Here is a 288358-nt window from a genome sequence, read left to right on the forward strand (position 1 = left end):
CACCTTTTGATATCATATTTTCTATTCCGCTATTCAATCTACACCTTTGGAGTAAAAACAATTAAATTGCGGGATAGTCTGTATCGGTACATGTGAGATACACCTTTCCAATTTTTGGGGCGCATCTCATACCGCCGAGGATTGCAGGGTGCTTCAGTCTGCCTCCTGCCTGTTCCGAACTCCTCCTACTCCTCATCCTGCCTTTGGGGGTACAAAAAATATTAATTTGGGCCAAGTCTGGGTCTGTACGTGTGAGATACATACACCTTTTGATATCATATTTTCTATTCCGCTATTCAATCTACACCTTTGGGGTAAAAACAAATAAATTGCGGGATAGTCTGTATCGGTACGTGTGAGATACACCTTTCCAATTTTTGGGGCACATCTCATACCGCCGAGGATTGCAGGATGCTTCAGTCTGCCTCCTGCCTGTTCCGAACTCCTCCTAGTCCTCATCCTGCCTTTGGGGGTACAAAAAATATTAATTTGGGCCTCTTCTGGGTCTGAACGTGTGAGATACATACACCTTTTGATATCATATTTTCTATTGCGCTATTCAATCTACACCTTTGGGGTAAAAACAATTAAATTGCGGGATAGTCTGTATCGGTACGTGTGAGATACACCTTTCCAAGTTTTGGGGCGCATGTCATACCGCCGAGGATTGCAGGGTGCTGCAGTGTGCCTCGTGCCTGTTCCGAACTCCTCCTACTCCTCATCCTGCCTTTGGGGGTACAAAAAATATTAATTTGGGCCAAGTCTGGGTCTGTACGTGTGAGATACATACACCTTTTGATATCATATTTTCTATTCCGCTATTCAATCTACACCTTTGGAGTAAAAACAATTAAATTGCGGGATAGTCTGTATCGGTACGTGTGAAATACACCTTTCCAATTTTTGGGGCGCATCTCATACCGCCGAGGATTGCAGGGTGCTTCAGTCTGCCTCCTGCCTGTTCCGAACTCCTCCTACTCCTCATCCTGCCTTTGGGGGTACAAAAAATAGTAATTTGGGCCTAGTCTGGGTCTGTACGCGTGAGATACATACACCTCTTTATATCATATTTTCTATTCCGCTATTCAATCTAAACCTTTGGGGTAAAAACAAATAAATTGCGGGATAGTCTGTATCGGTACGTGTGAGATACACCTTTCCAATTTTTGGGGCACATCTCATACCGCCGAGGATTGCAGGGTGCTTCAGTCTGCCTCCTGCCTGTTCCGAACTCCTCCTAGTCCTCATCCTGCCTTTGGGGGTACAAAAAATATTAATTTGGGCCTAGTCTGGGTCTGAACGTGTGAGATACATACACCTTTTGATATCATATTTTCTATTGCGCTATTCAATCTACACCTTTGGGGTAAAAACAATTAAATTGTGGGATAGTCTGTATCGGTACGTGTGAGATACACCTTTCCAAGTTTTGGGGCGCATGTCATACCGCCGAGGATTGCAGGGTGCTGCAGTGTGCCTCGTGCCTGTTCCGAACTCCTCCTACTCCTCATCCTGCCTTTGGGGGTACAAAAAATATTAATTTGGGCCTAGTCTGGGTCTGTACGTGTGAGATACATACACCTTTTGATATCATATTTTCTATTCCGCTATTCAATCTACACCTTTGGAGTAAAAACAATTAAATTGCGGGATAGTCTGTATCGGGACGTGTGAAATACACCTTTCCAATTTTTGGGGAGCATCTCATACCGCTGAGGATTGCAGGGTGCTTCAGTCTGCCTCCTGCCTGTTCCGAACTCCTCCTACTCCTCATCCTGCCTTTGGGGGTACAAAAAATAGTAATTTGGGCCTAGTCTGGGTCTGTACGCGTGAGATACATACACCTTTTTATATCATATTTTCTATTCCGCTATTCAATCTACACCTTTGGGGTAAAAACAATTAAATTGCGGGATAGTCTGTATCGGTACGTGTGAGATACACCTTTCCAATTTTTGGGGCGCATCTCATACCGCCGAAGATTGCGGGGTGCTGCAATGTGCCTCCTGCCTGTTCCGAACTCCTCCTACTCCTCATCCTGCCTTTGGGGGTACAAAAAATAGTAATTTGGGCCTAGTCTGGGTCTGTACGCGTGAGATACATACACCTTTTTATATCATATTTTCTATTCCGCTATTCAATCTACACCTTTGGGGTAAAAACAATTAAATTGCAGGATAGTCTGTATCGGTACGTGTGAGATACACCTTTCCAAGTTTTGGGGCGCATGTCATACCGCCAAGGATTGCAGGGTGCTGCAGTGTGCCTCCTGCCTGTTCCAAACTCCTCCTACTCCTCATCCTGCCTTTGGGGGTACAAAAAATATTAATTTGGGCCTAGTCTGGGTCTGTATGTGTGAGATACATACACCTTTTGATATCATATTTTCTATTCCGCTATTCAATCTACACCTTTGGGGTAAAAACAATTAAATTGCGGGATTGTCTGTATCGGTGCGTGTAAGATACACCTTTCAAATTTTTGGGGTGCATCTCATGCCGCCGAGGATTGCAGGGTGCTGCAGTGTGCCTCCTGCCTGTTCCGAACTCCTCCTACTCCTCATCCTGCCTTTGGGGGTACAAAAAATATTAATTTGGGCCAAGTCTGGGTCTGTACGTGTGAGATACATACACCTTTTGATATCATATTTTCTATTCCGCTATTCAATCTACACCTTTGGGGTAAAAACAAATAAATTGCGGGATAGTCTGTATCGGTACGTGTGAGATACACCTTTCCAATTTTTGGGGCGCATCTCATACCGCCGAGGATTGCAAGGTGCTGCAGTGGGCCTCCTGCCTGTTCCGAACTCCTCCTACTCCTCATCCTGCCTTTGGGGGTACAAAAAATATTAATTTGGGCCTAGTCTGGGTCTGCACGTGTGAGATACATACAACTTTTGATATCATATTTTCTATTGCGCTATTCAATCTACACCTTTGGGGTAAAAACAATTAAATTGCGGGATAGTCTTTATCGGTACGTGTGAGATACACCTTTCCAAGTTTTGGGGCGCATGTCATACCGCCGAGGATTGCAGGGTGCTGCAGTGTGCCTCCTGCCTGTTCCGAACTCCTCCTACTCCTCATCCTGCCTTTGGGAGTACAAAAAATATTAATTTGGGCCTAGTCTAGGTCTGTACGTGTGAGATACATACACCTTTTGATATCATATTTTCTATTCCGCTATTCAATCTACACCTTTGGAGTAAAAACAATTAAATTGCGGGATAGTCTGTATCGGTACATGTGAGATACACCTTTCCAATTTTTGGGGCGCATCTCATACCGCCGAGGATTGCAGGGTGCTTCAGTCTGCCTCCTGCCTGTTCCGAACTCCTCCTACTCCTCATCCTGCCTTTGGGGGTACAAAAAATATTAATTTGGGCCAAGTCTGGGTCTGTACGTGTGAGATACATACACCTTTTGATATCATATTTTCTATTCCGCTATTCAATCTACACCTTTGGGGTAAAAACAAATAAATTGCGGGATAGTCTGTATCGGTACGTGTGAGATACACCTTTCCAATTTTTGGGGCACATCTCATACCGCCGAGGATTGCAGGATGCTTCAGTCTGCCTCCTGCCTGTTCCGAACTCCTCCTAGTCCTCATCCTGCCTTTGGGGGTACAAAAAATATTAATTTGGGCCTCTTCTGGGTCTGAACGTGTGAGATACATACACCTTTTGATATCATATTTTCTATTGCGCTATTCAATCTACACCTTTGGGGTAAAAACAATTAAATTGCGGGATAGTCTGTATCGGTACGTGTGAGATACACCTTTCCAAGTTTTGGGGCGCATGTCATACCGCCGAGGATTGCAGGGTGCTGCAGTGTGCCTCGTGCCTGTTCCGAACTCCTCCTACTCCTCATCCTGCCTTTGGGGGTACAAAAAATATTAATTTGGGCCTAGTCTGGTTCTGTACGTGTGAGATACATACACCTTTTGATATCATATTTTCTATTCCGCTATTCAATCTACACCTTTGGAGTAAAAACAATTAAATTGCGGGATAGTCTGTATCGGTACGTGTGAAATACACCTTTCCAATTTTTGGGGCGCATCTCATACCGCCGAGGATTGCAGGGTGCTTCAGTCTGCCTCCTGCCTGTTCCGAACTCCTCCTACTCCTCATCCTGCCTTTGGGGGTACAAAAAATAGTAATTTGGGCCTAGTCTGGGTCTGTACGCGTGAGATACATACACCTCTTTATATCATATTTTCTATTCCGCTATTCAATCTAAACCTTTGGGGTAAAAACAATTAAATTGTGGGATAGTCTGTATCGGTACGTGTGAGGTACACCTTTCCAATTTTTGGGGCGCATCTCATACCGCCGAGGATTGCAGGGTGCTGCAGAGTGCCTCCTGCCTGTTCCAAACTCCTCCTACTCCTCATCCTGCCTTTGGGGGTACAAAAAATATTAATTTGGGCCTAGTCTGGGGCTGTACGTGTGAGATACATACACCTTTTGATATCATATTTTCTATTCCGCTATTCAATCTACACCTTTGGGGTAAAAACAAATAAATTGCGGGATAGTCTGTATCGGTACGTGTGAGATACACCTTTCCAATTTTTGGGGCGCATCTCATATCGCCGAGGATTGCAGGGTGCTTCAGTCTGCCTCCTGCCTGTTCAGAACTCCTCCTACTCCTCATCCTGCCTTTGGGGGTACAAAAAATAGTCATTTGGGCCTAGTCTGGGTCTGTACGTGCGAGATACATACACCTTTTGATATCATATTTTCAATTCCGCTATTCAATCTACACCTTTGGGTTAAAAACAATTAAATTGCGGGATAGTCTGTATCGGGAAGGGTGAGATACACCTTTCCAATTTTTGGGGCGCATCTCATACCGCCGAGGATTGCAGGGTGCTTCAGTCTGCCTCCTGCCTGTTCCGAACTCCTCCTACTCCTCATCCTGCCTTTGGGGGTACAAAAAATATTAATTTGGGCCTAGTCTGGGTCTGTACGTGTGAGATACATACACCTTTTGATATCATATTTTCTATTCCGCTATTCAATCTACACCTTTGGGGTAAAAACAATTAAATTGCGGGATAGTCTGTATCGGTACGTGTGAGATACACCTTTCCAAGTTTTGGGGCGCATGTCATACCGCCGAGGATTGCAGGGTGCTGCAGTGTGCCTCCTGCCTGTTCCGAACTCCTCCTACTCCTCATCCTGCCTTTGGGGGTACAAAAAATATTAATTTGGGCCTAGTCTGGGTCTGTACGTGTGAGATACATACACCTTTTGATATCATATTTTCTATTCCGCTATTCAATCTACACCTTTGGGGTAAAAACAATTAAATTGCGGGATAGTCTGTATCGGTACGTGTGAGATACACCATTCCAATTTTTGGGGCGCATCTCATTTTGCCGAGGATTGCAGGGTTCTGCAGTGTGCCTCCTGCCTGTTCCGAACTCCTCCTACTCCTCATCCTGCCTTTGGGGGTACAAAAAATATTAATTTGGGCCTAGTCTGGGTCTGTACATGTGAGATACATACACCTTTTGATATCATATTTTCTATTCCGCTATTCAATCTACACCTTTGGGGTAATAACAATTAAATTGCGGGATAGTCTGTATCGGTGCGTGTGAGATTCACCTTTCCAATTTTTGGGGCGCATCTCATACCGCCGAGGATTGCAGGGTGCTGCAGTGTGCCTCCTGCCTGTTCCGAACTCCTCCTACTCCTCATCCTAGCTTTGGGGGTACAAAAAATATTAATTTGGGCCAAGTCTGGGTCTGTACATGTGAGATACATACACCTTTTGATATCATATTTTCTATTCCGCTATTCAATCTACACCTTTGGGGTAAAAACAAATAAATTGCGGGATAGTCTGTATCGGTACATGTGAGATACACCTTTCCAATTTTTGGGGCGCATCTCATACCGCCGAGGATTGCAGGGTGCTTCAGTCTGCCTCCTGCCTATTCCGAACTCCTCCTACTCCTCATCCTGCCTTTGGGGGTACAAAAAATAGAAAATTGGGCCTAGTCTGGGTCTGTACGTGTGAGATACATACACCTTTTGATATCATATTTTCTATTCCGCTATTCAATCTACACCTTTGGGGTAAAAACAATTAAATTGTGGGATAGTCTGTATCGGTACGTGTGAGGTACACCTTTCCAATTTTTGGGGCGCATCTCATACCGCCGAGGATTGCAGGGTGCTGCAGAGTGCCTCCTGCCTGTTCCAAACTCCTCCTACTCCTCATCCTGCCTTTGGGGGTACAAAAAATATTAATTTGGGCCTAGTCTGGGGCTGTACGTGTGAGATACATACACCTTTTGATATCATATTTTCTATTCCGCTATTCAATCTACACCTTTGGGGTAAAAACAAATAAATTGCGGGATAGTCTGTATCGGTACGTGTGAGATACACCTTTCCAATTTTTGGGGCGCATCTCATACCGCCGAGGATTGCAGGGTGCTTCAGTCTGCCTCCTGCCTGTTCAGAACTCCTCCTACTCCTCATCCTGCCTTTGGGGGTACAAAAAATAGTAATTTGGGCCTAGTCTAGGTCTGTACGTGCGAGATACATACACCTTTTGATATCATATTTTCAATTCCGCTATTCAATCTACACCTTTGGGTTAAAAACAATTAAATTGCGGGATAGTCTGTATCGGTACGTGTGAGATACACCTTTCCAATTTTTGGGGCGCATCTCATACCGCCGAGGATTGCAGGGTGCTTCTGTCTGCCTCCTGCCTGTTCCGAACTCCTCCTACTCCTCATCCTGCCTTTGGGGGTACAAAAAATATTAATTTGGGCCTAGTCTGGGTCTGTACGTGTGAGATACATACACCTTTTGATATCATATTTTCTATTCCGCTATTCAATCTACACCTTTGGGGTAAAAACAATTAAATTGCGGGATAGTCTGTATCGGTACGTGTGAGATACACCTTTCCAAGATTTGGGGCGCATGTCATACCGCCGAGGATTGCAGGGTGCTGCAGTGTGCCTCCTGCCTGTTCCGAACTCCTCCTACTCCTCATCCTGCCTTTGGGGGTACAAAAAATATTAATTTGGGCCTAGTCTGGGTCTGTACGTGTGAGATACATACACCTTTTGATATCATATTTTCTATTCCGCTATTCAATCTACACCTTTGGGGTAAAAACAATTAAATTGCGGGATAGTCTGTATCGGTACGTGTGAGATACACCATTCCAATTTTTGGGGCGCATCTCATACTGCCGAGGATTGCAGGGTTCTGCAGTGTGCCTCCTGCCTGTTCCGAACTCCTCCTACTCCTCATCCTGCCTTTGGGGGTACAAAAAATATTAATTTGGGCCTAGTCTGGGTCTGTACATGTGAGATACATACACCTTTTGATATCATATTTTCTATTCCGCTATTCAATCTACACCTTTGGGGTAAAAACAATTAAATTGCGGGATAGTCTGTATCGGTGCGTGTGAGATTCACCTTTCCAATTTTTGGGGCGCATCTCATACCGCCGAGGATTGCAGGGTGCTGCAGTGTGCCTCCTGCCTGTTCCGAACTCCTCCTACTCCTCATCCTGCCTTTGGGGGTACAAAAAATATTAATTTGGGCCAAGTCTGGGTCTGTACGTGTGATATACATACACCTTTTGATATCATATTTTCTATTCCGCTATTCAATCTACACCTTTGGGGTAAAAACAAATAAATTGCGGGATAGTCTGTATCGGTACGTGTGAGATACACCTTTCCAATTTTTGGGGCGCATCTCATACCGCCGAGGATTGCAGGGTGCTTCAGTCTGCCTCCTGCCTATTCCGAACTCCTCCTACTCCTCATCCTGCCTTTGGGGGTACAAAAAATAGAAAATTGGGCCTAGTCTGGGTCTGTACGTGTGAGATACATACACCTTTTGATATCATATTTTCTATTCCGCTATTCAATCTACACCTTTGGGGTAAAAACAATTAAATTGTGGGATAGTCTGTATCGGTACGTGTGAGGTACACCTTTCCAATTTTTGGGGCGCATCTCATACCGCCGAGGATTGCAGGGTGCTGCAGAGTGCCTCCTGCCTGTTCCAAACTCCTCCTACTCCTCATCCTGCCTTTGGGGGTACAAAAAATATTAATTTGGGCCTAGTCTGGGGCTGTACGTGTGAGATACATACAACTTTTGATATCATATTTTCTATTCCGCTATTCAATCTACACCTTTGGGGTAAAAACAAATAAATTGCGGGATAGTCTGTATCGGTACGTGTGAGATACACCTTTCCATTTTTTGGGGCGCATGTCATACCGCCGAGGATTGCAGGGTGCTTCAGTCTGCCTCCTGCCTGTTCCGAACTCCTCCTACTCCTCATCCTGCCTTTGGGGGTACAAAAAATATTAATTTGGGCCTAGTCTGGGTCTGTACGTGTGAGATACATACACCTTTTGATATCATATTTTCTATTCCGCTATTCAATCTACACCTTTGGGGTAAAAACAATTAAATTGCGGGATAGTCTGTATCGGTACGTGTGAGATACACCTTTCCAAGTTTTGGGGCGCATGTCATACCGCCGAGGATTGCAGGGTGCTGCAGTGTGCCTCCTGCCTGTTCCGAACTCCTCCTACTCCTCATCCTGCCTTTGGGGGTACAAAAAATATTAATTTGGGCCTAGTCTGGGTCTGTACGTGTGAGATACATACACCTTTTGATATCATATTTTCTATTCCGCTATTCAATCTACACCTTTGGGGTAAAAACAATTAAATTGCGGGATAGTCTGTATCGGTACGTGTGAGATACACCATTCCAATTTTTGGGGCGCATCTCATACTGCCGAGGATTGCAGGGTTCTGCAGTGTGCCTCCTGCCTGTTCCGAACTCCTCCTACTCCTCATCCTGCCTTTGGGGGTACAAAAAATATTAATTTGGGCCTAGTCTGGGTCTGTACATGTGAGATACATACACCTTTTGATATCATATTTTCTATTCCGCTATTCAATCTACACCTTTGGGGTAAAAACAATTAAATTGCGGGATAGTCTGTATCGGTACGTGTGAGATACACCTTTCCAATTTTTGGGGCGCATCTCATACCGCCGAGGATTGCAGGGTGCTTCAGTCTGCCTCCTGCCTATTCCGAACTCCTCCTACTCCTCATCCTGCCTTTGGGGGTACAAAAAATAGAAATTTGGGCCTAGTCTGGGTCTGTACGTGTGAGATACATACACCTTTTGATATCATATTTTCTATTCCGCTATTCAATCTACACCTTTGGGGTAAAAACAATTAAATTGCGGGATAGTCTGTATCAGTACATGTGAGATACACCTTTCCAAGTTTTGGGGCGCATCTCATACCGCCGAGGATTGCAGGGTGCTGCAGTGTGCATCCTGCCTGTTCCAAACTCCTCCTACTCCTCATCCTGCCTTTGGGGGTACAAAAAATATTAATTTGGGCCTAGTCTGGGTCTGTACGTGTGAGATACATACACCTTTTGATATCATATTTTCTATTCCGCTATTCAATCTACACCTTTGGAGTAAAAACAATTAAATTGCGGGATAGTCTGTATCGGTACGTGTGAGATACACCTATCCAATTTTTGGGGCGCATCTCATACCGCCGAGGATTGCAAGGTGCTTCAGTCTGCCTCCTGCCTGTTCCGAACTCCTCCTACTCCTCATCCTGCCTTTGGGGGTACAAAAAATAGTAATTTGGGCCTAGTCTGGGTCTGTACGTGTGAGATACATACACCTTTTGATATCATATTTTCTATTCCGCTATTCAATCTACACCTTTGGGGTAAAAACAATTAAATTGCGGGATAGTCTGTATCGGTACGTGTGAGATACAGCTTTCCAATTTTTGGGGCGCATCTCATACCGCCGAGGATTGCAGGGTGCTTCAGTCTGCCTCCTGCCTGTTCCGAACTCCTCCTACTCCTCATCCTGCCTTTGGGGGTACAAAAAATATTAATTTGGGCCTAGTCTGGGGCTGTACGTGTGAGATACATACACCTTTTGATATCATATTATCTATTCCGCTATTCAATCTACACCTTTGGGGTAAAAACAATTAAATTGCAGGATAGTCTGTATCGGTGTGTGTGAGATACACCTTTCCAAGTTTTGGGGCGCATGTCATACCGCCGAGGATTGCAGGGTGCTGCAGTGTTCCTCCTGCCTGTTCCAAACTCCTCCTACTCCTCATCCTGCCTTTGGGGGTACAAAAAATATTAATTTGGGCCTAGTCTGGGTCTGTATGTGTGAGATACATACACCTTTTGATATCATATTTTCTATTCCGCTATTCAATCTACACCTTTGGGGTAAAAACAATTAAATTGCGGGATAGTCTGTATCGGTACGTGTGAGATACACCTTTCCAATTTTTGGGGCGCATCTCATACCGCCGAGGATTGCAGGGTGCTGCAGTGTGCCTCCTGCCTGTTCTGAACTCCTCCTACTCCTCATCCTGCCTTTGGGGGTACAAAAAATATTAATTTGGGCCTAGTCTGGGGCTGTACGTGTGAGATACATACACCTTTTGATATCATATTATCTATTCCGCTATTCAATCTACACCTTTGGGGTAAAAACAATTAAATTGCGGGATAGTCTGTATCGGTACGTGTGAGATACACCTTTCCAATTTTTGGGGCGCATGTCATACCGCCGAGGATTGCAGGGTGCTGCAGTGTGCCTCCTGCCTGTTCCAAACTCCTCCTACTCCTCATCCTGCCTTTGGGGGTACAAAAAATAGTAATTTGGGCCAAGTCTGGGTCTGCATGTGTGAGATACATACAACTTTTGATATCATATTTTCTATTGCGCTATTCAATCTACACCTTTGGGGTAAAAACAATTAAATTGCGGGATAGTCTGTATCGGTACGTGTGAGATACACCTTTCCAAGTTTTGGGGCGCATGTCATACCGCCGAGGATTGCAGGGTGCTGCAGTGTGCCTCCTGCCTGTTCCGAACTCCTTCTACTCCTCATCCTGCCTTTGGGGGTACAAAAAATATTAATTTGGGCCTAGTCTGGGTCTGTACGTGTGAGATACATACACCTTTTGATATCATATTTTCTATTCCGCTATTCAATCTACACCTTTGGAGTAAAAACAATTAAATTGCGGGATAGTCTGTATCGGTACAAGTGAGATACACCTTTCCAATTTTTGGGGCGTATCTCATACTGCCGAGGATTGCAGGATGCTTCAGTCTGCCTCCTGCCTGTTCCGAACTCCTCCTACTCCTCATCCTGCCTTTGGGGGTACAAAAAATAGTAATTTGGGCCTAGTCTGGGTCTGTACGCGTGAGACACATACACCTTTTTATATCATATTTTCTATTGCGCTATTCAATCTACACCTTTGGGGTAAAAACAATTAAATTGCGGGATAGTCTGTATCGGTACGTGTGAGATACACCTTTCCAAGTTTTGGGGCGCATGTCATACTGCCGAGGATTGCAGGGTGCTGCAGTGTGCCTCCTGCCTGTTCCGAACTCCTCCTACTCCTCATCCTGCCTTTGGGGGTACAAAAAATATTAATTTGGGCCTAGTCTGGGTCTGTACGTGTGAGATACATACACCTTTTGATATCATATTTTCTATTCCGCTATTCAATCTACACCTTTGGAGTAAAAACAATTAAATTGCGGGATAGTCTGTATCGGTACGTGTGAGATACACCTTTCCAATTTTTGGGGCGCATCTCTTACCGCCGAGGATTGCAGGGTGCTTCAGTCTGCCTCCTGCCTGTTCCGAACTCCTCCTACTCCTCATCCTGCCTTTGGGGGTACAAAAAATATTAATTTGGGCCTAGTCTGGGTCTGTACGCCTGAGATACATACACCTTTTTATATCATATTTTCTATTCCCGCTATTCAATCTACACCTTTGGGGTAAAAACAATTAAATTGCGGGATAGTCTGTATTGGTACGTGTGAGATACTCCTTTCCAATTTTTGGGGCGCATCTCATACCGCCGAGGATTGCAGGGTGCTGCAGTGTGCCTCCTGCCTGTTCCGAACTCCTCCTACTCCTCATCCTGCCTTTGGGGGTACAAAAAATAGTAATTTGGGCCTAGTCTGGGTCTGTACGCGTGAGATACATACACCTTTTTATATCATATTTTCTATTCCGCTATTCAATCTACACCTTTGGGGTAAAAAAAATTAAATTGCGGGATAGTCTGTATCGGTACGTGTGAGATACACCTTTCCAAGTTTTGGGGCGCATGTCATACCGCCGAGGATTGCAGGGTGCTGCAGTGTGCCTCCTGCCTGTTCCGAACTCCTCCTACTCCTCATCCTGCCTTTGGGGGTACAAAAAATATTAATTTGGGCCTAGTCTGAGTCTGTACGTGTGAGATACATACACCTTTTGATATCATATTTTCTATTCCGCTATTCAATCTACACCTTTGGGGTAAAAACAATTAAATTGCGGGATAGTCTGTATCGGTACGTGTGAGATACACCTTTCCAATTTTTGGGGCGCATCTCATACCACCGAGGATTGCAGGGTGCTTCAGTCTGCCTCCTGCCTGTTCCGAACTCCTCCTACTCCTCATCCTGCCTTTGGGGGTACAAAAAATAGTAATTTGGGCCTAGTCTGGGTCTGTACGTGTGAGATACATACACCTTTTGATATCATATTTTCTATTCCGCTATTCAATCTACACCTTTGGGGTAAAAACAATTAAATTGCGGGATATTCTGTATCGGTACGTGTGAGATACACCTTTCCAATTTTTCGGGCGCATCTCATACCGCCGAGGATTGCAAGGTGCTTCAGTCTGCCTCCTGCCTGTTCCGAACTCCTCCTACTCCTCATCCTGCCTTTGGGGGTACAAAAAATATTAATTTGGGCCTAGTCTGGGTCTGCACGTGTGAGATACATACAACTTTTGATACCATATTTTCTATTGCGCTATTCAATCTACACCTTTGGGGTAAAAACAATTAAATTGCGGGATAGTCTGTATCGGTACGTGTGAGATACACCTTTCCAAGTTTTGGGGCACATGTCATACCGCCGAGGATTGCAGGGTGCTGCAGTGTGCCTCCTGCCTGTTCCGAACTCCTCCTACTCCTCATCCTGCCTTTGGGGGTACCAAAAATATTAATTTTAGCCTAGTCTGGGTCTGTACGTGTGAGATACATACACCTTTTGATATCATATTTTCTATTCCGCTATTCAATCTACACCTTTGGAGTAAAAACAATTAAATTGCGGGATAGTCTGTATCGGTACATGTGAGATACACCTTTCCAATTTTTGGGGCGCGTCTCATACCGCCGAGGATTGCAGGGTGCTTCAGTCTGCCTCCTGCCTGTTCCGAACTTCTCCTACTCCTCATCCTGCCTTTGGGGGTACAAAAAATAGTGATTTGGGCCTAGTCTGGGTCTGTACGCGTGAGATACATACACCTTTTTATATCATATTTTCTATTCCGCTATTCAATCTACACCTTTGGGGTAAAAACAATTAAATTGCGGGATAGTCTGTATCGGTACGTGTGAGATACACCTATCCAATTTTTGGGGCGCATCTCATACCGCCGAGGATTGCAGGGTGCTGCAGTGTGCCTCCTGCCTGTTCCGAACTCCTCCTACTCCTCATCCTGCCTTTGGGGGTACAAAAAATATTAATTTGGGCCAAGTCTGGGTCTGTACGTGTGAGATACATACACCTTTTGATATCATATTTTCTATTCCGCTATTCAATCTACACCTTTGGGGTAAAAACAAATAAATTGCGGGATAGTCTGTATCGGTTCCTGTGAGATACACCTTTCCAATTTTTGGGGCGCATCTCATACCGCCGAGGATTTCAGGGTGCTTCAGTCTGCCTCCTGCCTGTTCTGAACTCCTCCTACTCCTCATCCTGCCTTTGGGGGTACAAAAAATAGTAATTTGGGCCTAGTCTGGGTCTGTACGTGTGAGATACATACACCTTTTGATATCATATTTTCTATTCCGCTATTCAATCTACACCTTTGGGGTAAAAACAATTAAATTGCGGGATAGTCTGTATTGGTACGTGTGAGATACACCTTTCCAATTTTTGGGGCGCATCTCATACCGCCGAGGATTGCAGGGTGCTTCAGTCTGCCTCCTGCCTGTTCCGAACTCCTCCTACTCCTCATCCTGCCTTTGGGGGTACAAAAAATATTAATTTGGGCCTAGTCTGGGTCTGAACGTGTGAGATACATATACCTTTTGATATCATATTTTCTATCGCTCTATTCAATCTACACCTTTGGGGTAAAAACAATTAAATTGCGGGATAGTCTGTATCGGTACGTGTGAGATACACCTATCCAATTTTTGGGGCGCATCTCATACCGCTGAGGTTTGCAGGGTGCTGCAGTGTGCCTCCTGCCTGTTCCGAACTCCTCCTACTCCTCATCCTGCCTTTGGGGGTACAAAAATATTAATTTGGGCCAAGTCTGGGTCTGTACGTGTGAGATACATACACCTTTTGATATCATATTTTCTATTCCGCTATTCAATCTACACCTTTGGGGTAAAAACAATTAAATTGCGGGATAGTCTGTATCGGTACGTGTGAGATACACCTTTCCAATTTTTGGGGCGCATCTCATACTGCCGAGGATTGCAGGGTGCTTCAGTCTGCCTCCTGCCTGTTCCGAACTCCTCCTACTCCTCATTCTGCCTTTGGGGGTACAAAAAATAGTAATTTGGGCCTAGTCTGGGTCTGTACGTGTGAGATACATACACCTTTTGATATCATATTTTCTATTCCGCTATTCAATCTACACCTTTGGGGTAAAAACAATTAAATTGCGGGATAGTCTGTATCGGTACGTGTGAGATACACCTTTCCAATTTTTCGGGCGCATCTCATACCGCCGAGGATTGCAAGGTGCTTCAGTCTGCCTCCTGCCTGTTCCGAACTCCTCCTACTCCTCATCCTGTCTTTGGGGGTACAAAAAATATTAATTTGGGCCTAGTCTGGGTCTGCACGTGTGAGATACATACAACTTTTGATATCATATTTTCTATTGCGCTATTCAATCTACACCTTTGGGGTAAAAACAATTAAATTGCGGGATAGTCTGTATCGGTACGTGTGAGATACACCTTTCCAAGTTTTGGGGCGCATGTCATACCGCCGAGGATTGCAGGGTGCTGCAGTCTGCCTCCTGCCCGTTCCGAACTCCTCCTACTCCTCATCCTGCCTTTGGGGGTACAAAAAATATTAATTTGGGCCTAGTCTGGGTCTGTACGTGTGAGATACATACACCATTTGATATCATATTTTCTATTCCGCTATTCAATCTACACCTTTGGAGTAGAAACAATTAAATTGCGGGATAGTCTGTATCGGTACATGTGAGATACACCTTTCCAATTTTTGGGGCGCATCTCATACCGCCGAGGATTGCAGGGTGCTTCAGTCTGCCTCCTGCCTGTTCCAAACTCCTCCTACTCCTCATCCTGCCTTTGGGGGTACAAAAAATAGTGATTTGGGCCTAGTCTGGGTCTGTACGCGTGAGATACATACACCTTTTTATATCATATTTTCTATTCCGCTATTCAATCTACACCTTTGGGGTAAAAACAATTAAATTGCGGGATAGTCTGTATCGGTACGTGTGAGATACACCTATCCAATTTTTGGGCCGCATCTCATACCGCCGAGGATTGCAGGGTGCTGCAGTGTGCCTCCTGCCTGTTCCGAACTCCTCCTACTCCTCATCCTGCCTTTGGGGGTAAAAAAATATTAATTTGGGCCTAGTCTGGGGCTGTACGTGTGAGATACATACACCTTTTGATATCATATTTTCTATTCCGCTATTCAATCTACACCTTTGGGGTAAAAACAAATACATTGCGGGATAGTCTGTATCGGTACGTGTGAGATACACCTTTCCAAGTTTTGGGGCGCATGTCATACCGCCGAGGATTGTAGGGTGCTGCAGTGTGCCTCCTGCCTGTTCCGAACTCCTCCTACTCCTCATCCTGCCTTTGGGGGTGCAAAAAATATTAATTTGGGCCTAGTCTGGGTCTGTACGTGTGAGATACATACACCTTTTGATATCATATTTTCTATTCCGCTATTCAATCTACACCTTTGGAGTAAAAACAATTAAATTGCGGGATAGTCTGTATCGGTACGTGTGAGATACACCTTTCCAATTTTTGGGGCGCATCTCATACCGCCGAGGATTGCAGGGTGCTTCAGTCTGCCTCCTGCCTGTTCCGAACTCCTCCTACTCCTCATCCTGCCTTTGGGGGTACAAAAAATAGTAATTTGGTCCTACTCTGGGTCTGTACACGTGAGATACATACACCTTTTTATATCATATTTTCTATTCCGCTATTCAATCTACACCTTTGGGGTAAAAACAATTAAATTGCGGGATAGTCTGTATCGGTACGTGTGAGATACACCTATCCAATTTTTGGGGCGCATCTCATACCGCCGAGGATTGCAGGGTGCTGCAGTGTGCCTCCTGCCTGTTCTGAACTCCTCCTACTCCTCATCCTGCCTTTGGGGGTAAAAAAAATATTAATTTGGGCCTAGTCTGGGGCTGTACGTGTGAGATACATACACCTTTTGATATCATATTTTCTATTCCGCTATTCAATCTACACCTTTGGGGTAAAAACAATTAAATTGCGGGATAGTCTGTATCGGTACGTGTGAGATACACCTTTCCAATTTTTGGGGCGCATCTCATACCGCCGAGGATTGCAGGGTGCTGCAGTGTGCCTCCTGCCTGTTCCAAACTCCTCCTACTCCTCATCCTGCCTTTGGGGGTACAAAAAATATTAATTTGGGCCAAGTCTGGGTCTGTACGTGTGAGATACATACACCTTTTGATATCATATTTTCTATTCCGCTATTCAATCTACACCTTTGGGGTAAAAACAAATACATTGCGGGATAGTCTGTATCGGTACGTGTGAGATACACCTTTCCAATTTTTGGGGCGCATCTCATACCGCCGAGGATTGCAGGGTGCTTCAGTCTGCCTCCTGCCTGTTCCGAACTCCTCCTACTCCTCATCCTGCCTTTGGGGGTACAAAAAATAGTAATTTGGGCCTAGTCTGGGTCTGTACGTGTGAGATACATACACCTTTTGATATCATATTTTCTATTTCGCTATTCAATCTACACCTTTGGGGTAAAAACAATTAAATTGCGGGATAGTCTGTATCGGTACGTGTGAGATACACCTTTCCAATTTTTGGGGCGCATCTCATACCGCCGAGGATTGCAGGGTGCTTCAGTCTGCCTCCTGCCTGTTCCGAACTCCTCCTACTCCTCATCCTGCCTTTGGGGGTACAAAAAATAGTAATTTGGGCCTAGTCTGGGTCTGAACGTGTGAGATACATACACCTTTTGATATCATATTTTCTTTTCCGCTATTCAATCTACACCTTTGGGGTAAAAACAATTAAATTGCGGGATAGTCTGTATCGGTACGTGTGAGATACACCTTTCCAATTTTTGGGGCGCATCTCATACCGCCGAGGATTGCAGGGTGCTTCAGTCTGCCTCCTGCCTGTTCCGAACTCCTCCTACTCCTCATCCTGCCTTTGGGGGTACAAAAAATAGTAATTTGGGCCTAGTCTGGGTCTGTACGTGTGAGATACATACACCTTTTGATATCATATTTTCTATTCCGCTATTCAATCTACACCTTTGGGTTAAAAACAATTAAATTGCGGGATAGTCTGTATCGATACGTGTGAGATACACCTTTCCAATTTTTGGGGCACATCTCATACCGCCGAGGATTGCAGGGTGCTTCAGTCTGCCTCCTGCCTGTTCCGAACTCCTCCTACTCCTCATCCTGCCTTTGGGGGTACAAAAAATATTAATTTGGGCCTAGTCTGGGTCTGCACGTGTGAGATACATACACCTTTTAAAATCATATTTTCTATTGCGCTATTCAATCTACACCTTTGGGGTAAAAACAATGAAATTGCTGGATAGTCTGTATCGGTACGTGTGAGATACACTTTTCCAAGTTTTGGGGCGCATGTCATACCGCCGAGGATTGCAGGGTGCTGCAGTGTGCCTCCTGCCTGTTCCGAAATCCTCCTACTCCTCATCCTGCCTTTGGGGGTACAAAAAATATTAATTTGGGCCTAGTCTGGGTCTGTACGTGTGAGATACATACACCTTTTGATATCATATTTTCTATTCCGCTATTCAATCTACACCTTTGGGGTAAAAACAATTAAATTGCGGGATAGTCTGTATCGGTGCGTGTGAGATACACCTTTCCAATTTTTGGGGCGCATCTCATAAAGCCGAGGATTGCAGGGTGCTGCAGTGTGCCTCCTGCCTGTTCCGAACTCCTCCTACTCCTCATCCTGCCTTTGGGGGTACAAAATTTTTTAATTTGGGCCTAGTCTGAGTCTGTACGTGTGAGATACATACACCTTTTGATATCATATTTTCTATTCCGCTATTCAATCTACACCTTTGGGGTAAAAACAATTAAATTGCGGGATAGTCTGTATCGGTACGTGTGAGATACACCTTTCCAATTTTTGGGGCACATCTCATACCGCCGAGGATTGCAGGGTGCTGCAGTGTGCCTCCTGCCTGTTCTGAACTCCTCCTACTCCTCATCCTGCCTTTGGGGGTACAAAAAATATTAATTTGGGCCTAGTCTGGGTCTGTACGTGTGAGATACATACACCTTTTGATATCATATTTCTATTCCGCTATTCAATCTACACCTTTGGGTTAAAAACAATTAAATTGCGGGATAGTCTGTATCGATACGTGTGAGATACACCTTTCCAATTTTTGGGGCACATCTCATACCGCCGAGGATTGCAGGGTGCTTCAGTCTGCCTCCTGCCTGTTCCGAACTCCTCCTACTCCTCATCCTGCCTTTGGGGGTACAAAAAATATTAATTTGGGCCTAGTCTGGGTCTGCACGTGTGAGATACATACACCTTTTAAAATCATATTTTCTATTGCGCTATTCAATCTACACCTTTGGGGTAAAAACAATGAAATTGCTGGATAGTCTGTATCGGTACGTGTGAGATACACTTTTCCAAGTTTTGGGGCGCATATCATACCGCCGAGGAATTGCAGGGTGCTGCAGTGTGCCTCCTGCCTGTTCCGAAATCCTCCTACTCCTCATCCTGCCTTTGGGGGTACAAAAAATATTAATTTGGGCCTAGTCTGGGTCTGTACGTGTGAGATACATACACCTTTTGATATCATATTTTCTATTCCGCTATTCAATCTACACCTTTGGGGTAAAAACAATTAAATTGCGGGATAGTCTGTATCGGTGCGTGTGAGATACACCTTTCCAATTTTTGGGGCGCATCTCATACCGCCGAGGATTGCAGGGTGCTGCAGTGTGCCTCCTGCCTGTTCCGAACTCCTCCTACTCCTCATCCTGCCTTTGGGGGTACAAAATTTTTTAATTTGGGCCTAGTCTGAGTCTGTACGTGTGAGATACATACACCTTTTGATATCATATTTTCTATTCCGCTATTCAATCTACACCTTTGGGGTAAAAACAATTAAATTGCGGGATAGTCTGTATCGGTACGTGTGAGATACACCTTTCCAATTTTTGGGGCGCATCTCATACCGCCGAGGATTGCAGGGTGCTGCAGTGTGCCTCCTGCCTGTTCTGAACTCCTCCTACTCCTCATCCTGCCTTTGGGGGTACAAAAAATATTAATTTGGGCCTAGTCTGGGTCTGTACGTGTGAGATACATACACCTTTTGATATCATATTTTCTATTCCGCTATTCAATCTACACCTTTGGGGTAAAAACAATTAAATTGCGGGATAGTCTGTATCGGTGCGTGTGAGATACACCTTTCCAATTTTTGGGGCGCATCTCATACCGCCGAGGATTGCAGGGTGCTGCAGTGTGCCTCCTGCCTGTTCCGAACTCCTCCTACTCCTCATCCTGCCTTTGGGGGTACAAAATTTTTTAATTTGGGCCTAGTCTGAGTCTGTACGTGTGAGATACATACACCTTTTGATATCATATTTTCTATTCCGCTATTCAATCTACACCTTTGGGGTAAAAACAATTAAATTGCGGGATAGTCTGTATCGGTACATGTGAGATACACCTTTCCAATTTTTGGGGCGCATCTCATACCACCGAGGATTGCAGGGTGCTGCAGTGTGCATCCTACCTGTTCCAAACTCCTCCTACTCCTCATCCTGCCTTTGGGGGTACAAAAAATATTAATTTGGGCCAAGTCTGGGTCTGTACGTGTGAGATACATACACCTTTTGATATCATATTTTCTATTCCGCTATTCAATCTACACCTTTGGGGTAAAAACAAATACATTGCGGGATAGTCTGTATCGGTACGTGTGAGATACACCTTTCTAATTTTTCGGGCGCATCTCATACCGCCGAGGATTGCAGGGTGCTGCAGTGTGCCTCCTGCCTGTTCCAAACTCCTCCTACTCCTCATCCTGCCTTTGGAGGTACAAAAAATATTAATTTGGGCCTAGTCTGGGGCTGTACGTGTGAGATACATACACCTTTTGATATCATATTTTCTATTCCGCTATTCAATCTACACCTTTGGGGTAAAAACAATTAAATTGCGGGATAGTCTGTATCGGTACGTGTGAGATACACCTTTCCAATTTTTGGGGCGCATGTCATACCGCCGAGGATTGCAGGGTGCTGCAGTGTGCCTCCTGCCTGTTCCAAACTCCTCCTACTCCTCATCCTGCCTTTGGGGGTACAAAAAATAGTAATTTGGGCCAAGTCTGGGTCTGCACGTGTGAGATACATACAACTTTTGATATCATATTTTCTATTGCGCTATTCAATCTACACCTTTGGGGTAAAAACAATTAAATTGCGGGATAGTCTGTATCGGTACGTGTGAGATACACCTTTCCAAGTTTTGGGGCGCATGTCATACCGCCGAGGATTGCAGGGTGCTGCAGTGTGCCTCCTGCCTGTTCCGAACTCCTTCTACTCCTCATCCTGCCTTTGGGGGTACAAAAAATATTAATTTGGGCCTAGTCTGGGTCTGTACGTGTGAGATACATACACCTTTTGATATCATATTTTCTATTCCGCTATTCAATCTACACCTTTGGAGTAAAAACAATTAAATTGCGGGATAGTCTGTATCGGTACAAGTGAGATACACCTTTCCAATTTTTGGGGCGTATCTCATACTGCCGAGGATTGCAGGATGCTTCAGTCTGCCTCCTGCCTGTTCCGAACTCCTCCTACTCCTCATCCTGCCTTTGGGGGTACAAAAAATAGTAATTTGGGCCTAGTCTGGGTCTGTACGCGTGAGATACATACACCTTTTTATATCATATTTTCTATTGCGCTATTCAATCTACACCTTTGGGGTAAAAACAATTAAATTGCGGGATAGTCTGTATCGGTACGTGTGAGATACACCTTTCCAAGTTTTGGGGCGCATGTCATACTGCCGAGGATTGCAGGGTGCTGCAGTGTGCCTCCTGCCTGTTCCGAACTCCTCCTACTCCTCATCCTGCCTTTGGGGGTACAAAAAATATTAATTTGGGCCTAGTCTGGGTCTGTACGTGTGAGATACATACACCTTTTGATATCATATTTTCTATTCCGCTATTCAATCTACACCTTTGGAGTAAAAACAATTAAATTGCGGGATAGTCTGTATCGGTACGTGTGAGATACACCTTTCCAATTTTTGGGGCGCATCTCTTACCGCCGAGGATTGCAGGGTGCTTCAGTCTGCCTCCTGCCTGTTCCGAACTCCTCCTACTCCTCATCCTGCCTTTGGGGGTACAAAAAATAGTAATTTGGGCCTAGTCTGGGTCTGTACGTGTGAGATACATACACCTTTTGATATCATATTTTCTATTTCGCTATTCAATCTACACCTTTGGGGTAAAAACAATTAAATTGCGGGATAGTCTGTATCGGTACGTGTGAGATACACCTTTCCAATTTTTGGGGCGCATCTCATACCGCCGAGGATTGCAGGGTGCTTCAGTCTGCCTCCTGCCTGTTCCGAACTCCTCCTACTCCTCATCCTGCCTTTGGGGGTACAAAAAATAGTAATTTGGGCCTAGTCTGGGTCTGTACGTGTGAGATACATACACCTTTTGATATCATATTTTCTTTTCCGCTATTCAATCTACACCTTTGGGGTAAAAACAATTAAATTGCGGGATAGTCTGTATCGGTACGTGTGAGATACACCTTTCCAATTTTTGGGGCGCATCTCATACCGCCGAGGATTGCAGGGTGCTTCAGTCTGCCTCCTGCCTGTTCCGAACTCCTCCTACTCCTCATCCTGCCTTTGGGGGTACAAAAAATAGTAATTTGGGCCTAGTCTGGGTCTGTACGTGTGAGATACATACACCTTTTGATATCATATTTTCTATTCCGCTATTCAATCTACACCTTTGGGTTAAAAACAATTAAATTGCGGGATAGTCTGTATCGATACGTGTGAGATACACCTTTCCAATTTTTGGGGCACATCTCATACCGCCGAGGATTGCAGGGTGCTTCAGTCTGCCTCCTGCCTGTTCCGAACTCCTCCTACTCCTCATCCTGCCTTTGGGGGTACAAAAAATATTAATTTGGGCCTAGTCTGGGTCTGCACGTGTGAGATACATACACCTTTTAAAATCATATTTTCTATTGCGCTATTCAATCTACACCTTTGGGGTAAAAACAATTAAATTGCTGGATAGTCTGTATCGGTACGTGTGAGATACACTTTTCCAAGTTTTGGGGCGCATGTCATACCGCCGAGGATTGCAGGGTGCTGCAGTGTGCCTCCTGCCTGTTCCGAAATCCTCCTACTCCTCATCCTGCCTTTGGGGGTACAAAAAATATTAATTTGGGCCTAGTCTGGGTCTGTACGTGTGAGATACATACACCTTTTGATATCATATTTTCTATTCCGCTATTCAATCTACACCTTTGGGGTAAAAACAATTAAATTGCGGGATAGTCTGTATCGGTGCGTGTGAGATACACCTTTCCAATTTTTGGGGCGCATCTCATACCGCCGAGGATTGCAGGGTGCTGCAGTGTGCCTCCTGCCTGTTCCGAACTCCTCCTACTCCTCATCCTGCCTTTGGGGGTACAAAATTTTTTAATTTGGGCCTAGTCTGAGTCTGTACGTGTGAGATACATACACCTTTTGATATCATATTTTCTATTCCGCTATTCAATCTACACCTTTGGGGTAAAAACAATTAAATTGCGGGATAGTCTGTATCGGTACGTGTGAGATACACCTTTCCAATTTTTGGGGCGCATCTCATACCGCCGAGGATTGCAGGGTGCTGCAGTGTGCCTCCTGCCTGTTCTGAACTCCTCCTACTCCTCATCCTGCCTTTGGGGGTACAAAAAATATTAATTTGGGCCTAGTCTGGGGCTGTACGTGTGAGATACATACACCTTTTGATATCATATTTTCTATTCCGCTATTCAATCTACACCTTTGGGTTAAAAACAATTAAATTGCGGGATAGTCTGTATCGATACGTGTGAGATACACCTTTCCAATTTTTGGGGCACATCTCATACCGCCGAGGATTGCAGGGTGCTTCAGTCTGCCTCCTGCCTGTTCCGAACTCCTCCTACTCCTCATCCTGCCTTTGGGGGTACAAAAAATATTAATTTGGGCCTAGTCTGGGTCTGCACGTGTGAGATACATACACCTTTTAAAATCATATTTTCTATTGCGCTATTCAATCTACACCTTTGGGGTAAAAACAATGAAATTGCTGGATAGTCTGTATCGGTACGTGTGAGATACACTTTTCCAAGTTTTGGGGCGCATGTCATACCGCCGAGGATTGCAGGGTGCTGCAGTGTGCCTCCTGCCTGTTCCGAAATCCTCCTACTCCTCATCCTGCCTTTGGGGGTACAAAAAATATTAATTTGGGCCTAGTCTGGGTCTGTACGTGTGAGATACATACACCTTTTGATATCATATTTTCTATTCCGCTATTCAATCTACACCTTTGGGGTAAAAACAATTAAATTGCGGGATAGTCTGTATCGGTGCGTGTGAGATACACCTTTCCAATTTTTGGGGCGCATCTCATACCGCCGAGGATTGCAGGGTGCTGCAGTGTGCCTCCTGCCTGTTCCGAACTCCTCCTACTCCTCATCCTGCCTTTGGGGGTACAAAATTTTTTAATTTGGGCCTAGTCTGAGTCTGTACGTGTGAGATACATACACCTTTTGATATCATATTTTCTATTCCGCTATTCAATCTACACCTTTGGGGTAAAAACAATTAAATTGCGGGATAGTCTGTATCGGTACGTGTGAGATACACCTTTCCAATTTTTGGGGCGCATCTCATACCGCTGAGGATTGCAGGGTGCTGCAGTGTGCCTCCTGCCTGTTCTGAACTCCTCCTACTCCTCATCCTGCCTTTGGGGGTACAAAAAATATTAATTTGGGCCTAGTCTGGGTCTGTACGTGTGAGATACATACACCTTTTGATATCATATTTTCTATTCCGCTATTCAATCTACACCTTTGGGGTAAAAACAATTAAATTGCGGGATAGTCTGTATCGGTGCGTGTGAGATACACCTTTCCAATTTTTGGGGCGCATCTCATACCGCCGAGGATTGCAGGGTGCTGCAGTGTGCCTCCTGCCTGTTCCGAACTCCTCCTACTCCTCATCCTGCCTTTGGGGGTACAAAATTTTTTAATTTGGGCCTAGTCTGAGTCTGTACGTGTGAGATACATACACCTTTTGATATCATATTTTCTATTCCGCTATTCAATCTACACCTTTGGGGTAAAAACAATTAAATTGCGGGATAGTCTGTATCGGTACGTGTGAGATACACCTTTCCAATTTTTGGGGCGCATCTCATACCGCCGAGGATTGCAGGGTGCTGCAGTGTGCCTCCTGCCTGTTCTGAACTCCTCCTACTCCTCATCCTGCCTTTGGGGGTACAAAAAATATTAATTTGGGCCTAGTCTGGGGCTGTACGTGTGAGATACATACACCTTTTGATATCATATTTTCTATTCCGCTATTCAATCTACACCTTTGGGGTAAAAACAATTAAATTGCGGGATAGTCTGTATCGGTACATGTGAGATACACCTTTCCAATTTTTGGGGCGCATCTCATACCACCGAGGATTGCAGGGTGCTGCAGTGTGCATCCTACCTGTTCCAAACTCCTCCTACTCCTCATCCTGCCTTTGGGGGTACAAAAAATATTAATTTGGGCCAAGTCTGGGTCTGTACGTGTGAGATACATACACCTTTTGATATCATATTTTCTATTCCGCTATTCAATCTACACCTTTGGGGTAAAAACAAATACATTGCGGGATAGTCTGTATCGGTACGTGTGAGATACACCTTTCCAATTTTTCGGGCGCATCTCATACCGCCGAGGATTGCAGGGTGCTGCAGTGTGCCTCCTGCCTGTTCCAAACTCCTCCTACTCCTCATCCTGCCTTTGGAGGTACAAAAAATATTAATTTGGGCCTAGTCTGGGGCTGTACGTGTGAGATACATACACCTTTTGATATCATATTTTCTATTCCGCTATTCAATCTACACCTTTGGGGTAAAAACAATTAAATTGCGGGATAGTCTGTATCGGTACGTGTGAGATACACCTTTCCAATTTTTGGGGCGCATGTCATACCGCCGAGGATTGCAGGGTGCTGCAGTGTGCCTCCTGCCTGTTCCAAACTCCTCCTACTCCTCATCCTGCCTTTGGGGGTACAAAAAATAGTAATTTGGGCCAAGTCTGGGTCTGCACGTGTGAGATACATACAACTTTTGATATCATATTTTCTATTGCGCTATTCAATCTACACCTTTGGGGTAAAAACAATTAAATTGCGGGATAGTCTGTATCGGTACGTGTGAGATACACCTTTCCAAGTTTTGGGGCGCATGTCATACCGCCGAGGATTGCAGGGTGCTGCAGTGTGCCTCCTGCCTGTTCCGAACTCCTTCTACTCCTCATCCTGCCTTTGGGGGTACAAAAAATATTAATTTGGGCCTAGTCTGGGTCTGTACGTGTGAGATACATACACCTTTTGATATCATATTTTCTATTCCGCTATTCAATCTACACCTTTGGAGTAAAAACAATTAAATTGCGGGATAGTCTGTATCGGTACAAGTGAGATACACCTTTCCAATTTTTGGGGCGTATCTCATACTGCCGAGGATTGCAGGATGCTTCAGTCTGCCTCCTGCCTGTTCCGAACTCCTCCTACTCCTCATCCTGCCTTTGGGGGTACAAAAAATAGTAATTTGGGCCTAGTCTGGGTCTGTACGCGTGAGATACATACACCTTTTTATATCATATTTTCTATTGCGCTATTCAATCTACACCTTTGGGGTAAAAACAAATAAATTGCGGGATAGTCTGTATCGGTACGTGTGAGATACACCTTTCCAAGTTTTGGGGCGCATGTCATACTGCCGAGGATTGCAGGGTGCTGCAGTGTGCCTCCTGCCTGTTCCGAACTCCTCCTACTCCTCATCCTGCCTTTGGGGGTACAAAAAATATTAATTTGGGCCTAGTCTGGGTCTGTACGTGTGAGATACATACACCTTTTGATATCATATTTTCTATTCCGCTATTCAATCTACACCTTTGGAGTAAAAACAATTAAATTGCGGGATAGTCTGTATCGGTACGTGTGAGATACACCTTTCCAATTTTTGGGGCGCATCTCTTACCGCCGAGGATTGCAGGGTGCTTCAGTCTGCCTCCTGCCTGTTCCGAACTCCTCCTACTCCTCATCCTGCCTTTGGGGGTACAAAAAATAGTAATTTGGGCCTAGTCTGGGTCTGTACGCCTGAGATACATACACCTTTTTATATCATATTTTCTATTCCCGCTATTCAATCTACACCTTTGGGGTAAAAACAATTAAATTGCGGGATAGTCTGTATTGGTACGTGTGAGATACTCCTTTCCAATTTTTGGGGCGCATCTCATACCGCCGAGGATTGCAGGGTGCTGCAGTGTGCCTCCTGCCTGTTCCGAACTCCTCCTACTCCTCATCCTGCCTTTGGGGGTACAAAAAATAGTAATTTGGGCCTAGTCTGGGTCTGTACGCGTGAGATACATACACCTTTTTATATCATATTTTCTATTCCGCTATTCAATCTACACCTTTGGGGTAAAAAAAATTAAATTGCGGGATAGTCTGTATCGGTACGTGTGAGATACACCTTTCCAAGTTTTGGGGCGCATGTCATACCGCCGAGGATTGCAGGGTGCTGCAGTGTGCCTCCTGCCTGTTCCGAACTCCTCCTACTCCTCATCCTGCCTTTGGGGGTACAAAAAATATTAATTTGGGCCTAGTCTGAGTCTGTACGTGTGAGATACATACACCTTTTGATATCATATTTTCTATTCCGCTATTCAATCTACACCTTTGGGGTAAAAACAATTAAATTGCGGGATAGTCTGTATCGGTACGTGTGAGATACACCTTTCCAATTTTTGGGGCGCATCTCATACCGCCGAGGATTGCAGGGTGCTTCAGTCTGCCTCCTGCCTGTTCCGAACTCCTCCTACTCCTCATCCTGCCTTTGGGGGTACAAAAAATAGTAATTTGGGCCTAGTCTGGGTCTGTACGTGTGAGATACATACAACTTTTGATACCATATTTTCTATTGCGCTATTCAATCTACACCTTTGGGGTAAAAACAATTAAATTGCGGGATAGTCTGTATCGGTACGTGTGAGATACACCTTTCCAAGTTTTGGGGCACATGTCATACCGCCGAGGATTGCAGGGTGCTGCAGTGTGCCTCCTGCCTGTTCCGAACTCCTCCTACTCCTCATCCTGCCTTTGGGGGTACCAAAAATATTAATTTTAGCCTAGTCTGGGTCTGTACGTGTGAGATACATACACCTTTTGATATCATATTTTCTATTCCGCTATTCAATCTACACCTTTGGAGTAAAAACAATTAAATTGCGGGATAGTCTGTATCGGTACATGTGAGATACACCTTTCCAATTTTTGGGGCGCGTCTCATACCGCCGAGGATTGCAGGGTGCTTCAGTCTGCCTCCTGCCTGTTCCGAACTCCTCCTACTCCTCATCCTGCCTTTGGGGGTACAAAAAATAGTGATTTGGGCCTAGTCTGGGTCTGTACGCGTGAGATACATACACCTTTTTATATCATATTTTCTATTCCGCTATTCAATCTACACCTTTGGGGTAAAAACAATTAAATTGCGGGATAGTCTGTATCGGTACGTGTGAGATACACCTATCCAATTTTTGGGGCGCATCTCATACCGCCGAGGATTGCAGGGTGCTGCAGTGTGCCTCCTGCCTGTTCCGAACTCCTCCTACTCCTCATCCTGCCTTTGGGGGTACAAAAAATATTAATTTGGGCCAAGTCTGGGTCTGTACGTGTGAGATACATACACCTTTTGATATCATATTTTCTATTCCGCTATTCAATCTACACCTTTGGGGTAAAAACAAATAAATTGCGGGATAGTCTGTATCGGTTCCTGTGAGATACACCTTTCCAATTTTTGGGGTGCATCTCATACCGCCGAGGATTTCAGGGTGCTTCAGTCTGCCTCCTGCCTGTTCTGAACTCCTCCTACTCCTCATCCTGCCTTTGGGGGTACAAAAAATAGTAATTTGGGCCTAGTCTGGGTCTGTACGTGTGAGATACATACACCTTTTGATATCATATTTTCTATTCCGCTATTCAATCTACACCTTTGGGGTAAAAACAATTAAATTGCGGGATAGTCTGTATTGGTACGTGTGAGATACACCTTTCCAATTTTTGGGGCGCATCTCATACCGCCGAGGATTGCAGGGTGCTTCAGTCTGCCTCCTGCCTGTTCCGAACTCCTCCTACTCCTCATCCTGCCTTTGGGGGTACAAAAAATATTAATTTGGGCCTAGTCTGGGTCTGAACGTGTGAGATACATATACCTTTTGATATCATATTTTCTATCGCTCTATTCAATCTACACCTTTGGGGTAAAAACAATTAAATTGCGGGATAGTCTGTATCGGTACGTGTGAGATACACCTATCCAATTTTTGGGGCGCATCTCATACCGCTGAGGTTTGCAGGGTGCTGCAGTGTGCCTCCTGCCTGTTCCGAACTCCTCCTACTCCTCATCCTGCCTTTGGGGGTACAAAAATATTAATTTGGGCCAAGTCTGGGTCTGTACGTGTGAGATACATACACCTTTTGATATCATATTTTCTATTCCGCTATTCAATCTACACCTTTGGGGTAAAAACAATTAAATTGCGGGATAGTCTGTATCGGTACGTGTGAGATACACCTTTCCAATTTTTGGGGCGCATCTCATACTGCCGAGGATTGCAGGGTGCTTCAGTCTGCCTCCTGCCTGTTCCGAACTCCTCCTACTCCTCATCCTGCCTTTGGGGGTACAAAAAATAGTAATTTGGGCCTAGTCTGGGTCTGTACGTGTGAGATACATACACCTTTTGATATCATATTTTCTATTCCGCTATTCAATCTACACCTTTGGGGTAAAAACAATTAAATTGCGGGATAGTCTGTATCGGTACGTGTGAGATACACCTTTCCAATTTTTCGGGCGCATCTCATACCGCCGAGGATTGCAAGGTGCTTCAGTCTGCCTCCTGCCTGTTCCGAACTCCTCCTACTCCTCATCCTGTCTTTGGGGGTACAAAAAATATTAATTTGGGCCTAGTCTGGGTCTGCACGTGTGAGATACATACAACTTTTGATATCATATTTTCTATTGCGCTATTCAATCTACACCTTTGGGGTAAAAACAATTAAATTGCGGGATAGTCTGTATCGGTACGTGTGAGATACACCTTTCCAATTTTTGGGGCGCATCTCATACCGCCGAGGATTGCAGGGTGCTTCAGTCTGCCTCCTGCCTGTTCCGAACTCCTCCTACTCCTCATCCTGCCTTTGGGGGTACAAAAAATAGTAATTTGGGCCTAGTCTGGGTCTGTACGTGTGAGATACATACAACTTTTGATACCATATTTTCTATTGCGCTATTCAATCTACACCTTTGGGGTAAAAACAATTAAATTGCGGGATAGTCTGTATCGGTACGTGTGAGATACACCTTTCCAAGTTTTGGGGCACATGTCATACCGCCGAGGATTGCAGGGTGCTGCAGTGTGCCTCCTGCCTGTTCCGAACTCCTCCTACTCCTCATCCTGCCTTTGGGGGTACCAAAAATATTAATTTTAGCCTAGTCTGGGTCTGTACGTGTGAGATACATACACCTTTTGATATCATATTTTCTATTCCGCTATTCAATCTACACCTTTGGAGTAAAAACAATTAAATTGCGGGATAGTCTGTATCGGTACATGTGAGATACACCTTTCCAATTTTTGGGGCGCGTCTCATACCGCCGAGGATTGCAGGGTGCTTCAGTCTGCCTCCTGCCTGTTCCGAACTCCTCCTACTCCTCATCCTGCCTTTGGGGGTACAAAAAATAGTGATTTGGGCCTAGTCTGGGTCTGTACGCGTGAGATACATACACCTTTTTATATCATATTTTCTATTCCGCTATTCAATCTACACCTTTGGGGTAAAAACAATTAAATTGCGGGATAGTCTGTATCGGTACGTGTGAGATACACCTATCCAATTTTTGGGGCGCATCTCATACCGCCGAGGATTGCAGGGTGCTGCAGTGTGCCTCCTGCCTGTTCCGAACTCCTCCTACTCCTCATCCTGCCTTTGGGGGTACAAAAAATATTAATTTGGGCCAAGTCTGGGTCTGTACGTGTGAGATACATACACCTTTTGATATCATATTTTCTATTCCGCTATTCAATCTACACCTTTGGGGTAAAAACAAATAAATTGCGGGATAGTCTGTATCGGTTCCTGTGAGATACACCTTTCCAATTTTTGGGGTGCATCTCATACCGCCGAGGATTTCAGGGTGCTTCAGTCTGCCTCCTGCCTGTTCTGAACTCCTCCTACTCCTCATCCTGCCTTTGGGGGTACAAAAAATAGTAATTTGGGCCTAGTCTGGGTCTGTACGTGTGAGATACATACACCTTTTGATATCATATTTTCTATTCCGCTATTCAATCTACACCTTTGGGGTAAAAACAATTAAATTGCGGGATAGTCTGTATTGGTACGTGTGAGATACACCTTTCCAATTTTTGGGGCGCATCTCATACCGCCGAGGATTGCAGGGTGCTTCAGTCTGCCTCCTGCCTGTTCCGAACTCCTCCTACTCCTCATCCTGCCTTTGGGGGTACAAAAAATATTAATTTGGGCCTAGTCTGGGTCTGAACGTGTGAGATACATATACCTTTTGATATCATATTTTCTATCGCTCTATTCAATCTACACCTTTGGGGTAAAAACAATTAAATTGCGGGATAGTCTGTATCGGTACGTGTGAGATACACCTATCCAATTTTTGGGGCGCATCTCATACCGCTGAGGTTTGCAGGGTGCTGCAGTGTGCCTCCTGCCTGTTCCGAACTCCTCCTACTCCTCATCCTGCCTTTGGGGGTACAAAAATATTAATTTGGGCCAAGTCTGGGTCTGTACGTGTGAGATACATACACCTTTTGATATCATATTTTCTATTCCGCTATTCAATCTACACCTTTGGGGTAAAAACAATTAAATTGCGGGATAGTCTGTATCGGTACGTGTGAGATACACCTTTCCAATTTTTGGGGCGCATCTCATACTGCCGAGGATTGCAGGGTGCTTCAGTCTGCCTCCTGCCTGTTCCGAACTCCTCCTACTCCTCATCCTGCCTTTGGGGGTACAAAAAATAGTAATTTGGGCCTAGTCTGGGTCTGTACGTGTGAGATACATACACCTTTTGATATCATATTTTCTATTCCGCTATTCAATCTACACCTTTGGGGTAAAAACAATTAAATTGCGGGATAGTCTGTATCGGTACGTGTGAGATACACCTTTCCAATTTTTCGGGCGCATCTCATACCGCCGAGGATTGCAAGGTGCTTCAGTCTGCCTCCTGCCTGTTCCGAACTCCTCCTACTCCTCATCCTGTCTTTGGGGGTACAAAAAATATTAATTTGGGCCTAGTCTGGGTCTGCACGTGTGAGATACATACAACTTTTGATATCATATTTTCTATTGCGCTATTCAATCTACACCTTTGGGGTAAAAACAATTAAATTGCGGGATAGTCTGTATCGGTACGTGTGAGATACACCTTTCCAAGTTTTGGGGCGCATGTCATACCGCCGAGGATTGCAGGGTGCTGCAGTCTGCCTCCTGCCCGTTCCGAACTCCTCCTACTCCTCATCCTGCCTTTGGGGGTACAAAAAATATTAATTTGGGCCTAGTCTGGGTCTGTACGCGTGAGATACATACACCTTTTGATATCATATTTTCTATTCCGCTATTCAATCTACACCTTTGGAGTAGAAACAATTAAATTGCGGGATAGTCTGTATCGGTACATGTGAGATACACCTTTCCAATTTTTGGGGCGCATCTCATACCGCCGAGGATATCAGGGTGCTTCAGTCTGCCTCCTGCCTGTTCCAAACTCCTCCTACTCCTCATCCTGCCTTTGGGGGTACAAAAAATAGTGATTTGGGCCTAGTCTGGGTCTGTACGCGTGAGATACATACACCTTTTTATATCATATTTTCTATTCCGCTATTCAATCTACACCTTTGGGGTAAAAACAATTAAATTGCGGGATAGTCTGTATCGGTACGTGTGAGATACACCTATCCAATTTTTGGGGCGCATCTCATACCGCCGAGGATTGCAGGGTGCTGCAGTGTGCCTCCTGCCTGTTCCGAACTCCTCCTACTCCTCATCCTGCCTTTGGGGGTACAAAAAATATTAATTTGGGCCAAGTCTGGGTCTGTACGTGTGAGATACATACACCTTTTGATATCATATTTTCTATTCCGCTATTCAATCTACACCTTTGGGGTAAAAACAAATAAATTGCGGGATAGTCTGTATCGGTTCCTGTGAGATACACCTTTCCAATTTTTGGGGTGCATCTCATACCGCCGAGGATTGCAGGGTGCTTCAGTCTGCCTCCTGCCTGTTCTGAACTCCTCCTACTCCTCATCCTGCCTTTGGGGGTACAAAAAATAGTAATTTGGGCCTAGTCTGGGTCTGTACGTGTGAGATACATACACCTTTTGATATCATATTTTCTATTCCGCTATTCAATCTACACCTTTGGGGTAAAAACAATTAAATTGCGGGATAGTCTGTATCGGTACGTGTGAGATACACCTTTCCAATTTTTGGGGCGCATCTCATACCGCCGAGGATTGCAGGGTGCTTCAGTCTGCCTCCTGCCTGTTCCGAACTCCTCCTACTCCTCATCCTGCCTTTGGGGGTACAAAAAATATTAATTTGGGCCTAGTCTGGGTCTGAACGTGTGAGATACATATACCTTTTGATATCATATTTTCTATTGCGCTATTCAATCTACACCTTTGGGGTAAAAACAATTAAATTGCGGGATAGTCTGTATCGGTACGTGTGAGATACACCTATCCAATTTTTGGGGCGCATCTCATACCGCCGAGGATTGCAGGGTGCTGCAGTGTGCCTCCTGCCTGTTCCGAACTCCTCCTACTCCTCATCCTGCCTTTGGGGGTACAAAAAATATTAATTTGGGCCAAGTCTGGGTCTGTACGTGTGAGATACATACACCTTTTGATATCATATTTTCTATTCCGCTATTCAATCTACACCTTTGGGGTAAAAACAATTAAATTGCGGGATAGTCTGTATCGGTACGTGTGAGATACACCTTTCCAATTTTTGGGGCGCATCTCATACTGCCGAGGATTGCAGGGTGCTTCAGTCTGCCTCCTGCCTGTTCCGAACTCCTCCTACTCCTCATCCTGCCTTTGGGGGTACAAAAAATATTAATTTGGGCCTAGTCTGAGTCTGTACGTGTGATATACATACACCTTTTGATATCATATTTTCTATTCTGCTATTCTATCTACACCTTTGGGGTAAAAACAATTAAATTGCGGGATAGTCTGTATCGGTACGTGTGAGATACACCTTTCCAATTTTTGGGGCGCATCTCATACCGCCGAGGATTGCAGGGTGCTGCAGTGTGCCTCCTGCCTGTTCTGAACTCCTCCTACTCCTCATCCTGCCTTTGGGGGTAAAAAAATATTAATTTGGGCCTAGTCTGGGGCTGTACGTGTGAGATACATACACCTTTTGATATCATATTTTCTATTCCGCTATTCAATCTACACCTTTGGGGTAAAAACAAATACCTTGCGGGATAGTCTGTATCGGTACGTGTGAGATACACCTTTCCAAGTTTTGGGGCGCATGTCATACCGCCGAGGATTGCAGGGTGCTGCAGTGTGCCTCCTGCCTGTTCCGAACTCCTCCTACTCCTCATCCTGCCTTTGGGGGTACAAAAAATAGTAATTTGGTCCTACTCTAGGTCTGTACACGTGAGATACATACACCTTTTTATATCATATTTTCTATTCCGCTATTCAATCTACACCTTTGGGGTAAAAACAATTAAATTGCGGGATAGTCTGTATCGGTATGTGTGAGATACACCTTTCCAATTTTTGGGGCGCATCTCATACCCCTGAGGATTGCAGGGTGCTGCAGTGTGCCTCCTGCCTGTTCTGAACTCCTCCTACTCCTCATCCTGCCTTTGGGGGTAAAAAAATATTAATTTGGGCCTAGTCTGGGGCTGTACGTGTGAGATACATACACCTTTTGATATCATATTTTCTATTCCGCTATTCAATCTACACCTTTGGAGTAAAAACAATTAAATTGCGGGATAGTCTGTATCGGTACGTGTGAGATACACCTTTCCAATTTTTGGGGCGCATCTCATACCGCCGAGGATTGCAGGGTGCTTCAGTCTGCCTCCTGCCTGTTCCGAACTCCTCCTACTCCTCATCCTGCCTTTGGGGGTACAAAAAATAGTAATTTGGTCCTACTCTTGGTCTGTACACGTGAGATACATACACCTTTTTATATCATATTTTCTATTCCGCTATTCAATCTACACCTTTGGGGTAAAAACAATTAAATTGCGGGATAGTCTGTATCGGTACGTGTGAGATACACCTATCCAATTTTTGGGGCGCATCTCATACCGCCGAGGATTGCAGGGTGCTGCAGTGTGCCTCCTGCCTGTTCTGAACTCCTCCTACTCCTCATCCTGCCTTTGGGGGTAAAAAAAATATTAATTTGGGCCTAGTCTGGGGCTGTACGTGTGAGATACATACACCTTTTGATATCATATTTTCTATTCCGCTATTCAATCTACACCTTTGGGGTAAAAACAATTAAATTGCGGGATAGTCTGTATCGGTACGTGTGAGATACACCTTTCCAATTTTTGGGGCGCATCTCATACCGCCGAGGATTGCAGGGTGCTGCAGTGTGCCTCCTGCCTGTTCCAAACTCCTCCTACTCCTCATCCTGCCTTTGGGGGTACAAAAAATATTAATTTGGGCCAAGTCTGGGTCTGTACGTGTGAGATACATACACCTTTTGATATCATATTTTCTATTCCGCTATTCAATCTACACCTTTGGGGTAAAAACAAATACATTGCGGGATAGTCTGTATCGGTACGTGTGAGATACACCTTTCCAATTTTTGGGGCGCATCTCATACCGCCGAGGATTGCAGGGTGCTTCAGTCTGCCTCCTGCCTGTTCCGAACTCCTCCTACTCCTCATCCTGCCTTTGGGGGTACAAAAAATAGTAATTTGGGCCTAGTCTGGGTCTGTACGTGTGAGATACATACACCTTTTGATATCATATTTTCTATTTCGCTATTCAATCTACACCTTTGGGGTAAAAACAATTAAATTGCGGGATAGTCTGTATCGGTACGTGTGAGATACACCTTTCCAATTTTTGGGGCGCATCTCATACCGCCGAGGATTGCAGGGTGCTTCAGTCTGCCTCCTGCCTGTTCCGAACTCCTCCTACTCCTCATCCTGCCTTTGGGGGTACAAAAAATAGTAATTTGGGCCTAGTCTGGGTCTGTACGTGTGAGATACATACACCTTTTGATATCATATTTTCTTTTCCGCTATTCAATCTACACCTTTGGGGTAAAAACAATTAAATTGCGGGATAGTCTGTATCGGTACGTGTGAGATACACCTTTCCAATTTTTGGGGCGCATCTCATACCGCCGAGGATTGCAGGGTGCTTCAGTCTGCCTCCTGCCTGTTCCGAACTCCTCCTACTCCTCATCCTGCCTTTGGGGGTACAAAAAATAGTAATTTGGGCCTAGTCTGGGTCTGTACGTGTGAGATACATACACCTTTTGATATCATATTTTCTATTCCGCTATTCAATCTACACCTTTGGGTTAAAAACAATTAAATTGCGGGATAGTCTGTATCGATACGTGTGAGATACACCTTTCCAATTTTTGGGGCACATCTCATACCGCCGAGGATTGCAGGGTGCTTCAGTCTGCCTCCTGCCTGTTCCGAACTCCTCCTACTCCTCATCCTGCCTTTGGGGGTACAAAAAATATTAATTTGGGCCTAGTCTGGGTCTGCACGTGTGAGATACATACACCTTTTAAAATCATATTTTCTATTGCGCTATTCAATCTACACCTTTGGGGTAAAAACAATGAAATTGCTGGATAGTCTGTATCGGTACGTGTGAGATACACCTTTCCAAGTTTTGGGGCACATGTCATACCGCCGAGGATTGCAGGGTGCTGCAGTGTGCCTCCTGCCTGTTCCGAAATCCTCCTACTCCTCATCCTGCCTTTGGGGGTACAAAAAATATTAATTTGGGCCTAGTCTGGGTCTGTACGTGTGAGATACATACACCTTTTGATATCATATTTTCTATTCCGCTATTCAATCTACACCTTTGGGGTAAAAACAATTAAATTGCGGGATAGTCTGTATCGGTGCGTGTGAGATACACCTTTCCAATTTTTGGGGCGCATCTCATACCGCCGAGGATTGCAGGGTGCTGCAGTGTGCCTCCTGCCTGTTCCGAACTCCTCCTACTCCTCATCCTGCCTTTGGGGGTACAAAAAATTTTAATTTGGGCCTAGTCTGAGTCTGTACGTGTGAGATACATACACCTTTTGATATCATATTTTCTATTCCGCTATTCAATCTACACCTTTGGGGTAAAAACAATTAAATTGCGGGATAGTCTGTATCGGTACGTGTGAGATACACCTTTCCAATTTTTGGGGCGCATCTCATACCGCCGAGGATTGCAGGGTGCTGCAGTGTGCCTCCTGCCTGTTCTGAACTCCTCCTACTCCTCATCCTGCCTTTGGGGGTACAAAAAATATTAATTTGGGCCTAGTCTGGGTCTGTACGTGTGAGATACATACACCTTTTGATATCATATTTTCTATTCCGCTATTCAATCTACACCTTTGGGGTAAAAACAATTAAATTGCGGGATAGTCTGTATCGGTACATGTGAGATACACCTTTCCAATTTTTGGGGCGCATCTCATACCACCGAGGATTGCAGGGTGCTGCAGTGTGCATCCTACCTGTTCCAAACTCCTCCTACTCCTCATCCTGCCTTTGGGGGTACAAAAAATATTAATTTGGGCCAAGTCTGGGTCTGTACGTGTGAGATACATACACCTTTTGATATCATATTTTCTATTCCGCTATTCAATCTACACCTTTGGGGTAAAAACAAATACATTGCGGGATAGTCTGTATCGGTACGTGTGAGATACACCTTTCCAATTTTTCGGGCGCATCTCATACCGCCGAGGATTGCAGGGTGCTTCAGTCTGCCTCCTGCCTGTTCCGAACTCCTCCTACTCCTCATCCTGCCTTTGGGGGTACAAAAAATAGTAATTTGGGCCTAGTCTGGGTCTGTACGTGTGAGATACATACACCTTTTGATATCATATTTTCTATTCCGCTATTCAATCTACACCTTTGGGGTAAAAGCAATAAAATTGCGGGATAGTCTGTATCGGTACGTGTGAGATACAGCTTTCCAATTTTTGGGGCGCATCTCATACCGCCGAGGATTGCAGGGTGCTTCAGTCTGCCTCCTGCCTGTTCCGAACTCCTCCTACTCCTCATCCTGCCTTTGGGGGTACAAAAAATAGTAATTTGGGCCTAGTCTGGGTCTGTACGTGTGAGATACATACACCTTTTGATATCATATTTTCGATTCCGCTATTCAATCTACACCTTTGGGGTAAAAACAATTAAATTGCGGGATAGTCTGTATCGGTACGTGTGAGATACACCTTTCCAAGTTTTGGGGCGCATGTCATACCGCCGAGGATTGCAGGGTGCTGCAGTGTGCCTCGTGCCTGTTCCGAACTCCTCCTACTCCTCATCCTGCCTTTGGGGGTACAAAAAATATTAATTTGGGCCTAGTCTGGGTCTGTATGTGTGAGATACATACACCTTTTGATATCATATTTTCTATTCCGCTATTCAATCTACACCTTTGGGGTAAAAACAATTAAATTGCGGGATAGTCTGTATCGGTGCGTGTGAGATACACCTTTCCAATTTTTGGGGCGCATCTCATACCGCCGAGGATTGCAGGGTGCTGCAGTGTGCCTCCTGCCTGTTCCGAACTCCTCCTATTCCTCGTCCTGCCTTTGGGGGTACAAAAAATATTAATTTGGGCCAAGTCTGGGTCTGTACGTGTGAGATACATACACCTTTTGATATCATATTTTCTATTCCGCTATTCAATCTACACCTTTGGGGTAAAAACAAATAAATTGCGGGATAGTCTGTATCGGTACGTGTGAGATACACCTTTCCAATTTTTGGGGCGCATCTCATACCGCCGAGGATTGCAGGGTGCTTCAGTCTGCCTCCTGCCTGTTCCAAACTCCTCCTACTCCTCATCCTGCCTTTGGGGGTACAAAAAATAGTAATTTGGGCCTAGTCTGGGTCTGTATGTGTGAGATACATACACCTTTTGATATCATATTTTCTATTCCGCTATTCAATCTACACCTTTGGGGTAAAAACAATTAAATTGCGGGATAGTCTGTATCGGTACGTGTGAGATACACCTTTCCAATTTTTGGGGCGCATCTCATACCGCCGAGGATTGCAAGGTGCTTCAGTCTGCCTCCTGCCTGTTCCGAACTCCTCCTACTCCTCATCCTGCCTTTGGGGGTACAAAAAATATTAATTTGGGCCTAGTCTGGGTCTGCACGTGTGAGATACATACAACTTTTGATATCATATTTTCTATTGCGCTATTCAATCTACACCTTTGGGGTAAAAACAATTAAATTGCGGGATAGTCTGTATCGGTACGTGTGAGATACACCTTTCCAAGTTTTGGGGCGCATGTCATACCGCCGAGGATTGCAGGGTGCTGCAGTGTGCCTCCTGCCTGTTCCGAACTCCTCCTACTCCTCATCCTGCCTTTGGGGGTACAAAAAATATTAATTTGGGCCTAGTCTGGGTCTGTACGTGTGAGATACATACACCTTTTGATATCATATTTTCTATTCCGCTATTCAATCTACACCTTTGGAGTAAAAACAATTAAATTGCGGGATAGTCTGTATCGGTACGTGTGAGATACACCTTTCCAATTTTTGGGGCGCATCTCTTACCGCCGAGGATTGCAGGGTGCTTCAGTCTGCCTCCTGCCTGTTCCGAACTCCTCCTACTCCTCATCCTGCCTTTGGGGGTACAAACAATAGTAATTTGGGCCTAGTCTGGGTCTGTACGCGTGAGATACATACACCTTTTTATATCATATTTTCTATTCCGCTATTCAATCTACACCTTTGGGGTAAAAACAATTAAATTGCGGGATAGTCTGTATCGGTACGTGTGAGATACACCTTTCCAATTTTTGGGGCGCATCTCATACCGCCGAGGATTGCAGGGTGCTGCAGTGTGCCTCCTGCCTGTTCCGAACTCCTCCTACTCCTCATCCTGCCTTTGGGGGTACAAAAAATAGTAATTTGGGCCTAGTCTGGGTCTGTACGCGTGAGATACATACACCTTTTTATATCATATTTTCTATTCCGCTATTCAATCTACACCTTTGGGGTAAAAACAATTAAATTGCGGGATAGTCTGTATCGGTACGTGTGAGATACACCTTTCCAAGTTTTGGGGCGCATGTCATACCGCCGAGGATTGCAGGGTGCTGCAGTGTGCCTCCTGCCTGTTCCAAACTCCTCCTACTCCTCATCCTGCCTTTGGGGGTACAAAAAATATTAATTTGGGCCTAGTCTGGGTCTGTACGTGTGAGATACATACACCTTTTGATATCATATTTTCTATTCCGCTATTCAATCTACACCTTTGGGGTAAAAACAATTAAATTGCGGGATAGTCTTTATCGGTGCGTGTGAGATACACCTTTCCAATTTTTGGGGTGCATCTCATACCGCCGAGGATTGCAGGGTGCTGCAGTGTGCCTCCTGCCTGTTCCGAACTCCTCCTACTCCTCATCCTGCCTTTGGGGGTACAAAAAATATTAATTTGGGCCAAGTCTCTGTCTGTACGTGTGAGATACATACACCTTTTGATATCATATTTTCTATTCCGCTATTCAATCTACACCTTTGGGGTAAAAACAAATAAATTGCAGGATAGTCTGTATCGGTACGTGTGAGATACACCTTTCCAATTTTTGGGGCGCATCTCATACCGCCGAGGATTAAAGGGTGCTTCAGTCTGCCTCCTGCCTGTTCCGAACTCCTCCTACTCCTCATCCTGCCTTTGGGGGTACAAAAATAGTAATTTGGGCCTAGTCTGCGTCTGTACGTGTGAGATACATACACCTTTTGATATCATATTTTCTATTCCGCTATTCAATCTACACCTTTGGGGAAAAAACAATTAAATTGCGGGATAGTCTGTATCGGTACGTGTGAGATACACCTTTCCAATTTTTGGGGCGCATCTCATACCGCCGAGGATTGCAAGGTGCTTCAGTCTGCCTCCTGCCTGTTCCGAACTCCTCCTACTCCTCATCCTGCCTTTGGGGGTACAAAAAATATTAATTTGGGCCTAGTCTGGGTCTGCACGTGTGAGATACATACAACTTTTGATATCATATTTTCTATTGCGCTATTCAATCTACACCTTTGGGGTAAAAACAATTAAATTGCGGGATAGTCTTTATCGGTACGTGTGAGATACACCTTTCCAAGTTTTGGGGCGCATGTCTTACCGCCGAGGATTGCAGGGTGCTGCAGTGTGCCTCCTGCCTGTTCCGAACTCCTCCTACTCCTCATCCTGCCTTTGGGGGTACAAAAAATATTAATTTGGGCCTAGTCTGGGTCTGTACGTGTGAGATACATACACCTTTTGATATCATATTTTCTATTCCGCTATTCAATCTACACCTTTGGAGTAAAAACAATTAAATTGCGGGATAGTCTGTATCGGTACATGTGAGATACACCTTTCCAATTTTTGGGGCGCATCTCATACCGCCGAGGATTGCAGGGTGCGTCAGTCTGCCTCCTGCCTGTTCCGAACTCCTCCTACTCCTCATCCTGCCTTTGGGGGTACAAAAAATAGTAATTTGGGCCTAGTCTGGGTCTGTACGCGTGAGATACATACACCTTTTTATATCATATTTTCTATTCCGCTATTCAATCTACACCTTTGGGGTAAAAACAATTAAATTGCGGGATAGTCTGTATCGGTACGTGTGAGATACACCTATCCAATTTTTGGGGCGCATCTCATACCGCCGAGGATTGCAGGGTGCTGCAGTGTGCCTCCTGCCTGTTCCGAACTCCTCCTACTCCTCATCCTGCCTTTGGGGGTACAAAAAATATTAAATTGGGCCAAGTCTGGGTCTGTACGTGTGAGATACATACACCTTTTGATATCATATTTTCTATTCCGCTATTCAATCTACACCTTTGGGGTAAAAACAAATAAATTGCGGGATAGTCTGTATCGGTACGTGTGAGATACACCTTTCCAATTTTTGGGGCACATCTCATACCGCCGAGGATTGCAGGGTGCTTCAGTCTGCCTCCTGCCTGTTCCGAACTCCTCCTACTCCTCATCCTGCCTTTGGGGGTACAAAAAATATTAATTTGGGCCTAGTCTGGGTCTGAACGTGTGAGATACATACACCTTTTGATATCATATTTTCTATTGCGCTATTCAATCTACACCTTTGGGGTAAAAACAATTAAATTGCGGGATAGTCTGTATCGGTACGTGTGAGATACACCTTTCCAAGTTTTGGGGCGCATGTCATACCGCCGAGGATTGCAGGGTGCTGCAGTGTGCCTCGTGCCTGTTCCGAACTCCTCCTACTCCTCATCCTGCCTTTGGGGGTACAAAAAATATTAATTTGGGCCTAGTCTGGGTCTGTACGTGTGAGATACATACACCTTTTGATATCATATTTTCTATTCCGCTATTCAATCTACACCTTTGGAGTAAAAACAATTAAATTGCGGGATAGTCTGCATCGGTACGTGTGAGATACACCTTTCCAATTTTTGGGGCGCATCTCTTACCGCCGAGGATTGCAGGGTGCTTCAGTCTGCCTCCTGCCTGTTCCGAACTCCTCCTACTCCTCATCCTGCCTTTAAGGGTACAAAAAATAGTAATTTGGGCCTAGTCTGGGTCTGTACGCGTGAGATACATACACCTTTTTATATCATATTTTCTATTCCGCTATTCAATCTACACCTTTGGGGTAAAAACAATTAAATTGCGGGATAGTCTGTATCGGTACGTGTGAGATACACCTTTCCAATTTTTGGGGCGCATCTCATACCGCCGAGGATTGCAGGGTGCTGCAGTGTGCCTCGTGCCTGTTCCGAACTCCTCCTACTCCTCATCCTGCCTTATGGGGTACAAAAAATAGTAATTTGGGCCTAGTCTGGGTCTGTACGCGTGAGATACATACACCTTTTTATATCATATTTTCTATTCCGCTATTCAATCTACACCTTTGGGGTAAAAACAATTAAATTGCGGGATAGTCTGTATCGGTACGTGTGAGATACACCTTTCCAAGTTTTGGGGCGCATGTCATACCGCCGAGGATTGCAGGGTGCTGCAGTGTGCCTCCTGCCTGTTCCAAACTCCTCCTACTCCTCATCCTGCCTTTGGGGGTACAAAAAATATTAATTTGGGCCTAGTCTGGGTCTGTATGTGTGAGATACATACACCTTTTGATATCATATTTTCTATTCCGCTATTCAATCTACACCTTTGGGGTAAAAACAATTAAATTGCGGGATAGTCTTTATCGGTGCGTGTGAGATACACCTTTCCAATTTTTGGGGTGCATCTCATACCGCCGAGGATTGCAGGGTGCTGCAGTTAGCCTCCTGCCTGTTCCGAACTCCTCCTACTCCTCATCCTGCCTTTGGGGGTACAAAAAATATTAATTTGGGCCAAGTCTGGGTCTGTACGTGTGAGATACATACACCTTTTGATATCATATTTTCTATTCCGCTATTCAATCTACACCTTTGGGGTAAAAACAAATAAATTGCGCGATAGTCTGTATCGGTACGTGTGAGATACACCTTTCCAATTTTTGGGGCGCATCTCATACCGCCGAGGATTAAAGGGTGCTTCAGTCTGCCTCCTGCCTGTTCCGAACTCCTCCTACTCCTCATCCTGCCTTTGGAGGTACAAAAAATAGTAATTTGGGCCTAGTCTGGGTCTGTACGTGTGAGATACATACACCTTTTGATATCATATTTTCTATTCCACTATTCAATCTACACCTTTGGGGTAAAAACAAATAAATTGTGGGATAGTCTGTATCGGTACGTGTGAGATACACCTTTCCAATTTTTGGGGCGCATCTCATACCGCCGAGGATTGCAAGGTGCTGCAGTGTGCCTCCTGCCTGTTCCGAACTCCTCCTACTCCTCATCCTGCCTTTGTGGGTACAAAAAATATTAATTTGGGCCTAGTCTGGGTCTGCACGTGTGAGATACATACAACTTTTGATATCATATTTTCTATTGCGCTATTCAATCTACACCTTTGGGGTAAAAACAATTAAATTGCGGGAGATTCTTTATCGGTACGTGTGAGATACACCTTTCCAAGTTTTGGGGCGCATGTCATACCGCCGAGGATTGCAGGGTGCTGCAGTGTGCCTCCTGCCTGTTCCGAACTCCTCCTACTCCTCATCCTGCCTTTGGGAGTACAAAAAATATTAATTTGGGCCTAGTCTGGGTCTGTACGTGTGAGATACATACACCTTTTGATATCATATTTTCTATTCCGCTATTCAATCTACACCTTTGGAGTAAAAACAATTAAATTGCGGGATAGTCTGTATCGGTACATGTGAGATACACCTTTCCAATTTTTGAGGCGCATCTCATACCGCCGAGGATTGCAGGGTGCTTCAGTCTGCCTCCTGCCTGTTCCGAACTCCTCCTACTCCTCATCCTGCCTTTGGGGGTACAAAAAATAGTAATTTGGGCCTAGTCTGGGTCTGTACGCGTGAGATACATACACCTTTTTATATCATATTTTCTATTCCGCTATTCAATCTACACCTTTGGGGTAAAAACAATTAAATTGCGGGATAGTCTGTATCGGTACGTTTGAGATACACCTATCCAATTTTTGGGGCGCATCTCATACCGCCGAGGATTGCAGGGTGCTGCAGTGTGCCTCCTGCCTGTTCCGAACTCCTCCTACTCCTCATCCTGCCTTTGGGGGTACAAAAAATATTAATTTGGGCCAAGTCTGGGTCTGTACGTGTGAGATACATACACCTTTTGATATCATATTTTCTATTCCGCTACTCAATCTACACCTTTGGGGTAAAAACAAATAAATTGCGGGATAGTCTGTATCGGTACGTGTGAGATACACCTTTCCAATTTTTGGGGCACATCTCATACCGCCGAGGATTGCAGGGTGCTTCAGTCTGCCTCCTGCCTGTTCCGAACTCCTCCTAGTCCTCATCCTGCCTTTGGGGGTACAAAAAATATTAATTTGGGCCTAGTCTGGGTCTGAACGTGTGAGATACATACACCTTTTGATATCATATTTTCTATTGCGCTATTCAATCTACACCTTTGGGGTAAAAACAATTAAATTGTGGGATAGTCTGTATCGGTACGTGTGAGATACACCTTTCCAAGTTTTGGGGCGCATGTCATACCGCCGAGGATTGCAGGGTGCTGCAGTGTGCCTCGTGCCTGTTCCGAACTCCTCCTACTCCTCATCCTGCCTTTGGGGGTACAAAAAATATTAATTTGGGCCTAGTCTGGGTCTGTACGTGTGAGATACATACACCTTTTGATATCATATTTTCTATTCCGCTATTCAATCTACACCTTTGGAGTAAAAACAATTAAATTGCGGGATAGTCTGTATCGGTACATGTGAGATACACCTTTCCAATTTTTGAGGCGCATCTCATACCGCCAAGGATTGCAGGGTGCTTCAGTCTGCCTCCTGCCTGTTCCGAACTCCTCCTACTCCTCATCCTGCCTTTGGGGGTACAAAAAATAGTAATTTGGGCCTAGTCTGGGTCTGTACGCGTGAGATACATACACCTTTTTATATCATATTTTCTATTCCGCTATTCAATCTACACCTTTGGGGTAAAAACAATTAAATTGCGGGATAGTCTGTATCGGTACGTTTGAGATACACCTATCCAATTTTTGGGGCGCATCTCATACCGCCGAGGATTGCAGGGTGCTGCAGTGTGCCTCCTGCCTGTTCCGAACTCCTCCTACTCCTCATCCTGCCTTTGGGGGTACAAAAAATATTAATTTGGGCCAAGTCTGGGTCTGTACGTGTGAGATACATACACCTTTTGATATCATATTTTCTATTCCGCTACTCAATCTACACCTTTGGGGTAAAAACAAATAAATTGCGGGATAGTCTGTATCGGTACATGTGAGATACACCTTTCCAATTTTTGGGGCACATCTCATACCGCCGAGGATTGCAGGGTGCTTCAGTCTGCCTCCTGCCTGTTCCGAACTCCTCCTAGTCCTCATCCTGCCTTTGGGGGTACAAAAAATATTAATTTGGGCCTAGTCTGGGTCTGAACGTGTGAGATACATACACCTTTTGATATCATATTTTCTATTGCGCTATTCAATCTACACCTTTGGGGTAAAAACAATTAAATTGTGGGATAGTCTGTATCGGTACGTGTGAGATACACCTTTCCAAGTTTTGGGGCGCATGTCATACCGCCGAGGATTGCAGGGTGCTGCAGTGTGCCTCGTGCCTGTTCCGAACTCCTCCTACTCCTCATCCTGCCTTTGGGGGTACAAAAAATATTAATTTGGGCCTAGTCTGGGTCTGTACGTGTGAGATACATACACCTTTTGATATCATATTTTCTATTCCGCTATTCAATCTACACCTTTGGAGTAAAAACAATTAAATTGCGGGATAGTCTGTATCGGGACGTGTGAAATACACCTTTCCAATTTTTGGGGCGCATCTCATACCGCTGAGGATTGCAGGGTGCTTCAGTCTGCCTCCTGCCTGTTCCGAACTCCTCCTACTCCTCATCCTGCCTTTGGGGGTACAAAAAATAGTAATTTGGGCCTAGTCTGGGTCTGTACGCGTGAGATACATACACCTTTTTATATCATATTTTCTATTCCGCTATTCAATCTACACCTTTGGGGTAAAAACAATTAAATTGCGGGATAGTCTGTATCGGTACGTGTGAGATACACCTTTCCAATTTTTGGGGCGCATCTCATACCGCCGAGGATTGCAGGGTGCTGCAGTGTGCCTCCTGCCTGTTCCGAACTCCTCCTACTCCTCATCCTGCCTTTGGGGGTACAAAAAATAGTAATTTGGGCCTAGTCTGGGTCTGTACGCGTGAGATACATACACCTTTTTATATCATATTTTCTATTCCGCTATTCAATCTACACCTTTGGGGTAAAAACAATTAAATTGCAGGATAGTCTGTATCGGTACGTGTGAGATACAACTTTCCAAGTTTTGGGGCGCATGTCATACCGCCGAGGATTGCAGGGTGCTGCAGTGTGCCTCCTGCCTGTTCCAAACTCCTCCTACTCCTCATCCTGCCTTTGGGGGTACAAAAAATATTAATTTGGGCCTAGTCTGGGTCTGTATGTGTGAGATACATACACCTTTTGATATCATATTTTCTATTCCGCTATTCAATCTACACCTTTGGGGTAAAAACAATTAAATTGCGGGATAGTCTGTATCGGTGCATGTAAGATACACCTTTCCAATTTTTGGGGTGCATCTCATGCCGCCGAGGATTGCAGGGTGCTGCAGTGTGCCTCCTGCCTGTTCCGAACTCCTCCTACTCCTCATCCTGCCTTTGGGGGTACAAAAAATATTAATTTGGGCCAAGTCTGGGTCTGTACGTGTGAGATACATACACCTTTTGATATCATATTTTCTATTCCGCTATTCAATCTACACCTTTGGGGTAAAAACAAATAAATTGCGGGATAGTCTGTATCGGTACGTGTGAGATACACCTTTCCAATTTTTGGGGCGCATCTCATACCGCAGAGGATTGCAAGGTGCTGCAGTGTGCCTCCTGCCTGTTCCGAACTCCTCCTACTCCTCATCCTGCCTTTGGGGGTACAAAAAATATTAATTTGGGCCTAGTCTGGGTCTGTACGTGTGAGATACATACACCTTTTGATATCATATTTTCTATTCCGCTATTCAATCTACACCTTTGGGGTAAAAACAAATAAATTGCGGGATAGTCTGTATCGGTACGTGTGAGATACACCTTTCCAATTTTTGGGGCACATCTCATACCGCCGAGGATTGCAGGATGCTTCAGTCTGCCTCCTGCCTGTTCCGAACTCCTCCTAGTCCTCATCCTGCCTTTGGGGGTACAAAAAATATAAATTTGGGCCTCGTCTGGGTCTGAACGTGTGAGATACATACACCTTTTGATATCATATTTTCTATTGCGCTATTCAATCTACACCTTTGGGGTAAAAACAATTAAATTGCGGGATAGTCTGTATCGGTACGTGTGAGATACACCTTTCCAAGTTTTGGGGCGCATGTCATACCGCCGAGGATTGCAGGGTGCTGCAGTGTGCCTCGTGCCTGTTCCGAACTCCTCCTACTCCTCATCCTGCCTTTGGGGGTACAAAAAATATTAATTTGGGCCAAGTCTGGGTCTGTACGTGTGAGATACATACACCTTTTGATATCATATTTTCTATTCCGCTATTCAATCTACACCTTTGGAGTAAAAACAATTAAATTGCGGGATAGTCTGTATCGGTACGTGTGAAATACACCTTTCCAATTTTTGGGGCGCATCTCATACCGCCGAGGATTGCAGGGTGCTTCAGTCTGCCTCCTGCCTGTTCCGAACTCCTCCTACTCCTCATCCTGCCTTTGGGGGTACAAAAAATAGTAATTTGGGCCTAGTCTGGGTCTGTACGCGTGAGATACATACACCTCTTTATATCATATTTTCTATTCCGCTATTCAATCTAAACCTTTGGGGTAAAAACAAATAAATTGCAGGATAGTCTGTATCGGTACGTGTGAGATACACCTTTCCAATTTTTGGGGCGCATCTCATACCGCCGAGGATATCAGGTTGCTGCAGTGTGCCTCCTGCCTGTTCCGAACTCCTCCTACTCCTCATCCTGCCTTTGGGGGTACAAAAAATATTAATTTGGGCCTAGTCTGAGTCTGTACGTGTGAGATACATACACCTTTTGATATCATATTTTCTATTCCGCTATTCAATCTACACCTTTGGGGGTAAAAACAATTAAATTGCGGGATAGTCTGTATCGGTACGTGTGAGATACACCTTTCCAATTTTTGGGGCGCATCTCATACCGCCGAGGATTGCAGGGTGCTGCAGTGTGCCTCCTGCCTGTTCTGAACTCCTCCTACTCCTCATCCTGCCTTTGGGGGTACAAAAAATGTTAATTTGGGCCTAGTCTGGGGCTGTACGTGTGAGATACATACACCTTTTGATATCATATTTTCTATTCCGCTATTCAATCTACACCTTTGGGGTAAAAACAATTAAATTGTGGGATAGTCTGTATCGGTACGTGTGAGGTACACCTTTCCAATTTTTGGGGCGCATCTCATACCGCCGAGGATTGCAGGGTGCTGCAGAGTGCCTCCTGCCTGTTCCAAACTCCTCCTACTCCTCATCCTGCCTTTGGGGGTACAAAAAATATTAATTTGGGCCTAGTCTGGGGCTGTACGTGTGAGATACATACACCTTTTGATATCATATTTTCTATTCCGCTATTCAATCTACACCTTTGGGGTAAAAACAAATAAATTGCGGGATAGTCTGTATCGGTACGTGTGAGATACACCTTTCCAATTTTTGGGGCGCATCTCATACCGCCGAGGATTGCAGGGTGCTTCAGTCTGCCTCCTGCCTGTTCAGAACTCCTCCTACTCCTCATCCTGCCTTTGGGGGTACAAAAAATAGTAATTTGGGCCTAGTCTGGGTCTGTACGTGCGAGATACATACACCTTTTGATATCATATTTTCAATTCCGCTATTCAATCTACACCTTTGGGTTAAAAACAATTAAATTGCGGGATAGTCTGTATCGGTACGTGTGAGATACACCTTTCCAATTTTTGGGGCGCATCTCATACCGCCGAGGATTGCAGGGTGCTTCAGTCTGCCTCCTGCCTGTTCCGAACTCCTCCTACTCCTCATCCTGCCTTTGGGGGTACAAAAAATATTAATTTGGGCCTAGTCTGGGTCTGTACGTGTGAGATACATACACCTTTTGATATCATATTTTCTATTCCGCTATTCAATCTACACCTTTGGGGTAAAAACAATTAAATTGCGGGATAGTCTGTATCGGTACGTGTGAGATACACCTTTCCAAGTTTTGGGGCGCATGTCATACCGCCGAGGATTGCAGGGTGCTGCAGTGTGCCTCCTGCCTGTTCCGAACTCCTCCTACTCCTCATCCTGCCTTTGGGGGTACAAAAAATATTAATTTGGGCCTATTCTGGGTCTGTACGTGTGAGATACATACACCTTTTGATATCATATTTTCTATTCCGCTATTCAATCTACACCTTTGGGGTAAAAACAATTAAATTGCGGGATAGTCTGTATCGGTACATGTGAGATACACCATTCCAATTTTTGGGGCGCATCTCATACTGCCGAGGATTGCAGGGTTCTGCAGTGTGCCTCCTGCCTGTTCCGAACTCCTCCTACTCCTCATCCTGCCTTTGGGGGTACAAAAAATATTAATTTGGGCCTAGTCTGGGTCTGTACATGTGAGATACATACACCTTTTGATATCATATTTTCTATTCCGCTATTCAATCTACACCTTTGGGGTAAAAACAATTAAATTGCGGGATAGTCTGTATCGGTGCGTGTGAGATTCACCTTTCCAATTTTTGGGGCGCATCTCATACCGCCGAGGATTGCAGGGTGCTGCAGTGTGCCTCCTGCCTGTTCCGAACTCCTCCTACTCCTCATCCTGCCTTTGGGGGTACAAAAAATATTAATTTGGGCCAAGTCTGGGTCTGTACGTGTGAGATACATACACCTTTTGATATCATATTTTCTATTCCGCTATTCAATCTACACCTTTGGGGTAAAAACAAATAAATTGCGGGATAGTCTGTATCGGTACGTGTGAGATACACCTTTCCAATTTTTGGGGCGCATCTCATACCGCCGAGGATTGCAGGGTGCTTCAGTCTGCCTCCTGCCTATTCCGAACTCCTCCTACTCCTCATCCTGCCTTTGGGGGTACAAAAAATAGAAAATTGGGCCTAGTCTGGGTCTGTACGTGTGAGATACATACACCTTTTGATATCATATTTTCTATTCCGCTATTCAATCTACACCTTTGGGGTAAAAACAATTAAATTGCGGGATAGTCTGTATCGGTAGGTGTGAGATACACCTTTCCAATTTTTGGGGCGCATCTCATACCGCCGAGGATTGCAAGGTGCTTCAGTCTGCCTCCTGCCTGTTCCGAACTCCTCCTACTCCTCATCCTGCCTTTGGGGGTACAAAAAATATTAATTTGGGCCTAGTCTGGGTCTGCACGTGTGAGATACATACAACTTTTGATATCATATTTTCTATTGCGCTATTCAATCTACACCTTTGGGGTAAAAACAATTAAATTGCGGGATAGTCTGTATCGGTACGTGTGAGATACACCTTTCCAAGTTTTGGGGCGCATGTCATACCGCCGAGGATTGCAGGGTGCTGCAGTGTGCCTCCTGCCTGTTCCGAACTCCTCCTACTCCTCATCCTGCCTTTGGGGGTACCAAAAATATTAATTTGGGCCTAGTCTGGGTCTGTACGTGTGAGATACATACACCTTTTGATATCATATTTTCTATTCCGCTATTCAATCTACACCTTTGGAGTAAAAATAATTAAATTGCGGGATAGTCTGTATCGGTACATGTGAGATACACCTTTCCAATTTTTGGGGCGCATCTCATACTGCCGAGGATTGCAGGATGCTTCAGTCTGCCTCCTGCCTGTTCCGAACTCCTCCTACTCCTCATCCTGCCTTTGGGGGTACAAAAAATAGTAATTTGGGCCTAGTCTGGGTCTGTACGCGTGAGATACATACACCTTTTTATATCATATTTTCTATTCCGCTATTCAATCTACACCTTTGGGGTAAAAACAATTAAATTGCGGGATAGTCTGTATCGGTACGTGTGAGATACACCTTTCCAATTTTTGGGGCGCATCTCATACCGCCGAGGATTGCAAGGTGCTTCAGTCTGCCTCCTGCCTGTTCTGAACTCCTCCTACTCCTCATCCTGCCTTTGGGGGTACAAAAAATATTAATTAGGGCCTAGTCTGGGTCTGCACGTGTGAGATACATACAACTTTTGATATCATATTTTCTATTGCGCTATTCAATCTACACCTTTGGGGTAAAAACAATTAAATTGTGGGATAGTCTGTATCGGTACGTGTGAGATACACCTTTCCAAGTTTTGGGGCGCATGTCATACCGCCGAGGATTGCAGGGTGCTGCAGTGTGCCTCCTGCCTTTTCCGAACTCCTCCTACTCCTCATCCTGCCTTTGGGGGTACAAAAAATATTAATTTGGGCCTAGTCTGGGTCTGTACGTGTGAGATACATACACCTTTTGATATCATATTTTCTATTCCGCTATTCAATCTACACCTTTGGAGTAAAAACAATTAAATTGCGGGATAGTCTGTATCGGTACATGTGAGATACACCTTTCCAATTTTTGGGGCGCATCTCATACTGCCGAGGATTGCAGGATGCTTCAGTCTGCCTCCTGCCTGTTCCGAACTCCTCCTACTCCTCATCCTGCCTTTGGGGGTACAAAAAATAGTAATTTGGGCCTAGTCTGGGTCTGTACGCGTGAGATACATACACCTTTTTATATCATATTTTCTATTCCGCTATTCAATCTACACCTTTGGGGTAAAAACAATTAAATTGCAGGATAGTCTGTATCGGTACGTGTGAGATACACCTATCCAATTTTTGGGGCGCATCTCATACCGCCGAGGATTGCAGGGTGCTGCAGTGTGCCTCCTGCCTGTTCCGAACTCCTCCTACTCCTCATCCTGCCTTTGGGGGTACAAAAAATATTAATTTGGGCCAAGTCTGGGTCTGTACGTGTGAGATACATACACCTTTTGATATCATATTTTCTATTCCGCTATTCAATCTACACCTTTGGGGTAAAAACAAATAAATTGCGGGATAGTCTGTATCGGTACGTGTGAGATACACCTTTCCAATTTTTGGGGCACATCTCATACCGCCGATGTTACCAAAAATCTATGAGAGTTAATTTATCTCAGACAATATTTGGGTTAATAATGAGAGTTCTATGACTGTGTGAAAACTTTAACACAACAAATATTTATTCGTATAAGGTTTGCACACAGTCATAGAACTCTCATTATTAACCCAAATATTGTCTGAGATAAATTAACTCTCATAGATTTTTGGTAACATAATTGGCAACCATGAAGCATTGATCAGTCTGAAAATATTTGATACAGCAAATACTAAGATTTGTGTAAGGTTATAGAGCTGGGTTTAAACTGAGGCAGTTTCCCGGTAGTCCAAGATTTGTGTAAGGTTATAGAGCTGGGTTTAAACTGAGGCAGTTTTCCAGTAGTCTGAAGGCCACAGCAATTAATCTAGGAAAAACAATGAAAAATTGTTTTAGTGGGTATTAGGAAAGATACACCACAGAGTTTTTTTAAGAAAAAAATTTCCCATAATTATGGTTAAATATGTCAGATTAACTTTTACATACCGGTCAATGTAATTGGGAGGATATATCTTTAACGGGAAAATTTTGTTTTTATTGTTTGTTTTGTTCCGTGTAAGCTTACCAAGCATCATTTCTTGCGGTGGCTACATGAATTAATTTGTTATTTGAAAACCACCGAAAGGGTGTTGTTTTTATTGTTGAGTTTTGAAAAATCTCACAATTTCTAGTTTTTGTTTTTAAAGACACAAAGGTAGCTTGTTGCAGGCTTCCTCTGGTGTTCTTTGTTGGAAAAAGGTTCAACAAATCGGTTGTGTTTAAAAGTTTTTTCTGCAATTTTTAATATTTTGGTTTTTGTTTTTAAAGACACAAAGGTAGCTTGTTGCAGGCTTCCTCTGGTGTGCTTTTGTTGAGGAAAAAGTTCAACAAATTGGTGTTCTTGGTTTTAATAGTTTTTTCTTCAATTTTGAATATTTTAGTTTTTCTTGAAGACACAAAGGACTAGCTTGATCCAGGCGTTCTCTTGTGTTCTTTGTTGACAAGTTTCAACAAGTCTTAGTCGGTTATAATTTTTTTATTATTTTATTTTTGTTTTTAATCTTTGTATCATTTTTTTTATTGTTTGTGTTTTTAATAACAAACAAACTTGATAAGCTGGTCTTTTCTTGTGTTTGGGTAAGTTGATGAAAAAGTTCAACAAGTTTTGGTAGGCTTTGTTCATCACTGTGGTCTGTTTACACTTCTATTGTCCACCTAGAGGCTTTTATCTGGGGAACTCCCTAGTGTGTAGCGGACCTATTGTGTTCCGGGTGGAGACCAAAACAAGGAAGGTGATAGATTATTGTGATAAGTATCTGTATGTCTCCAAGAATATAGAGTCACATTTTAAGTTTTCAAACTTGTTTCGTTTCTTTGTTTGGGGTTTCTATCTATTTATTGGTATTTTTCTCTTTTCTTTCTAATATTTTTTATTTTTTTTCCCTCCTTCTCTCTTTCTTTTCTTCTTTTTTCTCCTACTTGCCTTTACTCTAAGTGACTGTATAGTACAAGGGAAAGGTGACTTTATTTTTAGCATACCAATTGTGCATACTTTCTGGGGGTGATGGCCATGCCCAGTTTAGAAAGTTTTGTAGCAACTTATACTCTTAAACATAAGAGTAATGATTTTGTCGGTGATGCTAAAATTAAAGAATCTCCTTGGGCCTATGTCCAGGAGTTATTTGAAGAACAAGTAAACACCACCAAAAAATAAAAAATAAAAAGCCCAAAAGTCTAGCCATAGCAGGCATGTATGCTGCTTGCATGGCTATGAATGCTAAAATATCTTAATCATTAGACAGAAACTTGTGCTATTTTGAGCAACTCAGGGGTGTATAGAGATGTGTATATATATATATATACCTAAAAACATACACACCTAACAAAGGTAATGGATCCTAGGCTAGGTACTAGGAGTTCATGGTATTATTCTTTTTTATGTTTCTCTTTATTTCAAAAAGGTTAAAAATTTGACAAAACAGACTTGCTGTGTCTGTTTTCGTTTAGGCTATAGTTAAATTACATGTAAGTTTTTTTTCCATGTCTTATTTCCGAATGTATGGTTCTTTTCTCTACTCCCTATCCATAACGTATTGCATTCAATCTCAATGAATGGGTGTGTCTGTGTGATGTAATGGATATGTATGAACTGTCTATGAGTAAACCAACATTTTTTTTCCAGGGGTCTGAACAGACCATGGGTCAATGACCATCAATAAGAATTGTGATCACAATAACGCGCATGCTTTCGTTTTTCATTTCTTTTGTAATGAGCTCAGTACTGGTACCAAAGAGTTTCTAAAATTTTCAAAAAAAAAACTGTGCACAGATAGGCGATCTCAATCATTAGAACATGCAGAAACTGTAGGAATTTTTTTGTTGTTGTCTCTCTTTTGTCGTTTCCGGGGGATTGGAGTGAAGGGTCATTCACTCTGATACTCAGAAACTACATAACACATTATTTTGTACCTTATGGCATCTTATATTTTGTGTTTTGTAGAGTATATGTGGGGGTGTCTATACCTGTTTTTTTTTTTTTTTTTTTTTGGTGTACCGTTATTAAGAACCTCTCATAGAGGTTGAGTAAGGTGTTATTAATCATCTCTTAGTCTTGTATTTTAGGAACAATACACAAACCAACATCGGTGGACAAGGCAGACATGTCCCAGACATGACAATATTGTTTAGTAATAAAAATAACACAGAGGACCGTATAGCATGTTTTTTTTATGCGTGCTTTAAGGAGAAGCCTCTGAATTGGAGTAATTACATTCGAAAATATATATATATATTTTTTTTTTTTTTGGAGTCTATTTCATAAACCAGAGTTTCTCTCTGTACGTTTTTTTTTGTTTCTCAAAGCCTGAATTACACAGGGGTTGTTTTGTTTTTTCAAAGTCTGACTTACATAGTCATGTTAAAAGAATGCCAATTGATATGGTAATTCCCTACAATACAGGGAGTGTCTTTTTCAATAACTGCAAAGGGTACAAGCATTTGGTTTTTTTTTTGAACAAACATACCACTTAATTTCTCTGTTAAAAGAGAACGGTGTAAGGCAATGTTAATGTTGAGCCAGCACCAAATCTGTACGTTTTTAATTTTTTTTTATCTTTATTTTTTTTTTAATATTTTTTTTTATTTTTATCTTTAATTTTTATATATTTGTTTATTATTGATTTTATTTTTAATTTTTTTTATTCTATTTTTTTTTGGTAACTATTTCTCTTTCTTTCCTTTATCACCTTAATTTGTAGGGTGATTCCATATTTTTGGTTTTTGCTAAAAAAAAAAAAAAAAGAGGGGAGTATGGGGAACATTATAGTGACAACATTGAAATATTGGTATAGCATATTAAAGCTTCCATAGAGCATTGTGTTTATGGGCCAGTTCACAACAGTTTTGTATCCCTTCCACCATGGAATAATTGTGTTGTATACATTTATTGAAGCTCCCTCTTGTCATTTAGCTATTACCAACTATGGCAATAGGAACGATAACACCAGGTTTTGGGCAACAGTCACTCAACAATTGTTTATTTGTACATGGTACACAAAGTCCGCTCTACAGCTCAAATATGTGGCAGTCATCACATGTAGTCAGTTTTTTTTCGTTCTCTCCAAATTAAAATCATTTGTCAATTTTTTTTGGGTGCCATGATGAAGTTCAAAGAGCATCGCTTGCATATCATATAGATATACTGGGACTTATGAGACTCATAGTGATTGGCAAATAGCTGACCCGGTATAGTACAATTGTACTTAAAAGTAATGTAATTTAGTTTAGTGATTCCCGAAGCCACGAGTAACTGGTGACATCACACTTATCTGCATTTTGACATTACGTCATTTTGTCTGCTTGGTTGACACTGCCTACTCTGTTCGGAGCCTGCTAAAGGAATGACCTCTGTCTCACAGCCTGCCAAAAGGCATGACTCCTACTGTAGCTACATACGCTAGCAAAGGACAAAACTACGGCCACAATTGGGTGGCACCAGCGAAGAGCCCATCGGGGGTTGGATAACTGAACACAGTTTCAGTAAACAGAGTCAGTGGTGAGTTGCCGGTAGCAACAGAACCCCCCTGGAGACTTGAAGGGTCACACACCACACAGTGGTAACCAGCAGAAGGCAGGGCAGAGTTATCTGCAGGCATATGACAATGGATGAATAAAGGGGGTGATGAAAATCTAGAAGCACCTGGCTGAAGGGGGTAACCATTCAAATTGATAAAAAAACATTTCAATGAAAAAGGGTCTCACTATTAGGTCACAGTAAATCTATAGCAAGGCTAAACAAAGGTCCTTACTACTCATAATTACCAGATAAGCAGTCAGTTGAATGCATATGTCTGAAAAGTACACGTGTTTCTCTCCCTACCTGTGTCCACAATAATAAAGTATAATCACAGAAAGCCAGGAAAGATGGTCCATAGCCTTATACGGAATATGCTTTCTCCATTTGGAATCTCCATGGAAGGCCGTCCCAGAAGCAAGAGCAACAGGACCAGATTTGCATTATGGACTTTCATACTATTATTATTGGACTATTGAGAACTCTTATCCTCATTTTGTTTTTTTGTGTGGTTTGGACTCAGTATTTTTTTTTTATTTTTTTTTTTTTCCTTCCATCATTATGGAGGTATTACATCCAGAACAAGTAATGAACTGATGACACTGAGATCCAGGAATGGGGGTCTGTAGAGACGGAGAGTTTATAGTTTTTTTTTCCAACTAGTTTTATTTCAGATAGAGTGACAAATGCTCAAAAGGAGATTACACCTAAACCATTATGTTATGTGGGGCCTTTGCTTTCTGCAGACCCCAAGCGGGCATCTGTTGCCATATGGGGTTTAGGCGTAATCTCTTACCGTGTTGTGAGGATGAGGGGTTTATGTATAAAACTCCATCAGTAATTGTAAATATATATATATTAATGAAAGTAGTAAAGGTACCCATTTTTGATTGCAAACTCATACTTGGGAATTTTAGTGTAGATAGATGTGCGTGAGCCAGACGGACTGGTTTTAGGAATCCAGGGTAACACATTCCTTTGAAAGGCCAGCTGGCTATTGACGTGTAAACACATAAAGTGAATACCTTGTTTTCTAGTCTGTGTGAATTGGATTTTTCGTATAGCCGGGAGGGAGCCAGTGAATGAACCTTATGGTGGCACCCTGCAATCTCATCTCTGGGTGTTAGACATCCTGATGCCAATAGACGAGGATGAATAGACTGACATCCCCTCCCTGAGTGGTATCCCTCCATATCAAAAGACTCTCATTAAGATATGCAATGAGGATAAGCCATCTGGGGAGGGGTAGACCACATGTCTCTAGAATAAAGATTGCATATCTTAAGTAGCAATTTCAGAGCCACTCCGCAGTTATGAATAATGGCCCCCACCAACATAGAGGGGTGGTTAGAAAGAGGCGTAACTATGGGAGGGGGAAATGGTCCAATCTGGGAAGAGATAGGCCCACAGGAAGTGACAAGCAAGATAGCTGAACCAATGAGAATGGCCCTATACAAGGCTATGGGATATGGGTCTATATTAGGTTCGGTGAGACAGGGTGACTTCCTGTTTGGCATGGGAGAGCTAGAGCCATCACTAGAGGTAATTATGGATTAAGGAGTAAGTTTACATTGTATATTTTATTTGTGTGTCGGTCATAGTGTGTGTATATGAGTATATACTCTATGCATTGTATTTGTTTAGTTAAACTAGGAAAAAGTTAAATTTTGTAGTATGTACAATAGTTATTAATGTTGTAAATTACGTAGGCTGTGCAAACCTTATACGAATAAATATTTGTTGTGTTAAAGTTTTCACACAGTCATAGAACTCTCATTATTAACCCAAATATTGTCTGAGATAAATTAACTCTCATAGATTTTTGGTAACAGCCGAGGATTGCAGGGTGCTTCAGTCTGCCTCCTGCCTGTTACGAACTCCTCCTACTCCTTATCCTGCCTTTGGGGGTACAAAAAATATTAATTTGGGCCTAGTCTGGGTCTGAACATGTGAGATAGATACACCTTTTGATATCATATTTTCTATTGCGCTATTCAATCTACACCTTTGGGGTAAAAACAATTAAATTGGGGGATAGTCTGTATCGGTACGTGTGAGATACACCTTTCCAAGTTTTGGGGCGCATGTCATACCGCCGAGGATTGCAGGGTGCTGCAGTGTGCCTCCTGCCTGTTCCGAACTCCTCCTACTCCTCATCCTGCCTTTAGGGGTACAAAAAATAGTAATTTGGGCCTAGTCTGGGTCTGTACGTGTGAGATACATACACCTTTTGATATCATATTTTCTATTCCGCTATTCAATCTACACCTTTGGGGTAAAAACAATTAAATTGCGGGATAGTCTGTATCGGTACGTGTGAGATACACCTTTCCAATTTTTGGGGCGCATCTCATACCGCCGAGGATTGCAAGGTGCTTCAGTCTGCCTCCTGCCTGTTCCGAACTCCTCCTACTCCTCATCCTGCCTTTGGGGGTACAAAAAATATTAATTTGGGCCTAGTCTGGGTCTGCACGTGTGAGATACATACACCTTTTGATATCATATTTTCTATTCCGCTATTCAATCTACACCTTTGGAGTAAAAACAATTAAATTGCGGGATAGTCTGTATCGGTACACGTGAGATACACCTTTCCAATTTTTGGGGCGCATCTCATACCGCCGAGGATTGCAGGGTGCTTCAGTCTGCCTCCTGCCTGTTCCGAACTCCTCCTACTCCTCATCCTGCCTTTGGGGGTACAAAAAATAGTAATTTAGGCCTAGTCTGGGTCTGCACGTGTGAGATACATACACCTTTTTATATCATATTTTCTATTCCGCTATTCAATCTACACCTTTGGGGTAAAAACAATTAAATTGCGGGATAGTCTGTATCGGTACGTGTGAGATACACCTATCCAATTTTTGGGGCGCATCTCATACCGCCGAGGATTGCAGGGTGCTGCAGTGTGCCTCCTGCCTGTTCCGAACTCCTCCTACTCCTCATCCTGCCTTTGGGGGTACAAAAAATAGTAATTTGGGCCTAGTCTGGGTCTGTACGTGTGAGATACATACACCTTTTGATATCATATTTTCTATTCCGCTATTCAATCTACACCTTTGGGGTAAAAACAATTAAATTGTGGGATAGTCTGTATCGGTACGTGTGAGATACACCTTTCCAATTTTTGGGGCGCATCTTATACCGCCGAGGATTGCAGGGTGCTTCAGTCTGCCTCCTGCCTGTTCCGAACTCCTCCTACTCCTCATCCTGCCTTTGGGGGTACAAAAAATATTAATTTGGGCCTAGTCTGGGTCTGCACGTGTGAGGTACATACACCTTTTAAAATCATATTTTCTATTGCGCTATTCAATCTACACCTTTGGGGTAAAAACAATTAAATTGCGGGATAGTCTGTATCGGTAGGTGTGAGATACACCTTTCCAAGTTTTGGGGCGCATGTCATACCGTCGAGGATTGCAGGGTGCTGCAGTGTGCCTCCTGCCTGTTCCGAACTCCTCCTACTCCTCATCCTGCCTTTGGGGGTACAAAAAATATTAATTTGGGCCTAGTCTGGGTCTGTACGTGTGAGATACATACACCTTTTGATATCATATTTTCTATTCCGCTATTCAATCTACACCTTTGGGGTAAAAACAATTAAATTGCGGGATAGTCTGTATCGGTACGTGTGAGATACACCATTCCAATTTTTGGGGCGCATCTCATAACGCCGAGGATTGCAGGGTTCTGCAGTGTGCCTCCTGCCTGTTCCGAACTCCTCCTACTCCTCGTCCTGCCTTTGGGGGTACAAAAAATAGTAATTTGGGCCTAGTCTGGGTCTGTACATGTGAGATACATACACCTTTTGATATCATATTTTCTATTCCGCTATTCAATCTACACCTTTGGGGAAAAACAATTAAATTGCGGGATAGTCTGTATCGGTACGTGTGAGATACACCTTTCCAATTTTTGGGGCGCATCTCATACCACCGAGGATTGCAGGGTGCTGCAGTGTGCCTCCTGCCTGTTCCGAACTCCTCCTACTCCTCATCCTGCCTTTGGGGGTACAAAAAATATTAATTTGGGCCTAGTCTGGGTCTGTACGTGTGAGATACATACACCTTTTGATATCATATTTTCTATTCCGCTATTCAATCTACACCTTTGGGTTAAAACAATTTAATTGCGGGATAGTCTGTATCGGCACGTGTGAGATACACCTTTCCAATTTTTGGGGCGCATCTCATACCGCCGAGGATTGCAGGGTGCTGCAGTGTGCCTCCTGCCTGTTCCGAACTCCTCCTACTCCTCATCCTGCCTTTGGGGGTACAAAAAATATTAATTTGGGCCTAGTCTGGGTCTGTACGTGTGAGATACATACACCTTTTCATATCATATTTTCTATTCCGCTATTCAATCTACACCTTTGGGGTAAAAATAATTAAATTGCGGGATAGTCTGTATCGGTACGTGTGAGATACACCTTTCCAATTTTTGGGGCGCATCTCATACCGCCGAGGATTGCAGGGTGCTTCAGTCTGCCTCCTGCCTGTTCTGAACTCCTCCTACTCCTCATCCTGCCTTTGGGGGTACAAAAAATAGTAATTTGGGCCTAGTCTGGGTCTGTACGTGTAAGATACATACACCTTTTGATATCATATTTTCTATTCCGCTATTCAATCTACACCTTTGGGTTAAAAACAATTAAATTGCGGGATAGTCTGTATCGGTACGTGTGAGATACACCTTTCCAAGTTTTGGGGCGCATGTCATACCGCCGAGGATTGCAGGGTGCTGCAGTGTGCCTCCTGCCTGTTTCGAACTCCTCCTACTCCTCATCCTGCCTTTGGGGGTACAAAAAATATTAATTTGGGCCTAGTCTGGGTCTGTACGTGTGAGATACATACACCTTTTGATATCATATTTTCTATTCCGCTATTCAATCTACACCTTTGGGGTAAAAACAATTAAATTGCGGGATAGTCTGTATCGGTACGTGTGAGATACACCATTCCAATTTTTGGGGCGCATCTCATACCGCCGAGGATTGCAGGGTTCTGCAGTGTGCCTCCTGCCTGTTCTGAACTCCTCCTACTCCTCATCCTGCCTTTGGGGGTACAAAAAATAGTAATTTGGGCCTATTCTGGGTCTGTACATGTGAGATACATACACCTTTTGATATCATATTTTCTATTCCGCTATTCAATCTACACCTTTGGGGTAAAACAATTAAATTGTGGGATAGTCTGTATCGGTACGTGTGAGATACACCTTTCCAATTTTTGGGGCGCATCTCATACCACTGAGGATTGCAGGGTGCTGCAGTGTGCCTCCTGCCTGTTCCGAACTCCTCCTACTCCTCATCCTGCCTTTGGGGGTACAAAAAATATTAATTTGGGCCTAGTCTGGCTCTGTACGTGTGAGATACATACACCTTTTGATATCATATTTTCTATTCCGCTATTCAATCTACACCTTTGGGTTAAAACAATTAAATTGCGGGATAGTCTGTATCGGCACGTGTGAGATACACCTTTCCAATTTTTGGGGCGCATCTCATACCGCCGAGGATTGCAGGGTGCTTCAGTCTGCCTCCTGCCTGTTCTGAACTCCTCCTACTCCTCATTCTGCCTTTAGGGGTACAAAAAATAGTAATTTGGGCCTAGTCTGGGTCTGTACGTGTGAGATACATACACCTTTTGATATCATATTTTCTATTCCGCTATTCAATCTACACCTTTGGGGTAAAAACAATTAAATTGCGGGATAGTCTGTATCGGTACGTGTGAGATACACCTTTCCAATTTTTGGGGCGCATCTCATACCGCCGAGGATTGCAGGGTGCTTTAGTCTGCCTCCTGCCTGTTCTGAACTCCTCCTACTCCTCATCCTGCCTTTGTGGGTACAAAAAATAGTAATTTGGGCCTAGTCTGGGTCTGTACGTGTGAGATACATACACCTTTTGATATCATATTTTCTATTCCGCTATTCAATCTACACCTTTGGGGTAAAAACAATTAAATTGCGGGATAGTCTGTATCGGCTATTACTATTGTTTGTACCCCTTAAGGCAGGATGAGGAGTAGGAGGATTTTGGAACAGGCAGCACCCTCAAATCTTCAGAAGTATGAGATGAACCCCAAAAACTTGGAAAGGTGGATCTCACACGTACCAACACAGACTATCCCGCAATTTAATTGATACCCAAAGGTTTTTATTGAATAGCGGAATAGAAAATATGATCAAAAAAAGTGTATGTATCTCACACGTACAGAACCACACTAGGCCCCAATTACTATTGTTTGTACCCCTAAAGGCAGGATAAGGAGTAGGAGGAGTTTGGAACAGGCAGCACCCTCAAATCTTCAGAAGTATGAGATGAACCCCAAAAACTTGGAAAGGTGTATCGCACACATACCAACACAGACTATCTCGCAATTTAATTGATACCCAAAGGTTTTTATTGAATAGCGGAATAGAAATAATGATCAAAAAAAGTGTATGTATCTCACACGTACAGAACCACACTAGGCCCCAATTACTATTGTTTGTACCCCTAAAGGCAGGATGAGGAGTAGGAGGAGTTTGGAACAGGCAGCACCCTCAAATCTTCAGAAGTATGAGATGAACCCCAAAAACTTGGAAAGGTGGATCTCACACCTACCAACACAGACTATCCCGCAATTTAATGGATTCCCAAAGGTTTTTATTGAATAGCGGAATTGAAAATATGATCAAAAAAAGTGTATGTATCTCACACGTACAAAACCACACTAGGCCCCAATTACTATTGTTTGTACCCCTAAAAGGCTGGATGAGTAGTAGGAGGAGTTTGGAACAGGCAGCACCCTCAAATCTTCAGAAGTATGAGATGAACCCCAAAAACTTGGAAAGGTGGATCTCACACCTACCAACACAGACTATCCCGCAATTTATCTGTTCCCCAAAGGTTTTTATTGAATAGCGGAATAGAAAATATGATCAAAAAAAGTGTATGTATCTCACACGTACAAAACCACACTAGGCCCCAATTACTATTGTTTGTACCCCTAAAAGGCTGGATGTGGAGTAGGAGGAGTTTGGAACAGGCAGCACCCTCAAATCTTCAGAAGTATGAGATGAACCCCAAAAACTTGGAAAGGTGGATCTCACACCTACCAACACAGACTATCCCGCAATTTAATTGATACCCAAAGGTTTTTATTGAATAGCGGAATAGAAAATATGATCAAAAAAAGTGTATGTATCTCACACGTACAGAACCACACTAGGCCCCAATTACTATTGTTTGTACCCCTAAAGGCAGGATGAGAAGTAGGAGGAGTTTGGAACAGGCAGCACCCTCAAATCTTCAGAAGTATGAGATGAACCCCAAAAACTTGGAAAGGTGTATCGCACACGTACCAACACAGACTATCCCGCAATTTAATGGATACCCAAAGGTTTTTATTGAATAGCGGAATAGAAAATATGATCAAAAAAAGTGTATGTATCTCACACGTACAGAACCACACTAGGCCCCAATTACTATTGTTTGTACCCCTAAAAGGCTGGATGAGGAGTAGGAGGAGTTTGGAACTTGCAGCACCCTCAAATCTTCAGAAGTATGAGATGAACCCCAAAAACTTGGAAAGGTGGATCTCACACGTACCAACACAGACTATCCCGCAAATTCATTGATACCCAAAGGTTTTTATTGAATAGCGGAATAGAAAATATGATCAAAAAAAGTGTATGTATCTCACACGTACAGAACCACACTAGGCCTAATTTATTGTTAGGTGCCGACCCTAAATGCCAGTAAGCCAAGAAAGGTCCTGCCACATCCCTAAGAACATATGAGAAAAAAGTGTATCAAGTGGTATTGGTGTTCCAATACACCAGACCCTAAATGAGCCCCAGAGGGAACTGTGTATTCTAAGGAAACACCCAACCTGGGACTTTGTAGGCAGGAGTTACTTGGCATGAATAGATAAATAGAAGACCAATTTAAAATATAATGATTTTATTAATACATGTGTACAAAATTGTTAAAAAAGACACAGATGCAAAGGCATCAAAAGACAGTCAATATAGAAAATATGTGATACATAAAATTATGAAGCATATCCTAGAGTAGTGGGGTCACCCAGGTCCAACATGTTTCGCCGACTCTGCAGAGTCGCAGACCCGCAGACTAAAAATAGCTTCTTAGACACTTGGAGACCAAAATAGAGTCATTTTGACCGAAAACATTTTTTTCAGGCCATTGGAGCCCAAATGGCCGATTTGAGACAAATCTTGTCTAAAACCGTCTTTTTAAGGCTCTAAAAGACAAAAATACAGTCATTTTGACTAATATTTTTTATCAGACCTTTGGTGACCAAATTCAGTTATTGTGACTAAAAAAGGCTTTTTAGACACTTGGAGACCAAAATAGAGTCATATTGACCAAAAATATTTTTTCAGGTCATTGGAGCCCAAAAGTTTTGGGGCCTATACAGGCTGACACTTACTTCTGTATCCTGTGAAAGCCTAATGTATCTCCAATCTCTTATGGGCCATGTGCCTTCAGACAGCAGCTATCTGGGCCATTAAATATGTACTTAGGATGTGCCCCTATCCTTAAAAATTCATTACATGGAAGGATTGGGAAGCAAGGATTTCGGGCACGAGAATTTATATAAAATTACTTTTATTGAAAAAACATTTAAAATCATAAGAACATACAAGCAAAAAGTTATGTATTGATTACCAAACAGACCAGTAAATGGTCCGTATTGTAATGTTTCCTAATACATAAAGTATATAACAATGATTTGCATACAGTTCAAGGTACAAGACAGTTGGTAAACAAATATATCTCAGAGCTATATATTTAATCTCAGAAAAAACCTGCCAGCGGACACCCGAACACTATGGTGCTGGTCGACAGGGTCAACTGAGAGCATAAATTAGCTTTCACCATAAAGTATTCGACCTTTGCTCAACATGTTTCGCTTTCTTATGAGAAAAGCTTCGTCTGGAGCATATCATTTGGCTTGTCTGCATAAAAGATATAACAGTATTTAGACATATGCATATACATTACACTGTTTATAATACAATTATACATCAATTTTTCATTTTATACAGATATAGAACATATATAAATAGGTCCATATATTTCTCTGTATCAGCACAATATATGTCATTGAGCCTTATATTGCATCTGGAGTCCGAGGGTTTTTTTTTGTTGGATGGAACCAAGAGCTGCCCATAGTGAGCATATGTGGGGACCCACACCGTATCTCTATTTATGGCACTATATCAGATTTTATAAACAAAAAAGAAGATGTACATACCTGTACACTATGTAGTAGGACAGATATCTCAATTCATAGAGAATTTTTTAACGAAAAGGACTGGTATGCATTTTAGAGAGCTTGTGTGTTGGCACCTGAGGGGTTACATAGGAGTGAGGGTAGTCACTCTATGTTTAATATCTGAATAAATAGGAGAAAAAAGCGAAAGGGCATCTTGCAGACTACTTTATATATAGGTTTTGAAGTAGGACTTATAGATGTGTTGACCCCACATGCCAAACCGTGCCAATATGACACCTGTGCTGCATGCATATAAAGTGAGTTAGCTTAAAAAGCACCCAGGAAACCAATAGTGTGCTTAGGTTAAATAGAGGTTCTTCATACACCCAAAGGGTCACTAACAGTATACCGTGCATGCTAGTTTTTGTTTGAGACCATCAGATAAACACACTAGTACCCCAAATTATAAATGCATGCCTCCGGAAAAGTGGCCCGAGGTGTGTATGAACAGCATGAGTACCTCATGTAACTCGACATAAATGCACATGCCAATAAGTCATGAAGAAGGAAAAGAAAAATAGAGTACCCCACAGAGTAGTAATATAGTCCACCTAAGGTAGAAAAACGGAGATAGATAGTCCAAATGGCTCACCAAGCACTGTATAGGAGGGAGCCTATTATACAGAGCGTATCTCCAATGGTCATGTAAAAACTGTGGAGTGAGGGAGAGTTAGTATCTATGAGTCCTGAATGATGTGATGGATAGTGCCAAATACTCCTAAACTTACCCCGTGCCACGCTTCTCTGCTCTCGCATATAGTCCTCTCCGGATGGGGAACCGCCGCCATACAAGGGCGCATACTCGGCGCCCTTAAATGGCGTGGATCCCGGGCGGTTCGTCAGGTGACGTCGCCGCCCCGGCCACTCCCCCGTATATGGCAGTCAGGTCAGTATGGGGACACCACGCCGGAGCTTACCGCTAAGTCGCGGGGGTGATTGGACTACAGACAGGCAGGAACTGCCTTCGTAGTCCGCTCAGGTGCCACAGGAAGTTCCGCCCTGGTGGGCGGAGCCGCACTGCGGCCTATCTGGCCGCACATATCCCACTAGTGTAGGTCGCTCCTGCTTGCCGTCCAACAGTGCCCCCTCAGGCTCGATCAATAATTACATGGGAATCTTATGCCTGTAATGAGAAAACAAATACAATACAGAAAATTACAATACACGTTTTTAAAAAAAAAACAACACGTTTTTTATTCCAATTATACATCTTGTCCTGGAAATCCAGGAGATATGCATCAGTAACAAGTTTATCCTATCAAAAATAAAACATTCTTATTTTGCTTTTATATTATACATAGATTAATAGGGGTCTACCACTTATTATAGTAGCGATTGCCCTAATGGAAAGATAGGGGCTATAGCGCCCACTTATGGAAACATTCCTCAACCTTCAATCCCGAATGTAGGGCAACGCAGGACACACATCCTGCTTTTGCCTCTATGAAAAATCAATTTAATAGAACCATTTCGTTTCCAAGGACACATATAATTTTGAATATTGGGAAGGAGGAAGACCACGTCAACCGATCAGGCACCCAGACCAATGTACCATATACACAGATCAATCCGATATCCAAAGCCAAAGGTTTTGGATCCATAGGTTCGATTCCAAAAAGCACGTAAGTGTCAGATGTTACCAATTTTATAAAAAAGGTTTATATGACTGGGTTTCATTCAAACCCGGTTTCCATGTGGCATTGAGACGTTCTCCCTTTGGAGAATTTTTTTGTCCCAATTGCCTCCTCGGGGATCTTGGGGAATAACCTCAAGTACATAAAATCTCGCCTTTCTGGGATTGAATCTATGGTACAGGTCTAGGTGCATGCTCACGGGCTTGATCATCCTCCCCCCCGCTGAAACGTATATGTGATCATTCATCCTCTGGCGTAGTTCCCTTATAGTTTTACCTATATAGAACATACCGCAGGTGCAATGCATGATGTATACTACTCCACGAGTACTACAGTCTGCCCGGAATTTAGGACAGAATGTTTCACCGTTCGGTAGAACATATTGGGTTTTCTCCTCTATCCAGGGGCAAAGAGGGCACTCCCTACATTTATATGTGCCCCTACGAGTTGTTGTATTATTCCTAGGGGGTTGATAGTGGCTTGCTGTTAGTTGATCCCTCAAGGACCTTGTTCTCCTGAATACGATTTGGGGATGTTCACCTACGTATTTACTTATAACCGGATCATCCCGTAGAAGATATAAATATATAAACCTTTTTTATAAAATTGGTAACATCTGACACTTACGTGCTTTTTGGAATCGAACCTATGGATCCAAAACCTTTGGCTTTGGATATCGGATTGATCTGTGTATATGGTACATTGGTCTGGGTGCCTGATCGGTTGACGTGGTCTTCCTCCTTCCCAATATTCAAAATTATATGTGTCCTTGGAAACGAAATGGTTCTATTAAATTGATTTTTCATAGAGGCAAAAGCAGGATGTGTGTCCTGCGTTGCCCTACATTCGGGATTGAAGGTTGAGGAATGTTTCCATAAGTGGGCGCTATAGCCCCTATCTTTCCATTAGGGCAATCGCTACTATAATAAGTGGTAGACCCCTATTAATCTATGTATAATATAAAAGCAAAATAAGAATGTTTTATTTTTGATAAGATAAACTTGTTACTGATGCATATCTCCTGGATTTCCAGGATAAGATGTATAATTGGAATAAAAAACGTGTTGTTTTTTTTTAAAACGTGTATTGTAATTTTCTGTATTGTATTTGTTTTCTCATTACAGGCATAAGATTCCCATGTAATTATTGATCGAGCCTGAGGGGGCACTGTTGGACGGCAAGCAGGAGCGACCTACACTAGTGGGATATGTGCGGCCAGATAGGCCGCAGTGCGGCTCCGCCCACCAGGGCGGAACTTCCTGTGGCACCTGAGCGGACTACGAAGGCAGTTCCTGCCTGTCTGTAGTCCAATCACCCCCGCGACTTAGCGGTAAGCTCCGGCGTGGTGTCCCCATACTGACCTGACTGCCATATCCGGGGGAGTGGCCGGGGCGGCGACGTCACCTGATGAACCGCCCGGGATCCACGCCATTTAAGGGCGCCGAGTATGCGCCCTTGTATGGCGGCGGTTCCCCATCCGGAGAGGACTATATGGGAGCAGAGAAGCGTGGCACGGGGTAAGTTTAGGAGTATTTGGAACTATCCATCACATCATTCAGGACTCATAGATACTAACTCTCCCTCACTCCACAGTTTTTACATGACCATTGGAGATACGCTCTGTATAATAGGCTCCCTCCTATACAGTGCTTGGTGAGCCATTTGGACTATCTCCGTTTTTCTACCTTAGGTGGACTATATTACTACTCTGTGGGGTACTCTATTTTTCTTTTCCTTCTTCATGACTTATTGGCATGTGCATTTATGTCGAGTTACATGAGGTACTCATGCTGTTCATACACACCTCGGGCCACTTTTCCGGAGGCATGCATTTATAATTTGGGGTATTAGTGTGTTTATCTGATGGTCTCAAACAAAAACTAGCATGCACGGTATACTGTTAGTGACCCTTTGGGTGTATGAAGAACCTCTATTTAACCTAAGCACACTATTGGTTTCCTGGGTGCTTTTTAAGCTAACTCACTTTATATGCATGCAGCACAGGTGTCATATTGGCACGGTTTGGCATGTGGGGTCAACACATCTATAAGTCCTACTTCAAAACCTATATATAAAGTAGTCTGAAAGATGCCCTTTCGCTTTTTTCTCCTATTTATTCAGATATTAAACATAGAGTGACTACCCTCACTCCTATGTAATCCCTCAGGTGCCAACACACAAGCTCTCTAAAATGCATACCAGTCCTTTTCGTTAAAAAATTCTCTACGAATTGAAATATCTGTCCTACTACATAGTGTACAGGTATATACATCTTCTTTTTTGTTTATAAAATCTGATATAGTGCCATAAATAGAGATACGGTGTGGGTCCCCACATATGCTCACTATGGGCAGCTCTTGGTTCCATCCAACAAAAAAACCCCCTCGGACTCCAGATGCAATATAAGGCTCAATGACATATATTGTGCTGATACAGAGAAATATATGGACCTATTTATATATGTTCTATATCTGTATAAAATGAAAAATTGATGTATAATTGTATTATAAACAGTGTAATGTATATGCATATGTCTAAATACTGTTATATCTTTTATGCAGACAAGCCAAATGATATGCTCCAGACGAAGCTTTTCTCATAAGAAAGCGAAACATGTTGAGCAAAGGTCGAATACTTTATGGTGAAAGCTAATTTATGCTCTCAGTTGACCCTGTCGACCGGCACCATAGTGTTCGGGTGTCCGCTGGCAGGTTTTTTCTGAGATTAAATATATAGCTCTGAGATATATTTGTTTACCAACTGTCTTGTACCTTGAACTGTATGCAAATCATTGTTATATACTATTAGGAAACATTACAATACGGACCATTTACTGGTCTGTTTGGTCCTCAATACATAACTTTTTGCTTGTATGTTCTTATGATTTTAAATGTTTTTTCAATAAAAGTAATTTTATATAAATTCTCGTGCCCAAAATCCTTGCTTCCCAATCCTTCCTTCTAATGTATCTCCAGCCATCAAATACTACGTTCTGTGCTGTCAGTTAAACCCATGTGAGCTAATGTTTGGGGCCTATACAGGCCGACACTTACTTCTGTCTACTGTGAATGCCTAATGTACCTCCAGCCATCAAATACACTACGTTCTTTGCTGTCAGTTAAACCCATGTGAGCTAATTTCTGGGGAAAGCCAACAAATAAAGGAAACGCCAAAAGCCTACAGCACCTGGTATTCCCAGGCGGTCTCTCATTCAGGTACTAACAAGCCCTGACCCTGCTTAGATTCCAAGATCAGACAAGAACATGTGCGTTCAGGGTGATGTGGCCGTAGATGATCACCACTTCCACCCTCGAACCCCTTTGAACTTGGCCTTGGCAAGATGGTTCCTCAGGAGAAACAAAAAGAAAGCCAACGAATAAAGGAAAAGCCAAAAAGCCTTTAGCACCTGATATTCCCAGGCGGTCTCCCATCCAGGTACTAACCAGGCCCAACCCTGCTTAGCGTCCGAGATCAGACGAGGTTAGGCATGTTCAGGGTGATGTGGCTGTAGGCGATCACCACTGCCACCCTCGACCCATTTGAACTTGGCCATGGCAAGATGGCACCTCAGGAGAAACAAAAAGAAAGCCAACGAATAAAGGAAAAGCCAAAAGCCTGCAGCACCTGATAACCAGGCCTGACCCTGCTTAGCTTCTGATATGAGACAAGATCAGGCGTGTTCAGGGTGATGTAGCCGTAGGTTATCACCACTGCCACCCTTGACCCCTTTGAACTTGGCCATGGCAAGATGGCACCTCAGATTGGGTGCGTTCAGGGCTATGTGGCTTTAGGTAATCACCAATGCCACCCTCGACCCCTTTGAACTTGGCCATGGCAAGATGGCACCTCAGGAGAAACAAAAAGAAAGCCAACAAATAAAGGAAAAGCCAAAAGCCTACAGCACCTGGTATTCCCAGGCAGTCTCCCATCCAGCTACTATCCTGGCCTGACCCTGCTTAGCTTCCGAAATCAGACAAGATCGGGCACGATCAGGGTGATTTGGCCAAAGGCGATCACCCTTGCCACCCTCGACCCCTTTGAACTTGGCCATGGCAAGATGGCACCTCAGGAGAAACAAAAAGAAAGCCAACGAATAAAGGAAAAGTCAAAAGCCTACAGCACCTGGTATTCCCAGGCAGTCTTCCATCCAGGTACTAACCAGGCCCGACCCTGTTTAGCTTCTGAGATCAGACGTGTTCAGGGTGATGTGGCCATAGGCAACCAACTCTGGCACACTCGACCCCTTTGAACTTGGCCATGGCAAGATGGCACCTCAGGAGAAACAAAAAGAAAGCCAACGAATAAAGGAAAAGCCAAAAGCCTACAGCACCTGGTATTCCCAGGTGGTCTCCCATCCAGGTACTAACCAGGCCCGACCCTGCTTAGCTACTGAGATCTGACAAGATTGTGCGCGTTCAGGGTGATGTGGCCATAGGCCACAATGCCACCCTCGACCCCTTTGAACTTGGCCATGGCAAGATGGCACCCCAAGAGAAACAAAAAGAAAGCCAATGAATAAAAGAAAAGCCAAAAGCCTACAGCACCCGGTATTCACAGGCGGTCTCCCATCCAAGTACTAACCAGGCCCGACCCTGCTTGGCTTCTGAGTTCATATGAGTTCGGGCGTGTTCAGGGTGATGTGGCCGTAGAGGATCACCACTGCCAGCCTCGACCCCTTTGAACTTGGCCATGGCAAGATGGCACCTCAGGAGAAACAAAAAGAAAGCCAACGAATAAAGGAAAAGCCTACAGCACCTGGTATTCCCAAGCGGTCTCCCATCCAGTAACTATGAATTGTTAACTGGTCAAAAATGACTCTATTTTGGTCTCCAAGTGTCTACAAAGCCTTTTTTAGTCAAAATAACTGCAGTTTTTTCACCAAAGGTCTGAAATTTATTTTAGTCAAAATGACTGTATTTTCGTCTTTTAGAGTCTGAAAAACGTCGGTTTTAGACAAGATAACTGCATTTGGTAAACCAATGGCCTGAAAAAAGTTTTTTGTTCAAAATGACTCTATGTTGGTCTCCAAGTGTCTAAAAAGACTTTTTTTAGTCAAGACAACTGCATTTGGTCACCAAAGGTCTGAAAACCGGCTTTTTAAGACTGTAAAAGACGAAAATACAGTTATATATACGTCACTAGCCTGTGAGGCTCTGGGGAGCGAGCGCATGCCGCCGGCTGCGCGCTCCCGCGCGGTCACGGACCCCCCCCCGCGCGTGTGACCGGCGGTCACTCGGCGATTATCGGGGGAGAGGGAGAAAGGCAGGCGGCTAGTGTAAACAAGCCGCCTGTCATTCTCCCCTGTGTAGGAACAATGATCATACGGTTCTACTATGTAGGACCGTTGATCATTGTTCCTACAGCTCTAGCCACAGCCAATCACAGTTAGAATCAGCCCCCTAGGGACACACACAGCCCCACCCTCTCAAATAAAGTTAACCCCTTCACTGCCAGTGTAATTTTACAGTAACAGTGCATATGTATAGCACTGATTACTGTAGAAATGTCACTGGTAACCCCAAAAGTGTCAAAAATTTCAGTCCAGGGTCCGATCTGTCCGCCGCAATGTTGTAGTACCGCAAAAAAAATCGCAGATCAACGCCATTATGCATTAAAAAAAAAAACAAAAATGACAAAAATCTTTCCCTTTGTTAGTAAACGCGATAACTTTTGCGCAAACCAATCAAAATACACTTTTTGCGATTTTTTTACCAAATATATGTAGCATAAAACAAATTGGCCAAAAATGTAAAAAAAATTTGATTTTTACATTTGTTTGGGGGGAATTTCATATAAAAAAATGTGAAAAATATTGTTATTTTTGCAAAATTGCCGCTCTTTTTTTGTTTATAGCGCATGATCAAAAAATCGCACAGTTGATCAAATACCACCAAAAGAAAGCTCTGTTTGTGGGAAATAAAGGACGTCAAATTCGTTTAGGTACAGTGTCGCACGACTGTGCAATTGACGTTAAGCGGAACAGTTAAATTGTGAGATAGTCTGTGTTGGTAGGTGTGAGATCCACCTTTCCAAGTTTTTGGGGTTCATCTCATACTTCTGAAGATTTGAGGGTGCTGCCTGTTCCAAACTCCTCCTACTCCTCATCCAGCCTTTTAGGGGTACAAACAATAGTAATTGGGGCCTAGTGTGGTTTTGTACGTGTGAGATACCTACACTTTTTTTGATCATATTTTCTATTCCGCTATTCAATAAAAACCTTTGGGGAACAGTTAAATTGCGGGATAGTCTGTGTTGGTAGGTGTGAGATCCACCTTTCCAAGTTTTTGGGGTTCATCTCACACTTCTGAAGATTTGAGGGTGCTGCCTGTTCCAAACTCCTCCTACTCCTCATCCTGCCTTTAGGGGTACAAACAATAGTAATTGGGGCCTAGTGTGGTTTTGTACGTGTGAGATACCTACACTTTTTTTGATCATATTTTCTATTCCGCTATTCAATAAAAACCTTTGGGGAACAGTTAAATTGCGGGATAGTCTGTGTTGGTAGGTGTGAGATCCACCTTTCCAAGTTTTTGGGGTTCATCTCACACTTCTGAAGATTTGAGGGTGCTGCCTGTTCCAAACTCCTCCTACTCCTCATCCAGCTGTTTAGGGGTACAAACAATAGTAATTGGGGCCTAGTGTGGTTTTGTACGTGTGAGATACATACACTTTTTAGATCATATTTTCTATTCCGCTATTCAATAAAAACCTTTGGGGAACAGTTAAATTGCGGGATAGTCTGTGTTGGTAGGTGTGAGATCCACCTTTCCAAGTTTTTGGGGTTCATCTCATACTTCTGAAGATTTGAGGGTGCTGCCTGTTCCAAACTCCTCCTACTCCTCATCCTGCCTTTAGGGGTACAAACAATAGTAATTGGGGCCTAGTGTGGTTCTGTACGTGTGAGATACATACACATTTTTGATCATATTTTCTATTCCGCTATTCAATAAAAACCTTTGGGTATCAATTAAATTGCGGGATAGTCTGTGTTGGTATGTGTGAGATCCACCTTTCCAAGTTTTTGGGGTTCATCTCATACTTCTGAAGATTTGAGGGTGCTGCCTGTTCCAAACTCCTCCTACTCCACATCCTGCCTTTAGGGGTACAAACAATAGTAATTGGGGCCTAGTGTGGTTCTGTACGTGTGAGATACATACACTTTTTTTGATCATATTTTCTATTCCGCTATTCAATAAAAACCTTTGGGTATCAATTAAATTGCGGGATAGTCTGTGTTGGTACGTGTGAGATCCACCTTTCGAAGTTTTTGGGGTTCATCTCAAACTTCTGAAGATTTGAGGGTGCTGCCTGTTCCAAACTCCTCCTACTCCTCATCCAGCCTTTTAGGGGTACAAACAATAGTAATTGGGGCCTAGTGTGGTTTTGTACGTGTGAGATACATACACTTTTTTTGATCATATTTTCTATTCCGCTATTCAATAAAAACCTTTGGGGAACAGTTAAATTGCGGGATAGTCTGTGTTGATAGGTGTGAGATCCACCTTTCCAAGTTTTTGGGGTTCATCTCATACTTCTGAAGATTTTGAGGGTGCTGCCTGTTCCAAACTCCTCCTACTCCTCATCCTGCCTTTAGGGGTACAAACAATAGTAATTGGGACCTAGTGTGGTTCTGTACGTGTGAGATACATACACTTTGTTTGATCATATTTTCTATTCCGCTATTCAATAAAAACCTTTGGGTATCAATTAAATTGCGGGATAGTCTGTGTTGGTACGTGTGAGATCCACCTTTCCAAGTTTTTGGGGTTCATCTCATACTTCTGAAGATTTGAGGGTGCTGCCTGTTCCAAACTCCTCCTACTCCACATCCTGCCTTTAGGGGTACAAACAATAGTAATTGGGGCCTAGTGTGGTTCTGTACGTGTGAGATACATACACTTTTTTTGATCATATTTTCTATTCCGCTATTCAATAAAAACTTTTGGATATCCATTAAATTGCGGGATAGTCTGTGTTGGTACGTGTGCGATACACCTTTCCAAGTTTTTGGGGTTCATCTCATACTTCTGAAGATTTGAGGGTGCTGCCTGTTCCAAACTCCTCCTACTCCTCATCCTGCCTTTAGGGGTACAAACAATAGTAATTGGGGCCTAGTGTGGTTCTGTACGTGTGAGATACATACACTTTTTTTGATCATATTTTCTATTCCGCTATTCAATAAAAACCTTTGGGTATCAATTAAATTGCGGGATAGTCTGTGTTGGTACGTGTGCGATACACCTTTCCAAGTTTTTGGGGTTCATCTCATACTTCTGAAGATTTGAGGGTGCTGCCTGCTCCAAACTCCTCCTACTCCTCATCCTGCCTTTAGGGGTACAAACAATAGTAATTTGGGCCTAGTATGGTTCTGTACGTGTGAGATACATACACTTTTTTTGATCATATTTTCTATTCCGCTATTCAATAAAAACCTTTGCGGAACAGTTAAATTGTGGGATAGTCTGTGTTGGTAGGTGTGAGATCCACCTTTCCAAGTTTTTGGGGTTCATCTCATACTTCTGAAGATTTGAGGGTGCTGCCTTTTCCAAACTCCTCCTACTCCTCATCGTGCCTTTAGGGGTACAAACAATAGTAATTGGGGCCTAGTGTGGTTCTGTACGTGTGAGATACATACACTTTTTTTGATCATATTTTCTATTCCGCTATTCAATAAAAACCTTTGGGGAACAGTTAAATTGCGGGATAGTCTGTGTTGGTAGGTGTGAGATCCACCTTTCCAAGTTTTTGGGGTTCATCTCATACTTCTGAAGATTTGAGGGTGCTGCCTGTTCCAAACTCCTCCTACTCCTCATCCAGCCTTTTAGGGGTACAAACAATAGTTATTGGGGCCTAGTGTGGTTTTGTACGTGTGAGATACATACACTTTTTAGATCATATTTTCTATTACGCTATTCAATAAAAACCTTTGGGGAACAGTTAAATTGCGGGATAGTCTGTGTTGGTAGGTGTGAGATCCACCTTTCCAAGTTTTTGGGGTTCATCTCATACTTCTGAAGATTTGAGGGTGCTGCCTGTTCCAAACTCCTCCTACTCCTCATCCAGCCTTTTAGGGGTACAAACAATAGTAATTGGGGCCTAGTGTGGTTCTGTACGTGTGAGATACATACACATTTTTGATCATATTTTCTATTCCGCTATTCAATAAAAACCTTTGGGTATCAATTAAATTGCGGGATAGTCTGTGTTGGTACGTGTGAGATCCACCTTTCCAAGTTTTTGGGGTTCATCTCATACTTTTGAAGATTTGAGGGTGCTGCCTGTTCCAAACTCCTCCTACTCCTCATCCAGCCTTTTAGGGGTACAAACAATAGTAATTGGGGCCTAGTGTGGTTTTGTACGTGTGAGATACATACACTTTTTTTGATCATATTTTCTATTCCGCTATTCAATAAAATCCTTTGGGTATCAATTAAACTGCGGGATAGTCTGTGTTGGTACGTGTAAATGTTCTTTGCAATAGTCAGAGGTAAGTTTTAAAGAACGTGTCTCCCAGTTGATGGAAGGATTATGGATAGAGAACCAAGGAATTCCCAGGATGATAGGGAATTTAGGCGATGTGATCAGCTGAAAGCTGATAGTCTCCCGATGGTCAGTCTCGATTAAGAGTTCAAGTGGGTCTCGTGGGTAACAGGTCCTGAAGACAAAGGTGAGCCATCCACAGTTTCCAAATCAATTGGGGCAAATTTATTTCTTCCTTGTATGTTATTATTTTGGGCAAATTCAATGTCCATGAAGTTCCCCCCGACCCCTGAGTCCAGCATAGCGGAGCAAGGTATTTCACTGCTTTCAGTGATAAGCTTTACAGGGATGACAAAATGGGAAGATAACAAATTAACTTTATGAGCTTATTGAATCAAAGGAGAGACAGACTGAGAAATTGAGTTTATTTGTTCAGATACCATAAGATCTGTTGCCGCAATTGTTCTTTTAAATTTATTGGGACAATTGATTGCGTAATGCCCAGATTCTCCACAATAAAGACATACGTTTTCTGAACGTCGTCTTTCTTTCTCCTGAGTTGTAATAGATCTTTTAATACCATCCACCTGCATAGGTTCAGGAGTGTCAGAACCTGGAAGAACTCTTGGACCCTTAGGAGTATACTGAGTAGTAGAAAAACGCATGCCACCATTACTGCCTAGAATTCCCTGCCTCTCTTTTCTCCTTTCAGTAAGTCTTTGATCAATTCAAATACATAATTTAATAAAGGCCTCAAGGTCATCAGGGCTTTCTACTCGGGCAAGCTCATCTTTTACTTGTTCAGAGAGTCCGTGACGAAACTGACTCTTTTGCGCTGCTGGATTCCAATTGGTATCTGAAATCCAACGTCTGAATTCAGTTGTGTACTCTGCAACAGAGCGCCTCCCCTGCCGTAAATTGTGTAATTTTGCTTCAGCAGTAGCGCAGCGGTTAGGATCATCAAAAATTTGATTCATGACAGCCACAAAATTATTGAAATTATCCAGGATGACATCATCTTTCTCCACATAAGGGGAGGCCCAGGCTAAGGCTTCCTCAGTCAGGAGGTTGATGATAAACAGCACCTTTTTCCTGTCAGAAGTAAATGCAGCAGGTTGCACCTCAATGTATATACGACATTGATTAAGGAAACCTCTGTAATTGTGATGGTCACCATTAAACTTGAGTAGGAGGGGCATTCGTGTGCTAGTATCAACTGCAACAGCATCTCGAGAACGCATATCCCGCAACTGTCTGTGCAGATCAAGGATGTCCTCTTGTAGCCCTTTCACTTCAGTTTGTAACTCAGCAAACTTTTCCTGGTAGGTAGTACCAAACGCCTGCAACTCAGAGATTTGTACCCTGAAAGGAGCCACAGCAGCTGCTACAACGGCCTCCATGTTTGGGGCCAGAATATTCTGTCACGATCTGGAGTCAGGCTCGAAGACCAATAGCTATAGCAGCTTACACAGGAACCAGCTGGATAGGAACACAGGCAGGTCACACTGGCAGATGACGCAGGCTCACCCGAGGTGCGGAATCTAAGTACTAACCGGTGTTCACCAGCGCTCCTGATGGTGGAGATGGATTTTGCTGCATGTTAGTACCAGGTCGCGGTCCTCAGGATCGCCCCACAAGGAGGTGAGCAAGCCAGGGTCAAGTAGCAGATATAGCAGGTCAGGATCAAGCAGAAGCGTAGTCTAGGGATAGCCAAAGGTAGGTAAAAAGTAGTTGCAGGTCGGGATTAGGCAAAAGCGTAGTCGAGGAAAAAGCCAAGTGTCGATAACGGATGATAGCAAAGATACGGACAGCAGCAGGAGAGACAAGCGAGATATTGGCTGTTGAAGGCACAATATTTTGGCAACCAGGAAGTGCAAAGACATGGCTTATAACAGGAAGTTCATGGGAGGAGCAAAGGGTTCAAGGTAATAAAGATTTACAGCAGAATCATTCAAGGATTTGTCCAAGGAGCTGTCCAGCATTCCAGGTGGCTCAGCAAGTAGAGTCATTGGCAGTAACACTGGAGGTCCCAGGTTCAAGTTCGGGTCCTGACATTTTGGCGTCATTGCCACTGGCCATGTTGGTGGAGTACTCAAAACAGCGTAACAAGGCACACAGGTCTCGCATGGAGGCCCAGTTATTGGTGGTGAAGTGGTGCTGTTCCGCAGAGCGACTCACGCGTGCATGCTGCAGCTGAAACTCCACTATGGCCTTCTGCTGCTCGCACAGTCTTTGCAGCATGTGCAAGGTGGAGTTCCACCTTGTGGGCACGTCACATATGAGGCGGTGAGCGGGAAGGCCGAAGTTACGCTGCAGCGCTGCCAGGCGAGCAGCAGCAGGGTGAGAACGCCGAAAGTGCGCACAGACGGCCCGCACTTTCTGCAGCAGCTCTGACATATCGGGGTAGTTTTTAAGGAACCTCTGCACCACCAAATTCAGCACATGCGCCAGGCAAGGGATGTGCGTCAAACCGGCTAGGCCCAGAGCTGCTATGAGATTTCGCCCATTATCGCACACCACCAGGCCGGGCTTGAAGCTCGCTGGCAGCAACCACTCATTTGTCTGCTGTTCCATGCTCCTCCACAACTCCTGCGCGGTGTGTGGTTTGTCCCCCAAACAGGCAAGTTGTAAAACTGCCTGCTGTCGTTTAGCCCTGGCCGTGCTGAAGTTGGTGGTGAAGGTATTACGCTGTCCGGATGAGGAGGCGGTAGAGGATGAGGTAGCGGAGTAGGATGAGTTAGGAACAGGAGGCAAACTGAAGCGCCTTGCAATCCTCGGTGGTGGAAGGACATGCGCCAAATTGCTATCCGCCTCAGGCCCATCCGCCACTGCATTTACCCAGTGTGCCGTTAGGGAGATATAACGCCCCTGACCGTGCTTACTGGTCCACGTATCGGTAGTTAGGTGGACCTTGGCACAGATGGCGTTGCGCAGTGCACACCTGATTTTTTCCCCCACTTGGTTGTGCAGGGAAGGGATGGCTTGCCTGGAAAAGTAGTGGCGGCTGGGCATGACGTACTGTGGGACAGCCACCGACATAAGCTTTTTAAAACTGGGCGTCTCCACCAGACGGAATGACAGCATTTCAAAGGCCAATAATTGTGAAATGCTGGCATTCAGGGCCAGGGATTGCGGGTGGGTAGGGGGGTACTTCCTCTTCCTCTCAAGTGTTTGGGAGATGGAAAGCTGAACACTTCCACGGGACATTGTGGAGATGGTTGTTGGTGACCCAGGTGGTGGTGTTGCTCACAGATCGTCTGTTTGCGGTGTGGCAGGTGCCGGTATCACTACAGAGGTGGATGAAGAGGCCAAGACTGCAGCAGAAGAGGAAGCAGGAGGAGCCAGAGACCTTTCTTGGTTTGGAAGGTGTCTACTCCACTGCAGCTCGTGCTTTGCACTTAGATGCCTGATCATCTAAGGTTGAGGTTGTGCTCAGGTTGAGAAGGTTTATGCCTCGCTTTTCAGGCTCTGATTGCACAGGGTGCAAACCACTCGTGTCCTGTCATCAGCACATTGTCTGAAGAACTTCCACGCTAGAGAACTCCTTTGAGCTGACTTTGGACTTTGCTGCATTGGGCAGTAGCAGGCGTAGTGTTTTGACTAAAAAAAATTTTCAGACCTTTGGTGACCAAATGCAGTTATCATGACTAAAAAAGGCTTTTTAGACACTTGGAGAGCAATATCGAGTCATTTTGACCAAAAAATGTTTTTCAGGCAATTGGTTACGAAATGCAATTATCTTGTCTAAAACCGGCTTTTTAAGACACTAAAAGACAAAATACAGTCATTTTGACTATAAAAACCTTTCAGACCTCTGGTGACCAAATTCAGTTATCTTGTCTAAAACCGGCTTTTTAAGATATTAAAAGAGAATATACAGTAATTTTGACTAAAAAATGTTTCTGGAATTTGATGACCAAATGCAGTTATCATGACTAAAAAAGGCTTTTTAGACACTTGGAGAGCAATATAGAGTCCTTTTTACCCAAAAAAGTTATCAGGCCATTGGTTACGAAATGTTGTCTAAAACCGACTTTTTAAGACACTAAAAGACGAAAATACAGTTATTTTGACTAAAAAAAACTTTCAGACCTTTGGTGACCAAATACCAGTTATCTTGACTATAAAAGGCTTTTCGGACACTTGGAGACTAGCATAGAGTCATTTTGAATAAAAAAACTTTTTTTCAGGCCATTGATTATAAATGCAATTACCTTGTCTAAAACCGGCTTTTTAAGACTCTAACATACGAAAATACAGTCATTTTGACTAAATAAAACTTTCAGACCTTTGGTGACCAAATACTTTTATCTTAACTAAAAAAGGCTTTTTAGACACTTGGAGACCAAAATAGAGTCATTTTGACCAAAAAATGTTTTTCAGGCCATTGGTTACGAAATGCATTTATCTTGTCTAAAACCGGCTTTTTAAGACTCTTAAAGTTGAAAATACAGTCATTTTGTCTAAAACCGACTTTTTAAGACACTAAAAGACAATATACAGTTATTTTGACTAAAAAACAATTTTCTAACCTTTGATGACCAAATGCAGTTATCATGACTAAAAAAGGCTTTTTAGACACTTGGAGAGCAATATCGAGTCATTTTGACCAAAAAATGTTTTTCAGGCCATTGGTTACGAAATGCAATTATCTTGTCTAAAACCGGCTTTTAAGACTCTAAAAGACGAAAATACAGTCATTTTGACTAAAATAAACTTTCAGACCTTTGGTGATTAAATACAGTTATCTTGACTAAAATGGATTTTTAGACCTAAAATTTGACCAAAAAAATGTTTTTCAGGCAATTGGTTACGAAATATATTTATTTTGTCTAAAACCGGCTTTTTAAGACTCTAAAAGTTGAAAATACAGTCATTTTGTCTAAAACCGACTTTTTAAGACACTAAAAGACAATATACAGTCATTTTGACCAAAAACAAATTTTCAGACCTTTTGTGACCAAATGCAGTTATTTTGACTAAATAAAGGCTTTTTAGACACTTGGAGTCCAAAATGGTCATTTTGAACAAAGACAATTTTTCACGCCATTGGTTACGAAATGCAATTATCTTGTCTAAAACCGGCTTTTTAAGACTCTAAAAGACGAAAATACAGTCATTTTGACTAAAAAAAATTCTGACCTTTGATGAACAAATTAGTTTATCATGACTAAAAAAAAGCTTTTTTGACACTTGGAGAGCTGCATAGAGTCATTTTGACCAAAAAATATTTTTCACGCCATTGGTTACGAAATGCAATTATCTTGTCTAAAACCGGCTTTTTAAGACTCTAAAAGACGAAAATACAGTCATTTTGACTAAAAAAAATGTTCTGACCTTTGATGACCAAATGCAGTTATCATGACTACAAAAGGCTTTTTAGACACTTGGAGACCAAAATAGAGTCATTTTGACCAAAAAATGTTTTTCAGGCCATTGGTTACGAAATGCATTTATCTTGTCTAAAACCGGCTTTTTAAGACTCTAAAAGTTGAAAATTTGGTCATTTTGACTAAAAAAAACTTTCAGACCTCTGGTCACCAAATTCAGTTAACTTGTCTAAAACCGGCTTTTTAAGTCATTAAAAGACAATATACAGTCATTTTGACTAAAAAATTTTTCGGACCTTTGATGACCAAATGCAGTTATCATGACTAGAAAAAGACTTTTTATACACTTGGAGACCAAAATAGAGTCATTTTGACCAAAAAATGTTTTTTAGGCCATTGGTTACGAAATGCAATTATCTATCTAGTTATTTTGACTTAAAAAAGGCTTTTTAGACACTTGGAGAGCAATATAGAGTAATTTTGAACAAAAAAAACTTTTTTTCAGGCCATTGGTTATAAATGCAATTACCTTGTCTAAAACCGACTTTTTAAGACACTAAAAGACAAAATACAATCATTTTGACTAAAGAACATTTTCAGACCGTTGGTGACTAAATGCAGTTATCATGACTAAAAAAACACTTGTCATTTTGACCAAAACATTTTTTCAGGCCATTGGTGACCAAATGCAGTTATCTTGTCTAAAACCGGCTTTTTAAGACTCTAAAAGACGGAAATACAATCATTTAGACTAAAAAAACCTTTCAGACCGCTGGTGACCAAATGCAGTTAATCTTGACTAAAATCGGCTTTTTAAGACACTAAAAGACAAAATACAGTCATTTTGACTAAAGAAAATTTCAGACCTTTGGTGACCAAATGCAGTTATCATGACTAAAAAAAAGACTTTTTAGACACTTGGAGAGCAATATAGAGTAATTTTGAACAAAAAAACTTTTTTTCAGGCCATTGGTTATAAATGCAATTACCTTTTCTGAAACCGACGTTTTAAGACACTAAAAGACGAAAATACAGTCATTTTGACTAAAGAAAATTTTCAGACCTTGGGTGACCAAATACAGTTATGACTTGACTTGACTAAAAAAGGCTTTTTAGACACTTGGAGACCAAAATAGAGTCATTTTGACAAAAAAAAAATTCAGGCCATTGGTTACGAAATGCAATTATCTTGTCTAAAAACCGGCTTTTTAAGACTCTAAAAGACGAAAATACAGTCATTTTGACTAAAAAAAATTCTGACCTTTGATGAACAAATGCAGTTATCATGACTAAAAAAAAGCTTTTTTGACACTTGGAGAGCAGCATAGAGTCATTTTGACCAAAAAATATTTTTCACGCCATTGGTTACGAAATGCAATTATCTTGTCTAAAACCGGCTTTTGAAGACTCTAAAAGACGAAAATACAGTCATTTTGACTAAAAAAAAATGTTCTGACCTTTGATGACCAAATGCAGTTATCATGACTACAAAAGGCTTTTTAGACACTTGGAGACCAAAATAGAGTCATTTTGACCAAAAAATGTTTTTCAGGCCATTGGTTACGAAATGCATTTATCTTGTCTAAAACCGGCTTTTTAAGACTCTAAAAGTTGAAAATTTGGTCATTTTGACTAAAAAAAACTTTCAGACCTCTGGTCACCAAATTCAGTTAACTTGTCTAAAACCGGCTTTTTAAGACATTAAAAGACAATATACAGTCATTTTGACTAAAATTTTTTTCTGACCTTTGATGACCAAATGCAGTTATCATGACTAGAAAAAGACTTTTTAGACACTTTGAGACCAAAATAGAGTCATTTTGACCAAAAAATGTTTTTTAGGCCATTGGTTACGAAATGCAATTATCTATCTAGTTATTTTGACTAAAAAAAGGCTTTTTAGACACTTGGAGAGCAATATAGAGTAATTTTGAACAAAAAAAACTTTTTTTCAGGCCATTGGTTATAAATGCAATTACCTTGTCTAAAACCGACTTTTTAAGACACTAAAAGACAAAATACAGTAATTTTGACTAAAGAACATTTTCAGACCGTTGGTGACTAAATGCAGTTATCATGACTAAAAAAACACTTGTCATTTTGACCAAAACATTTTTTCAGGCCATTGGTGACCAAATGCAGTTATCTTGTCTAAAACCGGCTTTTTAAGACTCTAAAAGACGGAAATACAATCATTTAGACTAAAAAAACCTTTCAGACCTCTGGTGACCAAATGCAGTTAATCTTGTCTAAAATCGGCTTTTTAAGACACTAAAAGACAAAATACAATCATTTTGACTAAAAGAATTTTCAGACCTTTGGAGACCAAATGCAGTTATCATGACTAAAAAAGGCTTTTTAGACACTTGGAGACCAACATAGAGTCATTTTAAACAAAAATAACTTTTTTTCAGGCCGTTGTTTACTAAATGCAATTACCTTGTCTAAAACCGGCTTTTTAAGACTCTTAAAGACAAAATACAGTCATTTTGACTAAAGAAAATTTACAGACCTTTTGTGACCAAATGCAGTTATCATGACTAAAAAAAGGCTTTTTAGACACTTGGAGACCAATATAGAGTCATTTTAAACAAAAATAACTTTTTTTCAGGCCGTTGATTACTAAATGCAATTACCTTGTCTAAAACCGGCCTTTTAAAACTCTAAAAGTTGAAAATACAGTAAGTTTGACTAAAAAAAAAAATTTCAGACCTTTGGTGACCAAATACAATTATCTTGCCTAAAAATTCATTTATAGACACTTGGAGACCAAAACAGAGTCATTTTGACCAAAAAATGTTTTTTAGGCCATTGGTTACGAAATGCAATTACCTTGTCTAAAACCGGCTTTTTATGACTCTAAAGGACGAAAATACAGTCATTTTGACTAAAAAGAACTTTCAGACCTTTGGTGACCAAATACAGCTATCTTGACTAAGAAAGGCTTTTTAGACACTTGGAGACCAAAATAGAGTCATTTTGACCAGAAAATGTTTTTCAGGCCATTGGTTACGAATCTTGTCTAAAATCGGCTTTTTAAAGACTCTAAAAGACGAAAATACAGTCATTTTGACTAAAACAATTTTTCAGACCTTTTGTGACCAAATGCAGTTATTTTGACAAAAAAAAGGCTTTTTTAGACACTTGGAGAACAAAGTAGAGTCATTTTGACCAAAAACAATTTTTCAGACCTTTTGTGACCAAATGCAGTTATTTTGACTAAAAAAAGGCTTTTTAGACACTTGGAGTCCAAAAAAGTCATTTTGACCAAAGACAATTTTTCAGGCCATTGGTTACGAAATGCAATTATCTTGTCAAAAACCGGCTTTTTATGACTCAAAAAGACGAAAATACAGTCATTTTGACTAAAAAGAATTTTCAGACCTTTGGTGACCAAATACAGCTATCTTGACTAAAAAAGGCTTTTTAGACACTTGGAGACCTAAATAGAGTCATTTTTTACCCAAAACACTTTTTCAGGCCATTGGTTACTAAAAGCAATTATTTGTCTAAAACCGGCTTTTTATGAATCTAAAAGACGAAAATAGTCATTTTGACTTAAAAAATAATTCAGACCTTTGGTGACCAAATGCAGTTATCATGACTAAAAAAAAGGCTTCTTAGACACTTGGAGAGCAATATCGAGTCATTTTGACCAAAAAATGTTTTTCAGGCCATTGGTTACGAAATGCAATTCTCTTGTCTAAAACCGGCTTTTTAAGACTCTAAAAGTTGAAAATACAGTCATTTTGACTAAAAAAAATTTCAGACCTTTGGTGACCAAATGCAGTTATCATGACTAAAAAAAGGCTTTTTAGACACTTGGAGAGCAATATAGAGTAATTTTGAACAAAAAAACTTTTTTTCAGGCCATAAATGCAATTACCTTGTCTGAAACCGACGTTTTAAGACACTAAAAGACGAAAATACAGTCATTTTGACTAAAGAAAATTTTCAGACCTTGGGTGACCAAATACAGTTATGACTTGACTAAAAAAGGCTTTTTAGACACTTGGAGACCAAAATAGAGTCATTTTGACAAAAAAAAATTTCAGGCCATTGGTTACGAAATGCAATTATCTTGTCTAAAAACCGGCTTTTTAAGACTCTAAAAGACGAAAAAACAGTCATTTTGACTAAAACACATTTTTAGACCTTTTGTGACTAAATGCAGTTATTTTGACAAGAAATAAGGCTTTTTTAGACACTTGGAGAACAAAGTAGAGTCATTTTGACCAAAAACAATTTTCAGACCTTTTGTGACCAAATGCAGTTATTTTGACTAAAAAAAGTCTTTTTAGACACTTGGAGTCCAAAATAGTCATTTTGACCAAAGACAATTTTTCAGACCATTGGTTACTAAATGCAATTATCTTGTTTAAAACCGGCTTTTTAAGACTCTAAAAGACGAAAATACAGTCGTTTTGACTAAAACAAATTTTTAGACATTTTGTGACCAAATGCAGTTATTTTGACTAACAAAAAGGCTCTTTAGACACTTGGAGTCCAAAATAGTCATTTTGACAAAAGACAATATTTCAGGCCATTGGTTACGAAATGCAATTATCGTGTCTAAAACCTGCTTTTTAAGACTCTAAAAGACGAAAATACAGTCATTTTGACTAAAAAAAACTTTCAGACCTTTGGTGACCACATGCAATTACCTTGTCTAAAACCGACTTTTTAAGACACTAATAGACAAAATACTGTCATTTTTAAGACTCTAAAAGTTGAAAATTTGGTCATTTTGACTAAAAAAAACTTTCAGACCTCTGGTCACCAAATTCAGTTAACTTGTCTAAAACCGGCTTTTTAAGACATTAAAAGACAATATACAGTCATTTTGACTAAAAAAATTTTCTGACCTTTGATGACCAAATGCAGTTATCATGACTAGAAAAAGACTTTTTAGACACTTTGAGACCAAAATAGAGTCATTTTGACCAAAAAATGTTTTTTAGGCCATTGGTTACGAAATGCAATTATCTATCTAGTTATTTTGACTAAAAAAAGGCTTTTTAGACACTTGGAGAGCAATATAGAGTAATTTTGAACAAAAAAAACTTTTTTTCAGGCCATTGGTTATAAATGCAATTACCTTGTCTAAAACCGACTTTTTAAGACACTAAAAGACAAAATACAGTCATTTTGACTAAAGAACATTTTCAGACCGTTGGTGACTAAATGCAGTTATCATGACTAAAAAAACACTTGTCATTTTGACCAAAACATTTTTTCAGGCCATTGGTGACCAAATGCAGTTATCTTGTCTAAAACCGGCTTTTTAAGACTCTAAAAGACGGAAATACAATCATTTAGACTAAAAAAACCTTTCAGACCTCTGGTGACCAAATGCAGTTAATCTTGTCTAAAATCGGCTTTTTAAGACACTAAAAGACAAAATACAATCATTTTGACTAAAAGAATTTTCAGACCTTTGGAGACCAAATGCAGTTATCATGACTAAAAAAGGCTTTTTAGACACTTGGAGACCAACATAGAGTCATTTTAAACAAAAATAACTTTTTTTCAGGCCGTTGTTTACTAAATGCAATTACCTTGTCTAAAACCGGCTTTTTAAGACTCTTAAAGACAAAATACAGTCATTTTGACTAAAGAAAATTTACAGACCTTTTGTGACCAAATGCAGTTATCATGACTAAAAAAAGGCTTTTTAGACACTTGGAGACCAATATAGAGTCATTTTAAACAAAAATAACTTTTTTTCAGGCCGTTGATTACTAAATGCAATTACCTTGTCTAAAACCGGCCTTTTAAAACTCTAAAAGTTGAAAATACAGTAAGTTTGACTAAAAAAAAAATTTCAGACCTTTGGTGACCAAATACAATTATCTTGCCTAAAAATTCATTTATAGACACTTGGAGACCAAAACAGAGTCATTTTGACCAAAAAATGTTTTTTAGGCCATTGGTTACGAAATGCAATTACCTTGTCTAAAACCGGCTTTTTATGACTCTAAAGGACGAAAATACAGTCATTTTGACTAAAAAGAACTTTCAGACCTTTGGTGACCAAATACAGCTATCTTGACTAAGAAAGGCTTTTTAGACACTTGGAGACCAAAATAGAGTCATTTTGACCAGAAAATGTTTTTCAGGCCATTGGTTACGAATCTTGTCTAAAATCGGCTTTTTAAAGACTCTAAAAGACGAAAATACAGTCATTTTGACTAAAACAATTTTTCAGACCTTTTGTGACCAAATGCAGTTATTTTGACAAAAAAAAGGCTTTTTTAGACACTTGGAGAACAAAGTAGAGTCATTTTGACCAAAAACAATTTTTCAGACCTTTTGTGACCAAATGCAGTTATTTTGACTAAAAAAAGGCTTTTTAGACACTTGGAGTCCAAAAAAGTCATTTTGACCAAAGACAATTTTTCAGGCCATTGGTTACGAAATGCAATTATCTTGTCAAAAACCGGCTTTTTATGACTCAAAAAGACGAAAATACAGTCATTTTGACTAAAAAGAATTTTCAGACCTTTGGTGACCAAATACAGCTATCTTGACTAAAAAAGGCTTTTTAGACACTTGGAGACCTAAATAGAGTCATTTTTTACCCAAAACACTTTTTCAGGCCATTGGTTACTAAAAGCAATTATTTGTCTAAAACCGGCTTTTTATGAATCTAAAAGACGAAAATAGTCATTTTGACTTAAAAAATAATTCAGACCTTTGGTGACCAAATGCAGTTATCATGACTAAAAAAAAGGCTTCTTAGACACTTGGAGAGCAATATCGAGTCATTTTGACCAAAAAATGTTTTTCAGGCCATTGGTTACGAAATGCAATTCTCTTGTCTAAAACCGGCTTTTTAAGACTCTAAAAGTTGAAAATACAGTCATTTTGACTAAAAAAAATTTCAGACCTTTGGTGACCAAATGCAGTTATCATGACTAAAAAAAGGCTTTTTAGACACTTGGACACTAATATAGAGTCATTTTGACCCAAAAAAACAACGAATTACGATTACGAAACGCAATTATCTTGTCTAAAACCGGCTTTTTAAGACTAAAGGACGAAAATACAGTGATTTTTTCATTTTGACTAAAAAAAACTTTCAGACCTCTGGTGACCAAATGCAGTTAAATCTTGTCTAAAACCGGCTTTTTAAGACACTAAAAGACAAAATACATTCATTTTGACTAAAAAACAACTTTCAGACCTTTGGTGACCAAATACAGTAATCTTGTCTAAAAAAGGATTTTTAGACACTTGGAGACCAAAATAGAGTCATTTTGACCAAAAAATGTTTTTTAGGCCATTGGTTACGAAATGCAATTACCTTGTCTAAAACCGACTTTTTAAGACACTAAAAGACAAAATGCAATCATTTTGACTAAAGAACATTTTCAGACCGTTGGTGACTAAATGCAGTTATCATGACTAAAAAAACACTTGTCATTTTGACCAAAACATTTTTTCAGGCCATTGGTGACCAAATGCAGTTATCTTGTCTAAAACCGGCTTTTTAAGACTCTAAAAGACGGAAATACAATCATTTAGACTAAAAAAACCTTTCAGACCGCTGGTGACCAAATGCAGTTAATCTTGACTAAAATCGGCTTTTTAAGACACTAAAAGACAAAATACAGTCATTTTGACTAAAGAAAATTTCAGACCTTTGGTGACCAAATGCAGTTATCATGACTAAAAAAAAGACTTTTTAGACACTTGGAGAGCAATATAGAGTAATTTTGAACAAAAAAACTTTTTTTCAGGCCATTGGTTATAAATGCAATTACCTTGTCTGAAACCGACGTTTTAAGACAATAAAGACGAAAATACAGTCATTTTGACTAAAGAAAATTTTCAGACCTTGGGTGACCAAATACAGTTATGACTTGACTTGACTAAAAAAGGCTTTTTAGACACTTGGAGACCAAAATAGAGTCATTTTGAAAAAAAAAAAATTCAGGCCATTGGTTACGAAATGCAATTATCTTGTCTAAAAACCGGCTTTTTAAGACTCTAAAAGACGAAAATACAGTCATTTTGACTAAAAAAAATTCTGACCTTTGATGACCAAATGCAGTTATCATGACTACAAAAAGCTTTTTAGACACTTGGAGACCAAAATAGAGTCATTTTGACCAAAAAATATTTTTCACGCCATTGGTTACGAAATGCAATTATCTTGTCTAAAACCGGCTTTTTAAGACTCTAAAAGTTGAAAATTTGGTCATTTTGACTAAAAAAAACTTTCAGACCTCTGGTCACCAAATTCAGTTAACTTGTCTAAAACCGGCTTTTTAAGACATTAAAAGACAATATACAGTCATTTTGACTAAAAAAATTTTCTGACCTTTGATGACCAAATGCAGTTATCATGACTAGAAAAAGACTTTTTAGACACTTTGAGACCAAAATAGAGTCATTTTGACCAAAAAATGTTTTTTAGGCCATTGGTTACGAAATGCAATTTTTTAAGACTCTAAAAGACGAAAAAACAGTCATTTTGACTAAAACACATTTTTAGACCTTTTGTGACTAAATGCAGTTATTTTGACAAGAAATAAGGCTTTTTTAGACACTTGGAGAACAAAGTAGAGTCATTTTGACCAAAAACAATTTTCAGACCTTTTGTGACCAAATGCAGTTATTTTGACTAAAAAAAGTCTTTTTAGACACTTGGAGTCCAAAATAGTCATTTTGACCAAAGACAATTTTTCAGACCATTGGTTACTAAATGCAATTATCTTGTTTAAAACCGGCTTTTTAAGACTCTAAAAGACGAAAATACAGTCGTTTTGACTAAAACAAATTTTTAGACATTTTGTGACCAAATGCAGTTATTTTGACTAACAAAAAGGCTCTTTAGACACTTGGAGTCCAAAATAGTCATTTTGACAAAAGACAATATTTCAGGCCATTGGTTACGAAATGCAATTATCGTGTCTAAAACCTGCTTTTTAAGACTCTAAAAGACGAAAATACAGTCATTTTGACTAAAAAAAACTTTCAGACCTTTGGTGACCACATGCAATTACCTTGTCTAAAACCGACTTTTTAAGACACTAATAGACAAAATACTGTCATTTTTAAGACTCTAAAAGTTGAAAATTTGGTCATTTTGACTAAAAAAAACTTTCAGACCTCTGGTCACCAAATTCAGTTAACTTGTCTAAAACCGGCTTTTTAAGACATTAAAAGACAATATACAGTCATTTTGACTAAAAAAATTTTCTGACCTTTGATGACCAAATGCAGTTATCATGACTAGAAAAAGACTTTTTAGACACTTTGAGACCAAAATAGAGTCATTTTGACCAAAAAATGTTTTTTAGGCCATTGGTTACGAAATGCAATTATCTATCTAGTTATTTTGACTAAAAAAAGGCTTTTTAGACACTTGGAGAGCAATATAGAGTAATTTTGAACAAAAAAAACTTTTTTTCAGGCCATTGGTTATAAATGCAATTACCTTGTCTAAAACCGACTTTTTAAGACACTAAAAGACAAAATACAGTCATTTTGACTAAAGAACATTTTCAGACCGTTGGTGACTAAATGCAGTTATCATGACTAAAAAAACACTTGTCATTTTGACCAAAACATTTTTTCAGGCCATTGGTGACCAAATGCAGTTATCTTGTCTAAAACCGGCTTTTTAAGACTCTAAAAGACGGAAATACAATCATTTAGACTAAAAAAACCTTTCAGACCTCTGGTGACCAAATGCAGTTAATCTTGTCTAAAATCGGCTTTTTAAGACACTAAAAGACAAAATACAATCATTTTGACTAAAAGAATTTTCAGACCTTTGGAGACCAAATGCAGTTATCATGACTAAAAAAGGCTTTTTAGACACTTGGAGACCAACATAGAGTCATTTTAAACAAAAATAACTTTTTTTCAGGCCGTTGTTTACTAAATGCAATTACCTTGTCTAAAACCGGCTTTTTAAGACTCTTAAAGACAAAATACAGTCATTTTGACTAAAGAAAATTTACAGACCTTTTGTGACCAAATGCAGTTATCATGACTAAAAAAAGGCTTTTTAGACACTTGGAGACCAATATAGAGTCATTTTAAACAAAAATAACTTTTTTTCAGGCCGTTGATTACTAAATGCAATTACCTTGTCTAAAACCGGCCTTTTAAAACTCTAAAAGTTGAAAATACAGTAAGTTTGACTAAAAAAAAAAATTTCAGACCTTTGGTGACCAAATACAATTATCTTGCCTAAAAATTCATTTATAGACACTTGGAGACCAAAACAGAGTCATTTTGACCAAAAAATGTTTTTTAGGCCATTGGTTACGAAATGCAATTACCTTGTCTAAAACCGGCTTTTTATGACTCTAAAGGACGAAAATACAGTCATTTTGACTAAAAAGAACTTTCAGACCTTTGGTGACCAAATACAGCTATCTTGACTAAGAAAGGCTTTTTAGACACTTGGAGACCAAAATAGAGTCATTTTGACCAGAAAATGTTTTTCAGGCCATTGGTTACGAATCTTGTCTAAAATCGGCTTTTTAAAGACTCTAAAAGACGAAAATACAGTCATTTTGACTAAAACAATTTTTCAGACCTTTTGTGACCAAATGCAGTTATTTTGACAAAAAAAAGGCTTTTTTAGACACTTGGAGAACAAAGTAGAGTCATTTTGACCAAAAACAATTTTTCAGACCTTTTGTGACCAAATGCAGTTATTTTGACTAAAAAAAGGCTTTTTAGACACTTGGAGTCCAAAAAAGTCATTTTGACCAAAGACAATTTTTCAGGCCATTGGTTACGAAATGCAATTATCTTGTCAAAAACCGGCTTTTTATGACTCAAAAAGACGAAAATACAGTCATTTTGACTAAAAAGAATTTTCAGACCTTTGGTGACCAAATACAGCTATCTTGACTAAAAAAGGCTTTTTAGACACTTGGAGACCTAAATAGAGTCATTTTTTTACCCAAAACACTTTTTCAGGCCATTGGTTACTAAAAGCAATTATTTGTCTAAAACCGGCTTTTTATGAATCTAAAAGACGAAAATAGTCATTTTGACTTAAAAAATAATTCAGACCTTTGGTGACCAAATGCAGTTATCATGACTAAAAAAAAGGCTTCTTAGACACTTGGAGAGCAATATCGAGTCATTTTGACCAAAAAATGTTTTTCAGGCCATTGGTTACGAAATGCAATTCGCTTGTCTAAAACCGGCTTTTTAAGACTCTAAAAGTTGAAAATACAGTCATTTTGACTAAAAAAAATTTCAGACCTTTGGTGACCAAATGCAGTTATCATGACTAAAAAAAGGCTTTTTAGACACTTGGACACTAATATAGAGTCATTTTGACCCAAAAAAACAACGAATTACGATTACGAAACGCAATTATCTTGTCTAAAACCGGCTTTTTAAGACTAAAGGACGAAAATACAGTGATTTTTTCATTTTGACTAAAAAAAACTTTCAGACCTCTGGTGACCAAATGCAGTTAAATCTTGTCTAAAACCGGCTTTTTAAGACACTAAAAGACAAAATACATTCATTTTGACTAAAAAACAACTTTCAGACCTTTGGTGACCAAATACAGTAATCTTGTCTAAAAAAGGATTTTTAGACACTTGGAGACCAAAATAGAGTCATTTTGACCAAAAAATGTTTTTTAGGCCATTGGTTACGAAATGCAATTACCTTGTCTAAAACCGACTTTTTAAGACACTAAAAGACAAAATGCAATCATTTTGACTTAAGAACATTTTCAGACCGTTGGTGACTAAATGCAGTTATCATGACTAAAAAAACACTTGTCATTTTGACCAAAACATTTTTTCAGGCCATTGGTGACCAAATGCAGTTATCTTGTCTAAAACCGGCTTTTTAAGACTCTAAAAGACGGAAATACAATCATTTAGACTAAAAAAACCTTTCAGACCGCTGGTGACCAAATGCAGTTAATCTTGACTAAAATCGGCTTTTTAAGACACTAAAAGACAAAATACAGTCATTTTGACTAAAGAAAATTTCAGACCTTTGGTGACCAAATGCAGTTATCATGACTAAAAAAAAGACTTTTTAGACACTTGGAGAGCAATATAGAGTAATTTTGAACAAAAAAACTTTTTTTCAGGCCATTGGTTATAAATGCAATTACCTTGTCTGAAACCGACGTTTTAAGACACTAAAAGACGAAAATACAGTCATTTTGACTAAAGAAAATTTTCAGACCTTGGGTGACCAAATACAGTTATGACTTGACTTGACTAAAAAAGGCTTTTTAGACACTTGGAGACCAAAATAGAGTCATTTTGACAAAAAAAAAATTCAGGCCATTGGTTACGAAATGCAATTATCTTGTCTAAAAACCGGCTTTTTAAGACTCTAAAAGACGAAAATACAGTCATTTTGACTAAAAAAAATTCTGACCTTTGATGACCAAATGCAGTTATCATGACTACAAAAAGCTTTTTAGACACTTGGAGACCAAAATAGAGTCATTTTGACCAAAAAATATTTTTCACGCCATTGGTTACGAAATGCAATTATCTTGTCTAAAACCGGCTTTTTAAGACTCTAAAAGTTGAAAATTTGGTCATTTTGACTAAAAAAAACTTTCAGACCTCTGGTCACCAAATTCAGTTAACTTGTCTAAAACCGGCTTTTTAAGACATTAAAAGACAATATACAGTCATTTTGACTAAAAAATTTTTCTGACCTTTGATGACCAAATGCAGTTATCATGACTAGAAAAAGACTTTTTAGACACTTTCAGACCAAAATAGAGTCATTTTGACCAAAAAATGTTTTTTAGGCCATTGGTTACGAAATGCAATTATCTATCTACTTATTTTGCCTAAAAAAAGGCTTTTTAGACACTTGGAGAGCAATATAGAGTAATTTTGAACAAAAAAAACTTTTTTTCAGGCCATTGGTTATAAATGCAATTACCTTGTCTAAAACCGACTTTTTAAGACACTAAAAGACAAAATACAGTCATTTTGACTAAAGAACATTTTCAGACCGTTGGTGACTAAATGCAGTTATCATGACTAAAAAAACACTTGTCATTTTGACCAAAACATTTTTTCAGGCCATTGGTGACCAAATGCAGTTATCTTGTCTAAAACCGTCTTTTGAAGACTCTAAAAGACGGAAATACAATCATTTAGACTAAAAAAACCTTTCAGACCTCTGGTGACCAAATGCAGTTAATCTTGTCTAAAATCGGCTTTTTAAGACACTAAAAGACAAAATACAGTCATTTTGACTAAAGAAAATTTCAGACCTTTGGTGACCAAATGCAGTTATCATGACTAAAAAAGACTTTTTAGACACTTGGAGAGCAATATAGAGTAATTTTGAACAAAAAAACTTTTTTTCAGGCCATAAATGCAATTACCTTGTCTGAAACCGACGTTTTAAGACACTAAAAGACGAAAATACAGTCATTTTGACTAAAGAAAATTTTCAGACCTTGGGTGACCAAATACAGTTATGACTTGACTAAAAAAGGCTTTTTAGACACTTGGAGACCAAAATAGAGTCATTTTGACAAAAAAAAAATTTCAGGCCATTGGTTACGAAATGCAATTATCTTGTCTAAAAACCGGCTTTTTAAGACTCTAAAAGACGAAAAAACAGTCATTTTGACTAAAACACATTTTTAGACCTTTTGTGACTAAATGCAGTTATTTTGACAAGAAATAAGGCTTTTTTAGACACTTGGAGAACAAAGTAGAGTCATTTTGACCAAAAACAATTTTCAGACCTTTTGTGACCAAATGCAGTTATTTTGACTAAAAAAAGTCTTTTTAGACACTTGGAGTCCAAAATAGTCATTTTGACCAAAGACAATTTTTCAGACCATTGGTTACTAAATGCAATTATCTTGTTTAAAACCGGCTTTTTAAGACTCTAAAAGACGAAAATACAGTCGTTTTGACTAAAACAAATTTTTAGACATTTTGTGACCAAATGCAGTTATTTTGACTAACAAAAAGGCTCTTTAGACACTTGGAGTCCAAAATAGTCATTTTGACAAAAGACAATATTTCAGGCCATTGGTTACGAAATGCAATTATCGTGTCTAAAACCTGCTTTTTAAGACTCTAAAAGACGAAAATACAGTCATTTTGACTAAAAAAAACTTTCAGACCTTTGGTGACCACATGCAATTACCTTGTCTAAAACCGACTTTTTAAGACACTAATAGACAAAATACTGTCATTTTTAAGACTCTAAAAGTTGAAAATTTGGTCATTTTGACTAAAAAAAACTTTCAGACCTCTGGTCACCAAATTCAGTTAACTTGTCTAAAACCGGCTTTTTAAGACATTAAAAGACAATATACAGTCATTTTGACTAAAAAAATTTTCTGACCTTTGATGACCAAATGCAGTTATCATGACTAGAAAAAGACTTTTTAGACACTTTGAGACCAAAATAGAGTCATTTTGACCAAAAAATGTTTTTTAGGCCATTGGTTACGAAATGCAATTATCTATCTAGTTATTTTGACTAAAAAAAGGCTTTTTAGACACTTGGAGAGCAATATAGAGTAATTTTGAACAAAAAAAACTTTTTTTCAGGCCATTGGTTATAAATGCAATTACCTTGTCTAAAACCGACTTTTTAAGACACTAAAAGACAAAATACAGTCATTTTGACTAAAGAACATTTTCAGACCGTTGGTGACTAAATGCAGTTATCATGACTAAAAAAACACTTGTCATTTTGACCAAAACATTTTTTCAGGCCATTGGTGACCAAATGCAGTTATCTTGTCTAAAACCGGATTTTTAAGACACTAAAAGACAAAATACAGTCATTTTGACTAAAGAAAATTTCAGACCTTTGGTGACCAAATGCAGTTATCATGACTAAAAAAAGACTTTTTAGACACTTGGAGAGCAATATAGAGTAATTTTGAACAAAAAAACTTTTTTTCAGGCCATAAATGCAATTACCTTGTCTGAGACCGACGTTTTAAGACACTAAAAGACGAAAATACAGTCATTTTGACTAAAGAAAATTTTCAGACCTTGGGTGACCAAATACAGTTATGACTTGACTTGACTAAAAAAGGCTTTTTAGACACTTGGAGACCAAAATAGAGTCATTTTGACAAAAAAAAATTTCAGGCCATTGGTTACGAAATGCAATTATCTTGTCTAAAAACCGGCTTTATAAGACTCTAAAAGACGAAAAAACAGTCTTTTTGACTAAAACACATTTTTAGACCTTTTGTGACCAAATGCAGTTATTTTGACAAAAAATAAGGCTTTTTTAGACACTTGGAGAACAAAGTAGAGTCATTTTGACCAAAAACAATTTTCAGACCTTTTGTGACCAAATGCAGTTATTTTGACTAAAAAAAGTCTTTTTAGACACTTGGAGTCCAAAATAGTCATTTTGACCAAAGACAATTTTTCAGACCATTGGTTACTAAATGCAATTATCTTGTTTAAAACCGGCTTTTTAAGACTCTAAAAGACGAAAATACAGTCGTTTTGACTAAAACAAATTTTTAGACATTTTGTGACCAAATGCAGTTATTTTGACTAACAAAAAGGCTCTTTAGACACTTGGAGTCCAAAATAGTCATTTTGACCAAAGACAATATTTCAGGCCATTGGTTACGAAATGCAATTATCGTGTCTAAAACCTGCTTTTTAAGACTCTAAAAGGCGAAAATACAGTCATTTTGACTAAAAAAAACTTTCAGACCTTTGGTGACCACATGCAATTACCTTGTCTAAAACCGACTTTTTAAGACACTAATAGACAAAATACTGTCATTTTGACTAAAGAAAATTTTCAGACCTTGGGTGACCAAATACAGTTATCTTGACTAAGAAAGGCTTTTTAGACACTTGGAGACCAAAATAGAGTCACTTTGACCAGAAAATGTTTTTCAGGCCATTAAGAAAATTTTCAGACCTTGGGTGACCAAATACAGTTATGACTTGACTAAAAAAAAGGCTTTTTAGACACTTGGAGTCCAAAATAGTAATTTTGACCAAAGACAATTTTTCAGGCCATTGGTTACGAAATGCAATTATCTTGTCTAAAACTGGCTTTTTAAAGACTCTAAAAGACGAAAATACAGTCATTTTGACTTAAACTAATTTTTAGACCTTTTGTGACCAAATGCAGTTATTTTGACAAAAAAAAGGCTTTTTAGACACTTGGAGAGCAATATCGAGTCATTTTGACCAAAAAATGTTTTTCAGGCCATTGGTTACTAAATGCAATTATCTTGTCTAAAACCGGCTTTTTAAGACTCTAAAAGAAAAAATACAGTAATTTTGACAAAAGAAAAATTTCAGACCTTTGGTGACCAAATGCAGTTATCATGACTAAAAAAAGACTTTTTAGACACTTGGAGACCAACATAGAGTCATTTTGAACGAAAAAACTTTTTTGCAGGCCATTGGTTATAAATGCAATTATCTTGTCAAAAACCGGCTTTTTAAGATACTAAAAGAAAAAATACAGTAATTTTGACAAAAGAAAAATTTCAGACCTTTTGTGACCAAATGCAGTTATCATGACTAAAAAAAGACTTTTTAGACACTTGGAGACCAACATAGAGTCATTTTAAACAAAAATAACTTTTTTTCAGGCCGTAGATTACTTTTAGTTATTTGTCTAAAACCGGCTTTTTAAGACTCTAAAAGTTGAAAATACAGTCATTTTAACTAAAAAAAATGTCAGACCTTTGGTGATCAAATGCAGTTATCATGACTTAAAAAAGGCTTTTTAGACACTTGGAGACCAAAATAGAGTCATTTTGAACGAAAAAACTTTTTTGCAGGCCATTGGTTATAAATGCAATTATCTTGTCAAAAACCGGCTTTTTAAGATACTTAAAGAAAAAATACAGTAATTTTGACAAAAAAAAAATTTCAGACCTTTTGTGACCAAATGCAGTTATCATGACTAAAAAAAGACTTTTTAGACACTTGGAGACCAACATAGAGTCATTTTAAACAAAAATAACTTTTTTTCAGGCCGTAGATTACTTTTAGTTATTTGTCTAAAACCGGCTTTTAAAGACACTAAAAGACAAAAGACAATCATTTTGACTAAAAAAATATTTTCAAACCTTTGGTGACCAGATGCAGTTATCATGACTAAAAAAAAAGGCTTCTTAGACACTTGAAGACCAATATAGAGTCATTTTGACCCAAAAATTTTTTTCAGGCCATTGGTTACGAAATGCAATTATCTTGTCTAAAACCGACTTTTTAAGACTCTAAAAGTTGAAAATACAGTCATTTTGACAAAAAAAATTTCAGACCTTTGGTGACCAAATACAATTATCTTGACTAAAAATTGATTTTTAGACACTTGAAAACCAAAACAGAGTCATTTTGACCAAAAAATGTTTTTTAGGCCATTGGTTACGAAATGCAATTACCTTGTCTAAAACCGGCTTTTTGAGCTTCTAAAAGACGAAAATACAGTCATTTTTACTAAAAAAAAATCTTTAAGAGCCTTTGGTTACGAAACGCAATTATCTTGTCTAAAACCGGCTTTTTAAGACTAAAGGACGAAAATGCAGTCATTTTGTCATTTTGACTAAGAAAAACTTTCAGACCTTTGGTGACCAAATACAGTAATCTTGACTAAAAAAGGATTTTTAGACACTTGGAGACCAAAAAAGAGTCATTTTGACCAAAAAATGTTTTTCAGGCCATTGGTTACAAAATGCAATTATCTTGTCTTAAACCGGCTTTTTAAGACACTAAAAGACAAAATACAATCATTTTGACTAAAAGAATTTTCAGACCTTTGGTGACCAAATGCAGTTATCATGACTAAAAAAGGCTTTTTAGACACTTGGAGACCAACATAGAGACATTTTAAACAAAAATAACTTTTTTTCAGGCCGTTGATTACTAAATGCAATAACCTTGTCTAAAACCGGCTTTTTAAGACTCTAAAAGTTGAAAATACAGTCATTTTGACTAAAAAAAAAAATTTCAGACCTTTGGTGACCAAATACAATTATCTTGACTAAAAATTCATTTATAGACACTTGGAGACCAAAACAGAGTCATTTTGACCAAAAAATGTTTTTAAGGCCATTGGTTACGAAATGCAATTACCTTGTCTAAAACCGGCTTTTTATGACTTTAAAAGACGAAAATACAGTCATTTTGACTAAAAAGAACTTTCAGACCTTTGGTGACCAAATACAGCTATCTTGAATAAGAATGGCTTTTTAGACACTTGGAGACCAAAATAGAGTCATTTTGATCAGAAAATATTTTTCAGGCCATTGGTTACGAATCTTGTCTAAAATCGGCTTTTTAAGACTCTAAAAGACGAAAATACAGTCATTTTGACTAAAACAATTTTTCAGACCTTTTGTGACCAAATGCAGTTATTTTGACTACATAAAGGCTTTTTAGACACTTGGAGTCCAAAATAGTCATTTTGACCAAAGACAATTTTTCAGGCCATTGGTTACGAAATGCATTTATCTTGTCTAAAACTGGCTTTTTAAAGACTCTAAAAGACGAAAATACAGTCATTTTGACTTAAACAAATTTTTAGACCTATTGTAACCAAATGCAGTTATTTTGACAAAAAAAGGCTTTTTAGACACTTGGAGAGCAATATCGAGTCATTTTGACCAAAAAATGTTTTTCAGGCAATTGGTTACGAAATGCAATTATCTTGTCTAAAACCGGCTTTTTAAGACTCTAAAAGTTGAAAATACAGTCATTTTGACAAAAAAAAAAATTCAGACCTTTGGTGACCAAATGCAGTTATCATGACTAAAAAAGGCTTTTTAGACACTTGGAGACCAACATAGAGTCATTTTGAACAGAAAAACATTTTTGCAGGCCATTGGTTATAAATGCAATTATCTTGTCAAAAACCGGCTTTTTAAGATACTAAAAGACAAAATACAGTTATCTTGACTAAAAAAGGTTTTTAGACACTTGGAGACCAAGGGCCTTTGGTTACAAAAAGCAATTATCTTGTCTAAAACTGTCTTTTTAAGACTAAATGACGAAAATGCAGTCATTTTGTCATTTTGACTAAGAAAAACTTTCAGACCTCTGGGTGACCAAATGCAGTTAAATCTTGTCTAAATCCGGCTTTTTAAGACACTAAAAGACAAAATACATTCATTTTGACTAAAAAAAACTTTCAGACCTTTGGTGACCAAATACAGTAATCTTGACTAAAAAGGATTTTTAGACACTTGGAGACCAAAATAGAGTCATTTTGACCAAAAAATTTTTTTCAGGCCATTGGTTACGAAATGCAATTATCTTGTCTAAAACCGGCTTTTTAAGACTCTAAGAGACGAAAATAGACAAAGACAATTTTTCAGGCCATTGGTTACGAAATGCAATTATCTTGTCTAAAACCGGCTTTTTAAGACTCTTAAAGACAAAATACAGTCATTTTGACTAAAGAAAAATTTCAGACCTTTTGTGACCAAATGCAGTTATCATGACTTAAAAAAAGGCTTTTTAGACACTTGGAGACCAATATAGAGTCATTTTGACCCAAACAAATTTTTCAGGCCATTGTTTTACGAAATGCAATTATCTTGTCTAAAACCGGCTTTTTAAGACTCTAAGAGACGAAAATAGACAAAGACAATTTTTCAGGCCATTGGTTACGAAATGCAATTATCTTGTCTAAAACCGGCTTTTTAAGACTCTTAAAGACAAAATACAGTCATTTTGACTAAAGAAAATTTTCAGACCTTTTGTGACCAAATGCAGTTATCATGACTAAAAAAGAGGCTTTTTAGACACTTGGAGACCAACATAGAGTCATTTTAAAAAAAAATAACTTTTTTTCAGGCCGTTGATTACTAAATGCAATTACCTTGTCTAAAACAGGCTTTTAAAGACACTAAAAGACAAAATACAGTCATTTTGAATAAAAAAAACTTTCAGACCTTTCGTGACCAAATACAGTAATCTTGACTAAAAAGGATTTTTAGACACTTGGAGACCAAAATAGAGTCATTTAAAACAAAAATAACTTTTTTTTCAGGCCGTTGATTACTAAATGCAATTACCTTGTCTAAAACCGGCTTTTTAAGACTCTTAAAAACAAAATACAGTCATTTTGAATAAAGAAAAATTTCAGACCTTTTGTGACCAAATGCAGTTATCATGACTAAAAAAAAGGCTTTTTAGACACTTGGAGACCAACATAGAGTCATTTTAAACAAAAATAACTTTTTTTCAGGCCGTTGATTACTAAATGCAATTAATTACCTTGTCTAAAACCGGCTTTTAAAGACACTAAAAGACAAAATACAGTCATTTTGACTAAAATGAACTTTCAGACCTTTGGTGACCAATTACAGCTATCTTGACTAAAAAACCCTTTTTAGACATTTGGGAGACCTAAATAGAGTCATTTTGACCAAAAACACTTTTAGACCTTTGGTGACCAAATACAGTTATCTTGACTAAAAAAGGTTTTAAGACACTTGGAGACCAAAATAGAGTCATTTTGACCATAAAAATTTTTTTCAGGCCATTGGTTACGAAATGCAATTATCTTGTCTAAAACCGGGTTTTTAAGACTCTAAAAGACGAAAATACAGTCATTTTGACTAAAAAAACAACTTTAAGGGCCTTTGGTTACGAAACGCAATTATCTTGTCTAAAACCGGCTTTTTAAGACTAAAGGACGAAAATGCAGTCATTTTGTCATATTGACTAAGAAAAACTTTCAGACCTCTGGGTGACCAAATTCAGTTAAATCTTGTCTAAAACCGGCTTTTTAAGACACTAAAAGACAAAATACAATCATTTTGACTAAAAGAATTTTCAGACCTTTGGAGACCAAATGTAGTTATCATGACTAAAAAAGGCTTTTTGGACACTTGGAGACCAACATAGAGTCATTTTAAACAAAAATAACTTTTTTTCAGGCCGTTGTTTACTAAATGCAATTACCTTGTCTAAAACCGGCTTTTTAATACTCTTAAAGACAAAATACAGTCATTTTGACTAAAGAAAATTTACAGACCTTTTGTGACCAAATGCAGTTATCATGACTAAAAAAAGGCTTTTTAGACACTTGGAGACCAATATAGAGTCATTTTAAACAAAAATAACTTTTTTTCAGGCCGTTGATTACTAAATGCAATTACCTTGTCTAAAACCGGCTTTTTAAGACTCTAAAAGTTGAAAATACAGTAAGTTTGACTAAAAAAAAAAATTTCAGACCTTTGGTGACCAAATACAATTATCTTGACTAAAAATTGATTTATAGACACTTGGAGACCAAAACAGAGTCATTTTGACCAAAAAATGTTTTTTACGCCATTGGTTACGAAATGCAATTACCTTGTCTAAAACCGGCTTTTTATGACTCTAAAAGACGAAAATACAGTCATTTTGACTAAAAAGAACTTTCAGACCTTTGGTGACCAAATACATCTATCTTGACTAAGAAAGGCTTTTTAGACACTTGGAGACCAAAATAGAGTCATTTTGACCAGAAAATGTTTTTCAGGCCATTGGTTACGAATCTTGTCTAAAATCGGCTTTTTAAAGACTCTTAAAGACGAAAATACAGTCATTTTGACTAAAACAATTTTTCAGACCTTTTTTGACCAAATGCAGTTATTTTGACAAAAAAAAAAGGCTTTTTAGACACTTGGAGTCCAAAATAGTCATTTTGACCAAAGACAATTTTTCAGACCATTGGTTACGAAATGCAATTATCTCGTCTAAAACTGGCTTTTTAAAGACTCTAAAAGACGAAAATACAGTCATTTTGACTAAAACAAATTTTTAGACCTTTTGTAACCAAATGCAGTTATTTTGACAAAAAAAGGCTTTTTAGACACTTGGAGAGCAATATCGAGTCATTTTGACCAAAAAATGTTTTTCAGGCAATTGGTTACGAAATGCAATTATCTTGTCTAAAACCGGCTTTTTAAGACTCTAAAAGTTGAAAATACAGTCATTTTGACAAAAAAAATTCAGACCTTTGGTGACCAAATGCAGTTATCATGACTAAAAAAGGCTTTTTAGACACTTGGAGACCAACATAGAGTCATTTTGAGCAGAAAAACATTTTTGCAGGCCATTGGTTATAAATGCAATTATCTTGTCAAAAACCGGCTTTTTAAGATACTAAAAGACAAAATACAGTTATCTTGACTAAAAAAGGTTTTTAGACACTTGGAGACCAAAATAGAGTCATTTTGAAAAAAAAATTTTTCAGGCCATTGGTTACGAAATGCAATTATCTTGTATAAAACCGGCTGTTTAAGATTCTAAAAGACGAAAATACAGTCATTTTGACTAAAAAAAAACTTTAAGGGCCTTTGGTTACGAAAAGCAATTATCTTGTCTAAAACTGGCTTTTTAAGACTAAAGGACGAAAATGCAGTCATTTTGTCATTTTGACTAAGAAAAACTTTCAGACCTCTGGGTGACCAAATGCAGTTAAATCTTGTCTAAAACCGGCTTTTTATGACTCTAAAAGACGAAAATACAGTCATTTTGACTAAAAAGAACTTTCAGACCTTTGGTGACCAAATACAGCTATCTTGACTAAGAAAGGCTTTTTAGACACTTGGAGACCAAAATAGAGTCATTTTGACCAGAAAATGTTTTTCAGGCCATTGGTTACGAATCTTGTCTAAAATCGGCTTTTTAAAGACTCTAAAAGACGAAAATACAGTCATTTTGACTAAAACAATTTTTCAGACCTTTTGTGACCAAATGCAGTTATTTTGACAAAAAAAAGGCTTTTTTAGACACTTGGAGAACAAAGTAGAGTCATTTTGACCAAAAACAATTTTTCAGACCTTTTGTGACCACATGCAGTTATTTTGACTAAAAAAAGGCTTTTTAGATACTTGGAGTCCAAAAAAGTCATTTTGACCAAAGACAATTTTTCAGGCCATTGGTTACGAAATGCAATTATCTTGTCAAAAACCGGCTTTTTATGACTCAAAAAGACGAAAATACAGTCATTTTGACTAAAAAGAATTTTCAGACCTTTGGTGACCAAATACAGCTATCTTGACTAAAAAAGGCTTTTTAGACACTTGGAGACCTAAATAGAGTCATTTTTTACCCAAAACACTTTTTCAGGCCATTGGTTACTAAAAGCAATTATTTGTCTAAAACCGGCTTTTTATGAATCTAAAAGACGAAAATAGTCATTTTGACTTAAAAAATAATTCAGACCTTTGGTGACCAAATGCAGTTATCATGACTAAAAAAAAGGCTTCTTAGACACTTGGAGAGCAATATCGAGTCATTTTGACCAAAAAATGTTTTTCAGGCCATTGGTTACGAAATACAATTATCTTGTCTAAAACCGGCTTTTTAAGACTCTAAAAGTTGAAAATACAGTCATTTTGACTAAAAAAAATTTCAGACCTTTGGTGACGAAATGCAGTTATCATGACTAAAAAAAGGCTTTTTAGACACTTGGACACTAATATAGAGTCATTTTGACCCAAAAAAACAACGAATTACGATTACGAAACGCAATTATCTTGTCTAAAACCGGCTTTTTAAGACTAAAGGACGAAAATACAGTGATTTTTTCATTTTGACTAAAAAAAACTTTCAGACCTCTGGTGACCAAATGCAGTTAAATCTTGTCTAAAACCGGCTTTTTAAGACACTAAAAGACAAAATACATTAATTTTGACTAAAAAACAACTTTCAGACCTTTGGTGACCAAATACAGTAATCTTGTCTAAAAAAGGATTTTTAGACACTTGGAGACCAAAATAGAGTCATTTTGACCAAAAAATGTTTTTAAGGCCATTGGTTACGAAATGCAATGACCTTGTCTAAAACCGGCTTTTTTGACTCTAAAAGACGAAAATAAAGTCATTTTGACTAAAAAGAACTTTCAGACTTTTGGTGACCAAATACAGCTATCTTGACTAAAAAAGGCATTTTAGACACCTAAAATGCCTAGACCTAAATAGAGTCATTTTGACCAAAAACACTTTTTCAGGCCTTTGGTTACTAAATGCAATTATTTGTCTAAAACCGGCTTTTTAAGAATCTAAAAGACGAAAATAGTCATTTTGCCTAAAAAAACTTTCAGACCTTTGGTGACCAAATACAGTAATCTTGAGTAAAAAAGGCTTCTAGATACTTGGAGACCAAAATAGAGTCATTTTGACCAAAAACAATTTTTCAGACCTTTTGTGACCAAATGCAGTTATTTTGACTAACAAAAAGGCTTTTTAGACACTTAGAGTCCAAAATAGTCATTTTGACCAAAGACAATATTTCAGGCCATTGGTTACGAAATGCAATTATCGTGTCTAAAACCTGCTTTTTTAGACACTAAAAGACAAAATACAGTCATTTTGAATAAAAAAAACTTTCAGACCTTTGGTGACCAAATACAGTTATCTTGACTAAAAATTGATTTTTAGACACTTGGAGACCAACATAGAGTCATTTTAAACAAAAATAACTTTTTTTCAGGCCGTTGATTACTAAATGCAATTATCTTGTCTAATAAAACTGGCTTTTTAAAGACTCTTAAAGACGAAAATACAGTCATTTTGACTAAAACAAATTTTTAGACATTTTGTGACCAAATGCAGTTATTTTGACAAAAAAAGGTTTTTAGACACTTGGAGAGCAATATCGAGTCATTTTGACCAAAAAATGTTTTTCAGGCAATTGGTTACGAAATGCAATTATCTTGTCTAAAACCGGCTTTTTAAGACTCTAAAAGTTGAAAATACAGTCATTTTGACAAAAAAAAAATTCAGATCTTTGGTGACCAAATGCAGTTATCATGACTAAAAAAGGCTTTTTAGACACTTGGAGACCAACATAGAGTCATTTTGAACAGAAAAACATTTTTGCAGGCCATTGGTTATAAATGCAATTATCTTGTCAAAAACCGGCTTTTTAAGATACTAAAAGACAAAATACAGTTATCTTGACTAAAAATGTTTTTAGACACTTGGAGACCAAAATAGAGTCATTTTGAAAAAAAATTTTTCAGGCCATTGGTTACGAAATGCAATTATCTTGTCTAAAACCGGCTGTTTAAGATTCTAAAAGACGAAAATACAGTCATTTTGACTAAAAAAAATTTTTAGACCTTTTGTAACCAAATGCAGTTATTTTGACAAAAAAAGGCTTTTTAGACACTTGGAGAGCAATATCGAGTCATTTTGACCAAAAAATGTTTTTCAGGCAATTGGTTACGAAATGCAATTATCTTGTCTAAAACCGGCTTTTTAAGACTCTAAAAGTTGAAAATAAAGTCATTTTGACAAAAAAAACTTTCAGACCTTTGGTGACCAAATACAGTTATCTTGACTAAAAATTGATTTTTAGACACTTGGAGACCAACATAGAGTCATTTTAAACAAAAATAACTTTTTTTCAGGCCGTTGATTACTAAATGCAATGACCTTGTCTAAAACTTGCTTTTTAAGATACATTAAAGACAAAATACAGTAATTTTGACTAAAGAAAAATTTCAGACCTTTTGTGACCAAATACAATTATCTTGACTAAAAATTGATTTTAAGACACTTGGAGAGCAAAACAGAGTCATTTTGACCAAAAAATGTTTTTTAGGCCAATGGTTACGAAATGCAATTTACCTTGTCTAAAAACGGCTTTTTATGACTCTAAAAGACGAAAATACAGTCATTTTGACTAAAAAGAACTTTCAGACCTTTGGTGACCAAATACAGGTATCTTGACTAAGAAAGGCTTTTTAGACACTTGGAGACCAAAATAGAGTCATTTTGACCAGAAAATGTTTTTCAGGCCATTGGTTACGAATCTTGTCTAAAATCGGCTTTTTAAGACTCTAAAAGACGAAAATACAGTCATTTTGACTAAAACAATTTTTCAGATTTTTTGTGACCAAATGCAGTTATTTTGAAAAAAAAAAATGGCTTTTTTAGACACTTGGAAAACAAAGTAGAGTCATTTTGACCAAAAACAATTTTTCAGACCTTTTGTGACCAAATGCAGTTATTTTGACTAAAAAAAAGGCTTTTTAGACACTTGGAGTCCAAAAAAGTCATTTTGACCAAAGACAATTTTTCAGGCCATTGGTTACGAAATGCAATTATCTTGTCTAATAAAACTGGCTTTTTAAAGACTCTTAAAGACGAAAATACAGTCATTTTGACTAAAACAAATTTTTAGACATTTTGTGACCAAATGCAGTTATTTTGACAAAAAAAGGTTTTTAGACACTTGGAGAGCAATATCGAGTCATTTTGACCAAAAAATGTTTTACAGGCAATTGGTTACGAAATGCAATTATCTTGTCTAAAACCGGCTTTTTAAGACTCTAAAAGTTGAAAATACAGTCATTTTGACAAAAAAAAAATTCAGATCTTTGGTGACCAAATGCAGTTATCATGACTAAAAAAGGCTTTTTAGACACTTGGAGACCAACATAGAGTCATTTTGAACAGAAAAACATTTTTGCAGGCCATTGGTTATAAATGCAATTATCTTGTCAAAAACCGGCTTTTTAAGATACTAAAAGACAAAATACAGTTATCTTGACTAAAAATGTTTTTAGACACTTGGAGACCAAAATAGAGTCATTTTGAAAAAAATTTTTTCAGGCCATTGGTTACGAAATGCAATTATCTTGTCTAAAACCGGCTGTTTAAGATTCTAAAAGACGAAAATACAGTCATTTTGACTAAAAAAAATTTTTAGACCTTTTGTAACCAAATGCAGTTATTTTGACAAAAAAAGGCTTTCTAGACACTTGGAGAGCAATATCGAGTCATTTTGACCAAAAAATGTTTTTCAGGCAATTGGTTACGAAATGCAATTATCTTGTCTAAAACCGGCTTTTTAAGACTCTAAAAGTTGAAAATACAGTCATTTTGACAAAAAAAACTTTCAGACCTTTGGTGACCAAATACAGTTATCTTGACTAAAAATTGATTTTTAGACACTTGGAGACCAACATAGAGTCATTTTAAACAAAAATAACTTTTTTTCAGGCCGTTGATTACTAAATGCAATGACCTTGTCTAAAACTTGCTTTTTAAGATACATTAAAGACAAAATACAGTAATTTTGACTAAAGAAAAATTTCAGACCTTTTGTGACCCAATACAATTATCTTGACTAAAAATTGATTTTAAGACACTTGGAGAGCAAAACAGAGTCATTTTGACCAAAAAATGTTTTTTAGGCCATTGGTTACGAAATGCAATTTACCTTGTCTAAAAACGGCTTTTTATGACTCTAAAAGACGAAAATACAGTCATTTTGACTAAAAAGAACTTTCAGACCTTTGGTGACCAAATACAGGTATCTTGACTAAGAAAGGCTTTTTAGACACTTGGAGACCAAAATAGAGTCATTTTGACCAGAAAATGTTTTTCAGGCCATTGGTTACGAATCTTGTCTAAAATCGGCTTTTTAAGACTCTAAAAGACGAAAATACAGTCATTTTGACTAAAACAATTTTTCAGATTTTTTGTGACCAAATGCAGTTATTTTGACAAAAAAAAATGGCTTTTTTAGACACTTGGAAAACAAAGTAGAGTCATTTTGACCAAAAACAATTTTTCAGACCTTTTGTGACCAAATGCAGTTATTTTGACTAAAAAAAAGGCTTTTTAGACACTTGGAGTCCAAAAAAGTCATTTTGACCAAAGACAATTTTTCAGGCCATTGGTTACGAAATGCAATTATCTTGTCTAATAAAACTGGCTTTTTAAAGACTCTTAAAGACGAAAATACAGTCATTTTGACTAAAACAAATTTTTAGACATTTTGTGACCAAATGCAGTTATTTTGACAAAAAAAGGTTTTTAGACACTTGGAGAGCAATATCGAGTCATTTTGACCAAAAAATGTTTTTCAGGCAATTGGTTACGAAATGCAATTATCTTGTCTAAAACCGGCTTTTTAAGACTCTAAAAGTTGAAAATACAGTCATTTTGACAAAAAAAAATTCAGATCTTTGGTGACCAAATGCAGTTATCATGACTAAAAAAGGCTTTTTAGACACTTGGAGACCAACATAGAGTCATTTTGAACAGAAAAACATTTTTGCAGGCCATTGGTTATAAATGCAATTATCTTGTCAAAAACCGGCTTTTTAAGATACTAAAAGACAAAATACAGTTATCTTGACTAAAAATGTTTTTAGACACTTGGAGACCAAAATAGAGTCATTTTGAAAAAAATTTTTTCAGGCCATTGGTTACGAAATGCAATTATCTTGTCTAAAACCGGCTTGTTTAAGATTCTAAAAGACGAAAATACAGTCATTTTGACTAAAAAAAATTTTTAGACCTTTTGTAACCAAATGCAGTTATTTTGACAAAAAAAGGCTTTTTAGACACTTGGAGAGCAATATCGAGTCATTTTGACCAAAAAATGTTTTTCAGGCAATTGGTTACGAAATGCAATTATCTTGTCTAAAACCGGCTTTTTAAGACTCTAAAAGTTGAAAATACAGTCATTTTGACAAAAAAAATTCAGACCTTTGGTGACCAAATGCAGTTATCATGACTAAAAAAGGCTTTTTAGACACTTGGAGACCAACATTTGACTAAGAAAAACTTTCAGACCTCTGGGTGACCAAATGCAGTTAAATCTTGTCTAAAACCGGCTTTTTAAGACACTAAAAGACAAAATACATTCATTTTGACTAAAAAAAACTTTCAGACCTTTGGTGACCAAATAAAGTAATCTTGACTAAAAACGATTTTTAGACACTTGGAGACCAAAATAGAGTCATTTTGACCAAAAATTTTTTTTCAGGCCATTGGTTACGATATGCAATTATCTTGTCTAAAACCGGCTTTTAAGGACACTAAAAGACAAAATACAGTCATTTTGACTAAAGAAAAATTTCAGACCTTTTGTGACCAAATGCAGTTATCATGACTTAAAAAAAGGCTTTTTAGACACTTGGAGACCAATGTAGAGTCATTTTGACCCAAACAAATTTTTCAGGCCATTGTTTTACGAAATGCTATTATCTTGTCTAAAACCGGCTTTTTAAGACTCTAAGAGACGAAAATAGACAAAGACAATTTTTCAGGCCATTGGTTACGAAATGCAATTATCTTGTCTAAAACCGGCTTTTTAAGACTCTTAAAGACAAAATACAGTCATTTTGACTAAAGAAAATTTTCACACCTTTTGTGACCAAATGCAGTTATCATGACTAAAAAAAAGGCTTTGTAGACACTTGGAGACCAACATAGAGTCATTTTAAACGAAAATAACTTTTTTTCAGGCCGTTGATTACTAAATGCAATTACCTTGTCTAAAACCGGCTTTTAAAGACACTAAAAGACAAAATACAGTCATTTTGACTAAAATGAACTTTCAGACCTTTAGTGAACAATTACAGCTATCTTGACTAAAAAACCCTTTTTAGACACTTAAGAGACCAAAATAGAGTCATTTTGACCATAAAATTTTTTTTCAGGCCATTGGTTACGAAATGCAATTATCTTGTCTAAAACCGGGTTTTTAAGACTCTAAAAGACGAAAATACAGTCATTTTGACTAAAAAAAAAAACTTTAAGGGCCTTTGGTTACGAAACGCAATTATCTTGTCTAAAACCGGCTTTTTAGGACTAAAGGACGAAAATGCAGTCATTTTGTCATATTGACTAAGAAAAACTTTCAGACCTCTGGGTGACCAAATTCAGTTAAATCTTGTCTAAAACCGGCTTTTTAAGACACTAAAAGACAAAATACAATCATTTTGACTAAAAGAATTTTCAGACCTTTGGAGACCAAATGCAGTTATCATGACTAAAAAAGGCGTTTTAGACACTTGGAGACCAACATAGAGTCATTTTAAACAAAAATAACTTTTTTTCAGGCCGTTGTTTACTAAATGCAATTACCTTGTCTAAAACCGGCTTTTTAAGACTCTTAAAGACAAAATACAGTCATTTTGACTAAAGAAAATTTACAGACCTTTTGTGACCAAATGCAGTTATCATGACTAAAAAAAGGCTTTTTAGACACTTGTAGACCAATATAGAGTCATTTTAAACAAAAAAATACCTTGTCTAAAACCGGCTTTTTAAGACTCTAAAAGTTGAAAATACAGTAAGTTTGACTAAAAAAAAAATTTCAGACCTTTGGTGACCAAATACAATTATCTTGACTAAAAATTGATTTATAGACACTTGGAGACCAAAACAGAGTCATTTTGACCAAAAAATATTTTTTAGGCCATTGGTTACGAAATGCAATTACATTGTCTAAAACCGGCTTTTTATGACTCTAAAAGACGAAAATACAGTCATTTTGACTAAAAAGAACTTTCAGACCTTTGGTGACTTTGGTGACAGCTATCTTGACTAAGAAAGGCATTTTAGACACTTGGAGACCAAAATAGAGTCATTTTGACCAGAAAATGTTTTTCAGGCCATTGGTTACGAATCTTGTCAAAAATCGGCTTTTTAAAGACTCTAAAAGACGAAAATACAGTCATTTTGACTAAAACAATTTTTCAGACCTTTTGTGACCAAATGCAGTTATTTTGACAAAAAAAGGCTTTTTTAGACACTTGGAGAACAAAGTAGAGTCATTTTGACCAAAAACAATTTTTCAGACCTTTTGTGACCAAATTCAGTTATTTTGACTAAAAAAAGGCTTTTTAGACACTTGGAGTCCAAAAAAGTCATTTTGACCAGAGACAATTTTTCAGGCCATTGGTTACGAAATGCAATTATCTTGTCAAAAACCGGCTTTTTATGACTCAAAAAGACGAAAATACAGTCATTTTGACTAAAAAGAATTTTCAGACCTTTGGTGACCAAATACAGCTATCTTGACTAAAAAAGGCTTTTTAGACACTTGGAGACCTAAATAGAGTCATTTTTTACCCAAAACACTTTTTCAGGCCATTGGTTACTAAAAGCAATTATTTGTCTAAAACCGGCTTTTTAAGAATCTAAAAGACGAAAATAGTCATTTTGACTTAAAAAATAATTCAGACCTTTGGTGACCAAATGCAGTTATCATGACTAAAAAAAAGGCTTCTTAGACACTTGGAGAGCAATATCGAGTCATTGTGACCAAAAAATGTTTTTCAGGCCATTGGTTACGAAATGCAATTATCTTGTCTAAAACCGGCTTTTTAAGACTCTAAAAGTTGAAAATACAGTCATTTTGACTAAAAAAAATTTTCAGACCTCTGGTGACCAAATGCAGTTAAATCTTGTCTAAAACCGGCTTTTTAAGACACTAAAAGACAAAATACATTCATTTTGACTACAAAACAACTTTCAGACCTTTGGTGACCAAATACAGTAATCTTGTCTAAAAAAGGATTTTTAGACACTTGGAGACCAAAATAGAGTCATTTTGACCAAAAAATGTTGTTTAGGCCATTTGTTACGAAATGCAATTACCTTGTCTAAAACCGGCTTTTTTGACTCTAAAAGACGAAAATACAGTCATTTTGACTAAAAAGAACTTTCAGACCTTTGGTGACCAAATACAGCTATCTTGACTAAAAAAGGCATTTTAGACACTTGGAGACCTAAATAGAGTCATTTTGACCAAAAACACTTTTTCAGGCCTTTGGTTACTAAATGCAATTATTTGTCTAAAACCGGCTTTTTAAGAATCTAAAAGACGAAAATAGTCATTTTGCCTAAAAAAAACTTTCAGACCTTTGGTGACCAAATACAGTAATCTTGAGTAAAAAAGGCTTCTAGATACTTGGAGACCAAAATAGAGTCATTTTGACCAAAAACAATTTTTCAGACCTTTTGTGACCAAATACAGTTATTTTGACTAACAAAAAGGCTTTTTAGACACTTAGAGTCCAAAATAGTCATTTTGACCAAAGACAATATTTCAGGCCATTGGTTACGAAATGCAATTATCGTGTCTAAAACCTGCTTTTTTAGACACTAAAAGACAAAATACAGTCATTTTGAATAAAAAAAACTTTCAGACCTTTGGTGACCAAATACAGTTATCTTGACTAAAAATTGATTTTTAGACACTTGGAGACCAACATAGAGTCATTTTAAACAAAAATAACTTTTTTTCAGGCCGTTGTTTACTAAATGCAATTACCTTGTCTAAAACCGGCTTTTTAAGACTCTTAAAGACAAAATACAGTCATTTTGACTAAAGAAAATTTACAGACCTTTTGTGACCAAATGCAGTTATCATGACTAAAAAAAGGCTTTTTAGACACTTGTAGACCAATATAGAGTCATTTTAAACAAAAAATACCTTGTCTAAAACCGGCTTTTTAAGACTCTAAAAGTTGAAAATACAGTAAGTTTGACTAAAAAAAAAATTTCAGACCTTTGGTGACCAAATACAATTATCTTGACTAAAAATTGATTTATAGACACTTGGAGACCAAAACAGAGTCATTTTGACCAAAAAATGTTTTTTAGGCCATTGGTTACGAAATGCAATAACATTGTCTAAAACCGGCTTTTTATGACTCTAAAAGACGAAAATACAGTCATTTTGACTAAAAAGAACTTTCAGACCTTTGGTGACTTTGGTGACAGCTATCTTGACTAAGAAAGGCTTTTTAGACACTTGGAGACCAAAATAGAGTCATTTTGACAAGAAAATGTTTTTCAGGCCATTGGTTACGAATCTTGTCAAAAATCGGCTTTTTAAAGACTCTAAAAGACGAAAATACAGTCATTTTGACTAAAACAATTTTTCAGACCTTTTGTGACCAAATGCAGTTATTTTGACTAAAAAAAGGCTTTTTAGACACTTGGAGTCCAAAAAAGTCATTTTGACCAAAGACAATTTTTCAGGCCATTGGTTACGAAATGCAATTATCTTGTCTAATAAAACTGGCTTTTTAAAGACTCTTAAAGACGAAAATACAGTCATTTTGACTAAAAAAAAAATTCAGATCTTTGGTGACCAAATGCAGTTATCATGACTAAAAAAGGCTTTTTAAACACTTGGAGACCAACATAGAGTCATTTTGAACAGAAAAACATTTTTGCAGGCCATTGGTTATAAATGCAATTATCTTGTCAAAAACCGGCTTTTTAAGATACTAAAAGACAAAATACAGTTATCTTGACTAAAAAAGGTTTTTAGACACTTGGAGACCAAAATAGAGTCATTTTGAAAAAAAAAATTTCAGGCCATTGGTTACGAAATGCAATTATCTTGTATAAAACCGGCTGTTTAAGATTCTAAAAGACGAAAATACAGTCATTTTGACTAAAAAAAAACTTTAAGGGCCTTTGGTTACGAAAAGCAATTATCTTGTCTAAAACTGGCTTTTTAAGACTAAAGGACGAAAATGCAGTCATTTTGTCATTTTGACTAAGAAAAACTTTCAGACCTCTGGGTGACCAAATGCAGTTAAATCTTGTCTAAAACCGGCTTTTTAAGACACTAAAAGACAAAATACATTCATTTTGACTAAAAAAAACTTTCAGACCTTTGGTGACCAAATACAGTAATCTTGAAAATAGAGTCATTTTGACCAAAAAATTTTTTTCAGGCCATTGGTTACGAAATGCAATTATCTTGTCTAAAACCGGCTTTTAAGGACACTAAAAGACAAAATACAGTCATTTTGACTAAAGAAAAATTTCAGACCTTTTGTGACCAAATGCAGTTATCATGACTTAAAAAAAGGCTTTTTAGACACTTGGAGACCAATATAGAGTCATTTTGACCCAAACAAATTTTTCAGGCCATTGTTTTACGAAATGCAATTATGTTGTCTAAAACCGGCTTTTTAAGACTCTAAGAGACGAAAATAGACAAAGACAATTTTTCAGGCCATTGGTTACGAAATGCAATTATCTTGTCTAAAACCGGCTTTTTAAGACTCTTAAAGACAAAATACAGTCATTTTGACTAAAGAAAAATTTCAGACCTTTTGTGACCAAATGCAGTTATCATGACTAAAAAAGAGGCTTTTTAGACACTTGGAGACCAACATAGAGTCATTTTAAAAAAAAATAACTTTTTTTTCAGGCCGTTGATTACTAAATGCAATTACCTTGTCTAAAACCGGCTTTTAAAGACACTAAAAGACAAAATACAGTCATTTTGACTAAAATGAACTTTCAGACCTTTGGTGACCAATTACAGCTATCTTGACTTAAAAACCCTTTGTAGACACTTGGGAGACCTAAATAGAGTCATTTTGACCAAAAACACTTTTAGACCTTTGGTGACCAAATACAGTTATCTTGACTAAAAAAGGTTTTTAGACACTTGGAGACCAAAATATAGTCATTTTGACCATAAAATTTTTTTTCAGGCCATTGGTTACGAAATGCAATTATCTTGTCTAAAACCGGGTTTTTAAGACTCTAAAAGACGAAAATACAGTCATTTTGACAAAAAAAAAAAAACTTTAAGGGCCTTTGGTTACGAAACGCAATTATCTTGTCTAAAACCGGCTTTTTAAGACTAAAGGACGAAAATGCAGTCATTTTGTCATATTGACTAAGAAAAACTTTCAGACCTCTGGGTGACCAAATTCAGTTAAATCTTGTCTAAAACCGGCTTTTTAAGACACTAAAAGACAAAATACAATCATTTTGACTAAAATAATTTTCAGACCTTTGGAGACCAAATGCAGTTATCATGACTAAAAAAGGCTTTTTAGACACTTGGAGACCAACATAGAGTCATTTTAAACAAAAATAACTTTTTTTCAGGCCGTTGTTTACTAAATGCAATTACCTTGTCTAAAACCGGCTTTTTAAGACTCTTAAAGACAAAATACAGTCATTTTGACTAAAGAAAATTTACAGACCTTTTGTGACCAAATGCAGTTATCATGACTAAAAAAAGGCTTTTTAGACACTTGGAGACCAATATAGAGTCATTTTAAACAAAAATAACTTTTTTTCAGGCCGTTGATTACTAAATGCAATTACCTTGTCTAAAACCGGCCTTTTAAGACTCTAAAAGTTGAAAATACAGTAAGTTTGACTAAAAAAAAAATTTCAGACCTTTGGTGACCAAATACAATTATCTTGCCTAAAAATTGATTTATAGACACTTGGAGACCAAAACAGAGTCATTTTGACCAAAAAATGTTTTTTAGGCCATTGGTTACGAAATGCAATTACCTTGTCTAAAACCGGCTTTTTATGACTCTAAAAGACGAAAATACAGTCATTTTGACTAAAAAGAACTTTCAGACTTTTGGTGACCAAATACAGCTATCTTGACTAAGAAAGGCGTTTTAGACACTTGGAGACCAAAATAGAGTCATTTTGACCAGAAAATGTTTTTCAGGCCATTGGTTACGAATCTTGTCTAAAATCGGCTTTTTAAAGACTCTAAAAGACAAAATACAGTCATTTTGACTAAAGAAAAATTTCAGACCTTTTGTGACCAAATGCAGTTATCATGACTTAAAAAAAGGCTTTTTAGACACTTGGAGACCAATATAGAGTCATTTTGACCCAAACAAATTTTTCAGGCCATTGTTTTACGAAATGCAATTATGTTGTCTAAAACCGGCTTTTTAAGACTCTAAGAGACGAAAATAGACAAAGACAATTTTTCAGGCCATTGGTTACGAAATGCAATTATCTTGTCTAAAACCGGCTTTTTAAGACTCTTAAAGACAAAATACAGTCATTTTGACTAAAGAAAAATTTCAGACCTTTTGTGACCAAATGCAGTTATCATGACTAAAAAAGAGGCTTTTTAGACACTTGGAGACCAACATAGAGTCATTTTAAAAAAAAATAACTTTTTTTTCAGGCCGTTGATTACTAAATGCAATTACCTTGTCTAAAACCGGCTTTTAAAGACACTAAAAGACAAAATACAGTCATTTTGACTAAAATGAACTTTCAGACCTTTGGTGACCAATTACAGCTATCTTGACTAAAAAACCCTTTTTAGACACTTGGGAGACCTAAATAGAGTCATTTTGACCAAAAACACTTTTAGACCTTTGGTGACCAAATACAGTTATCTTGACTAAAAAAGGTTTTTAGACACTTGGAGACCAAAATATAGTCATTTTGACCATAAAATTTTTTTTCAGGCCATTGGTTACGAAATGCAATTATCTTGTCTAAAACCGGGTTTTTAAGACTCTAAAAGACGAAAATACAGTCATTTTGACAAAAAAAAAAACTTTAAGGGCCTTTGGTTACGAAACGCAATTATCTTGTCTAAAACCGGCTTTTTAAGACTAAAGGACGAAAATGCAGTCATTTTGTCATATTGACTAAGAAAAACTTTCAGACCTCTGGGTGACCAAATTCAGTTAAATCTTGTCTAAAACCGGCTTTTTAAGACACTAAAAGACAAAATACAATCATTTTGACTAAAAGAATTTTCAGAGCTTTGGAGACCAAATGCAGTTATCATGACTAAAAAAGGCTTTTTAGACACTTGGAGACCAACATAGAGTCATTTTAAACAAAAATAACTTTTTTTCAGGCCGTTGTTTACTAAATGCAATTACCTTGTCTAAAACCGGCTTTTTAAGACTCTTAAAGACAAAATACAGTCATTTTGACTAAAGAAAATTTACAGACCTTTTGTGACCAAATGCAGTTATCATGACTAAAAAAAGGCTTTTTAGACACTTGGAGACCAATATAGAGTCATTTTAAACAAAAATAACTTTTTTTTCAGGCCGTTGATTACTAAATGCAATTACCTTGTCTAAAACCGGCCTTTTAAGACTCTAAAAGTTGAAAATACAGTAAGTTTGACTAAAAAAAAAAATTTCAGACCTTTGGTGACCAAATACAATTATCTTGCCTAAAAATTGATTTATAGACACTTGGAGACCAAAACAGAGTCATTTTGACCAAAAATGTTTTTTAGGCCATTGGTTACGAAATGCAATTACCTTGTCTAAAACCGGCTTTTTATGACTCTAAAAGACGAAAATACAGTCATTTTGACTAAAAAGAACTTTCAGACCTTTGGTGACCAAATACAGCTATCTTGACTAAGAAAGGCGTTTTAGACACTTGGAGACCAAAATAGAGTCATTTTGACCAGAAAATGTTTTTCAGGCCATTGGTTACGAATCTTGTCTAAAATCGGCTTTTTAAAGACTCTAAAAGACGAAAATACAGTCATTTTGACTAAAACAATTTTTCAGACCTTTTGTGACCAAATGCAGTTATTTTGACAAAAAAAAAGGCTTTTTTAGACACTTGGAGAACAAAGTAGAGTCATTTTGACCAAAAACAATTTTTCAGACCTTTTGTGACCAAATGCAGTTATTTTGACTAAAAAAAGGATTTTTAGACACTTGGAGTCCAAAAAAGTCATTTTGACCAAAGACAATTTTTCAGGCCATTGGTTACGAAATGCAATTATCTTGTCAAAAACCGGCTTTTTATGACTCAAAAAGACGAAAATACAGTCATTTTGACTAAAAAGAATTTTCAGACCTTTGGTGACCAAATACAGCTATCTTGACTAAAAAAGGCTTTTTAGACAATAGAGTCATTTTTTACCCAAAACACTTTTTCAGGCCATTGGTTACTAAAAGCAATTATTTGTCTAAAACCGGCTTTTTATGAATCTAAAAGACGAAAATAGTCATTTTGACTTAAAAAATAATTCAGACCTTTGGTGACCAAATGCAGTTATCATGACTAAAAAAAAGGCTTCTTAGACTTTTGGAGAGCAATATCGAGTCATTTTGACCAAAAAATGTTTTTCAGGCCATTGGTTACGAAATGCAATTATCTTGTCTAAAACCGGCTTTTTAAGACTCTAAAAGTTTAAAATACAGTCATTTTGACTAAAAAAAATTTCAGACCTTTGGTGACCAAATGCAGTTATCATGACTAAAAAAAGGCTTTTTAGACACTTGGACACTAATATAGAGTCATTTTGACCCAAGAAAACAACGAATTACGATTACGAAACGCAATTATCTTGTCTAAAACCGGCTTTTTAAGACTAAAGGACGAAAATACAGTGATTTTTTCATTTTGACTAAAAAAAACTTTCAGACCTCTGGTGACCAAATGCAGTTAAATCTTGTCTAAAACCGGCTTTTTAAGACACTAAAAGACAAAATACATTCATTTTGACTAAAAAACAACTTTCAGACCTTTGGTGACCAAATACAGTAATCTTGTCTAAAAAAGGATTTTTAGACACTTGGAGACCAAAATAGAGTCATTTTGACCAAAAAATGTTTTTTAGGCCATTGGTTACGAAATGCAATTACCTTGTCTAAAACCGGCTTTTTTGACTCTAAAAGACGAAAATACAGTCATTTTGACTAAAAAGAACTTTCAGACCTTTGGTGACCAAATACAGCTATCTTGACTAAAAAAGGCATTTTAGACACTTGGAGACCTAAATAGAGTCATTTTGACCAAAAACACTTTTTCAGGCCTTTGGTTACTAAATGCAATTATTTGTCTAAAACCGGCTTTTTAAGAATCTAAAAGACGAAAATAGTCATTTTGCCTAAAAAAACTTTCAGACTTTTGGTGACCAAATACAGTAATCTTGAGTAAAAAAGACTTCTAGATACTTGGAGACCAAAATAGAGTCATTTTGACCAAAAACAATTTTTCAGACCTTTTGTGACCAAATGCAGTTATTTTGACTAACAAAAAGGCTTTTTAGACACTTAGAGTCCAAAATAGTCATTTTGACCAAAGACAATATTTCAGGCCATTGGTTACGAAATGCAATTATCGTGTCTAAAACCTGCTTTTTTAGACACTAAAAGACAAAATACAGTCATTTTGAATAAAAAAAACTTTCAGACCTTTGGTGACCAAATACAGTTATCTTGACTAAAAATTGATTTTTAGACACTTGGAGACCAAAATAGAGTCATTTTGAAAAAAATTTTTTCAGGCCATTGGTTACGAAATGCAATTATCTTGTCTAAAACCGGCTGTTTAAGATTCTAAAAGACGAAAATACAGTCATTTTGACTAAAAAAAATTTTTAGACCTTTTGTAACCAAATGCAGTTATTTTGACAAAAAAAGGCTTTTTAGACACTTGGAGAGCAATATCGAGTCATTTTGACCAAAAAATGTTTTTCAGGCAATTGGTTACGAAATGCAATTATCTTGTCTAAAACCGGCTTTTTAAGACTCTAAAAGTTGAAAATACAGTCATTTTGACAAAAAAAACTTTCAGACCTTTGGTGACCAAATACAGTTATCTTGACTAAAAATTGATTTTTAGACACTTGGAGACCAACATAGAGTCATTTTAAACAAAAATAACTTTTTTTCAGGCCGTTGATTACTAAATGCAATGACCTTGTCTAAAACTTGCTTTTTAAGATACATTAAAGACAAAATACAGTAATTTTGACTAAAGAAAAATTTCAGACCTTTTGTGACCAAATACAATTATCTTGACTAAAAATTGATTTTTAGACACTTGGAGAGCAAAACAGAGTCATTTTGACCAAAAAATGTTTTTTAGGCCATTGGTTACGAAATGCAATTTACCTTGTCTAAAAACGGCTTTTTATGACTCTAAAAGACGAAAATACAGTCATTTTGACTAAAAAGAACTTTCAGACCTTTGGTGACCAAATACAGGTATCTTGACTAAGAAAGGCTTTTTAGACACTTGGAGACCAAAATAGAGTCATTTTGACCAGAAAATGTTTTTCAGGCCATTGGTTACGAATCTTGTCTAAAATCGGCTTTTTAAGACTCTAAAAGACGAAAATACAGTCATTTTGACTAAAACAATTTTTCAGATTTTTTGTGACCAAATGCAGTTATTTTGACAAAAAAAAATGGCTTTTTTAGACACTTGGAAAACAAAGTAGAGTCATTTTGACCAAAAACAATTTTTCAGACCTTTTGTGACCAAATGCAGTTATTTTGACTAAAAAAAGGCTTTTTAGACACTTGGAGTCCAAAAAAGTCATTTTGACCAAAGACAATTTTTCAGGCCATTGGTTACGAAATGCAATTATCTTGTCAAAAACCGGCTTTTTATGACTCAAAAAGACGAAAATACAGTCATTTTGACTAAAAAGAATTTTCAGACCTTTGGTGACCAAATACAGCTATCTTGACTAAAAAAGGCTTTTTAGACAATAGAGTCATTTTTTACCCAAAACACTTTTTCAGGCCATTGGTTACTAAAAGCAATTATTTGTCTAAAACCGGCTTTTTATGAATCTAAAAGACGAAAATAGTCATTTGACTTAAAAAATAATTCAGACCTTTGGTGACCAAATGCAGTTATCATGACTAAAAAAAAGGCTTCTTAGACACTTGGAGAGCAATATCGAGTCATTTTGACCAAAAAATGTTTTTCAGGCCATTGGTTACGAAATGCAATTATCTTGTCTAAAACCGGCTTTTTAAGACTCTAAAAGTTTAAAATACAGTCATTTTGACTAAAAAAAATTTCAGACCTTTGGTGACCAAATGCAGTTATCATGACTAAAAAAAGGCTTTTTAGACACTTGGACACTAATATAGAGTCATTTTGACCCAAGAAAACAACGAATTACGATTACGAAACGCAATTATCTTGTCTAAAACCGGCTTTTTAAGACTAAAGGACGAAAATACAGTGATTTTTTCATTTTGACTAAAAAAAACTTTCAGACCTCTGGTGACCAAATGCAGTTAAATCTTGTCTAAAACCGGCTTTTTAAGACACTAAAAGACAAAATACATTCATTTTGACTAAAAAACAACTTTCAGACCTTTGGTGACCAAATACAGTAATCTTGTCTAAAAAAGGATTTTTAGACACTTGGAGACCAAAATAGAGTCATTTTGACCAAAAAATGTTTTTTAGGCCATTGGTTACGAAATGCAATTACCTTGTCTAAAACCGGCTTTTTTGACTCTAAAAGACGAAAATACAGTCATTTTGACTAAAAAGAACTTTCAGACCTTTGGTGACCAAATACAGCTATCTTGACTAAAAAAGGCATTTTAGACACTTGGAGACCTAAATAGAGTCATTTTGACCAAAAACACTTTTTCAGGCCTTTGGTTACTAAATGCAATTATTTGTCTAAAACCGGCTTTTTAAGAATCTAAAAGACGAAAATAGTCATTTTGCCTAAAAAAACTTTCAGACTTTTGGTGACCAAATACAGTAATCTTGAGTAAAAAAGACTTCTAGATACTTGGAGACCAAAATAGAGTCATTTTGACCAAAAACAATTTTTCAGACCTTTTGTGACCAAATGCAGTTATTTTGACTAACAAAAAGGCTTTTTAGACACTTAGAGTCCAAAATAGTCATTTTGACCAAAGACAATATTTCAGGCCATTGGTTACGAAATGCAATTATCGTGTCTAAAACCTGCTTTTTTAGACACTAAAAGACAAAATACAGTCATTTTGAATAAAAAAAACTTTCAGACCTTTGGTGACCAAATACAGTTATCTTGACTAAAAATTGATTTTTAGACACTTGGAGACCAAAATAGAGTCATTTTGAAAAAAATTTTTTCAGGCCATTGGTTACGAAATGCAATTATCTTGTCTAAAACCGGCTGTTTAAGATTCTAAAAGACGAAAATACAGTCATTTTGACTAAAAAAAATTTTTAGACCTTTTGTAACCAAATGCAGTTATTTTGACAAAAAAAGGCTTTTTAGACACTTGGAGAGCAATATCGAGTCATTTTGACCAAAAAATGTTTTTCAGGCAATTGGTTACGAAATGCAATTATCTTGTCTAAAACCGGCTTTTTAAGACTCTAAAAGTTGAAAATACAGTCATTTTGACAAAAAAAACTTTCAGACCTTTGGTGACCAAATACAGTTATCTTGACTAAAAATTGATTTTTAGACACTTGGAGACCAACATAGAGTCATTTTAAACAAAAATAACTTTTTTTCAGGCCGTTGATTACTAAATGCAATGACCTTGTCTAAAACTTGCTTTTTAAGATACATTAAAGACAAAATACAGTAATTTTGACTAAAGAAAAATTTCAGACCTTTTGTGACCAAATACAATTATCTTGACTAAAAATTGATTTTTAGACACTTGGAGAGCAAAACAGAGTCATTTTGACCAAAAAATGTTTTTTAGGCCATTGGTTACGAAATGCAATTTACCTTGTCTAAAAACGGCTTTTTATGACTCTAAAAGACGAAAATACAGTCATTTTGACTAAAAAGAACTTTCAGACCTTTGGTGACCAAATACAGCTATCTTGACTAAGAAAGGCGTTTTAGACACTTGGAGACCAAAATAGAGTCATTTTGACCAGAAAATGTTTTTCAGGCCATTGGTTACGAATCTTGTCTAAAATCGGCTTTTTAAAGACTCTAAAAGACGAAAATACAGTCATTTTGACTAAAACAATTTTTCAGACCTTTTGTGACCAAATGCAGTTATTTTGACAAAAAAAAGGCTTTTTTAGACACTTGGAGAACAAAGTAGAGTCATTTTGACCAAAAACAATTTTTCAGACCTTTTGTGACCAAATGCAGTTATTTTGACTAAAAAAAGGATTTTTAGACACTTGGAGTCCAAAAAAGTCATTTTGACCAAAGACAATTTTTCAGGCCATTGGTTACGAAATGCAATTATCTTGTCAAAAACCGGCTTTTTATGACTCAAAAAGACGAAAATACAGTCATTTTGACTAAAAAGAATTTTCAGACCTTTGGTGACCAAATACAGCTATCTTGACTAAAAAAGGCTTTTTAGACAATAGAGTCATTTTTTACCCAAAACACTTTTTCAGGCCATTGGTTACTAAAAGCAATTATTTGTCTAAAACCGGCTTTTTATGAATCTAAAAGACGAAAATAGTCATTTTGACTTAAAAAATAATTCAGACCTTTGGTGACCAAATGCAGTTATCATGACTAAAAAAAAGGCTTCTTAGACACTTGGAGAGCAATATCGAGTCATTTTGACCAAAAAATGTTTTTCAGGCCATTGGTTACGAAATGCAATTATCTTGTCTAAAACCGGCTTTTTAAGACTCTAAAAGTTTAAAATACAGTCATTTTGACTAAAAAAAATTTCAGACCTTTGGTGACCAAATGCAGTTATCATGACTAAAAAAAGGCTTTTTAGACACTTGGACACTAATATAGAGTCATTTTGACCCAAGAAAACAACGAATTACGATTACGAAACGCAATTATCTTGTCTAAAACCGGCTTTTTAAGACTAAAGGACGAAAATACAGTGATTTTTTCATTTTGACTAAAAAAAACTTTCAGACCTCTGGTGACCAAATGCAGTTAAATCTTGTCTAAAACCGGCTTTTTAAGACACTAAAAGACAAAATACATTCATTTTGACTAAAAAACAACTTTCAGACCTTTGGTGACCAAATACAGTAATCTTGTCTAAAAAAGGATTTTTAGACACTTGGAGACCAAAATAGAGTCATTTTGACCAAAAAATGTTTTTTAGGCCATTGGTTACGAAATGCAATTACCTTGTCTAAAACCGGCTTTTTTGACTCTAAAAGACGAAAATACAGTCATTTTGACTAAAAAGAACTTTCAGACCTTTGGTGACCAAATACAGCTATCTTGACTAAAAAAGGCATTTTAGACACTTGGAGACCTAAATAGAGTCATTTTGACCAAAAACACTTTTTCAGGCCTTTGGTTACTAAATGCAATTATTTGTCTAAAACCGGCTTTTTAAGAATCTAAAAGACGAAAATAGTCATTTTGCCTAAAAAAACTTTCAGACTTTTGGTGACCAAATACAGTAATCTTGAGTAAAAAAGACTTCTAGATACTTGGAGACCAAAATAGAGTCATTTTGACCAAAAACAATTTTTCAGACCTTTTGTGACCAAATGCAGTTATTTTGACTAACAAAAAGGCTTTTTAGACACTTAGAGTCCAAAATAGTCATTTTGACCAAAGACAATATTTCAGGCCATTGGTTACGAAATGCAATTATCGTGTCTAAAACCTGCTTTTTTAGACACTAAAAGACAAAATACAGTCATTTTGAATAAAAAAAACTTTCAGACCTTTGGTGACCAAATACAGTTATCTTGACTAAAAATTGATTTTTAGACACTTGGAGACCAAAATAGAGTCATTTTGAAAAAAATTTTTTCAGGCCATTGGTTACGAAATGCAATTATCTTGTCTAAAACCGGCTGTTTAAGATTCTAAAAGACGAAAATACAGTCATTTTGACTAAAAAAAATTTTTAGACCTTTTGTAACCAAATGCAGTTATTTTGACAAAAAAAGGCTTTTTAGACACTTGGAGAGCAATATCGAGTCATTTTGACCAAAAAATGTTTTTCAGGCAATTGGTTACGAAATGCAATTATCTTGTCTAAAACCGGCTTTTTAAGACTCTAAAAGTTGAAAATACAGTCATTTTGACAAAAAAAACTTTCAGACCTTTGGTGACCAAATACAGTTATCTTGACTAAAAATTGATTTTTAGACACTTGGAGACCAACATAGAGTCATTTTAAACAAAAATAACTTTTTTTCAGGCCGTTGATTACTAAATGCAATGACCTTGTCTAAAACTTGCTTTTTAAGATACATTAAAGACAAAATACAGTAATTTTGACTAAAGAAAAATTTCAGACCTTTTGTGACCAAATACAATTATCTTGACTAAAAATTGATTTTTAGACACTTGGAGAGCAAAACAGAGTCATTTTGACCAAAAAATGTTTTTTAGGCCATTGGTTACGAAATGCAATTTACCTTGTCTAAAAACGGCTTTTTATGACTCTAAAAGACGAAAATACAGTCATTTTGACTAAAAAGAACTTTCAGACCTTTGGTGACCAAATACAGGTATCTTGACTAAGAAAGGCTTTTTAGACACTTGGAGACCAAAATAGAGTCATTTTGACCAGAAAATGTTTTTCAGGCCATTGGTTACGAATCTTGTCTAAAATCGGCTTTTTAAGACTCTAAAAGACGAAAATACAGTCATTTTGACTAAAACAATTTTTCAGATTTTTTGTGACCAAATGCAGTTATTTTGACAAAAAAAAATGGCTTTTTTAGACACTTGGAAAACAAAGTAGAGTCATTTTGACCAAAAACAATTTTTCAGACCTTTTGTGACCAAATGCAGTTATTTTGACTAAAAAAAGGCTTTTTAGACACTTGGAGTCCAAAAAAGTCATTTTGACCAAAGACAATTTTTCAGGCCATTGGTTACGAAATGCAATTATCTTGTCAAAAACCGGCTTTTTATGACTCAAAAAGACGAAAATACAGTCATTTTGACTAAAAAGAATTTTCAGACCTTTGGTGACCAAATACAGCTATCTTGACTAAAAAAGGCTTTTTAGACAATAGAGTCATTTTTTACCCAAAACACTTTTTCAGGCCATTGGTTACTAAAAGCAATTATTTGTCTAAAACCGGCTTTTTATGAATCTAAAAGACGAAAATAGTCATTTTGACTTAAAAAATAATTCAGACCTTTGGTGACCAAATGCAGTTATCATGACTAAAAAAAAGGCTTCTTAGACACTTGGAGAGCAATATCGAGTCATTTTGACCAAAAAATGTTTTTCAGGCCATTGGTTACGAAATGCAATTATCTTGTCTAAAACCGGCTTTTTAAGACTCTAAAAGTTTAAAATACAGTCATTTTGACTAAAAAAAATTTCAGACCTTTGGTGACCAAATGCAGTTATCATGACTAAAAAAAGGCTTTTTAGACACTTGGACACTAATATAGAGTCATTTTGACCCAAGAAAACAACGAATTACGATTACGAAACGCAATTATCTTGTCTAAAACCGGCTTTTTAAGACTAAAGGACGAAAATACAGTGATTTTTTCATTTTGACTAAAAAAAACTTTCAGACCTCTGGTGACCAAATGCAGTTAAATCTTGTCTAAAACCGGCTTTTTAAGACACTAAAAGACAAAATACATTCATTTTGACTAAAAAACAACTTTCAGACCTTTGGTGACCAAATACAGTAATCTTGTCTAAAAAAGGATTTTTAGACACTTGGAGACCAAAATAGAGTCATTTTGACCAAAAAATGTTTTTTAGGCCATTGGTTACGAAATGCAATTACCTTGTCTAAAACCGGCTTTTTTGACTCTAAAAGACGAAAATACAGTCATTTTGACTAAAAAGAACTTTCAGACCTTTGGTGACCAAATACAGCTATCTTGACTAAAAAAGGCATTTTAGACACTTGGAGACCTAAATAGAGTCATTTTGACCAAAAACACTTTTTCAGGCCTTTGGTTACTAAATGCAATTATTTGTCTAAAACCGGCTTTTTAAGAATCTAAAAGACGAAAATAGTCATTTTGCCTAAAAAAACTTTCAGACTTTTGGTGACCAAATACAGTAATCTTGAGTAAAAAAGACTTCTAGATACTTGGAGACCAAAATAGAGTCATTTTGACCAAAAACAATTTTTCAGACCTTTTGTGACCAAATGCAGTTATTTTGACTAACAAAAAGGCTTTTTAGACACTTAGAGTCCAAAATAGTCATTTTGACCAAAGACAATATTTCAGGCCATTGGTTACGAAATGCAATTATCGTGTCTAAAACCTGCTTTTTTAGACACTAAAAGACAAAATACAGTCATTTTGAATAAAAAAAACTTTCAGACCTTTGGTGACCAAATACAGTTATCTTGACTAAAAATTGATTTTTAGACACTTGGAGACCAAAATAGAGTCATTTTGAAAAAAATTTTTTCAGGCCATTGGTTACGAAATGCAATTATCTTGTCTAAAACCGGCTGTTTAAGATTCTAAAAGACGAAAATACAGTCATTTTGACTAAAAAAAATTTTTAGACCTTTTGTAACCAAATGCAGTTATTTTGACAAAAAAAGGCTTTTTAGACACTTGGAGAGCAATATCGAGTCATTTTGACCAAAAAATGTTTTTCAGGCAATTGGTTACGAAATGCAATTATCTTGTCTAAAACCGGCTTTTTAAGACTCTAAAAGTTGAAAATACAGTCATTTTGACAAAAAAAACTTTCAGACCTTTGGTGACCAAATACAGTTATCTTGACTAAAAATTGATTTTTAGACACTTGGAGACCAACATAGAGTCATTTTAAACAAAAATAACTTTTTTTCAGGCCGTTGATTACTAAATGCAATGACCTTGTCTAAAACTTGCTTTTTAAGATACATTAAAGACAAAATACAGTAATTTTGACTAAAGAAAAATTTCAGACCTTTTGTGACCAAATACAATTATCTTGACTAAAAATTGATTTTTAGACACTTGGAGAGCAAAACAGAGTCATTTTGACCAAAAAATGTTTTTTAGGCCATTGGTTACGAAATGCAATTTACCTTGTCTAAAAACGGCTTTTTATGACTCTAAAAGACGAAAATACAGTCATTTTGACTAAAAAGAACTTTCAGACCTTTGGTGACCAAATACAGGTATCTTGACTAAGAAAGGCTTTTTAGACACTTGGAGACCAAAATAGAGTCATTTTGACCAGAAAATGTTTTTCAGGCCATTGGTTACGAATCTTGTCTAAAATCGGCTTTTTAAGACTCTAAAAGACGAAAATACAGTCATTTTGACTAAAACAATTTTTCAGATTTTTTGTGACCAAATGCAGTTATTTTGACAAAAAAAAATGGCTTTTTTAGACACTTGGAAAACAAAGTAGAGTCATTTTGACCAAAAACAATTTTTCAGACCTTTTGTGACCAAATGCAGTTATTTTGACTAAAAAAAGGCTTTTTAGACACTTGGAGTCCAAAAAAGTCATTTTGACCAAAGACAATTTTTCAGGCCATTGGTTACGAAATGCAATTATCTTGTCTAATAAAACTGGCTTTTTAAAGACTCTTAAAGACGAAAATACAGTCATTTTAACTAAAACAAATTTTTAGACATTTTGTGACCAAATGCAGTTATTTTGACAAAAAAAGGTTTTTAGACACTTGGAGAGCAATATCGAGTCATTTTGACCAAAAAATGTTTTTCAGGCAATTGGTTACGAAATGCAATTATCTTGTCTAAAACCGGCTTTTTAAGACTCTAAAAGTTGAAAATACAGTCATTTTGACAAAAAAAAATTCAGATCTTTGGTGACCAAATGCAGTTATCATGACTAAAAAAGGCTTTTTAGACACTTGGAGACCAACATAGAGTCATTTTGAACAGAAAAACATTTTTGCAGGCCATTGGTTATAAATGCAATTATCTTGTCAAAAACCGGCTTTTTAAGATACTAAAAGACAAAATACAGTTATCTTGACTAAAAATGTTTTTAGACACTTGGAGACCAAAATAGAGTCATTTTGAAAAAAAATTTTTCAGGCCATTGGTTACGAAATGCAATTATCTTGTCTAAAACCGGCTGTTTAAGATTCTAAAAGACGAAAATACAGTCATTTTGACTAAAAAAATTTTTTAGACCTTTTGTAACCAAATGCAGTTATTTTGACAAAAAAAGGCTTTTTAGACACTTGGAGAGCAATATCGAGTCATTTTGACCAAAAAATGTTTTTCAGGCAATTGGTTACGAAATGCAATTATCTTGTCTAAAACCGGCTTTTTAAGACTCTAAAAGTTGAAAATACAGTCATTTTGACAAAAAAAACTTTCAGACCTTTGGTGACCAAATACAGTTATCTTGACTAAAAATTGATTTTTAGACACTTGGAGACCAACATAGAGTCATTTTAAACAAAAATAACTTTTTTTCAGGCCGTTGATTACTAAATGCAATGACCTTGTCTAAAACTTGCTTTTTAAGATACATTAAAGACAAAATACAGTAATTTTGACTAAAGAAAAATTTCAGACCTTTTGTGACCAAATACAATTATCTTGACTAAAAATTGATTTTTAGACACTTGGAGAGCAAAACAGAGTCATTTTGACCAAAAAATGTTTTTTAGGCCATTGGTTACGAAATGCAATTTACCTTGTCTAAAAACGGCTTTTTATGACTCTAAAAGACGAAAATACAGTCATTTTGACTAAAAAGAACTTTCAGACCTTTGGTGACCAAATACAGGTATCTTGACTAAGAAAGGCTTTTTAGACACTTGGAGACAAAAATAGAGTCATTTTGACCAGAAAATGTTTTTCAGGCCATTGGTTACGAATCTTGTCTAAAATCGGCTTTTTAAGACTCTAAAAGACGAAAATACAGTCATTTTGACTAAAACAATTTTTCAGATTTTTTGTGACCAAATGCAGTTATTTTGACAAAAAAAAATGGCTTTTTTAGACACTTGGAAAACAAAGTAGAGTCATTTTGACCAAAAACAATTTTTCAGACCTTTTGTGACCAAATGCAGTTATTTTGACTAAAAAAAGGCTTTTTAGACACTTGGAGTCCAAAAAAGTCATTTTGACCAAAGACAATTTTTCAGGCCATTGGTTACGAAATGCAATTATCTTGTCTAATAAAACTGGCTTTTTAAAGACTCTTAAAGACGAAAATACAGTCATTTTGACTAAAACAAATTTTTAGACATTTTGTGACCAAATGCAGTTATTTTGACAAAAAAAGGTTTTTAGACACTTGGAGAGCAATATCGAGTCATTTTGACCAAAAAATGTTTTTCAGGCAATTGGTTACGAAATGCAATTATCTTGTCTAAAACCGGCTTTTTAAGACTCTAAAAGTTGAAAATACAGTCATTTTGACAAAAAAAAAATTCAGATCTTTGGTGACCAAATGCAGTTATCATGACTAAAAAAGGCTTTTTAGACACTTGGAGACCAACATAGAGTCATTTTGAACAGAAAAACATTTTTGCAGGCCATTGGTTATAAATGCAATTATCTTGTCAAAAACCGGCTTTTTAAGATACTAAAAGACAAAATACAGTTATCTTGACTAAAAATGTTTTTAGACACTTGGAGACCAAAATAGAGTCATTTTGAAAAAAAATTTTTCAGGCCATTGGTTACGAAATGCAATTATCTTGTCTAAAACCGGCTGTTTAAGATTCTAAAAGACGAAAATACAGTAATTTTGACTAAAAAAAATTTTTAGACCTTTTGTAACCAAATGCAGTTATTTTGACAAAAAAAGGCTTTTTAGACACTTGGAGAGCAATATCGAGTCATTTTGACCAAAAAATGTTTTTCAGGCAATTGGTTACGAAATGCAATTATCTTGTCTAAAACCGGCTTTTTAAGACTCTAAAAGTTGAAAATACAGTCATTTTGACAAAAAAAATTCAGACCTTTGGTGACCAAATGCAGTTATCATGACTAAAAAAGGCTTTTTAGACACTTGGACACCAACATTTGACTAAGAAAAACTTTCAGACCTCTGGGTGACCAAATGCAGTTAAATCTTGTCTAAAACCGGCTTTTTAAGACACTAAAAGACAAAATACATTCATTTTGACTAAAAAAAACTTTCAGACCTTTGGTGACCAAATAAAGTAATCTTGACTAAAAACGATTTTTAGACACTTGGAGACCAAAATAGAGTCATTTTGACCAAAAAATTTTTTTCAGGCCATTGGTTACGAAATGCAATTATCTTGTCTAAAACCGGCTTTTAAGGACACTAAAAGACAAAATACAGTCATTTTGACTAAAGAAAAATTTCAGACCTTTTGTGACCAAATGCAGTTATCATGACTTAAAAAAAGGCTTTTTAGACATTTGGAGACCAATGTAGAGTCATTTTGACCCAAACAAATTTTTCAGGCCATTGTTTTACGAAATGCTATTATCTTGTCTAAAACCGGCTTTTTAAGACTCTAAGAGACGAAAATAGACAAAGACAATTTTTCAGGCCATTGGTTACGAAATGCAATTATCTTGTCTAAAACCGGCTTTTTAAGACTCTTAAAGACAAAATACAGTCATTTTGACTAAAGAAAATTTTCACACCTTTTGTGACCAAATGCAGTTATCATGACTAAAAAAAAGGCTTTGTAGACACTTGGAGACCAACATAGAGTCATTTTAAACAAAAATAACTTTTTTTCAGGCCGTTGATTACTAAATGCAATTACCTTGTCTAAAACCGGCTTTTAAAGACACTAAAAGACAAAATACAGTCATTTTGACTAAAATGAACTTTCAGACCTTTGGTGAACAATTACAGCTATCTTGACTAAAAAACCCTTTTTAGACACTTAAGAGACCAAAATAGAGTCATTTTGACCATAAAATTTTTTTTCAGGCCATTGGTTACGAAATGCAATTATCTTGTCTAAAACCGGGTTTTTAAGACTCTAAAAGACGAAAATACAGTCATTTTGACTAAAAAAAAAACTTTAAGGGCCTTTGGTTACGAAACGCAATTATCTTGTCTAAAACCGGCTTTTTAGGACTAAAGGACGAAAATGCAGTCATTTTGTCATATTGACTAAGAAAAACTTTCAGACCTCTGGGTGACCAAATTCAGTTAAATCTTGTCTAAAACCGGCTTTTTAAGACACTAAAAGACAAAATACAATCATTTTGACTAAAAGAATTTTCAGACCTTTGGAGACCAAATGCAGTTATCATGACTAAAAAAGGCGTTTTAGACACTTGGAGACCAACATAGAGTCATTTTAAACAAAAATAACTTTTTTTCAGGCCGTTGTTTACTAAATGCAATTACCTTGTCTAAAACCGGCTTTTTAAGACTCTTAAACACAAAATACAGTCATTTTGACTAAAGAAAATTTACAGACCTTTTGTGACCAAATGCAGTTATCATGACTAAAAAAAGGCTTTTTAGACACTTGTAGACCAATATAGAGTCATTTTAAACAAAAAAATACCTTGTCTAAAACCGGCTTTTTAAGACTCTAAAAGTTGAAAATACAGTAAGTTTGACTAAAAAAAAAATTTCAGACCTTTGGTGACCAAATACAATTATCTTGACTAAAAATTGATTTATAGACACTTGGAGACCAAAACAGAGTCATTTTGACCAAAAAATATTTTTTAGGCCATTGGTTACGAAATGCAATTACATTGTCTAAAACCGGCTTTTTATGACTCTAAAAGACGAAAATACAGTCATTTTGACTAAAAAGAACTTTCAGACCTTTGGTGACTTTGGTGACAGCTATCTTGACTAAGAAAGGCTTTTTAGACACTTGGAGACCAAAATAGAGTCATTTTGACCAGAAAATGTTTTTCAGGCCATTGGTTACGAATCTTGTCAAAAATCGGCTTTTTAAAGACTCTAAAAGACGAAAATACAGTCATTTTGACTAAAACAATTTTTCAGACCTTTTGTGACCAAATGCAGTTATTTTGACAAAAAAAGGCTTTTTTAGACACTTGGAGAACAAAGTAGAGTCATTTTGACCAAAAACAATTTTTCAGACCTTTTGTGACCAAATTCAGTTATTTTGACTAAAAAAAGGCTTTTTAGACACTTGGAGTCCAAAAAAGTCATTTTGACCAAAGACAATTTTTCAGGCCATTGGTTACGAAATGCAATTATCTTGTCAAAAACCGGCTTTTTATGACTCAAAAAGACGAAAATACAGTCATTTTGACTAAAAAAAATTTTCAGACCTTTGGTGACCAAATACAGCTATCTTGACTAAAAAAGGCTTTTTAGACACTTGGAGACCTAAATAGAGTCATTTTTTACCCAAAACACTTTTTCAGGCCATTGGTTACTTAAAGCAATTATTTGTCTAAAACCGGCTTTTTAAGAATCTAAAAGACGAAAATAGTCATTTTGACTTAAAAAATAATTCAGACCTTTGGTGACCAAATGCAGTTATCATGACTAAAAAAAAGGCTTCTTAGACACTTGGAGAGCAATATCGAGTCATTGTGACCAAAAAATGTTTTTCAGGCCATTGGTTACGAAATGCAATTATCTTGTCTAAAACCGGCTTTTTAAGACTCTAAAAGTTGAAAATACAGTCATTTTGACTAAAAAAAACTTTCAGACCTCTGGTGACCAAATGCAGTTAAATCTTGTCTAAAACCGGCTTTTTAAGACACTAAAAGACAAAATACATTCATTTTGACTAAAAAACAACTTTCAGACCTTTGGTGACCAAATACAGTAATCTTGTCTAAAAAAGGATTTTTAGACACTTGGAGACCAAAATAGAGTCATTTTGACCAAAAAATGTTTTTTAGGCCATTTGTTACGAAATGCAATTACCTTGTCTAAAACCGGCTTTTTTGACTCTAAAAGACGAAAATACAGTCATTTTGACTAAAAAGAACTTTCAGACCTTTGGTGACCAAATACAGCTATCTTGACTAAAAAAGGCATTTTAGACACTTGGAGACCTAAATAGAGTCATTTTGACCAAAAACACTTTTTCAGGCCTTTGGTTACTAAATGCAATTATTTGTCTAAAACCGGCTTTTTAAGAATCTAAAAGACGAAAATAGTCATTTTGCCTAAAAAAAACTTTCAGACCTTTGGTGACCAAATACAGTATTCTTGAGTAAAAAAGGCTTCTAGATACTTGGAGACCAAAATAGAGTCATTTTGACCAAAAACAATTTTTCAGACCTTTTGTGACCAAATACAGTTATTTTGACTAACAAAAAGGCTTTTTAGACACTTAGAGTCCAAAATAGTCATTTTGACCAAAGACAATATTTCAGGCCATTGGTTACGAAATGCAATTATCGTGTCTAAAACCTGCTTTTTTAGACACTAAAAGACAAAATACAGTCATTTTGAATAAAAAAAACTTTCAGACCTTTGGTGACCAAATACAGTTATCTTGACTAAAAATTGATTTTTAGACACTTGGAGACCAACATAGAGTCATTTTAAACAAAAATAACTTTTTTTCAGGCCGTTGTTTACTAAATGCAATTACCTTGTCTAAAACCGGCTTTTTAAGACTCTTAAAGACAAAATACAGTCATTTTGACTAAAGAAAATTTACAGACCTTTTGTGACCAAATGCAGTTATCATGACTAAAAAAAGGCTTTTTAGACACTTGTAGACCAAGATAGAGTCATTTTAAACAAAAAAATACCTTGTCTAAAACCGGCTTTTTAAGACTCTAAAAGTTGAAAATACAGTAAGTTTGACTAAAAAAAAAATTTCAGACCTTTGGTGACCAAATACAATTATCTTGACTAAAAATTGATTTATAGACACTTGGAGACCAAAACAGAGTCATTTTGACCAAAAAATGTTTTTTAGGCCATTGGTTACGAAATGCAATTACATTGTCTAAAACCGGCTTTTTATGACTCTAAAAGACGAAAATACAGTCATTTTGACTAAAAAGAACTTTCAGACCTTTGGTGACTTTTGGTGACAGCTATCTTGACTAAGAAAGGCTTTTTAGACACTTGGAGACCAAAATAGAGTCATTTTGACCAGAAAATGTTTTTCAGGCCATTGGTTACGAATCTTGTCAAAAATCGGCTTTTTAAAGACTCTAAAAGACGAAAAATTGTTTTGACTAAAACAATTTTTCAGACCTTTTGTGACCAAATGCAGTTATTTTGACAAAAAAAGGCTTTTTTAGACACTTGGAGAACAAAGTAGAGTCATTTTGACCAAAAACAATTTTTCAGACCTTTTGTGACCAAATTCAGTTATTTTGACTAAAAAAAGGCTTTTTAGACACTTGGAGTCCAAAAAAGTCATTTTGACCAAAGACAATTTTTCAGGCCATTGGTTACGAAATGCAATTATCTTGTCAAAAACCGGCTTTTTATGACTCAAAAAGACGAAAATACAGTCATTTTGACTAAAAAGAATTTTCAGACCTTTGGTGACCAAATACAGCTATCTTGACTAAAAAAGGCTTTTTAGACACTTGGAGACCTAAATAGAGTCATTTTTTACCCAAAACACTTTTTCAGGCCATTGGTTACTAAAAGCGATTATTTGTCTAAAACCGGCTTTTTAAGAATCTAAAAGACGAAAATAGTCATTTTGACTTAAAAAATAATTCAGACCTTTGGTGACCAAATGCAGTTATCATGACTAAAAAAAAGGCTTCTTAGACACTTGGAGAGCAAAATCGAGTCATTGTGACCAAAAAATGTTTTTCAGGCCATTGGTTACGAAATGCAATTATCTTGTCTAAAACCGGCTTTTTAAGACTCTAAAAGTTGAAAATACAGTCATTTTGACAAAAAAAAATTCAGATCTTTGGTGACCAAATGCAGTTATCATGACTAAAAAAGGCTTTTTAGACACTTGGAGACCAACATAGAGTCATTTTGAACAGAAAAACATTTTTGCAGGCCATTGGTTATAAATGCAATTATCTTGTCAAAAACCGGCTTTTTAAGATACTAAAAGACAAAATATAGTTATCTTGACTAAAAAAGGTTTTTAGACACTTAGAGACCAAAATAGAGTCATTTTGAAAAAATATTTTTCAGGCCATTGGTTACGAAATGCAATTATCTTGTCTAAAACCGGCTGTTTAAGATTCTAAAAGACGAAAATACAGTCATTTTGACTAAAACAAATTTTTAGACCTTTTGTAACCAAATGCAGTTATTTTGACAAAAAAAGGCTTTTTAGACACTTGGAGAGCAATATCGAGTCATTTTGACCAAAAAATGTTTTTCAGGCAATTGGTTACGAAATGCAATTATCTTGTCTAAAACCGGCTTTTTAAGACTCTAAAAGTTGAAAATACAGTCATTTTGACAAAAAAAAATTCAGACCTTTGGTGACCCAATGCAGTTATCATGACTAAAAAAGGCTTTTTAGACACTTGGAGACCAACATAGAGTCATTTTGAACAGAAAAACATTTTTGCAGGCCATTGGTTATAAATGCAATTATCTTGTCAAAAACCGGCTTTTTAAGATACTAAAAGACAAAATACAGTTATCTTGACTAAAAAAGGTTTTTAGACACTTGGAGACCAAAATAGAGTCATTTTGAAAAAAAAAATTTTCAGGCCATTGGTTACGAAATGCAATTATCTTGTCTAAAACCGGCTGTTTAAGATTCTAAAAGACGAAAATACAGTCATTTTGACTAAAAAAAAAACTTTAAGGGCCTTTGGTTACGAAAAGCAATTATCTTGTCTAAAACTGGCTTTTTAAGACTAAAGGACGAAAATGCAGTCATTTTGTCATTTTGACTAAGAAAAACTTTCAGACCTCTGGGTGACCAAATGCAGTTAAATCTTGTCTAAAACCGGCTTTTTAAGACACTAAAAGACAAAATACATTCATTTTGACTAAAAAAAACTTTCAGACCTTTGGTGACCAAATACAGTAATCTTGACTAAAAAGGATTTTTAGACACTTGGAGACCAAAATAGAGTCATTTTGACCAAAAAATTTTTTTCAGGCCATTGGTTACGAAATGCAATTATCTTGTCTAAAACCGGCTTTTAAGGACACTAAAAGACAAAATACAGTCATTTTGACTAAAGAAAAATTTCAGACCTTTTGTGACCAAATGCAGTTATCATGACTTAAAAATAGGCTTTTTAGACACTTGGAGACCAATATAGAGTCATTTTGACCCAAACAAATTTTTCAGGCCATTGTTTTACGAAATGCAATTATCTTGTCTAAAACCGGCTTTTTTAAGACTCTTAAAGACAAAATACAGTCATTTTGACTAAAGAAAATTTTCAGACCTTTTGTGACCAAATGCAGTTATCATGACTAAAAAAAAGGCTTTGTAGACACTTGGAGACCAACATAGAGTAATTTTAAACAAAAATAACTTTTTTTCAGGCCGTTGATTACTAAATGCAATTACCTTGTCTAAAACCGGCTTTTAAAGACACTAAAAGACAAAATACAGTCATTTTGACTAAAATGAACTTTCAGACCTTTGGTGACCAATTACAGCTATCTTGACTAAAAAACCCTTTTTAGACACTTAAGAGACCAAAATAGAGTCATTTTGACCATAAAATTTTTTTTCAGGCCATTGGTTACGAAATGCAATTATCTTGTCAAAAAACGGGTTTTTAAGACTCTAAAAGACGAAAATACAGTCACTAAAAAAAAAACTTTAAGGGCCTTTGGTTACGAAACGCAATTATCTTGTCTAAAACCGGCTTTTTAAGACTAAAGGACGAAAATGCAGTCATTTTGTCATATTGACTAAGAAAAACTTTCAGACCTCTGGGTGACCAAATTCAGTTAAATCTTGTCTAAAACCGGCTTTTTTAAGACTCTTAAAGACAAAATACAGTCATTTTGACTAAAGAAAATTTTCAGACCTTTTGTGACCAAATGCAGTTATCATGACTAAAAAAAAGGCTTTGTAGACACTTGGAGACCAACATAGAGTCATTTTAAACAAAAATAACTTTTTTTCAGGCCGTTGATTACTAAATGCAATTATCTTGTCAAAAACCGGCTTTTTAAGATACTAAAAGACAAAATACAGTTATCTTGACTAAAAAAGGTTTTTAGACACTTGGAGACCAAAATAGAGTCATTTTAAAAAAAAAATTTTCAGGCCATTGGTTACGAAATGCAATTATCTTGTCTAAAACCGGCTGTTTAAGATTCTAAAAGACGAAAATACAGTCATTTTGACTAAAACAAATTTTTAGACCTTTTGTAACCAAATGCAGTTATTTTGACAAAAAAAGGCTTTTTAGACACTTGGAGAGCAATATCGAGTCATTTTGACCAAAAAATGTTTTTCAGGCCGTTGTTTACTAAATGCAATTACCTTGTCTAAAACCGGCTTTTTAAGACTCTTAAAGACAAAAATACAGTCATTTTGACTAAAGAAAATTTACAGACCTTTTGTGACCAAATGCAGTTATCATGACTAAAAAAAGGCTTTTTAGACACTTGTAGACCAATATAGAGTCATTTTAAACAAAAAAATACCTTGTCTAAAACCGGCTTTTTAAGACTCTAAAAGTTGAAAATACAGTAAGTTTGACTAAAAAAAAAATTTCAGACCTTTGGTGACCAAATACAATTATCTTGACTAAAAATTGATTTATAGACACTTGGAGACCAAAACAGAGTCATTTTGACCAAAAAATGTTTTTTAGGCCATTGGTTACGAAATGCAATTACATTGTCTAAAACCGGCTTTTTATGACTCTAAAAGACGAAAATACAGTCATTTTGACTAAAAAGAACTTTCAGACCTTTGGTGACTTTGGTGACAGCTATCTTGACTAAGAAAGGCTTTTTAGACACTTGGAGACCAAAATAGAGTCATTTTGACCAGAAAATGTTTTTCAGGCCATTGGTTACGAATCTTGTCAAAAATCGGCTTTTTAACCACTTACCTACAGTGCACTTTCACCCCCTTCCTGCCCAGACCGATTTTCAGCTTTCAGCGCTCTCACACTTTGACTGAGAATTACTCAGTCATGCAACACTGTACCCATTCAAAAATTGTGTCCTTTTTTTCACACAAATAGAGCTTTCTTTTGATGGTATTTAATCACTACTGGGTTTTTTATTTTTTGTGCTATAAATAAAAAAAGACTGAAAATATTGTGAAAAAACGCATTTTTCTTTGTTTCTGTCATAAAATTTTGCAAATTAGTAATTTTTCTTCACAAATTTTGGCCAAAATTTATACTGCTACTTATCTTTGGTAAAAATAACCCAAGTAAGTGTATATTATTTGGTCTTTGTGAAAGTTATAGAGTCCACAAGCTATGGTGTGAATCATTGAAAATTGATCAGACTTGATCACACCTGATGTACTGAAGGCCTATCTCATTTCTTGAGACACTAAAAAGTCAGGAAAGTACAAATACCCCCCAAATGACCCCTTTTTAGAAAGTAGACATTCCAAGGTATTTAATAAGGGGCATGGTGAGTTTTTTGAAGTTGTAATTTTTTCCCACAATGCTTTGCAAAATGAAGATTTTTTTTTTATTTTAATTTTTTTTTACAAATTGCCGTATTAACAGGTTATTTCTCTCACACAGCACATGTATACTTGCAACTACACCCCAAAACACATTCTACTACTCCTTCTGAGTATGGCGATACCACATGTGTGAGACTTTTTCACAGCCTGGCCACATACAGAGGCCTAACATCCAACCAGCACCGTCCGGCATTCTAGGAGCACAAATTTCACATATAATTTCCTGACAACCTATCGTACTTTTGAAGGCCCTGGAGCACCAGGACAATGGAAACCCCTATAAAATGACCCCATTTTGGAAAGCAAACACCCCAACGTATAATTTTTGAGGCATAATGAGTCTTTTGAATATGTCATTTTTTTCCACAAGTTTTTGGAAAATGTGGAAAGAAAATGAAAACACATTTTTTTTTACACAAAGCTGTCCATTTATGCAATATTTCTAACACATAGCATGTACATAGCAAAAATTGCACCCCAAAATACATTCTGCTATTCCTCCTGAGTATGGCGATACCACATGTGTAACACTTTTTCACAGCCTGGCCACATACATAGGCTTAACATCCAAGTAGCGCTTTACACAAAGTTGTCCATTTATCCACTTTAAGACTGGGCCTATTTTTGACACTTGGTGTTTACAAGCTAAAATCATTTTTTTGCTAGAAAACTACTTGGAACCCCCAAACATTATATATTTTTTTTTAGCAGAGACCCTAGAGAATAAAATGGAGATCGTTGCAATATTTTTTATCACACCATATTTGCGCAGCAGTCTTCCAAATGCGATTTTTTTGAAAAAAAATCACTTTTTTGATCTAAAAAATAAGAAAACAGTAAATTTAGCAAATTTTTTTTCCATAATGTGAACGATAATGTTACGCCGAGTAATTAGATACCCAACATGTCATGCTTCAAAATTGCGCATGCTCACAGAATGGCGCCAAACATTGGTACTTAAAAATCCCCATAGGCAACATTTTAAAAATTTCTGCAGGTTACTAGCTTAGAGTTACAGAAGAGGTCTAGGGCTTAAATTATTGCTCTCGCTCTAACGATCGCGGCGATACCTCACATGTATGGTTTGAACACCGTTTACATATGTGGGCGGGACTTGCGTATGCGTTTGCTTCTGCGCGCGAGCTAACGGGGACAGGGCGCTTTAATTTTTTTTTTTTTTTTTTTCCTATTTATTTTATTTATTATTTTTTTATTTTTACACAGTTTAAAAAAAAAAATGTTTTGATAATTTTTATTCCTATTACAAGGAATGTAAACATCCCTTGTAATAGAAATAGGCATGACAGGTCCTCTTTATTGTGAGATCTGGGGTCAAAAAGACCTCACACCTCACAACTACACTAAAAAAGAAAAAAAAAAAAAATTGTTGAAAGAGGAAAAAAAAAAAAGCAAAAAAAAAAGCGGCCCTTTAAACCGGTTGCTAGGCAACATCTTTTGACGTAGCTCCGGTCCTCCAAGACCATAGAGTTGAGTGAGGGCCATCTTGCCCTCACTCGACTTCCTGTCTCTGAGGATCCGGGACCGGATAGTTTTCCCCGCTGCCGGCGGGTCCGGTAAGCTGGGAAAACGTCTGGGACGCGGCAGGAGGGGGGGGGGGCACCTCTTCCCCTGCACCGTAAGGGTAATTCCGCGGCGAATCCGCCACTGGGACCACCCTTATCTGAAAGCCGACCGCCCGCCGTTTCAAAAAATACCGGGGTTATGGGGGCTATCTTCTGCCATAACCCCAGTATTTAGCTTTTAATGGCCGACGCATATAGTCGTTAGGCGGTCAGTAAGTGATTGCATGTATATGGCAAACAGGTGACGATGACTGATGGGGTGACAGGTGACGATGACTGATGGGGTGACAGGTGACGATGACGGATGGGGTGACAGGTGATGATGACTGATGGGGTGACAGGTGATGATGATTGATGAGGTGACAGATGACAATCACTGACCGGGTGACATGTGACGATGATTGATGGGGTGACAAGTGACGATCACTGATGGGGTGTCAAGTGACGATGATTGATAGGGTGACAGATGACGGTGACTGATGGGGTGACAGGTGACGATGACTGATGGGGTGACAGGTGACGGTGACTGATGGGGTGACAGGTTACGATGACTGATGGGGTGACAGATGACGATGACTGATGGGGTGACAGGTGACGGTGATTGATGGGGTGACAGGTGACGGGGCGATGGTCACTGATGGGTGACAGGTGACGGGCGATGGTGCACGGCGGTACTGATGGCAGTCTCTGGTGACCGGTGAACTTTAGGCTACATTCACATGTGAGCGTAGCGATCACGGGCAGAATCACTGCGATTCTGCCCGCGATCCAGAAATCATTGCAAATGGCAGGACGCCTGTGCGTTGCCCGCTGTGCGATGTTGCTGCGATTTCCGCCTGCCGAATCGCGGTAACATCACGCAAACAACGCATGACGCCCCAAAGAAACTCTTGTACTTTTTTGGGCGTCATGCGATGTTTGCGCGATGTTACTGCGATTTGGCAGGCGGAAATGGCGGCAACATCGCACAGCGTTTGGGGTGCTATTGCAAATCACGGGCAACGCACAGGCGTCCCGCAATTTGCAATGATTTCCGGATCGCGGGCAGAATCGCGGTGATTTTGCCCGCGATCGCTGCGCTCACATGTGAACGTTATGGGTGTCAATTTCTGGGCACTGATGAGGTGACTGTTGGGTGACAGGTGACATTGGGGGGGGGCTGGGGACTGTGTGGGGACCTTTATTACTGTGATTTTAGTGTGATTTTACTTTTTACATGTGTACAGAGCAGTAACTCACTATTTCTAGCTCTGCTCCCCTCATACTGGAAACTGTGTGAGGAGAGAAGAGCTAGTAACAGTCAGTTACTGCTCTGTGTTTACATTTTGTGATCGGCTGTGAATGGATTCACAGCCGATCACTTAGTAAACAGTCACTGTCAGTGACTGTTTACTACCGCCGGTGACAGCTGTGTTCCTACGGAACACAGTGCCACCGACATGACCGCGCTGCGCGCTCCCGATCGCGCATGCGCGGTCATCTCCCGGCCGCCTCCATTGTGATCGGCTGTGTCATTGGAACACAGCCGATCACGTGGGAAACAGCCATGCCTATTGGCTGTTTCCCCCCTGCCGGTGACCGGCTGTGTCCCGGGGACACGCCGACACCGGCAGTGCACGGCGGCGCGCCCGCGATCGCGCGCCTGCCGTGCATTTACTGGGTCACGTCATATGACGTCCGCCCAGGATAATAGCCGCACCGTACCGCCGTCATATGAGTGGTTAAAGACTCTAAAAGACGAAAATACAGTCATTTTGACTAAAACAATTTTTCAGACCTTTTGTGACCAAATGCAGTTATTTTGACAAAAAAAAGGCTTTTTTAGACACTTGGAGAACAAAGTAGAGTCATTTTGACCAAAAACAATTTTTCAGACCTTTTGTGACCAAATTCAGTTATTTTGACTAAAAAAAGGCTTTTTAGACACTTGGAGTCCAAAAAAGTCATTTTGACCAAAGACAATTTTTCAGGCCATTGGTTACGAAATGCAATTATCTTGTCAAAAACCGGCTTTTTATGACTCAAAAAGACGAAAATACAGTCATTTTGACTAAAAAGAATTTTCAGACCTTTGGTGACCAAATACAGCTATCTTGACTAAAAAAGGCTTTTTAGACACTTGGAGACCTAAATAGAGTCATTTTTTACCCAAAACACTTTTTCAGGCCATTGGTTACTAAAAGCAATTATTTTTCTAAAACCGGCTTTTTAAGAATCTAAAAGACGAAAATAGTCATTTTGACTTAAAAAATAATTCAGACCTTTGGTGACCAAATGCAGTTATCATGACTAAAAAAAAGGCTTCTTAGACACTTGGAGAGCAATATCGAGTCATTGTGACCAAAAAATGTTTTTCAGGCCATTGGTTACGAAATGCAATTATCTTGTCTAAAACCGGCTTTTTAAGACTACATTAAAGACAAAATACAGTAATTTTGACTAAAGAAAAATTTCAGACCTTTTGTGACCAAATACAATTATCTTGACTAAAAATTGATTTTTAGACACTTGGAGAGCAAAACAGAGTCATTTTGACCAAAAAATGTTTTTTAGGCCATTGGTTACGAAATGCAATTTACCTTGTCTAAAACCGGCTTTTTATGACTCTAAAAGACGAAAATACAGTCATTTTGACTAAAAAGAACTTTCAGACCTTTGGTGACCAAATACAGCTATCTTGACTAAGAAAGGCTTTTTTAGACACTTGGAGAACAAAGTAGAGTCATTTTGACCAAAAACAATTTTTCAGACCTTTTGTGACCAAATGCAGTTATTTTGACTAAAAAAAGGCTTTTTAGACACTTGGCGTCCAAAAAAGTCATTTTGACAAAAGACAATTTTTCAGGCCATTGGTTACGAACCGGCATTTTAAGATACTAAAAGACAAAATACAGTTATCTTGACTAAAAAAGGTTTTTAGACACTTGGAGACCAAAATAGAGTCATTTTGAAAAAAAATTTTTCAGGCCATTGGTTACGAAATGCAATTATCTTGTCTAAAACCGGCTGTTTAAGATTCTAAAAGACGAAAATACAGTCATTTTGACTAAAAAAAAACTTTAAGGGCCTTTGGTTACGAAAAGCAATTATCTTGTCTAAAACTGGCTTTTTAAGACTAAAGGACGAAAATGCAGTCATTTTGTCATTTTGACTAAGAAAAACTTTCAGACCTCTGGGTGACCAAATGCAGTTAAATCTTGTCTAAAACCGGCTTTTTAAGACACTAAAAGACAAAATACATTCATTTTGACTACAAAACAACTTTCAGACCTTTGGTGACCAAATACAGTAATCTTGAAAATAGAGTCATTTTGACCAGAAAATGTTTTTCAGGCCATTGGTTACGAATCTTGTCTAAAATCGGCTTTTTAAGACTCTAAAAGACGAAAATACAGTCATTTTGACTAAAACAATTTTTCAGATTTTTTGTGACCAAATGCAGTTATTTTGACAAAAAAAAATGGCTTTTTTAGACACCTGGAGAACAAAGTAGAGTCATTTTGACCAAAAACAATTTTTCAGACCTTTTGTGACCAAATGCAGTTATTTTGACTAAAAAAAGGCTTTTTAGACACTTGGAGTCCAAAAAAGTCATTTTGACAAAAGACAATTTTTCAGGCCATTGGTTACGAACCGGCATTTTAAGATACTAAAAGACAAAATACAGTTATCTTGACTAAAAAAGGTTTTTAGACACTTGGAGACCAAAATAGAGTCATTTTGAAAAAAATTTTTTCAGGCCATTGGTTACGAAATGCAATTATCTTGTCTAAAACCGGCTGTTTAAGATTCTAAAAGACGAAAATACAGTCATTTTGACTAAAACAAATTTTTAGACCTTTTGTAACCAAATGCAGTTATTTTGACAAAAAAAGGCTTTTTAGACACTTGGAGAGCAATATCGAGTCATTTTGACCAAAAAATGTTTTTCAGGCAATTGGTTACGAAATGCAATTATCTTGTCTAAAACCGGCTTTTTAAGACTCTAAAAGTTGAAAATACAGTCTTTTTGACAAAAAAAAAATTCAGACCTTTGGTGACCAAATGCAGTTATCATGACTAAAAAAGGCTTTTTAGACACTTGGAGACCAACATAGAGTCATTTTGAACAGAAAAACATTTTTGCAGGCCATTGGTTATAAATGCAATTATCTTGTCAAAAACCGGCTTTTTAAGATACTAAAAGACAAAATACAGTTATCTTGACTAAAAAAGGTTTTTAGACACTTGGAGACCAAAATAGAGTCATTTTGAAAAAAAAATTTTTCAGGCCATTGGTTACGAAATGCAATTATCTTGTCTAAAACCGGCTGTTTAAGATTCTAAAAGACGAAAATACAGTCATTTTGACTAAAAAAAAAACTTTAAGGGCCTTTGGTTACGAAAAGCAATTATCTTGTCTAAAACTGGCTTTTTAAGACTAAAGGACGAAAATGCAGTCATTTTGTCATTTTGACTAAGAAAAACTTTCAGACCTCTGGGTGACCAAATACAGTAATCTTGACTAAAAAGGATTTTTAGACACTTGGAGACCAAAATAGAGTCATTTTGACCAAAAATTTTTTTTCAGGCCATTGGTTACGAAATGCAATTATCTTGTCTAAAACCGGCTTTTAAGGACACTAAAAGACAAAATACAGTCATTTTGACTAAAGAAAATTTTCAGACCTTTGGTGACCAATTACAGCTATCTTGACTAAAAAACCCTTTTTAGACACTTAAGAGACCAAAATAGAGTCATTTTGACCATAAAAAATTTTTTCAGGCCATTGGTTACGAAATGCAATTATCTTGTCAAAAAACGGGTTTTTAAGACTCTAAAAGACGAAAATACAGTCATTTTGACTAAAAAAAAAAACTTTAAGGGCCTTTGGTTACGAAACGCAATTATCTTGTCTAAAACCGGCTTTTTAAGACTAAAGGACGAAAATGCAGTCATTTTGTCATATTGACTAAGAAAAACTTTCAGACCTCTGGGTGACCAAATTCAGTTAAATCTTGTCTAAAACCGGCTTTTTAAGACACTAAAAGACAAAATACAATCATTTTGACTAAAAGAATTTTCAGACCTTTGGAGACCAAATGCAGTTATCATGACTAAAAAAGGCGTTTTAGACACTTGGAGACCAACATAGAGTCATTTTAAACAAAAATAACTTTTTTTCAGGCCGTTGTTTACTAAATGCAATTACCTTGTCTAAAACCGGCTTTTTAAGACTCTTAAAGACAAAATACAGTCATTTTGACTAAAGAAAATTTACAGACCTTTTGTGACCAAATGCAGTTATCATGACTAAAAAAAGGCTTTTTAGACACTTGTAGACCAATATAGAGTCATTTTAAACAAAAAAATACCTTGTCTAAAACCGGCTTTTTAAGACTCTAAAAGTTGAAAATACAGTAAGTTTGACTAAAAAAAAAATTTCAGACCTTTGGTGACCAAATACAATTATCTTGACTAAAAATTGATTTATAGACACTTGGAGACCAAAACAGAGTCATTTTGACCAAAAAATGTTTTTTAGGCCATTGGTTACGAAATGCAATTACATTGTCTAAAACCGGCTTTTTATGACTCTAAAAGACGAAAATACAGTCATTTTGACTAAAAAGAACTTTCAGACCTTTGGTGACCAAATACAGCTATCTTGACTAAGAAAGGCTTTTTAGACACTTGGAGACCAAAATAGAGTCATTTTGACCAGAAAATGTTTTTCAGGCCATTGGTTACGAATCTTGTCTAAAATCGGCTTTTTAAAGACTCTAAAAGACGAAAATACAGTCATTTTGACTAAAACAATTTTTCAGACCTTTTGTGACCAAATGCAGTTATTTTGAAAAAAAAAAGGCTTTTTTAGACACTTGGAGAACAAAGTAGAGTCATTTTGACCAAAAACAATTTTTCAGACCTTTTGTGACCAAATGCAGTTATTTTGACTAAAAAAAGGCTTTTTAGACACTTGGAGTCCAAAAAAGTAATTTTGACCAAAGACAATTTTTCAGGCCATTGGTTACGAAATGCAATTATCTTGTCAAAAACCGGCTTTTTATGACTCAAAAAGACGAAAATACAGTCATTTTGACTAAAAAGAATTTTCAGACCTTTGGTGACCAAATACAGCTATCTTGACTAAAAAAGGCTTTTTAGACACTTGGAGACCTAAATAGAGTCATTTTTTACCCAAAACAGTTTTTCAGTCCATTGGTTACTAAAAGCAATTATTTGTCTAAAACCGGCTTTTTAAGAATCTAAGGGACGAAAATAGTCATTTTGACTTAAAAAATAATTCAGACCTTTGGTGACCAAATGCAGTTATCATGACTAAAAAAAAGGCTTCTTAGACACTTGGAGAGCAATATCGAGTTATTTTGACCAAAAAATGTTTTTCAGGCCATTGGTTACGAAATGCAATTATCTTGTCTAAAACCGGCTTTTTAAGACTCTAAAAGTTGAAAATACAGTCATTTTGACTAAAAGAAATTTCAGACCTTTGGTGACCAAATGCAGTTATCATGACTAAAAAAAGGCTTTTTAGACACTTGGAGACCAATATAGAGTCATTTTGACCCAAAAAAACAACGAATTACGATTACGAAACGCAATTATCTTGTCTTAAACCGGCTTTTTAAGACTAAAGGACGAAAATACAGTGATTTTTTCATTTTGACTAAAAAAAACTTTCAGACCTCTGGTGACCAAATGCAGTTAAATCTTGCTAAAACCGGCTTTTTAAGACACTAAAAGACAAAATACATTCATTTTGACTAAAAAACAACTTTCAGACCTTTGGTGACCAAATACAGTAATCTTGTCTAAAAAAGGATTTTTAGACACTTGGAGACCAAAATAGAGTCATTTTGACCAAAAAATGTTTTTTAGGCCATTGGTTACGAAATGCAATTACCTTGTCTAAAACCGGCTTTTTTGACTCTAAAAGACGAAAATACAGTCATTTTGACTAAAAAGAACTTTCAGACCTTTGGTGACCAAATACAGCTATCTTGACTAAAAAAGGCATTTTAGACACTTGGAGACCTAAATAGAGTCATTTTGACCAAAAACACTTTTTCAGGCCTTTGGTTACTAAATGCAATTATTTGTCTAAAACCGGCATTTTAAGAATCTAAAAGACGAAAATAGTCATTTTGCCTAAAAAAACTTTCAGACCTTTGGTGACCAAATACAGTAATCTTGAGTAAAAAAGGCTTCTAGATACTTGGAGACCAAAATAGAGTCATTTTGACCAAAAACAATTTTTCAGACCTTTTGTGACCAAATGCAGTTATTTTGACTAACAAAGAGGCTTTTTAGACACTTAGAGTCCAAAATAGTCATTTTGACCAAAGACAATATTTCAGGCCATTGGTTACGAAATGCAATTATCGTGTCTAAAACCTGCTTTTTTAGACACTAAAAGACAAAATACAGTCATTTTGAATAAAAAAAACTTTCAGACCTTTGGTGACCAAATACAGTTATCTTGACTAAAAATTGATTTTTAGACACTTGGAGACCAACATAGAGTCATTTTAAACAAAAATAACTTTTTTTCAGGCCGTTGATTACTAAATGCAATGACCTTGTCTAAAACTTGCTTTTTAAGATACATTAAAGACAAAATACAGTAATTTTGACTAAAGAAAAATTTCAGACCTTTTGTGACCAAATATCTTGACTAAAAATTGATTTTTAGACACTTGGAGAGCAAAACAGAGTCATTTTGACCAAAAAATGTTTTTTAGGCCATTGGTTACGAAATGCAATTTACCTTGTCTAAAACCGGCTTTTTATGACTCTAAAAGACGAAAATACAGTCATTTTGACTAAAAAGAACTTTCAGACCTTTGGTGACCAAATACAGCTATCTTGACTAAGAAAGGCTTTTTAGACACTTGGAGACCAAAATAGAGTCATTTTGACCAGAAAATGTTTTTCAGGCCATTGGTTACGAATCTTGTCTAAAATCGGCTTTTTAAGACTCTAAAAGACGAAAATAAAGTCATTTTGACTTAAACAATTTTTCAGATTTTTTGTGACCAAATGCAGTTATTTTGACAAAAAAAAATATGGCTTTTTTAGACACTTGGAGAACAAAGTAGAGTCATTTTGACCAAAAACAATTTTTCAGACCTTTTGTGACCAAATGCAGTTATTTTGAATAAAAAAAGTCTTTTTAGACACTTGGAGTCCAAAAAAGTCATTTTGACCAAAGACAATTTTTAAGGCCATTGGTTACGAAATGCAATTATCTTGTCTAATAAAACTGGCTTTTTAAAGACTCTTAAAGACGAAAATACAGTCATTTTGACTAAAACAAATTTTTAGACATTTTGTGACCAAATGCAGTTATTTTGACAAAAAAAGGCTTTTTAGACACTTGGAGAGCAATATCGAGTCATTTTGACCAAAAAATGTTTTTCAGGCAATTGGTTACGAAATGCAATTATCTTGTCTAAAACCGGATTTTTAAGATACTAAAAGACAAAATACAGTAATTTTGACTAGATAAAAATTTCAGACCTTTTGTGACCAAATGAAGTTATCATGAGTTAAAAAAAGGCTTTTTAGACACTTGGAGACCAATATAGAGTCATTTTGACCCAAAAAATTTTTTCAGGCCATTATTTACGAAATGCAATTATGTTTTCTAAAACCGGCTTTTTAAGACTAAAGGATGAAAATACAGTCATTTTGTTTTTTTGACTAAAAAAACCTTTCAGACCTCTGGTGACCAAATGCAGTTAAATCTTGTCTAAAACCGGCTTTTTAAGACACCAAAAGACAAAATACATTCATTTTGACTAAAAAAAACTTTCAGACCTTTGGTTACCAAATACAGTAATCTTGACTAAAAAGGATTTTTAGACACTTGGAGACCAAAATAGAGTCATTTTGACCAAAAATAACTTTTTTTCAGGCCGTTGATTACTAAATGCAATTACTTTGTCTAAAACCGGCTTTTTAAGACTCTTAAAGACAAAATACAGCCATTTTGACTAAAGTAAATTTTCAGACCTTTTGTGACCAAATGCAGTTATCGTGACTAAAAAGAGGCTTTTTAGACACTTGGAGACCAAAACAGAGTCATTTTGACCAAAAAATGTTTTTTAGGCCATTGGTTACGAAATGCAATTACCTTGTCTAAAACCTGCTTTTTTTACTCTAAAAGACGAAAATACAGTCATTTTGACTAAAAAGAACTTTCAGACCTTTGGTGACCAAATGCAGTTATCATGACTAAAAAAAGGCTTTTTAGACACTTGGAGACCAAAATAGAGTCATTTTGACCAAAAAATTTTTTTCAGGCCATTGGTTACGAAATGCAATTATCTTGTCTAAAACCGGCTTTTAAGGACACTAAAAGACGAAAATACAGTCATTTTGACTAAAAAGAACTTTCAGACCTTTGGTGACCAAATACAGCTATCTTGACTAAGAAAGGCTTTTTAGACACTTGGAGACCGAAATAGAGTCATTTTGACCAGAAAATGTTTTTCAGGCCATTGGTTACGAATCTTGTCTAAAATCGGCTTTTTAAGACTCTAAAAGACGAAAATACAGTCATTTTGACTAAAACAATTTTTCAGACCTTTTGTGACCAAATGCAGTTATTTTGACTTAAAAAAGGCTTTTTAGACACTTGGAGTCCAAAATAGTCATTTTGACCAAAAAATTTTTTTCAGGCCATTGGTTACGAAATGCAATTATCTTGTCTAAAACTGGCTTTTTAAAGACTCTAAAAGACGAAAATACAGTCATTTTGACTAAAACAAATTTTTAGACCTTTTGTAACCAAATGCAGTTATTTTGACAAAAAAAGGTTTTTTAGACACTTGGAGAGCAATATCGAGTCATTTTGACCAAAAAATGTTTTTCAGGCAATTGGTTACGAAATGCAATTATCTTGTCTAAAACCGGCTTTTTAAGACTCTAAAAGTTGAAAATACAGTCATTTTGACAAAAAAAAAATTCAGACCTTTGGTGACCAAATGCAGTTATCATGACTAAAAAAGGCTTTTTAGACACTTGGAGACCAACATAGAGTCATTTTGAACAGAAAAACATTTTTGCAGGCCATTGGTAATAAATGCAATTATCTTGTCAAAAACCGGCTTTTTAAGATACTAAAAGACAAAATACAGTTATCTTGACTAAAAAAGGTTTTTAGACACTTGGAGACCAAAATAGAGTCATTTTGAAAAAAATTTTTTCAGGCCATTGGTTACGAAATGCAATTATCTTGTCTAAAACCGGCTGTTTAAGATTCTAAAAGACGAAAATACAGTCATTTTGACTAAAACAAATTTTTAGACCTTTTGTAACCAAATGCAGTTATTTTGACTAAAAAAAGGCTTTTTAGACACTTGGAGAGCAATATCGAGTCATTTTGACCAAAAAATTTTTTCAGGCAATTGGTTACGAAATGCAATTATCTTGTCTAAAGCCGGCTTTTTAAGACTCTAAAAGTTGAAAATACAGTCATTTTGACAAAAAAAAAATTCAGACCTTTGGTGACCAAATGCAGTTATCATGACTAAAAAAGGCTTTTTAGACACTTGGAGACCAACATAGAGTCATTTTGAACAGAAAAACATTTTTGCAGGCCATTGGTTATAAATGCAATTATCTTGTCAAAAACCGTCTTTTTAAGATACTAAAAGACAAAATACAGTTATCTTGACTAAAAAAGGTTTTTAGACACTTGGAGACCAAAATAGAGTAATTTTGAAAAAAAAATTTTCAGGCCATTGGTTACGAAATGCAATTATCTTGTCTAAAACCGGCTGTTTAAGATTCTAAAAGACGAAAATACAGTCATTTTGACTAAAACAAATTTTTAGACCTTTTGTAACCAAATGCAGTTATTTTGACTAAAAAAAGGCTTTTTAGACACTTGGAGAGCAATATCGAGTCATTTTGACCAAAAAATGTTTTTCAGGCAATTGGTTACGAAATGCAATTATCTTGTCTAAAACCGGCTTTTTAAGACTCTAAAAGTTGAAAATACAGTCATTTTGACAAAAAAAAATTCAGACCTTTGGTGACCAAATGCAGTTATCATGACTAAAAAAGGCTTTTTAGACACTTGGAGACCAACATAGAGTCATTTTGAACAGAAAAACATTTTTGCAGGCCATTGGTTATAAATGCAATTATCTTGTCAAAAACCGGCTTTTTAAGATACTAAAAGACAAAATACAGTTATCTTGACTAAAAAAGGTTTTTAGACACTTGGAGACCAAAATAGAGTCATTTTGAAAAAAAAAATTTCAGGCCATTGCTTACGAAATGCAATTATCTTGTCAAAAACCGGCTTTTTATGACTCAAAAAGACGAAAATACAGTCATTTTGACTAAAAAGAATTTTCAGACCTTTGGTGACCAAATACAGCTATCTTGACTAAAAAAGTTGCATTTCGTAACCAATGGCCTGAAAAATTGTCTTTGGTCAAAATGACTTTTTTGGACTCCAAGTGTCTAAAAAGCCTTTTTTTAGTCAAAATAACTGCATTTGGTCACAAAAGGTCTGAAAAATTGTTTTTGGTCAAAATGACTCTACTTTGTTCTCCAAGTGTCTAAAAAAGCCATTTTTTTTTTTGTCAAAATAACTGCATTTGGTCACAAAAAATCTGAAAAATTGTTTTAGTCAAAATGACTGTATTTTCGTCTTTTAGAGTCTTAAAAAGCCGATTTTAGACAAGATTCGTAACCAATGGCCTGAAAAACATTTTCTGGTCAAAATGACTCTATTTTGGTCTCCAAGTGTCTAAAAAGCCTTTCTTAGTCAAGATAGCTGTATTTGGTACCAAAGGTCTGAAAGTTCTTTTTAGTCAAAATGACTGTATTTTCGTCTTTTAGAGTCATAAAAAGCCGGTTTTAGACAAGGTAAATTGCATTTCGTAACCAATGGCCTAAAAAACATTTTTTGGTAAAAATGACTCTGTTTTGCTCTCCAAGTGTCTAAAAATCAATTTTTAGTCAAGATAATTGTATTTGGTCACAAAAGGTCTGAAATTTTTCTTTAGTCAAAATTACTGTATTTTGTCTTTAATGTATCTTAAAAAGCAAGTTTTAGACAAGGTCATTGCATTTAGTAATCAACGGCCTGAAAAAAAGTTATTTTTGTTTAAAATGACTCTATGTTGGTCTCCAAGTGTCTAAAAATCAATTTTTAGTCAAGATAACTGTATTTGGTCACCAAAGGTCTGAAAGTTTTTTTTATTCAAAATGACTGTATTTTGTCTTTTAGTGTCTAAAAAAGCAGGTTTTAGACACGATAATTGCATTTCGTAACCAATGGCCTGAAATATTGTCTTTGGTCAAAATGACTATTTTGGACTCTAAGTGTCTAAAAAGCCTTTTTGTTAGTCAAAATAACTGCATTTGGTCACAAAAGGTCTGAAAAATTGTTTTTGGTCAAAATGACTCTATTTTGGTCTCCAAGTATCTAGAAGCCTTTTTTACTCAAGATTACTGTATTTGGTCACCAAAGGTCTGAAAGTTTTTTTTAGGCAAAATGACTATTTTCGTCTTTTAGATTCTTAAAAAGCCGGTTTTAGACAAATAATTGCATTTAGTAACCAAAGGCCTGAAAAAGTGTTTTTGGTCAAAATGACTCTATTTAGGTCTCCAAGTGTCTAAAATGCCTTTTTTAGTCAAGATAGCTGTATTTGGTCACCAAAGGTCTGAAAGTTCTTTTTAGTCAAAATGACTGTATTTTCGTCTTTTAGAGTCAAAAAAGCCGGTTTTAGACAAGGTAATTGCATTTCGTAACCAATGGCCTAAAAAACATTTTTTGGTCAAATTGACTCTATTTTGCTCTACAAGTGTCTAAAAATCCTTTTTTAGACAAGATTACTGTATTTGGTCACCAAAGGTCTGAAAGTTGTTTTTTAGTCAAAATGAATGTATTTTGTCTTTTAGTGTCTTAAAAAGCCGGTTTTAGACAAGATTTAACTGCATTTGGTCACCAGATGTCTGAAAGTTTTTTTTAGTCAAAATGAAAAAATCACTGTATTTTCGTCCTTTAGTCTTAAAAAGCCGGTTTTAGACAAGATAATTGCGTTTCGTAATCGTAATTCGTTGTTTTTTTGGGTCAAAATGACTCTATATTGGTCTCCAAGTGTCTAAAAAGCCTTTTTTTAGTCATGATAACTGCATTTGGTCACCAAAGGTCTGAAATTTTTTTTAGTCAAAATGACTGTATTTTCAACTTTTAGAGTCTTAAAAAGCCGGTTTTAGACAAGATAATTGCGTTTCGTAATCGTAATTCGTTGTTTTTTTGGGTCAAAATGACTCTATATTGGTCTCCAAGTGTCTAAAAAGCCTTTTTTTAGTCATGATAACTGCATTTGGTCACCAAAGGTCTGAAATTTTTTTTAGTCAAAATGACTGTATTTTCAACTTTTAGAGTCTTAAAAAGCCGGTTTTAGACAAGATAATTGCATTTCGTAACCAATGGCCTGAAAAACATTTTTTGGTCACAATGACTCGATATTGCTCTCCAAGTGTCTAAGAAGCCTTTTTTTTAGTCATGATAACAGCATTTGGTCACCAAAGGTCTGAATTATTTTTTAAGTCAAAATGACTATTTTCGTCTTTTAGATTCTTAAAAAGCCGGTTTTAGACAAATAATTGCTTTTAGTAACCAATGGCCTGAAAAAGTGTTTTGGGTATAACCGCATTTCGTAACCAATGGCCTGAAAAAATTTTTTTTGGTCAGAATGACTCTATATTAGTCTCCAAGTGTCTATAAAAAGGCTTTTTTTTTAGTCATGATAACTGCATTTGGTCATCAAAGGTCTGAAAATTTTCTTTAGTCAAAATTACTGTTTTTTCGTCTTTTAGTGTCTAAAAAGCCTTTTTTAGTCATGATAACTGCATTTGGTCACCAAAGGTCTGAAAATATTTTTTTAGTCAAAATGATTGTATTTTGTCTTTTAGTGTCTTTAAAAGCCGGTTTTAGACAAGATAATTGCATTTCGTAACCAATGGCCTCAAAAATTTTTTTGTCAAAATGACTATATATTGGTCTCCAAGTGTCTAAAAAGCCTTTTTTTAGTCATGATAACTGCATTTGGTCACCAAAGGTTTGAAAATTTTCTTTAGTCAAAATTACTGTTTTTTCGTCTTTTAGTGTCTAAAAAGCCTTTTTTAGTCATGATAACTGCATTTGGTCACCAAAGGTCTGAAAATATTTTTTTCGTCAAAATGATTGTATTTTGTCTTTTAGTGTCTTTAAAAGCCGGTTTAAAAGCCGGTTTTAGACAAGGTAATTGCATTTAGTAATCAACGGCCTGAAAAAAAGTTATTTTTGTTTAAAATGACTCTATGTTGGTCTCCAAGCCGGTTTTAGACAAGATAACCGCATTTCGTAACCAAAGGCCCTTAAAGTTTTTTTAGTCAAAAAGCCTTTTTTTAACTCACGATAACTTCATTTGGTCACAAAAGGTCTGAAATTTTTATTTAGTCAAAATTACTGTATTTTGTCTTTTAGTATCAAAATGACTGTATTTTCGTCTTTTAGAGTCTTAAAAAGCCGGTTTTAGACAAGATAGTTGCATTTCGTAACCAATGGCCTCAAAAAATTTTTTGGTCAAAATGACTCTATATTGGTCTCCAAGTGTCTAAAAAGCCTTTTTTTAGTCATGATAACTGCATTTGGTCACCAAAGGTCTGAAAGTTTTTTTTAAGTCAAAATGACTATTTTCGTCTTTTAGATTCTTAAAAAGCCGGTTTTAGACAAATGATTGCATTTAGTAACCAATGGCCTGAAAAATTGTGTTTGGTTAAAATGACTCTATTTAGGTCTACAAGTGTCTAAAAATCCATTTTTAGTCAAGATAATTGTATTTGGTCACCAAAGGTCTGAAAGTTTTTTTTAGTCCAAATGACTGTATTTTCGTCTTTTAGAGTCTTAAAAAAACGGTTTCAGACAAGATGACATTTCGTAACCAATGGCCTGAAAAAAAATTTTTGGTCAAAATGACTCTATATTGGTCTCCAAGTGTCGAAAAAGCCTTTTTTTAGTCAAGATAACTGCATTTGGTCACCAAAGGTCTGAAAGTTTTTTTTTAGTCAAAATGACTGTATTATCGTCTTTTAGAGTCTTAAAAAGCCGGTTTTAGACAAGATAATTACATTTCGTAACCAATGGCCTGAAAAACATTTTTTGGTCACAATGACTCGATATTGCTCTCCAAGTGTCTAAGAAGCCTTTTTTTTAGTCATGATAACTGCATTTGGTCACCAAAGGTCTGAATTATTTTTTAAGTCAAAATGACTATTTTCGTCTTTTAGATTCTTAAAAAGCCGGTTTTAGACAAATAATTGCTTTTAGTAACCAATGGCCTGAAAAAGTGTTTTGGGTATAACCGCATTTCGTAACCAATGGCCTGAAAAAAAATTTTTTGGTCAGAATGACTCTATATTAGTCTCCAAGTGTCTATAAAAAGGCTTTTTTTTTAGTCATGATAACTGCATTTGGTCATCAAAGGTCTGAAAATTTTCTTTAGTCAAAATTACTGTTTTTTCGTCTTTTAGTGTCTAAAAAGCCTTTTTTAGTCATGATAACTGCATTTGGTCACCAAAGGTCTGAAAATATTTTTTTAGTCAAAATGATTGTATTTTGTCTTTTAGTGTCTTTAAAAGCCGGTTTTAGACAAGATAATTGCATTTCGTAACCAATGGCCTCAAAAATTTTTTTGTCAAAATGACTATATATTGGTCTCCAAGTGTCTAAAAAGCCTTTTTTTAGTCATGATAACTGCATTTGGTCACCAAAGGTTTGAAAATTTTCTTTAGTCAAAATTACTGTTTTTTCGTCTTTTAGTGTCTAAAAAGCCTTTTTTAGTCATGATAACTGCATTTGGTCACCAAAGGTCTGAAAATATTTTTTTCGTCAAAATGATTGTATTTTGTCTTTTAGTGTCTTTAAAAGCCGGTTTAAAAGCCGGTTTTAGACAAGGTAATTGCATTTAGTAACCAATGGCCTGAAAAACATTTTTTGGTCAAAATGACTCTATTTTGGTCTCCAAGTGTCTAAAAAGCCTTTTTTAGTCAAGATAACTGTACTTGGTCACCGAATGTCTGAAAAATTTGACCAAAAAATGTTTTTCAGGCAATTGGTTACGAAATGCAATTATCTTGTCTAAAACCGGCTTTTTAAGACTCTAAAAGTTGAAAATACAGTCATTTTGACAAAAAAAAATTCAGACCTTTGGTGACCAAATGCAGTTATCATGACTAAAAAAGGCTTTTTAGACACTTGGAGACCAACATAGAGTCATTTTGAACAGAAAAACATTTTTGCAGGCCATTGGTTATAAATGCAATTATCTTGTCAAAAACCGTCTTTTTAAGATACTAAAAGACAAAATACAGTTATCTTGACTAAAAAAGGTTTTTAGACACTTGGAGACCAAAATAGAGTAATTTTGAAAAAAAATTTTTCAGGCCATTGGTTACGAAATGCAATTATCTTGTCTAAAACCGGCTGTTTAAGATTCTAAAAGACGAAAACACAGTCATTTTGACTAAAACAAATTTTTAGACCTTTTGTAACCAAATGCAGTTATTTTGACTAAAAAAAGGCTTTTTAGACACTTGGAGAGCAATATCGAGTCATTTTGACCAAAAAATGTTTGTCTAAAACCGGCTTTTTAAGACTCTAAAAGTTGAAAATACAGTCATTTTGACAAAAAAAAAAATTCAGACCTTTGGTGACCAAATGCAGTTATCATGACTAAAAAAGGCTTTTTAGACACTTGGAGACCAACATAGAGTCATTTTGAACAGAAAAACATTTTTGCAGGCCATTGGTTATAAATGCAATTATCTTGTCAAAAACCGGCTTTTTAAGATACTAAAAGACAAAATACAGTTATCTTGACTAAAAAAGGTTTTTAGACACTTGGAGACCAAAATAGAGTCATTTTGAAAAAAAATTTTTCAGGCCATTGGTTACGAAATGCAATTATCTTGTCAAAAACCGGCTTTTTATGACTCAAAAAGACGAAAATACAGTCATTTTGACTAAAAAGAATTTTCAGACCTTTGGTGACCAAATACAGCTATCTTGACTAAAAAAGTTGCATTTCGTAACCAATGGCCTGAAAAATTGTCTTTGGTCAAAATGACTTTTTTGGACTCCAAGTGTCTAAAAAGCCTTTTTTTAGTCAAAATAACTGCATTTGGTCACAAAAGGTCTGAAAAATTGTTTTTGGTCAAAATGACTCTACTTTGTTCTCCAAGTGTCTAAAAAAGCCATTTTTTTTTGTCAAAATAACTGCATTTGGTCACAAAAAATCTGAAAAATTGTTTTAGTCAAAATGACTGTATTTTCGTCTTTTAGAGTCTTAAAAAGCCGATTTTAGACAAGATTCGTAACCAATGGCCTGAAAAACATTTTCTGGTCAAAATTACTCTATTTTGGTCTCCAAGTGTCTAAAAAGCCTTTCTTAGTCAAGATAGCTGTATTTGGTACCAAAGGTCTGAAAGTTCTTTTTAGTCAAAATGACTGTATTTTCGTCTTTTAGAGTCATAAAAAGCCGGTTTTAGACAAGGTAAATTGCATTTCGTAACCAATGGCCTAAAAAACCTTTTTTGGTAAAAATGACTCTGTTTTGCTCTCCAAGTGTCTAAAAATCAATTTTTAGTCAAGATAATTGTATTTGGTCACCAAAGGTCTGAAAGTTGTTTTTTAGTCAAAATGAATGTATTTTGTCTTTTAGTGTCTTAAAAAGCCGGTTTTAGACAAGATTTAACTGCATTTGGTCACCAGATGTCTGAAAGTTTTTTTTAGTCAAAATGAAAAAATCACTGTATTTTCGTCCTTTAGTCTTAAAAAGCCGGTTTTAGACAAGATAATTGCGTTTCGTAATCGTAATTCGTTGTTTTTTTGGGTCAAAATGACTCTATATTGGTCTCCAAGTGTCTAAAAAGCCTTTTTTTAGTCATGATAACTGCATTTGGTCACCAAAGGTCTGAAATTTTTTTTAGTCAAAATGACTGTATTTTCAACTTTTAGAGTCTTAAAAAGCCGGTTTTAGACAAGATAATTGCGTTTCGTAATCGTAATTCGTTGTTTTTTTGGGTCAAAATGACTCTATATTGGTCTCCAAGTGTCTAAAAAGCCTTTTTTTAGTCATGATAACTGCATTTGGTCACCAAAGGTCTGAAATTTTTTTTAGTCAAAATGACTGTATTTTCAACTTTTAGAGTCTTAAAAAGCCGGTTTTAGACAAGATAATTGCGTTTCGTAATCGTAATTCGTTGTTTTTTTGGGTCAAAATGACTCTATATTGGTCTCCAAGTGTCTAAAAAGCCTTTTTTTAGTCATGATAACTGCATTTGGTCACCAAAGGTCTGAAATTTTTTTTAGTCAAAATGACTGTATTTTCAACTTTTAGAGTCTTAAAAAGCCGGTTTTAGACAAGATAATTGCATTTCGTAACCAATGGCCTGAAAAACATTTTTTGGTCACAATGACTCGATATTGCTCTCCAAGTGTCTAAGAAGCCTTTTTTTTAGTCATGATAACTGCATTTGGTCACCAAAGGTCTGAATTATTTTTTAAGTCAAAATGACTATTTTCGTCTTTTAGATTCTTAAAAAGCCGGTTTTAGACAAATAATTGCTTTTAGTAACCAATGGCCTGAAAAAGTGTTTTGGGTATAACCGCATTTCGTAACCAATGGCCTGAAAAAATTTTTTTTGGTCAGAATGACTCTATATTAGTCTCCAAGTGTCTATAAAAAGGCTTTTTTTTTAGTCATGATAACTGCATTTGGTCATCAAAGGTCTGAAAATTTTCTTTAGTCAAAATTACTGTTTTTTCGTCTTTTAGTGTCTAAAAAGCCTTTTTTAGTCATGATAACTGCAATTGGTCACCAAAGGTCTGAAAATATTTTTTTAGTCAAAATGATTGTATTTTGTCTTTTAGTGTCTTTAAAAGCCGGTTTTAGACAAGATAATTGCATTTCGTAACCAATGGCCTCAAAAAAATTTTTGTCAAAATGACTATATATTGGTCTCCAAGTGTCTAAAAAGCCTTTTTTTAGTCATGATAACTGCATTTGGTCACCAAAGGTTTGAAAATTTTCTTTAGTCAAAATTACTGTTTTTTCGTCTTTTAGTGTCTAAAAAGCCTTTTTTAGTCATGATAACTGCATTTGGTCACCAAAGGTCTGAAAATATTTTTTTCGTCAAAATGATTGTATTTTGTCTTTTAGTGTCTTTAAAAGCCGGTTTAAAAGCCGGTTTTAGACAAGGTAATTGCATTTAGTAATCAACGGCCTGAAAAAAAGTTATTTTTGTTTAAAATGACTCTATGTTGGTCTCCAAGCCGGTTTTAGACAAGATAACCGCATTTCGTAACCAAAGGCCCTTAAAGTTTTTTTAGTCAAAAAGCCTTTTTTTAACTCACGATAACTTCATTTGGTCACAAAAGGTCTGAAATTTTTATTTAGTCAAAATTACTGTATTTTGTCTTTTAGTATCAAAATGACTGTATTTTCGTCTTTTAGAGTCTTAAAAAGCCGGTTTTAGACAAGATAGTTGCATTTCGTAACCAATGGCCTCAAAAAATTTTTTGGTCAAAATGACTCTATATTGGTCTCCAAGTGTCTAAAAAGCCTTTTTTTAGTCATGATAACTGCATTTGGTCACCAAAGGTCTGAAAGTTTTTTTAAGTCAAAATGACTATTTTCGTCTTTTAGATTCTTAAAAAGCCGGTTTTAGACAAATAATTGCATTTAGTAACCAATGGCCTGAAAAATTGTGTTTGGTCAAAATGACTCTATTTAGGTCTCCAAGTGTCTAAAAATCCATTTTTAGTCAAGATAATTGTATTTGGTCACCAAAGGTCTGAAAGTTTTTTTTAGTCCAAATGACTGTATTTTCGTCTTTTAGAGTCTTAAAAAAACGGTTTCAGACAAGATGACATTTCGTAACCAATGGCCAGAAAAAAATTTTTTGGCCAAAATGACTCTATATTGGTCTCCAAGTGTCGAAAAAGCCTTTTTTTAGTCAAGATAACTGCATTTGGTCACCAAAGGTCTGAAAGTTTTTTTTTAGTCAAAATGACTGTATTGTCGTCTTTTAGAGTCTTAAAAAGCCGGTTTTAGACAAGATAATTACATTTCGTAACCAATGGCCTGAAAAACATTTTTTGGTCAAAATGACTCTATTTTGGTCTCCAAGTGTCTAAAAAGCCTTTTTTAGTCAAGATAACTGTATTTGGTCACCCAATGTCTGAAAAATTTATTTAGTTATAATGACTGTATTTTCGTCTTTTAGAGTCTTAAAAAGCCGGTTTTAGACAAGATAACCACATTTCGTAACCAATGGCCTGAAAGTTTTTTTTAGTCAAAATGACTGTATTTTCGTCTTTTAGAGTCTTAAAAAGCCAGTTTTAGACAATATAATTGCATTTCGTAACCAATGACCTAAAAAATTGTCTTTGGTCAAAATTACTATTTTGGACTCCAAGTGTTTAAAAGGTCTTTTTTTTAGTCAAAATAACTGCATTTGGTCACAAAAGGTCTGAAAAATTGTTTTTGGTCAAAATGACTCTATTTTGGTCTCCAAGTGTCTAGAAGCCTTTTTTACTCAAGATAACTGTATTTGGTCACCAAAGGTCTGAAACTTTTTTTAGTCAAAATGACTGTATTTTCGTCTTTTAGAGTCTTAAAAAGCCGGTTTTAAAAAAGATAATTGCATTTCGTAACCAATGGCCTGAAAAACATTTTTTGGTCAAAATGACTCTATTTTGGTCTCCAAGTGTCTAAAAAGCCTTTTTTAGTCAAGATAACTGTATTTGGTCACCAAAGGTCTCAAAGTTTTTTTAGTCAAAATGAATGTATTTTGTCTTTTAGTGTCTTAAAAAGCCGGTTTTAGACAAGATTTAACTGCATTTGGTCACCCAGAGGTCTGAAAGTTTTTTTTAGTCAAAATGACAAAATGACTGCATTTTCGTCCTTTAGTCTTAAAAAGCCGGTTTTTGACAAGATAATTGCGTTTCGTAACCAATGGCCTGAAAAATTGTCAAAATGACTCTACTTTGTTCTCCAAGTGTCTAAAAAGCCTTTTTTTGTCAAAATAACTGCATTTGGTCACAAAAGGTCTAAAAATTTGTTTTAGTCAAAATGACTGTATTTTCGTCTTTTAGAGTCTTTAAAAAAACGGTTTTAGACAAGATAATTGCATTTCGTAACCAATGGCCTGAAAAATTGTCTTTGGTCAAAATGACTATTTTTGACTCCAAGTGTCTAAAAAGCCTTTTTTTAAGTCAAAATCACTGTTGGTCACAAAAGGTCTGAAAATTTGTTTTTGGTCAAAATGACTCTACTTTGTTCTCCAGGTGTCTAAAAAGCCCTTTTTTTTGTCAAAATAACTGCATTTGGTCACAAAAGGACTAAAAATTTTGTTTTAGTCAAAATGACTGTATTTTCGTCTTTTAGAGTCTTTAAAAAGCCGGTTTTAGACAAGATAATTGCGTTTCGTAACCAATGGCCTGAAAAATTGTCTTTGGTCAAAAATGCCTATTTTGGACTCCAAGTGTCTAAAAAGCCTTTTTTTGTCAAAATAACAGCATTTGGTCACAAAAGGTCTGAAAAATTGTTTTAGTCAAAATGACTGTATTTTCGTCTTATAGAGTCTTAAAAAGCCGATTTTAGACAAGATTCGTAACCAATGGCCTATATTTTGGTCTCCAAGTGTCTAAAAAGCCTTTCTTAGTCAAGATAACTGTATTTGGTCATGACAGTATTTTGTCTATTAGTGTCTTAAAAAGTCGGTTTTAGACAAGGTAATTGCATTTGGTCACCAACGGTCTGAAAGTTTTTTTTAGTCAAAATGACTCTATTTAGGTCTCCAAGTGTCTAAAAATCCATTTTTAGTCAAGATAATTGTAAATTGTCACCAAAGGTCTGAAAGTATTTTTTAGTCAAAATGACTGTATTTTCAACTTTTAGAGTATTAAAATGCCGGTTTTAGAAAAGATTATTGCATTTCGTAACCAATGGCCTGAAAAAAATTTTTTTGGTCAGAATGACTCTATATTAGTCTCCAAGTGTCTATAAAAAGGCTTTTTTTTAGTCATGATAACTGCATTTGGTCACCAAAGGTCTGAAAATTTTCTTTAGTCAAAATTACTGTTTTTTCGTCTTTTAGTGTCTAAAAAGCCTTTTTTAGTCATGATAACTGCATTTGGTCACCAAAGGTCTGAAAATATTTTTTTAGTCAAAATGATTGTATTTTGTCTTTTAGTGTCTTTAAAAGCCGGTTTTAGACAAGATAATTGCATTTCGTAACCAATGGCCTCAAAAATATTTTTGTCAAAATGACTCTATATTGGTCTCCAAGTGTTTAAAAAGCCTTTTTTAGTCATGATAACTGCATTTGGTCACCAAAGGTCTGAAAATTTTCTTTAGTCAAAATTACTGTTTTTTCGTCTTTTAGTGTCTAAAAAGCCTTTTTTAGTCATGATAACTGCATTTGGTCACCAAAGGTCTGAAAATATTTTTTTCGTCAAAATGATTGTATTTTGTCTTTTAGTGTCTTTAAAAGCCGGTTTAAAAGCCGGTTTTAGACAAGGTAATTGCATTTAGTAATCAACGGCCTGAAAAACAGTTATTTTTGTTTAAAATGACTCTATGTTGGTCTCCAAGCCGGTTTTAGACAAGATAACCGCATTTCGTAACCAAAGGCCCTTAAAGTTTTTTTTTAGTCAAAATGACTGTATTTTCGTCTTTTAGAGTCTTAAAAAGCCGGTTTTAGACAAGATAGTTGCATTTCGTAACCAATGGCCTCAAAAAAATTTTTGGTCAAAATGACTCTATATTGGTCTCCAAGTGTCTAAAAAGCCTTTTTTTAGTCATGATAACTGCATTTGGTCACCAAAGGTCTGAAAATTTTCTTCAGTCAAAATTACTGTTTTTTCGTCTTTTAGTGTCTAAAAAGCCTTTTTTAGTAATGATAACTGCATTTGGTCACCAAAGGTCTGAAAATATTTTTTAGTCAAAATGACTGTATTTTGTCTTTTAGAGTCTTAAAAGTCGGCTTTAGACAAGATAACCGCATTTCGTAACCAAAGGCCCTTAAAGTTTTTTTTTTCGTCAAAATGACTGTATTTTCGTCTTTTAGAGTCTTAAAAAGCCGGTTTTAGACAAGACAATTGCATTTCGTAACCAATGGCCTAAAAAACATTTTTTGGTCAAAATGACTCTATTTTGGTCTCCAAGTGTCTAAAAAGCCTTTTTTAGTCAAGATAACTGTATTTGGTAACCAAAGGTCTGAAAGTTTTTTTAAGTCAAAATTACAATTTTCGTCTTTTAGATTCTTAAAAAGCCGGTTTTAGACAAATAATTGCATTTAGTAACCAATGGCCTGAAAAATTGTTTTTGGTCAAAATGGCTATATTTAGGTTTCCAAGTGTCTAAAAATCAATTTTTAGTCAAGATTATTGTATTTGGTCACCAAAGGTCTGAAAGTTTTTTTAGTCCAAATGACTGTATTTTCGTCTTTTAGAGTCTTAAAAAGCCGGTTTTAGACAAAATAGTTGCATTTCGTAACCAATGGCCTCAAAAAAATTTTTTGGTCAGAATGACTCTATATTAGTCTCCAAGTGTCTATAAAAAGGCTTTTTTTTAGTCATGATAACTGCATTTGGTCACCAAAGGTCTGAAAATTTTCTTTAGTCAAAATTACTGTTTTTTTCGTCTTTTAGTGTCTAAAAAGCCTTTTTTAGTCATGATAACTGCATTTGGTCACCAAAGGTCTGAAAATATTTTTTTAGTCAAAATGATTGTATTTTGTCTTTTAGTGTCTTAAAAAGCCGGTTTTAGACAAGATAATTGCATTTCGTAACCAATGGCCTCAAAAATATTTTTGTCAAAATGACTCTATATTGGTCTCCAAGTGTTTAAAAAGCCTTTTTTTAGTCATGATAACTGCATTTGGTCACCAAAGGTCTGAAAATTTTCTTCAGTCAAAATTACTGTTTTTTCGTCTTTTAGTGTCTAAAAAGCCTTTTTTAGTAATGATAACTGCATTTGGTCACCAAAGGTCTGAAAATATTTTTTAGTCAAAATGACTGTATTTTGTCTTTTAGAGTCTTAAAAGTCGGCTTTAGACAAGATAACCGCATTTCGTAACCAAAGGCCCTTAAAGTTTTTTTTCGTCAAAATGACTGTATTTTCGTCTTTTAGAGTCTTAAAAAGCCGGTTTTAGACAAGATAATTGCATTTCGTAACCAATGGCCTAAAAAACATTTTTTGGTCAAAATGACTCTATTTTGGTCTCCAAGTGTCTAAAAAGCCTTTTTTAGTCAAGATAACTGTATTTGGTAACCAAAGGTCTGAAAGTTTTTTTAAGTCAAAATTACAATTTTCGTCTTTTAGATTCTTAAAAAGCCGGTTTTAGACAAATAATTGCATTTAGTAACCAATGGCCTGAAAAATTGTTTTTGGTCAAAATGGCTCTATTTAGGTTTCCAAGTGTCTAAAAATCAATTTTTAATCAAGATTATTGTATTTGGTCACCAAAGGTCTGAAAGTTTTTTTAGTCCAAATGACTGTATTTTCGTCTTTTAGAGTCTTAAAAAACCGGTTTCAAACAAGATGACATTTCGTAACCAATGGCCTGAAAAATTTTTTTTGGTCAAAATGACTATATTGGTCTCCAAGTGTCTAAAAAGCCTTTTTTTAGTCAAGATAACTGCATTTGGTCACCAAAGGTCTGAAAGTTTTTTTTCGTCAAAATGACTGTATTGTGTCTTTTAGAGTCTTAAAAAGCCGGTTTTAGACAAGATAATTGCATTTCGTACCCAATGGCCTGAAAAACATTTTTTGTTCAAAATTACTCTATTTTGGTCTCCAAGTGTCTAAAAAGCCTTTTTTAGTCAAGATAACTGTATTTGGTCACCCAAGGTCTGAAAAATTTCTTTAGTCATAATGACTGTATTTTTGTCTTTTAGAGTCTTAAAAAGCCGGTTTTAGACAAGATAACCACATTTCGTAACCAATGGCCTGAAAGTTTTTTTAGTCAAAATGACTGTATTTTCGTCTTTTAGAGTCTTAAAAGCCGGTTTTAGACAAGATAATTGCATTTCGTAACCAATGGCCTGAAAAACTTTTTTGTACAAAATGACTCTATTTTGGTCTCCAAGTTAAGATAACTGTATTTGGTCACCAAAGGTCTGAAAGTTTTTTTTAGTCAAAATGACTGTATTTTCGTCTTTTTTTAAAAAGCCGGTTTTAGACAAGATAATTGCATTTAGTAACCAATGGCCTGAAAAATAGTTTTTGGTCAAACTGACTCTGTTTTGGTCTCCAAGTGTCTAAAAAGCCTTTTTTAGTCAAGATAGCTGTATTTGGTCACCAAAGGTCTGAAAGTTCATTTTAGTCAAAATGACTGTATTTTCGTCTTTTAGAGTCTTAATAAGCCAGTGTCAGACAAGGTAATTGCATTTTGTAACCAATGGCCTAAAAAACATTTTTTGGTCAAAATGACTGTATTTTGTCTTTTAGAGTCTTAAAAAGACGGTTTTAGACAAGATAACCGCATTTCGTAACCAATGGCCTGAAAAAAAGTTTTTGGTCAAAATGACTCTATTTAGGTCTCCAAGTTTCTAAAAATCCATTTTTAGTCAAGATAATTGTAAATTGTCACCAAAGGTCTGAAAGTATTTTTTAGGCAAAATGACTGTATTTTCAACTTTTAGAGTCTTAAAAAGCCGGTTTTAGACAAGATTATTGCATTTCGTAACCAATGGCCTGAAAATTTTTTTTTGGTCAGAATGACTCTATATTAGTCTCCAAGTGTCTATAAAAAGGCTTTTTTTAGTCATGATAACTGCATTTGGTCACCAAAGGTCTGAGAATTTTCTTTAGTCAAAATTACTGTTTTTTCGTCTTTTAGTGTCTAAAAAGCATTTTTTAGTCATGATAACTGCATTTGGTCACCAAAGGTCTGAAAATATTTTTTTAAGTCAAAATGATTGTATTTTGTCTTTTAGTGTCTATAAAAGCCGGTTTTAGACAAGATAATTGCATTTCGTAACCAATGGCCTCAAACATTTTTTTGTCAAAATGACTCTATATTGGTCTCCAAGTGTCTAAAAAGCCTTTTTTTAGTCATGATAACTGCATTTGGTCACCAAAGGTTTGAAAATTTTCTTTAGTCAAAATTACTCTTTTTTCGTCTTTTAGTGTCTAAAAAGCCTTTTTTAGTCATGATAACTGCATTTGGTCACCAAAGGTCTGAAAATATTTTTTTCGTCAAAATGATTGTATTTTGTCTATTAGTGTCTTAAAAAGTCGGTTTTAGACAAGGTAATTGCATTTGGTCACTAACAGTCTGAAAGTTTTTTTTAGTCAAAATGACTGTATTTTCGTCTTTTAGAGTCTTAAAAAGCAGGTTTTAGCCAAGATAATTGCATTTAGTAACCAATGGCCTGAAATATTGTCTTTTGTCAAAATGACTATTTTGGACTCCAAGTGTCTAAAAAGACTTTTTTTAGTCAAAATAACTGCATTTGGTCACAAAAGGTCTGAAAATTGTTTTTGGTCAAAATGACTCTACTTTGTTCTCCAAGTGTCTAAAAAAGCCTTATTTTTTGTCAAAATAACTGCATTTGGTCACAAAAGGTCTAAAAATTTGTTTTAGTCAAAATGACTGTTTTTTCGTCTTTTAGTGTCTTAAAAAGTCGGTTTTAGACAAGGTAATTGCATTTATAACCAATACCCTGAAAAAAAGTTTTTTTGTTCAAAATTACTCTATATTGCTCTCCAAGTGTCTAAAAAGTCTTTTTTTAGTCATGATAACTGCATTTGGTCACCAAAGGTCTGAAAAATTTCTTTAGTCAAAATGACTGTATTTTGTCTTTTAGTATCTTAAAAAGCCGGTTTTAGACAAGATAACTGCATTTGGTCACCAGAGGTCTGAAAGTTTTTTTAGTCAAAATGACTGTATTTTCGTCTTTTAGAGTCTTAAAAAGCCGGTTTTAGACAAGATAAATGCGTTTCGTAACCAATGGCCTGAAAAATTGTCTTTGGTCAAAATGACTATTTTGGACTCCAAGTGTCTAAAAAGCCTTTTCTTTGTCAAAATGACTGCATTTGGTCCCAAAAGGCCTGAACATTTGTTTTAGTCAAAATGACTGTATTTGGTCCCAAAAGGCCTGGATATTTGTTTTAGTCAAAATGACTGTATTTTTGTCTTTTAGAGTCTTAAAAAGCCGGTTTTAGACAAGATAATTGCGTTTCGTAACCAATGGCCTGAAAAATTGTCTTAGGTCAAAATGACTATGTTGGTCTCCAAGTGTCTAAAAAGCCTTTTTTAGTCAAAATAACTGCATTTGGTCACCAAGATCTGAAAAAAAATTTAGTCAAATTGACTGTATTTTTGTCTTTTAGAGCCTTAAAAGCCAGTTTCAGACAAGATTTTAGACATTTGGGCTCCAATGCCCTGAAAAATCTTTTTGGTCAAAATTACTCTATTTTGGTCTGCAATTGTCTAAAAAGCCTTTTTTAGTATAAATAACTGCATTTGGTCTTAAAAGGTTTTAAAAAAATAAATTAGTCAAAATGAAGGTATTTTTGTCTTTTATAGTCATAAAAAGCGGGTTTTAGACAAGATAACTGCACTTGGTCTCCACTGGTCTGAATTTTTTTTGTAAAAATGTATGTATTTAGTATTCTGTGGCAGAAGGTTCATTAGTAGAGTTGAGCGGACACCTGGATGTCCGTGTTCGGCGGGTTCGGCCGAACTTTAAAAAAAAGTCCGGGTCCGTGTCCCGGACTTTTGCCGAACTTTTCCCGGACACCGAACCCCATTGAAGTCAATGGGGACCCGAACTTTCAGGAACTAAAATGGCGGAAAAACACCAAAGGAAAGTGCTAGAGTGCTGCAAATGGCAGCAAAACGTATTTAAGAGCATGTCAAGTGCTCTGCAAACAAATGTGGATAGGGAAATAACTTAAAACAACAAAAAAAAACAGAAAAATAAAACAATGTTCTTCATCTCTGAAGGACGAGGCCCATATGGAGTAGGAGGGAGGTTGAGGTGGTGGTGGATGTGGCGGTCTCATAGGCATGCACACAGGGTGTGCCGGATGTGCCTGGGCACACCCTAATCACCTAGGGCACATAGCATTATCGCTCTGTTTGCCAGTGAGGAGATGGGAAAGATCTCCCTCGGACCTGCTCTGCTCTATTTCACTTTGCCAGCAGGGAGAGTAATGTATCGGGGCCATGTACATGTAGGCAAACACATGCATGTGTATTTAAACTTTGGGGTGCACACCCTTATGCAATAGGCTGCGCACACCTATGGGCGGTGTAGGTGGAAGCGGCGGTGGAGGAGGACCAGGGCCGGATTAAGAGCATCAGGATTTTGAAGGGCCTTAAGGGAGGAGGAAGGGTGCAGCCAAGGCTGAAGCCCATAAACACATCCATGCATCGGCAACTGTCCCTCCTTGTCCGTCCTTCGTGCTGTGTGGGGAGGTTCTGAGGGAGCTGCCTGGGGAAGCGAGCATAGAAGCCAGACTTCTGTGTTTACAAGTGACAGAAGAGCGGTAACAGTGAATATGGCCAACCCGGGGCCTATATAAAAGGTAGGGGCCTGGAGCTGCAGCTCCAATAGCCCCTACATTAATCTGGCCCTGAGGAGAAGGACGAGGTAGCCAACACTGCTTCTTTTTACAAATTTTAAATGAGGGTAGACCCCAAAAGAGTGAGAAAGAGCAAAAATGGAACAATGGGTGGGTAAGGTCGGTATCCATCGCTATTCTGCACAAGGTACGGAAAAGTCCCGTGGGATCCATGCCTGGTTCATTTTAATGCACGTGAGCTTGTCCACATTGTCTCTGGACAGGCGGCTGCGCTTGTCTGTTATAATGCCCCCAGCCGTGCTAAATACCCGTTCAGATAATACACTGGCTGCAGGGCACTCCAGCACCTCCAAGGCGTAAAGGGCAAGCTCAGGCCATGTGCCCAATTTGGAGACCCAGAAGTTGAAGGGGGCAGACCCCTCATTCACTACATGTAGGCATGTGCACACATACTGCTCCACCATGTTGGTAAAATGCTGCCTCCTGCTAAGACGTTCCATCTGAGCTGCTGGTGCTGCTGTTTGTTGTGGCTTGCTGACAAAGCTTTTCCACATTTCGGCCATGCTAACTCTGCCTTCTGAGGTGCTGGCGGTGCCCTGGTTGCATTGGCGACCTCTTCCTCCTCCTCCTCCTCCTCTGCCTTGTGCTTCCACTGTGGCCCCGCTGTCAGGTGGGAATGCCAGCAGCATCGCGTCTACCAGCGTGCGCTTGTACTCGCGCATCTTGCGATCGCGCTCCAGTGAGTGAATTAAGGACGGTACGTTGTCCTTGTAACGGGGATCCAGCAGCGTGGCCACCCAGTAATCAGCACAAGTTAGAATGTGGGCAACTCGGCGGTCGTTGTGGAGACACTGCAGCATGTAATCGCTCATGTGTGCCAGGCTGCCCAGAGGCAACGAAAGGCTGTCCTCTGTGGAAGGTGTATGGTCCGTGTCCTCTGTATCCCCCCAGCCACGCACCAGTGATGGCCATGAGCTGGCCTGGGTGCCACCCTGCTGTGAACATGGTTCCATCTCCTCCTCCAGCTCCTCCTCCTCATCCTCCTCATCCTCCAGAATTGTGCCCCTGCTGGACAATTGTGTCCCTGGCGTTTGTGTGTGCAGGAACCCACCCTCGGAGCCCCTTGTGAATGACTGCCCTGAAAGCCTTGGAAATGTTACCTCTTCATCCTCCTCCTCCTCCTCCTCCTCATCCTGTGCCACATCCTCTTCCATCATCGCCCGAATTGTTTTTTCAAGGAGGCATAGAAGTGGGATAGTTAAGCTGAGAACGGCGTCATCGCCACTGGCCATGTTGGTGGAGTACTCAAAACAGCGCAACAAGGAACACAGGTCTCGCATGGAGGCCCAGTTATTGGTGGTGAAGTGGTGCTGTTCCGCAGAGCGACTCACGCGTGCGTGCTGCAGCTGAAACTACACTATGGCCATCTGCTGCTCGCACAGTCTTTGCAGCACGTGCAAGGTGGAGTTCCACCTTGTGGGCACGTCACATATGAGGCGGTAAGCGGGAAGGCTGAAGTTACGCTGCAGCGCTGACAGGCGAGCAGCAGCAGGGTGAGAACGCCGAAAGTGCACACAGACGGCCCGCACTTTCTGCAGCAGCTCTGACATATCGGGGTAGTTTTTAAGGAACCTCTGCACCACCAAATTCAGCACATGCGCCAGGCAAGGGATGTGCGTCAAACCGGCTAGGCCCAGAGCTGCTATGAGATTTCGCCCATTATCGCACACCACCAGGCCGGGCTTGAGGCTCGCTGGCAGCAACCACTCATTTGTCTGCTGTTCCATGCTCCTCCACAACTCCTGCGCGTTGTAAAACTGCCTGCTGTCATTTACCCCTGGCCGTGCTGAAGTTACGCTGTCCGGATGAGGAGGCGGTAGAGGATGAGGAAGCGGAGTAGGAGGAGTTAGGAACAGGAGGCAAACTGAAGCGCCCTGCAATCCTCGGTGGTGGAAGGACATGAGCCAAATTGCTATCCGCCTCAGTCCCATCCGCCACTGCATTTACCCAGTGTGCCGTTAGGGAGATATAACGCCCCTGACCATGTTTACTGGTCCACGTATCGGTAGTTAGGTGGACCTTGGCACAGATGGCGTTGCGCAGTGCACACCTGATTTTTTCCCCCACTTGGTTGTGCAGGGAAGGGATGGCTTGCCTGGAAAAGTAGTGGCGGCTGGGCATGACGTACTGTGGGACAGCCACCGACATAAGGTTTTTAAAACTGTGCGTCTCCACCAGTCGGAATGACAGCATTTCAAAGGCCAAGAATTTTGAAATGCTGGCATTCAGGGCCAGGGATCGCGGGTGGGTAGGGGGGTATTTCCTCTTCCTCTCAAGTGTTTGGGAGATGGAAAGCTGAACGCTTCCACGGGACATTGTGGAGATGGTTGGTGACCCAGGTGGTGGTGTTGCTGACAGATCCTCTGTTTGCGGGGTGGCAGGTGCCGGTATCACTACAGAGGTGGCTGGAGCGGCCAAGACTGCAGCAGAAGAGGAAGCAGGATTAGCCAGAGACGTTTCTTGGTTTTGAAGGTGTCTACTCCACTGAAGCTTGTGCTTTGCACTTAGATGCCTGATCATGCAGGTTGTGCTCAGGTTGAGAAGGTTTATGCCTCGCTTCAGGCTCTGATTGCACAGGGTGCAAACCACTCGTGTCCTGTCATGAGCACATTTTCTAAAGAACTTCCACGCTAGAGAACTCTTTTGAGCTGACTTTGGTGCGCTCGTTCCCTTGCTGCGTTGGGCAGTAGCAGGCGTAGTGTCTAGGGCACGGGCGCTCCACTTCTGCACCCTGCTCCCTCTTCTGCTGTGCTGGTGGCTCTGTGCGACCACCGCCTCTTCCTCCAAACCACTCAGGTCACCTGCATGACGTTCATTCCATGTGGGGTTCGAGGACCTCATCGTCCTCCACATCATCTTCCACCCAGTCTTCACCCCTGCCCTCCTTGTCGGTCTCCACAATGCTGAACGCCGCAGCAGTTGGCACCTGCGTTTCGTCATCATCGGAGACGTGCTGCGATGGTCCTTGCATGTACTCATCTTGAGAAATGAGTGGTTGGGCATCACTGCACTCAATCTCTTCCACTTCTAGGGCAGGGCTAGGTGGATGGCCCTGGGAAACCCTGCTGACAGAGTCCTCAAAAAGAATAAGAGACTGCTGTATGGCTTGGGGCTCAGACTGCTTGCCTGATTTGCAAGGGGGTGAGGTGAAAGACGGTTGGACATCGGCTGCAGGTGCCAACTCTGACCTTTCTGCAGTAGACTGGGTGGGAGACAATGTGAAGGAACTGGAGGCACTGTCAGCAGCAAACCAATCTACTATCGCCTCTACGTGTTCTGGCCTCATCACTTCTAGAGGCGTATGATGCCCTACCAAATACTGATGCAGGTTCTGTCGCCTACTCACACTTGAGGAAGGTGTTTCACTTGTGCGTGTAGCTGGCACAGATCGACCACGTCCTCTCCTTGCAACAGGAGCTCTACCAGCAGCACCACGACCCAGGCCACGGCCCCTATTTGACGGTCTCCTCATATTTCTGTAATTTAAGATCTTGCCCTAGAAAGGTGTTTATTGAATAGCGGAACAAAACAACAACAGTATCGCACGGGTGTATCTCACAGTCAAATATGCAAACTATGCCGCAATTTAATGTTTTTTACCCCAAAATGGTGTATATTGAATAGCGGAATAGGATAAAAAACGGTGTATCTCACACGTACAAACACAGACTAGGCCTGATTAAATTTTTTTGTACCCTAAAGGGAGGATGAGGAAGAGGAGTAGGAGGAGTTGGGAACAGGAGGCAAACTGAAGCGCCCTGCAATCCTTGGCGGGGGAAGGAGATGCGCCAAACAAATTTAAAAGGTGTATCTCACACGTACCGATACAGACTATTCCGTAATTTAATTTTTTACACTCCAAAAGGGTGTATATTGAATAGCGGAATAGGAAAAATGTTATAATACGGTGTATCTCACACGTACAAACACAGACTAGGCCCCGATTACAATTTTTTGTACCCTAAAGGCAGGATGAGGAAGAGGAGTAGGAGGAGTTGGGAACAGGAGGCAAACTGAAGCGCCCTGCAATCCTTGGCGGGGGAAGGAGATGCGCCAAACAAATTTAAAAGGTGTATCTCACACGTACCGCTACAGACTATGCCGTAATTTAATTTTTTACACTCCAAAAGGGTGTATTTTGAATAGCAGAATATGAAAAATTTTATAATACGGTGTATCTCACACGTACAAACACAGACTAGGCCCCGATTACAATTTTTTGTACCCTAAAGGCAGGATGAGGAAGAGGAGTAGGAGGAGTTGGGAACAGGAGGCAAACTGAAGCGCCCTGCAATCCTCGGCGGTAGAAGAAGATGCGCCAAACAAATTTAAAAAGGTGTATCTCACATGTACCGATACAGACTATCCCGCAATTTAATTTTTTACACTCACAGAGGGTGTATATTGAATAGCGGAATAGGACAAATTTTACAAAACGGTGTATCTCACACGTACAAACACAAACTAGGCCCCAATTACAATTTTTTGTACCCTAAAGGCAGGATGAGGAAGAGGAGTAGGAGGAGCAGGTAGGAGGCAGACTGAAGCACCCTCAAATCCTCGGCAGTATGAGATGTGCCCCAAAAATTGGAAAGGTGTATCTCCCACGTACCGACACAGACTATCACGCAATTTAATTGTTTATACCCAAAGGTTTTGATTAAATAGCGGAATAGAAAATATGATAAAAAAAAAGTGTATGTATATCACATGTACACAACCACACTAGGCCCCAATTACTATTGTTTGTACCCCTAAAGGCAGGATGAGGAGTAGGGGGAGTATGGAACAGGCAGCACCCTCAAATCTTCAGAAGTATGAGATGAACCCCAAAAACTTGGAAAGGTGGATCTCACACGTACCAACACAGACTATCCCCCAATTTAATTGATCCCCAAAGGTTTTTATTGAATAGCGGAATAGGAAATATGATCAAAAAAAGTGTATGTATCTCACACGTAAAGAAGCACACTAGGCCCCAATTACTATTGTTTGTACCCCTAAAAGGATGGATGAGGAGTAGGATGAGTATGGAACAGGCAGCACCCTCAAATCTTCAGAAGTATGAGATGAACCCCAAAAACTTGGAAAGGTGGATCTCACACGTACCAACACAGACTATCCCCCAATTTAACTGATCCCCAAAGGTTTTTGATTAAATAGCGGAATAGAAAATATGATCAAAAAGAGTGTATGTATCTCACACGTACACAACCACACTAGGCCCCAATTACTATTGTTTGTACCCCTAAAAGGATGGATGAGGAGTAGGAGGAGTATGGAACAGGCAGCACCCTCAAATCTTCAGAAGTATGAGATGAACCCCAAAAACTTGGAAAGGTGGATCGCACACGTACCAACACAGACTATCCCCCAATTTAACTGATCCCCAAAGGTTTTTGATTAAATAGCGGAATAGAAAATATGATCAAAAAGAGTGTATGTATCTCATACGTACACAACCACACTAGGCCCCAATTACTATTGTTTGTACCCCTAAAAGGATGGATGAGGAGTAGGAGGAGTATGGAACAGGCAGCACCCTCAAATCTTCAGAAGTATGAGATGAACCCCAGAAACTTGGAAAGGTGGATCTCACACGTACCAACACAGACTATTTAATTGATCCCCAAAGGTTTTTATTGAATAGCGGAATAGGAAATATGATCAAAAAAAGTGTATGTATATCACACGTACACAACCACACTAGGCCCCAATTACTATTGTTTGTACCAATAAAAGGATGGATGAGGAGTAGGAAGAGTATGGAACAGGCAGCACCCTCAAATGTTCAGAAGTATGAGATGAACCCCAAAAACTTGGAAAGGTGGATCTCACACGTACCAACACAGACTATCCCCCAATTTAACTGATCCCCAAGGGTTTTTGATTAAATAGCGGAACAGAAAATATGATCAAAAAGAGTGTATGTATCCCACACGTACACAACCACACTAGGCCCCAATTACTATTGTTTGTACCCCTAAAAGGATGGATGAGGAGTAGGAGGAGTATGGAACAGGCAGCACCCTCAAATCTTCAGAAGTATGAGATGAACCCCAAAAACTTGGAAAGGTGGATCTCACACGTACCAACACAGACTATCCCCCAATTTAACTGATCCCCAAAGGTTTTTGATTAAATAGCGGAATAGAAAATATGATCAAAAAGAGTGTATGTATCTCACACGTACACAACCACACTAGGCCCCAATTACTATTGTTTGTACCCCTAAAAGGATGGATGTGGAGTAGGAGGAGTATGGAACAGGCAGCACCCTCAAATCTTCAGAAGTATGAGATGAACCCCAGAAACTTGGAAAGGTGGATCTCACACGTACCAACACAGACTATCCCGCAATTGAATTGATCCCCAAAGGTTTGTATTGAATAGCGGAATAGGAAATATGATCAAAAAAAGTGTATGTATCTCACACGTACAGAAGCACACTAGGCCCCAATTACTATTGTTTGTACCCCTAAAAGGATGGATGAGGAGTAGGAGGAGTATGGAACAGGCAGCACCCTCAAATGTTCAGAAGTATGAGATGAACCCCAAAAACTTGGAAAGGTGGATCTCACACGTACCAACACAGACTATCCCCCAATTTAACTGATCCCCAAAGGTTTTTGATTAAATAGCGGAGTAGAAAATATGATCCAAAAAAGTGTATGTATATCACATGTACACAACCACACTAGGCCCCAATTACTATTGTTTGTACCCCTAAAGGCAGGATGAGGAGTAGGGGGAGTATGGAACAGGCAGCACCCTCAAATCTTCAGAAGTATGAGATGAACCCCAAAAACTTGGAAAGGTGGATCTCACACGTACCAACACAGACTATCCCCCAATTTAATTGATCCCCAAAGGTTTTTATTGAATAGCGGAATAGGAAATATGATCAAAAAAAGTGTATGTATCTCACACGTAAAGAAGCACACTAGGCCCCAATTACTATTGTTTGTACCCCTAAAAGGATGGATGAGGAGTAGGATGAGTATGGAACAGGCAGCACCCTCAAATCTTCAGAAGTATGAGATGAACCCCAAAAACTTGGAAAGGTGGATCTCACACGTACCAACACAGACTATCCCCCAATTTAACTGATCCCCAAAGGTTTTTGATTAAATAGCGGAATAGAAAATATGATCAAAAAGAGTGTATGTATCTCACACGTACACAACCACACTAGGCCCCAATTACTATTGTTTGTACCCCTAAAAGGATGGATGAGGAGTAGGAGGAGTATGGAACAGGCAGCACCCTCAAATGTTCAGAAGTATGAGATGAACCCCAAAAACTTGGAAAGGTGGATCGCACACGTACCAACACAGACTATCCCCCAATTTAACTGATCCCCAAAGGTTTTTGATTAAATAGCGGAATAGAAAATATGATCAAAAAGAGTGTATGTATCTCATACGTACACAACCACACTAGGCCCCAATTACTATTGTTTGTACCCCTAAAAGGATGGATGAGGAGTAGGAGGAGTATGGAACAGGCAGCACCCTCAAATCTTCAGAAGTATGAGATGAACCCCAGAAACTTGGAAAGGTGGATCTCACACGTACCAACACAGACTATTTAATTGATCCCCAAAGGTTTTTATTGAATAGCGGAATAGGAAATATGATCAAAAAAAGTGTATGTATATCACACGTACACAACCACACTAGGCCCCAATTACTATTGTTTGTACCAATAAAAGGATGGATGAGGAGTAGGAAGAGTATGGAACAGGCAGCACCCTCAAATGTTCAGAAGTATGAGATGAACCCCAAAAACTTGGAAAGGTGGATTTTACACGTACCAACACAGACTATCCCCCAATTTAACTGATCCCCAAGGGTTTTTGATTAAATAGCGGAACAGAAAATATGATCAAAAAGAGTGTATGTATCCCACACGTACACAACCACACTAGGCCCCAATTACTATTGTTTGTACCCCTAAAAGGATGGATGAGGAGTAGGAGGAGTATGGAACAGGCAGCACCCTCAAATCTTCAGAAGTATGAGATGAACCCCAAAAACTTGGAAAGGTGGATCTCACACGTACCAACACAGACTATCCCCCAATTTAACTGATCCCCAAAGGTTTTTGATTAAATAGCGGAATAGAAAATATGATCAAAAAGAGTGTATGTATCTCACACGTACACAACCACACTAGGCCCCAATTACTATTGTTTGTACCCCTAAAAGGATGGATGTGGAGTAGGAGGAGTATGGAACAGGCAGCACCCTCAAATCTTCAGAAGTATGAGATGAACCCCAGAAACTTGGAAAGGTGGATCTCACACGTACCAACACAGACTATCCCGCAATTGAATTGATCCCCAAAGGTTTGTATTGAATAGCGGAATAGGAAATATGATCAAAAAAAGTGTATGTATCTCACACGTACAGAAGCACACTAGGCCCCAATTACTATTGTTTGTACCCCTAAAAGGATGGATGAGGAGTAGGAGGAGTATGGAACAGGCAGCACCCTCAAATGTTCAGAAGTATGAGATGAACCCCAAAAACTTGGAAAGGTGGATCTCACACGTACCAACACAGACTGTCCCCCAATTTAACTGATCCCCAAAGGTTTTTGATTAAATAGCGGAGTAGAAAATATGATCCAAAAAAGTGTATGTATATCACACGTACACAACCACACTAGGCCCCAATTACTATTGTTTGTACCCCTAAAAGGCTGGATGAGGAGTAGGGTGAGTATGGAACAGGCAGCACACTCAAATCTTCAGAAGTATGAGATGAACCCCAAAAACTTGGAAAGGTGGATCTCACACGTACCAACACAGACTATCCCCCAATTTAACTGATCCCCAAAGGTTTTTGAATAAATAGCGGAATAGAAAATATGATCAAAAAAAGTGTATGTATATCACACGTACACAACCACACTAGGCCCCAATTACTATTGTTTGTACCCCTAAAAGGATGGATGAGGAGTAGGAGGAGTATGGAACAGGCAGCACCCTCAAATCTTCAGAAGTATGAGATGAACCCCAAAAACTTGGAAAGGTGGATCTCACGAGTACCAACACAGACTATCCCGCAATTTAATTGATCCCCAAAGGTTTTTATTGAATAGCGGAATAGGAAATATGATCAAAAAAAGTGTATGTATCTCACACGTACAGAAGCACACTAGGCCCCAATTACTATTGTTTGTACCCCTAAAAGGATGGATGAGGAGTAGGAGGAGTATGGAACAGGCAACTCCCTCAAATGTTCAGAAGTATGAGATGAACCCCAAAAACTTGGAAAGGTGGATCTCACACGTACCAACACAGACTATCCCCCAATTTAACTGATCCCCAAAGGTTTTTGATTAAATAGCAGAATAGAAAATATGATCCAAAAAAGTGTATGTATATCACACGTACACAACCACACTAGGCCCCAATTACTATTGTTTGTACCCCTAAAAGGCTGGATGAGGAGTAGGGGGAGTATGGAACAGGCAGCACCCTCAAATCTTCAGAAGTATGAGATGAACCCCAAAAACTTGGAAAGGTGGATCTCACACGTACCAACACAGACTATCCCCCAATTTAACTGATCCCCAAAGGTTTTTGATTAAATAGCGGAATAGAAAATATGATCAAAAAAAGTGTATGTATCTCACACATACACAACCACACTAGGCCCCAATTACTATTGTTTGTACCCCTTAAAGGATGGATGAGGAGTAGGAGAAGTATGGAACAGGCAGCACCCTCAAATGTTCAGAAGTATGAGATGAACCCCAAAAACTTGGAAAGGTGGATCTCACACGTACCAACACAGACTATCCCCCAATTTAACTGATCCCCAAAGGTTTTTGATTAAATAGCGGAATAGAAAATATGATCCAAAAAAGTGTATGTATATCACACGTACACAACCACACTAGGCCCCAATTACTATTGTTTGTACCCCTAAAAGGCTGGATGAGGAGTAGGGGGAGTATGGAACAGGCAGCACCCTCAAATCTTTAGAAGTATGAGATGAACCCCAAAAACCCCAAATATCATTCAGCTCTGCTGCAGGCCACAACTTAATTTTTTTTAACCCAAGGCTGTATATTCAATAGTGGAATAGAAAAAAAGTGTATGATTTTTGAAACCACTCAATATTAGCACATGTGAACTGAACACAGCAGTGTATGATCAGTCACTCAGCACAGCACAGCTGAAGGAAAAAGGCTGCACACAGTGCCTGATAGAAAAATACTTTTCTCCCTCCTCCTCAGTGGGCAAAAAAGATTGTGTGCACTGTACCCCAAAAAGATTGTGTTCACTGTACCCCAAAAGTATTGTGTTCACTGCACCCCAAAAAGATTGTGTTCACTGTACCCCAAAAAGATTGCGTTCACTGCACCCCAAAAAGATTGTGTTCACTGCAGCCCACACACAGCAAAATGGATGTGGATCACTGACACCTGCCTATCTCCTATCCCACACCAGACAGCAATATCGATTGTAGTTTGTAGAACACACTTTCCCTAAAAATCAGCAGACTCTATCCCTAACAGGATTGATAAGATCGTAGATCGGGACTGCAAAACCCACCCCACACAGCAATATCGATTGTAGTTTGTAGAACACACTTTCCCTAAAAATCAGCAGACTCTATCCCTAACAGGATTGATAAGATCGTAGATCGGGACTGCAAACCCCACCCCACACAGCAATATCGGTTGTAGTTTGTAGAACACACTTTCCCTAAAAATCAGCAGACTCTGTCCCTAACAGTATTGATAAGATCGTAGATCAGGTGACTGCAAACCCCACCCCACACAGCAATGTCGATTGTAGTTTGTAGAACGCACTGTCCCTAAAATCAGCAGACTCTCTCCCTAAAATGCCTACAACTCACCCTGCCTAACACACTCCGACCTGTCCCTCAATTCTATCCAGACACAAATGTTTTTTTTTCCTGTCTGTCCCTAATCAGCAGCCAGCACGTTGATGTGTGCTCTCTCCCTGATCTAAACAGCAGAATGACGCCGCAGCGGCGCTGCCTCGAACTTATAAAGACTTGGTCACATGCTTCAGACGGCCAATCACAGCTACTGATACATTTGCAGGCATGGCTGGGATGGCTTAGGCACACCAGTTAAACGCTTGTTGATTGGCTGTTGAAAGCCCGCCATGAAAAGCGCGCCAAAGCATGCAAAACCCGGAAATAAAATGACCGAACACGGATATTTACCCGAATGTACAGTAAAGTGTTCTTGTCCGTGTTCGGGTAACAAAAATCCAATTATTCGGTACGAACACGAATAATACAGTCCGTGTTCGCTCAACCCTATTCATTAGGCATTCACAGGATACATAAGTAAGTGTCGGCCATAAAAGTCCCCAAAAATTAGCCTGACAGCTAAGAACGTAGTATTTGGTGGCTGAAGGTACATTAGGCATTCACAGGGTACAGAAGTAAGTGTCGGCCTGTATAGGCCCCAAAAATTAGCCCATATGGGTTTAACTGACAGCTAAGAACGTTGTATTCTGTGGGTGAAGGTAAGTGTCAGGTAAACCCATGTGGGCTAATTTCTGGGGCCTTTTATGGCCGACACTTACTTCTGTATCCTGTGAATGCCTAATTTACCTTTAGCCACAGAATACTACGTTCATTGCTCAGTTAAACTCATGTGAGCTAATTTTTGGGGCCTATACAGGCCGACAATTGCTTCTGTATACTGTGTGAATGCCTAATGTACCTTCAGCCACAGAATACTACATTCTTAGCTGTCAGTAAAACCCATGTGGGCTAATTTTTGGGGACTATACAGGCCGAAACTTACTTCTGTATCCTGTGAATGCCTAATGTAACTTCAGCCACCAAATACTACATTCTTAACTGTCAGGTAAACCCATGTGAGCTAATTTTTGGGGCCTATACATGCCGACACTTACTTCTGTATACAGTGTGAATGCCTAATGTACCTCTAGCCATCAAATACCTTGTCTTTGCTGTCAGTTAAACCCATGTGAGCTATTTTTTGGGCCCTATACAGGCCGACACTTACTTCTGTATACTGTGTGAATGCCTAATGTACCTCCAGCCATTAAATACACCATGTTCTTCCCTGAACGCGCCCGATCTCATCTGATCTCGGAAGCTAATCAGGGTCAGGCCTGGTTAGTACCTGGATGGGAGACCGCCTGGGAATACCAGGTGCTGTAGGCTTTTGGCTTTTAGCTTTTCCTTTATTCGTTGGCTTTCTTTTTGTTTCTCCTGAGGAGCCATCTTGCCATGGACAAGTTCAAAGGGGTCGAGGGTGGCAGGGGTGATCTCCTAAGGCCACATCACCCTGAACGCGCCCAATCTCGTCTTATCCCGGAAGCTAAGCAGGGTCGGGCCTTGTTAGTATCTGGATGGGAGACCGCCTGGGAATACCAGGTGCTGTAGGCTTTTGGCTTTTCCTTTATTCGTTGGCTTTCTTTTTGTTTCTCCTGAGGTGCCATCTTGCCATGGCCAAGTTCAAAGGGGTCGAGGGTGGCAGTGTTGATCACCTAAGGCCACATAATCCTGAACGCGCACAATCTCGTCAGATCTTGGATGCTAAACAGGGTTGGGCCTGCTTAGTACCTGGATGGGAGACCGCCTGGGAGTACCAGGTTCTGTAGGCTTTTGCCTTTTCCTTTATTCGCTGGCTTTCTTTTTTTTTCTCTTGAGGTGCCATCTTTCCATGGCCAAGTTCAAAGGGGTCGAAGGTGGCAGTGGTGATTGCCTAAGGCCACATCATCCTGAACACGCCTGATCTCATCTGATCTCGGAAGCTAAGCAGGGTCTGCCTGGTTAGTACCTGGATGGGAGACTGCCTGGAAATATCAGGTGCTGTAGGCTTTTGGCTTTTCCTATATTCGCTGGCGTATGTAGCATAAAACAAATTGGCCGAAAATGTTAAAAATTTTTGATTTTTACATTTTTTGGGGAGGAATTTCATATAAAAAAATTTGAAAAATATTGTTATTTTTGCAAAATTGACGCTCTTTTTTTGTTTATAGCGCATGATCAAAAAATCGCACAGGTGATCAAATACCACCAAAAGTAACTTCCTGACCGGGGTTTTTTTTGGGATTCTTTACTGCATGATTTAACGGACAATTGCGCGGTCGTGCGATGCTGTACCTAAACAAATTTGACGTCCTTTTTTCCCCACAAACAGAGCTTACTTTTGGTGGTATTTGACCACCTGTGCGATTTTTTGATCATGCGCTATAAACAAAAAAAGAGTGTCAATTTTGCAAAAATAACAAATATTTTTTTAAAATTACACTGGCAGTGAAGGGGTTAACTTTATTTGAGAGGGAGGGGCTGTGTGTGTCCCTAGGGGGGTGATTCTAACTGTGATTGGCTGTGGCTAGAGCTGTGGGAACAATGATCAACGGTCCTACATAGTAGAACCGTATGATCATTGTTTCTACACAGGGGAGAATGACAGGCGGCTTGTTTACACTAGCCGCCTGCCTTTCTCCCTCTCCCCCGATGATTGCCGAGTGACCACCGGTCACATGCTCGGGGGGGACCGTGACCGCGTGGGAGCGCGCAGCCAGCGGCGCGCGCTCGCTCCCCAGAGCCTCACAGGCTAGTGACGTATAGATGACTGTATTTTCGTCTTTTACAGTCTTAAAAAGCCTTGACTCTTGACTAAAAAAAGGCTTTTTAGACACTTGGAGACCAACATAGAGTCATTTTGAACAAAAAACTTTTTTCAGGCCATTGGTTTACCAAATGCAGTTATCTTGTCGAAAACCGACGTTTTAAAACTCTAAAAGACGAAAATGCAGTTATTTTGACTAAAAAAGGCTTTTTAGACACTTGGACACGAAAATAGAGTCATTTTGACCAAAAATTTTTTTCAGGCCATTTGTTACAAAATGCAATTATCTTGTCTAAAACCGGCTTTTTAAGACTCTAAAAGACGAAAATACAGTCATTTTGACTAAAAAAATGTCAGACTTTTGGTGACCAAATGCAGTTATTTTGACTGAAAAATGCATATTGAGACCAAATGGAGACAAAAACAGTTTTTTAGGCCATTGGTTACGAAATGCAATTATCTTGTCTAAAACCGGCTTTTAAAGACTCTTAAAGACGAAAATACAGTGATTTTGACTAAAAATAATGTAAGACATTTGCTGACCAAATGCAGTTATCTTGACTAAAAAAAGTCTTTTTAGACACTTGGAAACCAATAGAGTCATTTTGAACAAAAAAACTTTTTTCAGGGCATTTGTTTACCAAATGCAGTTATCTTGTCTAAAACCGGCGTTTTAAGACTCTAAAAGACGAAAATACAGTCATTTTGACTAGACCTTTTGTGACCAAATGCAGTTATTTTGACTAAAAAATTCTTTTTAGACAATTGGAGACCAAAATCGAGTCATTCTGACCCAAAAAATGTTTTAGACTATTGGTTACCAAATGCAGTTATCTTGTCTAACCTGCCTTTAGGGTACAAAAAATTGTAATCGGGGCCTAGTCTGTGTTTGTACGTGTGAGATACACCGTTCTTGTCTAAAACCGGCTTTTTAAGACTATAAAAGTCAAAAATACAGTCATTTTGACTAAAAATCTTTTTTAGACCTTTGGTGACCAAACACAGTTATTTTGACTTAAGCACTTAAACCCCGGAAGATTTTACCCCCTTCCTGACCAGGGGGTTTTTGTGATTCTTTACTGCATGATTTAACGGACAATTGCGCGGTCGTGCGACGATGTACCTAAAAAAATTTGACGTCCTATTTTCCCCACAAACAGAGCTTACTTTTGGTGGTATTTGATCACCTGTGCGATTTTTTGATCATGCGCTATAAACAAAAAAAGAGCGTCAATTTTGCAAAAATAACAATATTTTTCAAATTTTTTTATATGAAATTCCCCCCCCAAAAAATGTAAAAATCAAAATTTTTTAACATTTTCGGCCAATTTGTTTTATGCTACATACGTTTGGTAAAAAAATCACAAAAAGCGTATTTTGATTGGTTGGCGCAAAAGTTATCGCGTTTACTAACAAAGGGAAATATTTTTGTCATTTTTGTTTTTTTTAAAACGCGTAATGGCGACGATCTGCGATTTTTTTTGCGGTACTGCGACATTGCGGCGGACAGATCGGACCCTGGACTGACATTTTTGACACTTTTGGGGTTACCAGTGACATTTCTACAGTAATCAGAGCTATACATATGCACTGTTACTGTAAAATTACACTGGCAGTGAAGGGGTTAACTTTATTTGAGAGGGAGGGGCTGTGTGTGTCCCTAGGGGGGTGATTCTAACTGTGATTGGCTGTGGCTAGAGCTGTGGGAACAATGATCAACGGTCCTACATAGTAGAACCGTATGATCATTGTTTCTACACAGGGGAGAATGACAGGCGGCTTGTTTACACTAGCCGCCTGCCTTTCTCCCCCGACGATCGCCGAGTGACCACCGGTCACACGCTCGGGGGGGACCGTGACCGCGTGGGAGCGCACAGCCAGCGGCGCGCGATCGCTCCCCAGAGCATAACAAGCTAGTGACGTATAGATGACTGTATTTTTGTCTTTTACAGTCTTAAAAAGCCTTGACTCTTGACTAAAAAAAAGGCTTTTTAGACACTTGGAGACCAACATAGAGTCATTTTGAACAAAAACTTTTTTCAGGCCATTGGTTTACCAAATGCAGTTATCTTGTCGAAAACCGACGTTTTAAAACTCTAAAAGACGAAAATGCAGTTATTTTGACTAAAAAGGCTTTTTAGACACTTGGAGACCAAAATAGAGTCATTTTGACCAAAAAAAATTTTTCAGGCCATTGGTTACCAAATGCAATTATCTTGTCTAAAACCGGCTTTTTAAGACTCTAAAAGATGAAAATACAGTCATTTTGACTAAAAAAATTTTTCAGACCTTTGGTGACCAAATGCAGTTATTTTGACTGAAAAAGGCATATTGAGACCAAATGGAGACCAAACCAATTTTTTAGGCCATTGGTTACGAAATGCAATTATCTTGTCTAAAACCGGCTTTTAAAGACTCTAAAAGACGAAAAATACAGTCATTTTGACTAAAAAAAATGTAAGACCTTTGCTGACCAAATGCAGTTATTTTGACTAAAAAAAGTATTTTTAGACACTTGGAAACCAATATAGAGTCATTTTGAACAAAAAAACTTTTTTCAGGCCATTTGTTTACCAAATGCAGTTATCTTGTCTAAAAACCGGCGTTTTAAGACTCTAAAAGACGAAAATACAGTCATTTTGACTAGACCTTTTGTGACCAAATGCAGTTATTTTGACTAAAAAATTCTTTTTAGACACTTGGAGACCATAATCGAGTCATTTTGACCCAAAAAATATTTTAGACCATTGGTTACCAAATGCAATTATCTTGTCCAAAAGCGTCTTTGCAAGACTCTAAAAGACGAAAATACAGTCATTTTTGACTAAAAAAATATTTTCAGACCTTTGGTGACCAAATACAGCTATCTTGACTAAAAAAGGCTTTTTAGACACTTGGAGACTAACATAGAGTCATTTTGAACAAAAAACGTTTTTTCAGGCCATTGGTTTACCAAGTGCAGTTATATTGTCTAAAACCGGCTTTTTAAAAAACTAAAAGACGAAAAACAGTCATTTTGACTAAAACAAATTTTCAGACCGTTGGTGACCAAATGCACTTATCTTGACTAACAAAGGCTTTTTAGACACTTGGAGACCAATATAGAGTCATTTTGAACAAAAAAACTTTTTTCAGACCATTGGTTACCAAATGCAATTATCTTGTCCAAAAGCGTCTTTGCAAGACTCTAAAAGACGAAAATACAGTCATTTTTGACTAAAAAAATATTTTCAGACCTTTGGTGACCAAATACAGCTATCTTGACTAAAAAAGGCTTTTTAGACACTTGGAGACTAACATAGAGTCATTTTGAACAAAAAACGTTTTTTCAGGCCATTGGTTTACCAAGTGCAGTTATATTGTCTAAAACCGGCTTTTTAAAAAACTAAAAGACGAAAAACAGTCATTTTGACTAAAACAAATTTTCAGACCGTTGGTGACCAAATGCACTTATCTTGACTAACAAAGGCTTTTTAGACACTTGGAGACCAATATAGAGTCATTTTGAACAAAAAAACTTTTTTCAGGCCATTTGTTTACCAAATGCAGTTATCTTGTCTAAAAACCGGCGTTTTAAGACTCTAAAAGACAAAAATACAGTCATTTTGACTAGACCTTTTGTAAACAAATGCAGTTATTTTGACTAAAAAAGGCTTTTTAGACACTTGGAGACCAAAATCGAGTCATTCTGACCCAAAAAATGTTTTAGACCATTGGTTACCAAATGCAATTATCTTGTGCAAAAGCGTCTTTTTAAGACTCTAAAAGACGAAAATACAGTCATGTTGACTGAAAAAAACTTTCAGACCTTTGGTAACCAAATACAGTTATCTTGACTAAAAAAGGCTTTTTAGACACTTGGAGACTAACATAGAGTCATTTTGAACAAAAAACGTTTTTTCAGGCCATTGGTTTACCAGGTGCAGTTATATTGTCTAAAACCGGCTTTTTAAAAAACTAAAAGTCGAAAAACAGTCATTTTGACTAAAACAAATTTTCAGACTGTTGGTGACCAAATGCAGTTATATTGACTAAAAAAGGCTTTTTAGACACTTGGAGACCAAAATAGAGTCATTTTGACCAAAAAAAACTTTTCAGGCCGCTGGACACCAAATGCAGTTATCTTGTCTAAAACCGGCTTTTTAAGACTCTAAAAGTCAAAAATACAGTCATTTTGACTAAAAATATTTTTCAGACCTTTGATGACCAAATGCAGTTATTTTGACTAAAAAAGGCTTTTTAGACACTTGAAAACCAAAATAGAGTCATTTTGACCAAAAAAACTTTTCAGGCCGTTGGAGACCAAATGCAGTTATCTTGTCTAAAACCGGCTTTTTAAGACTATAAAAGTCAAAAATACAGTCATTTTGACTAAAAGTCTTTTTTAGACCTTTGGTGACCAAACACAGTTATTTTGACTTAAGCACTTAAACCCCGGAAGATTTTACCCCCTTCCTGACCAGGGGGTTTTTGTGATTCTTTACTGCATGATTTAACGGACAATTGCGCGGTCGTGCGACGCTGTACCTAAACAAATTTGACGTCCTATTTTCCCCACAAACAGAGCTTACTTTTGGTGGTATTTGATCACCTGTGCGATTTTTTGATCATGCGCTATAAACAAAAAAAAGAGCGTCAATTTTGCCAAAATAACAATATTTTTCAAATTTTTTTATATGAAATTCCCCCCCAAAAAATGTAAAAATCAAAATTTTTTAACATTTTCGGCCAATTTGTTTTATGCTACATACGTTTGGTAAAAAAATCACAAAAAGCGTATTTTGATTGGTTGGCACAAAAGTTATCGCGTTTACTAACAAAGGGAAATATTTTTGTCATTTTTGTTTTTTTAAAACGCGTAATGGCGATGATCTGCGATTTTTTTGCGGTACTGCGACATTGCGGCGGACAGATCGGACCCTGGACTGACATTTTTGACACTTTTGGGGTTACCAGTGACATTTCTACAGTAATCAGTGCTATACATATGCACTGTTACTGTAAAATTACACTGGCAGTGAAGGGGTTAACTTTATTTGAGAGGGAGGGGCTGTGTGTGTCCCTAGGGGGGTGATTCTAACTGTGATTGGCTGTGGCTAGAGCTGTGGGAACAATGATCAATGGTCCTACATAGTAGAACCGTATGATCATTGTTTCTACACAGGGGAGAATGACAGGCGGCTTGTTTACACTAGCCGCCTGCCTTTCTCCCCCGATGATCGCCGAGTGACCACCGGTCACACGCTCGGGGGGGACCGTGACCGCGTGGGAGCGCGCAGCCAGCGGCGCGCGATCGCTCCCCAGAGCCTCACAAGCTAGTGACGTATAGATGACTGTATTTTCGTCTTTTACAGTCTTAAAAAGCCTTGACTCTTGACTAAAAAAAGGCTTTTTAGACACTTGGAGACCAACATAGAGTCATTTTGAACAAAAACTTTTTTCAGGCCATTGGTTTACCAAATGCAGTTATCTTGTCGAAAACCGACGTTTTAAAACTCTAAAAGACGAAAATGCAGTTATTTTGACTAAAAAAAGGCTTTTTAGACACTTGGAGACCAAAATAGAGTCATTTTGACCAAAAAAATTTTTTCAGGCCATTGGTTACCAAATGCAATTATCTTGTCTAAAACCGGCTTTTTAAGACTCTAAAAGACGAAAATACAGTCATTTTGACTAAAAAAAATTTTCAGACCTTTGGTGACCAAATGCAGTTATTTTGACTGAAAAAGGCATATTGAGACCAAATGGAGACCAAACCAATTTTTAGGCCATTGGTTACGAAATGCAATTATCTTGTCTAAAACTGGCTTTTAAAGACTCTAAAAGACGAAAAATACAGTCATTTTGACTAAAAAAAATGTAAGACCTTTGCTGACCAAATGCAGTTATCTTGACTAAAAAAAGTATTTTTAGACACTTGGAAACCAATATAGAGTCATTTTGAACAAAAAACTTTTTTCAGGCCATTTGTTTACCAAATGCAGTTATCTTGTCTAAAAACCGGCGTTTTAAGACTCTAAAAGACAAAAATACAGTCATTTTGACTAGACCTTTTGTAAACAAATGCAGTTATTTTGACTAAAAAAGGCTTTTTAGACACTTGGAGACCAAAATCGAGTCATTCTGACCCAAAAAATGTTTTAGACCATTGGTTACCAAATGCAATTATCTTGTGCAAAAGCGTCTTTTTAAGACTCTAAAAGACGAAAATACAGTCATGTTGACTGAAAAAAACTTTCAGACCTTTGGTGACCAAATACAGTTATCTTGACTAAAAAAGGCTTTTTAGACACTTGGAGACTAACATAGAGTCATTTTGAACAAATAACGTTTTTTCAGGCCATTGGTTTACCAGGTGCAGTTATATTGTCTAAAACCGGCTTTTTAAAAAAACTAAAAGACGAAAAACAGTAATTTTGACTAAAGCAAATTTTCAGACTGTTGGTGACCAAATGCAGTTATCTTGACTAAAAAAGGCTTTTTAGACACTTGGAGACCAAAATAGAGTCATTTTGACAAAAAAAACTTTTCAGGCCGCTGGACACCAAATGCAGTTATCTTGTCTAAAACCGGCTTTTTAAGACTCTAAAAGTCAAAAATACAGTCATTTTGACTAAAAATCTTTTTCAGACCTTTGATGACCAAATGCAGTTATTTTGACTAAAAAAGGCTTTTTAGACACTTGGAGACAAAAATAGAGTCATTTTGACCAAAAAAACTTTTCAGGCCGTTGGAGACCAAATGCAGTTATCTTGTCTAAAACCGGCTTTTTAAGACTATAAAAGTCAAAAATACAGTCATTTTGACTAAAAATCTTTTTCAGACCTTTGATGACCAAATGCAGTTATTTTGACTAAAAAAGGCTTTTTAGACACTTGGAGACCAAAATAGAGTCATTTTGACCAAAAAAACTTTTCAGGCCGTTGGAGACCAAATGCAGTTATCTTGTCTAAAACCGGCTTTTTAAGACTATAAAAGTCAAAAATACAGTCATTTTGACTAAAAATCTTTTTTAGACCTTTGGTGACCAAACACAGTTATTTTGACTTAAGCACTTAAACCCCGGAAGATTTTACCCCCTTCCTGACCAGGGGGTTTTTGTGATTCTTTACTGCATGATTTAACGGACAATTGCGCGGTCGTGCGACGATGTACCTAAAAAAATTTGACGTCCTATTTTCCCCACAAACAGAGCTTACTTTTGGTGGTATTTGATCACCTGTGCGATTTTTTGATCATGCGCTATAAACAAAAAAAGAGCGTCAATTTTGCAAAAATAACAATATTTTTCAAATTTTTTTATATGAAATTCCCCCCCCAAAAAATGTAAAAATCAAAATTTTTTAACATTTTCGGCCAATTTGTTTTATGCTACATACGTTTGGTAAAAAAATCACAAAAAGCGTATTTTGATTGGTTGGCGCAAAAGTTATCGCGTTTACTAACAAAGGGAAATATTTTTGTCATTTTTGTTTTTTTTAAAACGCGTAATGGCGACGATCTGCGATTTTTTTTGCGGTACTGCGACATTGCGGCGGACAGATCGGACCCTGGACTGACATTTTTGACACTTTTGGGGTTACCAGTGACATTTCTACAGTAATCAGAGCTATACATATGCACTGTTACTGTAAAATTACACTGGCAGTGAAGGGGTTAACTTTATTTGAGAGGGAGGGGCTGTGTGTGTCCCTAGGGGGGTGATTCTAACTGTGATTGGCTGTGGCTAGAGCTGTGGGAACAATGATCAACGGTCCTACATAGTAGAATCGTATGATCATTGTTTCTACACAGGGGAGAATGACAGGCGGCTTGTTTACACTAGCCGCCTGCCTTTCTCCCCCGACGATCGCCGAGTGACCACCGGTCACACGCTCGGGGGGGACCGTGACCGCGTGGGAGCGCACAGCCAGCGGCGCGCGATCGCTCCCCAGAGCATAACAAGCTAGTGACGTATAGATGACTGTATTTTTGTCTTTTACAGTCTTAAAAAGCCTTGACTCTTGACTAAAAAAAAGGCTTTTTAGACACTTGGAGACCAACATAGAGTCATTTTGAACAAAAACTTTTTTCAGGCCATTGGTTTACCAAATGCAGTTATCTTGTCGAAAACCGACGTTTTAAAACTCTAAAAGACGAAAATGCAGTTATTTTGACTAAAAAGGCTTTTTAGACACTTGGAGACCAAAATAGAGTCATTTTGACCAAAAAAAATTTTTCAGGCCATTGGTTACCAAATGCAATTATCTTGTCTAAAACCGGCTTTTTAAGACTCTAAAAGACGAAAATACAGTCATTTTGACTAAAAAAAATTTTCAGACCTTTGGTGACCAAATGCAGTTATTTTGACTGAAAAAGGCATATTGAGACCAAATGGAGACCAAACCAATTTTTTAGGCCATTGGTTACGAAATGCAATTATCTTGTCTAAAACCGGCTTTTAAAGACTCTAAAAGACGAAAAATACAGTCATTTTGACTAAAAAAAATGTAAGACCTTTGCTGACCAAATGCAGTTATTTTGACTAAAAAAAGTATTTTTAGACACTTGGAAACCAATATAGAGTCATTTTGAACAAAAAAACTTTTTTCAGGCCATTTGTTTACCAAATGCAGTTATCTTGTCTAAAAACCGGCGTTTTAAGACTCTAAAAGACGAAAATACAGTCATTTTGACTAGACCTTTTGTGACCAAATGCAGTTATTTTGACTAAAAAATTCTTTTTAGACACTTGGAGACCATAATCGAGTCATTTTGACCCAAAAAATATTTTAGACCATTGGTTACCAAATGCAATTATCTTGTCCAAAAGCGTCTTTGCAAGACTCTAAAAGACGAAAATACAGTCATTTTTGACTAAAAAAATATTTTCAGACCTTTGGTGACCAAATACAGCTATCTTGACTAAAAAAGGCTTTTTAGACACTTGGAGACTAACATAGAGTCATTTTGAACAAAAAACGTTTTTTCAGGCCATTGGTTTACCAAGTGCAGTTATATTGTCTAAAACCGGCTTTTTAAAAAACTAAAAGACGAAAAACAGTCATTTTGACTAAAACAAATTTTCAGACCGTTGGTGACCAAATGCACTTATCTTGACTAACAAAGGCTTTTTAGACACTTGGAGACCAATATAGAGTCATTTTGAACAAAAAAACTTTTTTCAGGCCATTTGTTTACCAAATGCAGTTATCTTGTCTAAAAACCGGCGTTTTAAGACTCTAAAAGACAAAAATACAGTCATTTTGACTAGACCTTTTGTAAACAAATGCAGTTATTTTGACTAAAAAAGGCTTTTTAGACACTTGGAGACCAAAATCGAGTCATTCTGACCCAAAAAATGTTTTAGACCATTGGTTACCAAATGCAATTATCTTGTGCAAAAGCGTCTTTTTAAGACTCTAAAAGACGAAAATACAGTCATGTTGACTGAAAAAAACTTTCAGACCTTTGGTAACCAAATACAGTTATCTTGACTAAAAAAGGCTTTTTAGACACTTGGAGACTAACATAGAGTCATTTTGAACAAAAAACGTTTTTTCAGGCCATTGGTTTACCAGGTGCAGTTATATTGTCTAAAACCGGCTTTTTAAAAAACTAAAAGTCGAAAAACAGTCATTTTGACTAAAACAAATTTTCAGACTGTTGGTGACCAAATGCAGTTATATTGACTAAAAAAGGCTTTTTAGACACTTGGAGACCAAAATAGAGTCATTTTGACCAAAAAAAACTTTTCAGGCCGCTGGACACCAAATGCAGTTATCTTGTCTAAAACCGGCTTTTTAAGACTCTAAAAGTCAAAAATACAGTCATTTTGACTAAAAATATTTTTCAGACCTTTGATGACCAAATGCAGTTATTTTGACTAAAAAAGGCTTTTTAGACACTTGAAAACCAAAATAGAGTCATTTTGACCAAAAAAAACTTTTCAGGCCGTTGGAGACCAAATGCAGTTATCTTGTCTAAAACCGGCTTTTTAAGACTATAAAAGTCAAAAATACAGTCATTTTGACTAAAAGTCTTTTTTAGACCTTTGGTGACCAAACACAGTTATTTTGACTTAAGCACTTAAACCCCGGAAGATTTTACCCCCTTCCTGACCAGGGGGTTTTTGTGATTCTTTACTGCATGATTTAACGGACAATTGCGCGGTCGTGCGACGCTGTACCTAAACAAATTTGACGTCCTATTTTCCCCACAAACAGAGCTTACTTTTGGTGGTATTTGATCACCTGTGCGATTTTTTGATCATGCGCTATAAACAAAAAAAAGAGCGTCAATTTTGCCAAAATAACAATATTTTTCAAATTTTTTTATATGAAATTCCCCCCCAAAAAATGTAAAAATCAAAATTTTTTAACATTTTCGGCCAATTTGTTTTATGCTACATACGTTTGGTAAAAAAATCACAAAAAGCGTATTTTGATTGGTTGGCACAAAAGTTATCGCGTTTACTAACAAAGGGAAATATTTTTGTCATTTTTGTTTTTTTAAAACGCGTAATGGCGATGATCTGCGATTTTTTTTGCGGTACTGCGACATTGCGGCGGACAGATCGGACCCTGGACTGACATTTTTGACACTTTTGGGGTTACCAGTGACATTTCTACAGTAATCAGTGCTATACATATGCACTGTTACTGTAAAATTACACTGGCAGTGAAGGGGTTAACTTTATTTGAGAGGGAGGGGCTGTGTGTGTCCCTAGGGGGGTGATTCTAACTGTGATTGGCTGTGGCTAGAGCTGTGGGAACAATGATCAATGGTCCTACATAGTAGAACCGTATGATCATTGTTTCTACACAGGGGAGAATGACAGGCGGCTTGTTTACACTAGCCGCCTGCCTTTCTCCCCCGACGATCGCCGAGTGACCACCGGTCACACGCTCGGGGGGGGACCGTGACCGCGTGGGAGCGCGCAGCCAGCGGCGCGCGATCGCTCCCCAGAGCCTCACAAGCTAGTGACATATAGATGACTGTATTTTCGTCTTTTACAGTCTTAAAAAGCCTTGACTCTAGACTAAAAAAAGGCTTTTTAGACACTTGGAGACCAACATAGAGTCATTTTGAACAAAAACTTTTTTCAGGCCATTGGTTTACCAAATGCAGTTATCTTGTCGAAAACCGACTTTTTTAAACTCTAAAAGACGAAAATGCAGTTATTTTGACTAAAAAAGGCTTTTTAGACAGTTGGAGACCAAAATAGAGTCATTTTGACCAAAAAAATTTTTTCAGGCCATTGGTTACCAAATGCAATTATCTTGTCTAAAACCGGCTTTTAAGACTCTAAAAGACAAAAATACAGTCATTTTGACTAAAAAAAATTTTCAGACCTTTGGTGACCAAATGCAGTTTTTTTGACTGAAAAAGGCATATTGAGACCAAATGGAGACCAAACCAATTTTTTAGGCCATTGGTTACGAAATGCAATTATCTTGTCTAAAACCGGCTTTTAAAGACTCTAAAAGACGAAAAATACAGTCATTTTGACTAAAAAAAATGTAAGACCTTTGCTGACCAAATGCAGTTATCTTGACTAAAAAAAGTATTTTTAGACACTTGGAAACCAATATAGAGTCATTTTGAACAAAAAACTTTTTTCAGGCCATTTGTTTACCAAATGCAGTTATCTTGTCTAAAAACCGGCGTTTTAAGACTCTAAAAGACAAAAATACAGTCATTTTGACTAGACCTTTTGTAAACAAATGCAGTTATTTTGACTAAAAAAGGCTTTTTAGACACTTGGAGACCAAAATCGAGTCATTCTGACCCAAAAAATGTTTTAGACCATTGGTTACCAAATGCAATTATCTTGTGCAAAAGCGTCTTTTTAAGACTCTAAAAGACGAAAATACAGTCATGTTGACTGAAAAAAACTTTCAGACCTTTGGTAACCAAATACAGTTATCTTGACTAAAAAAGGCTTTTTAGACACTTGGAGACTAACATAGAGTCATTTTGAACAAAAAACGTTTTTTCAGGCCATTGGTTTACCAGGTGCAGTTATATTGTCTAAAACCGGCTTTTTAAAAAACTAAAAGTCGAAAAACAGTCATTTTGACTAAAACAAATTTTCAGACTGTTGGTGACCAAATGCAGTTATATTGACTAAAAAAGGCTTTTTAGACACTTGGAGACCAAAATAGAGTCATTTTGACCAAAAAAAACTTTTCAGGCCGCTGGACACCAAATGCAGTTATCTTGTCTAAAACCGGCTTTTTAAGACTCTAAAAGTCAAAAATACAGTCATTTTGACTAAAAATATTTTTCAGACCTTTGATGACCAAATGCAGTTATTTTGACTAAAAAAGGCTTTTTAGACACTTGAAAACCAAAATAGAGTCATTTTGACCAAAAAAACTTTTCAGGCCGTTGGAGACCAAATGCAGTTATCTTGTCTAAAACCGGCTTTTTAAGACTATAAAAGTCAAAAATACAGTCATTTTGACTAAAAGTCTTTTTTAGACCTTTGGTGACCAAACACAGTTATTTTGACTTAAGCACTTAAACCCCGGAAGATTTTACCCCCTTCCTGACCAGGGGGTTTTTGTGATTCTTTACTGCATGATTTAACGGACAATTGCGCGGTCGTGCGACGCTGTACCTAAACAAATTTGACGTCCTATTTTCCCCACAAACAGAGCTTACTTTTGGTGGTATTTGATCACCTGTGCGATTTTTTGATCATGCGCTATAAACAAAAAAAGAGCGTCAATTTTGCAAAAATAACAATATTTTTCAGATTTTGTTATATGAAATTCCCCCCCAAAAAATGTAAAAATCAAAATTTTTTAACATTTTCGGCCAATTTGTTTTATGCTACATACGTTTGGTAAAAAAATCACAAAAAGCGTATTTTGATTGGTTGGCGCAAAAGTTATCGCGTTTACTAACAAAGGGAAATATTTTTGTCATTTTTGTTTTTTTTAAAACGCGTAATGGCGACGATCTGCGATTTTTTTTGCGGTACTGCGACATTGCGGCGGACAGATCGGACCCTGGACTGACATTTTTGACACTTTTGGGGTTACCAGTGACATTTCTACAGTAATCAGTGCTATACATATGCACTGTTACTGTAAAATTACACTGGCAGTGAAGGGGTTAACTTTATTTGAGAGGGAGGGGCTGTGTGTATCCCTAGGGGGTGATTCTAACTGTGATTGGCTGTGGCTAGAGCTGTGGGAACAATGATCAACGGTCCTACATAGTAGAACCGTATGATCATTGTTTCTACACAGGGGAGAATGACAGGCGGCTTGTTTACACTAGCCGCCTGCCTTTCTCCCCCGATGATCGCCGAGTGACCACCGGTCACACGCTCGGGGGGGACCGTGACCGCGTGGGAGCGCGCAGCCAGCGGCGCGCGATCGCTCCCCAGAGCCTCACAAGCTAGTGACGTATAGATGACTGTATTTTCGTCTTTTACAGTCTTAAAAAGCCTTGACTCTTGACTAAAAAAAGGCTTTTTAGACACTTGGAGACCAACATAGAGTCATTTTGAACAAAAACTTTTTTCAGGCCATTGGTTTACCAAATGCAGTTATCTTGTCGAAAACCGACGTTTTAAAACTCTAAAAGACGAAAATGCAGTTATTTTGACTAAAAAAAGGCTTTTTAGACACTTGGAGACCAAAATAGAGTCATTTTGACCAAAAAAAATTTTTCAGGCCATTGGTTACCAAATGCAATTATCTTGTCTAAAACCGGCTTTTTAAGACTCTAAAAGACGAAAATACAGTCATTTTGACTAAAAAAAATTTTCAGACCTTTGGTGACCAAATGCAGTTATTTTGACTGAAAAAGGCATATTGAGACCAAATGGAGACCAAACCAATTTTTAGGCCATTGGTTACGAAATGCAATTATCTTGTCTAAAACTGGCTTTTAAAGACTCTAAAAGACGAAAAATACAGTCATTTTGACTAAAAAAAATGTAAGACCTTTGCTGACCAAATGCAGTTATCTTGACTAAAAAAAGTATTTTTAGACACTTGGAAACCAATATAGAGTCATTTTGAACAAAAAACTTTTTTCAGGCCATTTGTTTACCAAATGCAGTTATCTTGTCTAAAAACCGGCGTTTTAAGACTCTAAAAGACAAAAATACAGTCATTTTGACTAGACCTTTTGTAAACAAATGCAGTTATTTTGACTAAAAAAGGCTTTTTAGACACTTGGAGACCAAAATCGAGTCATTCTGACCCAAAAAATGTTTTAGACCATTGGTTACCAAATGCAATTATCTTGTGCAAAAGCGTCTTTTTAAGACTCTAAAAGACGAAAATACAGTCATGTTGACTGAAAAAAACTTTCAGACCTTTGGTGACCAAATACAGTTATCTTGACTAAAAAAGGCTTTTTAGACACTTGGAGACTAACATAGAGTCATTTTGAACAAATAACGTTTTTTCAGGCCATTGGTTTACCAGGTGCAGTTATATTGTCTAAAACCGGCTTTTTAAAAAAACTAAAAGACGAAAAACAGTAATTTTGACTAAAACAAATTTTCAGACTGTTGGTGACCAAATGCAGTTATCTTGACTAAAAAAGGCTTTTTAGACACTTGGAGACCAAAATAGAGTCATTTTGACAAAAAAAACTTTTCAGGCCGCTGGACACCAAATGCAGTTATCTTGTCTAAAACCGGCTTTTTAAGACTCTAAAAGTCAAAAATACAGTCATTTTGACTAAAAATCTTTTTCAGACCTTTGATGACCAAATGCAGTTATTTTGACTAAAAAAGGCTTTTTAGACACTTGGAGACAAAAATAGAGTCATTTTGACCAAAAAAACTTTTCAGCCCGTTGGAGACCAAATGCAGTTATCTTGTCTAAAACCGGCTTTTTAAGACTATAAAAGTCAAAAATACAGTCATTTTGACTAAAAATCTTTTTTAGACCTTTGGTGACCAAACACAGTTATTTTGACTTAAGCACTTAAACCCCGGAAGATTTTACCCCCTTCCTGACCAGGGGGTTTTTGTGATTCTTTACTGCATGATTTAACGGACAATTGCGCGGTCGTGCGACGCTGTACCTAAACAAATTTGACGTCCTATTTTCCCCACAAACAGAGCTTACTTTTGGTGGTATTTGATCACCTGTGCGATTTTTTGATCATGCGCTATAAACAAAAAAAGAGCGTCAATTTTGCAAAAATAACAATATTTTTCAAATTTTTTTATATGAAATTCCCCCCCAAAAAATGTAAAAATCAAAATTTTTTAACATTTTCGGCCAATTTGTTTTATGCTACATACGTTTGGTAAAAAAATCACAAAAAGCGTATTTTGATTGGTTGGCGCAAAAGTTATCGCGTTTACTAACAAAGGGAAATATTTTTGTCATTTTTGTTTTTTTTAAAACGCGTAATGGCGACGATCTGCGATTTTTTTTGCGGTACTGCGACATTGCGGCGGACAGATCGGACCCTGGACTGACATTTTTGACACTTTTGGGGTTACCAGTGACATTTCTACAGTAATCAGTGCTATACATATGCACTGTTACTGTAAAATTACACTGGCAGTGAAGGGGTTAACTTTATTTGAGAGGGAGGGGCTGTGTGTGTCCCTAGGGGGGTGATTCTAACTGTGATTGGCTGTGGCTAGAGCTGTGGGAACAATGATCAATGGTCCTACATAGTAGAACCGTATGATCATTGTTTCTACACAGGGGAGAATGACAGGCGGCTTGTTTACACTAGCCGCCTGCCTTTCTCCCCCGACGATCGCCGAGTGACCACCGGTCACACGCTCGGGGGGGGACCGTGACCGCGTGGGAGCGCGCAGCCAGCGGCGCGCGATCGCTCCCCAGAGCCTCACAAGCTAGTGACATATAGATGACTGTATTTTCGTCTTTTACAGTCTTAAAAAGCCTTGACTCTAGACTAAAAAAAGGCTTTTTAGACACTTGGAGACCAACATAGAGTCATTTTGAACAAAAACTTTTTTCAGGCCATTGGTTTACCAAATGCAGTTATCTTGTCGAAAACCGACTTTTTTAAACTCTAAAAGACGAAAATGCAGTTATTTTGACTAAAAAAGGCTTTTTAGACAGTTGGAGACCAAAATAGAGTCATTTTGACCAAAAAATTTTTTTCAGGCCATTGGTTACCAAATGCAATTATCTTGTCTAAAACCGGCTTTTAAGACTCTAAAAGACAAAAATACAGTCATTTTGACTAAAAAAAATTTTCAGACCTTTGGTGACCAAATGCAGTTATTTTGACTGAAAAAGGCATATTGAGACCAAATGGAGACCAAACCAATTTTTAGGCCATTGGTTACGAAATGCAATTATCTTGTCTAAAACCGGCTTTTAAAGACTCTAAAAGACGAAAAATACAGTCATTTTGACTAAAAAAAATGTAAGACCTTTGCTGACCAAATGCAGTTATTTTGACTAAAAAAAGTATTTTTAGACACTTGGAAACCAATATAGAGTCATTTTGAACAAAAAAACTTTTTTCAGGCCATTTGTTTACCAAATGCAGTTATCTTGTCTAAAAACCGGCGTTTTAAGACTCTAAAAGACGAAAATACAGTCATTTTGACTAGACCTTTTGTGACCAAATGCAGTTATTTTGACTAAAAAATTCTTTTTAGACACTTGGAGACCATAATCGAGTCATTTTGACCCAAAAAATGTTTTAGACCATTGGTTACCAAATGCAATTATCTTGTCCAAAAGCGTCTTTTTAAGACTCTAAAAGACGAAAATACTGTCATTTTTGACTAAAAAAATATTTTCAGACCTTTGGTGACCAAATACAGCTATCTTGACTAAAAAAGGCTTTTTAGACACTTGGAGACTAACATAGAGTCATTTTGAACAAAAAACGTTTTTTCAGGCCATTGGTTTACCAAGTGCAGTTATATTGTCTAAAACCGGCTTTTTAAAAAACTAAAAGACGAAAAACAGTCATTTTGACTAAAACAAATTTTCAGACCGTTGGTGACCAAATGCACTTATCTTGACTAACAAAGGCTTTTTAGACACTTGGAGACCAATATAGAGTCATTTTGAACAAAAAAACTTTTTTCAGGCCATTTGTTTACCAAATGCAGTTATCTTGTCTAAAAACCGGCGTTTTAAGACTCTAAAAGACAAAAATACAGTCATTTTGACTAGACCTTTTGTAAACAAATGCAGTTATTTTGACTAAAAAAGGCTTTTTAGACACTTGGAGACCAAAATCGAGTCATTCTGACCCAAAAAATGTTTTAGACCATTGGTTACCAAATGCAATTATCTTGTGCAAAAGCGTCTTTTTAAGACTCTAAAAGACGAAAATACAGTCATGTTGACTGAAAAAAACTTTCAGACCTTTGGTGACCAAATACAGTTATCTTGACTAAAAACGGCTTTTTAGACACTTGGAGACTAACATAGAGTCATTTTGAACAAAAAAACGTTTTTTCAGGCCATTGGTTTACCAGGTGCAGTTATATTGTCTAAAACCGGCTTTTTAAAAAACTAAAAGACGAAAAACAGTCATTTTGACTAAAACAAATTTTCAGACTGTTGGTGACCAAATGCAGTTATTTTGACTAAAAAAGGCTTTTTAGACACTTGGAGACAAAAATAGTCATTTTGACCAAAAAAACTTTTCAGGCCGTTGGAGACCAAATGCAGTTATCTTGTCTAAAACCGGCTTTTTAAGACTATAAAAGTCAAAAATACAGTCATTTTGACTAAAAATCTTTTTTAGACCTTTGGTGACCAAACACAGTTATTTTGACTTAAGCACTTAAACCCCGGAAGATTTTACCCCCTTCCTGACCAGGGGGTTTTTGTGATTCTTTACTGCATGATTTAACGGACAATTGCGCGGTCGTGCGACGATGTACCTAAAAAAATTTGACGTCCTATTTTCCCCACAAACAGAGCTTACTTTTGGTGGTATTTGATCACCTGTGCGATTTTTTGATCATGCGCTATAAACAAAAAAAGAGCGTCAATTTTGCAAAAATAACAATATTTTTCAAATTTTATTATATGAAATTCCCCCCCCAAAAAATGTAAAAATCAAAATTTTTTAACATTTTCGGCCAACTTGTTTTATGCTACATACGTTTGGTAAAAAAATCACAAAAAGCGTATTTTGATTGGTTGGCGCAAAAGTTATCGCGTTTACTAACAAAGGGAAATATTTTTGTCATTTTTGTTTTTTTTAAAACGCGTAATGGCGACGATCTGCGATTTTTTTTGCGGTACTGCGACATTGCGGCGGACAGATCGGACCCTGGACTGACATTTTTGACACTTTTGGGGTTACCAGTGACATTTCTACAGTAATCAGTGCTATACATATGCACTGTTACTGTAAAATTACACTGGCAGTGAAGGGGTTAACTTTATTTGAGAGGGAGGGGCTGTGTGTGTCCCTAGGGGGGTGATTCTAACTGTGATTGGCTGTGGCTAGAGCTGTGGGAACAATGATCAACGGTCCTACATAGTAGAACCGTATGATCATTGTTTCTACACAGGGGAGAATGACAGGCGGCTTGTTTACACTAGCCGCCTGCCTTTCTCCCCCGACGATCGCCGAGTGACCACCGGTCACACGCTCGGGGGGGACCGTGACCGCGTGGGAGCGCGCAGCCAGCGGCGCGCGATCGCTCCCCAGAGCATAACAAGCTAGTGACGTATAGATGACTGTATTTTTGTCTTTTACAGTCTTAAAAAGCCTTGACTCTTGACTAAAAAAAAGGCTTTTTAGACACTTGGAGACCAACATAGAGTCATTTTGAACAAAAACTTTTTTCAGGCCATTGGTTTACCAAATGCAGTTATCTTGTCGAAAACCGACGTTTTAAAACTCTAAAAGACGAAAATGCAGTTATTTTGACTAAAAAGGCTTTTTAGACACTTGGAGACCAAAATAGAGTCATTTTGACCAAAAAAAATTTTTCAGGCCATTGGTTACCAAATGCAATTATCTTGTCTAAAACCGGCTTTTTAAGACTCTAAAAGACGAAAATACAGTCATTTTGACTAAAAAAAATTTTCAGACCTTTGGTGACCAAATGCAGTTATTTTGACTGAAAAAGGTATATTGAGACCAAATGGAGACCAAACCAATTTTTTAGGCCATTGGTTACGAAATGCAATTATCTTGTCTAAAACCGGCTTTTAAAGACTCTAAAAGACGAAAAATACAGTCATTTTGACTAAAAAAAATGTAAGACCTTTGCTGACCAAATGCAGTTATTTTGACTAAAAAAAGTATTTTTAGACACTTGGAAACAAATATAGAGTCATTTTGAACAAAAAACTTTTTTCAGGCCATTTGTTTACCAAATGCAGTTATCTTGTCTAAAAACCGGCGTTTTAAGACTCTAAAAGTCGAAAATACAGTCATTTTGACTAGACCTTTTGTGACCAAATGCAGTTATTTTGACTAAAAACTTCTTTTTAGACACTTGGAGACCATAATCGAGTCATTTTGACCCAAAAAATGTTTTAGACCATTGGTTAACAAATGCAATTATCTTGTCCAAAAGCGTCTTTGCAAGACTCTAAAAGACGAAAATACAGTCATTTTTGACTAAAAAAATATTTTCAGACCTTTGGTGACCAAATACAGCTATCTTGACTAAAAAAGGCTTTTTAGACACTTGGAGACTAACATAGAGTCATTTTGAACAAAAAACGTTTTTTCAGGCCATTGGTTTACCAAGTGCAGTTATATTGTCTAAGACCGGCTTTTTAAAAAACTAAAAGACGAAAAACAGTCATTTTGACTAAAACAAATTTTCAGACCGTTGGTGACCAAATGCACTTATCTTGACTAACAAAGGCTTTTTAGACACTTGGAGACCAATATAGAGTCATTTTGAACAAAAAAACTTTTTTCAGGCCATTTGTTTACCAAATGCAGTTATCTTGTCTAAAAACCGGCGTTTTAAGACTCTAAAAGACAAAAATACAGTCATTTTGACTAGACCTTTTGTAAACAAATGCAGTTATTTTGACTAAAAAAGGCTTTTTAGACACTTGGAGACCAAAATCGAGTCATTCTGACCCAAAAAATGTTTTAGACCATTGGTTACCAAATGCAATTATCTTGTGCAAAAGCGTCTTTTTAAGACTCTAAAAGACGAAAATACAGTCATGTTGACTGAAAAAAACTTTCAGACCTTTGGTAACCAAATACAGTTATCTTGACTATAAAAGGCTTTTTAGACACTTGGAGACTAACATAGAGTCATTTTGAACAAAAAACGTTTTTTCAGGCCATTGGTTTACCAGGTGCAGTTATATTGTCTAAAACCGGCTTTTTAAAAAACTAAAAGTCGAAAAACAGTCATTTTGACTAAAACAAATTTTCAGACTGTTGGTGACCAAATGCAGTTATATTGACTAAAAAAGGCTTTTTAGACACTTGGAGACCAAAATAGAGTCATTTTGACCAAAAAAAACTTTTCAGGCCGCTGGACACCAAATGCAGTTATCTTGTCTAAAACCGGCTTTTTAAGACTCTAAAAGTCAAAAATACAGTCATTTTGACTAAAAATCTTTTTCAGACCTTTGATGACCAAATGCAGTTATTTTGACTAAAAAAGGCTTTTTAGACACTTGAAAACCAAAATAGAGTCATTTTGACCAAAAAAACTTTTCAGGCCGTTGTAGACCAAATGCAGTTATCTTGTCTAAAACCGGCTTTTTAAGACTATAAAAGTCAAAAATACAGTCATTTTGACTAAAAATCTTTTTTAGACCTTTGGTGACCAAACACAGTTATTTTGACTTAAGCACTTAAACCCCGGAAGATTTTACCCCCTTCCTGACCAGGGGGTTTTTGTGATTCTTTACTGCATGATTTAACAGACAATTGCGCGGTCGTGCGATGCTGTACCTAAACAAATTTGACGTCCTATTTTTCCCACAAACAGAGCTTACTTTTGGTGGTATTTGATCACCTGTGCGATTTTTTGATCATGCGCTATAAACAAAAAAAGAGCGTCAATTTTGCAAAAATAACAATATTTTTCAAATTTTTTTATATGAAATTCCCCCCCAAAAAATGTAAAAATCAAAATTTTTTAACATTTTCGGCCAATTTGTTTTATGCTACATACGTTTGGTAAAAAAATCACAAAAAGCGTATTTTGATTGGTTGGCACAAAAGTTATCGCGTTTACTAACAAAGGGAAATATTTTTGTCATTTTTGTTTTTTTAAAACGCGTAATGGCGATGATCTGCGATTTTTTTTGCGGTACTGCGACATTGCGGCGGACAGATCGGACCCTGGACTGACATTTTTGACACTTTTGGGGTTACCAGTGACATTTCTACAGTAATTAGTGCTATACATATGCACTGTTACTGTAAAATTACACTGGCAGTGAAGGGGTTAACTTTATTTGAGAGGGAGGGGCTGTGTGTGTCCCTAGGGGGGTGATTCTAACTGTGATTGGCTGTGGCTAGAGCTGTGGGAACAATGATCAACGGTCCTACATAGTAGAACCGTATGATCATTGTTTCTACACAGGGGAGAATGACAGGCGGCTTGTTTACACTGAGAAAAATATATATCACAGCGCAAACAATAATAAAGTGGTTACGTTCTACTTAAAAAACTCATAAAGTGCACCGTGCAATTGTGTGCAAAAATTGGGGTGTAGAAACCATATAGACATATACTATATAAATATAATTAAAATGTATAAATATAAAGTGCCAGTCCAGATGTAATAGTTGTTTAAGATCTCAGTAGATGATAAGATGTACACAGTCCCAAAAGATGTCTCACAAAGGTGCTGGAGTGCCAGGAAGAAAGTGCACAAAACATGCAATCTTTTGTGGTGCAGTGAGCCAGTGCCGGACCTCCCCCTTTGGGTGTTCACTTACCGGACAATGGTGACCCCTATGCTGTATAGCAATAGAGATCGACAAGGCTTATGTCCTAGTAAGGAACCGGCTATTAACTCCTCCAAGGCGAAAGTATCTCCACAGATGTAAATACCCCGATACATGTATTGGAGAAAAGGATGCTCATATAGTGTAAATCCGATAAAAGGTTGTTTATTGTGCAAAATAATGAAAATACACTCACATTTCGTTGCTTAGAAAAAGGCATATAGGTTAAAAATCTCGTCCTTCCTGGTAGCAGGTGCCGCTAGAACGCCCCGTGGTTTCGGCGTGCGTTCCACCGCACCGGAAGTGACGTATCGCTAGGACGTAGACCGGAAGTGCGTCGACGCGTTTCGCCCTCCTCTTCCGGGCGTTTTCACAGACGCAAATACGATCTCTTTTGCTATACAGCATAGGGGTCACCATTGTCCGGTAAGTGAACACCCAAAGGGGGAGGTCCGGCACTGGCTCACTGCACCACAAAAGATTGCATGTTTTGTGCACTTTCTTCCTGGCACTCCAGCACCTTTGTGAGACATCTTTTGGGACTGTGTACATCTTATCATCTACTGAGATCTTAAACAACTATTACATCTGGACTGGCACTTTATATTTATACATTTTAATTATATTTATATAGTATATGTCTATATGGTTTCTACACCCCACTTTTTGCACACAATTGCACGGTGCACTTTATGAGTTTTTTAAGTAGAACGTAACCACTTTATTATTGTTTGCGCTGTGATATATATTTTTCTCATATTTATGAATTTTGGATACCACTATTTATGAACAGCTGCATTCTAGATAATTTAAAATATTGTTATTAGTTATTTCACTTATCTTTGCGCTGTATTTGCACTGCACTTTAACAGATTTGGTCACTACCATTTTGAACAGCAGCATTTAAGTTCACCACTAATTTAGTTAACAAATATTTAAATATTTTTTCCTGAGCGCGGTACACACCTACCCACACGGCTTGTTTACACTAGCCGCCTGCCTTTCTCCCCCGACGATCGCCGAGTGACCACCGGTCACACGCTCGGGGGGGACCGTGACCGCGTGGGAGCGTGCAGCCAGCGGCGCGCGATCGCTCCCCAGAGCCTCACAAGCTAGTGACATATAGATGACTGTATTTTCGTCTTTTACAGTCTTAAAAAGCCTTGACTCTTGACTAAAAAAAGGCTTTTTAGACACTTGGAGACCAACATAGAGTCATTTTGAACAAAAACTTTTTTCAGGCCATTGGTTTACCAAATGCAGTTATCTTGTCGAAAACCGACTTTTTTAAACTCTAAAAGACGAAAATGCAGTTATTTTGACTAAAAAAGGCTTTTTAGACACTTGGAGACCAAAATAGAGTCATTTTGACCAAAAATTTTTTTTCAGGCCATTGGTTACCAAATGCAATTATCTTGTCTAAAACCGGCTTTTAAGACTCTAAAAGACGAAAATACAGTCATTTTGACTAAAAAAAATTTTCAGACCTTTGGTGACCAAATGCAGTTATTTTGACTGAAAAAGGCATATTGAGACCAAATGGAGACCAAACCAATTTTTTAGGCCATTGGTTACGAAATGCAATTATCTTGTCTAAAACCGGCTTTTAAAGACTCTAAAAGACGAAAAATACAGTCATTTTGACTAAAAAAATGTAAGACCTTTGCTGACCAAATGCAGTTATCTTGACTAAAAAAAGTATTTTTAGACACTTGGAAACCAATATAGAGTCATTTTGAACAAAAAAACTTTTTTCAGGCCATTTGTTTACCAAATGCAGTTATCTTGTCTAAAAACCGGCGTTTTAAGACTCTAAAAGACGAAAATACAGTCATTTTGACTAGACCTTTTGTAAACAAATGCAGTTATTTTGACTAAAAAAGGCTTTTTAGACACTTGGAGACCAAAATCGAGTCATTCTGACCCAAAAAATGTTTTAGACCATTGGTTACCAAATGCAATTATCTTGTGCAAAAGCGTCTTTTTAAGACTCTAAAAGACGAAAATACAGTTATGTTGACTGAAAAAAACTTTCAGACCTTTGGTGACCAAATACAGTTATCTTGACTAAAAAAGGCTTTTTAGACACTTGGAGACTAACATAGAGTCATTTTGAACAAAAAACGTTTTTTCAGGCCATTGGTTTACCAGGTGCAGTTATATTGTCTAAAACCGGCTTTTTAAAAAACTAAAAGACGAAAAACAGTCATTTTGACTAAAACAAATTTTCAGACTGTTGGTGACCAAATGCAGTTATATTGACTAAAAAAGGCTTTTTAGACACTTGGAGACCAAAATAGAGTCATTTTGACCAAAAAAAACTTTTCAGGCCGCTGGACACCAAATGCAGTTATCTTGTCTAAAACCGGCTTTTTAAGACTCTAAAAGTCAAAAATACAGTCATTTTGACTAAAAATATTTTTCAGACCTTTGATGACCAAATGCAGTTATTTTGACTAAAAAAGGCTTTTTAGACACTTGAAAACCAAAATAGAGTCATTTTGACCAAAAAACTTTTCAGGCCGTTGGAGACCAAATGCAGTTATCTTGTCTAAAACCGGCTTTTTAAGACTATAAAAGTCAAAAATACAGTCATTTTGACTAAAAGTCTTTTTTAGACCTTTGGTGACCAAACACAGTTATTTTGACTTAAGCACTTAAACCCCGGAAGATTTTACCCCCTTCCTGACCAGGGGGTTTTTGTGATTCTTTACTGCATGATTTAACGGACAATTGCGCGGTCGTGCGACGCTGTACCTAAACAAATTTGACGTCCTATTTTCCCCACAAACAGAGCTTACTTTTGGTGGTATTTGATCACCTGTGCGATTTTTTGATCATGCGCTATAAACAAAAAAAAGAGCGTCAATTTTGCCAAAATAACAATATTTTTCAAATTTTTTTATATGAAATTCCCCCCCAAAAAATGTAAAAATCAAATTTTTTTAACATTTTCGGCCAATTTGTTTTATGCTACATACGTTTGGTAAAAAAGTCACAAAAAGCGTATTTTGATTGGTTGGCGCAAAAGTTATCGCGTTTACTAACAAAGGGAAATATTTTTGTCATTTTTGTTTTTTTTAAAACGCGTAATGGCGACGATCTGCGATTTTTTTTGCGGTACTGCGACATTGCGGCGGACAGATCGGACCCTGGACTGACATTTTTGACACTTTTGGGGTTACCAGTGACATTTCTACAGTAATCAGTGCTATACATATGCACTGTTACTGTAAAATTACACTGGCAGTGAAGGGGTTAACTTTATTTGAGAGGGAGGGGCTGTGTGTGTCCCTAGGGGGGTGATTCTAACTGTGATTGGCTGTGGCTAGAGCTGTGGGAACAATGATCAACGGTCCTACATAGTAGAACCGTATGATCATTGTTTCTACACAGGGGAGAATGACAGGCGGCTTGTTTACACTAGCCGCCTGCCTTTCTCCCCCGATGATCGCCGAGTGACCACCGGTCACACGCTCGGGGGGGGACCGTGACCGCGTGGGAGCGCGCAGCCAGCGGCGCGCGATCGCTCCCCAGAGCCTCACAAGCTAGTGACGTATAGATGACTGTATTTTCGTCTTTTACAGTCTTAAAAAGCCTTTACTCTTGACTAAAAAAAGGCTTTTTAGACACTTGGAGACCAACATAGAGTCATTTTGAACAAAAACTTTTTTCAGGCCATTGGTTTACCAAATGCAGTTATCTTGTCGAAAACCGACTTTTTTAAACTCTAAAAGACGAAAATGCAGTTATTTTGACTAAAAAAGGCTTTTTAGACACTTGGAGACCAAAATAGAGTCATTTTGACCAAAAATTTTTTTTCAGGCCATTGGTTACCAAATGCAATTATCTTGTCTAAAACCGGCTTTTAAGACTCTAAAAGACGAAAATACAGTCATTTTGACTAAAAAAAATTTTCAGACCTTTGGTGACCAAATGCAGTTATTTTGACTGAAAAAGGCATATTGAGACCAAATGGAGACCAAACCAATTTTTTAGGCCATTGGTTACGAAATGCAATTATCTTGTCTAAAACCGGCTTTTAAAGACTCTAAAAGACGAAAAATACAGTCATTTTGACTAAAAAAATGTAAGACCTTTGCTGACCAAATGCAGTTATCTTGACTAAAAAAAGTATTTTTAGACACTTGGAAACCAATATAGAGTCATTTTGAACAAAAAAACTTTTTTCAGGCCATTTGTTTACCAAATGCAGTTATCTTGTCTAAAAACCGGCGTTTTAAGACTCTAAAAGACGAAAATACAGTCATTTTGACTAGACCTTTTGTAAACAAATGCAGTTATTTTGACTAAAAAAGGCTTTTTAGACACTTGGAGACCAAAATCGAGTCATTCTGACCCAAAAAATGTTTTAGACCATTGGTTACCAAATGCAATTATCTTGTGCAAAAGCGTCTTTTTAAGACTCTAAAAGACGAAAATACAGTTATGTTGACTGAAAAAAACTTTCAGACCTTTGGTGACCAAATACAGTTATCTTGACTAAAAAAGGCTTTTTAGACACTTGGAGACTAACATAGAGTCATTTTGAACAAAAAACGTTTTTTCAGGCCATTGGTTTACCAGGTGCAGTTATATTGTCTAAAACCGGCTTTTTAAAAAACTAAAAGACGAAAAACAGTCATTTTGACTAAAACAAATTTTCAGACTGTTGGTGACCAAATGCAGTTATATTGACTAAAAAAGGCTTTTTAGACACTTGGAGACCAAAATAGAGTCATTTTGACCAAAAAAAACTTTTCAGGCCGCTGGACACCAAATGCAGTTATCTTGTCTAAAACCGGCTTTTTAAGACTCTAAAAGTCAAAAATACAGTCATTTTGACTAAAAATATTTTTCAGACCTTTGATGACCAAATGCAGTTATTTTGACTAAAAAAGGCTTTTTAGACACTTGAAAACCAAAATAGAGTCATTTTGACCAAAAAACTTTTCAGGCCGTTGGAGACCAAATGCAGTTATCTTGTCTAAAACCGGCTTTTTAAGACTATAAAAGTCAAAAATACAGTCATTTTGACTAAAAGTCTTTTTTAGACCTTTGGTGACCAAACACAGTTATTTTGACTTAAGCACTTAAACCCCGGAAGATTTTACCCCCTTCCTGACCAGGGGGTTTTTGTGATTCTTTACTGCATGATTTAACGGACAATTGCGCGGTCGTGCGACGCTGTACCTAAACAAATTTGACATCCTATTTTCCCCACAAACAGAGCTTACTTTTGGTGGTATTTGATCACCTGTGCGATTTTTTGATCATGCGCTATAAACAAAAAAAAGAACGTCAATTTTGCCAAAATAACAATATTTTTCAAATTTTTTTATATGAAATTCCCCCCCAAAAAATGTAAAAATCAAAATTTTTTAACATTTTCGGCCAATTTGTTTTATGCTACATACGTTTGGTAAAAAAGTCACAAAAAGCGTATTTTGATTGGTTGGCGCAAAAGTTATCGCGTTTACTAACAAAGGGAAATATTTTTGTCATTTTTGTTTTTTTTAAAACGCGTAATGGCGACGATCTGCGATTTTTTTTGCGGTACTGCGATATTGCGGCGGACAGATCGGACCCTGGACTGACATTTTTGACACTTTTGGGGTTACCAGTGACATTTCTACAGTAATCAGTGCTATACATATGCACTGTTACTGTAAAATTACACTGGCAGTGAAGGGGTTAACTTTATTTGAGAGGGAGGGGCTGTGTGTGTCCCTAGGGGGTGATTCTAACTGTGATTGGCTGTGGCTAGAGCTGTGGGAACAATGATCAACGGTCCTACATAGTAGAACCGTATGATCATTGTTTCTACACAGGGGAGAATGACAGGCGGCTTGTTTACACTAGCCGCCTGCCTTTCTCCCCCGATGATCGCCGAGTGACCACCGGTCACACGCTCGGGGGGGACCGTGACCGCGTGGGAGCGCGCAGCCAGCGGCGCGCGATCGCTCCCCAGAGCCTCACAAGCTAGTGACGTATAGATGACTGTATTTTCGTCTTTTACAGTCTTAAAAAGCCTTTACTCTTGACTAAAAAAAGGCTTTTTAGACACTTGGAGACCAACATAGAGTCATTTTGAACAAAAACTTTTTTCAGGCCATTGGTTTACCAAATGCAGTTATCTTGTCGAAAACCGACGTTTTAAAACTCTAGAAGACGAAAATGCAGTTATTTTGACTAAAAAGGCTTTTTAGACACTTGGAGACCAAAATAGAGTCATTTTGACCAAAAAAAATTTTTCAGGCCATTGGTTACCAAATGCAATTATCTTGTCTAAAACCGGCTTTTTAAGACTCTAAAAGACGAAAATACAGTCATTTTGACTAGTGTTGAGCGAACACGGACTGTATTATTCGTGTTCGTACCGAATAATTGGATTTTTTTTACCCGAACACGGACACGGACACTTTACTGTATGTTCGGGTAAAAATCCGTGTTCGGTCGTTTTATTTCCGGGTTTTGCATGCTTTGGCGCTCTTTTCATGGCGGGCTTTCAACAGCCAATCAACAATCGTTTAACTGGTGTGCCTTAAGCCATCCCAGCCATGCCTGCAAATGTCTTAGTAGCTGTGATTGGCCGTCTGAAGCATGTGACCAAGTCTTTATAAGTTCGAGGCAGCCGCCGCAGCAGCGTCATTCTGCTGCTTAGCTAAGGGACAGAGCACACATCAATGTGCTGGCTGCTGATTAGGGAAAGATAGGCAGGAAAAAACCATTTGTGTCCGGATAGAATTGAGGGACAGGTCGGAGTGTTTAGGCAGGGCGAGTTGTAGGCATTTTAGGGATAGAGTCTGCTGAATTATAGGGTCAGTGTCTTCTACAAACTACAATCGATATTGCTGTGTGGGGGGTGGGGTGAATCTGCACTCAATCCTGATCTACGATCTCTTCTCAATCCTGTTAGGGACAGAGTCTGCTGAATTTTAGGGAAACTGTGTTCTACAAACTACAATCGATATTGCTGTGTGGTGTGGGATTGGAGATAGGCAGGTGTCAGTGATCCACATCCATTTTTCTGTGTGTGAGCTGCAGTGAACACAATCTTTTTGGGCTGCAGTGAACACAATCTTTTTGGGCTGCAGTGAACACAATCTTTTTGGGGTGCAGTGAACAAAATCTTTTTGGGGTGCAGTGAACACAATCCTTTTTGGTGTGCAGTGAACACAATCTTTGTGGGGTGCAGTGAACAAAATCCTTTGTGGGGTGCAGTGAACACAATCTTTTTGGGGTGCAGTGAACAAAATCCTTTTTGGGGTGCAGTGAACAACATCCTTTTTGGGGTGCAGTGAACACAATCTTTTTGGGGTTCAGTGAACAACATCCTTTGTGGGGTGCAGTGAACACAATCTTTTTGGGGTGCAGTGAACACAATCTTTTTGGGGTGGAGTGAACAACATCCTTTTTGGGGTGCAGTGAACAAAATCCTTTTTGGGGTGCAGTGAACAAAATCATTTTTGGGGTGCAGTGAACACAATCTTTTTGGGGTGCAGTGAACACAATCTTTGTGGGGTGCAGTGAACACAATCTTTTTGGGGTGGAGTGAACAACATCCTTTTTGGGGTGCAGTGAACAACATCCTTTTTTGGGTGCAGTGAACACAATCTTTTTGGGGTGCAGTGAACACAATCTTTGTGGGGTACAGTGAACAGAATCTTTGTGGGGTGCAGTGAACACAATCTTTGGGGGGTACAGTGAACACAATCTTTTTGGGGTGCAGTGAACACAATCTTTGTGGGGTGCAGTGAACACAATCTTTTTGGGGTGGAGTGAACAAAATCATTTTTGGGGTGCAGTGAACAACATCCTTTTTGGGGTGCAGTGATCAAAATCCTTTTTGGGGTGCAGTGAACACAATCTTTTTGGGGTGCAGTGAACAAAATCCTTTGTGGGGTGCAGTGAACAGAATCTTTGTGGGGTGCAGTGAACACAATCTTTGGGGGGGTACAGTGAACACAATCTTTTTGGGGTGCAGTGAACACAATCTTTTTGGGGTGGAGTGAACAACATCCTTTTTGGGGTGCAGTGAACAAAATCCTTTTTGGGGTGCAGTGAACAAAATCATTTTTGGGGTGCAGTGAACACAATCTTTTTGGGGTGCAGTGAACACAATCTTTGTGGGGTGCAGTGAACACAATCTTTTTGGGGTGGAGTGAACAACATCCTTTTTGGGGTGCAGTGAACAACATCCTTTTTTGGGTGCAGTGAACACAATCTTTTTGGGGTGCAGTGAACACAATCTTTGTGGGGTACAGTGAACAGAATCTTTGTGGGGTGCAGTGAACACAATCTTTGGGGGGTACAGTGAACACAATCTTTTTGGGGTGCAGTGAACACAATCTTTGTGGGGTGCAGTGAACACAATCTTTTTGGGGTGGAGTGAACAAAATCATTTTTGGGGTGCAGTGAACAACATCCTTTTTGGGGTGCAGTGATCAAAATCCTTTTTGGGGTGCAGTGAACACAATCTTTTTGGGGTGCAGTGAACAAAATCCTTTGTGGGGTGCAGTGAACAGAATCTTTGTGGGGTGCAGTGAACACAATCTTTGGGGGGGTACAGTGAACACAATCTTTTTGGGGTGCAGTGAACACAATCTTTGTGGGGTACAGTGAACAGAATCTTTGTGGGGTGCAGTGAACACAATCTTTGGGGGGTACAGTGAACACAATCTTTTTGGGGTGCAGTGAACACAATCTTTGGGGGGTACAGTGAACACAATCTTTTTGGGGTGCAGTGAACACAATCTTTGTGGGGTGCAGTGAACACAATCTTTGGGGGGGTACAGTGAACACAATCTTTTTGGGGTGCAGTGAACAACATCCTTTTAGGGTGCAGTGAACACAATCTTTGTGGGGTGCAGTGAACAACATCCTTTTAGGGTGCAGTGAACACAATCTTTGTGGGGTACAGTGAACAGAATCTTTGTGGGGTGCAGTGAACACAATCTTTGGGGGGTACAGTGAACACAATCTTTGTGAGGTGCAGTGAACACAATCTTTGTGGGGTGCAGTGAACACAATCATTGTGGGGTGCAGTGAACTCAATCTTTGTGGGGTACAGTGAACACAATCTCATACTTCTGAAGATTTGAGGGTGCTGCCTGTTCCATACTCCCCCTACTCCTCATCTAGCCTTTTAGGGGTACAAACAATAGTAATTGGGGCCTAGTGTGGTTGTGTACGTGTGATATACATACACTTTTTTTGGATCATATTTTCTATTCCGCTATTTAATCAAAAACCTTTGGGGATCAGTTAAATTGGGGGATAGTCTGTGTTGGTACGTGTGAGAGAGATCCACCTTTCCAAGTTGTTGGGGTTCATCTCATACTTCTGAAGGTTTGAGGGTGCTGCCTGTTCCATACCCCCCCTACTCCTCATCTAGCCTTTTAGGGGTACAAACAATAGTAATTGGGGCCTAGTGTGGTTGTGTACGTGTGATATACATACACTTTTTTTGGATCATATTTTCTATTCCGCTATTTAATCAAAAACCTTTGGGGATCAGTTAAATTGGGGGATAGTCTGTGTTGGTACGTGTGAGAGAGATCCACCTTTCCAAGATGTTGGGGTTCATCTCATACTTCTGAAGGTTTGAGGGTGCTGCCTGTTCCATACTCCCCCTACTCCTCATCTAGCCTTTTAGGGGTACAAACAATAGTAATTGGGGCCCAGTGTGGTTGTGTACGTGTGATATACATACACTTTTTTTGGATCATATTTTCTATTCCGCTATTTAATCAAAAACCTTTGGGGATCAGTTAAATTGGGGGATAGTCTGTGTTGGTACGTGTGAGAGAGATCCACCTTTCCAAGTTGTTGGGGTTCATCTCATACTTCTGAAGGTTTGAGGGTGCTGCCTGTTCCATACTCCCCCTACTCCTCATCTAGCCTTTTAGGGGTACAAACAATAGTAATTGGGGCCTAGTGTGGTTGTGTACGTGTGATATACATACACTTTTTTTGGATCATATTTTCTATTCCGCTATTTAATCAAAAACCTTTGGGGATCAGTTAAATTGGGGGATAGTCTGTGTTGGTACGTGTGAGAGAGATCCACCTTTCCAAGTTGTTGGGGTTCATCTCATACTTCTGAAGGTTTGAGGGTGCTGCCTGTTCCATACTCCCCCTACTCCTAGCCTTTTAGGGGTACAAACAATAGTAATTGGGGCCTAGTGTGGTTGTGTACGTGTGATATACATACACTTTTTTTGGATCATATTTTCTATTCCGCTATTTAATCAAAAACCTTTGGGGATCAGTTAAATTGGGGGATAGTCTGTGTTGGTACGTGTGAGAGAGATCCACCTTTCCAAGTTGTTGGGGTTCATCTCATACTTCTGAAGGTTTGAGGGTGCTGCCTGTTCCATACTCCCCCTACTCCTAGCCTTTTAGGGGTACAAACAATAGTAATTGGGGCCTAGTGTGGTTGTGTACGTGTGATATACATACACTTTTTTTGGATCATATTTTCTATTCCGCTATTTAATCAAAAACCTTTGGGGATCAGTTAAATTGGGGGATAGTCTGTGTTGGTACGTGTGAGAGAGATCCACCTTTCCAAGTTGTTGGGGTTCATCTCATACTTCTGAAGGTTTGAGGGTGCTGCCTGTTCCATACCCCCCCTACTCCTCATCTAGCCTTTTAGGGGTACAAACAATAGTAATTGGGGCCTAGTGTGGTTGTGTACGTGTGATATACATACACTTTTTTTGGATCATATTTTCTATTCCGCTATTTAATCAAAAACCTTTGGGGATCAGTTAAATTGGGGGATAGTCTGTGTTGGTACGTGTGAGAGAGATCCACCTTTCCAAGTTGTTGGGGTTCATCTCATACTTCTGAAGGTTTGAGGGTGCTGCCTGTTCCATACTCCCCCTACTCCTCATCTAGCCTTTTAGGGGTACAAACAATAGTAATTGGGGCCCAGTGTGGTTGTGTACGTGTGATATACATACACTTTTTTTGGATCATATTTTCTATTCCGCTATTTAATCAAAAACCTTTGGGGATCAGTTAAATTGGGGGATAGTCTGTGTTGGTACGTGTGAGAGAGATCCACCTTTCCAAGTTGTTGGGGTTCATCTCATACTTCTGAAGGTTTGAGGGTGCTGCCTGTTCCATACTCCCCCTACTCCTCATCTAGCCTTTTAGGGGTACAAACAATAGTAATTGGGGCCTAGTGTGGTTGTGTACGTGTGATATACATACACTTTTTTTGGATCATATTTTCTATTCCGCTATTTAATCAAAAACCTTTGGGGATCAGTTAAATTGGGGGATAGTCTGTGTTGGTACGTGTGAGAGAGATCCACCTTTCCAAGTTGTTGGGGTTCATCTCATACTTCTGAAGGTTTGAGGGTGCTGCCTGTTCCATACTCCCCCTACTCCTAGCCTTTTAGGGGTACAAACAATAGTAATTGGGGCCTAGTGTGGTTGTGTACGTGTGATATACATACACTTTTTTTGGATCATATTTTCTATTCCGCTATTTAATCAAAAACCTTTGGGGATCAGTTAAATTGGGGGATAGTCTGTGTTGGTACGTGTGAGAGAGATCCACCTTTCCAAGTTGTTGGGGTTCATCTCATACTTCTGAAGGTTTGAGGGTGCTGCCTGTTCCATACTCCCCCTACTCCTCATCTAGCCTTTTAGGGGTACAAACAATAGTAATTGGGGCCTAGTGTGGTTGTGTACGTGTGATATACATACACTTTTTTTGGATCATATTTTCTATTCCGCTATTTAATCAAAAACCTTTGGGGATCAGTTAAATTGGGGGATAGTCTGTGTTGGTACGTGTGAGAGAGATCCACCTTTCCAAGTTTTTGGGGTTCATCTCATACTTCTGAAGATTTGAGGGTGCTGCCTGTTCCATACCCCCCCTACTCCTCATCTAGCCTTTTAGGGGTACAAACAATAGTAATTGGGGCCTAGTGTGGTTGTGTACGTGTGATATACATACACTTTTTTTGGATCATATTTTCTATTCCGCTATTTAATCAAAAACCTTTGGGGATCAGTTAAATTGGGGGATAGTCTGTGTTGGTACGTGTGAGAGAGATCCACCTTTCCAAGTTGTTGGGGTTCATCTCATACTTCTGAAGGTTTGAGGGTGCTGCCTGTTCCATACTCCCCCTACTCCTCATCTAGCCTTTTAGGGGTACAAACAATAGTAATTGGGGCCTAGTGTGGTTGTGTACGTGTGATATACATACACTTTTTTTGGATCATATTTTCTATTCCGCTATTTAATCAAAAACCTTTGGGGATCAGTTAAATTGGGGGATAGTCTGTGTTGGTACGTGTGAGAGAGATCCACCTTTCCAAGTTGTTGGGGTTCATCTCATACTTCTGAAGGTTTGAGGGTGCTGCCTGTTCCATACTCCCCCTACTCCTAGCCTTTTAGGGGTACAAACAATAGTAATTGGGGCCTAGTGTGGTTGTGTACGTGTGATATACATACACTTTTTTTGGATCATATTTTCTATTCCGCTATTTAATCAAAAACCTTTGGGGATCAGTTAAATTGGGGGATAGTCTGTGTTGGTACGTGTGAGAGAGATCCACCTTTCCAAGTTGTTGGGGTTCATCTCATACTTCTGAAGGTTTGAGGGTGCTGCCTGTTCCATACCCCCCCTACTCCTCATCTAGCCTTTTAGGGGTACAAACAATAGTAATTGGGGCCTAGTGTGGTTGTGTACGTGTGATATACATACACTTTTTTTGGATCATATTTTCTATTCCGCTATTTAATCAAAAACCTTTGGGGATCAGTTAAATTGGGGGATAGTCTGTGTTGGTACGTGTGAGAGAGATCCACCTTTCCAAGTTGTTGGGGTTCATCTCATACTTCTGAAGGTTTGAGGGTGCTGCCTGTTCCATACTCCCCCTACTCCTCATCTAGCCTTTTAGGGTTACAAACAATAGTAATTGGGGCCCAGTGTGGTTGTGTACGTGTGATATACATACACTTTTTTTGGATCATATTTTCTATTCCGCTATTTAATCAAAAACCTTTGGGGATCAGTTAAATTGGGGGATAGTCTGTGTTGGTACGTGTGAGAGAGATCCACCTTTCCAAGTTGTTGGGGTTCATCTCATACTTCTGAAGGTTTGAGGGTGCTGCCTGTTCCATACTCCCCCTACTCCTAGCCTTTTAGGGGTACAAACAATAGTAATTGGGGCCTAGTGTGGTTGTGTACGTGTGATATACATACACTTTTTTTGGATCATATTTTCTATTCCGCTATTTAATCAAAAACCTTTGGGGATCAGTTAAATTGGGGGATAGTCTGTGTTGGTACGTGTGAGAGAGATCCACCTTTCCAAGTTGTTGGGGTTCATCTCATACTTCTGAAGGTTTGAGGGTGCTGCCTGTTCCATACTCCCCCTACTCCTAGCCTTTTAGGGGTACAAACAATAGTAATTGGGGCCTAGTGTGGTTGTGTACGTGTGATATACATACACTTTTTTTGGATCATATTTTCTATTCCGCTATTTAATCAAAAACCTTTGGGGATCAGTTAAATTGGGGGATAGTCTGTGTTGGTACGTGTGAGAGAGATCCACCTTTCCAAGTTGTTGGGGTTCATCTCATACTTCTGAAGGTTTGAGGGTGCTGCCTGTTCCATACTCCCCCTACTCCTCATCTAGCCTTTTAGGGGTACAAACAATAGTAATTGGGGCCTAGTGTGGTTGTGTACGTGTGATATACATACACTTTTTTTGGATCATATTTTCTATTCCGCTATTTAATCAAAAACCTTTGGGGATCAGTTAAATTGGGGGATAGTCTGTGTTGGTACGTGTGAGAGAGATCCACCTTTCCAAGTTTTTGGGGTTCATCTCATACTTCTGAAGATTTGAGGGTGCTGCCTGTTCCATACCCCCCCTACTCCTCATCTAGCCTTTTAGGGATACAAACAATAGTAATTGGGGCCTAGTGTGGTTGTGTACGTGTGATATACATACACTTTTTTTGGATCATATTTTCTATTCCGCTATTTAATCAAAAACCTTTGGGGATCAGTTAAATTGGGGGATAGTCTGTGTTGGTACGTGTGAGAGAGATCCACCTTTCCAAGTTGTTGGGGTTCATCTCATACTTCTGAAGGTTTGAGGGTGCTGCCTGTTCCATACTCCCCCTACTCCTCATCTAGCCTTTTAGGGGTACAAACAATAGTAATTGGGGCCTAGTGTGGTTGTGTACGTGTGATATACATACACTTTTTTTGGATCATATTTTCTATTCCGCTATTTAATCAAAAACCTTTGGGGATCAGTTAAATTGGGGGATAGTCTGTGTTGGTACGTGTGAGAGAGATCCACCTTTCCAAGTTGTTGGGGTTCATCTCATACTTCTGAAGGTTTGAGGGTGCTGCCTGTTCCATACTCCCCCTACTCCTAGCCTTTTAGGGGTACAAACAATAGTAATTGGGGCCTAGTGTGGTTGTGTACGTGTGATATACATACACTTTTTTTGGATCATATTTTCTATTCCGCTATTTAATCAAAAACCTTTGGGGATCAGTTAAATTGGGGGATAGTCTGTGTTGGTACGTGTGAGAGAGATCCACCTTTCCAAGTTTTTGGGGTTCATCTCATACTTCTGAAGATTTGAGGGTGCTGCCTGTTCCATACTCCTCCTCCTACTGCTCAACCATCCTTTTAGGGGTACAAACAATAGTAGTTGGGGCCTAGTGTGGTGGTGTACGTGCGAGATACATACACTTTCTTTTTGATCATATTTTCTATTCCGCTATTCAATTAAAACCTTTGGGGATCAATTCAATTGGGGGATAGTCTGTGTTGGTACGTGTGAGAGAGATCCACCTTTCCAAGTTGTTGGGGTTCATCTCATACTTCTGAAGGTTTGAGGGTGCTGCCTGTTCCATACTCCCCCTACTCCTAGCCTTTTAGGGGTACAAACAATAGTAATTGGGGCCTAGTGTGGTTGTGTACGTGTGATATACATACACTTTTTTTGGATCATATTTTCTATTCCGCTATTTAATCAAAAACCTTTGGGGATCAGTTAAATTGGGGGATAGTCTGTGTTGGTACGTGTGAGAGAGATCCACCTTTCCAAGTTGTTGGGGTTCATCTCATACTTCTGAAGGTTTGAGGGTGCTGCCTGTTCCATACTCCCCCTACTCCTCATCTAGCCTTTTAGGGGTACAAACAATAGTAATTGGGGCCTAGTGTGGTTGTGTACGTGTGATATACATACACTTTTTTTGGATCATATTTTCTATTCCGCTATTTAATCAAAAACCTTTGGGGATCAGTTAAATTGGGGGATAGTCTGTGTTGGTACGTGTGAGAGAGATCCACCTTTCCAAGTTTTTGGGGTTCATCTCATACTTCTGAAGATTTGAGGGTGCTGCCTGTTCCATACCCCCCCTACTCCTCATCTAGCCTTTTAGGGATACAAACAATAGTAATTGGGGCCTAGTGTGGTTGTGTACGTGTGATATACATACACTTTTTTTGGATCATATTTTCTATTCCGCTATTTAATCAAAAACCTTTGGGGATCAGTTAAATTGGGGGATAGTCTGTGTTGGTACGTGTGAGAGAGATCCACCTTTCCAAGTTGTTGGGGTTCATCTCATACTTCTGAAGGTTTGAGGGTGCTGCCTGTTCCATACTCCCCCTACTCCTCATCTAGCCTTTTAGGGGTACAAACAATAGTAATTGGGGCCTAGTGTGGTTGTGTACGTGTGATATACATACACTTTTTTTGGATCATATTTTCTATTCCGCTATTTAATCAAAAACCTTTGGGGATCAGTTAAATTGGGGGATAGTCTGTGTTGGTACGTGTGAGAGAGATCCACCTTTCCAAGTTGTTGGGGTTCATCTCATACTTCTGAAGGTTTGAGGGTGCTGCCTGTTCCATACTCCCCCTACTCCTAGCCTTTTAGGGGTACAAACAATAGTAATTGGGGCCTAGTGTGGTTGTGTACGTGTGATATACATACACTTTTTTTGGATCATATTTTCTATTCCGCTATTTAATCAAAAACCTTTGGGGATCAGTTAAATTGGGGGATAGTCTGTGTTGGTACGTGTGAGAGAGATCCACCTTTCCAAGTTTTTGGGGTTCATCTCATACTTCTGAAGATTTGAGGGTGCTGCCTGTTCCATACTCCTCCTCCTACTGCTCAACCATCCTTTTAGGGGTACAAACAATAGTAGTTGGGGCCTAGTGTGGTGGTGTACGTGCGAGATACATACACTTTCTTTTTGATCATATTTTCTATTCCGCTATTCAATTAAAACCTTTGGGGATCAATTCAATTGGGGGATAGTCTGTGTTGGTACGTGTGAGAGAGATCCACCTTTCCAAGTTGTTGGGGTTCATCTCATACTTCTGAAGGTTTGAGGGTGCTGCCTGTTCCATACTCCCCCTACTCCTAGCCTTTTAGGGGTACAAACAATAGTAATTGGGGCCTAGTGTGGTTGTGTACGTGTGATATACATACACTTTTTTTGGATCATATTTTCTATTCCGCTATTTAATCAAAAACCTTTGGGGATCAGTTAAATTGGGGGATAGTCTGTGTTGGTACGTGTGAGAGAGATCCACCTTTCCAAGTTGTTGGGGTTCATCTCATACTTCTGAAGGTTTGAGGGTGCTGCCTGTTCCATACTCCCCCTACTCCTCATCTAGCCTTTTAGGGGTACAAACAATAGTAATTGGGGCCTAGTGTGGTTGTGTACGTGTGATATACATACACTTTTTTTGGATCATATTTTCTATTCCGCTATTTAATCAAAAACCTTTGGGGATCAGTTAAATTGGGGGATAGTCTGTGTTGGTACGTGTGAGAGAGATCCACCTTTCCAAGTTTTTGGGGTTCATCTCATACTTCTGAAGATTTGAGGGTGCTGCCTGTTCCATACCCCCCCTACTCCTCATCTAGCCTTTTAGGGATACAAACAATAGTAATTGGGGCCTAGTGTGGTTGTGTACGTGTGATATACATACACTTTTTTTGGATCATATTTTCTATTCCGCTATTTAATCAAAAACCTTTGGGGATCAGTTAAATTGGGGGATAGTCTGTGTTGGTACGTGTGAGAGAGATCCACCTTTCCAAGTTGTTGGGGTTCATCTCATACTTCTGAAGGTTTGAGGGTGCTGCCTGTTCCATACTCCCCCTACTCCTCATCTAGCCTTTTAGGGGTACAAACAATAGTAATTGGGGCCTAGTGTGGTTGTGTACGTGTGATATACATACACTTTTTTTGGATCATATTTTCTATTCCGCTATTTAATCAAAAACCTTTGGGGATCAGTTAAATTGGGGGATAGTCTGTGTTGGTACGTGTGAGAGAGATCCACCTTTCCAAGTTGTTGGGGTTCATCTCATACTTCTGAAGGTTTGAGGGTGCTGCCTGTTCCATACTCCCCCTACTCCTAGCCTTTTAGGGGTACAAACAATAGTAATTGGGGCCTAGTGTGGTTGTGTACGTGTGATATACATACACTTTTTTTGGATCATATTTTCTATTCCGCTATTTAATCAAAAACCTTTGGGGATCAGTTAAATTGGGGGATAGTCTGTGTTGGTACGTGTGAGAGAGATCCACCTTTCCAAGTTTTTGGGGTTCATCTCATACTTCTGAAGATTTGAGGGTGCTGCCTGTTCCATACTCCTCCTCCTACTGCTCAACCATCCTTTTAGGGGTACAAACAATAGTAGTTGGGGCCTAGTGTGGTGGTGTACGTGCGAGATACATACACTTTCTTTTTGATCATATTTTCTATTCCGCTATTCAATTAAAACCTTTGGGGATCAATTCAATTGCGAGATAGTCTGTGTCGGTACGTGTGAGATCCACCTTTCCAAGTTGTTGGGGTTCATCTCATACTTCTGAAGATTTGAGGGTGCTGCCTGTTCCATACTCCTGCTCCTACTGCTCAACCATCCTTTTAGGGGTACAAACAATAGTAATTGGGGCCTAGTGTGGTTGTGTACGTGCGAGATACATACACTTTTTTTGATCATATTTCCTATTCCGCTATTCAATAAAAACCTTTGAGGATCAATTGAATTGCGGGATAGTCTGTGTCGGTACGTGTGAGATCCACCTTTCCAAGTTTTTGGGGTTCATCTCATACTTCTGAAGATTTGAGGGTGCTGCCTGTTCCATACTCCTCCTCCTACTCCTCATCCATCCTTTTAGGGGTACAAACAATAGTAATTGGGGCCTAGTGTGGTTGTGTACGTGCGAGATACATACACTTTTTTTGATCATATTTCCTATTCCGCTATTCAATAAAAACCTTTGAGGATCAATTGAATTGCGGGATAGTCTGTGTCGGTACGTGTGAGATCCACCTTTCCAAGTTTTTGGGGTTCATCTCATACTTCTGAAGATTTGAGGGTGCTGTCTGTTCCATACTCCTCCTACTCCTCATCCATCCTTTTAGGGGTAGAAACAATAGTAATTGGGGCCTAGTGTGGTTTTGTACGTGCGAGATACATACACTTTTTTGGATCATATTTCCTATTCCGCTATTCAATAAAAACCTTTCTAGGGCAAGATCTTAAATTACAGAAATATGAGGAGACCGTCAAATAAGGGCCGTGGCCTGGGTCGTGGTGCTGCTGGTAGAGCTCCTGTTGCAAGGAGAGGACGTGGTCGATCTGTGCCAGCTACACGCACAAGTGAAACACCTTCCTCAAGTGTGAGTAGGCGACAGAACCTGCATCAGTATTTGGTAGGGCATCAAACGCCCCTAGAAGTGATGAGGCCAGAACAAGTTGAGGCGATAGTAGATTGGTTTGCTGCTGACAGTGCCTCCAGTTCCTTCACATTGTCTCCCACCCAGTCTACTGCAGAAAGGTCAGAGTTGGCACCTGCAGCCAATGTCCAACCGTCTTTCACCTCACCCCCTTGCAAATCAGGCCAGCAGTCTGAGCCCCAAGCCATACAGCAGTCTCTTATTCTTTTTGAGGACTCTGTCAGCAGGGTTTCCCAGGGCCATCCACCTAGCCCTGCCCCAGAAGTGGAAGAGATTGAGTGCAGCGATGCCCAACCACTTATTTCTCAAGATGAGTACATGCAAGGATCATCGCAGCACGTCTCCGATGATGACGAAACGCAGGTGCCAACTGCTGCGGCGTTCAGCATTGTGGAGACCGACAAGGAGGGCAGGGGTGAAGACTGGGTGGAAGATGATGTGGAGGACGATGAGGTCCTCGACCCCACATGGAATGAACGTCATGCAGGTGACCTGAGTAGTTTGGAGGAAGAGGCGGTGGTCGCACAGAGCCACCAGCACAGCAGAAGAGGGAGCAGGGTGCAGAAGCGGAGCGGCCGTGCCCTAGACACTATGCCCGCTACTGCCCAACGCAGCAAGGGAACGAGCGCACCAAAGTCAGCTCAAAGGAGTTCTCTAGCGTGGAAGTTCTTTAGAAAATGTGCTGATGACAGGACACGAGTGGTTTGCACCCTGTGCAATCAGAGCTTGAAGCGAGGCATAAACCTTCTCAACCTGAGCACAACCTGCATGATCAGGCATCTAAGTGCAAAGCACGAGCTGCAGTGGAGTACACACCTTCAAAACCAAGAAACGTCTCTGGCTCATCCTGCTTCCTCTTCTGCTGCAGTCTCGGCCGCTCCAGCCACATCTGTAGTGATACCGGCACCTGCCACCCCGCAAACAGACGATCTGTCAGCAACACCACCACCTGGGTCACCAACAACCATCTCCACAATGTCCCGTGGAAGCGTTCAGCTTTCCATCTCCCAAACACTTGAGAGGAAGAGGAAGTACCCCCCTACCCACCCGCGATCCCTGGCCCTGAATGCCAGCATTTCAAAATTATTGGCCTTTGAAATGCTGTCATTCCGTCTGGTGGAGACGCACAGTTTTAAAAACCTTATGTCGGTGGCTGTCCCACAGTACGTCGTGCCCAGCCGCCACTACTTTTCCAGGCAAGCCATCCCTTCCCTGCACAACCAAGTGGGGGAAAATATCAGGTGTGCACTGCGCAACGCCATCTGTACAAACCACACACCGCGCAGGAGTTGTGGAGGAGCATGGAACAGCAGACAAATGAGTGGTTGCTGCCAGCGAGCCTCAAGCCCGGCCTGGTGGTGTGCGATAACGGGAGAAATCTCATAGCAGCTCTGGGCCTAGCCGGTTTGACGCACATCCCTTGCCTGGCGCATGTGCTGAATTTGGTGGTGCAGAGGTTCCTTAAAAACTACCCCGATATGTCAGAGCTGCTGCAGAAAGTGCGGGCCGTTTGTGCGCACTTTCGGCGTTCTCACCCTGCTGCTGCTCGCCTGGCAGCGCTGCAGCGTAACTTCGGCCTTCCCGCTCACCGCCTCATATGTGACGTGCCCACAAGGTGGAACTCCACCTTGCACATGCTGGAAAGACTGTGCGAGCAGCAGCAGGCCATAGTGGAGTTTCAGCTGCAGCACGCACGCGTGAGTCGCTCTGCGGAACAGCACCACTTCACCACCAATAACTGGGCCTCCATGCGAGACCTGTGTGCCTTGTTGCGCTGTTTTGAGTACTCCACCAACATGGCCAGTGGCAATGACGCCGTTCTCAGCTTAACTATCCCACTTCTATGCCTCCTTGAAAAAACAATTCGGGCGATGATGGAAGAGGATGTGGCACAGGATGAGGAGGAGGAGGAGGATGAAGAGGTAACATTTCCAAGGCTTTCAGGGCAGTCATTCGCAAGGGGCTCCGAGGGTGGGTTCCTGCACACGCAAACGCCAGGGATGCAATTGTCCAGCAGGGGCACAGTTCTGGAGGATGAGGAGGATGAGGAGGAGGAGGAGCTGGAGGAGGAGATGGAACCATGTTCACAGCAGGGTGGCACCCAGGCCAGCTCATGGCCATCACTGGTGCATGGCTGGGGGGATACAGAGGACACGGACGATACACCTCCCACAGAGGACAGCCTTTCGTCGCCTCTGGGCAGCCTGGCACACATGAGCGATTACATGCTGCAGTGTCTCCACAACGACCGCCGAGTTGCCCACATTCTAACTTGTGCTGATTACTGGGTGGCCACGCTGCTGGATCCCCGTTACAAGGACAACGTACCGTCCTTAATTCACTCACTGGAGCGCGATCGCAAGATGCGCGAGTACAAGCGCACGCTGGTAGACGCCATGCTGCTGGCATTCCCATCTGACAGCGGGGCCACAGTGGAAGCACAAGGCAGAGGAGGAGGAGGAGGAGGTCGCCAACGCAACCAGGGCACCGCCAGCACCTCAGAAGGCAGGGTTAGCATGGCCGAAATGTGGAAAAGCTTTGTCAGCACGCCACAACAAACAGCAGCACCAGCAGCTCAGATGGAACGTCTTAGCAGGAGGCAGCATTTTACCAACATGGTGGAGCAGTATGTGTGCACACGCCTACATGTAGTGAATGACGGGTCTGCCCCCTTCAACTTCTGGGTCTCCAAATTGGGCACATGGCCTGAGCTTGCCCTTTACGCCTTGGAGGTGCTGGCGTGCCCTGCAGCCAGTGTATTATCTGAACGGGTATTTAGCACGGCTGGGGGCGTTATAACAGACAAGCGCAGCCGCCTGTCCAGAGACAATGTGGACAAGCTCACGTTCATTAAAATGAACCAGGCATGGATCCCACGGGACTTTTCCGTACCTTATGCAGAATAGCAATGGATACCGACCTTACCCACCCATTGTTCCATTTTTGCTCTTTCTCACTCTTTTGGGGTGTACCCTCATTTAAAATTTTTGAAAAGAAGCAGTGTTGGCTACCTCGTCCTCCTCCTCAGGGCCAGATTAATGTAGGGGCTATTGGAGCTGCAGCTCCAGGCCCCTACCTTTTATATAGGCCCCGGGTTGGCCATATTCACTGTTACCGCTCTTCTGTCACTTGTAAACACAGAAGTCTGGCTTCTATGCTCGCTTCCCCAGGCAGCACCCTCAGAACCTCCCCACACAGCGTGAAGGCCGGACAAGGAGGGACAGTTGGCGATGCATGGATGTGTTTATGGGCTTCAGAGACAGCATCCCATGTTGAATTAGGCATGCATGGCTGCACCCTTCCTCCTCTGGGTGCATGGCAAGGCACGGCCCTTAAGGCCCTTCAAAATCCTCAGCACCAAGCCCATGATGCTGTTAATCCGGCCCTGGTCCTCCTCCACCGCCGCTTCCACCTACACCGCCCATAGGTGTGCGCAGCCTATTGCATTAAGGTGTGCACCCCAAAGTTGAAATACACATGCATGTGTTTGCCAGCAGGGAGAGTAATGTATCGGGGCCATGTACCTGTAGGCAAGGAGAAATAGAGCAGAGCAGGTCCCAGGGAGATCTTTCCCATCTCCTCACTGGCAATGCTATGTGCCCTAGGTGATTAGGGTGTGCCCAGGCACACCCAGCACACCCTGTGCGCACGCCTATGTCACCGCCACATCCACCACCACCTCAACCTCCCTCCTACTCCATATGGGCCTCGTCCTTCAGAGATGAAGAAGAACATTGTTTTATTTTTCTGTTTTTTTTTGTTGTTTTAAGTTATTTCCCTATCCACATTTGTTTGCAGAGCACTTGCCATGCTCTTAATTACGTTTTGCTGCCATTTGCAGCACTCTAGCCCTTTCCTTTGGTGTTTTAGAGCCATTTTAGTGCCTTAAAGTTCGGGTCCCCATTGACTTCAATGGGGTTCGGTGTCCGGGAAAAGTTCGGTAAAAGTCCGGGACACGGACCCGGACTTTTTTTTAAAGTTCGGCCGAACCCGTCGAACACGGACATCTAGGTGTCCGCTCAACCCTAATTTTGACTAAAAAAAATTTCAGACCTTTGGTGACCAAATGCAGTTATTTTGACTGAAAAAGGCATATTGAGACCAAATGGAGACCAAACCAATTTTTAGGCCATTGGTTACGAAATGCAATTATCTTGTCTAAAACCGGCTTTTAAAGACTCTAAAAGACGAAAAATACAGTCATTTTGACTAAAAAAAATGTAAGACCTTTGCTGACCAAATGCAGTTATTTTGACTAAAAAAAGTATTTTTAGACACTTGGAAACCAATATAGAGTCATTTTGAACAAAAAAACTTTTTTCAGGCCATTTGTTTACCAAATGCAGTTATCTTGTCTAAAAACCGGCGTTTTAAGACTCTAAAAGACGAAAATACAGTCATTTTGACTAGACCTTTTGTGACCAAATGCAGTTATTTTGACTAAAAAATTCTTTTTAGACACTTGGAGACCATAATCGAGTCATTTTGACCCAAAAAATGTTTTAGACCATTGGTTACCAAATGCAATTATCTTGTCCAAAAGCGTCTTTTTAAGACTCTAAAAGACGAAAATACAGTCATTTTTGACTAAAAAAATATTTTCAGACCTTTGGTGACCAAATACAGCTATCTTGACTAAAAAAGGCTTTTTAGACACTTGGAGACTAACATAGAGTCATTTTGAACAAAAAACGTTTTTTCAGGCCATTGGTTTACCAAGTGCAGTTATATTGTCTAAAACCGGCTTTTTAAAAAACTAAAAGACGAAAAACAGTCATTTTGACTAAAACAAATTTTCAGACCGTTGGTGACCAAATGCACTTATCTTGACTAACAAAGGCTTTTTAGACACTTGGAGACCAATATAGAGTCATTTTGAATAAAAAAACTTTTTTCAGGCCATTTGTTTACCAAATGCAGTTATCTTGTCTAAAAACCGGCGTTTTAAGACTCTAAAAGACAAAAATACAGTCATTTTGACTAGACCTTTTGTAAACAAATGCAGTTATTTTGACTAAAAAAGGCTTTTTAGACACTTGGAGACCAAAATCGAGTCCTTCTGACCCAAAAAATGTTTTAGACCATTGGTTACCAAATGCAATTATCTTGTGCAAAAGCGTCTTTTTAAGACTCTAAAAGACGAAAATACAGTCATGTTGACTGAAAAAAACTTTCAGACCTTTGGTGACCAAATACAGTTATCTTGACTAAAAAAGGCTTTTTAGACACTTGGAGACTAACATAGAGTCATTTTGAACAAAAAACGTTTTTTCAGGCCATTGGTTTACCAGGTGCAGTTATATTGTCTAAAACCGGCTTTTTAAAAAACTAAAAGTCGAAAAACAGTCATTTTGACTAAAACAAATTTTCAGACTGTTGGTGACCAAATGCAGTTATATTGACTAAAAAAGGCTTTTTAGACACTTGGAGACCAAAATAGAGTCATTTTGACCAAAAAAAACTTTTCAGGCCGCTGGACACCAAATGCAGTTATCTTGTCTAAAACCGGCTTTTTAAGACTCTAAAAGTCAAAAATACAGTCATTTTGACTAAAAATCTTTTTCAGACCTTTGATGACCAAATGCAGTTATTTTGACTAAAAAAGGCTTTTTAGACACTTGAAAACCAAAATAGAGTCATTTTGACCAAAAAAACTTTTCAGGCCGTTGTAGACCAAATGCAGTTATCTTGTCTAAAACCGGCTTTTTAAGACTATAAAAGTCAAAAATACAGTCATTTTGACTAAAAATCTTTTTTAGACCTTTGGTGACCAAACACAGTTATTTTGACTTAAGCACTTAAACCCCGGAAGATTTTACCCCCTTCCTGACCAGGGGGTTTTTGTGATTCTTTACTGCATGATTTAACAGACAATTGCGCGGTCGTGCGATGCTGTACCTAAACAAATTTGACGTCCTATTTTTCCCACAAACAGAGCTTACTTTTGGTGGTATTTGATCACCTGTGCGATTTTTTGATCATGCGCTATAAACAAAAAAAGAGCGTCAATTTTGCAAAAATAACAATATTTTTCAAATTTTTTTATATGAAATTCCCCCCCAAAAAATGTAAAAATCAAAATTTTTTAACATTTTCGGCCAATTTGTTTTATGCTACATACGTTTGGTAAAAAAATCACAAAAAGCGTATTTTGATTGGTTGGCACAAAAGTTATCGCGTTTACTAACAAAGGGAAATATTTTTGTCATTTTTGTTTTTTTAAAACGCGTAATGGCGATGATCTGCGATTTTTTTTGCGGTACTGCGACATTGCGGCGGACAGATCGGACCCTGGACTGACATTTTTGACACTTTTGGGGTTACCAGTGACATTTCTACAGTAATCAGTGCTATACATATGCACTGTTACTGTAAAATTACACTGGCAGTGAAGGGGTTAACTTTATTTGAGAGGGAGGGGCTGTGTGTGTCCCTAGGGGGGTGATTCTAACTGTGATTGGCTGTGGCTAGAGCTGTGGGAACAATGATCAACGGTCCTACATAGTAGAACCGTATGATCATTGTTTCTACACAGGGGAGAATGACAGGCGGCTTGTTTACACTAGCCGCCTGCCTTTCTCCCCCGACGATCGCCGAGTGACCACCGGTCACACGCTCGGGGGGGACCGTGACCGCGTAGGAGCGCGCAGCCAGCGGCGCGCGATCGCTCCCCAGAGCCTCACAAGCTAGTGACATATAGATGACTGTATTTTCGTCTTTTACAGTCTTAAAAAGCCTTGACTCTTGACTAAAAAAAGGCTTTTTAGACACTTGGAGACCAACATAGAGTCATTTTGAACAAAAACTTTTTTCAGGCCATTGGTTTACCAAATGCAGTTATCTTGTCGAAAACCGACTTTTTTAAACTCTAAAAGACGAAAATGCAGTTATTTTGACTAAAAAAGGCTTTTTAGACACTTGGAGACCAAAATAGAGTCATTTTGACCAAAAAAATTTTTTCAGGCCATTGGTTACCAAATGCAATTATCTTGTCTAAAACCGGCTTTTAAGACTCTAAAAGACGAAAATACAGTCATTTTGACTAAAAAAAATTTTCAGACCTTTGGTGACCAAATGCAGTTATTTTGACTGAAAAAGGCATATTGAGACCAAATGGAGACCAAACCAATTTTTTAGGCCATTGGTTACGAAATGCAATTATCTTGTCTAAAACCGGCTTTTAAAGACTCTAAAAGACGAAAAATACAGTCATTTTGACTAAAAAAATGTAAGACCTTTGCTGACCAAATGCAGTTATCTTGACTAAAAAAAGTATTTTTAGACACTTGGAAACCAATATAGAGTCATTTTGAACAAAAAAACTTTTTTCAGGCCATTTGTTTACCAAATGCAGTTATCTTGTCTAAAAACCGGCGTTTTAAGACTCTAAAAGACGAAAATACAGTCATTTTGACTAGACCTTTTGTAAACAAATGCAGTTATTTTGACTAAAAAAGGCTTTTTAGACACTTGGAGACCAAAATCGAGTCATTCTGACCCAAAAAATGTTTTAGACCATTGGTTACCAAATGCAATTATCTTGTGCAAAAGCGTCTTTTTAAGACTCTAAAAGACGAAAATACAGTTATGTTGACTGAAAAAAACTTTCAGACCTTTGGTGACCAAATACAGTTATCTTGACTAAAAAAGGCTTTTTAGACACTTGGAGACTAACATAGAGTCATTTTGAACAAAAAACGTTTTTTCAGGCCATTGGTTTACCAGGTGCAGTTATATTGTCTAAAACCGGCTTTTTAAAAAACTAAAAGACGAAAAACAGTCATTTTGACTAAAACAAATTTTCAGACTGTTGGTGACCAAATGCAGTTATATTGACTAAAAAAGGCTTTTTAGACACTTGGAGACCAAAATAGAGTCATTTTGACCAAAAAAAACTTTTCAGGCCGCTGGACACCAAATGCAGTTATCTTGTCTAAAACCGGCTTTTTAAGACTCTAAAAGTCAAAAATACAGTCATTTTGACTAAAAATATTTTTCAGACCTTTGATGACCAAATGCAGTTATTTTGACTAAAAAAGGCTTTTTAGACACTTGAAAACCAAAATAGAGTCATTTTGACCAAAAAACTTTTCAGGCCGTTGGAGACCAAATGCAGTTATCTTGTCTAAAACCGGCTTTTTAAGACTATAAAAGTCAAAAATACAGTCATTTTGACTAAAAGTCTTTTTTAGACCTTTGGTGACCAAACACAGTTATTTTGACTTAAGCACTTAAACCCCGGAAGATTTTACCCCCTTCCTGACCAGGGGGTTTTTGTGATTCTTTACTGCATGATTTAACGGACAATTGCGCGGTCGTGCGACGCTGTACCTAAACAAATTTGACGTCCTATTTTCCCCACAAACAGAGCTTACTTTTGGTGGTATTTGATCACCTGTGCGATTTTTTGATCATGCGCTATAAACAAAAAAAAGAGCGTCAATTTTGCCAAAATAACAATATTTTTCAAATTTTTTTATATGAAATTCCCCCCCAAAAAATGTAAAAATCAAAATTTTTTAACATTTTCGGCCAATTTGTTTTATGCTACATACGTTTGGTAAAAAAGTCACAAAAAGCGTATTTTGATTGGTTGGCGCAAAAGTTATCGCGTTTACTAACAAAGGGAAATATTTTTGTCATTTTTGTTTTTTTTAAAACGCGTAATGGCGACGATCTGCGATTTTTTTTGCGGTACTGCGACATTGCGGCGGACAGATCGGACCCTGGACTGACATTTTTGACACTTTTGGGGTTACCAGTGACATTTCTACAGTAATCAGTGCTATACATATGCACTGTTACTGTAAAATTACACTGGCAGTGAAGGGGTTAACTTTATTTGAGAGGGAGGGGCTGTGTGTGTCCCTAGGGGGTGATTCTAACTGTGATTGGCTGTGGCTAGAGCTGTGGGAACAATGATCAACGGTCCTACATAGTAGAACCGTATGATCATTGTTTCTACACAGGGGAGAATGACAGGCGGCTTGTTTACACTAGCCGCCTGCCTTTCTCCCCCGATGATCGCCGAGTGACCACCGGTCACACGCTCGGGGGGGGACCGTGACCGCGTGGGAGCGCGCAGCCAGCGGCGCGCGGTCGCTCCCCAGAGCCTCACAAGCTAGTGACGTATAGATGACTGTATTTTCGTCTTTTACAGTCTTAACCACTTAAGCCCCGGAGGATTTGGCTGCTAAAGGTCCAGACCCCTTTTTTCAACTTGGCACTTCGTGACTTTAACTGATAATTGCGCGGTCATGCAATGCAGTACCTAAACGAAATTTACGTCCTTTTTTTCCCACAAACAGAGCTTTCTTTTGGTGGTATTTGATCACCTCTGCGCTTTTTATTTTTTGCGATATTAATAAAAAAAGAGCGAAAATTTTGCAAAAAAATGACATTTTCAACTTTGTCTTTTAAAAAATATCCAATATACTCAATTTATGTCATTTTTTTTGGCCAAAATATATTTAGCTACATGTCTTTGACAAAAAAAAAATCAATGAGCGTATTTTTATTGGTTTGCGCAAAAGTTATAGCGTCTACAAACTATGGTGTAAATACTGAAATTTACGAAGCTTTAATTTCTGACTGCCTATCTCATTTCATGAAGTGCTAAAATGGCGGGGCAGTACAAAACCCCCCCAAACTACCACTTTTTGGAAAGTAGACATCCTAAGGAATGTTCTGAGGGGCATGTTGAGCTCATTGAATATTTTATTTTTTTGTCACAGGTGTTTGAAAAATGACAAAAATAATTTTTTTTTTTTTTTTTACACAAAGTTGTCATTGAAATGATATATTGCTCACACATGCCATGGGTATATGTGTAATTACACCCCAAAATATATTCTGCTGCTTCTCCTGAGTACAGGGATACCACATATGTGAGACTTTTTGGGAGCGTAGCTGTGTACGGGAGCCGGAAAACAAATCACCACCATCAGAATTTCAAAGGGCGTACATTTTTCATTGCATTTTCTCACTACCTATAACGGTTTTGGAGGCCCTGAAATGTCAAGATACCACAAAACCCCCCCAAATGACCCCATTTTGGAAAGTAGACACCCCAAGCTGTTTGCTGAGAGGCATGGTGAGTCCATGGAATATTTTATATTTTGCCACAAGTTTCGGGAAAATTACAATTTTTTTTTTTAATTTTTTTTTTTTACACAACGTTGTCACTAAAAGATAAATTTCTCACACATGCCATGGGTATATGTGGAATGACACCCCAAAATACATTCTGCCACTTCTCCTGAGTATGGGGATGCCCCATGTGTGAGACTTTTTGGGAGCCTAGCTGTGTACAGGACCGCGAAAACCAATCAACACTCTCAGGTTTTCTAATGGCGTAAATTGTTCATGTCACCTCTGCACTACCTGTCGCAGTTTCGGAGGCCCTAAAATTCCAAAATAGCACAAAACCCCCCCAAATGACCCCATTTTGCAAAGTAGACACCCCAAGCTATTTGCTGAGAGGCATGGTGAGTCCATGGAATATTTTATATTTTGCCACAAGTTCCGGGAAATATATATATATATATATATTTTTTTTTTTTTTACACAAAGTTGTCAGTAAATGATATATTGCTCACACATGCCATGGGTATATGTGAAATGACACCCCAAAATACATTCTGCTGCTTCTCCTGAGTACAAGGATACCCCATGTGTAAGACTTTTTTGCAGTCTAGCCGCGTACAGGACCCGGAAAACCAATCTGCACCTTCTGGCTTTCTAAGGGCGTAAATTGTTGATCTCACTCCTTACTACCTATCACACTTTTGAAGTCCATAAAAGGCCAAGATGGCACAAAACCCCCCCAAATGACCCCATTTTGCAAAGTAGACACTCCAATCTATTTGCTGAGAGGCATGGTGAGTATTTTGCAGCTCTCATTTTTTTTGGAAAATGAAGAAAAAACAGGAAAATGCATTTTTTTTCCTCTTTTTTCAATTTCCAAAACTTTGTGACAAAAAGTGAGATCTGCAAAACACTCAACATGCCTCTCTGCAAATAGCTCAGGGTGTCTACTTTCCAAAATGGGGTCATTTGGGGGGGTTTTGTGCTATCTTGGAATTTTAGGGCCTCCGAAACTGTGATAGGTAGTCAGGAGTGAAATCAACAATTTACGCCCTTGGAAAGCCTGAAAGTGGAGGTTGGTTTTCGGGGTCCTGTACTCGGCTAGACTGCAAAAAAGTCTCACACATGGGGTATCCCTGTACTCAGGAGAAGCAGCAGAATGTATATTGGGGTGTCATTTCACATATACCCGTGGCATGTGTGAGCAATATATCATTTACTGACAGCTTTGTGTAAAAAAAAAAAAAAAATATATATATATATATATTTCCCGGAACTTGTGGTAAAATATAAAATATTCCATGGACTCACCATGCCTCTCAGCAAACAGCTTGGGGTGTCTACTTTCCAAAATGGGGTCATTTGGGGGGGTTTTGTGCTATCTTAGAATTTTAGGGCCTCCGAAACTGTGATAGGTAGTCAGGAGTGAAATCAACAATTTACGCCCTTGGAAAGCCTGAAAGTGGAGGTTGGATTTCGGGGTCCTGTACTCGGCTAGACTGCAAAAAAGTCTCACACATGGGGTATCCCTGTACTCAGGAGAAGCAGCAGAATGTATATTGGGGTGTCATTTCACATATACCCATGGCATGTGTGAGCAATATATCATTTACTGACAGCTTTTTGTAAAAAAAAAAAAAAATATATATATATATATATTTCCCGGAACTTGTGGCAAAATATAAAATATTCCATGGACTCACCATGCCTCTCAGCAAACAGCTTGGGGTGTCTACTTTCCAAAATGGGGTCATTTGGGGGGGTTTTGTGCTATCTTAGAATTTTAGGGCCTCCGAAACTGTGATAGGTAGTCAGGAGTGAAATCAACAATTTACGCCTTTGGAAAGCCTGAAAGTGGGGACTGGTTTTCGGGGACCTGTACTCGGCTAGACTGCAAAAAAGTTTCACACATGGGGTATCCCTGTACTCAGGATAAGCAGCAGAATGTATTTTGGGGTGTCATTTCACATATACACATGGCATGTGTGAGCAATATATCATTTAGTGACAACTTTCTGTAAAAAAACAACAAAAAAAAAAGAAATAATAATTTTCCCGACACCTGTAGCAAAATATAAAATATTCCATGGACTCACCATGCCTCTCAGCAAATAGCTTTGGGTGTCTACTTTTCAAAAAGGGGTCATTTGGGGGGTGTTTGAACAGTCCCGGCATTTTACGCTCAATCTTAGCCACACATCACCCACTCTTCTAACCACTTGAAAACCAAGCCTTTTCTGTGCCTTTTTGTTTACATGAAAAAATATTTTTTTTTTACTAGAAAATTACTTTGAACCCCCAAACATTATATATTTCTTTAAAGCAGAGGCCCTATAGAATAAAATGGTGGATGTTGCAATTTTTTTTGTCACACGGTATTTGCGCACAGATTTTCCAAACGCAATTTTTGCGAAAAAAATACATTTTTTTTAAATTTATTGCACAAATACACTATATAATTCCAATTTGTTTGGTAAAATTTAAAAGATGATCTTATGCCGAGTTCATAGACACCTGACATGACATGCTTTAAAAATTGCGCACACCTGCGCAGCGGCAAAAACGTACGTACATTTTTAAAAACCTTTAAAAGTCTCTACAGGTTACCACTTTAGACTTACAGAGGAGGTCTACTGCAAGAATTACTGCACTCGATCTGGCGATCGCGGCGATACCTCACATGCATGCTGAAATTGCGGTTTACATATGACACTAGACCAACGCGTGCGTGTGCCATTGCGCGCAAGCACGGGGGAAAGGGGGCGGAGCTCGATTTTTTTTTTTTTTTTTTTTTGCTCTTTTATGTTATTTTGACACCTTTCCTTTAATTTTTTTTTTTTTAAATCATTTTTATTGCTATCACAGTGAATTTAGATATCCCCTATGATAGCAATCGGTAGTGACAGGTACTCTTTTTTTTAAAAATTGGGGTCTTTTATACTCTAGATCTCTCCTCTGACCTTAATGCTTCTGACCACGCCAAAATTGGTGTGATAAAATACTTTCCCAATTTCCCAATGGCCCTGTTTATTTCTGGCGAAAAAGAAGTCATGAAATGCTCGTAGCCTCCGGCATCTTAGGCCATAGAGATGATTGGAGCCATTCTAATCTTCAATTAGCTCTATGGTTAGATAACTGAACCACCGGCTGCACTCTCGGGTTAACCGGTGGGACAGGAGAGCCCGAGAAAAACCACGGAAGGCTGCGGAAGGCGGCGGTGGGGGGGGGGGAGGCCCCTCCCACTGCATGTAAAAGCAGTCTAGCGGCCAATTACCTGCTAGGATTGCTTTTACATGTAAGCCGACCGCTGGCTGTAAAAAACGATACCAAGATGATGCCTAAATCTGCAGGCATCATCCTGGTATAACCACTCAAAGTCCAGCAACGTACCAGTACATTGCTGGTCCTTGTTTGGCATATAGGTTTTTTTTTTTTTCATGCAGCCTGTGGGCTGAACGGAAAAAAAGAGAACCTATCAGAAATCAGCACAAGAATAATGCGTAGTATTACTCATCATTAACCGCCCAAACAACCACCCACTGAATTTAATGATGGGTATACACGGCACTATCCACGTATACCAAAATAGGATTTTAACTGCAGTGCTGAAATCAGAAAATCACCACAGCTGCTATCAGCAAAGGTATCCATATATGCTGAGCGCAAACGCTGTTTGTGTCAGAATATATAAAATCAATGCGTGGTAGCCGACGAGGGACCTGCAAGAGAAACAGGTCACAAAAGAATGAAAAAACAAAGTACATTAAAAAAAGTACATTAGGAAGAGTAGGACATATAAAATGACTGACAACAACAAAAGTTTTTGGATTCTCATCATTAACCGCCCAAACAACCACCCACTGAATTTAATGATGGGTATACACGGCGCTATCCACGTATACCAAAATAAGATTTTAACTGCAGTGCTGAAATCAGAAAATCACCACAGCTGCTATCAGCAAAGGTATCCATATATGCTGAGCGCAAACACTGTTTGTGTCAGAATATATAAAATCAATGCGTGGTAGCCGACAAGTACCTGCAAGAGAAACAGGTCACAAAAGAATGAAAAAACAAAGTACATTAAAAAAAAGTACATTAGGAAGAGTAGGACATATAAAATGACTGACAACAACAAAAGTTTTTGGATTCTCATCATTAACCGCCCAAACAGCCACCCACTGAATTTAATGATGGGTATACACGGCGCTATCCACGTATACCAAAATAGGATTTTAACTGCAGTGCTGAAATCAGAAAATCACCACAGCTGCTATCAGCAAAGGTATCCATATATGCTGAGCGCAAACACTGTTTGTGTCAGAATATATAAAATCAATGCGTGGTAGCCGACGAGTACCTGCAGGAGAAACAGGTCACAAAAGAATGAAAAAACAAACAAAGGACATTTAAATGTACAGTAAGAAGAGTAGAAGGACATATAAAATGACTGACACAACAACAGTTTTTGGATCCTTTTATTTTTCTTTCTAACTGTTTCTTCATGTCTTGATTTGGGAGGGACTGCGATCTTCTGCGATCTTCTCTTCCAGCTTGGGTCTCTCAAAATGTCGATGGACATCCAACATCCTTCGAGACCCTGTGTTTGTGTGCCCTACACTGTGTCGTGCTGTACCCTACACTAAAACTCCACTAGTGTATGGTAGCGCTCAAAACATTCCCCGATGCAGAGACCAGGTTGGTCAGGACATTTGGGACAATAATAACGGGTGTCACGCCTAAATCCGCGCCTGCTACAGACACGACATCTTCTTTGGGGCCATCTTTGGGTAGGGGTACTCGGGAGGGCATAAGGAAAATGCCTCTCATGCAGCCGGCTCACTGCATCTGGAAGGGGAAGTTGGGCAGGCATGCCTCCTGGGTACAGGTAGGCAAGGATGATCTCTTCCTGGAATTCCCGGAAAGATCCAGTTCGTCCTGACGCCTTGTATAGGACAAAGGCGTTCAGCATCGCCAATTGGAATAAATAAACAGACACTTTTTTGTACCAGCGTCTGGCTTTACGGGCAACTAAATACGGCGCCAAAATCTGGTCGTTAAGGTCCACCCCTCCCATGTTAAGGTTATATTCGTGGACACAGAGGGGTTTCTCCACAACGCCAGTTGCCGTAGTGATTTGGATTGTCGTGTCTGCGTGAAGGGAGGACAGAACATAAACATCCCGTGTATCCTTCCACTTCACCGCAAGCAATTTGTCCATTTTCAAGCAGGCTCTCGCCCCCCGACTAAGACGGGAATCTACAAGCCGTTGGGGGAAGCCCCGGCGATTATGTCGCACGGTGCCACATGCGCCAATTTGTAATTCGAGCAGGTGACTAAATAGTGGCACGCTTGTATAAAAGTTGTCCACGTACAAATGGTACCCCTTTCCGGATAAGGGTGACACCAAGTCCCAAACGATCTTACCGCTGCTCCCTATGTAGTCTGGGCAGTTGGGGGGCTCCACACAGCTATCTTTTCCCTCATAGACCCGGAAACTAACTGTATAGCCTGTGGCCCTGTCACACAATTTATACAGTTTGACCCCGTATCTGGCACGCTTGCTGGGGAGGTACTGTTTCATAGCAAGGCGGCCAGTAAATTTAATCAGGGACTCGTCAACGCAGACAACTTGTTCGGGGGTAAACAAGGCTGCAAACCGCTGATTGAAGTGGTCTATGAGGGGCCGAATTTTGTGGAGCCGATCATATGCAGGGTCTCCCCGAGGACGACAGATTTCATTGTCGCTGAAATGCATAAATCGCAGAATTTGCTCATATCTCGCCCTGGACATGGAGGCAGAGTACATGCGCATATGGTGAAGTGGGCTAGTGGACCAATATAGCCGCAATTCACTCTGTTTAGTTATGCCCATGTGGAGGGAAAGGCCCAGAAAGATCTTAAATTCGGAAACCGTTAAAGGTTTCCAGCCGAATTGTCTGGCAAGGGGCGAATTTGGGTTGGCGGCGATAAATTGTTGAGCATATAAATTTGATTGATCCACAATAGATCTGAAAAGATCTTCCGTGAAGAACAGCTCATAAAAGTTCAGGGGCGTAAAACCAGCTGTCTCCACGTGGATTCCAGGTTGGGCGGTGAATGGGGGAAGTACTGGCGCTGTAGTATCAGTGGGTTGCCAATTAGGAAATGCCAGCGCATCAGGGAGGGCACTATGGGCTCTACGGGCCTGTCTTCGAATACGCGGTGGCTGCGGGCCACTACTTGTGCTAGCCACCGCACCAGCTTCAACTGCACTTAGGGGACTCGCCACGTCACCAGGTCTTACTGCAGTGCTGGTTGTACTAGGTCCAGGGTGTACTAGGCCGCTGGCGCTTGCCAGGTCGCCAGAAGGATGAGCGGCACTAGTACCCACACTCTGCTCCATACGAGCACCCTGCGATTCCTGCATCTCAACAACACCAGAATGGGGTCGGGTACGCCTGGGTCTAACAGGGACCCATCTGTCGTCGGAGCTATCTGTCAGGGAGCCGCTGCTGTCATTTGGTTCGTATACTGACCCTGATTCTGCCGGTGAGGCTTCCCCATCGCTCTCACCTGACATGGTCATCATACTGTAAATAGCTTCATCACTGTACGAACGTTTAGACATTTTGGTAACTAAATTTACCCGTACAGTGATGCGACTCACAGGTAATAAAAGCACCTGGTTGTCGAAGACTATTTCAAGCGCTACCAAAAAAACTGCTAATGCTAGCAGGGATCAGGCCTGACTCTGCTAACACAGCGGTTTTGTGTCTTGTGTTTTTTTGTAAGTGACAGTAATCTGTTGATTACTACACTTACCTGGGTGAAAGGGTTAAACGCAGGTGCTGGCAGGAATCAGTGCTGATCGTGCAAACACTGCGTTTTGGGAACCCTAAACTATGGGGGCGCTAGTATAGCTCTGATCAGATCAGATATTGATCTGTTCAAACACTATACTAGAAATGGAAGTGTAGGTGCGTGCGTGTGTGCGTGCGTGCGTGTGTGGCAATCAAGGGGTTACTTCTAAACTATGCGCTGGGGATCTGGGGGGGGTGGCGGGGACCCTAAACCTCCTTTGGGAAAGAAACTAGCTAGCTAGCACAACCTCAAGTCACAATGACACCAATACAAAATACAGTAAAAACAGTATATTATGTGTGTATTAGTGCTAATGTGACAGAGGGTGTAGGGGTTAACGGGATGTGATCAGGGGGGGATCAGGGGTTTAAATCTTTATTGGAAGGGGCTGGCGGGTATCCTAAGGATAAAAGGAACGGTGGCAAGCGCTAAACCTGGTCACAAGTCACACTTATACAGGTATATAGAAAATGCTATATACTGTATACAGTGTGCGTTGTGGCAGGGGGTGTAGGGGTGATCAGGGGGGGATCAGGGGATTAAATCTTTATTGGGCGGGTGGGGGGGACCCTAAACCTGCTTGGGACACAAACTTAGTCGCCTGCGCTAATTCTGATCACAATCACACTAATACAAAAATACAAAAACACAGTATATTACGTTTGTATTAGTGCTGATGTGACAGAGGGTGTAGGGGTTAACTAGCGGTGATCAGGAGGGGATCAGGGGGGATCAGGGGCTCAAATCTTTATTAGGGGGGGGTGGCGGGTAATTCAAGTGGAAAAAGGGGGGTCGCAAGCGCTAGACCTGACCACAAATCACACTTATACGGGTATATAGCAAAATGCTATATACTGTATACGGTGTGTGTTATGGCAGGGGGTGTAGGGGTGATCAGGGGGGGGTCAGGGGCTTAAATCTTTATTGGGCGGGTGGCGGGGACCCTAAACCTTCTTGGGACAGAAACTTAGTCGCCTGCGCTAATTCTGATCACAATGACACTAATACAAAAATACAATAACACCGTATATTGCGTTTGTATTAGTGCTGATGTGACAGAGGGTGTAGGGGTTAACGGCGGTGATCAGGGGGGGTTCAGGGGGGATCAGTGGGTTAAATCTTTATTAGGGGGGGGTGGGGGGTAATTTGAGTGGAAAAGGGGGGGTCGCAAGGGCTACACCTGTTCACAAATCACACTTATACAGGTATATAGGTATATGCTATATGCTGTATATGTGGAATAAGGGAATAATAACCGCGCTAAAGGAACAGATAAATTAGAACAGCAGCAACTTCAAGTGTGACCACACCCTAATAAATATTATACATATAAGTCGCGCTAAATATATTAGATGGAGATGTGAAGTCCATAAAAGTCCAAAATAATATTATTGATAAATTCCAGGACCAAGCTCCCTTAAGGGTATGTGCTTACCAGATGAAGGTAAGGAAAAGGCAGTCTCGCTGCGTAGAAACTTGTCACCTTGACAGTAGATCCAAGCTTCTATGATCGATCAACTCAGTGGACATGGGATCATGAAAAGCAAAAAATGCCGCAATAGCGTAAAACCCAACAAACAAATTGTGACTATCACCATAGGTGTGGGTAAATGAAAATTGTGATGTGATATGACCTCCACCACAATAAATGGAATAAATAAATCATGCAAAAATATAGGGAACTTAGGGTGAATAACCCCTACCAGAGAGGTTGAGGGTTGACGCCTTAAGTGATTAATGTGTATCGGTTGGAGTAGCCTCTTACCAAACAGAAAAAATAATGACACAGTGAAGAAAACGTTGAAAAAAAGGTAATCGTGCTGAACCACCACCAGCTGAATTCGCCTCTTACCCTGGATAGATATAGATTAGCCAAAGTGCACTAAACAAATCCAGTGTAACACTCAGGATCCAGCAATTTCACACCTGTGAGAGTTGCCTCTTACCACATATGAAGTTGTATCAAGCCTGTAGGGTAAACCAAGTGGCCAAAGACCGACCCCAAATTGAATCCAAGCCTGTGTGTATACGAATAACCAGGGGATCCGACCAGAGGTGTAGGTAACTGGGTCTCAGAAGTTTCAGCAATATAGGAAATCACCACCATAAGAAGAAAGAAAGGGCTCCCATAGCGTAAAACCATAAAAACATTTTATTCCATATAAGCAAAAAAACTTACAAAGACCAGGAATGGGTGAGCAATGGAGGTTGCCGCCGGCCGGACGGCTCCGCTCGTCCGCACTCGTGGGTCGCAGTCAGATGACGTCAGTACGCCGTTGCCCTGACGACGTTTCGTCACAGATGACGTTATCAAAGGTGCGGACGGCGTACTGACGCCATCTATTTATAAGAAGAGAGGACTGGATGCCCGGAAGTGGGTGAAGACCGTTCCGCCATCATTGAAGAGGTAATCAGAACTATTACGATCATACATCCACCATCGGGCAAACAATTTAAACTAAGCTGTTCTACGCAGCACAAATAACACCCATAGGGTTGTCAACCCGTACAAACAATACATTGGTGCAATACATATATAATAAACAATAATGTCAATCCCATAGAGAGGGCTGGCTGCAACGCCATCTAGTGGATATTTGATATATTAAATATGAAAGGTCCATATATATGATCTTATTCACATAGACCCCATCAAGACAACAACAATATTAACCTATTGAATATAATCAAAGGTTGCTGATATATGAAATAAAGTTATTCTGACAAACCGCTCTCAATCATTGTGTATATTGGGTCAAGAACCGGAACCAACTTAAAAGATTTTTTGGCCCCACCCTACATCAATAAATGTCACATATACCAGTTATATATTGGTGTTGTCCTGTTACAATCTCAAATGAAATTTGAATGATATACATATTTAAAATTTGTAAAATTATAATAAAAACAATATATGGTCAAGTGAACTTAATCCAAAATGTACAGGTGATATCATACATCTCCATCAGATGATGAAAATATATTAATAACAATGGAAATAAGGGCTTATATGACTGAATAACCGGATCAAACTAAGCATTATTTATGAACGCATTCACTTCTATATCCACATTCAGTCCAAACGGTACATAAGTTTTGACTCGGTGAATCCAGGTCATCTCTAATTTAGAGATGCCTCTAACTAGGGGTTCACCTCTCCAGTGTGGTGTGAATTTATCTATCCCTAAAAATAAAGTATTAGCGGGATTTTTACCATGGACAAGAGCGTAGTGTTTGGACACTGAGTGTTTAGGGAATCCCTTAAGGATATTGGATATGTGTTCATTGAGTCTCACTTGTAGCGGTCGTTTAGTTCGGCCTATGTATTGTAACCCGCATGGGCACTGGAGTAAATATACAATGCCAGTGCTCATGCAGGAAACAAATGGTCTAATGGCATGAACTCTACCTGTACTGGTAGAAGTGAATTCTTTAACTGTTCTACGCTTGTTAGAGCTAAAGGAACAAACCCGACATCTATTACATTTGTAGAATCCAGTCATTTGGCTTAAAAAGGTAGGTTTAGGAGCTGGTGATTCCAAAATGTTAGGTGCCACCTTGTCTCTCAAGGTGGGAGCCCCTCTAAACACCACACGTGGTCTATCTGGCAAAGTGCTGCCCAAGACAGGGTCATTCCCTAGAATGTGCCAATGGCGGCTAACAATGTTCTTAATACTCATATGCTGGCTAGAGAAAGAAGTGACAAAAGGCAGGCTGAATGATGAATCTTTAGGATCCACTTTTGGATTCCCACTCAGTAGTTGACTTCTGTCTATTTGACTAACCTCCGTCAGGGTCTCTCTAAGGAATCCCTCGTCATATCCCTTATCAAGAAATCTCCTAGTGAGGACACGAGCCTGAGTTTGGAAATCATGAAAGTCACTACAGTTGCGCCTAATGCGGAGGTATTGGCCTTTGGGTATGGCCCTCAGCCAAGGTGCATAATGGCAGCTATCGGTAGGAATATATGAATTCCTATCGGTTGCTTTAAAGTATGTGGACGTACAGAACTGTCCATCTTTGATGTTAATAGTAAGATCAAGAAAATTGATAGTAGACTGGCTGCATTCATAGTTTAACTGTATACCCCGATCATTGATGTTTAAATGATCTAGAAAGGATATCAAGTCACTGTAATGGCCATCCCAGAGGAGGAGCACGTCATCTATATACCTAGCCCAAAGGAGTATCTGCGGTCTACGATGGGCATAGATGACGCCCTCCTCCCACTGGGCCATAAACAGATTTGCAAGGGATGGGGCATATTTGGCACCCATGGCCACACCGGTGACCTGGCGATAGAATTGCCCGCTATACCAAAAATAATTATGGTGGGTTGCAAACTCCAATAACTCCATAATAAATGATATCTGGATAGCCGGCAAATCAGAATTCCTATTGAGAAACATATTAACCGCATTTAGCCCAACACTATGTGGAATGATTGTGTATAGGGAAGAGACATCAGCTGTGACCATCCAAAGATTATCAGTGGGGGTCACGTTGGTCAAAAGACCAATGACATGTCTCGTGTCTTTAATATAAGATGGTGTGTTTTGCACCAGTGGCTGCAGATAAGAGTCAATGTACTTCCCCACCCGGGACGTCACAGAGTCGATGCCACTGACAATGGGACGACCCGGGGGGGAAGTCAGACTCTTATGCAGCTTCGGTAGATAGTAAATAACCGGAGTGCGGGGGCATTTGGGGATCAAAAATGCCTTTTCTTTTTTATTGATTATATTTTGATTGAATCCTCTTTCTACAATACCCTCAAGAATCTTTTTATAGGAAACTTTGGGATCCCTAGATAGAGGGACATAGGTTAAGTTGTCACCTAAAATCCGATGCATCTCCCGGTTGTAATCGCTACGGTCAAGTACAGCGATCCCACCCCCCTTATCCGCTGGCCTAATGACCAGATCTTTATTGTCACAAAGGGAATCTAATCCCTTTTGTAGGTCGGCGGACAAAGAGGTTTTATGTGGTTTGACCCTATCCAGATCTCTAAGTAACACATCCCTAAATACCTTTAGTGATGGAGCTAAAGAACCAGGCGGGTTAAATAATGAGGCATTAGAAAGCCCTGAGTGTTGAATCTCAGAGCTAACTAAGCGATTTTCCTTAATAGGGTTACTCAATATGTATCTTTTTATATTGAGTTTTCTTACAAATTTATGGATATCCATGTACGTCTGGAACTTATCCAGACGTTTCGGAGGAGCATATTTCAAGCCTTTATCCAATAAAAGTTTCTCGGGTTCAGATAGTGCTACCTTACTCAGATTAAATATACCAGCCCCAGCTATGTTTTTACTTTTTTTAAGTTTGATGCGCCTGCCTCCTCGGTTTCCTCTTGTGGCTCGGCGGGGCGCTTGGTTCCCTGTGTGGCCCTGGGAAAACCCCACCCTGGATAGCTCTGATTGGTGGGTATCTGGGATGATGTATTATCTGACGTTATCTCCCTAAGGGGCTGAGAAGCACTTTGGTTGGGGGGAGGTAAGGTGTTATTAGGGCCCTCATTGTCCCTTAAAGGGTAAAATCTATTTTCCACTGGGACGTTATATTGATAGTTATCATGTCTATTATCAGGCCTACCCTGCCAATAAGGCTCCCTCAAAGAGCCCCTAAAAGGCCCTGTGGGCGGATCATACCAACGTCTATCAGGTCTAGGGGGGCTCTGATCATATCTCCCATATGAGTGGCGTTGGTGGCCATAGTCAGGACCCTGATCCCTATAGTGATAGGATGGTTCAGGGTAATTATAGGGCCCCTTTCTCCATTGCGGAGTGTTGGGATAACCAGATGAATGGGTGTATTCCCTTTGATGATAATTCGGAGTGTTAGGTTGATCCCTCTCCCCTTGTTGCCAATTGGTTTTATAACCCTGGTTGTTATATGTACCATTAGGTTTGGGTTGATTCTGTGGTTGTTTACCTTTTTTGGGGTTAGGTCCCCTATGGGGTGATTTGAATGAAGGGCGTCTATTTTTCTGATGTGCACCCTTTTTTTGTGGCTTTTTATTGGTGTCCACTGTTAGTGGGGGAACTGGGGCAGCTCTATTGATTTGAGCGGTCGAGATCTCCATGCCCTCTTCTTCTGAATTTAATTCAGCCATTAGCCGTTTCTGCCATTCAAAAACGCCACTAGAATGGTAATCTTGGAGATCCCTATTGAACTTCTTGCGTTTCTTGATTTTCTGATCTCTCTCCTCCTTTTCAAGATTTTTTAATAGATCAGCTGAGGAAGATTTATATTCTTCACTTTCCTTATAGGGTGCCAATTTCTCTTTGACTATTTTTATTTCGTCATCGAGTCTGGAAAGTTTAGCACTCTTCCTACCTGACAGGAAACGCAAGAAGTTCACCCCTGCTTCATTGAAATATTTATACCAATCCTCTAACTCGACTTCACCGAGCTGAGGACAAACCTCCCACCTGAGGCTTCTAGGGACCATAGTCTTTTTGATATAGGTATCCAAAAAGGCTATGTCCCATTGAGTATGGATCTCTGATACAAGTAAGTTTTTCAGCCTCATAAAGAGTCCACTTACATCGGTTTCCTCTGTGGAGAGTACCTCAAAAACCCCGTCAGTATTAAGTGACCTAGAGGCTCTATATTCAAAGATATCCATTTTGTATGGATATATCCAAAAGCAGCAGTTAAAGGTCAAAAGCAAAAATGTGGAATAAGGGAATAATAACCGCGCTAAAGGAACAGATAAATTAGAACAGCAGCAACTTCAAGTGTGACCACACCCTAATAAATATTATACATATAAGTCGCGCTAAATATATTAGATGGAGATGTGAAGTCCATAAAAGTCCAAAATAATATTATTGATAAATTCCAGGACCAAGCTCCCTTAAGGGTATGTGCTTACCAGATGAAGGTAAGGAAAAGGCAGTCTCGCTGCGTAGAAACTTGTCACCTTGACAGTAGATCCAAGCTTCTATGATCGATCAACTCAGTGGACATGGGATCATGAAAAGCAAAAAATGCCGCAATAGCGTAAAACCCAACAAACAAATTGTGACTATCACCATAGGTGTGGGTAAATGAAAATTGTGATGTGATATGACCTCCACCACAATAAATGGAATAAATAAATCATGCAAAAATATAGGGAACTTAGGGTGAATAACCCCTACCAGAGAGGTTGAGGGTTGACGCCTTAAGTGATTAATGTGTATCGGTTGGAGTAGCCTCTTACCAAACAGAAAAAATAATGACACAGTGAAGAAAACGTTGAAAAAAAGGTAATCGTGCTGAACCACCACCAGCTGAATTCGCCTCTTACCCTGGATAGATATAGATTAGCCAAAGTGCACTAAACAAATCCAGTGTAACACTCAGGATCCAGCAATTTCACACCTGTGAGAGTTGCCTCTTACCACATATGAAGTTGTATCAAGCCTGTAGGGTAAACCAAGTGGCCAAAGACCGACCCCAAATTGAATCCAAGCCTGTGTGTATACGAATAACCAGGGGATCCGACCAGAGGTGTAGGTAACTGGGTCTCAGAAGTTTCAGCAATATAGGAAATCACCACCATAAGAAGAAAGAAAGGGCTCCCATAGCGTAAAACCATAAAAACATTTTATTCCATATAAGCAAAAAAACTTACAAAGACCAGGAATGGGTGAGCAATGGAGGTTGCCGCCGGCCGGACGGCTCCGCTCGTCCGCACTCGTGGGTCGCAGTCAGATGACGTCAGTACGCCGTTGCCCTGACGACGTTTCGTCACAGATGACGTTATCAAAGGTGCGGACGGCGTACTGACGCCATCTATTTATAAGAAGAGAGGACTGGATGCCCGGAAGTGGGTGAAGACCGTTCCGCCATCATTGAAGAGGTAATCAGAACTATTACGATCATACATCCACCATCGGGCAAACAATTTAAACTAAGCTGTTCTACGCAGCACAAATAACACCCATAGGGTTGTCAACCCGTACAAACAATACATTGGTGCAATACATATATAATAAACAATAATGTCAATCCCATAGAGAGGGCTGGCTGCAACGCCATCTAGTGGATATTTGATATATTAAATATGAAAGGTCCATATATATGATCTTATTCACATAGACCCCATCAAGACAACAACAATATTAACCTATTGAATATAATCAAAGGTTGCTGATATATGAAATAAAGTTATTCTGACAAACCGCTCTCAATCATTGTGTATATTGGGTCAAGAACCGGAACCAACTTAAAAGATTTTTTGGCCCCACCCTACATCAATAAATGTCACATATACCAGTTATATATTGGTGTTGTCCTGTTACAATCTCAAATGAAATTTGAATGATATACATATTTAAAATTTGTAAAATTATAATAAAAACAATATATGGTCAAGTGAACTTAATCCAAAATGTACAGGTGATATCATACATCTCCATCAGATGATGAAAATATATTAATAACAATGGAAATAAGGGCTTATATGACTGAATAACCGGATCAAACTAAGCATTATTTATGAACGCATTCACTTCTATATCCACATTCAGTCCAAACGGTACATAAGTTTTGACTCGGTGAATCCAGGTCATCTCTAATTTAGAGATGCCTCTAACTAGGGGTTCACCTCTCCAGTGTGGTGTGAATTTATCTATCCCTAAAAATAAAGTATTAGCGGGATTTTTACCATGGACAAGAGCGTAGTGTTTGGACACTGAGTGTTTAGGGAATCCCTTAAGGATATTGGATATGTGTTCATTGAGTCTCACTTGTAGCGGTCGTTTAGTTCGGCCTATGTATTGTAACCCGCATGGGCACTGGAGTAAATATACAATGCCAGTGCTCATGCAGGAAACAAATGGTCTAATGGCATGAACTCTACCTGTACTGGTAGAAGTGAATTCTTTAACTGTTCTACGCTTGTTAGAGCTAAAGGAACAAACCCGACATCTATTACATTTGTAGAATCCAGTCATTTGGCTTAAAAAGGTAGGTTTAGGAGCTGGTGATTCCAAAATGTTAGGTGCCACCTTGTCTCTCAAGGTGGGAGCCCCTCTAAACACCACACGTGGTCTATCTGGCAAAGTGCTGCCCAAGACAGGGTCATTCCCTAGAATGTGCCAATGGCGGCTAACAATGTTCTTAATACTCATATGCTGGCTAGAGAAAGAAGTGACAAAAGGCAGGCTGAATGATGAATCTTTAGGATCCACTTTTGGATTCCCACTCAGTAGTTGACTTCTGTCTATTTGACTAACCTCCGTCAGGGTCTCTCTAAGGAATCCCTCGTCATATCCCTTATCAAGAAATCTCCTAGTGAGGACACGAGCCTGAGTTTGGAAATCATGAAAGTCACTACAGTTGCGCCTAATGCGGAGGTATTGGCCTTTGGGTATGGCCCTCAGCCAAGGTGCATAATGGCAGCTATCGGTAGGAATATATGAATTCCTATCGGTTGCTTTAAAGTATGTGGACGTACAGAACTGTCCATCTTTGATGTTAATAGTAAGATCAAGAAAATTGATAGTAGACTGGCTGCATTCATAGTTTAACTGTATACCCCGATCATTGATGTTTAAATGATCTAGAAAGGATATCAAGTCACTGTAATGGCCATCCCAGAGGAGGAGCACGTCATCTATATACCTAGCCCAAAGGAGTATCTGCGGTCTACGATGGGCATAGATGACGCCCTCCTCCCACTGGGCCATAAACAGATTTGCAAGGGATGGGGCATATTTGGCACCCATGGCCACACCGGTGACCTGGCGATAGAATTGCCCGCTATACCAAAAATAATTATGGTGGGTTGCAAACTCCAATAACTCCATAATAAATGATATCTGGATAGCCGGCAAATCAGAATTCCTATTGAGAAACATATTAACCGCATTTAGCCCAACACTATGTGGAATGATTGTGTATAGGGAAGAGACATCAGCTGTGACCATCCAAAGATTATCAGTGGGGGTCACGTTGGTCAAAAGACCAATGACATGTCTCGTGTCTTTAATATAAGATGGTGTGTTTTGCACCAGTGGCTGCAGATAAGAGTCAATGTACTTCCCCACCCGGGACGTCACAGAGTCGATGCCACTGACAATGGGACGACCCGGGGGGGAAGTCAGACTCTTATGCAGCTTCGGTAGATAGTAAATAACCGGAGTGCGGGGGCATTTGGGGATCAAAAATGCCTTTTCTTTTTTATTGATTATATTTTGATTGAATCCTCTTTCTACAATACCCTCAAGAATCTTTTTATAGGAAACTTTGGGATCCCTAGATAGAGGGACATAGGTTAAGTTGTCACCTAAAATCCGATGCATCTCCCGGTTGTAATCGCTACGGTCAAGTACAGCGATCCCACCCCCCTTATCCGCTGGCCTAATGACCAGATCTTTATTGTCACAAAGGGAATCTAATCCCTTTTGTAGGTCGGCGGACAAAGAGGTTTTATGTGGTTTGACCCTATCCAGATCTCTAAGTAACACATCCCTAAATACCTTTAGTGATGGAGCTAAAGAACCAGGCGGGTTAAATAATGAGGCATTAGAAAGCCCTGAGTGTTGAATCTCAGAGCTAACTAAGCGATTTTCCTTAATAGGGTTACTCAATATGTATCTTTTTATATTGAGTTTTCTTACAAATTTATGGATATCCATGTACGTCTGGAACTTATCCAGACGTTTCGGAGGAGCATATTTCAAGCCTTTATCCAATAAAAGTTTCTCGGGTTCAGATAGTGCTACCTTACTCAGATTAAATATACCAGCCCCAGCTATGTTTTTACTTTTTTTAAGTTTGATGCGCCTGCCTCCTCGGTTTCCTCTTGTGGCTCGGCGGGGCGCTTGGTTCCCTGTGTGGCCCTGGGAAAACCCCACCCTGGATAGCTCTGATTGGTGGGTATCTGGGATGATGTATTATCTGACGTTATCTCCCTAAGGGGCTGAGAAGCACTTTGGTTGGGGGGAGGTAAGGTGTTATTAGGGCCCTCATTGTCCCTTAAAGGGTAAAATCTATTTTCCACTGGGACGTTATATTGATAGTTATCATGTCTATTATCAGGCCTACCCTGCCAATAAGGCTCCCTCAAAGAGCCCCTAAAAGGCCCTGTGGGCGGATCATACCAACGTCTATCAGGTCTAGGGGGGCTCTGATCATATCTCCCATATGAGTGGCGTTGGTGGCCATAGTCAGGACCCTGATCCCTATAGTGATAGGATGGTTCAGGGTAATTATAGGGCCCCTTTCTCCATTGCGGAGTGTTGGGATAACCAGATGAATGGGTGTATTCCCTTTGATGATAATTCGGAGTGTTAGGTTGATCCCTCTCCCCTTGTTGCCAATTGGTTTTATAACCCTGGTTGTTATATGTACCATTAGGTTTGGGTTGATTCTGTGGTTGTTTACCTTTTTTGGGGTTAGGTCCCCTATGGGGTGATTTGAATGAAGGGCGTCTATTTTTCTGATGTGCACCCTTTTTTTGTGGCTTTTTATTGGTGTCCACTGTTAGTGGGGGAACTGGGGCAACTCTATTGATTTGAGCGGTCGAGATCTCCATGCCCTCTTCTTCTGAATTTAATTCAGCCATTAGCCGTTTCTGCCATTCAAAAACGCCACTAGAATGGTAATCTTGGAGATCCCTATTGAACTTCTTGCGTTTCTTGATTTTCTGATCTCTCTCCTCCTTTTCAAGATTTTTTAATAGATCAGCTGAGGAAGATTTATATTCTTCACTTTCCTTATAGGGTGCCAATTTCTCTTTGACTATTTTTATTTCGTCATCGAGTCTGGAAAGTTTAGCACTCTTCCTACCTGACAGGAAACGCAAGAAGTTCACCCCTGCTTCATTGAAATATTTATACCAATCCTCTAACTCGACTTCACCGAGCTGAGGACAAACCTCCCACCTGAGGCTTCTAGGGACCATAGTCTTTTTGATATAGGTATCCAAAAAGGCTATGTCCCATTGAGTATGGATCTCTGATACAAGTAAGTTTTTCAGCCTCATAAAGAGTCCACTTACATCGGTTTCCTCTGTGGAGAGTACCTCAAAAACCCCGTCAGTATTAAGTGACCTAGAGGCTCTATATTCAAAGATATCCATTTTGTATGGATATATCCAAAAGCAGCAGTTAAAGGTCAAAAGCAAAAATGTGGAATAAGGGAATAATAACCGCGCTAAAGGAACAGATAAATTAGAACAGCAGCAACTTCAAGTGTGACCACACCCTAATAAATATTATACATATAAGTCGCGCTAAATATATTAGATGGAGATGTGAAGTCCATAAAAGTCCAAAATAATATTATTGATAAATTCCAGGACCAAGCTCCCTTAAGGGTATGTGCTTACCAGATGAAGGTAAGGAAAAGGCAGTCTCGCTGCGTAGAAACTTGTCACCTTGACAGTAGATCCAAGCTTCTATGATCGATCAACTCAGTGGACATGGGATCATGAAAAGCAAAAAATGCCGCAATAGCGTAAAACCCAACAAACAAATTGTGACTATCACCATAGGTGTGGGTAAATGAAAATTGTGATGTGATATGACCTCCACCACAATAAATGGAATAAATAAATCATGCAAAAATATAGGGAACTTAGGGTGAATAACCCCTACCAGAGAGGTTGAGGGTTGACGCCTTAAGTGATTAATGTGTATCGGTTGGAGTAGCCTCTTACCAAACAGAAAAAATAATGACACAGTGAAGAAAACGTTGAAAAAAAGGTAATCGTGCTGAACCACCACCAGCTGAATTCGCCTCTTACCCTGGATAGATATAGATTAGCCAAAGTGCACTAAACAAATCCAGTGTAACACTCAGGATCCAGCAATTTCACACCTGTGAGAGTTGCCTCTTACCACATATGAAGTTGTATCAAGCCTGTAGGGTAAACCAAGTGGCCAAAGACCGACCCCAAATTGAATCCAAGCCTGTGTGTATACGAATAACCAGGGGATCCGACCAGAGGTGTAGGTAACTGGGTCTCAGAAGTTTCAGCAATATAGGAAATCACCACCATAAGAAGAAAGAAAGGGCTCCCATAGCGTAAAACCATAAAAACATTCAATTTCAAATTTTAAATATGTATATCATTCAAATTTCATTTGAGATTGTAACAGGACAACACCAATATATAACTGGTATATGTGACATTTATTGATGTAGGGTGGGGCCAAAAAATCTTTTAAGTTGGTTCCGGTTCTTGACCCAATATACACAATGATTGAGAGCGGTTTGTCAGAATAACTTTATTTCATATATCAGCAACCTTTGATTATATTCAATAGGTTAATATTGTTGTTGTCTTGATGGGGTCTATGTGAATAAGATCATATATATGGACCTTTCATATTTAATATATCAAATATCCACTAGATGGCGTTGCAGCCAGCCCTCTCTATGGGATTGACATTATTGTTTATTATATATGTATTGCACCAATGTATTGTTTGTACGGGTTGACAACCCTATGGGTGTTATTTGTGCTGCGTAGAACAGCTTAGTTTAAATTGTTTGCCCGATGGTGGATGTATGATCGTAATAGTTCTGATTACCTCTTCAATGATGGCGGAACGGTCTTCACCCACTTCCGGGCATCCAGTCCTCTCTTCTTATAAATAGATGGCGTCAGTACGCCGTCCGCACCTTTGATAACGTCATCTGTGACGAAACGTCGTCAGGGCAACGGCGTACTGACGTCATCTGACTGCGACCCACGAGTGCGGACGAGCGGAGCCGTCCGGCCGGCGGCAACCTCCATTGCTCACCCATTCCTGGTCTTTGTAAGTTTTTTTGCTTATATGGAATAAAATGTTTTTATGGTTTTACGCTATGGGAGCCCTTTCTTTCTTCTTATGGTGGTGATTTCCTATATTGCTGAAACTTCTGAGACCCAGTTACCTACACCTCTGGTCGGATCCCCTGGTTATTCGTATACACACAGGCTTGGATTCAATTTGGGGTCGGTCTTTGGCCACTTGGTTTACCCTACAGGCTTGATACAACTTCATATGTGGTAAGAGGCAACTCTCACAGGTGTGAAATTGCTGGATCCTGAGTGTTACACTGGATTTGTTTAGTGCACTTTGGCTAATCTATATCTATCCAGGGTAAGAGGCGAATTCAGCTGGTGGTGGTTCAGCACGATTACCTTTTTTTCAACGTTTTCTTCACTGTGTCATTATTTTTTCTGTTTGGTAAGAGGCTACTCCAACCGATACACATTAATCACTTAAGGCGTCAACCCTCAACCTCTCTGGTAGGGGTTATTCACCCTAAGTTCCCTATATTTTTGCATGATTTATTTATTCCATTTATTGTGGTGGAGGTCATATCACATCACAATTTTCATTTACCCACACCTATGGTGATAGTCACAATTTGTTTGTTGGGTTTTACGCTATTGCGGCATTTTTTGCTTTTCATGATCCCATGTCCACTGAGTTGATCGATCATAGAAGCTTGGATCTACTGTCAAGGTGACAAGTTTCTACGCAGCGAGACTGCCTTTTCCTTACCTTCATCTGGTAAGCACATACCCTTAAGGGAGCTTGGTCCTGGAATTTATCAATAATATTATTTTGGACTTTTATGGACTTCACATCTCCATCTAATATATTTAGCGCGACTTATATGTATAATATTTATTAGGGTGTGGTCACACTTGAAGTTGCTGCTGTTCTAATTTATCTGTTCCTTTAGCGCGGTTATTATTCCCTTATTCCACATTTTTGCTTTTGACCTTTAACTGCTGCTTTTGGATATATCCATACAAAATGGATATCTTTGAATATAGAGCCTCTAGGTCACTTAATACTGACGGGGTTTTTGAGGTACTCTCCACAGAGGAAACCGATGTAAGTGGACTCTTTATGAGGCTGAAAAACTTACTTGTATCAGAGATCCATACTCAATGGGACATAGCCTTTTTGGATACCTATATCAAAAAGACTATGGTCCCTAGAAGCCTCAGGTGGGAGGTTTGTCCTCAGCTCGGTGAAGTCGAGTTAGAGGATTGGTATAAATATTTCAATGAAGCAGGGGTGAACTTCTTGCGTTTCCTGTCAGGTAGGAAGAGTGCTAAACTTTCCAGACTCGATGACGAAATAAAAATAGTCAAAGAGAAATTGGCACCCTATAAGGAAAGTGAAGAATATAAATCTTCCTCAGCTGATCTATTAAAAAATCTTGAAAAGGAGGAGAGAGATCAGAAAATCAAGAAACGCAAGAAGTTCAATAGGGATCTCCAAGATTACCATTCTAGTGGCGTTTTTGAATGGCAGAAACGGCTAATGGCTGAATTAAATTCAGAAGAAGAGGGCATGGAGATCTCGACCGCTCAAATCAATAGAGCTGCCCCAGTTCCCCCACTAACAGTGGACACCAATAAAAAGCCACAAAAAAAGGGTGCACATCAGAAAAATAGACGCCCTTCATTCAAATCACCCCATAGGGGACCTAACCCCAAAAAAGGTAAACAACCACAGAATCAACCCAAACCTAATGGTACATATAACAACCAGGGTTATAAAACCAATTGGCAACAAGGGGAGAGGGATCAACCTAACACTCCGAATTATCATCAAAGGGAATACACCCATTCATCTGGTTATCCCAACACTCCGCAATGGAGAAAGGGGCCCTATAATTACCCTGAACCATCCTATCACTATAGGGATCAGGGTCCTGACTATGGCCACCAACGCCACTCATATGGGAGATATGATCAGAGCCCCCCTAGACCTGATAGACGTTGGTATGATCCGCCCACAGGGCCTTTTAGGGGCTCTTTGAGGGAGCCTTATTGGCAGGGTAGGCCTGATAATAGACATGATAACTATCAATATAACGTCCCAGTGGAAAATAGATTTTACCCTTTAAGGGACAATGAGGGCCCTAATAACACCTTACCTCCCCCCAACCAAAGTGCTTCTCAGCCCCTTAGGGAGATAACGTCAGATAATACATCATCCCAGATACCCACCAATCAGAGCTATCCAGGGTGGGGTTTTCCCAGGGCCACACAGGGAACCAAGCGCCCCGCCGAGCCACAAGAGGAAACCGAGGAGGCAGGCGCATCAAACTTAAAAAAAGTAAAAACATAGCTGGGGCTGGTATATTTAATCTGAGTAAGGTAGCACTATCTGAACCCGAGAAACTTTTATTGGATAAAGGCTTGAAATATGCTCCTCCGAAACGTCTGGATAAGTTCCAGACGTACATGGATATCCATAAATTTGTAAGAAAACTCAATATAAAAAGATACATATTGAGTAACCCTATTAAGGAAAATCGCTTAGTTAGCTCTGAGATTCAACACTCAGGGCTTTCTAATGCCTCATTATTTAACCCGCCTGGTTCTTTAGCTCCATCACTAAAGGTATTTAGGGATGTGTTACTTAGAGATCTGGATAGGGTCAAACCACATAAAACCTCTTTGTCCGCCGACCTACAAAAGGGATTAGATTCCCTTTGTGACAATAAAGATCTGGTCATTAGGCCAGCGGATAAGGGGGGTGGGATCGCTGTACTTGACCGTAGCGATTACAACCGGGAGATGCATCGGATTTTAGGTGACAACTTAACCTATGTCCCTCTATCTAGGGATCCCAAAGTTTCCTATAAAAAGATTCTTGAGGGTATTGTAGAAAGAGGATTCAATCAAAATATAATCAATAAAAAAGAAAAGGCATTTTTGATCCCCAAATGCCCCCGCACTCCGGTTATTTACTATCTACCGAAGCTGCATAAGAGTCTGACTTCCCCCCCGGGTCGTCCCATTGTCAGTGGCATCGACTCTGTGACGTCCCGGGTGGGGAAGTACATTGACTCTTATCTGCAGCCACTGGTGCAAAACACACCATCTTATATTAAAGACACGAGACATGTCATTGGTCTTTTGACCAACGTGACCCCCACTGATAATCTTTGGATGGTCACAGCTGATGTCTCTTCCCTATACACAATCATTCCACATAGTGTTGGGCTAAATGCGGTTAATATGTTTCTCAATAGGAATTCTGATTTGCCGGCTATCCAGATATCATTTATTATGGAGTTATTGGAGTTTGCAACCCACCATAATTATTTTTGGTATAGCGGGCAATTCTATCGCCAGGTCACCGGTGTGGCCATGGGTGCCAAATATGCCCCATCCCTTGCAAATCTGTTTATGGCCCAGTGGGAGGAGGGCGTCATCTATGCCCATCGTAGACCGCAGATACTCCTTTGGGCTAGGTATATAGATGACGTGCTCCTCCTCTGGGATGGCCATTACAGTGACTTGATATCCTTTCTAGATCATTTAAACATCAATGATCGGGGTATACAGTTAAACTATGAATGCAGCCAGTCTACTATCAATTTTCTTGATCTTACTATTAACATCAAAGATGGACAGTTCTGTACGTCCACATACTTTAAAGCAACCGATAGGAATTCATATATTCCTACCGATAGCTGCCATTATGCACCTTGGCTGAGGGCCATACCCAAAGGCCAATACCTCCGCATTAGGCGCAACTGTAGTGACTTTCATGATTTCCAAACTCAGGCTCGTGTCCTCACTAGGAGATTTCTTGATAAGGGATATGACGAGGGATTCCTTAGAGAGACCCTGACGGAGGTTAGTCAAATAGACAGAAGTCAACTACTGAGTGGGAATCCAAAAGTGGATCCTAAAGATTCATCATTCAGCCTGCCTTTTGTCACTTCTTTCTCTAGCCAGCATATGAGTATTAAGAACATTGTTAGCCGCCATTGGCACATTCTAGGGAATGACCCTGTCTTGGGCAGCACTTTGCCAGATAGACCACGTGTGGTGTTTAGAGGGGCTCCCACCTTGAGAGACAAGGTGGCACCTAACATTTTGGAATCACCAGCTCCTAAACCTACCTTTTTAAGCCAAATGACTGGATTCTACAAATGTAATAGATGTCGGGTTTGTTCCTTTAGCTCTAACAAGCGTAGAACAGTTAAAGAATTCACTTCTACCAGTACAGGTAGAGTTCATGCCATTAGACCATTTGTTTCCTGCATGAGCACTGGCATTGTATATTTACTCCAGTGCCCATGCGGGTTACAATACATAGGCCGAACTAAACGACCGCTACAAGTGAGACTCAATGAACACATATCCAATATCCTTAAGGGATTCCCTAAACACTCAGTGTCCAAACACTACGCTCTTGTCCATGGTAAAAATCCCGCTAATACTTTATTTTTAGGGATAGATAAATTCACACCACACTGGAGAGGTGAACCCCTAGTTAGAGGCATCTCTAAATTAGAGATGACCTGGATTCACCGAGTCAAAACTTATGTACCGTTTGGACTGAATGTGGATATAGAAGTGAATGCGTTCATAAATAATGCTTAGTTTGATCCGGTTATTCAGTCATATAAGCCCTTATTTCCATTGTTATTAATATATTTTCATCATCTGATGGAGATGTATGATATCACCTGTACATTTTGGATTAAGTTCACTTGACCATATATTGTTTTTATTATAATTTTACAAATTTTAAATATGTATATCATTCAAATTTCATTTGAGATTGTAACAGGACAACACCAATATATAACTGGTATATGTGACATTTATTGATGTAGGGTGGGGCCAAAAAATCTTTTAAGTTGGTTCCGGTTCTTGACCCAATATACACAATGATTGAGAGCGGTTTGTCAGAATAACTTTATTTCATATATCAGCAACCTTTGATTATATTCAATAGGTTAATATTGTTGTTGTCTTGATGGGGTCTATGTGAATAAGATCATATATATGGACCTTTCATATTTAATATATCAAATATCCACTAGATGGCGTTGCAGCCAGCCCTCTCTATGGGATTGACATTATTGTTTATTATATATGTATTGCACCAATGTATTGTTTGTACGGGTTGACAACCCTATGGGTGTTATTTGTGCTGCGTAGAACAGCTTAGTTTAAATTGTTTGCCCGATGGTGGATGTATGATCGTAATAGTTCTGATTACCTCTTCAATGATGGCGGAACGGTCTTCACCCACTTCCGGGCATCCAGTCCTCTCTTCTTATAAATAGATGGCGTCAGTACGCCGTCCGCACCTTTGATAACGTCATCTGTGACGAAACGTCGTCAGGGCAACGGCGTACTGACGTCATCTGACTGCGACCCACGAGTGCGGACGAGCGGAGCCGTCCGGCCGGCGGCAACCTCCATTGCTCACCCATTCCTGGTCTTTGTAAGTTTTTTTGCTTATATGGAATAAAATGTTTTTATGGTTTTACGCTATGGGAGCCCTTTCTTTCTTCTTATGGTGGTGATTTCCTATATTGCTGAAACTTCTGAGACCCAGTTACCTACACCTCTGGTCGGATCCCCTGGTTATTCGTATACACACAGGCTTGGATTCAATTTGGGGTCGGTCTTTGGCCACTTGGTTTACCCTACAGGCTTGATACAACTTCATATGTGGTAAGAGGCAACTCTCACAGGTGTGAAATTGCTGGATCCTGAGTGTTACACTGGATTTGTTTAGTGCACTTTGGCTAATCTATATCTATCCAGGGTAAGAGGCGAATTCAGCTGGTGGTGGTTCAGCACGATTACCTTTTTTTCAACGTTTTCTTCACTGTGTCATTATTTTTTCTGTTTGGTAAGAGGCTACTCCAACCGATACACATTAATCACTTAAGGCGTCAACCCTCAACCTCTCTGGTAGGGGTTATTCACCCTAAGTTCCCTATATTTTTGCATGATTTATTTATTCCATTTATTGTGGTGGAGGTCATATCACATCACAATTTTCATTTACCCACACCTATGGTGATAGTCACAATTTGTTTGTTGGGTTTTACGCTATTGCGGCATTTTTTGCTTTTCATGATCCCATGTCCACTGAGTTGATCGATCATAGAAGCTTGGATCTACTGTCAAGGTGACAAGTTTCTACGCAGCGAGACTGCCTTTTCCTTACCTTCATCTGGTAAGCACATACCCTTAAGGGAGCTTGGTCCTGGAATTTATCAATAATATTATTTTGGACTTTTATGGACTTCACATCTCCATCTAATATATTTAGCGCGACTTATATGTATATGCTGTATATAGTGTGTGTTGTGTCAGGTGCTGTAGGGGTTAATTGGGGGGGCGATCGGGGGTGAAATGTGCCTATCTAGCTGTGTGTGATGTGCTTGGTGCAATTACTCACAGTAAGATGTGCTCTCCTCTCACGCTGGATCCGAAAAGACCGTTGGGAGGGGAGGGCACATCTCCTCTAAGCCTGTGTTTACATTTCACAGGCTTAGAGGGAGATCTGATTGGGCAGGACCGATCAACAGGTCCAGACCAAAAATGATTGGCCTGGACCTGATGACTGATCGGTTCTGAACCCAATCGAGTCATCGGCGGCGGCGGCGGGGCGCGGGAGCGCGCACAGGGCCGGCAAAAAGTGCTGACGTAGGCCTACGTCAGTTTGCCTGGCCGGGGCTGAGCGCCGACGTAGATCGTCGTGCGCCGGTCGTTAAGTGGTTAAAAAGCCTTTACTCTTGACTAAAAAAAGGCTTTTTAGACACTTGGAGACCAACATAGAGTCATTTTGAACAAAAACTTTTTTCAGGCCATTGGTTTACCAAATGCAGTTATCTTGTCGAAAACCGACGTTTTAAAACTCTAAAAGACGAAAATGCAGTTATTTTGACTAAAAAGGCTTTTTAGACACTTGGAGACCAAAATAGAGTCATTTTGACCAAAAAAATTTTTTCAGGCCATTGGTTACCAAATGCAATTATCTTGTCTAAAACCGGCTTTTTAAGACTCTAAAAGACGAAAATACAGTCATTTTGACTAAAAAAAAATTTCAGACCTTTGGTGACCAAATGCAGTTATTTTGACTGAAAAAGGCATATTGAGACCAAATGGAGACCAAACCAATTTTTAGGCCATTGGTTACGAAATGCAATTATCTTGTCTAAAACCGGCTTTTAAAGACTCTAAAAGACGAAAAATACAGTCATTTTGACTAAAAAAATGTAAGACCTTTGCTGACCAAATGCAGTTATTTTGACTAAAAAAAGTATTTTTAGACACTTGGAAACCAATATAGAGTCATTTTGAACAAAAAAACTTTTTTCAGGCCATTTGTTTACCAAATGCAGTTATCTTGTCTAAAAACCGGCGTTTTAAGACTCTAAAAGACGAAAATACAGTCATTTTGACTAGACCTTTTGTGACCAAATGCAGTTATTTTGACTAAAAAATTCTTTTTAGACACTTGGAGACCATAATCGAGTCATTTTGACCCATAAAATGTTTTAGACCATTGGTTACCAAATGCAATTATCTTGTCCAAAAGCGTCTTTTTAAGACTCTAAAAGACGAAAATACAGTCATTTTTGACTAAAAAAATATTTTCAGACCTTTGGTGACCAAATACAGCTATCTTGACTAAAAAAGGCTTTTTAGACACTTGGAGACTAACATAGAGTCATTTTGAACAAAAACGTTTTTTCAGGCCATTGGTTTACCAAGTGCAGTTATATTGTCTAAAACCGGCTTTTTAAAAAACTAAAAGACGAAAAACAGTCATTTTGACTAAAACAAATTTTCAGACCGTTGGTGACCAAATGCACTTATCTTGACTAACAAAGGCTTTTTAGACACTTGGAGACCAATATAGAGTCATTTTGAATAAAAAAACTTTTTTCAGGCCATTTGTTTACCAAATGCAGTTATCTTGTCTAAAAACTGGCGTTTTAAGACTCTAAAAGACAAAAATACAGTCATTTTGACTAGACCTTTTGTAAACAAATGCAGTTATTTTGACTAAAAAAGGCTTTTTAGACACTTGGAGACCAAAATCGAGTCATTCTGACCCAAAAAATGTTTTAGACCATTGGTTACCAAATGCAATTATCTTGTGCAAAAGCGTCTTTTTAAGAGTCTAAAAGACGAAAATACAGTCATGTTGACTGAAAAAAACTTTCAGACCTTTGGTGACCAAATACAGTTATCTTGACTAAAAAAGGCTTTTTAGACACTTGGAGACTAACATAGAGTCATTTTGAACAAAAAACGTTTTTTCAGGCCATTGGTTTACCAGGTGCAGTTATATTGTCTAAAACCGGCTTTTTAAAAAACTAAAAGTCGAAAAACAGTCATTTTGACTAAAACAAATTTTCAGACTGTTGGTGACCAAATGCAGTTATATTGACTAAAAAAGGCTTTTTAGACACTTGGAGACCAAAATAGAGTCATTTTGACCAAAAAAAACTTTTCAGGCCGCTGGACACCAAATGCAGTTATCTTGTCTAAAACCGGCTTTTTAAGACTCTAAAAGTCAAAAATACAGTCATTTTGACTAAAAATCTTTTTCAGACCTTTGATGACCAAATGCAGTTATTTTGACTAAAAAAGGCTTTTTAGACACTTGAAAACCAAAATAGAGTCATTTTGACCAAAAAACTTTTCAGGCCGTTGTAGACCAAATGCAGTTATCTTGTCTAAAACCGGCTTTTTAAGACTATAAAAGTCAAAAATACAGTCATTTTGACTAAAAATCTTTTTTAGACCTTTGGTGACCAAACACAGTTATTTTGACTTAAGCACTTAAACCCCGGAAGATTTTACCCCCTTCCTGACCAGGGGGTTTTTGTGATTCTTTACTGCATGATTTAACAGACAATTGCGCGGTCGTGCGATGCTGTACCTAAACAAATTTGACGTCCTATTTTTCCCACAAACAGAGCTTACTTTTGGTGGTATTTGATCACCTGTGCGATTTTTTGATCATGCGCTATAAACAAAAAAAGAGCGTCAATTTTGCAAAAATAACAATATTTTTCAAATTTTTTTATATGAAATTCCCCCCCAAAAAATGTAAAAATCAAAATTTTTTAACATTTTCGGCCAATTTGTTTTATGCTACATACGTTTGGTAAAATAATCACAAAAAGCGTATTTTGATTGGTTGGCACAAAAGTTATCGCGTTTACTAACAAAGGGAAATATTTTTGTCATTTTTGTTTTTTTAAAACGCGTAATGGCGATGATCTGCGATTTTTTTTGCGGTACTGCGACATTGCGGCGGACAGATCGGACCCTGGACTGACATTTTTGACACTTTTGGGGTTACCAGTGACATTTCTACAGTAATCAGTGCTATACATATGCACTGTTACTGTAAAATTACACTGGCAGTGAAGGGGTTAACTTTATTTGAGAGGGAGGGGCTGTGTGTGTCCCTAGGGGGGTGATTCTAACTGTGATTGGCTGTGGCTAGAGCTGTGGGAACAATGATCAACGGTCCTACATAGTAGAACCGTATGATCATTGTTTCTACACAGGGGAGAATGACAGGCGGCTTGTTTACACTAGCCGCCTGCCTTTCTCCCCCGACGATCGCCGAGTGACCACCGGTCACACGCTCGGGGGGGACCGTGACCGCGTGGGAGCGCGCAGCCAGCGGCGCGCGATCGCTCCCCAGAGCCTCACAAGCTAGTGACATATAGATGACTGTATTTTCGTCTTTTACAGTCTTAAAAAGCCTTGACTCTTGACTAAAAAAGGCTTTTTAGACACTTGGAGACCAACATAGAGTCATTTTGAACAAAAACTTTTTTCAGGCCATTGGTTTACCAAATGCAGTTATCTTGTCGAAAACCGACTTTTTTAAACTCTAAAAGACGAAAATGCAGTTATTTTGACTAAAAAAGGCTTTTTAGACACTTGGAGACCAAAATAGAGTCATTTTGACCAAAAAAATTTTTTCAGGTCATTGGTTACCAAATGCAATTATCTTGTCTAAAACCGGCTTTTAAGACTCTAAAAGACGAAAATACAGTCATTTTGACTAAAAAAAATTTTCAGACCTTTGGTGACCAAATGCAGTTATTTTGACTGAAAAAGGCATATTGAGACCAAATGGAGACCAAACCAATTTTTTAGGCCATTGGTTACGAAATGCAATTATCTTGTCTAAAACCGGCTTTTAAAGACTCTAAAAGACGAAAAATACAGTCATTTTGACTAAAAAAATGTAAGACCTTTGCTGACCAAATGCAGTTATCTTGACTAAAAAAAGTATTTTTAGACACTTGGAAACCAATATAGAGTCATTTTGAACAAAAAAACTTTTTTCAGGCCATTTGTTTACCAAATGCAGTTATCTTGTCTAAAAACCGGCGTTTTAAGACTCTAAAAGACGAAAATACAGTCATTTTGACTAGACCTTTTGTAAACAAATGCAGTTATTTTGACTAAAAAAGGCTTTTTAGACACTTGGAGACCAAAATCGAGTCATTCTGACCCAAAAAATGTTTTAGACCATTGGTTACCAAATGCAATTATCTTGTGCAAAAGCGTCTTTTTAAGACTCTAAAAGACGAAAATACAGTTATGTTGACTGAAAAAAACTTTCAGACCTTTGGTGACCAAATACAGTTATCTTGACTAAAAAAGGCTTTTTAGACACTTGGAGACTAACATAGAGTCATTTTGAACAAAAAACGTTTTTTCAGGCCATTGGTTTACCAGGTGCAGTTATATTGTCTAAAACCGGCTTTTTAAAAAACTAAAAGACGAAAAACAGTCATTTTGACTAAAACAAATTTTCAGACTGTTGGTGACCAAATGCAGTTATATTGACTAAAAAAGGCTTTTTAGACACTTGGAGACCAAAATAGAGTCATTTTGACCAAAAAAAACTTTTCAGGCCGCTGGACACCAAATGCAGTTATCTTGTCTAAAACCGGCTTTTTAAGACTCTAAAAGTCAAAAATACAGTCATTTTGACTAAAAATATTTTTCAGACCTTTGATGACCAAATGCAGTTATTTTGACTAAAAAAGGCTTTTTAGACACTTGAAAACCAAAATAGAGTCATTTTGACCAAAAAACTTTTCAGGCCGTTGGAGACCAAATGCAGTCATCTTGTCTAAAACCGGCTTTTTAAGACTATAAAAGTCAAAAATACAGTCATTTTGACTAAAAGTCTTTTTTAGACCTTTGGTGACCAAACACAGTTATTTTGACTTAAGCACTTAAACCCCGGAAGATTTTACCCCCTTCCTGACCAGGGGGTTTTTGTGATTCTTTACTGCATGATTTAACGGACAATTGCGCGGTCGTGCGACGCTGTACCTAAACAAATTTGACGTCCTATTTTCCCCACAAACAGAGCTTACTTTTGGTGGTATTTGATCACCTGTGCGATTTTTTGATCATGCGCTATAAACAAAAAAAAGAGCGTCAATTTTGCCAAAATAACAATATTTTTCAAATTTTTTTATATGAAATTCCCCCCCAAAAAATGTAAAAATCAAAATTTTTTAACATTTTCGGCCAATTTGTTTTATGCTACATACGTTTGGTAAAAAAGTCACAAAAAGCGTATTTTGATTGGTTGGCGCAAAAGTTATCGCGTTTACTAACAAAGGGAAATATTTTTGTCATTTTTGTTTTTTTTAAAACGCGTAATGGCGACGATCTGCGATTTTTTTTTGCGGTACTGCGACATTGCGGCGGACAGATCGGACCCTGGACTGACATTTTTGACACTTTTGGGGTTACCAGTGACATTTCTACAGTAATCAGTGCTATACATATGCACTGTTACTGTAAAATTACACTGGCAGTGAAGGGGTTAACTTTATTTGAGAGGGAGGGGCTGTGTGTGTCCCTAGGGGGTGATTCTAACTGTGATTGGCTGTGGCTAGAGCTGTGGGAACAATGATCAACGGTCCTACATAGTAGAACCGTATGATCATTGTTTCTACACAGGGGAGAATGACAGGCGGCTTGTTTACACTAGCCGCCTGCCTTTCTCCCCCGATGATCGCCGAGTGACCACCGGTCACACGCTCGGGGGGGACCGTGACCGCGTGGGAGCGCGCAGCCAGCGGCGCGCGGTCGCTCCCCAGAGCCTCACAAGCTAGTGACGTATAGATGACTGTATTTTCGTCTTTTACAGTCTTAAAAAGCCTTTACTCTTGACTAAAAAAAGGCTTTTTAGACACTTGGAGACCAACATAGAGTCATTTTGAACAAAAACTTTTTTCAGGCCATTGGTTTACCAAATGCAGTTATCTTGTCGAAAACCGACGTTTTAAAACTCTAAAAGACGAAAATGCAGTTATTTTGACTAAAAAGGCTTTTTAGACACTTGGAGACCAAAATAGAGTCATTTTGACCAAAAAATTTTTTTCAGGCCATTGGTTACCAAATGCAATTATCTTGTCTAAAACCGGCTTTTTAAGACTCTAAAAGACGAAAATACAGTCATTTTGACTAAAAAAAAATTTCAGACCTTTGGTGACCAAATGCAGTTATTTTGACTGAAAAAGGCATATTGAGACCAAATGGAGACCAAACCAATTTTTAGGCCATTGGTTACGAAATGCAATTATCTTGTCTAAAACCGGCTTTTAAAGACTCTAAAAGACGAAAAATACAGTCATTTTGACTAAAAAAATGTAAGACCTTTGCTGACCAAATGCAGTTATTTTGACTAAAAAAAGTATTTTTAGACACTTGGAAACCAATATAGAGTCATTTTGAACAAAAAAACTTTTTTCAGGCCATTTGTTTACCAAATGCAGTTATCTTGTCTAAAAACCGGCGTTTTAAGACTCTAAAAGACGAAAATACAGTCATTTTGACTAGACCTTTTGTGACCAAATGCAGTTATTTTGACTAAAAAATTCTTTTTAGACACTTGGAGACCATAATCGAGTCATTTTGACCCATAAAATGTTTTAGACCATTGGTTACCAAATGCAATTATCTTGTCCAAAAGCGTCTTTTTAAGACTCTAAAAGACGAAAATACAGTCATTTTTGACTAAAAAAATATTTTCAGACCTTTGGTGACTAGTGTTGAGCGAACACGGACTGTATTATTCGTGTTCGTACCGAATAATTGGATTTTTTTTACCTGAACACGGACACGGACACTTTACTGTATGTTCGGGTAAAAATCCGTGTTCGGTCGTTTTATTTCCGGGTTTTGCATGCTTTGGCGCTCTTTTCATGGCGGGCTTTCAACAGCCAATCAACAATCGTTTAACTGGTGTGCCTTAAGCCATCCCAGCCATGCCTGCAAATGTCTTAGTAGCTGTGATTGGCCGTCTGAAGCATGTGACCAAGTCTTTATAAGTTCGAGGCAGCCGCCGCAGCAGCGTCATTCTGCTGCTTAGCTAAGGGACAGAGCACACATCAATGTGCTGGCTGCTGATTAGGGAAAGATAGGCAGGAAAAAACCATTTGTGTCCGGATAGAATTGAGGGACAGGTCGGAGTGTTTAGGCAGGGCGAGTTGTAGGCATTTTAGGGATAGAGTCTGCTGAATTATAGGGTCAGTGTCTTCTACAAACTACAATCGATATTGCTGTGTGGGGGGTGGGGTGAATCTGCACTCAATCCTGATCTACGATCTCTTCTCAATCCTGTTAGGGACAGAGTCTGCTGAATTTTAGGGAAACTGTGTTCTACAAACTACAATCGATATTGCTGTGTGGTGTGGGATTGGAGATAGGCAGGTGTCAGTGATCCACATCCATTTTTCTGTGTGTGAGCTGCAGTGAACACAATCTTTTTGGGCTGCAGTGAACACAATCTTTTTGGGCTGCAGTGAACACAATCTTTTTGGGCTGCAGTGAACACAATCTTTTTGGGCTGCAGTGAACACAATCTTTTTGGGGTGCAGTGAACAAAATCTTTTTGGGGTGCAGTGAACACAATCCTTTTTGGTGTGCAGTGAATACAATCTTTGTGGGGTGCAGTGAACAAAATCCTTTGTGGGGTGCAGTGAACACAATCTTTTTGGGGTGCAGTGAACAAAATCCTTTTTGGGGTGCAGTGAACAACATCCTTTTTGGGGTGCAGTGAACACAATCTTTTTGGGGTGCAGTGAACAAAATCCTTTGTGGGGTGCAGTGAACACAATCTTTTTGGGGTGCAGTGAACACAATCTTTTTGGGGTGGAGTGAACAACATCCTTTTTGGGGTGCAGTGAACAAAATCCTTTTTGGGGTGCAGTGAACAAAATCATTTTTGGGGTGCAGTGAACACAATCTTTTTGGGGTGCAGTGAACACAATCTTTGTGGGGTGCAGTGAACACAATCTTTTTGGGGTGGAGTGAACAACATCCTTTTTGGGGTGCAGTGAACAACATCCTTTTTGGGGTGCAGTGAACACAATCTTTTTGGGGTGCAGTGAACACAATCTTTGTGGGGTACAGTGAACAGAATCTTTGTGGGGTGCAGTGAACACAATCTTTGGGGGGTACAGTGAACACAATCTTTTTGGGGTGCAGTGAACACAATCTTTGTGGGGTGCAGTGAACACAATCTTTTTGGGGTGGAGTGAACAAAATCATTTTTGGGGTGCAGTGAACAACATCCTTTTTGGGGTGCAGTGATCAAAATCCTTTTTGGGGTGCAGTGAACACAATCTTTTTGGGGTGCAGTGAACAAAATCCTTTGTGGGGTGCAGTGAACAGAATCTTTGTGGGGTGCAGTGAACACAATCTTTGGGGGGGTACAGTGAACACAATCTTTTTGGGGTGCAGTGAACACAATCTTTGTGGGGTACAGTGAACAAAATCTTTGTGGGGTGCAGTGAACACAATCTTTGGGGGGTACAGTGAACACAATCTTTTTGGGGTGCAGTGAACACAATCTTTGGGGGGTACAGTGAACACAATCTTTTTGGGGTGCAGTGAACACAATCTTTGTGGGGTGCAGTGAACACAATCTTTGGGGGGGTACAGTGAACACAATCTTTTTGGGGTGCAGTGAACAACATCCTTTTAGGGTGCAGTGAACACAATCTTTGTGGGGTGCAGTGAACAACATCCTTTTAGGGTGCAGTGAACACAATCTTTGTGGGGTACAGTGAACAGAATCTTTGTGGGGTGCAGTGAACACAATCTTTGGGGGGTACAGTGAACACAATCTTTGTGAGGTGCAGTGAACACAATCTTTGTGGGGTGCAGTGAACACAATCATTGTGGGGTGCAGTGAACTCAATCTTTGTGGGGTACAGTGAACACAATCTCATACTTCTGAAGATTTGAGGGTGCTGCCTGTTCCATACTCCCCCTACTCCTCATCTAGCCTTTTAGGGGTACAAACAATAGTAATTGGGGCCTAGTGTGGTTGTGTACGTGTGATATACATACACTTTTTTTGGATCATATTTTCTATTCCGCTATTTAATCAAAAACCTTTGGGGATCAGTTAAATTGGGGGATAGTCTGTGTTGGTACGTGTGAGAGAGATCCACCTTTCCAAGTTGTTGGGGTTCATCTCATACTTCTGAAGGTTTGAGGGTACTGCCTGTTCCATACTCCCCCTACTCCTAGCCTTTTAGGGGTACAAACAATAGTAATTGGGGCCTAGTGTGGTTGTGTACGTGTGATATACATACACTTTTTTTGGATCATATTTTCTATTCCGCTATTTAATCAAAAACCTTTGGGGATCAGTTAAATTGGGGGATAGTCTGTGTTGGTACGTGTGAGAGAGATCCACCTTTCCAAGTTGTTGGGGTTCATCTCATACTTCTGAAGGTTTGAGGGTGCTGCCTGTTCCATACCCCCCCTACTCCTCATCTAGCCTTTTAGGGGTACAAACAATAGTAATTGGGGCCTAGTGTGGTTGTGTATGTGTGATATACATACACTTTTTTGGATCATATTTTCTATTCCGCTATTTAATCAAAAACCTTTGGGGATCAGTTAAATTGGGGGATAGTCTGTGTTGGTACGTGTGAGAGAGATCCACCTTTCCAAGTTGTTGGGGTTCATCTCATACTTCTGAAGGTTTGAGGGTGCTGCCTGTTCCATACCCCCCCTACTCCTCATCTAGCCTTTTAGGGGTACAAACAATAGTAATTGGGGCCCAGTGTGGTTGTGTACGTGTGATATACATACACTTTTTTTGGATCATATTTTCTATTCCGCTATTTAATCAAAAACCTTTGGGGATCAGTTAAATTGGGGGATAGTCTGTGTTGGTACGTGTGAGAGAGATCCACCTTTCCAAGTTGTTGGGGTTCATCTCATACTTCTGAAGGTTTGAGGGTGCTGCCTGTTCCATACCCCCCCTACTCCTCATCTAGCCTTTTAGGGGTACAAACAATAGTAATTGGGGCCTAGTGTGGTTGTGTACGTGTGATATACATACACTTTTTTTGGATCATATTTTCTATTCCGCTATTTAATCAAAAACCTTTGGGGATCAGTTAAATTGGGGGATAGTCTGTGTTGGTACGTGTGAGAGAGATCCACCTTTCCAAGTTGTTGGGGTTCATCTCATACTTCTGAAGGTTTGAGGGTGCTGCCTGTTCCATACCCCCCCTACTCCTCATCTAGCCTTTTAGGGGTACAAACAATAGTAATTGGGGCCTAGTGTGGTTGTGTACGTGTGATATACATACACTTTTTTTGGATCATATTTTCTATTCCGCTATTTAATCAAAAACCTTTGGGGATCAGTTAAATTGGGGGATAGTCTGTGTTGGTACGTGTGAGAGAGATCCACCTTTCCAAGTTGTTGGGGTTCATCTCATACTTCTGAAGGTTTGAGGGTGCTGCCTGTTCCATACTCCCCCTACTCCTCATCTAGCCTTTTAGGGGTACAAACAATAGTAATTGGGGCCCAGTGTGGTTGTGTACGTGTGATATACATACACTTTTTTTGGATCATATTTTCTATTCCGCTATTTAATTTAACTGGGCCTCCATGCGAGACCTGTGTGCCTTGTTGCGCTGTTTTGAGTACTCCACCAACATGGCCAGTGGCAATGACGCCGTTCTCAGCTTAACTATCCCACTTCTATGCCTCCTTGAAAAAACAATTCGGGCGATTATGGAAGAGGATGTGGCACAGGATGAGGAGGAGGAGGAGGATGAAGAGGTAACATTTCCAAGGCTTTCAGGGCAGTCATTCGCAAGGGGCTCCGAGGGTGGGTTCCTGCACACGCAAACGCCAGGGACGCAATTGTCCAGCAGGGGCACAGTTCTGGAGGATGAGGAGGATGAGGAGGAGGAGGAGCTGGAGGAGGAGATGGAACCATGTTCACAGCAGGGTGGCACCAAGGCCAGCTCATGGCCATCACTGGTGCGTGGCTGGGGGGATACAGAGGACACGGACGATACACCTCCCACAGAGGACAGCCTTTCGTTGCCTCTGGGCAGCCTGGCACACATGAGCGATTACATGCTGCAGTGTCTCCACAACGACCGCCGAGTTGCCCACATTCTAACTTGTGCTGATTACTGGGTGGCCACGCTGCTGGATCCCCGTTACAAGGACAACGTACCGTCCTTAATTCACTCACTGGAGCGCGATCGCAAGATGCGCGAGTACAAGCGCACGCTGGTAGACGCCATGCTGCTGGCATTCCCATCTGACAGCGGGGCCACAGTGGAAGCACAAGGCAGAGGAGGAGGAGGAGGAGGTCGCCAACGCAACCAGGGCACCGCCAGCACCTCAGAAGGCAGGGTTAGCATGGCCGAAATGTGGAAAAGCTTTGTCAGCACGCCACAACAAACAGCAGCACCAGCAGCTCAGATGGAACGTCTTAGCAGGAGGCAGCATTTTACCAACATGGTGGAGCAGTATGTGTGCACACGCCTACATGTAGTGAATGACGGGTCTGCCCCCTTCAACTTCTGGGTCTCCAAATTGGGCACATGGCCTGAGCTTGCCCTTTACGCCTTGGAGGTGCTGGCGTGCCCTGCAGCCAGTGTATTATCTGAACGGGTATTTAGCATGGCTGGGGGCGTTATAACAGACAAGCGCAGCCGCCTGTCCAGAGACAATGTGGACAAGCTCACGTTCATTAAAATGAACCAGGCATGGATCCCACGGGACTTTTCCGTACCTTATGCAGAATAGCAATGGATACCGACCTTACCCACCCATTGTTCCATTTTTGCTCTTTCTCACTCTTTTGGGGTGTACCCTCATTTAAAATTTTTGAAAAGAAGCAGTGTTGGCTACCTCGTCCTCCTCCTCAGGGCCAGATTAATGTAGGGGCTATTGGAGCTGCAGCTCCAGGCCCCTACCTTTTATATAGGCCCCGGGTTGGCCATATTCACTGTTACCGCTCTTCTGTCACTTGTAAACACAGAAGTCTGGCTTCTATGCTCGCTTCCCCAGGCAGCACCCTCAGAACCTCCCCACACAGCGTGAAGGCCGGACAAGGAGGGACAGTTGGCGATGCATGGATGTGTTTATGGGCTTCAGAGACAGCATCCCATGTTGAATTAGGCATGCATGGCTGCACCCTTCCTCCTCTGGGTGCATGGCAAGGCACGGCCCTTAAGGCCCTTCAAAATCCTCAGCACCAAGCCCATGATGCTGTTAATCCGGCCCTGGTCCTCCTCCACCGCCGCTTCCACCTACACCGCCCATAGGTGTGCGCAGCCTATTGCATTAAGGTGTGCACCCCAAAGTTGAAATACACATGCATGTGTTTGCCAGCAGGGAGAGTAATGTATCAGGGCCATGTACCTGTAGGCAAGGAGAAATAGAGCAGAGCAGGTCCCAGGGAGATCTTTCCCATCTCCTCACTGGCAATGCTATGTGCCCTAGGTGATTAGGGTGTGCCCAGGCACACCCAGCACACCCTGTGCGCACGCCTATGTCACCGCCACATCCACCACCACCTCAACCTCCCTCCTACTCCATATGGGCCTCGTCCTTCAGAGATGAAGAAGAACATTGTTTTATTTTTCTGTTTTTTTTTGTTGTTTTAAGTTATTTCCCTATCCACATTTGTTTGCAGAGCACTTGCCATGCTCTTAATTACGTTTTGCTGCCATTTGCAGCACTCTAGCCCTTTCCTTTGGTGTTTTAGAGCCATTTTAGTGCCTTAAAGTTCGGGTCCCCATTGACTTCAATTGGGTTCGGTGTCCGGGAAAAGTTCGGTAAAAGTCCGGGACACGGACCCGGACTTTTTTTTAAAGTTCGGCCGAACCCGTCGAACACGGACATCTAGGTGTCCGCTCAACCCTATTGGTGACCAAATACAGCTATCTTGACTAAAAAAGGCTTTTTAGACACTTGGAGACTAACATAGAGTCATTTTGAACAAAAAACGTTTTTTCAGGCCATTGGTTTACCAAGTGCAGTTATATTGTCTAAAACCGGCTTTTTAAAAAACTAAAAGACGAAAAACAGTCATTTTGACTAAAACAAATTTTCAGACCGTTGGTGACCAAATGCACTTATCTCGACTAACAAAGGCTTTTTAGACACTTGGAGACCAATATAGAGTCATTTTGAATAAAAAAACTTTTTTCAGGCCATTTGTTTACCAAATGCAGTTATCTTGTCTAAAAACCGGCGTTTTAAGACTCTAAAAGACAAAAATACAGTCATTTTGACTAGACCTTTTGTAAACAAATGCAGTTATTTTGACTAAAAAAGGCTTTTTAGACACTTGGAGACCAAAATCGAGTCATTCTGACCCAAAAAATGTTTTAGACCATTGGTTACCAAATGCAATTATCTTGTGCAAAAGCGTCTTTTTAAGACTCTAAAAGACGAAAATACAGTCATGTTGACTGAAAAAAACTTTCAGACCTTTGGTGACCAAATACAGTTATCTTGACTAAAAAAGGCTTTTTAGACACTTGGAGACTAACATAGAGTCATTTTGAACAAAAAACGTTTTTTCAGGCCATTGGTTTACCAGGTGCAGTTATATTGTCTAAAACCGGCTTTTTAAAAAACTAAAAGACGAAAAACAGTCATTTTGACTAAAACAAATTTTCAGACTGTTGGTGACCAAATGCAGTTATCTTGACTAAAAAAGGCTTTTTAGACACTTGGAGACCAAAATAGAGTAATTTTGACCAAAAAAAACTTTTCAGGCCGCTGGACACCAAATGCAGTTATCTTGTCTAAAACCGGCTTTTTAAGACTCTAAAAGTCAAAAATACAGTCATTTTGACTAAAAATCTTTTTCAGACCTTTGATGACCAAATGCAGTTATTTTGACTAAAAAAGGCTTTTTAGACACTTGGAGACCAAAATAGAGTCATTTTGACCAAAAAAACTTTTCAGGCCGTTGGAGACCAAATGCAGTTATCTTGTCTAAAACCGGCTTTTTAAGACTATAAAAGTCAAAAATACAGTCATTTTGACTAAAAATCTTTTTTAGACCTTTGGTGACCAAACACAGTTATTTTGACTTAAGCACTTAAACCCCGGAAGATTTTACCCCCTTCCTGACCAGGGGGTTTTTGTGATTCTTTACTGCATGATTTAACGGACAATTGCGCGGTCGTGCGACGATGTACCTAAAAAAATTTGACGTCCTATTTTCCCCACAAACAGAGCTTACTTTTGGTGGTATTTGATCACCTGTGCGATTTTTTGATCATGCGCTATAAACAAAAAAAGAGCGTCAATTTTGCAAAAATAACAATATTTTTCAAATTTTTTTATATGAAATTCCCCCCCCAAAAAATGTAAAAATCAAAATTTTTTAACATTTTCGGCCAATTTGTTTTATGCTACATACGTTTGGTAAAAAAATCACAAAAAGCGTATTTTGATTGGTTGGCGCAAAAGTTATCGCGTTTACTAACAAAGGGAAATATTTTTGTCATTTTTGTTTTTTTTAAAACGCGTAATGGCGACGATCTGCGATTTTTTTTGCGGTACTGCGACATTGCGGCGGACAGATCGGACCCTGGACTGACATTTTTGACACTTTTGGGGTTACCAGTGACATTTCTACAGTAATCAGAGCTATACATATGCACTGTTACTGTAAAATTACACTGGCAGTGAAGGGGTTAACTTTATTTGAGAGGGAGGGGCTGTGTGTGTCCCTAGGGGGGTGATTCTAACTGTGATTGGCTGTGGCTAGAGCTGTGGGAACAATGATCAACGGTCCTACATAGTAGAACCGTATGATCATTGTTTCTACACAGGGGAGAATGACAGGCGGCTTGTTTACACTAGCCGCCTGCCTTTCTCCCCCGACGATCGCCGAGTGACCACCGGTCACACGCTCGGGGGGGACCGTGACCGCGTGGGAGCGCACAGCCAGCGGCGCGCGATCGCTCCCCAGAGCATAACAAGCTAGTGACGTATAGATGACTGTATTTTTGTCTTTTACAGTCTTAAAAAGCCTTGACTCTTGACTAAAAAAAAGGCTTTTTAGACACTTGGAGACCAACATAGAGTCATTTTGAACAAAAACTTTTTTCAGGCCATTGGTTTACCAAATGCAGTTATCTTGTCGAAAACCGACGTTTTAAAACTCTAAAAGACGAAAATGCAGTTATTTTGACTAAAAAGGCTTTTTAGACACTTGGAGACCAAAATAGAGTCATTTTGACCAAAAAAAATGTTTCAGGCCATTGGTTACCAAATGCAATTATCTTGTCTAAAACCGGCTTTTTAAGACTCTAAAAGACGAAAATACAGTCATTTTGACTAAAAAAAATTTTCAGACCTTTGGTGACCAAATGCAGTTATTTTGACTGAAAAAGGCATATTGAGACCAAATGGAGACCAAACCAATTTTTTAGGCCATTGGTTACGAAATGCAATTATCTTGTCTAAAACCGGCTTTTAAAGACTCTAAAAGACGAAAAATACAGTCATTTTGACTAAAAAAAATGTAAGACCTTTGCTGACCAAATGCAGTTATTTTGACTAAAAAAAGTATTTTTAGACACTTGGAAACCAATATAGAGTCATTTTGAACAAAAAAACTTTTTTCAGGCCATTTGTTTACCAAATGCAGTTATCTTGTCTAAAAACCGGCGTTTTAAGACTAAAAGACGAAAATACAGTCATTTTGACTAGACCTTTTGTGACCAAATGCAGTTATTTTGACTAAAAAATTCTTTTTAGACACTTGGAGACCATAATCGAGTCATTTTGACCCAAAAAATGTTTTAGACCATTGGTTACCAAATGCAATTATCTTGTCCAAAAGCGTCTTTGCAAGACTCTAAAAGACGAAAATACAGTCATTTTTGACTAAAAAAATATTTTCAGACCTTTGGTGACCAAATACAGCTATCTTGACTAAAAAAGGCTTTTTAGACACTTGGAGACTAACATAGAGTCATTTTGAACAAAAAACGTTTTTTCAGGCCATTGGTTTACCAAGTGCAGTTATATTGTCTAAAACCGGCTTTTTAAAAAACTAAAAGACGAAAAACAGTCATTTTGACTAAAACAAATTTTCAGACCGTTGGTGACCAAATGCACTTATCTTGACTAACAAAGGCTTTTTAGACACTTGGAGACCAATATAGAGTCATTTTGAACAAAAAAACTTTTTTCAGGCCATTTGTTTACCAAATGCAGTTATCTTGTCTAAAAACCGGCGTTTTAAGACTCTAAAAGACAAAAATACAGTCATTTTGACTAGACCTTTTGTAAACAAATGCAGTTATTTTGACTAAAAAAGGCTTTTTAGACACTTGGAGACCAAAATCGAGTCATTCTGACCCAAAAAATGTTTTAGACCATTGGTTACCAAATGCAATTATCTTGTGCAAAAGCGTCTTTTTAAGACTCTAAAAGACGAAAATACAGTCATGTTGACTGAAAAAAACTTTCAGACCTTTGGTAACCAAATACAGTTATCTTGACTAAAAAAGGCTTTTTAGACACTTGGAGACTAACATAGAGTCATTTTGAACAAAAAACGTTTTTTCAGGCCATTGGTTTACCAGGTGCAGTTATATTGTCTAAAACCGGCTTTTTAAAAAACTAAAAGTCGAAAAACAGTCATTTTGACTAAAACAAATTTTCAGACTGTTGGTGACCAAATGCAGTTATATTGACTAAAAAAGGCTTTTTAGACACTTGGAGACCAAAATAGAGTCATTTTGACCAAAAAAACTTTTCAGGCCGCTGGACACCAAATGCAGTTATCTTGTCTAAAACCGGCTTTTTAAGACTCTAAAAGTCAAAAATACAGTCATTTTGACTAAAAATCTTTTTCAGACCTTTGATGACCAAATGCAGTTATTTTGACTAAAAAAGGCTTTTTAGACACTTGAAAACCAAAATAGAGTCATTTTGACCAAAAAAACTTTTCAGGCCGTTGGAGACCAAATGCAGTTATCTTGTCTAAAACCGGCTTTTTAAGACTATAAAAGTCAAAAATACAGTCATTTTGACTAAAAATCTTTTTTAGACCTTTGGTGACCAAACACAGTTATTTTGACTTAAGCACTTAAACCCCGGAAGATTTTACCCCCTTCCTGACCAGGGGGTTTTTGTGATTCTTTACTGCATGATTTAACAGACAATTGCGCGGTCGTGCGATGCTGTACCTAAACAAATTTGACGTCCTATTTTCCCCACAAACAGAGCTTACTTTTGGTGGTATTTGATCACCTGTGCGATTTTTTGATCATGCGCTATAAACAAAAAAAGAGCGTCAATTTTGCAAAAATAACAATATTTTTCAAATTTTTTTATATGAAATTCCCCCCCAAAAAATGTAAAAATCAAAATTTTTTAACATTTTCGGCCAATTTGTTTTATGCTACATACGTTTGGTAAAAAAATCACAAAAAGCGTATTTTGATTGGTTGGCACAAAAGGTATCGCGTTTACTAACAAAGGGAAATATTTTTGTCATTTTTGTTTTTTTAAAACGCGTAATGGCGATGATCTGCGATTTTTTTTGCGGTACTGCGACATTGCGGCGGACAGATCGGACCCTGGACTGACATTTTTGACACTTTTGGGGTTACCAGTGACATTTCTACAGTAATCAGTGCTATACATATGCACTGTTACTGTAAAATTACACTGGCAGTGAAGGGGTTAACTTTATTTGAGAGGGAGGGGCTGTGTGTGTCCCTTGGGGGGTGATTCTAACTGTGATTGGCTGTGGCTAGAGCTGTGGGAACAATGATCAACGGTCCTACATAGTAGAACCGTATGATCATTGTTTCTACACAGGGGAGAATGACAGGCGGCTTGTTTACACTAGCCGCCTGCCTTTCTCCCCCGACGATCGCCGAGTGACCACCGGTCACACGCTCGGGGTGGACCGTGACCGCGTGGGAGCGCGCAGCCAGCGGCGCGCGATCGCTCCCCAGAGCCTCACAAGCTAGTGACATATAGATGACTGTATTTTCGTCTTTTACAGTCTTAAAAAGCCTTGACTCTTGACTAAAAAAAGGCTTTTTAGACACTTGGAGACCAACATAGAGTCATTTTGAACAAAAACTTTTTTCAGGCCATTGGTTTACCAAATGCAGTTATCTTGTCGAAAACCGACTTTTTTAAACTCTAAAAGACGAAAATGCAGTTATTTTGACTAAAAAAGGCTTTTTAGACACTTGGAGACCAAAATAGAGTCATTTTGACCAAAAAAATGTTTTCAGGCCATTGGTTACCAAATGCAATTATCTTGTCTAAAACCGGCTTTTAAGACTCTAAAAGACGAAAATACAGTCATTTTGACAAAAAAAATTTTCAGACCTTTGGTGACCAAATGCAGTTATTTTGACTGAAAAAGGCATATTGAGACCAAATGGAGACCAAACCAATTTTTTAGGCCATTGGTTACGAAATGCAATTATCTTGTCTAAAACCGGCTTTTAAAGACTCTAAAAGACGAAAAATACAGTAATTTTGACTAAAAAAATGTAAGACCTTTGCTGACCAAATGCAGTTATCTTGACTAAAAAAAGTATTTTTAGACACTTGGAAACCAATATAGAGTCATTTTGAACAAAAAAACTTTTTTCAGGCCATTTGTTTACCAAATGCAGTTATCTTGTCTAAAAACCGGCGTTTTAAGACTCTAAAAGACGAAAATACAGTCATTTTGACTAGACCTTTTGTAAACAAATGCAGTTATTTTGACTAAAAAAGGCTTTTTAGACACTTGGAGACCAAAATCGAGTCATTCTGACCCAAAAAATGTTTTAGACCATTGGTTACCAAATGCAATTATCTTGTGCAAAAGCGTCTTTTTAAGACTCTAAAAGACGAAAATACAGTCATGTTGACTGAAAAAAACTTTCAGACCTTTGGTGACCAAATACAGTTATCTTGACTAAAAAAGGCTTTTTAGACACTTGGAGACTAACATAGAGTCATTTTGAACAAAAAACGTTTTTTCAGGCCATTGGTTTACCAGGTGCAGTTATATTGTCTAAAACCGGCTTTTTAAAAAACTAAAAGACGAAAAACAGTCATTTTGACTAAAACAAATTTTCAGACTGTTGGTGACCAAATGCAGTTATATTGACTAAAAAAGGCTTTTTAGACACTTGGAGACCAAAATAGAGTCATTTTGACCAAAAAAAACTTTTCAGGCCGCTGGACACCAAATGCAGTTATCTTGTCTAAAACCGTCTTTTTAAGACTCTAAAAGTCAAAAATACAGTCATTTTGACTAAAAATATTTTTCAGACCTTTGATGACCAAATGCAGTTATTTTGACTAAAAAAGGCTTTTTAGACACTTGAAAACCAAAATAGAGTCATTTTGACCAAAAAAACTTTTCAGGCCGTTGGAGACCAAATGCAGTTATCTTGTCTAAAACCGGCTTTTTAAGACTATAAAAGTCAAAAATACAGTCATTTTGACTAAAAGTCTTTTTTAGACCTTTGGTGACCAAACACAGTTATTTTGACTTACGCACTTAAACCCCGGAAGATTTTACCCCCTTCCTGACCAGGGGGTTTTTGTGATTCTTTACTGCATGATTTAACGGACAATTGCGCGGTCGTGCGACGCTGTACCTAAACAAATTTGACGTCCTATTTTCCCCACAAACAGAGCTTACTTTTGGTGGTATTTGATCACCTGTGCGATTTTTTGATCATGCGCTATAAACAAAAAAAAGAGCGTCAATTTTGCCAAAATAACAATATTTTTCAAATTTTTTTATATGAAATTCCCCCCCAAAAAATGTAAAAATCAAAATTTTTTAACATTTTCGGCCAATTTGTTTTATGCTACATACGTTTGGTAAAAAAATCACAAAAAGCGTATTTTGATTGGTTGGCGCAAAAGTTATCGCGTTTACTAACAAAGGGAAATATTTTTGTCATTTTTGTTTTTTTTAAAACGCGTAATGGCGACGATCTGCGATTTTTTTTGCGGTACTGCGACATTGCGGCGGACAGATTGGACCCTGGACTGACATTTTTGACACTTTTGGGGTTACCAGTGACATTTCTACAGTAATCAGTGCTATACATATGCACTGTTACTGTAAAATTACACTGGCAGTGAAGGGGTTAACTTTATTTGAGAGGGAGGGGCTGTGTGTGTCCCTAGGGGGGTGATTCTAACTGTGATTGGCTGTGGCTAGAGCTGTGGGAACAATGATCAACGGTCCTACATAGTAGAACCGTATGATCATTGTTTCTACACAGGGGAGAATGACAGGCGGCTTGTTTACACTAGCCGCCTGCCTTTCTCCCCCGATGATCGCCGAGTGACCACCGGTCACACGCTCGGGGGGGACCGTGACCGCGTGGGAGCGCGCAGCCAGCGGCGCGCGATCGCTCCCCAGAGCCTCACAAGCTAGTGACGTATAGATGACTGTATTTTCGTCTTTTACAGTCTTAAAAAGCCTTGACTCTTGACTAAAAAAAGGCTTTTTAGACACTTGGAGACCAACATAGAGTCATTTTGAACAAAAACTTTTTTCAGGCCATTGGTTTACCAAATGCAGTAATCTTGTCGAAAACCGACGTTTTAAAACTCTAAAAGACGAAAATGCAGTTATTTTGACTAAAAAAGGCTTTTTAGACACTTGGAGACCAAAATAGAGTCATTTTGACCAAAAATTTTTTTTCAGGCCATTGGTTACCAAATGCAATTATCTTGTCTAAAACCGGCTTTTTAAGACTCTAAAAGACGAAAATACAGTCATTTTGACTAAAAAAAATTTCAGACCTTTGGTGACCAAATGCAGTTATTTTGACTGAAAAAGGCATATTGAGACCAAATGGAGACCAAACCAATTTTTTAGGCCATTGGTTACGAAATGCAATTATCTTGTCTAAAACCGGCTTTTAAAGACTCTAAAAGACGAAAAATACAGTCATTTTGACTAAAAAAAATGTAAGACCTTTGCTGACCAAATGCAGTTATCTTGACTAAAAAAAGTATTTTTAGACACTTGGAAACCAATATAGAGTCATTTTGAACAAAAAACTTTTTTCAGGCCATTTGTTTACCAAATGCAGTTATCTTGTCTAAAAACCGGCGTTTTAAGACTCTAAAAGACGAAAATACAGTCATTTTGACTAGACCTTTTGTAAACAAATGCAGTTATTTTGACTAAAAAAGGCTTTTTAGACACTTGGAGACCAAAATCGAGTCATTCTGACCCAAAAAATGTTTTAGACCATTGGTTACCAAATGCAATTATCTTGTGCAAAAGCGTCTTTTTAAGACTCTAAAAGACGAAAATACAGTCATGTTGACTGAAAAAAACTTTCAGACCTTTGGTGACCAAATACAGTTATCTTGACTAAAAAAGGCTTTTTAGACACTTGGAGACTAACATAGAGTCATTTTGAACAAAAAACGTTTTTTCAGGCCATTGGTTTACCAGGTGCAGTTATATTGTCTAAAACCGGCTTTTTAAAAAACTAAAAGACGAAAAACATTCATTTTGACTAAAACAAATTTTCAGACTGTTGGTAAACAAATGCAGTTATCTTGACTAAAAAAGGCTTTTTAGACACTTGGAGACCAAAATAGAGTCATTTTGACCAAAAAAAACTTTTCAGGCCGCTGGACACCAAATGCAGTTATCTTGTCTAAAACCGGCTTTTTAAGACTCTAAAAGTCAAAAATACAGTAATTTTGACTAAAAATCTTTTTCAGACCTTTGATGACCAAATGCAGTTATTTTGACTAAAAAAGGCTTTTTAGACACTTGGAGACCAAGATAGAGTCATTTTGACCAAAAAAACTTTTCAGGCCGTTGGAGACCAAATGCAGTTATTTTGACTAAAAAAGGCTTTTTAGACACTTGAAAACCAAAATAGAGTCATTTTGACCAAAAAAACTTTTCAGGCCGTTGGAGACCAAATGCAGTTATCTTGTCTAAAACCGGCTTTTTAAGACTATAAAAGTCAAAAATACAGTCATTTTGACTAAAAATCTTTTTTAGACCTTTGGTGACCAAACACAGTTATTTTGACTTAAGCACTTAAACCCCGGAAGATTTTACCCCCTTCCTGACCAGGGGGTTTTTGTGATTCTTTACTTCATGATTTAACGGACAATTGCGCGGTCGTGCGACGCTGTACCTAAACAAATTTGAGGTCTTATTTTCCCCACAAACAGAGCTTACTTTTGGTGGTATTTGATCACCTGTGCGATTTTTTGATCATGCGCTATAAACAAAAAAAGAGCGTCAATTTTGCAAAAATAACAATATTTTTCAAATTTTTTTATATGAAATTCCCCCCCAAAAAATGTAAAAATCAAAATTTTTTAACATTTTCGGCCAATTTGTTTTATGCTACATACGTTTGGTAAAAAAATCACAAAAAGCGTAATTTGATTGGTTGGCGCAAAAGTTATCGCGTTTACTAACAAAGGGAAATATTTTTGTCATTTTTGTTTTTTTTAAAACACGTAATGGCGACGATCTGCGATTTTTTTTGCGGTACTGCGACATTGCGGCGGACAGATCGGACCCTTGACTGACATTTTTGACACTTTTGGGGTTACCAGTGACATTTCTACAGTAATCAGTGCTATACATATGCACTGTTACTGTAAAATTACACTGGCAGTGAAGGGGTTAACTTTATTTGAGAGGGAGGGGCTGTGTGTGTCCCTAGGGGGTGATTCTAACTGTGATTGGCTGTGGCTAGAGCTGTGGGAACAATGATCAACGGTCCTACATAGTAGAACCGTATGATCATTGTTTCTACACAGGGGAGAATGACAGGCGGCTTGTTTACACTAGCCGCCTGCCTTTCTCCCCCGACGATCGCCGAGTGACCACCGGTCACACGCTCGGGGGGGACCGTGACCGCGTGGGAGCGCGCAGCCAGCGGCGCGCGATCGCTCCCCAGAGCCTCACAAGCTAGTGACGTATAGATGACTGTATTTTCGTCTTTTACAGTCTTAAAAAGCCTTGACTCTTGACTAAAAAAAGGCTTTTTAGACACTTGGAGACCAACATAGAGTCATTTTGAACAAAAACTTTTTTCAGGCCATTGGTTTACTAAATGCAGTTATCTTGTCGAAAACCGACGTTTTAAAACTCTAAAAGACGAAAATGCAGTTATTTTGACTAAAAAAGGCTTTTTAGACACTTGGAGACCAAAATAGAGTCATTTTGACCAAAAAATTTTTTTCAGGCCATTGGTTACCAAATGCAATTTTCTTGTCTAAAACCGGCTTTTTAAGACTCTAAAAGACGAAAATACAGTCATTTTGACTAAAAAAGAATTTTCAGACCTTTGGTGACCAAATGCAGTTATTTTGACTGAAAAAGGCATATTGAGACCAAATGGAGACCAAACCAATTTTTTAGGCCATTGGTTACGAAATGCAATTATCTTGTCTAAAACCGGCTTTTAAAGACTCTAAAAGACTAAAAATACAGTCATTTTGACTAAAAAAAATGTAAGACCTTTGCTGACCAAATGCAGTTATCTTGACTAAAAAAAAGTATTTTTAGACACTTGGAAACCAATATAGAGTCATTTTGAACAAAAAAACTTTTTTCAGGCCATTTGTTTACCAAATGCAGTTATCTTGTCTAAAAACCGGCGTTTTAAGACTCTAAAAGACAAAAATACAGTCATTTTGACTAGACCTTTTGTAAACAAATGCAGTTATTTTGACTAAAAAAGGCTTTTTAGACACTTGGATACCAAAATCGAGTCATTCTGACCCAAAAAATGTTTTAGACCATTGGTTACCAAATGCAATTATCTTGTGCAAAAGCGTCTTTTTAAGACTCTAAAAGACGAAAATACAGTCATGTTGACTGAAAAAAACTTTCAGACCTTTGGTGACCAAATACAGTTATCTTGACTAAAAAAGGCTTTTTAGACACTTGGAGACTAACATAGAGTCATTTTGAACAAAAAACGTTTTTTCAGGCCATTGGTTTACCAGGTGCAGTTATATTGTCTAAAACCGGCTTTTTAAAAAACGAAAAGACGAAAAACAGTCATTTTGACTAAAACAAATTTTCAGACTGTTGGTGACCAAATGCAGTTGTCTTGACTAAAAAAGGCTTTTTAGACACTTGGAGACCAAAATAGAGTCATTTTGACCAAAAAAAATTTCAGGCCGCTGGACACCAAATGCAGTTATCTTGTCTAAAACCGGCTTTTTAAGACTCTAAAAGTCAAAAATACAGTCATTTTGACTAAAAATCTTTTTCAGACCTTTGATGACCAAATGCAGTTATTTTGACTAAAAAAGGCTTTTTAGACACTTGGAGACCAAAATAGAGTCATTTTGACCAAAAAAACTTTTCAGGCCGTTGGAGACCAAATGCAGTTATCTTGTCTAAAACCGGCTTTTTAAGACTATAAAAGTCAAAAATACAGTCATTTTGACTAAAAATCTTTTTTAGACCTTTGGTGACCAAACACAGTTATTTTGACTTAAGCACTTAAACCCCGGAAGATTTTACCCCCTTCCTGACCAGGGGGTTTTTGTGATTCTTTACTGCATGATTTAATGGACAATTGCGCGGTCGGGCGACGCTGTACCTAAACAAATTTGACGTCCTATTTTCCCCACAAACAGAGATTACTTTTGGTGGTATTTGATCACCTGTGCGATTTTTTGTTCATGCGCTATAAACAAAAAAAGAGCGTCAATTTTGCAAAAATAACAATATTTTTCAAATTTTTTTATATGAAATTCCCCCCCAAAAAAATGTAAAAATCAAAATTTTTTAACATTTTCGGCCAATTTGTTTTATGCTACATACGTTTGGTAAAAAAATCACAAAAAGCGTATTTTGATTGGTTGGCGCAAAAGTTATCGCGTTTACTAACAAAGGGAAATATTTTTGTCATTTTTGTTTTTTTAAAACGCGTAATGGCGACGATCTGCGATTTTTTTTGCGGTACTGCGACATTGCGGTGGACAGATCGGACCCTGGACTGACATTTTTGACACTTTTGGGGTTACCAGTGACATTTCTACAGTAATCAGTGCTATACATATGCACTGTTACTGTAAAATTACACTGGCAGTGAAGGGGTTAACTTTATTTGAGAGGGAGGGGCTGTGTGTGTCCCTAGGGGGGTGATTCTAACTGTGATTGGCTGTGGCTAGAGCTGTGGGAACAATGATCAACGGTCCTACATAGTAGAACCGTATGATCATTGTTTCTACACAGGGGAGAATGACAGGCGGCTTGTTTACACTAGCCGCCTGCCTTTCTCCCCCGACGATCGCCGAGTGACCACCGGTCACACGCTCGGGGGGGAACGTGACCGCGTGGGAGCGCGCAGCCAGCGGCGAGCGATCGCTCCCCAGAGCCTCACAAGCTAGTGACGTATAGATGACTTTATTTTCGTCTTTTACAGTCTTAAAAAGCCTTTACTCTTGACTAAAAAAAGGCTTTTTAGACACTTGGAGACCAACATAGAGTCATTTTGAACAAAAACTTTTTTCAGGCCATTGGTTTACCAAATGCAGTTATCTTGTCGAAAACCGACGTTTTAAAACTCTAAAAGACGAAAATGCAGTTATTTTGACTAAAAAGGCTTTTTAGACACTTGGAGACCATAATCGAGTCATTTTGACCCAAAAAATGTTTTAGACCATTGGTTACCAAATGCAATTATCT

The sequence above is a fragment of the Pelophylax lessonae genome (genome assembly GCF_965119305.1).
Source record: "Pelophylax lessonae genome assembly, chromosome: 10".
Lineage (NCBI taxonomy): Eukaryota > Metazoa > Chordata > Amphibia > Anura > Ranidae > Pelophylax > Pelophylax lessonae.